Below are 246424 nucleotides of genomic sequence, written 5' to 3' on the forward strand. Positions count from 1 at the left end.
AGACTGCATCCCTTCAGAGGGAACAGGCAGAGAGAACTGTGGGGCACCCAGTGCTGCTCCCAAGGCCTGGATGGGGAGGGGAGGAGCAGAAAAGAATCCTTTTGGGGACAAATGGAACAACAAAACATAGGAAAAAATGAGGGGGGAAACCAACCAACCAACCAACCTCCTCGTGCCACTTTTTAAAGGAGAAAACGCAACCCCAGAGCTTCGTTCTGGCTGCACAACAGCAGCACGGCGCTGCAACCCCCAGCAAACCCCCCTCCCCGTCTCCTCCCCTAACCTGAACGCTGTGCTTACAGCTGGGCCGGCTCCTCGCACGATGCTCTCCTACAAACGCTCTTCAACTTCAGCCCAGCGAAACCCCGAGCGCCGGCATCTCCAGCTTGAGAGCATCCGTCCCTCGGCTGGGGGTCGGGGGGGGCTGCGAGAAAACAAGTAGGAATCCTTGGGCTTTAATCGCCCGCTTGCAGGAGGCGTGGGATGAACGGAACCGGAGCTCTCCCATCTGCTGCGGCCGTCGGGATCCTCCTCGGTGCCGCCGCCGGGGCTGTGCGTGCGGGTGTGTACAGGGCGGATTAACAGAGCCATGCTTTAAGCCTTTTATGGCTCCTAAAGCTCGCACAGGATGTTCTGTCACAGCGGCCCTCCCCTTCCACGGCTGCAAAAGGAAAAGCGATCGAGGAGGGAGAGATGGAGCGGGGATGGATGCTGAGCTGGGGACGGCTGATCTGTGGGCATCGATCAGCTCCGTGGGCAGAGAAAACGAGAAGGATGGAGGGGCAGCGGTGGGATGTAGGGTAGCAGTGGGATGTAGGGACTGCACTGGGATGTAGGGGCTGCACTGAGGTGTAGGGACAGCATTGGGATGTAGGGCAGCAGTGAGATGTGGGGCTGCAGTGGGATGTAGGGGCTGCAGTGGGATGTAGGGACTGCACTGGGATGTAGGGTAGCACTGGAATGTAGGGACAGCACCGGGATGTAGGGCAGCAGTGAGATGTAGGGCAGCACTGGAATGTAGGGCAGCAGTGAGATGTAGGGCAGCACTGGGATGTAGGGCTGCAGTGGGATGTAGGGGCAGCAATGAGATGTGGGGCAGCAGTGGGATGTAGGGGCTGCAGTGGGGTGTAGGGGCAGCAGTGGGGTGTAGGGGCAGCAGTGGGATGTAGGGGCTGCAGTGAGATGTGGGGCTGCAGTGGGATGTAGGGAACTTTGGGCCCCAAACTTCTCAGAGCCAACGTTCCCCATTCTGATGGTCCATGAAAGGCTTTTGCAGCCCTGATTTTCTTCTGTATTCTTCTCCAGAAGCTGATGCAGAATAATAACTCCGACTCCAGGAAAGAAAAACAAACAAACAAAACAAACCCCAAACCACAAAACAAAACATTTCTGAGCCAAATCAGCAGGAGAAAGATCCTTCCAATGTACGTCCCATCAATTTTGGACCCATGCCCTGTAGAGCTGGAAGAGCCTCAGCTCTCATCCTGGAGCAGCAGTGATCTGACATAGGGGGGTTTTACCATCCCTACAGGTGACCTCATGATGTTTGGAGCTCAGCTCTGCTTGGAAAACCCCCTAATTCTGACCCCAAGCTCAGCTGATGGCCATCCAGCCCAGGTTTGCCCCCACTGTTGTCTCATGCTGCTCCAGATAGGAAACTACATTAAAGCAGCTCCAGCTGTAAAACAAGAAAAATTAGGAAATCCACAAGAAGTTGACTCAAATGACTACATAAAAGCAAGCTCTCATCTCCTACCAGCTATTTTAATCTGCTGTTAGCTTTCCAGTGGGAGGATTCAATTTACATTTAAATAAAAATCTTAAGCACGGGGCCTATCTACCATTACAACATTCATTACAGAGGCATTTACCTCCCAAGAAATTTTAAGAGATCTCATGGAAGTGTGTTTTAATGAGTGAGGGAGGGGGACTATTAACAGCCTGCTATTATTGGCTGCTTGTATTTGTGGGCTGCTGTTGTCAGTCAGCAGCTTGCTTGCAGGTCAGCCCAGCAGCTGAGGGAAGGGTTGCAGTGAGTTTGCAGACTGCGAGCTCACAACCAGAGGGAAGCAACAGTGCAAAAAGAAATCTCACACCACCAGAATGCAGCTGCAGGAAACTCGTTTTCATGGGGAAGGAAAGGAGAGGCTGCAAGCTGATGGAAATGAATGGGATGGGCAAAGGGAAAAAGCATTGCTGCTGCTTTGGTTCAAAGCAAACTTGGAGTTTTTTGAGCCGTTCTCATGCAACCACCAGTGTTGGCACTGCTGCAGTTCTAAGCCAGGCTGCCCACTCAAGCCCTTATCAGCAGCTGTTGGGGTTTTCCCCCTCAATATCCTGCTCCTGCTCAATTCAGTTCATACAGGCATCTCCATAGAGAATGTCTTTATGCTGAACCCTGCCCAGGGAAGTGGGTAGGAACTCTATGATCCTTAAGGCCCCTCCCAACCAAAGCCATTTTGTGATTCTTGAGCCCTCTCCAAAGTTCTACAAAGGTCAAACGTTGGGGGTAACACAGAGCCCAAAGCTTTATGTCTGTTCCCATCCATGCTGGATGGGCACTGGTGTTATCTGGGGTGTGCAAATGGGCACATGAGTGCAACCCTCCATCCTGCCTCCAAGAGGAAGCCTTCCCATAAGGAAAAGGCATTTCCACGTGAATGGTGGGCTGGGGGATAAAGAGAGCCTTGGCTCAGGGCACCAGCACCAGTCCCACTTTGATGATGCCAATAACACCAACGCAAACATCCTTTCATCTTCGTGACACATCATCAAGCTGAAAACAAGGTGGATGCTTTCCCAGCGGGGACAACTGCACAGCTTTGTGTCCCTGTGGATGGCGATGGCCCAGGGAAACTCCAGAGTTGTGCTGCAAAAGGGGAGAGGTAACTTTTGCAACACGCTTGGGAAACGATAAAGGTGATGTCAGTGTTAAAGGAACAGCAGCAGTGCTGGGAACCTGGAGCAGCTCCTGCAAGCCAACAGCTGTTGCCATGGGAACGGCAGGAAGGCTGCTGGAATTCCTGTTGGTGACACAAATAAACCAAAACGTGATGTTTTACTTTAACCTTCATCTCTGGGTCGAGCCAGCTGCACCCAGTGAACGCTCCCAATGGGACCAGGCCATGCATGTATCTGAGTAAGTGGTGATGAATGTGAGGAGATGGAAGACAGGGAGAAAGCCAGAGAGCACTCCTACAAACCCAACCAATGAAGAAATCACAGCTGTGGGGATGAAGGCAATAAATCCATGCAATGGGAGCAGTGCTTGCCCACGCACACCTGGGTGTCAGCATCACCCTGGGGCTGTTGGACACTGCAGGGCTGGAGGCAGCAGTCAGTCTGCCCAGCGTTTCTTGCAGAGGTCTGGCATCCTGACAGTTCATTAACTAGTTAATTAATTAGCTCTCTCTCCCGCGGGGGCCTTGAGCTGGTCGCAGCACAGAGTCGCTGTAATGCAGGCAGACAGGAGCTGGGAGGTTCAGGATCTCTCCATCGCAACGCTTCACCCAAGGGGAGAAGTCCACCAGCTGCGTGTGCCCCTCTGACAAACACAAGGAGACACCATCTCAGAAACCAGGCACTCAGAACAGACAGCTGCTGCGAAAAGAGCCTGCAGTGAGGCTGGAGATCAGCTGCAGGGAGCAGGATGGGGAGGCAAAGCGATGCTTTTGCTGCATCCCTTCGCATTCAGAGCGTGCGTTGCAATGGGAGATCCCACCTGCTGGCCCCAGCAGCCCGATGTGGTGATGCAGAGGAGTTTCTGAAGGGGTTTTGTAGCCTATGGGCAGAGCCTGAGCAAACACAGGGACTTTGGACTGTGGGTTTTGTTCTCTAGGCTTCAAAGGAAGCAGGGGTTAATCATTGACAGAGCATTCAGCAGGGCTGCAAGGAGCAGGGCTGAAAGGGGCACAGGGGGAGAAAAGCATTGGGATCATTCTGATTTGGTTCAGCAGAAACACAACACGTTGGTAAATTAATTCCTACGGACAAAAGGGTTCATTTAGATTGTAGAGAACATTCCTCACCTCTGGGGGGGCTAAATGTGTTCAATGTAAAGTATTTGGTGCTTTAATAAGGTTTCATACTGTCAGAAACTCAGATGCTTTGGTTCAAAGGCTGCCACGTGGAAATACTTCCCCCAGAGCATCTCCTTCCTTCTGTTTTGCTGATCCCCTAAGCTAATTTTATAGGCAAACACATGAATCTCTTATCATTGTGCTTTCATTGTTCTCACTGTATCTGGAAGTTCTATTCCAGGTTCCACCACTCAATGCTTTCATGATGCTCAGTTTGTGTCCACCTGCAGCCATTCACACCCAACCCAGCAAGCACTTCTATGGCTGCCCCAGGTTCTCCAGCAGTGTTTGCACAGCCCAGCAAAGCCAGGAGGGATGGTGGTTGCATTCTGAGCTGCTCAGATAACCATGGCAGCAGAGCAAAGCCACCCCCAGGCAGAACAAGGCCAACAGTGAAGGAAGATCTTCTCACCTATCAGACCCCACCTCTCATCCTCTGCAGCTTCCACTCTTCCAGCCCAGCTCCTGCCCATCCTGGGGGTGTCTGCAAGAACACAGAGCTCTTCTATAGTAAACCTGATTACAATTGACCTCGGTGCTGCAGCACTTCAGCTGTTCCCCATTTAGCACCAATTCTGCTGTCATTCCTCTGCCCAAGCTGTTTCCTCCAGGCATGGATCCTTGCTGACAGCTCTCTGGAGGAGAAAGTTGCAGTGCATTAAGCCAGAGACGTGGAGGAGAGCTCGTGATGTGTCCCCAGGATGGGTCAGCAGCAGAGCTGGGGCAGTGGGGGGCCATGGGATGGGGCATCAGCAACCCCATAGGATTCACAGGGGAAAAAGCAGGCATTACAAGGCCTCAAACCCTACCAAATACATTAAAAAAAACACCTTATAGGGAAAAATTACTGTATTTAGAGGTGCCTAAAGCAAACCAGAACAATCACAAATAGTTCCAATGCAGTCCTCCCTCCACAGCTCCTTTAGGACACAGCATGCAAGAACAAAGAGGCACTGCAACCTTATTTCCTTACTTTGCACCTGATCCACTGCTGTTAGCCAAGAAAACAAGCTGAGTTATCACATTATAGCTACCCTCCAACCAGCTGAGATACCACAGGTGTGACAGATACCCCCAACCATCAGCTTCAGTGTCTGGCAACCCAGGAAACTGGGAGGTGGAATGGGGCACAGCTCACCACCTCTGCACCACTCCATGTTTGTGTTGGTGATCTGCTCAATGAAATGAACAAGCACAACACATGCCAGGCTCGCTCCCCAGGGAAGGAGGATGGGTTCCTACTCAGTTCTGGCAGGATCCCACGCTGCCTCACTCCTTTCCAGGGAGCTGGAGGAGACTTGGCACAAACAGAACTCCTCTGTGGGTGGAGGAAGCTCTGTCTCCCCCCAGTTTGAATTAAGGAATGCACTGTTAATTGAAATCCAACTCTAATGAGACTTGCAGCTGGGCACAGACCTCATTTCAGGACTGGCCACAGTATCAGGGCTGCTACCACTGCCCGAGGCTGTGGCTGTCACTTCCAACAAACCCAGCAAGCAACAGATTGAGAGGTTATTTTCCAAGCACAGCTTAAGCTGCAGCACCTCACGTGGCCAGGATCTTGCTCTAATTCTTCCTCTTACTGCACTTCATTATTTGTAAGAGAAGGAAGCAGGAACAACTGTATACCAAAGCAAAGACCCAATATAACAGCACTGGGCACTGTCACCATTCCCCCTTTTCAGTAACATTCCCAGACTTGAAGGGACAAAGCTATTTGCCCAGAGTGGTTAACCCCTTCCTTGAACCTTCATGGCTTGTATTCATGCCTGTCCTCCCAGCTTGGTGTTTCCCCAGCTGTAATACAACCAGAGCATAGAGAAGCTTTACCTTCTCAAAGACAACAGGCAACAGTAGGTGGGCAACCTCTTGAAGGCGCCTTTTGCCATCACCTCTGGTAGCTGGCCTTCTTTTAAGTGGTTTTAGTGGAGAGATGGTGGTGGTAGGTGCACTGGATGATCTTGGAGGTCTTTTCCAACCTTGGTGACCCCACCTAGAGCAGCCCAGTTAACACCAAGCCACACACAGCTCCCAGCTCCAAGCCAACCAGGCTTCAGAGGAGGAACAGCAGATAGGATCCACTGTGTGGAGCAGACACCAGGGACACACAAACCACTGACCTCTAATGCTTCTCCCAGCCCTTTAATTGACCACCAGACTCATTGCACATCGCAGGGAGGAAAAAAGAAGAAAGAAAATGCACTCTTCAGTTCTGCCCTCACTGCTGACATGGGTGCTGCTTCTCTTTCTCCCCAGGCTGAAGCTCAGAAGCAGATCGTTACCACCACAGCCAGAGAGAGGTGCATGAAGACCATGAATGCAACCAGGATGACGATCACCAGCACAACAACATCAGACAATTCACATTGCTCCATCACTTCCCGTGCTGCTTCTGCTCTGCTCTCCTTTCCCTGAGCTGCTGCTTCTGCAGCCTCTATTGGTAGCAATGGCTCCTCTTCCACCAGTCTCATTTTCTTCTGCGCCGGTGACAACTTGCTCTTTATCTTTGGCCTTTTCCTGCTGGTCCTGAAGGACAGACAGACAGACACAGGGTTTCAAGAACCTGAGCTCTCATCACTGACCCTACAGAACCAAGGTGTTACCTTTTGGATGCATCACAAAGGCTATAACAGAAACCATTAGGGGAGGAAAGGCACCTCCAGGCTGTTATTCTATGGGTAACCAGGAGTGAGCTTCTCCAAAAGGTAAAAACAAACCAAAGCAGAGGTTGGTTGACAGCAAGAGGAAAAGAGATTAAGTGCACTTTACCTGATTCCTTTGGGAGACATAGAAACAGCAAAGCACGTTTCATCCTGGTCATCTTCATCCTGTCCATCACTAGATGTTCCACTCGACTAATGGGAAAGAAAGAAGGTTACACTTAGAGATTTAGTGGACTCAGTGCACTGGGCTTTATTTCTAGCAAGCAAGGCCACCACACAAGCTGCAGATTGCCACAAAGGAAGCCACCTGAATTTCAAGGGTGAGAATGCTCCATCTTTTGAGGTCCTGGGGTTATCAGAACAACATTAACAAAGAAGTAACTGTGCTATTGATCACAGGAGTCTAACAGCAACAGTGCCCAGACCTAAGAAACACCATGGAACCTCCTGAAGAGTGAATGGAAGGACTTAAATCCACCAAAGAGATGAGGTTAAAAGCAATGCTGGTTGCCTGCAGTCTGACACAGAGCCTCTGGAATGTTAACTGGCATTCAGTAAGCTGCTGTACTCTTGTCCTGCTGCAAGAAGAAACACTGCTTGTATTGCACAAGGCAACGAGTAATGCACAAGAACAGTGCTTTGCCTCCAGACACAGCATCTAATCACAGCACTCAAACTCATCTGTAGGCAAGGAGAACAGTGCTGTAATCACCATTCCTGTGACACCAGTGTTCCAAGGCCTCTCTGTTGCTGCAATCCCCTCATCCTGGCTGCCAGCAAGACACAAACCCTATGCCACAGGCTGATGATGGCTAAATCTGTGCAGGATGAGGCCATTATCTTTCACATGATGCAACAGGGTCCATTTCCAGGGCTGAAGCCTAAACAGATACTGCTCCTCATCAATCACTTACATTTAACATTGCACATGCAAGCGCCCGTGCACAAAGATCTCCTCACTCAAGAGGATCCATGGCTCAATTCTACACAAAGAGCAATTTATTCTGCAAATACATCAGAAAGTTCTCCCAGAGGGTTTCTCTTCAAAGGGAGTGTCATCTTCTTTGAGATAGCATCTTCTGGGCTGCACACAATGCTGGGAAGGAAGCGAGATGCCTTGAGGGGAACGTCTGGTTCCCCTGCCAGCATTCCTGTGTGCGAGTTCAATGGCTCAGAGCTGACTCAAGGTCTTAACTCCGCACTGTGAACCTCACAGGAGATGAGCTCTGATAAGATGCAAGGCTTAGAGACCAAGGGAAGCACTTTTGGAATGCTGTAATAGTAAATGAAATGAGATCTGATGACTCAACGTCATTCGGATCAGCCTGAGGGTGGAAGCGTTTGGTGGCAGAGGGAACACAGCAAGCAGCTGCCGTAAGGTGACAGTGCCACAATGTCCCAGCACTGCCCTGGGACCACCATGGGGACTGCCACCAGCTGCCCTTGCACCAGCACACCAGCAGCTGGATGGATGAGATGATTTTGGAGCTCTTCTCCCACCTCAGGGGTTCTATGAACGCATCCTCCAGCAGTATTTGCTCCAGCTGTTAATATTTCAACACAGACTCATTAATGCAGGTGATAGGGCTGTAATTATGGTTTATCGTGGCGAGTTACCACAAAGTCCTGAGTGCCACACAACACAGCCCAAGCTCCTGTTAATCACACTGATTAAATGAGGAGCTTCTTACAGCTCTTCCACCTGCGAGAAGTCTATGCATACAGTCACAATGCAAAGTTGATTTACAGGTATGTAATTAAGAGTCTGAATTAATCTGCATTCCATAAGCGAGGAATAAAGCAATCACCAAAATCGCTTCTAGTTTATCACTAATTAGCTGTCTGATACATACTCTGTTCTTAACCCAATGAACTGAAGGCTCTGAGAGCATCCCAGCAGAGCACAAACCCAACTGAATGCTCTGCAGCCAGAAACAGACATGGCTCCCTTCAGTAATCACCACCAGGATGTCAGAATCAGAAGGCAGCAAATAGGTGAAAATCCAAGTTAAACTCCCTGCTACGATTTGGGGATGCGTGGAAGCAGAGAGACGTCATCACTTTCCTCTGCCATCATCTTAACAAGCCCACAACCCACCTCATGCACAGAAGCTCCACAGGGCTTTCAGCCATTCCCAGGTGTGAAGCATCAAGACAGACTGAGAACATGCCAATAACTGTCACCACAGTGTTACAGGTGGGGATATTTCCCAACAGCAGGGCCAGCCCTGAGCCAACCATTGCAGCCCAAAAGCCCCTCAGGCACCCAGAGCAGATCTCTATCCAGGACACATGGAGAGCAGCACATCCCTCTGTCACAGAGGGGTTCTGGACATCATGCACTAGACAGCCAAGTGTCCACTTGCTCTAAGATGCAAGCAGCAGCCACTAATTGGCACTGATTGCCATTACTGTGGAATCTCTTGTAAGAAAAATTATTTAACATAGAGAACGTAATGAATGCATCAGTGGCTGGTTCCAATTTTGAACACAGTGCTAAATCTAAGCGGTCAGTATTGCAGAAGAGAACTTGGCTTATTCTCATACCCAGGCTGGTGAGCAGACAGCACAAAACCAGGCTCAGGCTATAGAAGGATGCTATAATTAGCTGATTGGAGGTAATTGCTGCAGTTGTCATGAGCTAATACAATGAACATCAGTTGATATCAACTTGCAATTTCCTCCATTTAGCTGCACACACACACAAAACATTCATGTGTTGGGAGATTCCTTACCTCACTGCTGGCAGCAAGGCAGCCTGCTGTCACTTTGAAGTCCTTTGTTTCAAAGGTTACTTCAGTGTTTCTGTCTGAGTGAGGAGAAAGAAAGAAGGGCTTCAAATGCAAGCAAATGAGCCTGAACTATCTGTAGTAAGGTTGCATAACGCGATGCTTTTGATAGCCACAGCTCTGGGGAACTTTAGAAATGGCATTGTTTAATTATCCCTGCAATACTCTTTGATTGCAGGTGGGGTTTGCATGCACGTGCCACCAGAATTCAAGCAGGCACCCACCTAAAGCAGATCCAGAATCCACAAGTGGCTAAGAGCCATTCATCTGCTGGGGATCACCCAAGCAAAGCAGCAAACACCACTCAGCCCACCCTGAGCCCAGCACAGCACAACCAGAATGCAATCTTCCCCTTATTTTCAATGGCCATACAAAGAGGCTGTGTTTGAGGCTCTGCTTTTGTTATGACAGCTGCTGAGCCATCCGAGCAGCTCAGTGCACAGCTGTTGGATTCACGGTGGGTTGTTGGGTGGGTGTTTTTTGGGCAAAACATGTCTAAACCACTCAGGATTTGGGAACTTTTCTTTAAAGTGCAACAGAAATGGCCCCGCCACGCTAATTGCTCCAACAAAGCTGGATATTCATTCCAGTCTGCAGCATACATGGGAAGTTTGCTCTCGTCTTTGAAGAGAACTTCAAAGGGCCCTGCAATAAAGGAGAGGTGGGGACAGAGCGGGGTTTAATCCTAAGGAACTTCTAAAAAGGCTTTTAGAGATTAAAACACGGAATGTTCCACCTCAGTAAAGAGAAAACCGTCTTCTCAGGTTACCCCAAACACCTTCATTTTGGATAGGAGTTCCCAGGCAGGACAGAAATGCATGCATTCCAGCAGGCAGCCTGCTGGCCATCACCAGAACTGCTGGTAAGAACTATGCCCAGAGCACAGCTTGGTCTGAAGGAGACACAACAGAGCAGCGTGCAGATCTGTGACAGCATTGCAAAGAGAGGCTGCTCCCAGTGGGTTGTATCTCATGTAATGCACAGGGAGCTGCTTTGTCAGCCAGTACAGAGCAAATACAGGAGTGGAAAGACGCCTCTGTTCTCTTTGGGGTTTGAAAATCAGTGTGAATACCACTTCTGGTCCAATCAACCCTCTTCATAAGGCCGTGCTTTTGTTTTCACCCCCCCCTCACTGAAGCACACATCTTACTCTCCCCTTCCAAACTGGAAAATAAATTAATCCCAGCTGCTATTCCGTATCGTTGGACCCTCAGGAATATGTTGCAGTTGGTCCTTGGATGAGGATACATCCCTCAGAATGCAGTATGGTGCTGGAATTCTGCTGCCTTCCATTCCTGCCTGCCAGATAGAAGCAGCAGCACACCTCATTCCTCCCCACCCCGAGCTTATTGCCACCAAATGCCCCTGGGGAAGGCTCAGCCTCTCCCCTCTCACTCCAAACCATCACCCTTTAGGTCTCATTCCACGTGACCTCAACCGCAGTGCACGCAATGCACACACAGCACCGGCCCTGGTGTGGCTGCACATCACCACCACTCACTTTGCACATCGAGCTCCTCTGCGTCACGCTCAGCTTCAGTGCCCTTCTGTCGTCCTATCAGTGCATTGCATTTGGTCTTGGACATCTCTCCCATCTGCAGAGCTTTTGGGGAAAAGAAGCAGAGCACAGATGGTGGCCCCTGCTTGAAAGACATCTGCCAGCAGCTCCCCTCTCTCACATCACATCCAGTACTTAGGACAACTTTGGGATCACTGCCACTGCTGGGATGGTTTCTAACCATCAGATCCCACCCAAAGATTTCAACGCTTCCTTATATAACATCCTCATGAAGATTTAGTAGCACGTTATCAATTAAACAGGTTAAACTCATTACCTATGAGTAATTAGCAATAACAGATAAACTGAATAAAGCAACACACAGTTTTCCAGACCTTCATATTCCTGCCCCACCATTTTACCACTGGACCAGTGGCACAGCTCTCCCAGCCTCTTCCCCCACCCATGGAGGAGCACAGAGCATCCCTTCCAGCTCGGTTTGCTTGAAGACCTTGGGGATGGACTGTCCTCCCCCACCATTCCCATTATTCTACACCCATTTGCTCATTCCCAATACTCCTGCAGCAGGATTTCATTTGCTCTCCATACAGCTCCCTGTGGCAGCCCTCATTTAGTCGATGCCTTCAGTGCTGAGGCTGTTGCATTCAGATATGTCAGTCTAAAAGCAGCACATCGAGACAGATTAAATACAGCCAAGCAATTCTACCAGAACTAAGTCAGATGCCCCTGTTTATTTGACATAGCATAAAAGGAAAAGCACATACAATCCACAAACCAAAGATCAGCTTTGTTGGAGCTCTATGAATAAAATTGGATATTTCCAGCCATCCTCCTGCAGCACATTTCCATATATATTGCACAGAGTAAACGAATCACTTCTGGCACTGAAATATTGTGCATGAGTGCATGCAACAGCTGCTCCTTCGTGCATCGGTCGCCTGTGATCAGATTCTTATTACAAGATGCACCATCCCAACAGGGGTGGAAACAAACCCCAGCAAGCACAGACTGCTTGGCTTAAGGAGCAGGGATCTTGCCTGAAGACACACCTCATCTGTTTCCCCTTACGTGGCTCTGGATCTCCCTTTTATACCTTTCCAGTCTGAGCAATGCTCTCTGCTCACTGTACAGCAATCAGGACATGATAAATCACAACCACCTCGACAGCATTCACTATTTCCAGGTAGGCAGGCACCTATCCCAAAGGACCCAAAATCCCAGGCAGAGGCATCCACGACACCTCCAGCAAAAACACTGCGATGAAAGGGATGGGGAGGTCAGGAAGATGAGTTTCACCCAAATTGGGGTGGCAGCACTCCAGAGGACATCCCTTACCTGTTCACATGGCCAGCAGGAAGCTGTGCTGTTCATGGAGTCCACCCTTCCCCACTGTGACATCGCCGCTCCCCACGGCAACCAAAGAAAAGTGAATGGGAAATAAACCTTTCCAAGGGGAAATGCTTCAACAGAAGTTGAAACCATCCAAAGCATCGCAGGAGGTCAACGCTGAGAGGTTGCATCGGAGGAATGGTCTGAGTGAATGCACGGGGGGTGGAAAGCTCATGGAGAGGCATGAGCATCATGCAGTTCATGCTGTGACCCCTGGGCTGAAGGAAGAAGCCACAGCAGTGATGGATACTTGCTCACTTTAATGCATGGATTTGCAGAAAAGAGGGCATAGAAATACACCCTGAAGGGCAGATGTTCCCTCTGCTCAGTGCAGCCAGCTCACAGCAGGGCAAAGGAAGCAATGCAGCTCAATAGCAGTACTCTGTTTCTACAACAAACCAAAAACAACTGCATTGACTACGCATTAGCACACTAAGAAAAGCCTTTTGGTGGCACTTTTTGTGAACAGACACATTCCACTCTCATCCTAACCCCACAGCAGGATCCATGCTGCAGCCACCCCACAGAGTTCCAGGAAGCACATTGGCTGTGGATAACACTTCCAAAAAGCAATTGCTTTGCCTTAATTTGTCTGAATTAAAATCCCAACAGCAAACGGAAAACGAACCACTCCGAAGCTTTGCTCCTTCTCTCAGACCCGAGCAAAGAAAACACTCTTCTGGAGCGAAAAAAAAAAAAAAGTGAACCCGCCACGGGAACACGGTGACCCCGACGTGATTCGAACACGCAGCCTTCTGATCTGGAGTCAGACGCGCTACCGTTGCGCCACGAGGTCCCGGAAAGCCGACTCTCCGCCTGCCCCCAAGAGCCTACGCTCCACCCCGCGCATGCGCACAATCTTAAATTTTCAACCGCCCTTCCGTGGCTCTCCCGCTATCGGAAAGACCCCAAAGGGCTCCGTTGCCACCCCTCGGAAGCTCGGCGCCTCTCCTCCCAAACGCTGCCCCCAGCACCGCTAACACCCATCACCCCCCGAGCCACGCAAGGCCGCTGAACGCATTTCAAGCCGCCCGCCCGCCTGGCCACGCCCCCTCGGGCTGTACCACCGCCGGGGGAGGAGCCGCCCCGCACCACCGGGCAGAGCCCACGTGACCCCTCCCCTCCCCTGGACACCCCCCCGCCTTGGTCTGTCCCAACGCCGGCACCGCAGATTTAAAGGGGCCGCGCCCCGAAAAAGAGAGCCCCATTCTGAGCGCGAGGTTGCGTGCTCCTGCTTCACTGTCAACGAACCCGCTGCCCCTCAAACCTCCGGATCTGGGCCGCACGTGCACACCCGAAATGAAGCCCATTATTCAGAAGGGGATGATAAAACCACTTTATTGCAACAGTCGCCAAGGCTGCCTTTGGTTGTGCTCACGCAGCCGGGCTGGGAAAGTGCTGGCTTCAAGTGCAGGAATTGGGGTTGTACAAATGAGCATAAACACGTGCAGTTCCAGGAGCAAAACTCATCAGTGAAGGGATGGGATGGGGTGGTGGAGGGGGGGGAGGGGAGGGGAGGGGAGGGGGGGGAGGGGAGGGGAGGGGAGGGGGGGGGAGGGGAGGGGAGGGGAGGGCAGGGGAGAGCAGGGGAGGGGAGAGGAGGGGAAAGGAGGGGAGGGGGGAGAACAGAATAGAATAGAACAGAACAGAATAGATCTGATCAACAGACCAGTCCTTCAGTGCAAACCACAGTCATGATGTGCATCCAGAATTCACAGTACGCTGCTGTCAGTCAGAGCCATCAGAGCAGAAGCCATTGGGATGTGTGTTTTTCCATCTCCTGGTGTGCTCTGTGTGGGAACAGTCCCCATCTCTGCTTGGAGGGGCTTTGCCCATTGCATCCCATCGCTGCCAGGTGGTCGGATTCCAAAACTTTTTTCATTTGTATGAAGAAGGCTGAAAACCAACTCGGGGAAGGACAAGGTTTGTCGCATAGCAAAAACCCTGATCTCCAAAGGTCGATAAAATCCACACTCTAGAAATTTGCATAAATAATTTGTCCAGATAGGAAATATAATAAGTACAAACCTGCTCTGTGCGTTGATACGTGTTTGCAAATGCCACGTTTATCTTCTCAAAGGGATGCACAGCTTTGCATTTGCCATGCATGGGGCTGACCTGGTCTTCTGTCTCTCCAAAGTAGAGAAAAGTCATTTGCTGGCATCATGAAAACAGACTAAAAATAGCTGGTTTCTATGGCTACTGAGGCTGGGAGACTCCTGAGGAACAAGTCTGGGTAGGTCCCTTTCGTGATGAAATCCAGGCAGTGGGATAAAAGGGAAGGACAATAAAAAGAGGTTGAATGCTTTGATCCTCCATAGACACCGCAGAGCTCTCCATGTGAGTGCAGCAACTGCAGAGATCAGTGCAGGTTTATTAGGGGGGAATCAGGGAATTGTATAGGATCTGACAAAACACCTCACAGATGCACTCAGGAATGGGGTTTTCTCCCTTCTCTTCTCCCCCCCCCTTCACAAAAGCTGCACCAGGAGGTGCCATGTGGGCAGTGCTTGGGTTTGCTGGAAGGGGCTGAGCTATGGTCCATCCATCCCCAAAGTCTGAGTGCAATGGGGACCCTCCTTCTGCACCCACCCCCGCTTGGATGTTTTCCCTGGTGTAAATAGGATTAAAGGAGGATTATTGCTGGTGGGAAGAAATGCATTTTTCAGGAGTGCTGCGTTCCTCTTCTTAAGGAGCAACAGTAAAAAGAAAAGGAAAAAAAAAAAAACCCAAACCTGGAAAGCCACAGCATAGATGTCATGCAGTGCACACAGAGCGTGCAATGGAAAGCATGATTTGCATCTTGCACTTTGTACCCTTTGCACGACTGGGAGCTGCTCAGCACCCAGCAGCCAACTCATGGGTGGTTCAGCAGCCTCAGCTTCGGGCAACCTGAGGGTGGGAAAGTCTTGGAAAAGTGTTTGGGTATCATTGAGGGACAACAGGAGTGTGCACTGCCTGCAATGTGGGTAGGATATAGCTGCTGCAGTGCAGCCACTTCTGGAGGGGAGAAGCAAAAGCAGTGTGGATGAGCCAAAGGCGGTGTGTGTGTGTGTGTCTGTCGCTCGGGAGAGCAAGAGGAAATCCTGAACAAGAAGCAAAATCCCAGCTTATAAAAACGCCTGGGGTTTTTTGTGCAAATGTGGGGGAGAGAGAAAGAGAGGCAGGGAGAGCGTTTCTCTTCTGAAGAGAGCTGTCAGCTCCCAGCCCTCGCAGTCTCAGAAGCATCCCAGCCTTGTTAAAATGCTGCCAATGGAAAAAAATAAATAAAATAAAATAAAATAAAGGAGAAAAAAAAGCCTCACAACTTTACTTTGACTGCTGCAGGATCGTCAGGTGGCAGCAGGAAGAGTGCAGCATCCTGGCAGGTTGGCAACAGAAAGAGCCAGGCTGAGCCTGGTGGGAAACAATACGCAGCTGAAAGGACCTTCACCATAAATCTGGAGGTCAAGGCATGATGATGGGGGAATCAAAAAGCACCACGAGCCGTTTATGAGCACAATAGAGGTCAATCCAGGAGCAAACCATGTTGCTCGGAGCCACGGTGGAAAACATATTGTTGCTCCGAGAGCTCCATCCGTGCAGGGAGGTGGGAAGTTCACTGTAAAAATAACTGTAGCTCGGGCTCCTGAGCATTCAGGCTGCACCTGCTTGATTTATTGTGTTTTCACATGCACATGTAATGGGTGTAGGTGAGCATCTGCCTGTCTTGCTTTCAAATCCTACATTCATTCACTGGGGATGGGAGCACTAGAGACACAGGGGCAGCCCAAGCAGGCACAGAGCTGCCAGTGTGCAACCATGGTGTGCTCCTGAGCAAGCACAGAGCTGCTGCACACACCAGTGTGCAACGTGGTGGTGTGCACAATGCAGGTGTGCATGGCACGAGCAGTGTGTGCATAGTGTGTGCACAGAGCAGTGTGTGCTGGGCATGCACCATGTGCAGTGTGTGCTGCATGCATGTGCCATGGAGAGCATGCACAGTGAGTGCATAGCATGAGTGCAGAGCCTGCAGCAGAGTTCCCAGCTCATCTCTTAGCACCCAGGAGCCCTCAGAGCACTCCCTCCATGCACAGAATCCTTTGCAGGGATGCTCTCTGTGCATCCAGCTTGACACAGAGCCTCGGAGCATCTGTTAGCTGCACATCCTCTGCTGCCAAACTGTGATGGATCTGCAGTCTAAGAGGTTTAGCAGTGAGGGTTTTGAGGTCACGAACCTCTCCCGCAACCCACAGCTATATTTTAGCCTCTGTGAAACCCAACTGAGCAAAAGCTGCCCATCATCTCCCTGAATCTCACCCTGCTGCCAAAAGAGCCCTGAGAGGGGTCATCACCCCACATCTTCACTAGGGGGAACCAACTGTGTGCCCCCAGGAGTGGGGCACCAACAGCTGAACCCGAAGGTGGGTGCATCAGCATTAACCTTGGTGTCTTCAGCTTCCCTGGGAGCTTCTTGTGTGCACTGCAAAGTAAAAGGCTGCTGCAGCCTCAGAGCTCCCAGAGGACGCAATACAGCCTGCATTAACCACAGCATTTCTCACTGATCTGTGCTTGCCAGGCTGAAATCTGCTGAGCTCCACGGTGATGAAGGCAGGGACACCTGGCCAACACCCGGAGCCCAGCAGGGAATCACTCAGTTCACATCACCTGAGCTCAGAGAGGGGAGAAACAAACTGCCCTCTGAGTGCCCCCAACCCTGGGGTAGGTGCACAGGGACCAGGCATTGCTGCCATCCCACAGCCAGCATCCATCCACTGCTTCCCATCACAGCCCACAGGCACGCAGCAGCGGAGAGGATTTAGAGCTCCTCAGCTGCACCTTCTGTTCTTGGCACTTCTGGCTGCTTTTTGTCCTAAATCCTTCAGATGAGAAAATAAAATACTGGCCGTGTTGGTTCTGGGTGTTGGCTGAGCCAACAGATCTCCATAGGGCAGCTGTCACTGGTGGCTACGGCTCTGTTTGTCATGTGCAAATGTGCTCTGAGAGCCCTGGGAAAGTCGAGCTGCTTAACAAGGCGGGGGGGAATTGCTCTCTAAGTTTGCTCAGCCCCTTCTGTGGGAGCTCCCAGGGGGTGTCAGGCTGCTGCAGTCCATGCCCCCTGCTCCAGAGACGTGTTCCCCTACTATTTACCCTTCCCCACGAGCTGTCCCTCCTGCTTTTCTCAATTCTTGGCCATGGCAGCACTGAGGCTCCAGTGTCTGAAATGAGATCTTGAATTTTGGGTATAAATGGGGCCAAGGATGCAGGCTGGAGCCCAGCATCGTGACATTGAGACCTCAGCAATGTCCCCAGATCTGTGGGGACCCTCACCAGGGGTCGGCTGCTGGAGAACATCTGTAGGACAGTCCCTGAAAGGCACAGAATGTGGGGAGCTCCTGTATGGCTTTAACTGTAGGTAGGAAGGATGCACAGAGAGGGTGGAGGGGAAATGGGGATCCAGGGGGCCTCAGGAACAGCCACAGTGCCAGGCGAAGGCAGTGGGAGCAGGAGCAGCCCTAGGGGTGAGCATCTCCTGCCTGGTACCCGTGAGCATCGCTTTCATCCTCCTGTGATTGGGTTCTGCATATAGAGAAGGGAAACAGCAGGTGGAAGAACTTAAGGATTTCTGCTCTGGAGGACACGATTGTGCCAGAAATGTCCCTGCAGAGAGCCCCCAGTGACACCACCTGGAGGCTGTTGGCCTTTGTGCCAACCACGAACCGGCTCCTGTTGGACTGCGTTGCTCAGTGGCACAGGAATGAATGCCACCACCACTGTGTCCCCTGCACGAGCCTGGTGGTGTGCTTGCTGTCCCCAACAGGCTCTGCTGTGCTGCAGCTACAGAGCCAGGCATGGCTGAGAGGTGAAGATTGGCTTCTTGCAGTCCCAGACATTTGCTTGAGAAAAACTTAATAAATAATAATTAAATACATTAAAAATAGAGCTTGCTTGTACGTTCAGCCAATTCTGCAGCCGTGAGAGCACTTACCACCCTGAGGCAGCCCACCCCCCAGCACTATTAATCCATGCAGGACATGGGCTGGCTCCGGATTTCGGAAACCCTTTTAGGGTTTGTCTGCAGAGCAGTGCTGGGGTGAGGGCAGGGCGGTGGGGAATCCTCCTCTGACTGCAGCTGTTGGGGTGCAGAGGGCTCAGTGCATGTGGCAGGATGGCTGCAGCACCCCAATAATGTCTGCAATGCTGGCTGGTGCCTCCCAGTTTGAGCACTCCCATGTTTCAGCTCCCTCCTGGCCAGGCAAATGTCTGCAGAGAGAAAATGAGCAGAGCTGCAGGCTGAGTGCATTAGGGCAGATGGAGCTCTCAGCCCCATGCTGAGCCCCCCAACACTCTCTGCCCCACACACCTCTGCAGCACAGGGATCCCTATAGAGGCAACAGGAGAGGGGACAGCCAATGTCCCCCAGCAGCTCCGATGTCCCACTCCTGTCCCAGCTGCTCACACCGCCGTCTCCTGCTCTGCACTGGGTTCCTCCTTCTTCCTCTTCATCTTGCAGAAGCCATGCAGCCCGCAGAAGCAAGCGAAAGTGAACTGGGGCATCACCTGGAGCATCCAAGGGGACCTGGATGGGAACAGGGAGAAGGGAGAGAAATCAGGGCAGCTCCGACAGCACGAGCAGACAGGTCCCTAAAATCCTCAAAGTGGAAAACCTCCCACTGGCACATCTCTCTGCCAGTGAAAAATGATGGGATGAAAGCCAACCTCAGCCCCTATTATAGAACTGGGGGCAATCGGGACAGATGTGAGGACAGCTTGCAGTGCCTGGTGCTGGTTCGTAGCCCCCCGTGGACAAGGAGCCTGGGACCCCTCTGGTAGCACAGCACCACAGGCACAGCACGATGGGGCACAGCTGAGAGCGTTGCCCCCTCACTCAGTGTCCATTTGAAGCAGAGAAAATGATGCCCCAAAGCACAGCCCTAATGATGGGCCAACAGCTGCAAAACGCGGCGATGCAAACGCAAGGCTGCTTGGCTTAAGGAAAAATAAAACAGCACCAACTCCCAGAAATGCTATCTGCAGCAAAACCTTTCTCTTCTCCCTGCTTTCCTCTGCAGCACTTGCACAGCTCGCAGGTGATCAGCCCTACGCCTGCCCACCCCACATCACCTCCCAGCCCCACACAGACAAGGTAACACACAGAGCTTCAGTTTATCCCACCTGTGAAATGGGCACAAAGTTATCAAAGAACCACTCAGTGTCTGAAATACTTTTGCATCCAGACCCACAGCTCCAACAAGGAGCAAATTCTACTTCTTTCACTGCCCCCTCCCCAGCTGTTGCCAACCAGCTGGGTACCTGCCAAGCAGCCCCATGAAATACTGCTACCTCTGGAGCTCACAAGTACTGACAACAGGCTCTTCAATGAGTCTCTCTCTGGCTCTGAATGCCTCTCAGCATAGCGGTGGGTCCCTGCGCCTCTCTTTGTGCTGCTGCTTTTTGTTAGGAGCCCAAGAATGGGGATCTGGGAGGGAAGGGCTGGAGCTGAGGGCCGTGGGGATGGTGGAACCCCTGGGTTGGGGCACTCAGTCCTGATCCCTATGCACCATCAGATCCTTGCACGGCTCATGCCACACCATGACGATGCCATGTCCAACAGTCTGTTACTCATCAGGAGAATGGGGCTGTGCAGGATGTCCTGAGCACTGCTTGGTCCCCTCATGCCCACTCTCACTGCCCCATGTCACTGCATCCCAGTGCCACATCACAGTGCCACCCATATCCCTGTGCCACCCCTATTCCTGTGCCACCAATATCCCTGTGCCACCCATATCTCAGTGCCACTCACATCTCAGTGCCACCCCTATTCTTGTGCCACCCATGTCCCTGTGCCACCCATATCCCTGTGCCACCCACGTCCATGTGCCACCCACATCCCTGTGCCACCCCTATTCCTGTGCCACCCATGTCCATGTGCCTCCCATGTCCCTGTGCCACCCACATCCCAGTGCCACCCCTATTCTTGTGCCACCCATGTCTATGTGCCACCCATGTCCATGTGCCTCCCATGTCCCTGTGCCACCCACATCCCTGTGCCACCCCTATTCCTGTGCCACCCATGTCCATGTGCCTCCCATGTCCCTGTGCCACCCACATCCCAGTGCCACCCCTATTCTTGTGCCACCCATGTCTATGTGCCACCCCTATTCTTGTGCCACCCATGTCCCTCTGCCACCCACATCCCTGTGCCACCCCTATTCCTGTGCCACCCATGTCCCTCTGCCACCCACATCCCTGTGCCACCCACGTCCCCACACTGCAAACACAAAGCATCTGGGGGGTCGGGCTGCCAGGACCCCCACACCCAGAAGGGACCCATTGACAGATTCGGAGGAGTTTGTAACGCTGAGGCTTTTCAGGCTGACCCTCTGCCTCCCATTCAGGCAGCAGACAATGATGAATGAGCCCCAGAGAATAGAAGCAGCCCAGCTGAGGCTGGCGCTCCTGTTCTTCTTGAAAAGGTGGAAAAAGGATCCTGAAGGAGCAAGGAATAATTAAAAAAATAAATGAACCAGCTTGGGCAGCAATGACAGAAACCCTGCTTGATTTGCAAGGGCCGGGCATGCTTCACAGCCCCACGCTGCCCTTTCTATTCAAGGGAGAAGATCCTTTGGATAAAACTCCGCTGCAGCAGAGAAAATGCGAGGAGCATTAAAAATGTAAAGCTCGAGAATTCTCTTTAGTCAACTGCATAACCCCAGGCCGTGTTTGTCACTGTCACGGTGATGAATTGGGAGCTGTCTGGAATCAGCATGCTCACTTTAATAATGTCACTTTCCTCGAGCCCTAAAAAATGTCTTTGCGAAGCAGCTGGACAGAGCCTGTCCCTTAGCAATGCAATTACCAGCCTGGGCTTCGCTTTGCATCCATGCAATGCTCACAGTGCACCGAAATCTCTGCTCCTCATCCCCGTGCAGGGGGTTGTGATGAGGGTGCACAGCGTGCACAAAGGGAGGCAGAGGGGCGGCATCTCACCCCAACGCTGCTTTCCTACCCCACCCCGGCTTTGCTTTGCTTTGCTGCTTTTATTTTGGGGGGAGAAACGCCATCGAGTGAACATTGGGTTGGAAAGAAACCGGCGTTAAGTTTTGCATTTTAAACTCTGGGTTTCAAAAGCCGCCAGCGTGTCGGGGTTTTTTGTCTTGTTTTGTCTCTTTTTCCTGGGAAATGGGATCATTTGCAATGGAAATGGGTCTCTTTTATTTTATTTAGTTTTGGGGTTTTTTCTTTTCTCGTTTGTTGTTGTTGTTTCGGAGGAACCGAACGGAATCCAATCGTTTGTAATGAAAAGTAGAGAAGCTCCCAGCAATTTGATTCCGGTTTGCCTTTCACTGCACCTCTGCAGCTGGGAGAGCTGGGTGTAATGGATGCTATGGGGAACACAGGGACTTCGGAGGGCTTTGTGGGTCACAACCCCAGAGCTGCTCTGAGCATCGCAGCACCATACAGTGCCCCCTAAGCACGGCACCCCATGGTTCCCACGCAGCACCCATCACACAAAACCCTTCCCCCTCTCCTTGCAGCCACAGCATCCACCCAAATTGGTCCTTATTTCCAAGCCATCATTTCCTAGCATTGCTTTCACCCCCCCCTCCTTTTACAAAGCACGGGCATCACGCTGCTCACAGCCCAGCCTAAGACAAAGCCAACTTCAAAGCAGCCTCTCTAATGAGCCGGCAGCGCGTTGGAAACCCGAGACCAGGGGGACGAAACCGGCCAGAAAAGAAGCGCTGCCCCTTTAAGGAGAGATAATGAACGGCCAGGCTGTTGCTTGGCATGTTTGCAGAGAAGCGCTAATTAAAACATCGCTTCTGTAAAGTATGCTGATCCCATTGATTCTTCCCCCCACACAGTTAATTTGCTGCTAGGAAGGCAAAGTCGCAAGGGCCCTCATTATAAAAATTTCACTGGCTGCAGCTAATGGTTGTAATTAATAGGTGCAATAAATTCCAAATGGGCAGCCGGGGTGTTCATTAGCTGCGGGCTGACTCAGCACCGGTGGCCTCACAGTTACTAAATAATCCATTTCCAGCAGCCGGGAGGAGGAAGGCGCCCCATGGCACATCCAGAATCACACAGAATGGCCAGGGTTGGAAGGGACCTCGAGGATCACGAAGCTCCAACCCCCTGCCACCAGCAGGGCCACCAACCTCCACATTTCATAGCAGCCCAGGCTGCCCAGGGCCCCATCCAACCTGGCCTTGAACACCTGCAGGGATGGACGGGGCATCACAGCCTCTCTGGGCAGCTGTTCCAGCACCTCACCACTCTCACAGCACAGAGCTTCCCCCTGACATCCAACCTCAATCTCCCCTCCCTCAACTTCAAACCATTTCCCCTTATCCTGCAGTTATCAACCCTTTCAAAGAGTTGGAGCAGAGTTGGAGAAATAATTCCCAGCAAGGCGAGGATCCACTTCTTTTTGTCTCATTTGGGAAATGCCCATGAAACCCTCCTCCACCCCAGTGTCTCTACCAGCAAAGCAGGGCAGGGTTTCCCAAAAGGGCATCGATGCTACCTGCAGCCAGACACAGTGCAGCAACTCACAGAGCCATGCATGCCCATGCAAAAAGCAGCTCTCACTGATGTGCTGCAGCTCTGCTGCCAGAGCTGTGGGTTGTGGCATGCTCAGAGGTGTGCTGGCAGTGCACATCCAGGCTCCTCGGCCCCCTGCTCCATGCTGAGCATCATCCTCTATGGGACGTCCATGAGTTTGGATGCATCACAGCTCTGATTACAAAACAACGGCTTTGTGGTTCGTTATCATCTGGCTGTAATTAAAGCATTCATTGTTGGCACTCCTTCTTTTGGTTATCTCTCAGGATTGATATCCACGGGGCTGGGTAAGCCACTGAGAAACTGCTGCTGTTTGTGCTGCTCTCCCAGCACAGCGTTACACTGAGACCTGGGCACGAGCCGCCCCTGCCATGCGTGGAGCCAAACTTAGGGCTGGTGACACCAGGAGGGACAGCCAGGGCGACACTGCAGCTCCAGGCACAGCAGCACAGCACACAGCTGCAGTCGTTCCTCCCCGCAGGGCAGCACACAACAAGCCCCAGCCTTGCCCAGGGAGGACGGCGGATGCCTCACTCTAAGCAGTGGTTATTATCTGTAATTAGCAACGTGTCCTGCTCTGCACGCTCGCTCCTGGGAGCTCAGGAAGGCTCCAGCAGTTTTCTTTGCTGGTGAAAGAGAACAGCCCAGCAGCAGCCTGCAGCTGCTCCTCTTCTCTGGAGCATGGATGGAATTTTGCTCAGCACCTTTTGAAAAAGAGGTGCATACCCACATTGTCTGAGACGCTTTGAAAACGCCAACCTGGCCTCCTGTTTTATTTAACACCATGAATGTTTTATAAGCACAGCAGCAGAGGGGCTTTGCTTTGCTGCTCGGTGCTCTCTGGAGCCGATCTGCACAGCAAAGGGAGGCTCTGAGCTGAGACTGTTCACAGACCCAAATGGGAGAACTGAACTCCAAAATTTGGGTGAGCAATACCAGCAGTCCTGACCCTGTGGGACTGATGGGATGTGGCGCTCACTGGGGACACAGAGGCCACAGTGTGGTTGAGCTGAGAGCTCACCTGGTGCTGGCAGCATCTCCTCTGCACAATGGACCCCAGCCAGGGCTCCCTGCCAAGGCTTTTTGCACAGTGAAGTTTGCACAGAAACACTTGTCCTGAGCACATCCCCCTCCTCCCCCCCTCACCTCCTGCATGCCCCGCTCGGATGTCCCTCTGAGGATCAAACAGATGGAAAAGCAGAAGCCAAACCTTGCTGCTTAAGCCTTTGTGTGCTGGATCTGCACAAACAAGGGCAAGGAAGATGGAGATTTAGCATGCAGTCACCACAGCCCCGGCTGCTGAGCATCGGATGCCCTGAGAAGCACCGCTCCAACCCCCCCCCCATTGCTGCAGCCCCCCAGGACACTGCACTCCCTCTGTTTCTCCTCCCTGCTTGCCTTGCTACAAAACAATCAACAGCATAAAAGGGAGTGAGAGCAAGTCTCAGGGGCAGCATTGCACAGAGACGCTGCTGATAAACTCGCACTGAGCTGCTTTGCACAGCAGCAAACATCCATAGAGGCTGCTGCTGCTCCGGGGTGGGCACTCAGGTTCTCCTGTGCTTCTCAATGCTTGGGAGCGATTGAAGCTCAGAAATGGGTCTACACCCAACACCACATCCCCAGTGGTGGATTTGCAGGCTCTGTTTCCATGGAGCAAAACCCCCAACACGGGGCCAACAGCACCTGCAAAGGATGCATTGGATGGGGGGGACTTTCCTTGCTGCTTCCCAGCCCAACACATAGAGTTGCAATGAAGAGGATGTTCCCAAGCTGATGCTTCACTGCTCTTTGCTATTCCCTCTGCTGTGGCAGCAGCATCCCCAGCTCCCAGCCTGGGCACACACACCAAGGCTGTGCACATCCAACCCGGGGTGCAGCCCTCCTTGGTGTGAATGGCGGCCATTGTGACGGGTGAATTTTCTGAATGAGCAAATCCTCATTAAAAAGTAATTAAAACAGCCCGGCGAGGTTGGCTTAATTCCTTTCGTTTTGACTGATGGTGTTTGGTTTTGATGATTTATGTGGCACAGCCGTGCCAGCTCTCATGCTTCCATTGTCGGAGCTCATGGGATTTCATGATTCCCTTCCTTCCACACCTCCTTGAGTCATGGGATTACAGCAAATCTCAGCCTTCGTTTTTTTCAGTGACTATTATTTTTAAGGACGCATTCCAAGCTGGTGAACTCAACTTGAAAGCCTGACACCTAATGACTCAAAGCTCAGGAAGTGGAGGTGGGGAGGGGAGGGGGGGGAAGAGAACACAACCAAACAAAGAACTGAAAATCCCTCTCTTCCTGCACGGAGAGCTGGTGGTGACCCTCAGCTACGGCTTGGTGGCATCACCCTCCTCTCTCACACTCAGTGCTGCCCCATGCACCTGTGATGTGTGCAGATTGTAATTAAAAGTGCACATTTGCCAAGTTCTGCCTATCTCACATGTTTAGCTTGACGCCCTCAGGGCTGCAGGGCTGGGTGCAGCGTGGCACAACCCATTCAGCTCCAGGCTCCACAGCCTCCCCAGCGGGGTCCCGGTGCACCAGGCTGACGGGACGGAGGTGTCAGAGCTTTTCTCAGCCACCTGCGAACCCTATCAGACAATAGCAGAGAAAAGTCTGCTGCCTTCACCTGGCTGCCTTGCCCATCACCCCTTTGCAAATTCCCCCAGCTCTCCGCCAGCCACTTTTGTTCCACAGGGTCTGCAGGTGGGGATGCTTTGAACGGCGTGAGAAAAGCTCAGTGCAAAGAAAAGCTGCTCCCTCCGCCGTGCGCTGAATGGGGACGGAGGCGCCTGAAAGGCCGTGCCCCCCACCATCCCCATCCCCTTTGTCTGCCCCTCTGCTCGCCACCCCCTGCCCCATCCGTCTTGCTAAGGCCCCGCAAGGCTTCAATGCCCCCTTTCACTCGGTATTTGTTACCAAATAAATATGGGTGATTAAAAAGGGATCAGGAGTCCATGTGGTTTGCGGAGGTGCCTGGAAGGTGGAGTCCCTCCCCTGAGTAGCCCATGGCTTTTTGCCCTACATGAGTTAGGAAAAGCAATCACATAGGAATAAAAAGCCATAGACCACAGCAGAGGGCTTACCGAGGATAAGCCAGCAGTCTTTGGGGAAAGAAAAGGCAAAAGAGGGGTAAAAAGAAAAACAGCTAATAATTACGTAAGGCTCTAAGCTCTCATCTCCCCACAATCAGTTGGAACACAACCTGCTGCCCAAGTGCGGAGCTACACAAAGATGGGACCCCCCCCCCCCCAGCCAGCCCCTATGGCAGCTCTCAGCACTGCTGCAATGCTCTGCCCCATGGACTGAGGCAGGAGAGCCAACCCCATCCCCCAGCAGTGCCTTCTCTGCTCCTTACACAGCAATGAGCAGCGATTATGGAAACAGCCCCCTCTCACAGCAGAGGCGATGCTTAGAAAACAACGTGCCATAGCCTCAATCAAGGGCAACGAATCCAAGGAGCAGAAAACGAGAAGGTTTATTTTCACTTTGCCAGCTCTCCGGCCATAGCCCTACCTTATCTCCTTTGCTAAACACTGGGTGTTCCCCCTCACACCGTTCTGGGCTGCTCTTCAGATGCCAATACACCTTGCAAACCTCGGGGCACGCTGCATGGTTGGCGATGGAGCAGCGCAGCCGCACACCTGTGGGCCAGGTGCTCACTTGCAGAGAGGAGCAGCAGCCTGCAGACGCATCCCTTCTGCAGACAGGAGCTCGGGGTGCAGCTGCAACCTGTCCTGGGGCTGTTTGGGAAACCTGACCCCGAGGCCCTTGCAGCAGAATGGGGAACAGGAGCCGGCTCACCTGGCAGCACGGCGGGCGGATGCGTGGTGTGGAGGGAGCGAACAGAAGTGTCTTTGTCGGGGAGACAAAGGGCTACAGAGAGCCCTGGCTGCAGAGCCACCTCCTGCAGCGCCTTCCCCTGCTGCCTTCAGGAGCCTCATCCCTCCCTGCACGTACCCAGAGGCAGCTCAGGACAAGGTGCTGCAACAGGCAGCTTCTCCAAGACTCCATTCCTTCATTTGTTCTTTAGGGAAAGCCTCTGTGCTGCTCCACACCCAGGGGAGCTCCTCCATCATCACCTCCAACCTTCACAGATCGTACCTGCAGAATGCACAGGCTCTGCCTTTATTCTCTCCCCCAGCCCAAACTTGGGCTTGGTCATCATGACTGCTAATTGCCGAGGGCTGATAAGGTCAGCTCTGCTGTGGAACCCAGGAAATTCCCCTTCTTGTTGCTCTGCCAAAATCCTAGGGGAATTCAATGCTTCTAAAACAACGCAGCCAGCAGATTTGGAATTGGGAAGGGTTCTGCACCCAGACAGGTTCTGAACACTGCAGTTTGGATAGCAGTGACCTGCAAACCAAGCTTATGAAGCACAGTGGTAGCTCTCAAGCGGCGCTTCCCAAGACTTCACCTCCTTATACACTCCCATATACCACTACCAAGAAGGAAAGGCAGCTGCATGCAAACCTCACGACATGGCCACAATCAATTTGCAGCCCCTTGTCCCATGGGCAGAAGGGTCCTGAGCCCCACATGGTGCCCACGTGGGAAGCACCCATGGGTGCTGGGTGCCCTATACCCACCTCTGTTCCCTCACCCAGCACTGAGCTGCTCCCAGGCGTGCGCTGAGGATGCAGCCCACATTTCCCAGATCCTCATACATTGCAAGGTGGGGGGATGACTGTCAAGCCAGACTTAACATCTCTTTGAGGTACAGCCCTACGGCTCTGCTGTGGCACTCAGCTCCGGGTGTCTGCAGCTCCACCTTTCTCTCCCCACCACTGGAGCATTGAGAGCGCACGCCCCTATGAGCGCCACCAGCCCCACACAACCCCCACAGGACCCAGAGGAGCCAGGCAGCCCTCAGGATGACCCAGCACCTACCTGCCCACACCTCCCTGGGGCTGACCTCACCTTTGGCAGCGCAGCATCCTCTGCGAGGGAACACCACCACACCGACGGGGCACAGGGGATGGGGATGGCATCGCCTGCTTCCCCCTGCAGCACTCAGGCACCACAGGGACGCTCCATGGGGCAGGGAAGCATTCCCAGCTCTGAGCTCTGGTGCCTCACGCCTGTCCCCAGTGCCCTATCCCCACGTCCCCGCCGAGCCTTGCTGCACGGGTGCATACTTGGAATGGTTGTGCACCGAGGGGCCACGAGGGGGGGGAGGGGGGTGTGGGGGGTCAGGTATTTCTCCATCCCCAGCTCCACAGAGCCGGTAACAAAGGCGCTATTGAACGGCAGCCTCTCTGGTCTGTGAAGCAGAAACCTCTTGTATCTACTTCAGTGCCTTTGATCTAACTCCCCCAGTGGGATAGATATTACTCATGTCCTGCTGCTCGGGTACTGCTGCCAGAGCGGGATGGGGGGAACCTGTTTCCCCTTCTCCTCACCCTGGGGGCATCCCAGCTCTTTCTCTATAAACCCCCTCTGCCCCACAGGTTCCCCTTCCTGGCTGCGTGGGGCACAAGGCATGGCACAGAGGTGGTGGGAGTAGAGCTCTGCACCTCGCATTCCTCTCCTGTAATTAAAGCCGGTGAGCTGGGTGGAGGGGGGAATTTCCCAGAGGGTTTTACTGGCGTCTGGACAAGGGTCAGACAATGAGAACATTTGACAAGGTGCCCAAATCCGCTGTATCTTGGATACGCTCAAAGCCTCCCCTGTGTTGTTTGTCCCGGGCGCTGCAGGATGGAGGTGGGGCCCTCGGAGCAGGTTGGGGGGCTCTCAGCCTTCATCCCATCAGGGCTGCCCTAAAAACACCTGCAAAGCGCTGTGAGCATTGGATTGCACTGCATCTCCCCCCAGGGTCCCCCAGGAAACCCTCAGGAAGGCATCAAACACCTCAGATGCTCACCTTGTGGTGCTTTAAAAAACACTTTGCTGCTTTCAGCAAGAGACCTGCAAGCTCCCCATGGAGCTGGGGGCACTCTGGGCTTAGCCTGGTTCTGCTGGTCCTGGGAGACACAGGGATGCTGCAGCAAGCTGCCTGTGTATCATCCCAGAAGCACTGGAGTGCTTTTGGAAATCCTATTCCCAGCTGGTCTGCAGAAATCCTTGTGCCTGGCAGATCCCATCAGCACGCAAAGAGCTGCATGTGGGCATCACCTCCGGGGCTGTCAGTGCCCACATTGTAGTGACCAAAGGGAGGAACCCAAAATTCTAGCACAAGTTGCAGGGAGAGCTGAGATGGGCACAGAGCTGGGGCTGCCCCGTCCTGCTGCAGTAGCACACAGCAAGCAATGGAACAGTGGGATGGGTGGGTGGATGGATGGATAGATGGACAAATGGATGGATGGATGGATAGATGGATGGATAGATGGACAAATGGATGGATGGATGGATGGATGGATGGATGGATGGATGGATGGATGGATGGATGGATGGATGGATAGATGGATGGATGGATAGATGGATAGATGGACCAGTGCTCAAGAACACAGAGGGGCAAAGCCAAGTTCCCCTATAGGAGCCCACAGCATCCCAACAAGGAGCAATCAGCTTTTCTTTTGGAGATCACTTAAAGCCCCCAGCCCCCTCCCCAGGGATCACCTAAAGCCCCCAGCCCCACGCTGCCTGCAGGGTGTGTAGGACCAAACTCCTGCATCGCTTTTAAACTTTAAGTATTATAACTTGGGGAGCAGTTGAAGTCAGAGTTGGGCGGAGATCCATTTTCAAGCTGTCTTGACAACAGGCTCCAGCACAGCAAGATTAGATCTACTAATCACATTTATAAGGCGCCCAGGATCATGAATTGGGTATTTGGAGAATATCTGTCATTGTAACAATGTCATTTTCCAGCCTTCAGCCTGCACTGCTGTGTCCTCCAAGCCGTCACTATTGGACTTTTTGTTTTTGATAGAAACGTCTGCGTGGGGAAGAGGAGGCTCAAATGTATTCGTGGTATTGCTGCTGAGGTGCATGCTGTCTGCCACTCGTGATATTGGGGTGATATTGGGGTTATTTATGGATTTTTATCAGCTTTCTCATCGCCTGAGTTTACATGCATCCCTCAGCAAGCAGACACAGACCTGCTGCCCTCAAAAGCAGGCTGCTGTCTGCAGCAAAGGGAAACACCTGAGAGAGAGGTGCTCAACAAATCCATGCTTGCAGCAGCGGTGCAACAGTCACAGCATTGCATTCCGTGCACAGCAGCTGCTGTTCACCTGCAAGCACTGCAGCTCTGCGTTACTCCTTGCACTGAGTGCTCTGGCAGCCACAGAAAACCCAAATCCTCACCTTGCAGGTACACATGAGATCACACACTCCTCCCAAAACACACAAGGCAGCAGAAAACTATTCTGCTTTCTTTTAAGGAGAGGAGATCTCTTCATTTTCTAGCTACTTTTGCAACTCGCTCCATGCCTGCGGGTTGCTCTGCCTGCCTCTGCAACCTCTCCCATGGGGTGGGTTATCCTCTGCCAGTGGGTCCAGGCCCCCATATGCTCTTAACTCAGGGAATTTTGTAGCAAAATCTCCCATCAGCTCAGCCTGGCCAGCAGCAGGATCCCAGAGGACCGCCTGCTCCAGGGATGACTTTGGGGAGCAGCAATGTTTGCACAGAAACATTCAACTCTGAGCCAGGAGGAACAGTCTGCAAATCCAGACAGTTTGTACCAATGGGCTTCAGGTGCAAAACCAACTCTGAGAAGTTGCAAGCTTGCTCTCCTGCTTTTCCATTTGGAACAGAGAGTCACTTTCAGTTCTCCTTTGCTTTCAGCAAAAAACCCAACCAAAACAAAACAAAAAACCAACGCATTTCAGGTGATTGGAAGCACAACGAATGGGTGAAACAAAATGCTCATCAACCCCACAGGGTTTTGCTTCTCAAAATATCTGCGATTTAACTTGACCCCTCCGTGTCTCCATGCTCTGCAAACCCATCAGATGCATCTCAGAATGGGACCTGCCCTTGAATTGAAGCCCTTACAGCCCTGTGAGCCCAAAGCCACCACGCTGTGCCCTGGATCCCATTACAGACCCCGCTGTTCCCTCAGCCCCATGCATACAGTGTGGCTGTTTGCTCCAGCTTTATCTCCAAGTGGAGGGATGAGAAAGGCAGAGAGGGAAGGGACGAGAAAATGACCGAGATCTGCTCCTACAAACTGCCACAGAGCCCATTAGGAGAGGGCAAACACAGCTTGGGAATCCAGGTAAGTCACTCACTAACAAGATCCTCCCGGACCTTTTAGCACATTCCTGGTCACAGCCAGTTCAGTTCCCAGCTGTAATTAAGTCTGGGCTGTGAGGCAGGAGATGCTGCAGCCGAGGGGTGGGGGGGGGTCTGTCTGGTGTTGCAGGAGCACACAGGGCTGATGAGAAGTGTTCTTTCTCAGGCAGGGGATGAGAGCATACAGCACAGCTGATGATGCCCTGAGCTGTGAGTCAGCTCCTGGGCAGGACACAGCCAGCAGCACCCATCGGGGCTCTGCACTGCAGCCAGGCAACCCCAGCCCCTCTTTCTGGCACTGTGAGATTGCAGCGACACAAGTGAAAGAAACCAGAGCCTGCCCACAGAGTGCTGCTCCACCAGCTGCAGCTGGGAAGGTGATGGGCTGCCCATGCAGGGGCATGCGAGGTGGAAAGGTGACCTCATGCAGCCCTTTGCACCCTATTTCACCAATATCTGTGCCCAGTTTGGTGGCTGTGGTCTCACTCTGGGTCCTCAGAGTCCCCACTCAGGGGTGGCACTCAGGGAAGGCGCTCCCCTCGATGGATTCATCCCCACCTCGCTTCTCAGCCTTGATCATCTTCCCCCCACGTGAAAAAAGGAGCGGTGTCACCTCTGAGGTGATGCAGACAGGAGGTATTTGTGTTTCGTCTGCCGCCGTTTGCCGTTCCCAGCGATTTGTCACGCTCTGCTGACAACTCATTGGGGACCGGTGACACAGTGTGCCACCTATTAGCATGAGGACAAATCCTGACAGAGAAAGCATCCCTCCTCCTCCTCAGAGACCTTTCCTCTCTTGGTTGCCCTGCTGGACACAAGCTGCTCCTTCCTAGGTGACAAGGGACAGCCAAACCAAGGGGACACAAACCATACGTGCAGACCCAGAGCGTGATGTGGAAGTGCCCTGAGCCCATATCAAACATTTTCTCCCTGCCCAGAGCCACCCCAGTCCTGGTCCCACCCTGCCCAATGCCAGCATGTTGTCACCAGAAGGTGACACCTCCAGCCCTCCCCTCTCCTCACCATCGCCTGTGCTTCCAGCAGAGAAAAATGCTTATTCTCCTTAATGTGCTATTGCAGCCCAGACAGGCATTGCACACACACATGCACACACACACTGACACACTCACATGCACACAGTCTCTGTGCTACCCATACCAAACCCCTGCCCAAACCACGGGGGACCACTCTATTTCTCCACACCGTTTCGCCCCCAAGACTCCACCGCTCTCCCTTTGCTTTCAGCAGCCAAGCACGGATGAAATAACAGCAGGGATCAAACGACACCGAAATCAAGGCTATTCCTACCTGGCAGTCATTGATTTCCTTCCCCCTTTGCTGACATCACCGCTCCCTTCAGGTTAATACATGCACCACTTTCCTTATCTCTGCTCAGGATTACCTCATCGCAGCAAACCCAGCGCGCTCGCTCCTGCTCTGCCGAATGCCAGCACTGTGTCTGAACTGCAACTTCCCAACCAGAGGAAGGATTTCTCCAAACGCCGTTCCATCAGAGCCCTGATCTCTCCCTCATATGCTGACACACGGCTCTTTTTCTCTTACAAATCAGCTCTTTGCTCTCCAGTGCATGCTCCTGCTCCATGCAGACCGGATCGTTCCCTTTGCTTGCTTCTTGCACTTCAAACTGCAAAAGTGCTGTGTGCACACACACGAAAAACTTGGCGTGCGTGCACACCAACATGTGCAGGAGCACTCACACAACTGCACACCTCACTGCTGAAATACAACACTTGCAGGGCTCCTCAGCTCATTTAGCTGTATGCTAACGTGCTGCATGCAAACCGTGCCCATAGAAGCAAGGTGAACGCACACGGATGCACGTCGTCTTCACAGATACTCACATCCTAATGAATTTTGACCAGCAGCTGATCGTTCTGCCCTAAAACAAAGAGAACTGACATTCTTTTTCTTTTTTTTTTGGCTAAGCACACCTCGTCCCCAAGAACAGCACCCCTGCGAGCCGGTGCCGTCTATTGGCTACAGCGTAAATATTTACACCCCTCTGCACACACACAGACACACACACGGACACGTTCCCAACGCACAAGAAGCAGGAGGTGAAGAAGCTCTTTGCAGCGCTGCTGCGCGGCCGCAGGAGGCGGTGCAGGTAATGCACGCACTGCTGCATGCAGGTGCGGGTGCACCGGTGCACTTCTGCCTCTCACCCACACAACCCCACCACGCAACGCTCCGAACAAAGAGAGAAAGAGAAAAACGCTGCCTTACTTTCTTCCGCTTATTCTTTTTTGGAGTTTTTTTTTTGTGGGTTTTTTTTTTTCCTCTCTCTCTCTCTCTCTTCTCCTCTATTTCAGGACTTTCCGCTGGAGGTGATGACGGAGAGGAACTTAACGCGGTCGGGGCGGAGTGGGGGAAAGCGTTTCGTCGGCGGAGAGGAGATGGAACAAAAGCCACGGGAGCGGTGCTGAATAGGTGTCCTCCTAGTTGTCGGGAATCGTGTGGCTGTGTGTGGCGCGGGCGGGAGGGGCGGTGGGCAGCGGCCTCCCTCCCTCCCCCCCTTCCTGGGGACGGGGTGAGCTCAGAGCAGAGGGACCCTCCGCTACCCGCACCGCACCGGGCTGCGGAGCCGAGCGCACGGCCGCACCCCGCAGCAGCGTGTGGCCACCGCGGGGACAGCGGGGATGTAGAGATGGGGACAGAGGGGACACAGAGACGGGGACGGAGGGGATGCCGAGATGGGGACGGCAGGGGTAAAGTGATGGGGACAATGGGGGATCTGCAATGGGGACGGTGAGGATACAGGGATGGGGACGGTGGGGATGCAGTGGTGGGGACGGTGGGGATGCAGTGGTGGGGACAGTGGGGACACAGTGACGGGGACACAGTAATGGGAACAGCAGGGATATAGTGATGGGGACAGTGGGGACAGCAGGGACACAGCAATGGGGATGCAGTGGTGGGGACAGTGGGGATGCAGAGATAACGGCAGCAGGGATACGGTTGTGGGACAATGGGAATACTGTGATAGGAACAGCGGGGACACAGTGATGGGGACAGCAGGGATAAAGTGATGGGGACAATGGGGATACTGCAGTGGGGACTGTGGGGATACAGTGATGGGTACAGTAGGGATACAGAGGTAAGGACAGCAGGGGCGCAGCGATGTGGACGGTGAGGACACAGCGATGGAGAGAGTGAGGATACAAGGATGGGGACAGGGACACAGTGATGGGGACACAGTGACAGGGACAGCGGGGATATAGTGATGGGGACCACAGGAACACAGCAATAGGGGCAGCAGGGATACAGAGACAAGGACAGCAGGGGTACGGTTATGGGGACAACGGGGATGCTGTGATAAAGACAGCGGGGACACAGTGATGGAGACAGCGGGGATACAGTGATGAGGACTGTGGGAACACAGCGATGGGGACAGCAGGGACACAGCACTGGGGCCGCCCGGTGCCCTCTCCCCGTTCCTCCCCCTGCTTTGTCTCCATCCCAGTCTCCCAGCCAGGCAGACACAAAGAGCCTCTGACCTGGGAGGAGAAATACGCCTCGCCTCGTCGAGAAAATCCGCCCCAGCGCCCCGAGGTGAGCTTTTGGCAGCAGGGAATTAAAAATAGCTGCTGTGGCTCCAAGTCGGAGACAGCACTCCTTCTCTAATGAGTATAATTAGCACGGAGCGGATGGAAGCGCGGTTCCCCGGCTGCTCCCCGTGTTGCTCAGTGTCTCCGAGTGCCACTCACTGACATCTCCTCCATGCACGCTGGGGAAGTGGTGTTTTCCCACATCCAGGAGCTGTGCCTGGATCAGCTCCTTGGCTGCCCTGAGCTCTTCCTCTGTCCCCGTGACACAATGAAGGTGTTCCAATGGAACGAATCCCCAAAAGCACAACCTGAGGCTTCTGTGTTATGCGAGAGCAAAGAGAAGTCAGATCTGGGACCTTTTCTCCTGCTCACTTCTATCCGTTCCCTGAAGCACTCATGAATCCTGGTTGTACCAATGGGGGGCTCAGGAGGGGGGTCAGGCAGGCTGCAGGCTCACAGTGCCCCACAGATCCTCCTCCTACGTCTGTGTCCAAGCAGAGCATCGCCTCACCATCCCCTGCCATGGGGACAGGCATGGGGACAAGGCCACCTCTCCGCTTTCTGCCCCATTGGTGACCCCAGAGATCTCCATTCTGCTTAAGCACTGGTTTTGGCTGCAGGTGGGCACAGCACTGAGGACACAGCAGAGTCCACCCAGAGCATCCCTCCCTGAGCGTGGCGCAGACGAAACCCCTTTGAGAGCGATGCGTTGGGCAGCTCATTAGCTGATGGGGTTAATGAACTTCTCCATGGGTTCCCTGCAGCCAGGGCTGGGCATGGGGTGAGCTGTGGGTGCGTCAGGTCAGGAGCTGCTGCACCTCTCATGGCATCTGCTCAGCTCTGACACGGTGCTTACTTGGGCTTTTTTTTAATTGTCTTGATGTCCCTCATTTGCATAATCCCCACAATGCAGCGCAGCAGGACTTTTGCTCTGAGCTAATAAATAGATGACAAAAATAAATGTGTCATGTAAGATTTGCTTCCATTTCTTTCCCCCTTTGTGAGCAAGCTATCACCAAGAAATGATGCTGGCGGAGCTGATCTCCCAGGAGCTGTCAGGCTGGGCTGCCTTGAGCAGCAAAGCTTGGTTTTGCCCATGGAACACAACTTGGCCAGATGTTAGAGCGAGTTGTGCGAGCTGAGAGCAGCAGGAGGAGGAAACGTCTGCACTCCTCAGTCCCTCTGCATTGCTCCCTATAGAGATGATCCTGCAAAATCAGCCCCAGGGCTGCGGGCAAAGGGCGTTCAGAAATCCATTGCTGCGGCTGCAGTGTGTCCATGTCCAGGCAGCTGCTGGCAGTGCTCTATTTTCAGAGTGATTTTCTTCAAAATCACCATGCAGCTCTCAGTGCTTGCAGTGGAGACGGCACCATTTAGGAAATGAGTTCCCTGAGCCAAGAAAAAGAGTGATCGCCCAGCTGTGAGCATCCAAGGGGACTCCTGAGGCTGGAACAGCACCATGTGTTTCCTACAGGATGATTCCTCCTGCAAGACTGTATTTCTCACTTCGAGGAACTCGGCTGGATGGCACCCAGTGAACCAAAGGGAGCAAACTCAAAGTCCTAAAGGAGAGGCTGAAATCCCATCCCCAGGGCTCTGCATGGCTGCATGCCCTTGGGGCTGGGATGCATGGCAGCAATGTGGGGTCATGGATGAACTGCCTAACCCATCTCCTTGCAATGCAGGATGTGGATGTGAGAGCAGAGAGCAGCAGGACGCATTGGGTCCCACAAGGTTTAGGAGCTTTGCACCGGGTGCTGGCAGCTCTGCATCTCTTAGGCCATCTTTTCTCCTCCCCACAGCCCTGTGAGTCAGGAGGATTCTCAGCTCTCATATAAAAGCATTTCCAACTGTGTTGTTTGTGCTGGAAAACGTGAATCCTAATGGGTAGGAGCTAGAAGAGAAATAAAGACCTGATAATATATGAGCTTCCTTTTTTTTTTCTTTTCTTTTAGAGCCCTGGCCCGCTTTAAATCACTTTTATGGCCGTACACAACTGCCTTCTGGCACGCGGATGCTCAAGCCTGGTGTTGCTGAAAAGATGGATTCACAACTGCTGGTCAGTGGAGGAAAAAGCACTGCGTGTGCTTCCCAAAGCACCCAGTGAAAGAGCTTCAGCTGCATCCATTGGTATTTCACACGTCCTGGGATGGGGACCCCTAGCAGAGAGACTCCACATCGTGTTGGTGAGGTCTGCAGCCAGTGCCAGGTGGGTTGGTGGGCGCTGGGCAGCACAAGGCAGTGGCAGGAAGGTGTCAGGAGGAACAAAACGTGGAGAGAGGTGGAAATCAGATGAGTGATGGGTGCGAGGCGCAGAGGAGCGCAGAGCATCCCTCCAGGATGTGGTGGATAATTTCCCCCTTCCCCAAAGCACTGCGGTGAGGGGATGGGATCATCCATCTTCATTACATCCCCAGAAGAGAATCTGTCAGGTTGTGGTGTAAAGGCAATTGATAGCCCCAAGGGCTCACTGCATGCTGGGCTGTGCTGCACACGTGTGCTGCCCCTGCTCCCTGCTCTCCATGGCACGGGGGCACCAGGTACTGCCACACACTGCCTGCATCCACATGCTTTTTCAGCTCAGACCAACCACGTGTTTTCTTTTCCCCTTCTTGCCCCAGCCTGGCACCTTGCTGATTCTTTTCCATCAGCTCCCAGCAAAGCTCCTGCAAGAAAACCTCCCAGAAGAGCTTCTCTCCAGGGAGCAAAAACCCCCACTGAAACATCGACCTGCTCACATGCAATCACATGAGCCCACCTATACTGCACACCTAATTCACACCCAATGCCCACAGCACCTTCTGCAAAGATATCCAAGAGAAGCTCAGCACGGGACACACTCCTTGTCCCCTCTGCCTTCATGCAGAGGACAGGAAGGTAACCAATGGAAGAAATAAAGGGGAAGGTCCAAACAACAGGTGATGCTGAGCCCCAGCAGCACTTGGGCTTGCACCCATTTATCTCACTGAATGTCCACCCTTGGGACCGTTCCCTGGGCAGGTGCCTGCGAGCATCCTGCTTTGCAGCAGGGAGATTCACTGTTTGCAGCTTTCAAAGCCCCGTGCCCAAGCCCCTGCTGCAAAGCAGAAGTCTCACCCAAGATGAGCCCCATCCATCTTCCTCTCAGCTCGGCCGCACGGCTAAAAACAAGCCAATAAAGTAGCAATCACCTTGGAGCAGCAGCAGCTCTATTAAAGCACAGCGGGCTGCAGCACCTGCGCCCCAACTCCACAAACCAAAGCCACGAAGCCTCCTCCTGCTCACTGTGCCCCATGTCATGGTGTGAGGACCCAGCCCTGTGGCCCCAGGCTTGGCTGCACCCCACTCTGCTCCTCCACGGATGCTGCCTTTCCATGTATAGCACACAACCAGTTCCCAGCCTGCCAAAAGGGCAGTGCTCACCTTGCACCTCTGCTCTGTTCCAGCAGCTTTCAGGCCCCAGTTGGGACCCCCACCCACCAGCTGGGGCTGCTCCTGTGCCTCCTTGAAAAGCAGAAGGGGATCACAGGGATGCGATGTGCTGGATGTTTGCATCAGTTCCCATTGCAAACGCTCGTTTGTCATGTAGATCTCCTGGCATTTTTTTAAAGGGTAGATTAATTTAGGGGAGTTCTCAGATCCAATTTCCTCTGGCAATGGCTCTATTAGGCTGTGCACAGCAGAGATACAGGCTCCCGTCCTCCTGCTGCTACTGATGGAATTTGATTCCACGCTGCCAAATCTGCAGGGCTGCAAACACATTCTCACTCTTGATTAATGTGAGTAATTTCTGCTTGAAAGAAGGTTGAAATGAGCAGCCAAGGGGAAGCGAGCGGTGAGGGCTCCCCCCCACATCCCTCCTCCTCCCCCATCCCTCGCCGCTGTTTGCATTTTCCCAGCTCTGGCATAGAGCTGAGGGATAAACAAAAATGCTGGCCCCGTTTCAAGAGCAGCAGAAGGTGTGGGAGCAGGGGGCACCTCGCTGGGTACCAGGCTTTGCTGCGCTCCTGCAATGCAACGCGATGCAAGGCGAGAGGTTTGGGGCTGAGAGGAGGAGCAGCACGGGGTGGGCTGCACGTGGAGGTGCCTGCACAGCTCTCTAGATAGGAAGCTGCTGTATTACTGCATGCCAAGGTGGGCTGTGACCCTGCTCAGCACCCACAGCCCCACGTGGAGCTGCTGTGCCATAGTGGCAGCTGGATTGGGAGCTGCTCCCCAGCAACGTCCCGGCTCCTCCATCCCCTCCCTTGGGAGCGGCGGTGGCTGTGCATCTCCTTTTCCATTTATTTTCATAAGGAAGGAGGGAGAGAGAGAGAGAGACACATCCTAATCTGGCAAAATGTCAGCGAGTGATTCAGAGAAGAGGCGAGCAGCAGAGAGAGACGGCCCACACAGGAGAATTGTTTCTGATTTCCAAATGTCAGCATGTCCTTTAATTAAATGCTGATTAACAGGGGACGTGATCCCTTGTTGCTGGTTAACACCACTCTCCGCGGGGCTCCAGGGCGATGCCACAGGCTGTGTGCACCCATGGGATCAGCTGGGGAATGAGGCCTGGGGTTTGCACTGCTCCAGATGCGCTGAAAGGTGCTGGTTCTGCTGCTGTGCATCTCGGTGACACGGGGGGGGGGAACCCTGTTGTGCCCTGACCCCGTTGCCCCATCTGCCTTCTGAGCAGGGCTGTGATCACACTGGAGGTTTATTATCTCTGGATGAAAGTTGCATCAGATCTACCACAGTGAAACTGCATGCAGACCCCGATGTGAATGCTCTTACTGCTGTCAGAGCAGCTCTTTTCTTCCTCAGCTTCTCTCTGTTTTCTGTACACTTATGCAAAGCTGCAAAAATGCCATGGCATTTTGGATTGCCAGAAACACCGTTGTGCTTCAGATCCCCCAAAACACCACTGCATTTGGGATCCCCCAAAAACACCTTATGCGTCTAACAGCGTCCCAAAGCCCTGTCACCTTCAGTGCTGCTCTTTGTCCTCTGGCCTGGAAGTCAACAGAGGTTATCCCTGAAGTTAGGAGAGCTGTATCTGCCCTGGGTGATGGCAAACCCTCCCTGACCCTAAAAGTGGAGAGCAGATGTACAATCCTAACTGCATCTCCTCTCCCTGACCCCATTCCCTTGCACTGGGGTGGATTTTTCCCTGTGGGGCAGGGAGGTGGCACACAGGTGCAGCAGCTCTGTGGCATTTGGGATGGTTTGGGCTGATCAAGCTGTGGGTTCTGTGCTGGGTGCTGACTGAGGTTTGCAGGGCTGCTATAGTGCTGCAGGTTGCTGTAGGGCTGCTATAGGTTTATGGAGACCACAGAGGCACGCTCTGCTCTGCACCCCAAGCATCTGCTGATCACAAGTTGCACACTGAGGCTCTCAGCCTGCTCGCAGACATTCACCCTGCACAGCCCCACGTTACACCACGTGCACGGAGCACCTCATGCAAGCAAAGCCCACGAGGTGACGAGGCTGCAATCACATGCCAGACGGGTTTAAAGCTGAAGAAACAGCCTGTACTTAAAATCACACTTTCCAGTACAGCACAGGAAAAGCTTTCACGCTTATCTCCCCATCTCCAACCGCGCACGGCTCTGCGCGTTGCCCCCTCCTCTTCCCCCTCCCCATCACCTCGCAGAACAGCGCGGCCGATGCTTGGCTTTGCGTCCCGGTGCCCGCGCATCTCTCAGCAACAAGTTCGTCCCGCAGCTCTGCCGCCTATTCCCAAGCGCCACCTGACGGCACCGACCTCGCCACTGAGACATCAGACACGAACACAAAGCAGCCCCGCACCGGCACCGGGGCCGTGGGGATTGGAAACAGCAGCGGGGTTGAGCGCATCCTGCTTGCAGCGCCTTGCCCTGAGCTGGGGCAGAGCGCAGCTGTGATTGTGCTGAAAAATCGACAGCACCAAAGTTCCTCCAAGCTGCCCAGAAATCAGACAGGTGCTGCTTGGGGCACCACTATGGCTCTTCCTCTCTTTAATTCTGCTTGAGAAAGCAGCTCTGTGTGTCTAACTGGGGAGGCAATAAGCCCCACGCATTTCCAACCCAGCAGTGGGGAAGAAGTCACCACTTTCTTCCCCCCCCCCCCCCCCCCCCCCCCCCAGCAAAGGGTTTTGCCACTCTGGTGTCATCCCTGCTGCCCTCTGCAGAGATGCAGCCACACAGCGCTCAGGGGCCGTACAGTTGTCAAAACCCCCTCCATACCCAAATGGGAGGGCATCCCCCCCCAGCACAACCCGAGGTCAGCACGCAGTACAGCTCACTTAACCCACATGGGTGCAGTGGGGAGGGGAAAGCCAGTTCTCCCTTCCCACCCCCCAGCCTGGCACCCCGTTACAGGGTCAGATGAAGGCACCGCCAGATCAGGGTGTGCTGTGAGAGCAGAGGGGAATAGAACTCAGCCCTCGGAAATGGAATAGAACTCATCAGTAGGAGACAGAGAACAGAACTTCCCTTCCTGCCCATCCCTCCCTGCCCCCCTGGGAGCATTGGGGACCCCTCACTGCACCCCAAGCACGAAGCAGGGCAGCACCCGGTTCCCCGAGGACGGATCTTACCGGGGAGATCCCAGCTCAGCTCCTTGCAGCAGCCAATATTGCAATGCCCCACGAGTGCCACCGGGACACCGACACACAGACAGCGACACGACGGCACCCAGCGGGAGGGAGAGCGGCGGGGACTGTATGGGAGGGGTGGGAAGGGGATGAATCATTTCAGCCAGATTTCCATATTCCCCCTGCTGGAAAATTCAAGTCTGCTCCGAGTTTGAATCCCAAATGTGATTGCTTTCGGATCCCCGCCTCGGAAGGACGTACCTCTCAGCAGCCGGTCCTGCCGGGATCATCGCTGTCCGCTCTTTCCATGCCGTCCACCTGCCAGCAGGCGCTGCCTTCTGTTCCCGCTGAGCATCACATTTGCTTTGAACACGGAGATAGTTAAAAGCTGGAACTTAAGGACTCAATGCAGGGGGTGGGGGGGTTGCAGGGAGGTGGACAGACTCACTGAGCATGAGAAGCAGCCATTGGCTCTGCCTCCCCACTGCTCTGCCAGTGGGTTAGGCTGCACATGTGTCAGCCTTCCCCCTGCTTCCCCATCACCGTGCTTTGTGCCGGGCAGGCTGTGTTTCTTGGTGGGGTTGGAAGCCCCCAGCTTGCACCTGCCCCGTGCACTGGGGTGGATGCTGCCCCAAAGCCCCCCCTTGCTGTGCACCATATGGCACAAGGCATTTAATTTCCTTCGGGACTGCGATGCACGGAGCTGGCAGGTTTCTTCACGGGCCTTTGCTTAACCCCCTGTAGACCCATCCGTGCCAATTGCCTGCATGGGTGGAACAAAGCGCTTCCCGAATTCACCACTCCCTGCTTCCTTCCCCATTTGTGTGGAGCTCTTCCTTTGAGCTGCAGCCAGGGCAGCAGGATCAGGTCCTGCTTTCAACAAGCTCTGTATCCAGGCAGGTGAGATCTGTTCCGTGGAAGAGGAGCCCAGTTCCAGTCCTTCACACCCTGCCTGCCTGCTCGGTGTCAGCCCGTGCGAGATGGATCTTGCCCAGTGAAATAGCTGAGCCTTTAAGTCAGCAACACTGCAAGAGGCCAGCAGCTCCGCAGGGCTCTGCACGCACAGGTGGAGCTGCTGAGCTTCCACAGGTCCTCCTGGGATGGTTTTCTCTGCAACCCACTTTTCTTGCTACATGTGAGTCCCTTATTGACATGAGAGTCCCCCACTTGGACACATCCCTATGCAACAGCGTGGAGCTGTGGCACTGGCAGTAGAAGTAACAATCGCGTTGCGCTGTGCACATGAGGAGCATGGAGAATGGATTTGCAGCCTTCATGGACTTTGTGTCTTAACAAAAGCACAGAGAGCAAGAAATGTAATCACTTTACACTGCTGCTGTCACAAAATAAAGAGGGATCCTGCTCACCCCCAGCAAACACTGAATCATTCAGCTCTGTTTGCAGATCCCATTGGGGAAATCTGTTTCGTTGTTTGGTTCAGCCCAAGATTGCAAGAGCTGGGAACTGAGGTTTGCTGTGTGTTCAATGCATGGGATGGAGATGCTGGCAGCACTGCTGAACCCAGGGATATTGCTTCCCAGAGGCAAAGACTCAAAGCAAACTGAAGCTGCTGGCACAGAGACACATTGGACACTGCTGAGGAGGGGCAGAACGCATTATTGCAGCACTGGGATGAATAGCAAGGTGAATTCCTGCAAATTTGCAGTGAACTGCAACAAATGCAATGCTTGCACAACCTGTGATACGGTCGGACTGTTTGCAATGAGTCCCTGGCTACAGAAGTTTTACAGCCTTGCAAATTCCAGGAGCTGCTGCAGCTCGGATGCAGTGAATATTGAGAAAGCATCCCGCCGCTAGAGCGCATCGAGGCGGATTTCTGCAGCACTGAGCTCCGCAGAGGGGAGGGATGGGGATTCCCGTGGGGTATTTCAGCGCGGTGCAGCGCAGAGCTCTTCCAAAGCCACTGCTTGCTGGAGCCGCGAGTAGGCAGGGATGCTCCGACAGCTCGGAAGGTGTTTTTCCCAAATCCACCCGCTAGCGGGCAGTAGGAGCAGAGCTGGGGAGGGAGGTGACCCCCGGGAATTGCAAGGGAGGGGTCGTCTGACTTCAAGATATTGCAGGCGAGGTGTAACAGCTGCAGCCCAGAGCAAACCCGCGGATGTGTCACCCCCACCCCATGCAATAAGAACAGCCAAAACTGCGGGGCGGTGGTGGGAAATCCGAGCTGTGGGGGTTTCCTGGCGCAACGAAGCTCGGGTCGGGGACCGGGTGTCACAGCTCAGCTCGGGCGGGGCGGTGATGGACCGGCAATGGGGTGGCACAGAGCCGCCCTTGCCTGGCATTGGGCTGATGGGCGCAGCCTGGCACCTGACAGACGGTCATTTCTGCACAGGGCCACGAGGTGGAAGCATCTTCCAAAAACTGCGGTTCTTTGGGAGTGTGGGGAGCCGCCATGGAGCGGGGCTGCGGGACGTGCTGAGAAAGGATGAGCAGGGATACGGGACACAGGGATAAAAGCCCAGGGAAAGCCGCAGCCCGTGGTGTCAGCTGCTGCCGTCGCCAATCCGATGGGGTTACCTGGGGTGTCTGTTCCATCCCTGCAGCTCGGGGATCTTTCCACCTCAGAGGAAGGCAGTGTGCAGCTCCGGGCCGGGGATGCAGCAGCTCTGTTGCACAGGAACCATTTTTCCTCCTTCAAACAGAACTTGAATCTGCTGCAGCTCTGTGCAGCCCACCCCCTATCCCGTTTCACAGGGGGGCATTGCAGATAGCTGGACACCCCTCTACCCCTCCCTATCTCCTCATCCTCCATGTCCTGCTGCTCACATCCTCCTTGTTTCTCACCCAAGGTGGTGCAGCTGAAAGCAGGACTGCTTGGCATAGCACCGTGCTTTGCCCAACCCAACCTGCTGCATCATATCAATCAGCTGTGCCTTATCAGAATGGGGAGCAGGCAGCTGCTCCAGCCCCACAGGCCCTCCCAGCTGGGCAGGGATTGCTGGCACTTTGCAGTGCATGGCACATATCAGTGGTTCTGTCCCAGCCAGGGGAGCTCGGCTGCTGCCCAGGGTCTGGCACCAAGTGGGTTGCGCAGCTCCTGTTTGCATCCTTATGGTCATCAGCAGTCAGACCTCTCTCCTGCAAAACCTCAGTGCTGAGTGTGCTAAAATATCTCCCTGAAGCATTTTATGAGTCTGAGGATAAAGGATTTGGCAGCAAGGAAATGCTGCAAGATTGTCCTCATGGTTGAGGGCTCCTCCTGCTCAGTGCCCATCAGCCTTGGACGAGGCCCTGCACCTCTTCCCCACTGGAGATGGGCACCTTTATTAACTGTGGGGTGAAATATGGTAAAAACCCAATAGAGGATCACACACACATGGGTGTTGCACTGCTCTGACAGATGTGCTCAGCTCCCAGCTCTTTGGGGGGTTACAAGCAGCATCTGCTTCTGGGCAGACCCCAGGACCAGGGCACAGAAGTCATTTGCTCCAGCATCCCAATGTGTGACAGCATAAATGCAGAGAGTCCAGCTTGGTATGCAGAAATGCCTTGACATTTAGCCCTCCCTTATGCTTGTTTTATAAGTAAACAGCTAAAAATACGCTGGTTATACCCAAGGGGCTTTGGAGAAGCACTAAACCAAGAGGGGGAAGGCTGAGTGCTGGGTAGCAGAGCTGGTATTTTCTCTCACTCTCAGTTCTACATTGAAGTAGCTTTATGGACTTTCTTTATTCCTGGCTTGAAGCAGCATGAGCACAAGCAGAATCAGGCTCAGCATCTGCAAATACAGACCTCCTCTGTGGTGTGGATTGATGTAATCTGTGAGACAACAAGAGCAGAGGTGTATCCAGAGCTTTCTTGCCTAAAATATGTATTTTGCTTTTTTTCTGGTGGGGTCACCACACGTGACATCCCATCCACCACTGCCACTTTTCATTTGGAAATGCTCCTGGTCATTCAGGGCAGGATGCAATGGAGCAGCCTCATGCTTTGCCCACAAGCCAGAAATGACTGCAGTGAATGTCTGTCTGCCTGCAGCCTTGTGCAGGCTCAGAGCTCACCAAACCAAAGCAGCCAGGGGCAGGATCAGGTTGGGACCTGAGGAGAGCACTGTGCTGCAGCCCCATCCACGGAGCAGCCAGCTTGTGTCAGAACAGATCAAAGCTCCCCCAACCAGAAGGAATCAGAGGGAAAGTTTCTCTGCAGCCTGTCAGGGGAGATGATTTCAGGCTGTGTTTATAGCAGGTGTGCAGCATGTGAACAGGAGAGGAGCCTCAACATGCTGTTACAGCACTTACTGGCTGGGCAATTACAGCACTAATGAAATAATGGGTGCGTGCAGCCAGAAGGAGGTTGTGCTGTAGGTTCTCCCCGGAGGCTGCCTTGCAGAAGCTGCGTGCCAGCAGCCCATGAGGGTTCCTGCTGGGCAGATGCCCCAACTGCAGCTCTGGGGCTCAGGCTGTCCTGCAGGGCTTTGTCTCACCACCAGGAACATCTCTCTGCCTGTCATCACCTTTGCATGTGCACAAACATAGGATGCAGGTACAGTGAAAGGAGGGGGAAAATACTTGCCTACATTAACCAGTTTTGTTCTTATTAGCCAGCTATTTGATTTCATGAGGTGTTGTGGCTGCAGCCCCCTCTGCTATAGCAGCTGATACCTGCCCAGGAGGGAAGGACTTGCTCACAGCAATAGGCAGCTGTGTGTGATTTTCTTTCAGCTCCACTCTGCTGCCAGCTGCTCCAGTTCCCTAATTACAGCAGTGAGGTGGGGGCTGGCACGTGCACCACCATGGAAATGGGGCTGTGTGCCCACCCCACTCCATGATATCCAGCCACCTTTTCTGGGCATGCTCCCACCTCCATCCTGTTTTGCTCTGTGCTCACTGTGCCCATTCGCAGCCCTGCAGCCCAAACCCTCCCCTTGGCTCTGCTTTTTGGAGATGTACTGGCATTTATCATCCCTCGCATGCTGCTGAAGCTTCTGCCTGCATCAATGTTTTGGGAAGCCAAAACTGGGCTAGATTCCTCATTTGGGCTGAAAATAGCTAACAGACTGTGAGGCAAGCAGCAAACCCTGGCTGAGCTTCCTGAAGCTGTCACAGGCAACAGAGAGGGAGTCCCTTGCTGGTGACACCCAAGCTGTTCTCACTGCACAGTGCCAGCTTGCTGCCGGGGCTCCTCCCTTCCATCCATCCATCCATCCATCCATCCATCCATCCATCCATCCATCCATCCATCCATCCATCCTTATGGGGGGAAGGCTGGGGAGAGCCACTATTATTCTGCATCCAAATCTCCTGCACTGCCTAGGCCAGAAGTTTATGCTCTGCTGATGGGGGTCTTGTTGGATAGGGCTGGAATATTGGGCTTCTGATGCTCCATTCTTAATCACAGGATATTTCAGTCCAAGCAGGGACTTCCACTTAATGTCAGCAGGAGATGTGCCTTGCTGGTGTTTCTGTTGCCTGCTGGAGAAGAGAAGCATTTGGTGCATTGAATTTGCCCAGGGACACCCTTTGCAGCCCTGTGACCCCAGCTCCCAGGAGGAAGCAGAGATTGAAGGCACGTGCTGTGCTTACTCGTCTGCTCCTAGCAGTGAGGACAGAGCACCCACCCTATGGCTCACCCCATGAACTGACTGGAAAAGGGAAGCTTGTCAGTGAGTCAGTGGGACAGAGATGGATTGTTCCCTGAATAAATACCTTATCTTCTGCCTGCACTTTTTGGCACGCAGGGTCAGAGGGGACAAGGTCCACTTGCAGGGGCAAACTCCCCTGGGTTGCTTTGGAAGCAGAGCAGAGCACCCATTGCTGGCATGTGGGCTGCTCTGACCTCTGTGAAGCACCTGCAGAGCTCACAGCAAAGCTCAGTTCCCCCCGGGTCCCACAGCTTGGAGAAGAACCTCTGCAGAGCAGAAGGTTTGGTGCCTGGTGTGCATTTGTCTGGCTTTGCTGCAGGAGTTTTGCAGGGGAATGCATTTGCAGTAGGATCCTAGAGGAAACAGTGCACAATTTTTACTTTTTCCTACTTTGGCAGCTTCTGTTTGCTACGTGCATGGAGCTCTGGCTTGGATTGGTGGTTTTGTTGTTATGGTGATGCTCCACCAGCAAAATTCGGAGGACTTGCTGCTGGATTCCCCCACTTGGCCTGATAGCTGCTATGGTCAGCTGTGTTTGGGCCAACACACGTGGTGGATGGTGGCTGTACTGTGTGTGCAGCATGCAGCCCATCGACTTGTGCAGTGATGTGCACTGACCACAGCTGCAAAGCCATTGGTGTTTGCAGGGAGTCAGTTCATGGGTGGGACAGCAGCAGAATGCACTGCACTGGGGCTCAGCTTTGAATATAATCAGGTATTTACAGTGTGACCATGAGGAACTCTCTCAGCACTGGCAATGGGCTTCAGTCTGCATTAAAAAAGAATAGCCAAACTTGCATGGATTTCTCCTACTGCCTCCAAAATGGGAATGGTAACATCTGCTGTGCTTTGCCCATTTACACCCTCGGAGTCTTTGGATGCCCAGCAGAGATATGGCACGTCAGGGTGGGCAGTTGGGTGACCCACAGCCATCACAGCCCTTGATAACCCCAGGTGTGGTTACTGAGCCCTGTGGTGCCCCATGGTGAGTGCAGACCCATCCAAGCCATGCTGGGCACTCAGCATGGATCATTTCCCTGCTTCCCCTGACTGTGCAGCAGCTTTTAGACTAAAACACTCTGTCACTGAAGCACAAGCACTCATCTCTGGGCGATGATTTCCACATGCCTGCGTGTGCACAAGGGGGAACCATCCACGGGCAGGGGAGGCATTGAACACATTTTCTTTCCATGACTCGCTGCCTGCACTGCTATTGAATGTCAGGGAGAAGAGAACCGCTGCCCGGATGCAGTGACTGTGAAATATTCCCTGCAGATCTCCAGGCAGCCACTTGCCTTGGAGCAGCAGCACACATGCATGCCCATGTGAGCTTAGCAGTGGGGAAAACGTGTCTGCAAGCAGCTGGGGGTCACTGTGCAGGGGAAGAGGGCAGCAGGGGGAGACAGGTGAGATCCCCCTGGAGCTGACTGCGTTTCCTCTGTGAGTGCAGCAGCTGCCATTTCACCCAGGCTCCAGCCTAGGCTGTCACAAAGAATCCACTCCTGTATATACAAGGTTTGACAGGACTTGGCTGCGTGAGCGCTGGGCTGCAGCCTGGGGCTCCCAGTCTCTCCCGTGGAGGCAGTGATGCCCACTGGGCAGAGCACTTTTTGGTGGCCCATCTCTTCCTTAACTGGGTCTGGAGCTTTGTTGTTTCATCTGCAAGGGATGCTTCTGCTGCTCCTTTCCTCCTTGGTGCCCGTCAGCTCTCTCCCCCCTCTCTCCCACGGATGGATGCAATGTCCCCATCGGGGCCTCACAACCACGAGGGAGGATTTAATGATCTGGCTGGGAGCCACACAGGGAGCAGCTCCACGAGGCCAGCAATGCCCTGGCCCTCATGCTGTGCTACGCTCCTGTGCCCCATCCTCAGGCAGGTTTGAACCCTTGCATGGCTGGGATGCTCTCTCCCTGCTGTCCCTGGGCTGGCTGATATCATACAGTGACAGGGGAGGCTCTGAGAGGAGCAGCCCTGACAAAACCCTCGGGTCTGTGATTAAAATGCCAATCAGGATGCTGCAGTTTCCCTACTGCTCCTGGAAAACACCCTGCTTGCAGCCTGCAAACAGAGGGAGCATCCCTTCCAGCTGAGGAAAGGGGCTTAGAACACGGCTGGAGTGTTTCTGGGGGTGGACTGCAGGAGGGTGAGTGATCTTATAGGGCACAGCACTAATGGGATCACATCTACCTGGAGGGAGGATGCAGGATGCTGGGGAGAGGCTGTCTGTTGCATGTGGGCAGCTGGAGAAACACAGGTCTGGGACCTGTGAGGAACCTCAGGGCTGTGCCAGGAGCACACATAGAGCAGAGCCAGTGCTGCCCTGACTGCAGCAGATGAGAGGCAGGTTAGGAAATGCATCACTGAAGGAGGAGGAGAAGGATTGCCGAGCAAAATCTCCCCCAGTATGAACTGGGCTGGTCCCAGCCATGGATTTGCACAAGGTCTTGTAGTTTCCCTGCCAGGCTCTTTTTGTATAGAACACCCCTAATGGCGCTGAGCCCACTTCACCCCTGATTTTTGTTCTGCCGTTCCACAAGGATTTCACTACGGGATTTCACCACAACAAAACAACCTCAGAGCCCCGATGTGATTCCAAGGAGAAAGCTCCCCAGAAACAACCATGCACGCCTTTTGCTCAGCCATTAAGTTGGCTCGTTTGAAAACCGCCCTGCAGGCACTGCCTTGCAAATGCGCTGCAGAGGCACCCGCTGTGGGTGCCAAATTCTACAGCAGCAGCCTCGGTTTGCATTGCCCTCCACAGAGCACACGCTGAGGGACAACTTTGCTTTGGGCTACTATTGGTGGAATGGACTCAGCCCATCAGCAGGCATAAAGTCTCATATGGACCTTGTGACCCTGCTGCGCTCTTGGCCCAGGTAAAAACAAGCCCATCACACCCATGCAGCCTGTGGATACACAGCTCTGGGAATCCACCCCCCCCCTTTACTGCACATCTTCCTCCCCAAGCCAGCAGGCTCACAGCGAGCCCTTCCTCGGCACGGTGATTATTGTAATTTATGTTGATGAGGAACGTCATGCACCAATAAGCAGCTTGTGTGACACAGCCAGCGAGCTCGTGTCTCTGCTGCTAATTGCTTGTAACATTCCTGCCCTTCTCACATCGCCTTTTTCTCTGCCCCTTTTTTTGATGCGGGGGCTTCCTCTCCTTAATTAGCCATGGCTCGTGTTGGGGATCTCCTCTGCTTTCTGTTTTAGGATAGAATCCCAGTGCCAGGTGGTCTCAGCACTGCGGTACGCAGAGCACGGCAGCAGTTGTTCTGCTGGGAATGGCACAGAAGTGTTTGAGCCATCTCCCCCCTGGGCTGCCTGCTCTTTGCATAGAGGGGAAGGGTGAGGTGGCAGCTGGAGGCAAAGGGCTTCATGGCTGTGTCACCCTGAGCCCCACTGCCTCTGCAGCCACATGACCGGGTATTCATTGACCAGGGGTGAAGGGAGGGCAGGCTTCAAGCCTGCACGTTGCACCTCTGGCTTTGCATCCCCCCCAACTGCTCCCCCTCCATCCGAGGGGCAAAGGGTGCAAAGCCCCATGGTGAGGCTGGGCTTTGTCACCTCCTGCTGGGGCAGCGTGCCTCGAGCTTAGAGTCCATTTCTGGGGGCGATTTCCATGTCAAAGCCCGTTCGTTCAGCCCCGTGAGCTCACACAACCCCAAAATGAGCCGACTGCAGGGCTGGCGCTGAGTATTTTGCCCCACAAGAGCCTGCCCTAAAGCATTACTAAAGGCTGTGGGTCTTGGCTGGGTGTTGCTATGGGACAAGTTTAATACAAACAAAATGGGGTTTTAAGCAGCCTGGAAAGCTGCTCCTCCATTGGGGCTCGACTTTATGCTTCTTGCAGTGCCATCTGTGAACCACTTCCCCGTTCCTCCAAACGTCTCCCAGCAAAACTTGATGGTTCTAATATAAGAAACGAGAGTCAGCAAGTCTCCCAAGACTCCCACGTTCAAAAAGGAAAAGGGAAAAAGGAGCTCTGGCAGCAGCAGAACTAAAGAAGCCCATATCTCTTCTGGACAGTTTTCCTTGTGGGGTCTCAGAGCAGATCCCACGTGTTTCCCTGCAATAGGATTTCCCCACAAAGCGCCCCTCTCCCTGTTCTCTGTGCAGATGGATTTTGTCCCTTCCCCTCACAGGTGTCTTGTTGGCACCCCTATCCCTCCCCCAGCCACATTAATTCCCCTGCACACCCCTCAGGTTCATACACAAAACCCATTAATTACAAAACTCCGCTGACAGACAGCGCGCTCTGTGGAAGGAAGGCGAGGATGAATATAGCAGGGGATATAAGAAATTAATTAGTTTCAGACAGACGACGTTGGCACCTCCAGTCAGCCTGATTTATTTCCACGGCTGCACTATTTTTGGCAAACTGCGAATGTTTGCCTCAATCTAAAGCCATAAATAGCCGGGAATGGAAGGTGAGGCCGCCACTAAAAACATTGTCCCGCTGGAGTGACGGAGGCTGAAATTTCCGGGGCAGCCCGAAGAACGGAGGCGGCCCGGGTTGGAGGAAAAGCTGCGGTGCTCGGAGCTCCCTGCATCCCGGCACCGTTGGCTCCGGGCCGCTGCATCCCGGAGAGCTGCGGGGAGAGCGGGGCTGCCCGGCCCGGGGCTGCGGCGGGGAGGAGCCTGAGCGGAACGGAGCGGAACGGAACGGAGCGGGGCGAGCGGCCGGTACCGCACCGGGTAATGCGGGAGCAGCGCTCCGCTTCCAGCACCGGCACCGACAACGGCACCGCACCGGGTCCAGCAGAGGCAACGCTCCGCTTTTAGCTCCGGCATCGATACACCGTTCTGGTTCCGGCACTAGAACCGACGCCAAAACCGCTCCTGTTCCCGCAGCTCCGGCACCGCTTCGTTTTCAGCACCAGAACCGATACCGACACCGCACCGGCACCGCTTCCAACACCGCCGCCGGTACCGTTCCGCTTCCAGCACCTCCCCGCCCCGCACCCATTCCCGACCCCGGTTCGGCCCCGCAGCGCCGTCCCCGCCCGTCCCCGCACCCCAGCGAGGAAGGAGGAAGGAGGGGAGCAGCGCTGCGCCCGCGGTGCGGTGAGTGCGGGGCTGCGGCTGCGCTCGGGGGGATCTCAGCCCTTTTCGGTTTGGGGCACGAAGCGGTGAGGGAGGGGACGCGGTAAAAGTTGGAGGTGGGGGGAAGGGGGGGAACTCAGCTGCACGCCGAGTGCTGGAGGAATTTCTGGAAGGGATCCCTGCTCGTGTTTTGGTGCTACAGGGAGCCCGATTCAGCCTTTCCTTCGGTGGGGGTTGGGGCGGAGGGGGGGTGGGCACGCATCCATCCCTCCGGCCAAAAGTTCCCCCAGTGGGCTGAACCGATCGCTCCTTGAGCTGCATTTCTGGGGCTGTCAGAACGAGCCGTGCCTGTTGCTCGGATAAGTTCCTGGGTGTGCAACGCCATCTCCAGCACCACCCCCACCCCCCCCAGCCATAACCGCAGTCAATGTGTGTCTGTGCCGTGCCTGCCCTGTGCCAGTCCACCTTTAAACTGGCTCTTCTCTCTGCAAAAACAGATGCAATGAGTGTGCGAGGCTGCTGGGCACGGCTGTGGCATTAACTGCAAGCAGCAGTCAGGCCTGGGGCTGTCGTGGGGTTGTTTTCTTTTTGGGGGGGGGGGGGGGGGGGGTTTGCACTCTGCATTAGCTAAATGCACAGCACGAGGTGCATATGTGTGCATGCTGGGGGTTGAGAAGGTGCCCAAAGGGAAAGAGGTCTGAACAAGCAGAGGGCAGAGAGCTGTGCCTGTGGATGAAATGCAGAAAAGAAAATGCCTCTTCCAGGACCCTCTTCCTGCAAGGAAATAGGCTCCAATTACCTCCTGCTTGGTAAAGGGGCAGTGTGTAGAGCTTTGGTGTGTGCTGACACAGAGCTGGAATGGGGTAAGTGCACGTGGAGTTTTGCCTGTGGCCTCGCATGGTGGTGATGGGGCATCTGGGTCACCCCGTCAGCACCGGTTCCTGTGATCCTGAAAAGATTTCCTTGATGCAAACACCAAACCATGCATCCTTTCCTCCCAGGAGTAGAGACAGGCTTGTCAGTGGGATGTGATGTGCTCTTGGTGCAAGAAAAGGAGCAGAGGCAGGAACAGAAGTTGGGAACCTCTGAGTTCATCCTCTCTGAACTGCTTGAAAAAGAGAAGAAATGCTGTGGCTAAAGAGCAGCGCTCCAGCAGTCTGCCTCTGCCCTTGGACCCATCCCTGCATCCCCACGTCTGAGTTCACCATCTGTTAACACTTGACCTTGCTTTGTTCTCACAGCTTTGCTCCCCAAGCTGTGTAAAGCCCTGGGATGGTGGCAGAGACGGGCATGGAAGCAGGAAAACACTTGTTTCAGTGCTGGGAGGGCCCCTTGCACCAAACAAGCACTCTTTGTGGTCCCTTGAATGGACCCTTCAGACAGGCAGTGCTGAGCAGTGACAAAGAGCAAAGTGGTGGTGTCACATATTCATGCATTACAGGTGACTGAAATGCAGCAGGCGTGCCCTGCTGTTCTGAATCTGCAGCTCCTGCTTTTCATACACATTTATTGCCGTGGTTCTGCGTTGCTCATCACAGCTGGGCACAGGGATGGGTTCTGCCTTCTGGTGCTGCTGCTGTCACTGGACAAAATAGATGACAACAGCTTCGTTTTGCATCTGGGAGAAGTGGAGAGGCGAAATGATTTGCTCCAGGTGCTGCAGAATTTTGCTCTGAGTCCATGAGCATCCCTTCTTTGCTCCCCTGACTGAGGGAGGCAGAAACTTGTGTATTTGCCTCATGTATGCATTCAAACATCAATGCTGCAGTTTCCACTGAAATTATCCCTTAGGCCTGGGCTGCTGGAGAGAAATCACTGCCTAGCCATTCCTTGTAAACCCTGAGACATTCCTCTGGCTTCCTCACAGAGCTGAGGTTTGGGCCAGGAGCTCTGAGAACCTCCAGAAAACCTGGGACACGTGTTTGGAGTCGTGTCCAAATAACCAGAGGAGTTTCCAGGAGGGTTTATGCACTGCTAAGGCCTCCCACGCTCTCATTCCATGCTCAGGAGAGCTGAGGCGAAGCAGCATCTCCCTGGCATTGGCAGCAGGACAGGGGTCCCTGGGCCAGCTGCAGAGTTTGGAGTGAGTTTTGCTGTGGGTAATTGGTGCACTGCAACTCGGAGAGGTCAATCACCTCTGCCACTGCTGCACAGCACAGGCTCGGTTTACGTCCATACAGGCAGAAAAACAAAAGGTCTGTGCTTCCAGGGGCCCCTGCTTACAGCAGGCTCTGCCCATGCAGGGTTATGCAGGATTTGCTTTTCTCCCACTTAACTCACTTCTGTTTGTAGAGGGAAAACCGACAGCAGAGAGAGCGACCTGTTGATGAATGCAGCCCAGATTACAATCTGGCCAACAATTGACTTTGCAGAGTCGAACTGTAATCAGACGAAGCATCTTTTGCTCTCTGTCTAATCGAGGTTTCTTTTCAGGTAGCATTGTGCCTGCAGCCAGTGCTGCTCATCTGGTTGTTTGCTCAGCCTCTTGCAATCCTGTGCTGCTTTGTCTGGCCTGCGTGGCTCAGCCAGGAGCAGTGAAGGGCTGAAATTGTTTTCAAGCCACAGTGCAGAGCCTGCAGAGATGGCTGTGGGTTCGTCTGTGCAGCTGACGCGGCTTCAGCATCTCATCTCCCCTGTTCTTTCTCTGTCTCTCTCCTTTCTGAGGCTTAGCCATGCTTTATCTGCAGTCACAACCAGAGAGCTGTGTTCTCTTACCTTCTGGGTTTTCTCACTGTGTTAGGAATGAGCTCCACGCCACCACAGCTAAGAGCAGATCTTTGCAGGCAGCCCAAGTTCTCCCCATTCTTGCAGCAAAATGCCCACAGATCTCAGCCCCACTGATCCACCTGAGCAGCAGCTGGGCTCTTGTTAACATTCCCTCTTGTGCTGGATGTGTAATGACCCATGGTTTTAAGAGTGCAGGCTGTGATGTGGGAGGGAGCTCCAGGCTTTGGGGTTGGAGTTGTTGGAGTTGGCTGTGTTCCTGTGCCCCCATTTGACGCCAGGCTCTGCCCATGCCACGCTGGGAGGATAAATAGCTCAGAAGTGCTCCTGCTGTGGAACTGGGGGCTGTTTGACCTGCTGTTTTCCAAGATTAATGCTCATTGCTTTTTTTTGGGAACCAGATCCCCCAGGGCAGCTCAGGTGGAGGTGTTTCAGAGCATCTCTGGCTGCACACACTGCATTGAGCCCCATGCTGTTCTTCCCTTGTATCTCCCCGTGCAGACTGGAACCGAGGGCATTCTGAAGTAGAGGCTATTTCTCATTGCTGCCTTTTGCACCCTTGATCCTCAAGGCCAACGTAATGAAAATCATATATTATCCAAGGAGCAAATTGGTGAGGCAGTGCTGTTGGTGCCTGGTACTGTGGGAACGTGCAGGGCTTTGCTGCTTGTGGTGCAGAGAGGAGGAAGTAAACCAGGATGGAGAGGGGTGAGATTTGCTGCCCTGTCCTCAGTGCATGGGGAAGAGATGCTATCTTTGTTCGATCCATTGAATTATTTGATAAGTGCTAACCTTTGCTGGAACCACTCAGGGCTGTGATTTATGACCCCTATTGGGTGTAGCTGCAAACCCCCCGGTGTCTCCATCTCCCCCTCTTCTCCCCAGCACTGTCTGCACCTGAAGCCAACTGGTGCTGCTGAGCATCTCAGTCTCATACATGTGGTGTATGAATGGCAGCCTGAGCTCTGCACCTGTGAAAATATACATGCATAAAAATCCACCTGGGGGGTGTTTTTCCGGCATGGAGCATCACCTGGAGGTTGGATTTATGGCATGGCTTGAAATGTTTGGAGGAATGACTCACAGGCTGTCAGATCATGCAGTGCTGGAGCAAATGCCACCAATGTGCAGGTGCTGGAGGTGGAGATCCTGCTAGCAGTGGTGCTTTGGATCCTTTCAGTGTTGCAGGCTCTATAGCTGGTTTGAAGGGCGCTGCAGCAGCGGAGGTGACCTCTTTTCACCCAGGAAATGTCCTCCCGTTGCATCTGCCCCAGTCGGGAGGTTAAACTCCTCTCTGCCATGCTTCACCAAGCATTCAAGTGGTGCAAATCAGCACTGATTGCTGAAGTCAGCCCTCAGCAGCACAGTGCATGGCCCTTCTGTCATCGAGCATCACAAATCCCCTCACGTTTCATAGCAGGGTTGAACTCTTAGGTGAGTCCTGCCCCATCCCCATCCCTCTCATCCCCATCCATGGGGTAATGGCCAAATCCACGGCACAGCTGGTGGTGAAGTGCATGGCTGTCCTGCAGCAGGCAGCAGGCAGAGAGGTGAGAACTGCCCCTGTGTTACTGTGGGCTGAAAAACCTTTCTGGCATCCGTGCCTCAAATTGAAGCAATGATTAAAGCTGTAAGGAAATCTGCATTCAGCCTAAGGCACGTCGTGCTCCTTCTGCTACGGATGTTCCCAAGGGCTGGTCAGCTTGTAATTATTAACTAATTACTGCAGAATAATCACAGTGCCACAGCACGTAGGAGGTACAGGCGGTGTGGAACACGCTGTGTCTCACAAATCCCAGCCCTTTCTCATCTGTCCTTTGTATTTTGCCCATACCATGGGGTGGTATCTGATGGCAGCAGTGCAATGCAGCGAGGTGGCCTGTGGCTGCAGCTTGGTGGTGGCATTTGGGGGACTGAAGGGCAGTGTTCCCTCTGCAGGAGTGGAGGCCGTGGCCACGAGGAGGGCTTCCTTGGCAGGATCCTGCTTGGAGGTGACCGCATCCAAAGGCAGATCACAGGCTTGCCCCTACAGTGAGAGCACTGATGTTGTGTGTTGTGGCAGCAGCCACAGGAGGGAAATGAGCAGCCCTGGGGATGAAAGGTGCTGCTGTGCATCCCAGCAGCAGGTTGGGGGCAGGCTGTTGGTGGTGTCACACCGTGGGGACTGCCTATGGTGGCACATGTCCCGAGCAGAGCTGCACATCCTTTGGGGTCCCATCAGACCCAGGGGACCATGCAGAGCCCGTGGCATTCCTCCCTATTGATGGGGCCACAGGCCAGCACAGCACTGGTGCTTTCCCCTTTTTAGAAGAAGAGCAGAGTCTGGAATGCTGCTTATCACAAGGAAACCTCAGCAGAGCCACGCTGTGCTGCAGGCACTTCCATCCCAGGGTTGCTTCCAGCTGCTCTGCTCCAAAGAGCCACAAGGTTTGCTTTTCCACTTGTTTTATCACTGATTCGAGGCAGAAAACTTCTCTGTGTGGGTCTGAGTGCTTCTCAGCATCGAGAGCTGCTGCTGTGCCTATGGGGTCATGGGCATTTCCTGTGTGCAAGAAGTGCAGAGGTCCAATGGAGCCCCTTCAGTTCCATGAGAACACAGCACCGTAACTGCAGGAGAAAGCACGTTTTTATCAAGTACCATTAGCAGCATGTGTTCTATTTAAATCCTTAATCCCTTCCAATCCCTCCTTATTAACGATTAATTGTGCAACTAATCGCGCTATGATAGCAGGGTGCGGGCGCAGGTTGTTGTTGTGCACACTGCAATGTGAGGGAGGTAAGAATCCAGCCGTGCACTCAGCTTGGCTCATGTGCGGGCCAGACCTCCTTTCCTGTCCCTTCAGCTCTCAGAGTTATGATCCTTTCTTATCTCGAAGCTTATCAGCTCGTGGGGCAGGAGAGGAACAGAACCGAATGCAGCCAGTGAGCTTTGAACGCTTGCTGGGCTGCAGCCCTTCATCCCGCGGAGCTCGGAGTCCCCTTGGCTCAGTGCCTGAGCACCACGTGGATCTGTGGACGTGGTTTGACGGGGGGCTAAACCAGAATTGTTTCAGGATGTGCTCCCATGGCCCCCTCCCTGCACTCTGTGCTTGCAGCACCCATCTCTGCACAGCAGCATCCAAGCAATGGGTCTGGCTGTGTGTTTTCCTGCACGAGGTCCCTCCCTCCTTCGTTCCCTTGATCTCTGCAGGGCTCTGTTATCTCCCCCACATCCCAAGGCTGCTGCAGGAATGCTCAGAGCTCACAAGGACAGCGGTGAGTGTGTGGGAGAACAGCCGTGCTTTGGAAGTGGGGCAGGGAGTGAGGAGATGGATGGGAGTGAGAAGATGGGGCTGGAGAAAAGAGAACCGTTCAGGGTGTTGAAACCCACCGACTCCATTGCTCTGCCTGCCGTGCTCATGGTGACACTGTGACTTTCAGGGCGCCGTGCTGGGGCTTGGCTTGCCAAAGCAGACGTTATTTACAGTTTAACAAGGAACAAGGTTTATCTGAACAGCGTGTGCTCGCCGAGTTCCCAGATAGGCATGAAATGTTGCCCTCCATAGGGAAGTGAGCAGAAAGCTGCGGGCACCAGGGCGTGCTTAATCTATTTCTATCTATGCCTGGGATGCAGGCAGGTCCGGATTGGGTTTAATGGGATCGTGTCATGGTGGTGGGAAGGGTCCTCCAGGAGGTGCAGAAGGACAGTGGGTTCCTGCGGGGCAGCACTTGAGTGGAGCAGCAGCTCTGCACGCCTCGCCTTGGGATGCTCAGTGCTTCCGTGCTATTCCTGCCCTCTGCATGGCCTCAATGCTGGTTTTCATGCTGTTGCCCAACCCCGGGCTCTTTGCAAAGTGGAAATGCTTTGTGTGCAGAAATCTGGAGCTCTCGTATCAGCACAGAGATCTGAGAAGCAGAGGGGTGAAAGGGGCACTCGGCTCCCTCCAAGCAAAAGCTGAATGTTGAAACAGGGAGAGAGCATCGGGGTGAGAAATGCATGCACACGTGTGTGCAAAGCCCTCCGAGGTGCACAACAGGTTTAAGATTAAATAGCAGCTTAGTGCAGCCCTTGGCAGGAAGAGGACTTGCCGTGTTTGCTCACTACCTTGCTATCATGTGACCATCCCAGAGCTTTAAATAAAACAGATTTGCAAAGAGTTTTATGTGCCTAATGCTGAGCCGTGGCACTGCTGCTTCAGAGTGTGGTCCTGGGGGGGAACCCAGCTCAGAGCTGTGCTGGAGTGGGGAGAAATAGGTCAGGAGCTCCGTCTGCATGCACTTCTTTCTCTGTTGCTGCACAAAGATCTGTGTGAGTGCAGCGGGGAGCTGCTTCATTAGTGCCAAGGAGCTCCTGGGTCTGAGTTTGCCACGGTCGGAAGGAGCCTTAATCCCTCCGAAGCTGTTTGCAGTCCCTGCAGCTCCTCCTCCCATTGCTGGGGTGGGCAGAAAGTGCCTGACCGGATGCTGGAGGCATGCAGAGGGGTGCAGCTATCTGCAGCAGGTGAGGGCTGGGCTGTTTGGCAATGCAATGTGTTGGAGCAGAGCAGAGCTCCTGGAAGACGCGTGGCAAAGGGCTGAGCTGCACCGTTGCTTTGGGCGCTGGTGGTGCTTCTTAGAAACGCTGTGCTTCTGTTTGTGTTCAAGCCGTTTCTTTGGGAAGAGAGATCCTGCGACAGCATGGGCCCTTTGCATGGCTTTTCGCAGGGATCCGACCCTTCCTTCAGCCCTCCACCTATTTGTTGCTGCTCCTTTCTGTCCCACCCTCCCTCCCCGTTTCTCCTTGTGCCAGAGGTGGCCGCATTTCTCAAATTCCACGTGGTTATTGGGTGTGCAGGGTGTGTTTGCTGCTTCCCTAAATAACGCCTCTCAGAATGCTTGCAGCCATTCCCTGCACAGCTGCAGGGGCAGCAGCTCTGAGCCCCCTCCCCAGTGCCTTTGTCCGAGGTGGATGAGGCCGTGGGTCATGGGAAGGAAGCTGCAGTGTTCTCTGTTAGGCAGGGAAGGCTTCCCCTGCTCCCCCTGTGCTGCTTTCCAGGAGCTCTGGGAATTGTGTGTGGGCTGAGAAAGGAGGGAAAGCTCTAATTAAGGAAGAAGAGGGGGAAAAAAAAAGAAGAGAATAAGGAAATGGTAATTAAGAAGCCAGCAGACCCTGTGCACCCTTTGGGGAGGGAATGCAGGTGTGCAATGCAAGGGATCTTCTCCCATAGGGTTCCTCAGAAGCTTGGTGCTCCCAGAGCATCCTTCACCCCCAGGGTCTGTGCCCTTTTTCCATGTCCATGCTGTGCGTCCTGGTGCTCCTGAAGGGCTGAATGGAGAAAGAGAGTCACAGAAGATGGGGGAGGATAACTCAATACCCTGCAGCAGCGCTCGGTCTGTCGGAGCATGGGATGTGCTGATCTGTGGGGCAGGGGCAGTACCATAGGGCTGCTGGCACCTTCCAACACAGCGAGAGCATTGAGATGCTGCAGTGCACGCAGGCCACTGGCACTCTGTTGTGGTTGCAGCCCAATGCTGGACACTGCTCTCAGGTTTTGCTCCAGCAAGGAATAAACACGCAGTGTTTTGTGGCAGCTGGAATAATGTGGGTTGTTCTGGTGCCTTCCTGGGAGCTGCCCTGATCTCACCACAGGCCGGGCAGAGCTGAGAGCATCACGCAGGGCTGTGGTGTGGCAGGAGTGGAACAAACCCCTCTGTGTGCCCTCATTACTGGGCTCCTTGTTGGGATGGAGACAAATGGGAGCGGAGCTGCAAGCAGAGCAGCTTTGCATCCCACAAGAGTCCCATCGCCGAGGAGAAGGGAGGAAGGATGCATCACCATTATTTACACTGAGGGGAAAGCAATGCACGCTGTGAGCTGGATTGGAAGCCAGGCTTGTGCATTTGCTGCAGGATCATTTCTCCTCCCAAATCTCCTTTGAAAAGAGAGGACAGAAAACTCCTGGCTGCCGTCATCGCATTCCTGGTGCTCTGCATTTCTTGTATTGGCTTCTGTGATTACAGGAGAGGAAAAGATTGCAGCACAAGGGTGGATGGATGAACTCCCTGGGGACCCAAAGCTCCATTTCCAATTCTGTCCAGCACAGTCGCTGCTGTGGGATGATGGCTGTGCTGCTTGCTGCAGGGCTGCTGCAGGCTGCTAGGAACTGATTGTGCTTCCCTCCTGCAGGACCACCACCTCCTGGTGCAGGGCTTTGCTCCCTGCGTGGGGGAAGGGAAATGTTGGAGCTCCACATAACAGAGCTCAGCAGCAGGGAGGAGCTGGGAGCTCTGTGTGATGGGCAGGGACTGCTGCCTGTCCCAGGGTGCAGGGCTGTGCTGGCCCCTGGAGCAGTGAATGAAGGATTTGGGCTGTGCTCTGCTCTGCAGCATCTGCTGTAGGGTGGGAGCGGCCGGGAGAGGATTCCACGCCAACAGCTGAGCAATCCATTAGATGGTGGGGGGCTGCTTTCTTTCCCTGCCCCACTGGATTCCCAGCTGCTGCAAAGCATGCAGCATCACCTTTCTGCATGTCAGCACTGCACTGCATCAGTGCTGACTGTTGCCTTGCTATGTGAGGTAAGGAGGGCCACGTCCTCACCTGGCTCCTGCACATGCTGTCTGCTCAGCCCCATGGCCACGTGTGGCTCTGCATGATAGAGGTGTTTGCTGAGCAAACAGGGCTCTGCCAGCAGAAGTCACCATTTCCCCTAAGTTGTTTCCTTGTTTGTGGAAAGGAATGGTTACTTGCAAGCCCAGCAGTGTGCTGAAGGAGGAAGGAGAGAGCTTCATATTGAAGCTGTGCCCAAAATACGTGGCTCTGAAGTTGCACAGAGGAGAGCTGAAGAGCTTTGCTGTGCAAAGAGAAGCGATCCATGTGCACAGCCCCATCCCCAGTGCCTAGGGGAGCACTTTGCTGAACACATCACTGCAAGTGCAGCAAATACAGCTTTGAAAGCAGTGCTTAAAGAACTGTTCACACCCAGTCTCAGTGACGTGATTCGTTTTCCTGACGGGATGCAGCTTTGGGCCCTTTGAAGTGTTTTAGTTACTATCTGCCTGTGTTACAGCAAATGCAGATCATTCACGCTGCTGGCTTTCATCCTGGCTTTTCTTCCTGGCCAGCTTCCATCCGGGGTGATTTCATTTCTGCCTGTTAATGCCTGAATTCCTTCGTGCTGTTTCAGATCACTGCTCCCCTCCTCGCTCCATCCCAGGGATGGTTGCAGCTCAGGGCTGCCCCAATTCCCGGGTGATTTGAGGCTGTAAAACGAGGGATGTCATTGCTTTGCTTAGCGAGCATCGCCTTCTTGCAGGAAGTCACAAAGTGCCCACACTTCCTTTAGTGCCCTGCTGCTAAAATTGATGGGATGCAGGCAATGGCAACCCGTTCTTCCTTTGAAATCCATAGTGTGGGAAAGGGCCGGGCTGCTCCTGCAGCTGGGCTGCCCTTCTCCTAGGGGAAACACAGTCACAGGTTGTCCCCGGTGGGGGGACAAAGCCACCTCCCATCCCATATGGGGTCAGGGTGCCCTCCTGCCTGCAGGGCTGGGAGCAGGGATGTGGGATGCTGTGCGCTGGGGGGAGGCGCATCCCAACTTTGGGGCACCTCGTGGCCACCCAGGGCAGGGTGAGCTCGACCCCGCAGCCTCCATCTGTCAAAGCCTTTCCCATGAACCCCATCACCAGATGCCAAGTAGATCCAGGTGAAGCTGGAGAAAAAACAGTGCCAATTACGCAGAGCCATAAAGATAAGGAGCAGCCCTGCGCATAGCAGGAGACGCAGCCACTGCTATTTTTACCCCACCCTGCTTCCTCTCCGAGGAGGTTTATATTTAGCAGCTGCTGGCAGGGAGGGAAGGATTCAGGGTGATCTGGAGCATCAGTTCATTGCTCAGGTGTTTGTCTTCTAAAGCTTTGGTGCCGTTAGAGAAGGATGAGCAGAGAGGGGAGGAGATGGAAAAAGCCATTTCCCTCACCTGCTTCTTCCTCCACCTTCAGGTGGAATATCTGGGTTATTCCCTGTGTTTTCCCTGCTCCTGGGGCTGTGGGTTGTTGTGGTGCTCAGCACTTTCCCCATCCTCCAGGTCTTGCTGTGTGGTGTGTTGTCCTGGCTGTCCCCCTGCCAAGACTTTGTCCCAGTGCTGTGGGCTGATTGCTGTCAGTGGGCATGGAAGGCGTGGTGAAGTGATGGAGGGGCTGCAGCATCCCTCACTGAGGAGCAGGATCTGTTCTGCCTGGAGGAGATGAGGCTCAGGGGGATCTGGTTGATGCCTACAAGAATCTGAAGGGATGGTGTCAATAGGATGGGGTCAGACTCACCTGTTGGTGGGCTCCAATGAGAAATGGGCACAAACTGAAACATTGGAAATCCCATCTGAAGGTGAGGTGAATCTGGATCGGGCTGTCCAGAGGGGATGTGGAGTCTCTTTCCTTGGAGATACATCAAAACCGTCAGGATGTGACCCAGGATGATGTGCTGTGCTGAGCAGGGCTTGGGTGATGTGACCTCCATCGGCCCCTTCCAACTTCAGGCCGTGAGAAAAGCATCCTTTGTTAATGCAGCATTCATTAGTGTCAGCATCTTGGTCATCAAAGCACGTCCCTGCAGTGCTGAGAAAACATTTAAATGGCTGATGGATGTGCCTAGCATCCTCCTTGCTCACTTTGCAACTCCAAACAGCCTCACACCTCTCTTCCCACCCCCAGCCAAGCAGTGCATCCTGCCTTGATTCCGGGCACACTGATCCTTGGGCTGTAGGGTTTTGCATCCCTAAAGGTGTGTGAGGAGTGGGGTGGCTGAGTCTGAGTGGTCCAGGTGAATCCCAAGGATTTGGGGGAGGAGGCCGTGCCTCGAAGCACTGTTTGCATTGCTGATGGTAATCTTTTCAGCTTTGGGATGCCAGCATGTCAACCCAAGTGTTCCCGTTGCCCTGGTGACGCGATGCATCGGCTCTGCGATGCTGTGTCTGATCGCATCAGTCTGGAATGCAATCACCAGGGTTTGTGCTGACCAGCCTGGGGTGGAGGGGGGGGCTGGGGGCTGGCAATTGGGCCACCCAGGAGCAGGGGTGCCTGTTTGGTCCCAAGGGCTGAGTTCCTCCTTATTGCCCCCCCCCTCAGAGCCCAGCAGGCAGGTTAAGGTTAGGATCTGCAAGGAGGGACCTCCCTGTGCTGGGGAGACACTGATGTCTGCAGGTGCATTCTGTTTGCTGGGAGCAGGACTGTGTGTTTCCACCGTGCTACAAAATGCATGGGGGGAGAGCAAGGCTGGTGCTGCAGGGCTGTGTGCTCCCACTGTACGATTCCACCTGGTGCTGTGTGTGAGCCTGAAGCAGGCAAGCAAGGTGGGGGATGCCGAGAGCGAGCCACTCATGTGGCTGCTCAGTGAGCTGTGCCACGTGTCCCTTAAGGGTTTTCTTCATTTAAGGGTTTTATGGCTTTAATCAGATCTCTGGCTTAAGGAGATCCCAGTGCCTCACATCCCACATCCCAGGATGTGAGTCAGTGGGAGCATGCTGAGCTCGGAGCATCACCCTTTTTTGGGACCCCCCTGTTGGTCCAGCTCCCCCCAGCACTTTGGGAAGCTTTCTTTTCCCACCCTACAACCACTTCTTTCCCCTTCCCTGCAGGTCAGGAGGTAAAATGAACAAGATGAAAAACTTCAAGCGGAGGTTCTCACTCTCAGTCCCTCGGACGGAGACCATCGAGGAGTCGCTGACGGAGTTCACAGAGCAGTTCAACCAGCTCAACAACCAGAGGAATGAGGGTAAGGGGTTGGGAAAGCAGCCTGGAAAGCTGCTGCCCCACTGCCTGGGCTGCTTACCCCATGGAGGAGTTAAATCTGCTCTGAAGAGAGATTTATGCCCGCAGAAGGAAAGGAGGAGGGCAAGGTGTTTGAACAGGGGGATGACACATCTGTGGTCAAGGTGGGGAGTGTGAAAGTGGGGGATGCCCTCCCCCTGCTGGACCCACAGCCTTCTCCTGGTGCAGGATTCAAGGCGTCGGGTTCAGAGCAAGGCTGGGCAGGCAGAGAGCAGAGAGCTGCAGACAGCAAACCGGGCTGCATTCCCCCAGGGGGAGCAGAGTGCTGCGGGTTCAAGGCCAAAGTGCCTGCAGTATCACATCGTGTGCTTTGCCACCTCCTCCCAAAGCAGCCCTGACATGGGTTCATGTGTCAGTGCTCTGGGCTCTGCTCAGGACGTGCTGGTGCTGTTTTTTTTTCCCCTCATCCTGCAGCCACAATTGCTGCAAGCAGGGGCTGAGGCCGTGATGTAACTGCCTGGCACTTGTGCCTGCCCCAGCAGGGAGGGATGGGCTCTGCTTCAAAGTGGAGATGCAGAGGCTGATTTGAGCTGCCTTTCCTCTCTCCTGCAGCTCATGCCACTCCTCAGATCCCCGCAGACACCCCAGCTGCCCTCAGCAGCATCGCTTCACACCCCTCCCTTCACACCCCAGCAAACAGCTGGGGCTATAATTAGACTCGAGCCCTTAATTAGACGTGTAGAAGCCATGGGGATAACATGGTGCAAAGCTCATAAAGCCACGGGTGCTGACAGCTGCTGCTGCTGTTGCCCCCTGGGGCTGCTGGGTGCTGGGCTGGCTGAGCCTGGGCTCGTTACCTGTGCTGTGCCAGCTGAGCTGCTGGAGAGGCAATTTCCCTCTTCTTCTGCTTTAATGAGCCTTTGGTCACAGCACTTCCTTTGCAAACCATCACAGGCAGCAGCTGCCTGTCCTCTGCCTTTCGGTCTCTCTCCTGAAGGAGGCAGGGAAGAAACAGGGCAAAGCCAAAGTTGGCTGTGCTGGGGCTGAGAGCACTGGGCAGAGGCTGGGCCGGTGCTTGGCAGTGCTGTGCTGTGATCAGATTGCCCTGCATGGAGCTGGGGATGCAGCAGAGTATGGGAGCCCCCTGCCCACAGCCCCACGTTGGAGCTAAGCCCTCTGCCACAGCCGTGTGCAAACTGCTCCTCCCTCCTGGGTGATGTTCCTTGGGATGTAAACACCCCCAAAAGTCATCTCCATGTTGCCCCTAATCTCAGCCATACACCTGACCCATCTCCTGGCTTCTCCCTATGGCCAGGAATGCTTCACCCACAGATCAGCACCAGCATCAGTTTGGTTTTTCTTTCTTTTCTCACCTCACACAGCACTGTGGGAAGCTGTTTTCAGGTTCTGTTTTCCCTCCAGCATCAGAGCTCATAGGCTGTCAACACTGTTGGGTCACAGCAGCCTCTGCTTGGGTGTCTTCATGTGTCCCCAGGGATGCAGAGTCCAGGAGATGGGATGCTCCAACAGAGCATGCAGTGCCTCTGGCAATGGGAAAAGATGTGGACTTCCCATGGGTTGATACCTACCTCCTCCACTGGGGTGTGGAGGGGGATCCCCAGCCCTGTGTTCTCCATCCTCCCATTCTCAGGGTCCCACTGCCAGCCATGAGGGCTGGTAAAGGGAGGTTTGGGGAAGCAGAGCCAGCGAATGGAAAAGCAAACAGCTTCCTGGCGTGGGCACATCCTGACCCAGGCAGTGTCACCCTAATGAGTCCAACACAGCCACAGGGTGTCCAGCGTGCCCCCATGCTGCCACACATCTCCATTGCACCACAGCCTTTCCTTGGGTAGAAGAAGAATCCTGGGTTAAAGAGAGCTGTGGGCAGCATCTGATCCTTGACGAGGGCCTGCACCATTTCTGAGTCTTCAGAGGCCAAACAAGGGCTTGTGCAATGGTGTAAATCAGAGCTAAGCCTGGCCGTCAGAGCACAGGGATGTAAAGCAGCAATGCTGTGTGGGAGGAAGGAGGATGGATGACCCACGATCCGAGTGCTGCCCTGCCTTGAAACAGCTTTAGGAGGAGAGCTCATGCTTAGCAAAGTAATTAAAAGTTCTGAGCCGTGCAGGCAGCAAAGGGTTCTGGCCCTTTTTCCTTGGGAGATCAAAGCTTGTTTTGGCAGAGGCAGTGTTTAAATATATTTATATTAAAAAAAGAAAAAGAAAAAAAAAAAGAAGGCAGAAGCAGCTGCCGTGTCTGCGGTCTGCCTTTAATTTGCTTTGATATCCCATGCAGCCTCATTACTTGCAGGGTGTCAGAGCTCACAGTGATCCACACAAAATGCTGAGCAGAATGGAGCAGAGCCCTGCATTTGCACACCTGTGTGCTGCTGGTGGAGGTGGCACTGAGGGTGGGTGCAGACACTGCTCTTATTTGCTGCTCCTGGGGCCAGGCTGCATCCTTGCATGTTGGATCTGTGTGCTTAAGGCCCAGCACAAGTTCACCCAAACTGTCTCTTAAAGTGGATGAGTTGAACTACGATTGTTCTGATGCTGCTCTTTGGTTTTAGTTCAGATGATTTGCTTAGGACAGGAGCAAGGTGAAAAGGGTTGATCTAGCTTAAGTGATCTGTGCTACCTGTGCTTAGTGCAAGGCAGGGTTCTGAGCTGTGCCTGCACAGATGGCCAGAAAGGGACAGGGACCAGAGCCCTGCAGTGCTCCTGGGGGAAGGGGTGCTTTGTGCCTCCCTGCCCAACCCTCCAGAACCTCCTGGCACGATTTCAGCTGCTGTCAGCCCCATTGGCATGGGCTGTACCCCTGCTATGGGCATGGGCTGTCTGTAGAGGACACCCCATATCCCTTAGCTCACAGATCCCCTTGTATACAGTGACCGTGGCAGGAAACTGCATTTTTTCTCAGGTCACTTGCCTGTCACCTCTCATCCATCAGATGAGCGATGAGCAGCCAGATCCCAGCCCTCCTGCAAAAGCCAGCCATCCCCTTCCATCCTCAGCAATGAGATCATCTCTGGCTGCAGAGCATGCGGGGAATGGAAGCCCAAATCTGCATTAGACACAGAGAAGGATGGCCTTCATTCCAGCACTCCCAGTTAGCTCTGCCTCCTCTCAAACGGCCCCTTTGAAAGCAGCCCCTTGTGAATGGGGGAAATGCACTTCCAACCAACCAGCCATTAATTACCCAGTGGGAAGACGTGTGAGCCTCAAGCTGTAGACCAGGGGGAGCTCAGTGCCTCACTTTACTCTGTTTGGGTTTTTTTTTTTGCTCCTTTCTGGGTTCCTTGGGCTTGATGTGGCTTCACACGTGGAGTCCCATTAGAAGATTGACTTTCAGAAGTCCCTTTGGTTTTCAAGGGGGCTTCTGTGTTGCTGTGTGTGGCTGAGTGCAGCAGTGGAGCAAGGATGGGAAGGGACTTCCTCATGGCCCTGGAGCATCTCTGGACCTCCCTGCCCTTCTCTCTCCCTGTTCCCCAAAGCAAAACGTTCCGCACCCCTGCTGCCTCCCAGCAGCTCTCCCTTCTTTCTCTTTGTCCTCAGACCTGGCCCAAGGGCACTTGCAGCTGGGACACCTGGGCAGGGACATCGGAGCAGACCCCACGGCCATCTCCTCACCCGACACAGAGGGTCCATCCCCCATGGCCGTGCGTTACCGCAGCAGCACCCAGCGCCGCTTCTCCACAGAGGCAAGTGCTGGGGCGAAGGTCCCGCGAGCGTCACCCCAGTTGCTGCCCCATTGCCATCATCACCCCATTGCCATCATCACTCTTCCTTTCCCTGGGTGTTCTCCTCACCTTCCCCCTCTGCTCTCTCTGCAGGATGTCAGCAAACGCCTCTCCCTGCCCATGGACATCCGGCTGCCCCCCGAGTTCCTGCAGAAGCTGCAGATGGAGAGCCCGGAGTTCCCCAAGCCGCTCAGCAGGATGTCACGGCGGGCATCCCTTGTAAGTCACAGCACAGCATCTTGCTTTGTGCATACGAGATGCATGTGCTGATTGCCACCCAGCCACAGCGTCCCTCTGGAGCAAGCTCCCTTGCTCTGAGACACACACAGTGCAAATCCCTTTCTGCACGCTCATTCCCTGTGCATACACACACCTGTGCACGTGCACACAGGCACCTTTCCCCGTGCTACTCCTACATATGCAAATCCCCAGCCTGCACATTGCTCACCTTGCACACACCTGGCTTCTCTCCCAGCCCTTCACCTTCCAGGGAAGAGGAGGTGGGGAACCTCCCGCGGTGCCACAAGTGCTGGAGCCTCTGCTGATGGAAATGCAAATGTGGATAAATAATGAATTACCCCTTGCATTAATGCTGACGTTTCAGTTTCTTGACTGCAGAGCATCAGCATATGTAGGAGCAAAAACACAGTGCCCTGTTTGCAAATTGCAAAGGCACACATCCTGCTGCCTGGGAGTACATGGTTACGGTGGTGAGGTCTCAGCAGCACCTTCAGATGTGGCACTCCTGTTTGTGAGGAGGGAGGAGAGGAGAGAATGGCAGGAGCTGCAGTTTGCCTGCTGGCTTTGGGTCCTTCATTGCTGCTGCCATGGGATGTGAGTGACCCCAAGTGACCGAGGCAATGTCCCTGCAGAGCTGCAGTGTGAGGGATCTGCTAGGAGGGCCTTGCAGTTGTTGCCCATCACTGGGTACAGACAAGCAGGTCTCAGCAATACAGCAATGAGACCCAGTTCCAAACGGGGAAATGTCTCTTTTACACTTGACTGGAGGAGCACACAGAAGCAAAGGGAGTTGCAGCAAAGGGCAGCACGTAGGGAAGCACTCAAGAAAAGGGCAGGGCTTTGCCACAGGGTCCCATCATGCTGCTCTGACACAAAGGGCATCAGCTGCTGCAGTTGGCTGCGATGGTGTTCTGATGGGTGCACATAGGATCCATGCAGGACGTGATGGACTGTCCCCATAACAATCCCCTCCTGCTGTTCTCCATCCAGCCCAACACTGGTGAGATCCCTCCCAGTGATGTTGTCCTTTTTCTCTTGCAGTCGGATATCGGGTTTGGGAAGCTGGAGACCTATGTTAAGCTGGACAAACTGGGAGAGGTAAGGAGGTGCTGAGACCCCAGCGAGGATTCAAAGGAAGTTGGAAGGATTATGATAAATCACAGAATGGAAATCATGGGCTCTGGCCCTTTAGCTTCCAATGACCCTTCCTGCAGATGTTACAGAGCACATCCCTGTTGTGCCACCCTCCAAAATGGGGCAGCCACCCGCTCACCCCTCATGTCCTCTCTCTCCCTGCAGGGCACTTATGCCACTGTCTTCAAGGGACGCAGCAAGCTGACAGAAAACCTGGTGGCACTGAAGGAGATCCGCCTGGAGCACGAGGAAGGGGCTCCATGCACCGCTATCCGGGAAGGTGAGGCCTTGGGGATGGGGGAGAGGCTTTTCCTGCCCCCAGCCCTTGGGGATGTCCCACCTGGCACCCAGCTGTCCCAACCTGCTGCCTCCTGTCCCTGCAGTGTCACTGCTGAAGAACCTCAAGCACGCCAACATCGTGACCCTGCATGACATCATCCACACAGAGCGCTCCCTCACGCTGGTCTTCGAGTACCTGGTGCGTTGGAGAGATGCTGGGGTTCTGACTGGGGAGAGGGGAGGGAGGGAACTGGAGGCTGATGGATGCTCCTCATTGCAGGAAAACGACCTCAAGCAGTACCTGGATAACTGTGGGAACCTGATGAGCGTGCACAATGTGAAGGTGAGTCGGGCCTGGCCGTCCCTATGGGCGTCCCTGGCTTTGTGGGGTCTCCCCTGGCCCTGTGTTCTTAAGACAGCATCGTGGTGCCCACTGCCCACCCCCTGTGCCCCCCCCAGATCTTCATGTTCCAGCTGCTGCGTGGCCTGTCCTACTGTCACGGGAGGAAGATCCTACACCGAGACCTCAAACCTCAGAACCTGCTCATCAACGAGAGAGGGGAGCTTAAGCTGGCCGACTTTGGTACGTGGGGTGGGGAGGGCAGAGCACTCATGGTCCCATTGGGCAAACACAAGGGCTTCGCTGCCCTTGGAGCGGGGAGGGGGACCCCATAAGCAGCCTGGGACATAGTTCTCCAGCAGTGATTTTTAATGTGCTGGGGTTGCATGGCTGTTTTCTACCCGATTGAGAGCATCTCTGCACAGTGCTGTCCCATCCCTGAGCCTCTGCCCTGGGGAGGATGCAGCACTGCAGGAAGGTGCAGCTTCACATCCCTCCCTCCCTCCACCTCCAGGCCTCGCCAGAGCCAAGTCAGTGCCTACCAAAACGTATTCCAACGAGGTGGTCACTCTGTGGTACCGACCCCCCGACGTCCTGCTGGGATCCACCGAGTATTCCACCCCCATCGACATGTGGTGAGGCTGAGCGGGGCGGTGGGTTGGGTGTTCCCGTCCATCCCATAGGATGGCGCTGCTCACACCGTGGGCTCTGGGTTCTCCACGGCTTGTTCTCTGTGTCCTCTGCGGCTCCATCTCTTCAGAGCCGGGTGGACGGGCACAGATCCGCATCCTGGAGCCCATTTCCCCCTGCCCTGCCGCGGGGGGTGGTGCGTCCCCCGACTTTCCCCTCTCTCTGATGCCGCTTTTCCACCGCTGCCGTAGGGGCGTGGGATGCATCCACTACGAGATGGTCACCGGACGGCCCATGTTCCCCGGTTCTACGGTGAAGGAGGAGTTGCATCTCATCTTCCGGCTGTTGGGTGAGCGTGCTGCCGTGCCCCGAGCGCCCGCGGGAGGGCAGCGGTGACAAAGCAGAGCGCTGCGCTCCGGGACCGAGCGCTGAGCGCGGCGTTGCCGCGTGTGTCCCCAATAAGGAGCAGCGCTGGGATGGTGAAGCTGTTGTTCCCGCAGCCGGTGACCACGTTCTACTTTCCCCTTTCCTTCCCAGGAACGCCGACAGAAGATACCTGGCCGGGGATAACGTCCAACGAGGAGTTCAGGGCGTACAACTTCACGCAGTACCGAGCGCAGCCGTTAATCAATCACGCCCCGAGGTATCTTCCCTCCCCCCAGCACAGATCCGGGGGCATAGGGCAGCCTGGCACTGCTCCGAAATGGGAGCCGGGGGCACTGGGTTCATCTGCTGGATGTGATGCTGAGCGCAGCTGTGTGGGGGAGGTCCCAGTTCTCCGCACACCTTTGCCTTTTGTTGATGATTGCAACGGCCCCCAGGTGTCATAGTGCTCCAGTTTGTATTTCTTTCTTTTCTCAGGTTGGACTCGGATGGCATTGACTTGCTGATGAACCTCCTCCTGGTAAGCAACAGCGAGGTGCTGGTGGATGGCAGAGGGGTGCATTGCACTCACCCTGATTTTGGGGGCAGGGAGAGGGGCTGTGACTGCAGCATAAGCCTTATCCACACAGCTGCTGGCCCAAACCCACTGATGGGGTCCCAGCTGTGCACTTTGGTGTGAGCAGGCACTGCAGACTGCATAATTGCCTTTCTCTGGGCCTTTGTGCAGTATGAAGCCAAGAGCCGGATTTCAGCAGAGGTGGCCCTGCGGCATCCCTACTTCAAAAGCCTGGGGGAGCGGGTGCACCTCCTGCCTGACAGTAAGTGTGCATGGCCCCCTCACCTGGGGGCATGGAGCAGCACTGCAGTGCAGCCCGAGGGCACAGCCAGCTCTGTGGTTGCTGCTTGCCTTTGCTTGAGGGCTCCTGCAGCAGGGTGGGGGGGGAGAGCAAGGAAAAACTTGGGGCAGGCTGGTGTAGAGCAAGAGGAACGCGGTGCTGCGCTGCCATCCCTGCTGGCGGTGGCTCGGCCAACTGACCTCGCTCTCTGTCTGCTCTCCCAGATGTCTCCATCTTCTCTCTGAAGGAGATCCAACTTCAGAAGGACCCTGGCTACCGAGGCTCAGCGTTTCAGCAGTCAGGTAGGATGGGGGCAGCATGCTCTCTGTGTGGTGCCATGGATCCTGCTGGCACCTCTGGGTACCCACACAGGGAAAATCCAGACCTGCCCCGTGCTTCAGTCCCTGTCTCACCTATCTGACCCATCTCTCTCTCTCTCTTCCTCAGCCCGAGGGAAGAACAGGAGGCAGAGTATATTTTAAACCCGGACCTCATGTTCCCTTTGTCACCATGGAGATCAGTGCACTGAGAAAGGAGACGGCGGTGCGCTCCTACCCGCCGCACCGCGTCGCTCAGCCCAGCAGGACGGAGCTGATGGCTCTCCCCACGTCCCCCAGCAGCTGGTGGCAATGGACCTGTGGCCTTTTTCCCCTCTCGTTCTCATGTTGTTCCTATCAGCTGCCACCCCTTGTGCAGCTGCTGCACAACCCTCCTAGGAGCGGGGTCCTGCCCTGTGCTGGGGGAGCTGCTCGCTGCCTGTGGGGTTGAGCTGGGTGCAGGGAGGCTGTGAGAGCATGGGTTGGGGTCTGTGAAGCAGGAGCTGTGGCTGCATTGCATTCAGCCCAGGCAGGCAACATCCCACTGCTCAGACAACCTGCGTGCAGCCCCATCCCACTGAGAGCTGTGCATCCCCCAGCCTGGCACCAGAGGACTGCTGCTGGAGCATCAGCCCTGGGGCAGCCCTCCCTGCTGTGCCATTGCTTCTGCCTCTGTAACACCTTCATCTCTGCCCATTGTTGGTACCTGAATCCTGATGAGGGTGGAGCGACCTCACTCACCATCCCCTCTTCTTGCCACCGTTGCGTTCCCCAGTTCTGATGCCATCACAAGACGTGGGACGTGATTCCCAGAGTGATTCCTGGCTGTTCACAGGAGCCTACAGCTGAACAGAGCCCTGCAGCATCACTGCACCCCAATGCTTCGCACTCACCGCAGTGCATTCCCCACCTGGAGGACGGGGGAGAGGTGCCAAACCTCCCCAGCTCAGCTGCAGGGACCAGAAATAGAGCCACAGAACAGCAAACCAGCCCTCCCCACGTGTAGCCAACATCACACCAAGCAGCCCTGGCTCAGACCCATGCCACAGGACCGAGGGGCACACTGTGCTGCCAAGGGCTGCTCCTGAGGCATTTTAACTGGACCTTGCCAAAGCACTCGATGGAGGATGTGCCGATGTCCCAACCTGCCAGCATCCCAGGACAAGCAGTGCTCAGGGGACACTAACTGTGCCCACACCGCTGTTTCTCCGTGGAGAGGAATTGGAACTCTGTTTTTCCCCCTGCAAATGCAAAGCTGGAGGGGAAAGGATGAGAGCCCAGGGTTCTCCAGTGCTCAATGCACCGCACTCTGCGCTCCTCCTGTCAGCCCAAAGCTGTTAAGTTGGGTTTGTCCTAGACAAGCATCCAGACGTCTGCATTGTTTGAGGTTTGCCCATCCCTGCTCGGTTCCTTTCTCAGTATGTCCAGCATACAGCAGGCTGAATAGTTCATTAATTGTTTCCATTTGATAGGGAAGAGCATGAAGAGCCATCAGCCACCAGTGACGCGTTTTGCTCTGATGTAAGGGTTGGGCTGTGCCTGGTTCCCTGCACCCTGCTTGGGCTGCACAGGGCTTTTCAGCAGTGGGGTTTACAAAAGGAAGCGCTGAGCTCACGTTGTCACCTTTCCTTTCATTAAGGTGTTTACAATGGGATTTTTCTGGGCACGATAGGGATCTGTGGTGCTTCCCAAGGCACCAAGGGCACGGATCTGGGCAAGTCCTGCTCTTGAGAAGCCCTGACAGGATGTGCATGACCTGTTCTGGCTTTACCAGCCCTGTGCCCTGAGGCTGTCATGGGCACAAAGCGTGCCAGGGCACAGGAAGCCTTGCTGATCCTTCAATGGGAGGGCAAGGCAGGGCTGTGGGACACGGGGCTCTGCTCACTGCTGCTTGGCAGAACCCTTGGGAACCAATGTCCCCATTGGGAACCAGTGTCCCCATGGGGCAGACATCTCCAGGGTGCAGCAAGGTGACCCACGGAAGGTGAGCACGCAGACAGCTCTGCTTTATCTGCAATCAGATAAGGAAGACAAAGAGTCTGCTGGCTGCTGTTTGCTCTTTCACAGCCTTTGCCTTTCCTTCTCCAAGACAGGAGATCTTTGTGTGGAGGCACTATTATTTATTTGCCCCGTGCATGACCAGCAGGCTGCGTTTCAGATAACCCCTTTTGTTCTGCTGCTTTTCATGGGTATTGGATTCCTATTCAGGAAGGTGATAAAGTGCATAAATATTTGGTGCCCCGTTGAGCAAGCTGTGATGTATGCACTGCTGCTGTGTGTCCCAATGCCGAGAGAGGGAGGTCAGCAAAGTCCCCCCCCTGCACAGGGTCAGCATCCCATGAGGGTATGGGGTCTGTATGGGTTTAGGTCAGCATCCCACCACGTTGCAGGCTCCATATGGGTCCAGATCAGCATCCCACAAGAGTACGAGGTCCATATGGGTCCCTGAGGACTGCAACCCCCCAGTGCTGGGGATGGAGACACGCAGTGAGCTCCCAGCTCTGCCCAGTGCTGGAGCACCAGCTGCTCAAAGCAGCGCTGATGAAAACACTGCAAATGTCTGTGGCTTTCTGGAATTTATTTTCTTTTCCATTTTGTGGCACCCAGCGTGGCTTGGGAGATGTTGTTTTGTCTTCCAGGCATTATTTTCTTGCATTTTTTATTTTATTTTTTCCTACCAATTCTGCCTGCACACTGGGGAAAGGCTGCATTGCTTTGTGCACTCAGCAGCTCCGGTCTGCGCGCCGCTCCTGCTGTGGTTTTTTGTTTCCATCAGTCAGAATTGAGGGCAGCACCCCTCACTGCAGTACAGGTGGGATGCATCACAGGAACAGCTTCAGCCCCATGTCCTGCAGCAGGAAAACGTGTCCCAGACTGCTCAGGTTCCAACTGTGAGCATCCCCTGGCGTGCACCGTGTGCAGGATCCCGATGGCCGTTGGATGAATGGAAGATGTGTTTTAAAAGGAGTGTTTTTAAAAGGTTTATTCAAAAAAAAAGCAATTTGTTTGTTTGTTTTATATGTATATATAGAGAGAGAGAGGAAGAAGTTGGGTTTTTTTCTGGAATAAATGGAAAGGTGCAAAGCAAAAAGGAATAAAAGGCTGCGCCCATCGATCAACCACGTGTGTGTTTCATACAAAGACTTCAGTCGTTGCACATCAGCTGTGGCATGGGCCATCCTGAGGCTGTGCTTCTGTTACAGCCGTGCTGTGAGCGCTCCACAGCCAAAGCTGGGCAATGAGCTGTGTTGCCTGTAGGGTGTTTGGATGCGATGTGATTTTGCTCTCTTCTGTTTGGGAGGAGAAGGCTCTGTGTTGACCCAGAGTGAGTTTCCTTCCCTGTGACCTTTAAGAAGGCCAAAACCCAGCGCTGGAGGGGCTGGAGCACAATGGGAACGTGTTCCTGCAGTCCCTTACGTGGATCCTAAAGCCCTGAACAAATATTGCCATAAGTTAATCAGGCCGATAAAAGAGCTCAACTGTGCCCGGCCCAAGGCTGCAAAGTGACTCAAGGGCGATGCCAGGGCATGGATGAGGGAGTGCTGTTCCCCAGTGCTTTGGCACCTGAAAGTCCCTGGGATTGGGGCTATTCAGCGTGGCAATCCCCTGTAGGTATCACTGCTCTGTGGCCCTACAGCCACTGGGGAGATGTGGGAAGGGCCTGAAATGGGGGAACTTCGGGGCTGCGGTCCCTGGGCTGCCCCTACAGCAGCACCCATCTGCCTGAGTCACAGCGGGGCCGGGCAGCACAGGGTTTGCTCCTCCCTCATCCCATAGCACTGGGGAATGCAGCCAAGCAGCCTCAGCCACATCCTCCACCCATAGGCACACCACAGCCGGATGCACCCGGATGGCACCAGCTCATCCCATAGGGCATCCTCGTGCCCTGCAGCTGTGTGTGAGCCCTCTCCGGCTGCACCACGGCTCTTTTGGGGCTCTCAGCATTCCCAGGTGTGACCCAGAAGGGCTCTGTGCTGTGTTGGCACAGTGCAGGAGGAAGCCCTGTTGATCCCAGCCCGACTGGACTGGGTGTGTGGGGTGATTTCAGTTGGTAGGAAAACACGGAGCGCTTCCTCCTCCTTGACACGTGTCTGCACTGCACCAAGAGCTCTGCAGTGTGCCTGACCTCACAGCAGTGCCAGCTGCTCTGCCTTGCACTGTGCTGGCACTGCTGGCTGTGCTGTGCATGGGCTGAGCACCTCCTCTGGTCTGAGCACCTCCTCGCGTTGTCCCTGCAATGCTTCATCCCAGAGCATCCTAACAGAATCACAGAATGGGTTGGGAAGGGACCCAAGGATCATGAATCTCCAACCCTGCTGCCACAGGCAGGGCCATCAACCTCCACATTTAATACCAGGGCCCCGTCCAAGCTGGCCTTGAACACTTCCAGGGTGTAGAATAGAAGTAATACCAACACAACAGCTAACATGAGCAAAACCTTCCTTAGGGAGCAATCACACCAAAGCAGAACAGACCAAAGCAAAGAAGCAATTACTCCACTGGCCAAACAGAACCAGGTGATTTGATGGGAAAAATTGGGAAGAATGTGTGAGCAAAAAGCATTCCTCAAACCCTGCTCGCATCCCTTTGAGCAGCACCAGCTTGGAGACGCTGCTGCTCGGCGGTTCACTCATTCACTCTGCACTTTGCAGAGAGGAGGGTTTTTAATTCATTGCAAGCACAACATTGGCTTCAGTTTGGAAAACAGCCCAAAATGCCTCTTCACAAAGCTAATTCTGGTCGCACACACTCAGAGCCCCACAGCTTGCATTTTTATGAGCTCCCTCTGTGGATCTGTGGAAAGATCTGTGCGTTCTTGTGCTGACAAACCCACCCACGCTGCATTTTTTATTTGCAAGCAGATCTTGCATGGTTTGTGTTAGCCCTGATGGAATGGGTTGTTATTCCTGGAACCGGCCTGTATGGCATTGCTCTGCAAAGCAGGGCTGGGGGCTGCCATGGGGTTGTGCTGCCATGGGGTTGGGGTGCAATGGCTTTGCCCAGGTGTGGGAACTGCTGAGCTCTGTCACAACACAAAGCCCAAAGAGCCGATGCTGTTGGGTTACGGTGAGCCAGCAATGAAGGCAGGAGCAGACCATGGGTCTCCTGCCCATCTGGTACCCTGGAATCGATCTTTGCTGAAGATGCTGGGTCTGACCATCCATAACAGGATCACCTTCTTGCTTGCCACCTGGAAGCAAGAAAACAGAGCTCTCCATATCAGAGTGGTTGCTGCCAGCAGGAGGGATGTGGTCATTTCAGGTGCTGTAAAACCAGAATACTCCCAAGCCCTCCTACTGAACTTGAGGGGATACTTTAAATATCTTATTCCATACTGAGCAGTTCCACATAGACCCCTCCAGCCCCATGCCCAGTGAGCCTTCAGTTTTCCCACTGGTGAACCACTTAACAGCATTTCTCCACCTCTGGCAGCTGAGCTGCTCTGTGGCTGCTTGGTTGCTGCTGAGCACCCAGAGATGAAATCAGGGCTCCATCCCCCACCTGCTCTGTGGTGCTGCCCACGCTCAGTGGCTGCCCTCCTTACCCTGGGAGGTCACCTGCAGATGCCATGGAGGTGGCAGAACTGGGACTAGGATGCAATTTGGATTAGCTAAACATTAAGCTATGTCCAGGTGGAAATGAGCACCTGTGACCCAGAGCAACATTCCTGAAATGTGGGTCACAGGGTGGTAACAGCTGTGGGGTTCTGGCACTGGAGCAGCTCTACCCACAGCTCAGCTCCAGCGATTCTGCTTTGCCTGGAAAGAGCAATCTAAAAATTGCAGTCCTTCCCTAAAGTAGGTGAAATATTTATAATCTCAGCCTCTAGAGGAGACCTTTTGCGTAAGCATCAGCCGCTCCAGCTCCAAAATGCACACACTCCCACAGCCCATCTCACCCTTCTTATCCACAGGAGGGGCGCAGGCACCTTTAATTGCATTTGTCTGGAGCGGTTGTCTTTATTTACGGCGCTCAGGCAGCAGAGCGAGGGGTTCAGCTGCTGCTTCGCTGTTGTGTTGGATGCAGTCTGAGCAGTGAAGCTCGGAGCGAGCAGTGGGAGCTGCCCGCCCCTTTCTGGGTGAGATGCTGCTCCACCCCACCTCGAGGTGATGCTGGAGGTGGCGGTTCGGACGGTTCTTTCCCCCCCACGGGGATGCGCTGAAGTCTCGGGGGGCTCCGGGTGGGCTTCGTGGGTTCCGTACCGCACCGCCCGCCGGAGGAAGGCTCCGCCCGGCCCCGGGAGGCGGCGGCGGTCCCCGGTCCCGGAGGCGGAGTCAGCGGCCGGCGGGCTTCGGAGCCACAGCCCGGAGAGGAGGAGCGGGGAGCGGGGAGCGGGGCGGCGGCGGGGCCGGGCTGGGAGCGGGGCCGGGCGGTGCGGGAGCCGCATCTCCGCGGGCCGCCCCGCGCCGCCGCCCAGGATGTGGTGGGACGAGCGGGTATCGGCTCGGTTCCGGAGGAACCTGCAGCCCACCCTCACCTACTGGAGCGTCTTCTTTAGCTTCGGCCTCTGCATCGCCTTTCTGGGGCCCACGCTGCTGGACCTCCGTTGCCAGACGCAGAGCTCGCTCTCGCAGATCACCTGGGTGTTCTTCTCGCAGCAGTTCTGCCTCCTGCTCGGCAGCTGCCTCGGAGGGGTCTTCAAGAGGACGTAAGGGCCGCTCTGCTCTGGGGGGTGGAGGAACAGCGCTGCCCCTTCGGGTCCGTGGGGCTGAGATGGGCGCGGAGATGCGGGACGGAGGGATGGGGCTGCGGGGCGGCTCCGCTCCCACCCGCACGGAAAGACGCGAACCCCGCAGCTCGGGACGGGGACGGCGAAGTTGAAGTGAGAACTTCCTAGAGGATGTTTTCCAAATCGTGGATCGAGGGCGTTGCGTTGACCCGGTCTGAGAACCCCGGGCTCGGGAGGTGATACCCGGGAACCTGCAGGGGTCGCTGGGGCAGCCCACCCCGATCCCACCCTCCGAAGTGTCTTTAGAGCAAATAACGCCCAAGGCTCAGCCCTAAGGGTCGCCATCTGCGTTTGAGGTGTGATGGACAGCCGTGCTGTAGGGCAAATCAGCTGATTATTTACATTGTTGGTAATTGTTTGGGCAGTGGCGTAATGCACCTCCATGTGCATCTCCATACGTCACACATATATATTTAACAGGCACCTAAAGGAATCTTGCATAAGTGCTTCACTTCTGTAAGGCACCCGTTTGGAAACGCTTCAGTTAAACTCTTGTCTCATGAATTGAGAAGGGAACTGAGTGGGAAGTGTTGGTTGGTGAAGGTGGCACTGGGGCACCGACAGATGTTGTCCCACTTCGTGAGCTGTGCCAGCGCTCCTCACCCCCCGGAGAAGCTGCTGAACGTGGGGCTGAAGTCCTGGAGCACTGCGAGTTCAGAGCATAACGATGGCCCAAATCCCTCTGCAACTCAGTGTCCGTTTTGGTTGCCAGGATGAACTCTAAAATTCCTGCTAGCTTTCAAAGAAGAAATTTTCTCAGCAAAAAAAAAACACAGCTGGTGCTTGCAGTGCTCAGTGCCCAGCAGCTGCTTTGCTGGTGGGATGGCAGAGCAGCCCCCGCTGCTGCAGTGCTCACAACGTGCTCTGCTCTCTGCAAACTCGTGCTTGGGGTTTTGCTGAGCTGTAGTTGCAGCTCTGGCTCAGAATTCAACTTTTCATGTGGTGCTGTGAAATCATTCCCTTGCGTGAGTGGGGATGGGGTCTGGGGCTCAAAACGCCTCCTGGACTTGGGATTCGCAGTGGGAGCTGAGCCCTCAGGTGGCCCCATCCTGAAGCAGTGCAAAATCCAGGTGTGGGCTCCATGCACCTGCATCCCCTCTTGCATTCCTCACTTTTCCATTTGGCTGGATGTTGTGCTTGCCTTGTGAAGCTGTGCTCCCTCCTTGCTGCTGTGCCATGTGCACTTGTGACAGAAGCACCGCAGTGACACAAGCACCAAGTGCTTGTGCCCTGTTTGCTTTTTCCCCATCCCGAAGCTGCATCTTTGCGTCCTCCTGCATTTTTGATTTTGCTCTTGGTGTCAGAACAGCCTGAGCTCATCTATTGGCTTAATAGGAGAGCAGAGGGTTTGGGGGGTGGGGAGCTGCCCTGTGCTGGAGCCCTGCACAGGCTCTGCCCAAAGGCACAGCACAGCTGGAGCAGGAGAGGTGTGAGATGGCAGCCCCCCAGCCCTCCCCTCATCCTCTTAGGGCTCTGGGTTTTTAATTACTGCTTTTGCAGAGTGGGATTAACCTGATTGTCATTCGTCTTCTTGACTTGAGGGATGTAGAATATGCTTCCTGAGGTCTGGAAAACCATCCTTCATGTTGGAGGGTGCTACAGGAGCAATGAGCTGGGGGTTATGTTACTGTGCGTGGGGGGGAGAAGGTGAGTTTGCTGCCATTGACACAGCACAGCCCTGCGTCTTATGGAAGTCAGCCTGGACCTCTGGGTGTCAGATGTGGATTCCTTCTTGGGTTGTGATGGAGCCAGATGTGCCGAGTGCTCCAAAAAAAGCAGAAGGGATCATTTTCACGATTGGTGCTGAAAATCAAAGGAGCTTTTGTGATGCTACTGGGCTCCTTTCACACCTGAGTGCCTGGGACAGGAGGTGGCTGCAGGCAGGGAGCTCTGCTGGGGACACAGGGCTGGGGAGGTGGTGGGTGCTGCATCATGACGCTGCATCTGGGTGCCCTTCGGAGGGGCACATCAGTTTCACACCATCAGGATGTGGGGTTCAGAGCCACTCTGAAGTCCTGAGGTGTCTCCTTTCAGGATGCTTCCCAAGGGTTTGTCTCTGCAAACACCCCCAGCTGCTGTGAGGGGCTGAGCAGCACCCTCGAGAGCATCTGGGTGCTGTGCTGGAGGAAAGGATGACCCCTCAGTACCCCCAAAAGCTGAATGCCCCCAGGCTGTGTACCACTGTCTCAGGGTGTGAGTGTGTGATGAATGTCTTATGGCTGCAGGCAGTTTCTGCACTTTGGGAACATCAAAGCGAGCCATTCAGTGCTTCATAAGGACATCCCATTATTTGCAATTAATATTTAACTCCAGTAATGAGTGTGGCACCGGCAGTGCTGGGCCTGCAGGAGAGAAGAGGTGTCTCAGGGATGTCTCAGTGCATGTTGCTCCATCACTCCCAGCCTCCCTGCAGGCTCAAGGCTGCTTCCCTCCCATGTGCTCACTGCTTTCCCCACATGCACCTCACTCCCTCACTGCAAAACCACATCTGGGATCACTGGGTGCCATCAGAGGGAGGTCAGCATTTAGGGCTCTGCAAACCATGGGCTCCTGCAGGATGGAGGCTATGAGCACCTCTTGTCACTGCCTGATAAGGGGCAGCCGTCCTTGTGCTGTTCCTCCCCGTGCTGCTGGAGCACAGCTGAAGCCACAGGCAGGATGTGGGAGGTCACGTTGCTGTGGGTTTGGGATGAAGGAGGGCTGTGCAGAAGCACAGTGGTGTGCCTGGGGCTGGGCCGTCCTGCTGCCCATCACTTCTGCCTCTTTGGTTGTTCTGCTTGCTGGTCCTATACCCATGCGTTCCCCCAGCTGCTAATTACACCTCATTTCTCTGAGCTGTTGGTCATTGCCCCGGGATCCTCGCAGGCTGGGAGGTGCCTCTGCTATTTACTCACTGCTGTGACTCTGAAGTCCCATCTTTCTGCTGGCCTCAGTGATTCCAGCTCTCGGCTGTCTGCTCCCCGTTTCCTTCCTTCCTTCCTGCCTTCCCACTTGGCAGCTCAGGCGCTGTGCGGTGCCAACCTGGGCTCTGTTCTGCAGGATGCAGATGCTGCCCGTGCAGAGCACAGCGCAAGGGCATGGAGGGAGAATGCAGATCCGCGCAGGTAACAAAGGGAGGTCCTCCTCCCTCTTCTGCCCTGGAATGTGCAGAATGGGTTTCTAGAGAAGATTCCTCTTCTCCTCGAAAGCTGGCTGAAAGGAGACGCGTCTTTGAGGCAGGAGATGGCCGTGCTGTGGGGTGGTGGTGGCTGGATGAGGATGCACAGAAGGGAGCAAGTGGCTCAGCATCCCAATTGCAGCATCAGAAGAGCACGTGCTGGAGCAGAGATAGCACGAGACACAGCCCATGGACACATCCTGCTGATAGCTGTGCCACCAGCTGGCCTAGGGCTGAGAACACAATGTAGTGCTGTGGTGCAGATGTGGCTCTCACGGAGATAACTCTTTTTTCTTTCCCCTTCCTGCCCCAGGTTGGCTCAGTCGCTGTTAGCGCTCTTTGCCTCATCCCTGGCCATCTCCCTGGTCTTTGCCATCATCCCACTGTGCCACAATGTGGTGGTGCTGGCTGTGGTCATGGCTGTGGCAGGCCTGGCCATGGGCTGCATCGACACCATCTCCAACATGCAGCTGGTGAAGATCTACCAGAAGGACTCTGCCATCTTCCTGCAGGTGAGCACACAGCCCATGACCCCCCAGCTGCGCTTCCTCCTCTTCCTCCATCACCCCATCCCTGCCTCATCCCACAGGCTCTGCATTTCTTCGTGGGCTTCGGAGCCTTGCTGAGCCCCCTGATAGCCGACCCCTTCCTCTCTGACACCAACTGCATCCTGTCCAATGGCACGGCCAACGCTTCCACCAACTTGCCTCACATCCGCAAGTCCCTGGTGCCGCACCACCCGGGCAACCTGTCCCACTACGACCTGCCCATGAAGGGCATGGTGGTCACACGCGTCTCCTATGCCTTCTGGATCATGGCCCTCATCAATGTAAGTGGATGGGATCTGGGCGTTTGGGGCGTCATTGGCAGTGATAAAGGAGGTGTGAGGACAGATGAGAAGCCGAACCAAAGCGCCCAGCAGGGCTGTGTGCATGGCAGCTGCTGATGAGAGAGAAACAGACAGCAGAACTGCTGGGCAGTGACTCTGTGCAGTGCACGGAAGGATGCTCCCTGCCCAGCAGCAGTTTTAGTTACCTCTGACACTGTGCATGCCGTGGGAAATGTGCTTTTAATTACACCAGGGCATTGCCTACTTTGCCAGTATCTTCAGCAAGATAATTGAGTTTTTGAGCATTTAATATCTATTTTGAATGTGAGCGTGTGCAGCATGGAAAGGACACAGCATTCAGGGCTGACACCCCAGGGAAGTGGCTGGGATGAGCGAGCTGTAGGAATGGAAACCAGGACCAGCAACTGTGTTGTTATTATTTTTTAAATGGCCAAACCACAGCTCCACACCCGTTTTCACAGTGTTGTGTGTATCCTGATGGCTGCAATGATTCATTTCCATTCCTTGCTTTGTTTCAAGTCGAAATGTCTCAATTTGACTTTGGCATCGGTGCAGAGTGTGAAGCTGACTCCGTTGTGGTGCTATTGAAGCAAAATGTTTTTGCTGTAGTTATCAGATGAAGTGCTTGGACGGCTCTCGGAATGAAAAAAATTTGGCTGGGAGGAAAATTTGGGGCTTTTCATCCAGATTTGGAACAAAAACTACACTTTAAAATTCAGTTTCCCACAGAACGGAAATGTCCTCATCCAAAGGGGCTGGAAATTGGGGCAACGTTCCTCTGTAGGGCCGTGCTTGTCTGGATGGTTGTCTGTCCTGGGGGAGCGCTGTGCTGGGGTGGGTGCTGGGAGCATCACAGGGAGCGACGCTGGGATCTGCAATGAGAAACTGGGATGCTGGAGGTGCACCACACTGAGCTGCACAACGCAACAAATCATGGAGCTTCTGATGGTTAAGACCTGCAAGGGGTGGAGGCGATGTCCCCTTTGGCTCAGTGCATGGAGCTGGAGCACCTGCTGGCAGTGGAAGGGCTGGGATGGGGCAGCTGTGCCTGCAGTGTGGGCCGTCCCAGTGATGTGTGCCCAGGCAGCGTGTTGGCACTCAGCTCTGTTTGCTCTTCTCCACCTGCCCGTGTAATGAGCAAAGTGCTTCCCAGGACACCCTGTCCCTGTGCACAGCCTGGGTTTATGGTCAGGCTGTGCCACAGAGTCACAGCTTTTGGGAATCTCCTGCCAGAGAGAACCAGAGCTGAGAGCCATCGGTGACCAACCTACGTCGCGTAGGGTCTGGGCTCTTGTGCACTCGAGGCACCACCAGCTTTGAGATATCATCTGGATATAGGGAAAGGGAGCAGCTTGCTTTGCAGATGGGATGCGTGCACAGTTCCATTGGGAACTGAGGATCCCCTCCATGCAGGTGCTGAGTGCTCCTGAAGTGCCTGCAGCTGTTATCTCTATGGCCAGTCCCTCTGGTTCGTTTTTTGTTGTTGTTGTTGTGACGTTTCTTTATTTTGCAAAATTTGCAATTTAGAAGAATAAAATCTGGTCCTGACCTCCGGAAGGATTAGAACTATCAAGCAAATGCATTTTTCTTCCATGGGACCGAACTCACTGTTCCTATTCCCATTGTTCCCAGAACAATGAAGTCCTCATAAATGAAATTCAGGCAAGAGAGGCGGGTGTGGGGGGAATTCTCCATACATTTAAATAATGCCACAAGCCAACAAAAAGCAGGAAATTGGAGCCCGAGCTCACACTTGCTCACAGACATGGAGAAAACAAGAGCTGGGCGGCTGGAGAGTGAGCTGTCACTTAGGATTTCCTGGCTTTCTCCCCATTTGTTGCAGAGTAAACACCACTCAGTTGCAGGGAGGAGGAGGCTGCTCAGGGGCAGACCCAGCTTTTCATTTACTTCCCTCTATTTTCATTCCCCTAAAAAAGAGCAGTCCCTCTGGGTTTGCAGGCACCACCAAATCGGGGTGCATGCAGGGTGTCCTACAGGCAGGTCTGAGCTCACTGGCCCCATGTTTTGTCCCTACATGGGGACACTGAACGCTGGCACAGCCCATGCAGTGCTGACCATGGGGTGTGGATGTCACGCAGCTGTGGATTAGAGGGTGCTTGCGTCCCAGGTCCTGCAGCATAGGGGCTGTTTGCAGCTGTCTGGCTGCAGCCGTTGGCCTGGGAACCAGGAGCTCATCTCATGAGATGCTGAGCAACCCCTGCTAATGGCTGGAGATGGGCAAAGCAGGTCTTGGAACAGCTGGCTTGTTCCTCACAGTTCCAGCCAAAGGACTCTCATTCATGCCTTTCTGCTCTCCATGGGCAAAACCTGTTTTATTATTCCTTGGGTAGAGGCAGACGTGCATTGATGGAGTTGGATGGTGACTCCTGGAGGCGTCCAAGGAACGCAGAGATGTGGCACTGAGGGATGTGCTTAGCAGGGATGGGTTGGGCTTCCCGAAAGGCCCTTGTGAATGAGGAACTGCAGTTTGTGTGAGCTCTGCATTGCCCTTACCTGCCCCTCTCTGCTCCTCCTCAGCTGCCGGTGCCCATCGCCGTGTTCTTCCTGCTCTACAAGGAGCGCATGGTGCCGTGCTTCAGCAGCAGCAGCCACCCACTGCTGTCAGCAGATGAACTGGCAATGGAAGCACGTCCTGTGGAGAAGGATGACCAGTCTGCCTCTGTGCACAGAGCCCACGCTGCAGGAGGTGAGCTGCAGGCACCTCGCTTATGGTTCTGGGGAACAGGGGGTGAGCCGAGCGAGAAAGAGCCTTCTTTCTGAATGTCTCCATGGTGGTTAACAAGTGAGCTTAATTGCTATTGTCTAAGGAGAAAACTTTCCAAAACATAAACGTGAATGTAATCCAAAAGTGCCCGAATGATCCCATCAGTTTGGTGCCCAATTGCCCTCAGATCTGATGGGGCTGCAGGGATTCCAAGCTGCTCTCCTGTGAGCTGCCCTGAAATTAAACCCGCGCTACCAGGTCGTGTAGACACAAGTGAAAGTTCTGCCTCTCTATTTCCTTCTGGTTTTCAGTCAGGTTTAGAGCTGGCTCCTCTGTCTGCTCCATGTGAAAGCAATGATTGCTGCAGAATGCTGACTGGTATGAATCTGAGAGGTGTAAGGACAGTGCTCCTGTTTGGGACAAAGTTAAACACCAGCATTAGTTTGAACTGGTGACTACAGCCCGCTTGGTGGGCAACATCACATTATTCTCTACTGCCCAGGAGAAACGTTATCCAAGTGAATCCTCCAGCTGAACAGTGAATCTCTGAAGCAATCGCATCTTCAGTTGTGAGAGGAGCACTGTTGCAGGTGTGGCAGCTTCACCCCAACAATACAATTTTAGGGAATGCTGGAAGGAAGTGGAGGCAGCTGGAGTGCTGAGGTGCTGCAAGGAATGCACCTGAAGGTGTGGGTTCTCTGGTGTCTAATAAGGTTGTGTTCGTCTACCAGCACTCCCCTAAGCTGAGACATGGAGTGTTTCTTTCCTGAACCCAGCTGCCCCTTTTCATACAATCCACGTTCTTCTCATCTCCACCCTTTTCTTACACACATTTGAGAGCAATGCTTAGAGAAGCAGGACGGCTGCATGGCTGACTACTGCGATTTGTGACAGCCGTTTCTGTGCTGGCAAAATCCCTCATTTCCCTATAGAAGAGGTGAGAATTTCCTCGTTGGCAGTGCAGGAACAGCCACCAGCGTGGTGTGAGCCTGAGGATGGGACGGGTGGGCACACCAGGGTGCTGAGTCCCAGCTGCTTTGGACAGACTGGTGTTCTCAGTGGTTGTCAGAGGAGGTGACAGCAGCCTGTGTGTTTATCACCCTCTTTCCCAGAGTTGGCTTGTTTGGTTCAGCACCTTTTAGCTGAGAAATGTGAGCTGCCCTGGGCAGGACTCTGGTGTGCTTGTACCATGTGTGAGGAGCTCTGAGGATGAGTGCTGTGGCTGAATGGGTTTATTTCTTTTAAGAACGGGAGCAGCAATTGGAGCTCCTAAATGGGAATGGAAGCAAAAGCAGCTTTTGCGAGCTAAGGAGCAAATATCCTGGAGAGCTGGGATCCCAGTCTGCGGGCAGTCAGCCTATGAGCATAGCTGTATCCCTTGTGAAGGTTTAGGTAGGTTAAAGATAAAAAATAAAAGACATTGTGCTGGCAGAGGTTAGCAGCACTGCACGTTGCTCACAGTCCCTATGAATGTCTGTCCTGCAGCTGAGCACAAAACAAATCCCCAATGTGGGCTGGCAACTACCCAGCCCCAGGGGGACGTTCCAGCTAAGTTTGCTTTGCATTGTTTTTCACCAGGTCATGATGACTTATTTAGCTGCTGCCAAAGCAAAAACTTCAGAGGGGCTTCTTACACCTACTTCGCAGTCCACATCACTGGGGCTCTTGTTCTCTTCATGACTGATGGGATTGTGGTGAGTTCAGTCGATAGAAGGATCTTGTCTGAGCGAAGCTATATGGCTTTCTTCCTTCCCCATCACTTGCAACAGCCCATACCCAGAGACACCCACGTGTCCCCTGTGTGCAGTGGGCTGGACCTGACGGTCTGTGCAGCAGTGGGGTTCCCAAGGTAGCTCATTAAAAGCTGATGGCTCTGGCTGATGTGTTCCCTGCTTCTTGGGAGGGTTGTGTACCTTCTGCTAGGCGCTGTGTTGTTGCAGCTAGATGGTTACTGCTGCTCTCCTAGCCAGGGTAGAGCTGGAGTTGTGATGGTGTCCTTGCAGGCAGTGGAATTCTCTCCTCGCTTTAGCCAGGGTGTAAAAACAGCTTTATGTCATAAGAAACAGAAGTTCTTTGCTTGACGGGTCCACAGTATCCAAGAGGAAAGCATGCATGCAGTCTCTCTGTAGTGGTCTGACAGCACATCCCCCAGCAGGGCAGTCACAGGGGGCTCATAGTTCTCCTCCAGATGAGGAAGGCTCCTTTGGCTGCTGCTCCTTCAAGCAGGTTTGTCTCAGTCTACTCCTGGTAAAATACTGCTGAGTCTCACTAAGGCCTTAAACAGGATCCAGGAAGATGAGCGGGGTTACATTGAGCAGCTGTCAGAGACAGAACCTCTCCAGGGCTTCCATCTTCAAGGATGATTTACTCTGAGTTCTTACTGTGAGATGTGCTCAGAGTATGCAATTCCAAGACAGTCCTAGGGGAAGAGAGCATCTCTATGGGTAAGAGCTTAGCACGCATCCTACCTAGTGCAGCTGCTCAGCGGTGCCCTTTTAGGAGTGTCTCAGTCCTGTGTTCTACTTCTGCCTCCAGCTGCAAACTCTTGGGAATAAGGTTCACTGAGGACCAGTAGCAAATCCGTAGGCAGACTCTCCTGCTATGCTGTATTGTCAATATTGAAGGACAGGTTGAAGTTAACGTTGCAAAGGCCTGGAGATCATCGCATCACCGTGATGTGCTGCTCTGCCTTCCCCACAGGGAGAATACTCGGGCTTCATTTACAGCTACGCCGTGGAAGAGCCTCTCTCTGTAGTGCACAAGGTGGCTGGTTACCTGCCCAGCCTCTTCTGGGGATTCATCACACTGGGCAGGCTCATCTCCATCCCCGTGTCCTACCGAATGAAGCCAGCGACCATGGTCTTCATCAATGTGGTAAGGCTGTTCCTACCTTCCTCCTGCTTGCTGTCCTGTTCTGATGCCATACCTGGGGTAGCTTTGCAGCAGGCACTGTGACAAAGCACACCATTGGGGTGAGCTGCACCACCATCCCTATGTGATTGTGAGTGACATGCAGGAGGTAGCTAACACCTGCAGCGTGGTTGTACTGCTTTTCTGAGCTTGAGGTTTCTGAAAGCAGCTAGTAAACCATCTGCCAACTTCATTTATTTTCACATCATCTTCTCTGGCATCCACAGGGAAATCAATGTCTGTGTCAGCCGTGGGGAAAGGAAGGCAGCTAGCTTGAAAGTCCTCTGCTTAGACATTACTGGTTGTCAAATAAATCAGTGTTATATTTGCTTGCTTAAATTAATAAAATGTATTCACCTGAAGGAAGGAAATGGAAGCCTGAGAGGATATATGAGAGATGCACAGAAGGACATGACAGACAGCAGGGAGGGAACTGGTCCCACTTCCCCATCATGAAGAGATGGCAGTTAATCTACAATTTACTTAAACCAGAAGTTATTCTGATGGCAGGTTTTACTGTTAATAAACAAAACAGGGTGGTGACAGACCTTCTGATATTAGTCCTATGCTAATATCTGTTGCTGACAGATGAGGAAGCCTGCTTGGCACCTTATTGCTGGTCACCTCGTCAACTAAATCTATATACCAACAGCTACAGTGAAGTGCTTTGCCCTTATTTTTAAAATGAGTACAATAACCTCCTGTTTCAGAATGCAGTCACTAGTGTAGTGACATGGGAGCAGGGAAGGCTCAGCCCCATCAGCTCTAGATCAGGTATGTGGCATAAGCATCACCTCGACAGGCTTTATCCCTTTCTGAGCTGTTTGACTGCTCTCTAAAACCTGAGGATGAGACATTTTAGCAGCTGCTCATATTTGGAGAGAGAAGGGAGGAGCCTCCAACTCTTAACGGAAGCCTCCTCACTTCCTTTTAAAGGCAATAACATCACCCAAGGCCAAAAACACACATTTCATGCAGTGCTTGCTTGTTGGTACTGCTGCATGTAGTCAGACAGAGCAGCTCGTGGCAGTCATTCCATCATTACAGCAAATCCAAATTGCTCCTGTGTATATGCCAATGCCCATCACCAGGGCTTGAATATTTAAGATACCTTAAGTTGGTATAGAAGAGCTCCCTCTGCTGCCTCCCTGTGCCACGGTTACCAGCACAGCTGAGATGTTCTTGCTGTTATTGCATACTGCAGAACGACAGAAGTGAGGGCAGGTTTGGTTTAATGCCTTTGGCACTTTGGCTTTACTCTTCTTGTGAGAGGTGGGGTGTGAGAAGTTATGGAGCAACTGAACTCTTCAGCCTGTTGAGTAAGACTTGTTAACGACTGAGACTGCTGCCTCCATAATATTCACTTCATTTTAATTCATTTGCCCTCCTGCTGACTCTGTGCTTGTTGCTTACAGATTGGAGTCCTGATAACCTTCCTCCTGCTCCTGATCTTCTCCTCCAGCGTTGTCTTCTTGTTTGTGGGGACAGCATCTCTGGGTCTGTTTCTCAGCAGCACTTTCCCCAGCATGCTGGCTTACACTGAGGACATCCTGCAGTACAAAGGTGAGTGGGGATCTGGGCACACCTGGCACAATCTGAAAGCAGGCAGGTGTTCAAGCCTAGAGCTCAGGTACAATGACACCCAGCAGGTCCCCCCTCCTGCTTTAGGGATGCTTAGGAGGATTAGAAGAAAGGTCTGGTTTTGAATACCATCTTCATTTGAGCTTGTAGTTGGAAAAGCTGACTGCACAAATCCCAGATTTGCTGCACTAATAACTTCCACAGGCAGGGATCCAGACTGCTGCTTAGTTTCCTGCAGCTTCAGGGCTCTCAGACAAGAATGTCAGTGCTGAAAGCATCACCCAGGTTATCAGCGAACAGAAAATCCCTTGGCCAGCTCCTATAGGAGGTCACTGCCAACCTCAGTGATACAGAAGAATGAAAATCTTTTCAGCAAGAAGCAACAGCACTTCTGCTGATGGGGACAAGTGACAGAACAGATGTTTTTTGTATTCATGTTTTCATTCTCTTACTCCCACGAGTCAGTCTCACCGTTGGATGGAAACTTCCACTGAGCATTTCTCTGCAATTTAAAGTGGCTACAGGCTGGTCCTGCTGGCTGTCACTATCATCACTTGTGCTGTTTCTTTTCAGGCTGTGCCACAACTGTGTTAGTGACAGGAGCTGGAATTGGAGAGATGGTACTACAGCTGCTGGTGGGATCGGTAAGTGTGGGCAAAGGGAGAAGATGAGGAGTGCCAAAACCTGCCTGAACTTCACTAGAAATCTTAGTCCAGGTTTTGGACAGCTGCTCCAAGAGCTTGAGCTATCAAAAAGTGAAGCTCTCACCAAATGCCAATTAGGTATTGAAATGCTGTGATGACACCTCTGCTGCTTTTTCTCTTCTCTCCAATTGCAGATTATACACGATCAGGGCAGCTACAGTTTCCTCGTCTGCGGGATGATCTTTGGAGGCTTGGCCTTTACCTTCTATGCTTTCCTCTTGTTTTTCCACAGGATGTACCCCAAGCCCTCAACAGGTAAGAAAGCACCAGCACTCAGCCCTGCTTTATAATGAGAGGAAGAATGGCATTATGCATCAACGCATAACCAGGGTGCAGCACTTCAGCAAAATGAAAGGAAATGTTTACTTTACTGCTGCTTCCTGTCCCCTCTTCCTGCTCTGACTTGCCCACAAAGCCTTGGCAGCCACAGCTCAGGGTTTGCTTTCTTTGCTTTTGGAGGAGCAAGGAAAAAAAAGGAACAATCTGTGGATATCACAAACCAAATAGGATCTTAGCTGTGCTAGCACCACTGTGCTACTGCATAGCTAGCAGGAGCAAGCCTTGCTAGGACAGACTGCACACAGACAGTTGCTCCCTGGGTTTTAGCCAGGGAACAGCTGCCATCCAAAGGGAGATGTCCAGATTTCTCTTACCTGTTTATCACTCTACATGCACTGCATTCCTTCCTTAAGCACCTTTTACAAAAGGAGGGCTGCATGACAGGCAAATAACTTCCCCAGGCTACTGGAAATTGAGGCCTTTTTTCCACGATCAGCAAAGCAAAATAAGTGGGTTGGGATGGATGATAGAACTGGCAATTTCCTCATGTCCATTTTGCAGATATGGATGCTGCCTCACCTGACAAGCCAGCAGTAATGGATGACACCGGACAGTATCAGCGCTGAAGAAGTAGCCAAGCCCTGGAAAAGCAATAAAACAGCACACAATTAAGCAGTACTATTAAGGATGATTTTGCACTTAATGACTAAATCATACAAGTTTCCTACAATCAAAAGCACACTAGATTGGGTAAGTCAGAATCAAGAAAACAGCCTCGAACAACACAGCAAGCTCAGCACAAGTTGCCTGTGCCACAATGGACCAAAAAGACTGCAAACATCAGAATGACCCTACACCCAAAAGGCTATGAATAGGGCAGGGATGATGTTGAACAACCTGCAAATGAGCTTTCACACAAATCCAGAACGGAGGGTGGGAACAAAGAAGGTCTGTTCCAGATGTAGGACTTTGACCATCTCCTGGCTTAAGTCATTGAACTCGACAGGTTTTTCTTCTGGTCTGTAAAGAACAGGAAGCCTTAAAAACCTACAGCACAATACTGGCTTTTAATTCCTTCTTGGTGCAACACGGGAGTATATGCAATCACCAGGAATACTTCCAGAAAAAATTATGCCATTGGTAGAACCCACCAAGTGCACAGTGGTAGCAGGATCTATCTATATTTGCACAGTTGATTCTTGTATCATACACAGTACCAGACCCATTCACTAAGACAGTGTCTTATTCAGCATGCTGGGGCCTCTTGATTATTAAAATCCTTAGCTTTTTTGTTTGTTTGTTTGTTTTTTAACGAGTCAAGAATGAGTTGTGATGGTTTGTTTTGCTTTAAGTCGTTATTTTAGCTGCTACAGTTGCAGTGTTTTTTAGGGCAGTTTTATTTCTAGCTTCTAGTTGAAGCTTAAACAGAGATATTTGGGAGCCAGACTCCAGCTGCTTAATCTGTGCAATACTTACTATAAAAGGTGCCTTCTGTAAGGTACTCTTATACCCCCATGCATGGCCTATTACAAGCGATGAAGAAAGGACTGGCTTTAGGAGAATGTAAAGCTACATGCATCTGTTTCTTCAGTGAGTGATTGGACATGTACTTTTTGCTTTAACTGCTGTATGTGGATGTACATATGTACGTGTGTATATAAAGCTGTGTTTAATTAAAGGTGATTTATTGATTGCTAGATTCTCAGCTTGACTGGACTCGGATAACTGAAGCCCTCTGGGGCCAGGATAATCTGCTACCTCCAACAGTTCTGCTCTCACATTTAGACTGAATCTAACAGCTGTTAAACCTTCCTTAGAATTGCTGTTTTTGCAAGCAGCAGCTCTTACCTTCCATCACGACCTTCTGCAGAAAGCCTCTCTGAAGGGAAGTCTTGCTGACCTGCCTTTAACACACGGCTGTGCTTCAGGAGCCCTTCTCGTTGGCACCCAGAGCAGTAATTCTTCTCTAGAGCCACAGGATGTCACTGTTACTCTCCTCGACAGAGCTGGGATGAAAAATAAGGGGTGAACTACAAAACCCCGTGGTAGGAAAAAAAACCAAAACCCAAAAACCTGTCATTACTAAAGCTCCTCCCCCTATGAGAGCATTCTCTCCATTGCTGTAGAGGAAACGAGCATGGAACAATAAACTGAGCACATTCGTTTCGAAAGACATCGTACCAAGTGCTGGCAGCTAATTAACAAAAATAAGTACCTGAGTGTGGCTTTGCAGATGGGTGACACCTAGCTAACTGCTATTTTCAGAGCAGTGCTTTTGGTTAAGGCATGCTTTGCAACTCCAACTCCCACCTTGCCTTTATCACTGCATGAAGAAAGCAGCCACTCACCAAAAGATCTTCAGCAGGAGGTGCAGGTAGCTGAGCTGGCCCAAAGAGAGGCTGGCACTGCAAAGCTGCCACCAGCAGCCATTCAAGTGTGGGATCCTCTGCCTCTGTGAACAAGACAGGTTAGCTGAAGGTCTGATCAACTCATTAGCACAGTCATTAGCACGGAGCACGCTGCCCCACAGCTGTAACTTTCAGTTTCCTCCACTGAAAGAAAAAAACAAACAGCCAAAAGATCAGGAACTTTGTTAAAAATATTTATTTAAAAAAATACAATTGTTTTGCATGTCTGGTTGCACATAACTATTAACATATGATTGACTTGAATAATTTGCTACAATGCTTTTTTAAAGCCAGCTTGCATTATACAAAGCAAATCTCTCTGTCAGTTCTTACATAAAATAGTTTTCTTTAACTATTCCCACCCTATTTAAAAAAAAAAAAATTGCAATACATGGATTTTTTTTTATTATTTTTTTTTGCACAAAAATTGAAGCAATAGAAAAGTCACCTGATTCCTCAGGAAAGACCTTCATTATGTTTGAATAAAAACTGCCAATACGCCGCTCTGTAAAAGCAGCACGAGTCACTTTGAAGTCATTACAGTGCACTTCCTCCAAAACACGTTTTGCATCTCACAACTTCGCCCTCCGAACCGCAGCCAAACCTGAAATGTGTTCAAAGAACTGCATATGGACATGGATTAAGTTGACCAGACTTTGTGTTTTTTTCTCCCAACACGCTGAAGGTCTTCCTAATATGTTACCTTGGAAGGTTAAATAAAAGCAAATTTAGTAACACTGAACAATTACTGAAAACTTTGGCTATTTATGTACTTGCATTACATACCAGCATCTTATTTTTTAAACACAATGGCATTAAGATACTCTTAGTAGAAGGTATTATTTTTCTGAAGTAAGAAAGACTGAGAAGCTACTCTCTCCCAACTCTAACCAGAGCACCAAAGCAGTGCAAGGCCATTGCTGTCTCCAACCTGAATGAATCTCCAAGGAAGGAAGCACGCAGATGTTTGCTATGACATAACTTTGCCTCTTGGCTTGGCACTAGACACGTGTATCCAATGCAATTCTGTTCTGGAAAGAGTAACTGAAAACGTCATCTGCTGACTTCGTATCATTTGTACCACTGATGTTTCTTCTAAATCACAGGAAAACAAGAGAGGATCCACTTGCAGAGTGAGCTGATGTGGTTGTCTCCTCAATCTGCCCCAGGCAGAAGAGTCAGAGCTGCAGGAGTATGAAAAATACCGCAGACATCACTGTGCTGATCTGCACAGAGCCCAGGTTAACCTGAAGAAACCACTCGAGGAGCAGCACCAAAGGCAGCAGAAAAATCGCTTTCCAAAACAGATGTGCACTTGAAATAGAATCAGAACAACTGCCAACCAGCACCACTGCTGATCTGGTTGCTTAAAGTCTTTCCCGTTCAGCTGATGCTTTGCTCCCTGGCTCCAGCTGAGCCACAGGCAGAAAGCTGCAAGGAGCAGATCCTCAGCTGCTGCAACTCACAGCAGCTCTGCTGCAGCCAATGGACCTTTCCTGTGTTACAAGTGGCACACAAGAGCTGTCTGCCATCAGCATGCTCTGTGCTCTCAGCAGTCCCAAGCCAAAGCCCCATGCTGGTTACCTCCCCTGTTCAGCCTCAGATTGATTCCAGCTGTCCTCATATGCATGACAGGAGACAACCACTATCTTCACTATGCGTGTCACTTGAGCTTCCCTATTTGTTCCATCTCTATTATTAAGAATACACTTCTCAGCTATAAAAACAGAGGGGTTGGGGGAGATAAGCATTAAATGTGCTACTGTACTTATCACAAAACACTGTGACGTACATAAGGCCATCTGGTAACACTGCAACAGGATACAAACAAGATTTTCAAAGGGAGTTTTAGAATACATTTTTTGTCATTGGGTTTTGTTTTTTTTTTTTTCTTTTTTTCTTTTTTTGTTTTAAACTACAATGAATAATCTCAACCCTGTTCACGGAGAATTAACGTTAAAAACTAGTACATCATATATATAAAACTCTGTGCAACTGAACAACAGCAGAACAAAAAGTCAACACAATTCCCTAAAGCAGTTCCAAAGCCTGAAGAGTTAAGACATGCTAGCCAAAACAACCCACAGCACAGCTCGAGGAGCCCAGAGCACACCCAGGTATTGCACCCCGGCACACAGCACACACCAGGATCCATGCAGAGCCCATCTTCACCACCTTCCTTCCTGTGTTCCAGAAAATAAGGAAAAGAAAACAAAAAACAGCTTCCAGTTATTGGTATACAGCACTGCTGCACGTCCTGCTCGAGGACGTGGGCTCCAAGCAGTGCTTTGCAACCTCCCTGCACTGCTGACAGTCGGATCCGTGTCTCCATTACCCTCCCTGTTTTCCAAATGCTGACCATTGCACCTTCTGGCCTCAAGAGAAAAAGTTTTAGGAAGATGAAAAATAAAATAAAAATAAAAAAGCCTCAATTTTTGTTCCGCGCACATAAATCTGTTCAAAGATGCATTGAAGACACTTCTTTCCCCAGGAAGATGCGGCATACAACAACACATTGAAAAAGAACCTTTGGCAATCCTTAGCCCACACTGTGCTACAACCAATCTGAGTGTTTCCAAGAGGAAAAAAAGAAAAGCCCCCCCAGAAGCATCCACAGCACGTGCAAAACGTTTTAAAAGTGGCAACTGCATCGTGCAGTGTTTGCTCTGAGTGCACAAACCTGGAAGCTGCACTGCATCCTGAGCACACGTCCCCTGGCAGTGAATAGGTGTGCACACGTATGTTTGTATGCAGAGAGCTGTGTGGAAACAATGCAGAGAGGAAACAAGCTGTACAAGTTTGCTTTTTTAATTAGATGCCAGCGACGGCTCTGCAATTAAAGTCTTCTACAACATTCTTTGGAAGGGGAGGGGAAATGAAAATCAATTCTAATCAGCTCTCCTGTGTTTGGTAGAATAGTTTATATGAACCTGACGTCTTGCTGTCTGCAAAGGGAAATACATCAGCATGCACATCCAAGCAGAAGCATGGGGCCCTGCCCAGCTTTCTTATCCTGAAAGTCACTTTTTGGGGGGGAAAAGGAACAAACAAAACAAGGATGGTGACAGTCAGCAAAGCAGCATCCTCCAGAAAGACCCAACTTCCTGCACTGAACATCTTCTCCCTTATGTCTGTTTGTTCTTTGCACAAATCAAGAATAACACTCCTCAGTTCTAGACCTACCAGAGACCCAAAACCAACACTCTCCTCCTGCTTCAGGCAGCACCAGGACAGTCAGGGAATCTGAGCAGAAGGTCTGACAGCGATGCACAACACAGAAACAACGCAGCACTGCCATCAGTGCAGCTTTGCTGCCCTCAGATTGCATCCTTAGGACTAAAAGCCAGCCACAGAGAAAAGATTTACTTCTATTTTCAGGAATATTTCTCTGTTTGGAACCTGCTTGGTAAGGCTCCTGCAGAGTCCATAGGCTTTGCTCACTCCAAGTGGAACGCGGCGTCCGCAGATGTCAATCCAGGAAAAAGCCTTTGGCAGTAACAGCCCCAAAGAGCTGTGTAAAACAACTGTCACCACGTTTTATCTTTTAATCTTCATCTGACAGCCTCTGATTTCAGCAGATCAACTTTAGCACGGCACATATTCACTGCCATTCAATTTGATGGCAGTCGCCAAAGGCTCCACATTAAGCAGATTTGCTAACACTGTTCAGACTAAACAGCAGCCATTGTCAATTACTGCTTAATTAAACTCAAATCAAGCCACAAAAATTCTTGTTTAGACAAGATGTACCACCCCTCCTTACAGCACCCCAAATAGCTTTTTAAGGAACACGACTGCAATTTTAATGCATTTTCATCTGATTTTCATTGGATTTTCAATTGATCTGCTGAGCATAAATCCTGTGAGGCTCAGGCTGCCTGTCTGCAATAAGATGCTCCAAAACTGGTCAGACAAAATAAACCACCCACAGCCAGGACCAGAAGATCAATCTATTTCCTACACAGGTGAACTAAGGAACAAAACAGAACAACATTGTTACAGACACCCCAAACTCACACATTGAGTTTCAAAGCATCTGGCCATTCCGACAACGTCCCTTAACTACTGATGTAGTTTATTTCATAGCTGACAATACCAAGATAGCATCTTGATAACAACACTGAGATGTGTCTTGTAAACAAACACGTGTTCAAAATGGAAGAGGTTAAGTGGTAGAGTAAAATATGAGTAAATACAACAAAAAAAGCTATAAAACAGTAGCAAAAATTAACTAAAAAATACACTGATAAACCACGGGTGGCCAACAGACCGTCAGTTCTATGGGCTCCAAACCCAGCACAAGGAAAATGCTACAGAAGTGGAGCAGAACTCTGAACCCAATGCTTACCTTGGAGCTGCCTGGGGGGGCCAGGGCAGCTCTGCCACCCAGTCCCAAGCTGCTGAAATTCTTGCACCCAAGTTGAAGTCACAGGGGATGGGGGATCTGACATCATGCAGCGCTTTGTGGTGGAAGATATGCACAAAAACAGCCCTCATTTGTGGTTAAAATGAACACTATCAAAAACAAGAATCCATCTGCTGGATATCCAGGGCCTGAAAAAACTATGGGGAGAAACGTATCCCAAACTACTGACCAGCCAAAGCCTTTCCTGTGATAACACAGACTCCTTTCGAGCAAGGGTGCACAGACACTGAAGCCTTAGGACACACTGAGGGAACACAGTGAACTCCCAAATTTGAGGAGTTTCATCACTTCCTGACCTGCAGAATGCAATGTGCCAAAGGCACTGCGTGGGAACTACATCCAGCCAGCAATGCTGAGGACAGACTCCTGAAACAAGGCTCTGGGATTCCACTCTGTTAAGGAAGAAGCTTTCTTCCACCGCCCTCATCACCGCGATCGCGTTCTCTGAAAACAGGAAGGTGGAACAGGGAACGTTGTATAACTGCAGGGGATTATCTGCACAATTCTGCTTTCCATGGATTGTCTGCTTGCAGCTAGTGGCATCCTGATGGTTCAGGTTCTCAAAAAAGACAGACATAGCACAGACAGCAGCAGCAGCGCAAGCTTTGCAACTCTGCAGTGCTATTATACAGCAGCAGTGACATTTACAAGAGATTTCCAGAAGCAAGACAGATGTTCAGCTTCCATGCTCATCCAGTCTAATTCTACCACCACCTATGAATTAACCAATGCAAATACTATCAAAGCATTCAACAATACCACAGTTACTTCAGCAACATGAATTGCAATGTAACACAACGTCTCTGTAATGCTGCACTATTTTTTAAACCAACATGGTACTATACCCATATTACAAACTGCTAACGTGATAATTAAAGAAGAGCCTATACTAACCCCACCTTCCCCATACTAAAAACAAGTTGCAATGAGCTGCAAACTGCTCCTGAAGTGAGCCAGTAGAGCACCAGCAAGTCACATCACCAAGCTCCGAGGAATGTGATCCAAAAAAGCTGGCAGTTCTATGCTTATTAATAAACATCTGCTTAATGAGGCAGCATATATACAATATTAGGTATTATCTTAAGTGACCTGAAGTGGGGAAAACGTCAGCAAGCCTCTCTCCCCGTGCCCAGACTTACAGTTTGCTTTCCCAACTGCCTCCTGAGGTTACAAACCCCATACGGGACTCCTGTTTTCCAAGGCAGGTGCCTAAGCAAAAGCACTCATCCTCTCACATCACCTGTCAGGAATTTGGACACTACCAGGCTGAAATACAGAGAGGCTGCACTTTCATAGCAGCTTTCCCTAAAGAAGGTGTTCCTGAAGGTGAGCGTGCATCTCACAGCTATGGCAGTGCAATCTGCTGCAGCTACTTGGAGAACAGCATGAAACCAGGCCAAGCAAAAACTGACAAGCTCTATTAGTTAGCATTTGGTTCTCTTGCATATCTATGCTGAAAGTGATACAGTTCACAAAAAGAATTAAGTGCACGTGTGCACATACACAACTTCTAAACTAAAACTTGGCTTTTCTCCATAGGGGACAAGGAAAGGGAAGCAATTAAATTGCAAGTCTTTAGTGCTCATTAGTCATTTTTAAACTCTAATCCTAGTCTGCAATGTTGCTCTCAAATCCACACACACATTGGGCATAACATTGGCCAACCTAACACAGCCATTAAAAGTGCTGCTATTTATACATAGCTATATATATTTTCTAGAGCAAACTCATAAGCTATCATGCAAACCAGAAAATTCCACATGCCTGCTCTTAATTATGATCTGCAGGTTTCTCTCTGCATTTAAAAAAAAAAAAATAAAGTCAATATTGCACATTGTCATTTTAAGAGCCACTGGCACAGGAACTTTATCCTGTATCTGCTGATGTCTAAATGCAAAGCAGTATCACTCCTCCAATGAAACTCAACAGGAAGACAGTTCATTACACGAGCTCACTCCCTGCTACCAGCACCTGAAATAGGCACGCTCTTTTCTCCCACTTGGCAGAGGACTTTCTGGATGAACAATGCCCAAAAAGCAACTCCATTACCCCCACTCGTGTCGAGGGTGCTGCATCAGAAACATACAAAGTGGTTTATTCAATGCTAGAATATAGAGAGAACATCACTGCAGTAAGTTAAGTCCTGGGTATTGTCATATGTATGCTTTAAAGTGAATTCAGTCTGCAAAAGTGGCAAAAGGAAAACTGTGGCAAGCCTGAGCTCACCGTTTCTCCATCAAATGGGTGCGCTATGCAAGAAGCACACTGCCAGCTCCTCGTGCTGTTAAGGTACAGCCTTCCTCTGCTCATTAAACCTTCACAGCCAGCCACTGGGGACACCAAAGGAAGGAGACGGCCTCAATCTGTTTTCTAGAAGGTATTTTATCAAGATTATCTTATGTCACTCAGCTCACAACGTGAGTGGCAAACGGAAGTTGCTGCCTGACAGCAGATGCCCCAAAGCGGAAGGGCACAGACTGAGACCTCCCATCCGCGAGGGCAAATCCCTCTTCTTTCATTCCTCCATTCTCTCAAAAGGCCTCCTGAGGTTTAAAAATCTAATTAAAAAAATGTCATCAGTGTTTCAAATGGCTCTGGAAACTCGTCTTGTATTAATTCACACACACGTGGCCACCAAGGAAAGAAAAGCAAGTGCAAATTTACAGTGAGGCGGATACCCCTGGTACCTCTGTCAGCTAGCGGTACACATTAAGCCCAACTTTCTCAGGGTCTGAGTGCTTCCTCGAATAATAATACAAAAAAAGCCATAGATTTAAAGCCAAACTCGAGAAAAGAGCTGGGAAAAGCTTCTCCACTTCAAACTGTGGGATAAAAAACAACAGTAAAAACACTCAGACATCGGCGTTCTCACCCAATGCTTGGGGCTGAAAACGCAGCATCAGGCAGCAACCTCACAGATAAACCCTCAACACCTCACGTAAAATCCACCATTCTGCTCATCTTCCAGCAGTGAGATTACAGGTCTCCGGCACAAGAAATGTTTGGACTTCAGCATTCAAACTTTCTGACAACTGAAAAGAACCGATCCCACCATTTGTTTGTCTCCAGGCTTTGCCCCCTCGCTGAAGGAGGGCTCGGAAGCATCCAGGAGCCAAGCACAGCAAGGACGGGCTGCCTGCATGCAGTGTCATTGAGAAATTGTCCACATCTCAGAAACACAGCCATGGAGTATGCCTTGAAAATTGCTACCTGCAAAGAGACAAGATGTTTTTACAGCAGATAAGATGCGGGCTGTTTTGCTGCTGCAGAAGTTATCAGGCCCCAAGGCAAAGCTGAGTGCACGCACACACTCCTTTCCCAAGCATTTCCTGCAATGCCAGCTTCGATCGTGATTAAATTTCTTCTTGCCAAGCACAGGAAGCAGAAGAACAGAGGTTTTCCAAGAGTCACAGAGAAAAGACTTCTCTGATGCTATTGACTGCAAACAGTGCAGACTCAGTTACTGCAACACCAATTGAAACTCCCTTTAACCATAGTGAAGTCTTCCAACCAAGGAGGGAAGAGACCGGAGCTTCAGCTCCTATTAAGGCATTTGCATAAAACATTACCAATCTGGGTCTTCAAAAAACAGGAATTTTGCAAAAAAAGGCATTTTATCTGGGAATGGCAAAAATTATGACTGCTGATAATCTCTGTGGAATTATAAATCGCTCTTTTACAAAAATCGTGGTTAAATATAAGTGTCATCTCTTTTCCTTGCTTGCCAATATGTCCTTTCCCACCAGTTCGTGTGCTATGTCTTCTGCAGATCAGGGGAAAATGGGCCAGGGGTAGAGGGTCCATCCAGTCCAGACAGTGTGAATGGGCCGTGACTGTTCAGCACTGATGGAAACTAAGAGACAAAACAAAAGTGGTTGAGAAAGGGCATTTTAATTCAACGTTCCTCCCTAACTGTGCATAAAGAAGCTCCCCAGGAAACAAACAAACAAACAAAAAAACCTTTCAAAGAATCTTCCTGTCTTCCCCCCCGACTAATTACTTTTTAAATGCCACCACACCACAGATTGCACAACCCCAGCTATTACAGCCAGTGCTGCAGGAGGGACACAGACTGCAGCCTCTGCGCTGAGCGCTGCCTATGTCCTAAATTAGTCATATCACAAGAAAATGACTTTATACAGGTTGTTGGGAAACAAAGTCCTACGTTGTTCTTCAATCAATGATCAGCTGTTTGCAGAGAAAAGGGCACCAGGTACAAAAAGATCCCCTGAATGAAAGGAAACTTTTTAGTACTTCAAACTTGGAAAGACTGAGCAACCAAAGCATGACATATTTCATGACATATCATGAAATGCCTACTGCTTAACTGCCTCACCTTATTAAACAGCAAATATTACTGCCCAAACTTGCCATCAGATTCTTGGGCTAACAGATCCCTACAGGTCTTCTGAAGAAAGCACTGACAAGTATGGCTCAGAGATGGGCTGAACTTGCTGGAACTTACCTGAAAGAGAGTATTAGCACCTTGCAACCTTGCAGGACTGAGAGGAGCAACTGGGCTGAGGGTACTCCAGAAATGAATACTGGAGAGCAAGGGACTTGGGGTCAGCAAGATGGGAGTCTGCAAAACACACAAAGACAGTCAGTCGTGTGAAAGCTGCGCTTGGGAGTAATGCACTGCATATGTAAATCTGGCCACAGTCATCCAGCTCCTCCAGCTGCAGAGGGCTGGATCCCATTTTAGGAACTCCCATTCTCTCCTTCTGCCTCCTCCCACCTCCTCCTCTTCCCTTCAAACCCCACCACAGCAGCAGCAGCCATCAGTTTTCCCTCCCCTTTCTTAGCTCTCCTCCCTGCAGCTGCCAAATCCTGCTGTAACCTACAGCAAATTGCCTCCTCCTGCAATTCATATACAGCACCTGCAAGTGACTTTGGAGAAGTGAGCTTATGAACTTAAAATGAGCAGAGTGGGCACACACACATGGACTGAGTGACATGGGGGACGTAAGCTACAACAAAAGAAATGCACACCCAGCTTCTGAATGCTCTGGATGCTCCAGGTTTACAAGCCAAACACTTTGAAGGGTTCCAAAAGTGCAACTGCACACTGTTTTTCTCCTGTCTTCAGCCATTTCAATTTTCTATCAGCAGTTTCCCTGCAGTTTAACTCCAATTTATTACAGGAAGGAGATTAAATGTATACAGAACAATATAACAGCATAGTTGGATTCAGTTCTCTTCCAAATTTTCCATGAGGAACAAAAGCTTTCCTTTCCCACGCGCTGAGAACAACCAAATTCTGCAGCCATTGCCATCACATTAAATCACATTATTATGGTTTTAACGGCTACTAAATCAAGTGAAAGAACACTGCTGAACACACACCTGTTTAAAGGAATTTCAGAATCAACCTGAAGGATTTCAGAATGAGCCTGAAGTGCTTTGGAAATAATTCAGTGTCACTCTGGAACTCTTACAAAGGATCCTTACAGTGCTGGTTTGGTTCATCTGCCCTCCCTTACTGCCTCACAGTGTAACAGAACCACTACTGCCACTTTAAAAAAAAATAAAGGAGGTGGGAGAATTACCTGGGAGAAAAGTGCTGGAGTAAGAGAAGCCGTGGGGAGGGAAGGGCTCAGTATTCCCAATGGACTTGGATCGCTGCCTGTAATGACGAGAGTAGGAGCCAACTCCAGCCCTTTGGGTTTTTTAGATCTGGAGAGGTGATTGGCAAATTCCTTCTCCAGAACAGATGAATCCTGCTCTTTGGGCTCTGGGGATTGATGCTGAAGGCTCTGAGCCTGCTCCAGCTGCTGAGAAGCCACTGATTCTATGTCCGTGTCAATGTCCAGGTCAGGATTAGAACTCAGGGGCGGCGATGGGGGGGTGGAAGGAACTTGCAGAACGGGAGAAACCGAGGATACAGGTGGAGTTGGGGTAAAGCTGGTGGTCAAGTTTGGCAAAGGTGCTGGAGCTTCAGGGATAGTTAACTTGGGGAGAACGAGAGTCTCCAAGGTCTGCAGAGTTTCTTCTGATCCCATGGGAAGAGAGGATGCAGTTGAGGTGGCAGAAGCAGTGGATGTAGCAGAGACTGTTGAAGTGGTGGCGACCAGGGGGACGGACGAAGGCTTTTTGGAGGGCATGGTGACAAACTTGATGACAGACGGCGTTGGATCCTGAGCAGCTTTCTTCTCTGTCAGTTTCTCAGCCGGATTCTCAATCTTGATGGACCTGAAGAGTTTTACGTTGGAAGAGTTCAGGGAGTTCAGCGTAAAAGAGGAGTACAAGCCTGAGTGGATGTAGTCGTTGCGGCTGGAGGATTTGGCACACGACTGAGCCTTCTCCTTCCCACAGCTCTCCACGTCCTTTGGAGCACTGCTAACCTCTGCAAAGCTGCTCAGTTCAGGCTCTCCTTCCATCCGGCCCACGACAAGTGGATCCATTTTTAAGATCTCCGGATAAGAAACAAACTTGTACACAAACTTCTTACCGTTCACCTTTTTAATGATATTCTGTGGGTAAGAAGATAGGTATTGTCAGCCCTCCTTTAGATTCATTTTCCTGCTACAAACTCTGCCTAAAACAGACTGAGGAATTCAATGGTTTGTCATCTTTCAACAGAAATTCTTTTTTCTTTTGTTTTTAACACACTGCATTCTTGCAATTCAGTTTTCCTGCCAAAGTATCATTTCCAGAGCTCACAGACACACAGGTGAGGCTCAACCTGACCTCAATGCACCCACAGCAAACCCTAAGACAGCAGAGCAATTCTGTTTCAAATACTTAAGATGATCCACTAGGAAACAAAGACACCACCACTGAAGTTAAGGTCACTGCTCTGGGCACTGCAAGCATAATCTGAGAGGAGAACATACAAGATTAAAGCTTGCAAGGTTTGTAGAATTGATGCCTAATACATTAAACCAAACCACCCTTATTCTTAGTGAGATGCTAATAAAAGAAAGCAGCTGAACCGTTCAGCAGAACGTGGGCTTATCAGTTATCTTAACATCACAAACTCTGTCAAACTTGCTTAGCTCCTCACTGAAATGCCACACACAGTTTGGGCCACAGAGGATGCTGATTTACTGTACAGCTGTTATTAGTGAGACCTCACGGTGCAAAGCCAGATGAAGGAAATTGTGCTGCCCAGTCTTAAACTCCAAGCACTGCACCCCACAAACTGACAGCTACTTCAGAAACCTCTTTTTTTTATCTCATACACCCACATAACAACAGTTGTGGGATAAATGGCTTACTGGAAGGTTATTGAAATGAAGGCAGCAATCCCACACTGTGGTTCTGGTTCAGCTTTTTGACACCACTCGTGTTCTTATAAGTTCTTTGAAGAGACATCAGCTTCAGAAGAGAAGCACCTCACCCTGCTGGACTAAACTCAGCCTCCTCAGTAGAGGTGCATTTCTGAACACAAGAATGAAAACAAAGAACCTGTGAGCTACCATGCTGGAAATCCCTCTTTTGACAGCTCCTTCATAGAGATCATTACAGAACAGGTTTCAGTGGTTGGAAAGGAGAATATTACTCACAGAAGGATGATAGCAAAGGCATAAATTAAAGAGGAAAACAATCTTGCATAAAGCCATCCAGAAACTTAGAAAATAACCACTGGGGAGGAATCAGGCATGAGGATAAACAAGGGGAAAAAGAAAAACCTCTGAACTTGAGTCAGTGCACCTCACTGAACTCTTGGAGCCAGAAGTGACACCTCTCCCCTTGAACAGAATGGAAAAGGAAACAAAGCTCATTAGGCAGAAGCTGGTAAGATGGATAAGGATTTCAGGTGGATTTATGGACTCTGTTACCTTCACATAATAGTATCTGAGAGCACGGCTGAGTTTATCATAGTTCATGCTGGGTTTGTTCTTGCGGATTCCCCACAGTCTGGCCACCTCCTCTGCCTGCTGCAGTTTGAACTCCCCGTCATTGGAGGTCCAACAGATGATATTCTTGTTCTGAGGCTCTTTCAGGAGTTGGAGGAGGAACTGCCACAGGGTGATAGCACTGTCCATAGCAGTAAGCTGAAACGCAGAGACAAGGCAACAGATTAGGAACTGTGCATCTTCAGTGTCTCCCTAGAAGGAGGGTGAGGGCACAGAGATGTTATTTCCAAAGGCAGCAAGAGTAAAAAATTATTAGTCACCAGTCGTGAAAGATGTTCCCTGCAGAACAGGGAGGCTGAGAGCCAACTGCTATCGTCTCCTCCCACATGTCAGTCCTTTTCACATGGGTTATATTTAGCCTCATTTAACTAAATCAGGTCATTTTGGGTAAGTTGCAATGAGTCATTACCCAAAAAAAAAAAACCCAACAAAAAACCAACCCAAAAAGAAAACCACCCCAATTCTTAGTTGTTCCGCGTTCACCCATTCTGAGTTGTATTGAGGAACAGCTCAGGTGCACCCAGGTGAGATCAAACCTCCTCCTCCTTTCTCACCCACTCACTTGCAGCCTCCTCCTCCAGCTGCCTGAAGATGTCACTGTGAAGAACAACCCAACCTTCCTTCAGTTCACATTTCAAACGTCCCTCCCAACCAACCCCCAGCCTGCTCTCTCATCTTTCTTCTGCAATTTTCATCCCTTTCAAGCACCGACTTGGCTTTTCAAGTTTTCAAGGCTGAGGTCTTTTAGGACCAGTGTCACTGCAGCACAGTTCTGCACTGCAGGAAGGATGTAGAGTCAGGGATGTACAGTACAGGAGGGATGTACAGTCACCAGTACAGAGATGGAGGTCATTCCCTGACTACATCAGCCTGTATGAGGTGATGCTTGCACCAAAATTTAAGTGCAACACCAATAATCCTATAATTCCGATAAGGAATTAGAAACCAGGCTGTGAACTAAAACAGCTAGAATTATATTCACGCAGCATCCCATATGGATTCTCTTATCCCAGAACACGTGGCTTCTCTCCATACAGCTTCAACTTCTTCCAGTGTAACAACAACAAACAGGGCTGCTCTGCAATAAGAGCCTTCCCAAAGATCTACGCTGGATGCGCGCCCTGCTGCATTTCCCCCTGCCCCAACCCTCCATAAAGGCCAACCTAAATGGCACAGGGGCTCCTATTGGGGTGAATGCAGCTCTAGACACCAAGTGCTGTTGGCAGGAGGAGGCTCTGAAGGCTCACAGCCCCAGCAAGGACTCGTGTCCGTGTTGCTGAGGTCCACGCGCACGCAGGGCTAAGTTTGAGATCCAGGCAGGACTGCCAGTTTGTCCTCATTACCAAAGCCTTTATTCCAATCTCGTTACTGCCCAGCACTTAGCCAGCCCTAAATAAGGAAGAGAACAGTCTACATGTCAGAGCCTCAGAATCCAGTCAGCCCTGAAAAAGGATTACTGCTGACAGTTTACACAGGACCGTGCATTCCTATTTTAAATCAGGTGCCCCGGGGCAGGTATTCTTTTTGGGCAGAGCCCATTGCATTTAACCTATTTTCACAAATACCTGCCTGATGGCACACTGACACGATGTTACATTGATCAACTGGGTTAAATTGCTGCAATTACAGGCAACAATCTCAAAATGAAGGACACCCACACCACCCAGTTATGCTGGCCTAAGGTGCTTTCCTCGTTAATTACTGATGAGTACAGCTCTGCGCTTGCCCAAATTAATTGCTGAGCACTCTAAGAAGACATCAGCTGCTGAGCTGGTCCTGCAGCACGGAGCTGTGGGGCAGGGAATGGAGTTAAAGCCCTTCCAGCTCTCTGCTGTGCACTTTGCCAATGCCATTTCCTACCGAGCATCACCAGCACAGCCTCATTATCCTGTCAGGATGATGCACACGCACGGGGTGTTGTGTAGACATAAGGACTTGATTCTACCATTCTACAGAGCTGTCAATACCCGTGATAAGTGTTAGCAGAGAAAGAGCAGGAAAATGAAGTTGAGTGATTATTCCCACGCTACGTTCATCTGCAGCAGCTTCAAAGGCCCATAAGCAGCGCTGCACCAAACAGCGCCGAGTGATGCAACGGGAGGCAATCACACAGAAATTAGATTAGCAGGACAATATCAGGGAGGCAAAGGCTTTTTCTCCTCCTAAAAACCTGTGATGATTGCATCCCCGAATTGAAACGCCGTGTAATTTCAGTGCTGTGCTTTCCTTTAGCAAGAAGCACTTTGCTGTCATTATCGGAAAGCTCTCCAACCTTACTGCAGTCACATCATTGCCTGGCTTATGGCTGGAGCAGAGCTGAGATGCACACAGCCGACACGACTGTGCTCCCCTGGCACAAACAGCAGCACGGCCTGCATTGAACAGAAGGACAGACTTTGTTAAAAGCCACCTTCAGAGCAATGTGCCACGTTGTCCTGAGCAGCAGAACAGCAGGGCTCCTCGCTGGCACCACAATCTCTACACACAGCACAGCCTTATGGCTGAAGGAATCCTCCCCCCCCAGGGGCACAGCCATGACTACAGCAAACATCAGATGAATCCAGCTGCTACCAACACTCCTGGAGTCACAGGTTTCAGCACTCTGTGCCATTCCTTCCATCATTTCATCAAGGATGCAGCACGGCATGGTGCACGGACAGGTTGTGCTGCAGATGAACGCCCCTCTTCATTCATTATTTATTGCACACACCTACAGGAAACAACGGAGAGACACCTGAATGCATCCAGGAGCTTGTCCTGATTAGATAGAAAGGGAAATAATAACCCTGCAACCTGGCTAAAGCAGCGGTACAGGTGGGCAGGTACAACCTGTCCCTTCGGAGACCTGGAGCAACTTGGGAAGAGTAGCACATCTACAGGAGAACGTGGTGCTATGAACAAAGGCACATCTAATTTACCTTTATTAAACTTGCCTTGATAAGGAACGAGAACACAAAGAACTGCTGCTTCTCCAGGAAGAAGTGGGAGAAAGTAAAAGCAAACCAAAACATCACATGAGATGTACAACTAAAAGCAATGCAGCCGACCTGCCTGTGACTTCAGAAAACCCAAAGGATGCATTCAGCATCAATTCCTCCTTCTGCAGCTGGGGCAGGAGGATGGGAACCCAGCACCCCACTCTCACAATGCTGAGATGCTGCTCCTCTTATGGCTCCTATGGAACATCTCAACTTCTTCCAGATGCACGGCCCTGCCCGTGAAAGCCATCAGTTTGCAGCACAGCTCCCCGTCAGCAGAAAAGGCCTCCTTGTCTGATTGCTTTTCCTTCAAGATGATTGTGCTGATAATTACAAGCACGCCACTGAAAAACTGCCTTTCAGCTGAAGGTTATTTGCCTTGCAAGAGTCCACGGAGAAGGAAAAAGGTCTCGCATGAAAAGACAAAGAGGGAATTAGGCAGACAGGCAACAGCACTGTTTATGACAACAGCCTTCCCACTTCTGCACCATTTGAGTACGAGGAAAAAATAGTTGCTAGAGGCAGAGGGCAGTTATACTTTGTAATGAGTATGCTAAAATAGAGCACTATTATTGTCTTGAGATCTTCTCTGACGCCTACAGATGACCCTTGAAGTACACAGAGGAGCTGACAGCATTTGGCTGCACTTTTCTAAATAGGAGCGCTGCAAAGCGGAGCTTTCTCGTGTTGCTGCCGCTCTGTTTGAGGCCTTGACAAAGGTACAAAGCCTCACGTTTACATGAGAGCTGGGACACGAGATACGCATCTTTTCCAGCAACTTCTCATCCATCTATGTCACAATCCGTGTGATTGCAGAGCCTCGGGGCTCCGCATCGTTTGCGGCAGGCAGCGCGCGATTGCTGGGTGGCACGGCTTCGGAAGTGGCACAGGGCAATCTGTGCTGCGGCCACAGATTTACTCACTGTTGCAGAACAACCTTCAGCATTCAGCCCCGAGGGAGGCGGAACCCAGGGGAGCTCCAGCAAGGCAGGTCTGTATCCCACCCTCACCCCCCCCCCCCCCCCCCATCTTCGAGGTCTTCTGGCACATTTCCTGTGTTTGACTCAGCCCTGAGAACAGCTCGAGTAATCCTTCGCCTCGGCATGTTTCCTTATCAGCAGCTGCAGGCTGATGACTTCTGCAGATGGACTGATTACAGCAGTCAGGGCTGCAACCTCGTCAGAATCCCCCACACAGGCAACACACAGTGCAAAGGAGAGGGAGGAAGAAGGCTGTCCCGCATGGCAAGGACGAAGCCATCACCTGCAGGCACTCCATTGGCACCCACACGGCTGCCCAGACACAGTGGCACAGAAGCAGCATCTCCAAAGACCGGAGCACAGAGAAGCAGCAGAGCCGCCAGTTGACAATGCCACAAAAGATGCTGCTCAAAGATTGCCAGCAACAAAACCAGCGCTGTGTATTTGTGCACCGACCACAAGGCACAGACATCTGCCGGGAGGGAGCGAAACCACTCTGCACGTGCTCCTGTTCAAAAAATCATTCTAATTAAACAGCAGCTATAAGTCAGAGGTGGTTTTTGGGACCTCGTGCTAACACTGCAGTCAGACGTGCAGCAGGTGTGCAGACGAAGCCCTTGCGTCGTGACAGGAAGCTGCACTTGCTGCCTTGCTTTGCATGGGCACTCTGCACACAGACAGAAAGCTGAGCTGCCTGGGCTGCACTGTGCCATTCCCCAGTGTTTCTAATGGCTGAAGATGGCCACGGCGTGCAAACAGGAGGAATGTGCAGACAATAAACCTCCCCCCCGCCACGCCACAGTTGTGAAACACTCCTGCACAGACACGGCCTTTGATGGCTGTTCCAGGAAAACAAACAAACAAATAAAGAAGCAACACGGAGCACTGAGATTAAAGGAGATCTCTGGAGGTCACAGGCCCAGACAGGGTTAACCTCAAGGTAAGATCAGGCAGTTGGGTGTCTGCAGCCAAAACAACAAGTAAATAGCCACTCTATTCCCCCTACTCCTTTTATTGTAGTAAAAGGACAAGAGCTGCAACATCACTGATGAAATACCTAATTAAGCAGTCATCAACACACAATCAAGCAACAGTTTCATTAGCGCAGCACTTGAAATACCCCATTACCAACAAATCTTTCAGGAAACACTTGCAAGCCCCTGGGAAAGTGATTCACCTCAACTCTTACCTTCAGCACTTTATCAATTTCGATTTATTTTAGTGCATACAAAACCAAAAGTCAGCTTCCCTCCCCCCAAGGGGGGGCTGGCAACAGCATCCATCCCTCACCAGAAACACTGTAAGGCCTCCTTAACTCCTTCTGTCGCTGTCTTGGTAGCTTCATTCCCAAAGCCAAAAGCCCAAAGTTGCCGCATGTAAGGAATTCACCTAAACCTGCAGCTTGCCAAATCGGTGCCTCCATCACTAAGTACATAGAAACTCCTTCCAAGGAGCATTCAGACCACAAAAAGCAGGTTAGAATAAGAAAGAACAGTGAGAAAACAACTCCAGGCTCCAACAGGTTGCAGCCCTCCCTCAGCCCTGGCAGGAAAAAGCAGCACAGCTCTCAGGGCAGGAAGCAGTGGGAAGGAAGCACCAGAGGATGTCCTCTCGATAAGCACTGCTCCTCAGCTTCCCTCACCTCATCCCTCTCCAAGTCCAGCAGTCCTATTTACTTAAACCAAATGCTGCGCTCCATTTTGCACTCTTGGCTCAAAAACTGAGCCGTGAGTTTATAAGAAACCAAGGCGTCAGAAAACATTTTGAGCTTTGGGAGCTGCTTGTTTCATCGCTGTTTTGTTTCATCATTTTACCTCCTGTCTGAAAAAAAAAAATGAGACCTTCCTACCCCCCAAGTGAGCATTTTCTGGTCTCCACCTCTCAGCTGCGTGCTCAGGACAAATAGAATGGCAAACTTAAACCAACGCAGAGCCTGTGATTGGTTTCTATCACTGACGTGACTGTTTCTGAGTAAGCCACAGAAACACGTATTTCAACGAAAATGCCTCTTTAAGTAGATTACACGCTTGCTTCCTCCTTATTTGCCACCACAACGGGCTGAAGGGAATGTTTACCAACAGCAGATGACACTGGCTTCGATAGCACCGCACAACAGCATCCCTGCTGGGCAGGCCTGCGCATCACTGAGCCCCGAACAACAGGTCCCATGCATTCTGCTGACCCTAACCTTATTAGCGACAGGAAGCCTCATTTAAGATGGAAAAGGTTTCCTTTCATAATGTTTATAATACACTCAGCCCGGTTGCTATGACGATGGAACAACTCCTCTCTCCAAACAGGCTCTGGGACCCTAAAAATAAACAGGCGGGCCGAAATCACGACGGCGCAGTTTGTAGGGAGGGCTGTGCTGGTGCAGGCAGATTAAGGGGGGGGGAAGAAAGCAACGCTAATGACCAAACTCTGCACCCAAAGCGTGCAGTTCTACGGTTCTCTCTGCGGCTGCTTCAAAAACAAAGCAGCCGAGCTGAGCTGATGCTGCGTGGCCCCCAGTGCGATGGGGCAGGCTGTAGAACGGAGCGGGTTGGAGGAAGCCTTGGCCGTGCAAAGGAGGTGAGCGTTGTGTAATGGGTGCGTAAAGCCGGACGGGTGTAAAGAGGCGTGCAAATAACACGAGCAACAGCGGATTTGCATACTTTCTCCACGGATTCACCCATTGATGTGGGCAGCATCCGCCCATCTGGCGAGGAGAGGAGAGGAAAAAAGGCTGAGGGAAACCGTGGAGGAGTTGGGAGGGGAAAAAAAAAAAAGAAAAAATATATAAGATAAAATATAAAAACCCGAACGCAGAGCGTCGGATGGAACTGCAGCCTCCTCTCAACTCACAGCACCGCAAACGTCGGAATCCCCAACAGCACAACGGTACGGCGGGTCCGCGATTCCCAGAGCCGCGTTCAAAGCGGGTCGGACAGAAAAGGGACAGAAAACGGACCCAAACACCCCCTCCCCCCACCCCGCACCGCCGCTTTCCCTTCCCGACTTCCTGACCCCCCCCCCCTCCCCAGCCAGCTGCCCCCCCAGCACCGCTCCCCTCCCCCCCCCCGGTCCCCCCGCCGCCCCCCAGCGCTCACCGAGGAGGAGCCCCGCCGATCCCCGGACGTCGCGGTCCCGTCGCGGCGGGCAGGTGCTGGGAGCGGCCCCCCCGCCGCCCTTCATGGCCGGGAGCCCCCTCGGCGGGCCGGGTGCCGGACCCCCATCCCCGAGAGGGAGGAGCCGGGCGAGCAGCGAAGGACAGCGGTGCGGTAGAACGGGAGGAGGCGGCGGGGAGCGGCGGCGCGTTACATGGCGGGACGCGAAGCGCCAACCTCAACGCCGCGGAGCCACCGCGGCCGCCGTACGCCACACTTCCGCCCACGGCTCCGCTGAGGGACGCGGAGGGTCCGAAGGCGGCGACCAATCCCCGCGCAGAGCGGGGGCGACGCTGACCAATAGGGGAGGGGGGAACCGCCCACCCGCCGCAATGCCCCATGGGAAGTGTAGTCCGCGCCGCCCCGCGCTCGCAGCCATGTGCCCGCAAGCCGGTTCCAACGCTGCCGCTTCTCGCTGGGTTGAGCCCCGCTGCTCACGGGAGAGAGAAGGGACCCGGTCACGGCCGGGGCGGGATGCCCGAGCTGCTCAAGCGGAAGGTAAACGTGGAAATAAGTTTAAAACAAAGAAATCGCTGTGACACCGTCGGTTCTCCTGGCAGAGATGTGGCAGAGGGGAGATGGAGGCACTCCTAAACCAGAAAGGCTGAAGGTGTACCCGAAAATGAAGAAGGTTGGGAGAAAAAAACAAAACTTTTCCAAGGGGTTGCGGAGCAGGAAGAGCAGGGACACAGCTCACCTCTACCAAGAGAGGTCCAGCAGGGCAGCCCAATGCCATCAGCTCTTCCAGTGCTGGTAGTGATGATGAGGAGAGCTGCCTGTGATGCACAACCCACACAACAACAGTTCTGCCCGAGCTCAGGCACAGCATGAGGCCGCTTCGAACCATCAGGGTTGGAAATGGTTGTTTATGGCCAACCCTAGGAGCACAGAGGAGAGGCATTCACTGTGCCAGCAGAAGGGGTGGACCCTGGGTCTCCTAACTAATCCCCTCTGATTTCATTTAGGGCTGGTAACAAATAGGGAAGTATGTCTACTTGGAAATCATCTCCTTTTGGAGTTTCTGGTGAGCCCTGATCTTTGGAAAGCTAAGCTATTCCTTATTACTGCACTGTGACCACTGCCTTTCTTGTTAAGATTAAAGGCAACTATCCTCACAGAGACAATAAAAAAGAAGGGGACAGACTCTTTAGCAGAATCTGTTCTGATAAGGCAAAGAGAAATGATTTCAAACTAAAGGGAGGGACAGTTAAATAGGATGTGAGAGAAAAGCTTTTTTTCTAATAAGTGTAGTGAAGCACTGGAACAGGTTGCACAGATTGGCGGTGGATATTGAGCCTCTGGAGATGTTCAAGATCAGGCTGGATGGGCTCTGAGCAACCTGACCTAGCTGTTGATGTCCCTGTTCATTACAGGAAAGTTAATTCAAAGGTCCTTTCCAACTCAAATGATACTACTCTGATTCTACAATGAAAAGACCACTGAGATCATCTGCTCTGCTTGGGAAAGCCCGCCTGGATCACTCCCTGCAGACATCTTCTATTCCCACACCTTTCCCGTGGTTCTCATTCCAGTAGCAAAAGCACAACCCTACAAGCACTCCTAAGGCTGAGCAGAAGTGATGGGGGATCACAGAGAGCAGACAGCACACACACAGCAGGAGCCTTAATCACACTGAAGCTCATTAAAGCAGCCCATGCACACGCACTCCAGTCCCCAGGAAACTGCCCACTGTGGTCAGCTGCTGCTTGTTGCCTTGGCCTGCAGCAGCACACAGATGAGTGGTGATTGCCCTGAGTTAAGCCCTAAGAAAGCACACTGTGGACCAGTTGGAGAGCGGAGATTTCCCTGTTGGATTTGGCATTGGGAGCAGCAGTGAAATGCCACAAAGGCAGAGCTCTCCCCAACGCACACACAGCCTCAAGATTCCCACCCACTGGCAGAGGAAAACAAAAAACTAAGCTGCACTCCACTGTCAAACACCACGCATGCCAAAACACGCAACCCTCCGCTTTCCAGATACGTGCCAGCAAGAGGTGAGATGTGTTTGTACAAAGTCCTCCGTGCACATTTCACCTAATTGCCTTCTCACAAACCTGACTGCTGCTCATTTTTTGTTTGGGATGTGCCATCACCCCAAACACACAAGAAGGCGTAGCTGAGATCCCAGCTAAGCCCAAGCACCTCCAGCTGCAACCAGTGCTGTTGCTCTGAAGGCAAGTTCTGTGTTGTTACAACCCATCTCCTTCAGCTGGGCCCACTCAAATGAAGTGAAAGGACCAAGGTGGGGAACGACGTTTTATTTCACAATCCCTGTAATAGCATTTACTGCTCAAGGTACAGGAGATGGAAAGGGAGGCGAAAGCCAGGAATATAATGAAGCTCAGGGAATCCTGGCATCACAGAACCTGAGGTGTCACTCAAGGTGTCATCTGACCACAGCTTATGGGGATGAAGCACAGGGTCCTTCTGCAAAGCATGGGAAGAAGGGAAGCTTTTAAACCAAGCTGCTGACCATTATCTATTTACTGACATATGTACACTACTCCATCTGACAGGGAGTGTGAAAAAGAGTGGGCAGGGAGGGGAAGCACTGCATCCCCTGCACTACAGGTGACTCAAACACAACTAATGCTCCACAAGTGATGTGCTAACAAACCTTGGGCTCCCTTGGGCTCCATGCTGACTGCTTGCTCTGTTTGGAGCTTGGGCTCCTTCAGCCACCACGAGCCAGAGAAGCAAAGAAAGAGGAAAATAAAGACAAGTCCTGAGCTCTCTCAGACTCTTCCTGTAGGGTCACAGATGGGAGGTTTGCCAACATCTGCTCATGTGTACCTCAAACAGAGCTCAATCCGTTTGTTTGGGGAAGGAGGAGCACCCGGGTTCACACATGTTGCTCAGAGCTCCTGGATCCGGCTGCTTTCTGCCCCAACCCCTTCCACTTACCATCAGCATAATATCTGCCCCCAAACATACGTGCTCTGATAGGAAACCATGTGTGAGCTGCACCCCAGAAGGCACTGCAGGCTCTCCCAGCACACAAAACCCTCCTGCACTGTGCCCTGCCATCTACGTGGCCTCAGCTGCAGCTCAGTGCCTGTGACAGCTTCACTGAGAAACAGCCCCAAAGGGTCTTTCCTAGAGAGGGAGAATAAATTTCCTGCTTTGTGCAACTCTCATTTTGCTCTGCTTCCCCTGCCGTGGGTTTGCAAGCGAACGTGGGTTTGTTCCCATCTTAGACAACATCACAAGGGGGAAAATATGTAGGACAAAGGGATGGGATGAAATAGCGCAGGCAAGCAGGCAGGTCTTAGAAAAAGCTCATACGTAAAGATGCTTTAAAAAGAAGCACTCAAGCAACAGTGTTTTAAAGGGGAAGAGACAGCAAAAAGAGAAGTCAGAGAGGGGCTGCTGGTGAAGGTCGGTTGTGTTGGGGTACAGATGTTCAGATGTCATAGAATCATTAAGGCTGGAAAAGACCACCAAGTCCAACCATCAACCCCTCCCCACTGTGCCCACCATTTTATCTGAATTGTTGCCAAGCTGGAGGCAAGGACAAAGCTGGGAAGTGAAATGTAGCTGTTGGCTGTAGGAAAACACCAGGGAGCCCAAGAGGAGAAGCGCAGAGATTGCAAAATCACCTGAAAAAGAGAAATCTCACTGCATGGCTCTGACTTTGCACCACGTGTGGTTGGTTGAGATGGTGCTGGGAGCAGAGCTCCCCTATAAGAAGCTATAGGCTGCCATAGGAGCTGCAGGGCCACCATGAGGACCCCCATCAGTCCCCTCTTGTCCAGCCCAAACAATCCCACGGACCTCACACCTCCTGCCTGGACTCAGTGGGGACACACACAACGAAAGCTCATCATGCAACCATGGGAACAGCAGGTCTGGATGTTGCTGCCCACCTCATTGAGATGTGCCAGCTTGTTGGAGAGGCCTTGATGGTGCTGGTCATCAACCTGATGGGTTTATAGCAGAAATCTGCCCTCACCAGGCACCCAACACACAGCAGAGCTCCCTTTTTCAGCCCTTTGCACAGCATCATCCTCCACGTCCCTCCTGCACGCCCTGGGACAGCCGTGCTGCCGTGGGCTGCAGCGTGGGGCCGGCGCTGCCTGCTGCTATATCCAGAGTAAATTCATCCCTGTATCCAGGCGGACAGATTTAGAAACGTCGCCTGAATTTCTCTTTGTGCTCTTCCCACATCCTGCCCTGCTACAACTCCTGCCTGCTTGCATTTAATTTCCTAAAGAGCAGCGCTTAGCAACCCGACAGCCTTCTCACTGCAAGCGGATCCTCCCATCTCCTCCCATCACCAGCACGGCAGACATGCAGCCCAGCTCAGCACAGAGCTGGGCTATGACCCAGCAGCCCCAGTGACACAGGTATGAGATGCTTCTCAGCACCTCCAGCATAGTTTTATCTGTGGGAAGGCAGAAGGGTCCCCTCTTCCTCGTTCCTCCCATTGCCACAGCTCTCATCTGCACTTTCACAAAGCGTTTCTGCTGCACAGTAATATCCTCACTGGAGCAAAGGATGGGTAATTACAGAGCCTTCAGTAAACCTTCTAAGCCAGTCATCCCAAGTCCCCAGAGGGAAGCAGGTGAGACTATAACACACATTGCTCAAGAGATATGCATCTGGAGTATTTTATTTTATAAAAATCTCTCCCCTCCCTTTGCGGTCTGCTTAAAAGAGATGGCAAAACAAACCAGGTGAGCAGCAAGCCAGCACCGCCAGCACTCCCAGCCCCGTCTTCCATGGCAGATCCACCCCGTGCGTCTGCTCAGCAAATAGCTGCTGCAGGAGGGAGAAGTGCCTGGCACAAAGGCAGAGGCACGGCTCTTCTTGCTCCGGTTTGGAAAAGCGCCTTTCCCAGTTGCCTTCGGCTGCAAACAGAGGGAGGCAGGATGGGGCAGGTCCAAAACGAACAGGGAGTGTGCTGGGAGAGTCTGGATGAGGGAGAGGAGCAAAGAAGGGCAGATGAAAGCACGAGACGGGCATGAGTCACGTTGGCATGCAGCCCCTGGAGAAAGCCCTCAAGGAAAGGGCATTTAGTGAATTCCTGGTCAGGTAAAAATCCACCAACACAAAAGGCAACCAAAAATAGGCCCTTGCATACCTGCCTGCCCTGGCTGGTCATTCAGAGCTCAGTGTTACGATCGCTCAGGAGGTGTTTCTTGGGCACGGGGCGGCAGCAGGAGCGTTCAGTGCCACCTGTGTGCCCCATAGGGGAGAGCTGTGGCTGAGGTCACGGGTGCTACAAGCTCCCACGGAAAGAAACCCCGCTGCAGGCAGCAGCTTTCTGCTCAGACTTATCCACACCTAGCCAAGGACGGAGGAGTTTCAGCCAGCGTCCAGAATCCAGCCCTCCCAGACCTTTGGGGAAGGCTTGGCTCCGAAGTTAAGCAGCTCCAGTGCTTTCTGTTGTAACCCCTGCTCAAGTGCCTGGGGACCTGGAAAGCAATGCAGGTGTTCTCCTACAAAAACATGCAGCAGCTCCTAAAAAACAGAGCAACTTGCTGGAAGCCAAAGCAGAGTTCCATTAGCTGTGGCTTGCACACAGGAAAAGACTCAGGGGAAGCAGACCCTTCTTTTTGATGCCTGTAGCCCCAAACATCCTAGGTGAGGAATAAGTCAAGGAGTTTAGGCTCAGCTTTAGGTGGGGGAACAGGGTTTGGCCCATTTCCCCATCCTTCTTCTGGGTTCATCCCAACTCTCCTCACCAAAGCAGCAGCTCGACACAAGGACACAAAATCCTGCCCTGGAAGCACAATGGAATAATGGCACAAACACCGAGTCGCAAAGAGCCTGCAGGCATCAAACATCAGCCTGAGACACGCAGGCAAAGCCACGTAGGAGGGACACAGCGCCTCGCTGGAACTCCTGACGTTCATTCCTTGTTTGTATAAGCACCTAATTCCCTCCCAGATGTTTGCAAAAGCTTGGCAAGCTGGCACGGGTAGCAAAGAGTTGGCCTTTAATTAACCAGAAGTTAAATACAAAGAGGACGTCAGCAAGCTGCAAGTCGCAGCGCTCCCCCCAGCCAATGCATGCAGCTCTCCCGCATCCACGCACGTCGGTGTCTCTGCACACAGATGCTCCTTCAGCACGTGAAAAAAGGGCTTTGCTGCTGGTGCTGCTGCTTACATCCCTCCCGATCCCTTCCTGCCTCTGCTGACACCACGCACGTCCCTGCTCGCACCGCAGCAACGTCACCCTGCCCAAGGACTCCAATAGATTTCCGCCACGTGGATTTCAAAGCAACAAACCCTGAACTCAACCCGTCCTTGAGGAAAGCTCCAACACGCATCGTTTGCTACGACAAAATCATTTCTCCTCTTCGGCACTCCTTTCGTTGCCACCAGGACTGCTCCTCGCCGGGTCAGCCCTACATCCTGCTGCTGCTTGTTTGGCCCCTGTGGATCCTCACGTGCTTGGCCAGGTGGTCACTGCGGGCAAAACGCTTCTGGCAGGCGGCGCATTGGTACGGTTTGACACCGGAGTGAGAGCGCTTGTGTCGGGAGAGCTCGTCTGAGCGGGAGAACCTGCGGGAGAAGGGCAGCGTGGAGGGCGCAGCCGCTGTGCCAGGCAGTGCACAACAGCCCAGGATCCTCCTGGAGGGAGCAGAAAGGAAGAAACCTCTCCAAGGAGTGGTTGAGAGATAGGAAAGAGAGGAGTGCAGCCACTGAGATCTTGCTTTCTGTTGGTTCACCTGCTTCCTTCCTCTGTTTTGACGCTCGTGGGAAGGAGAGCTGGTGGCCCCAAGGACAGATGCTGAGAGAACTGCTCTTTGGGGCATCAGCTCAGGCTGGCAGGGATGTGAGGACAGAGTTCAGAGTGGCAAGGAGTTCCCATTGCTTCACACGTCTAGCCAAAAAAGGCACTGCTGTTGAGAGAAGCGGCTGTTTTTCCTAAGCACGCATTCTCCTTGCAAACATCTCCTTGTTTCTCAGAATGGCAGCGAGTTTTCAGTGTCAGGGCTGGGAGAGAGGAGCAGCCTGCAAGCTGGCTTAGCACAGAACACAGAGGAGGAGCAGCAAATGCAGCCAGCCCGCAGCAGAGGAGCAGAGGTTTCCATGCCGATGTGAATTAACTGAGGATGCAGCAGCGAGGACTGCAGCAATACCTAGTGCTCACACTGCTTTTGGCTGTGTGATATCCACACCTGGTGCAGATCAGCTGCAGCACCTGGAAAATCCCTTTAACCACATGCACATCCCTGCTCAATTCTCCTGCGCCCTTCTGCTTGGCACAGAGCTCCAGCAGGGAGCAAGGAGGTGATGCTCAGCCCTTCTAAAGTGCCACCTCGATGAGGCTGGGAGTTGGTGGGACTGCAGCATGCTTTGCATGTCCGAGTGCCAGGGGAATGCTGGACAGGAGGACTGGGCAGGATTTACTCCTGTTCTGCCTCTACGGAGCCAACACAGATGGCAGGAGTATTAGGATAGAAGGGTTTTTCCATCTGGCTGAAACGTGCCCACGCAAAGAAGCACAAAGCGAGGAGCTTCAGATGTAACCCCAGACTCCCAGCAATAGGATTTCACGCTCACACCTGGTACAGCAAACATTACGTTTGCCCTTCAAAAAGCTCTGTGAGGATTAAATGCACCCCAAGGACGTCCTCAGCTCATCCACACAACTACTTCTTTTCCAGCTCCATTGCAAAAAGTGAGTTCCAAAGTCTCAGCTCCTCCTGAGACAGCAGCCATCCTCCACTGTGCAGGGAATCAAGGCAGTGAAGTGGTGCCAAGGCGTTGCACAAGAAACCAAGGAAGCTCAGTGCTGCCAGCACCAGTTTTCCTTGTGATATCCTGCTGAGGAGAAGCACTATGCAAGACCTGAGGACTGTTAACCCTCCTTGCCAAAGGCTGTGCTGAGCATCCTGCCCCTCAGGACAGGCATGTGGTACCAGGAAGAGAGCACAGCAGCAGGAAGCAATCAGAGAAGGGCAGGGTGGTTTATTTAGGGAACGGAGATGAAAGAAAGCAATGCTGTGCACAGAGCAAACAGGAGAATATGCACAAAGGAGCCATGCTGCAGGCCCAGAAGGGGGGACACAGGCAGGCAGGGTGGGCACACAGCGAGAGAAAGCAAGAAATGGCTGAACCAACATGGGAAGGAAGCAGCAGCTCCTGTTTTCTGGGAGAAGAATTCATTGGAAGAGCCATTTTTGTAGCCCAGCTGCACAAACTACATTGCCAAAGAGCGACTCAGAACACTTTTTATTTCCCTCTGGGCCTCCTTAAGGGTCTCACCTGCTTTTCCCCCCCCCCCATCCACAGCTCCCACTTACCGCCAGCTGCAGTCGGGCCAGGCACAGCTGTAGGGTTTCTCCCCGGTGTGCCGGCGGATGTGGGCCTTCAGGTGGGAGCTTTTGGTGTACACCTTGCTGCAGCCCAGCTGTGGGCACTTGTGGACACGTGTGGGGGCTTTTGGACACGCAGGGGCTGCTTCCTGATCCTGCACACCCCCCAGCATCCTCTCTCCCATTGGGTTGGGCAGCGGGGCGATCCTGATGTACTTTTGGTCCATGAGGGTCACGGGAGGCTGGAGCTGAGGAAGGAGGGACAGGTTTTGTCCCTGTAAGCTGATGACCACTTGGGTCACTCTGACAGCAGGCTGTGCCGGCAGGCTGCTGTTATCAAGCTGGAAAGGCTGGATATGGAGGACAACAGGAACGTCTCCATCAGCCGCTGCCTGGTTGCTCCCATCTGCTGTCCCTCCAGGCTGGGAACCATCTGAGCCATCTGCTTGAAGTGAACGTCCCTCAGAGCCACCCGAACCGGTCTCAGATTCAACCTTCCCTCCAGCCACGTGCTGCTCGCTCTCTCCATCCTTCAGGAACTCAGCTTTCTCCCTCAGGAACTCCTCGATCTCCTCCAAGGTGGGGATGAAGTCCTGAGGAAGGCGGCAGCAGAAGTCGGGCAGCTGGAGGTGCCCCTCGCAGGCAGTGAGGGGGGGCTTCTCCTCCTCCCCATCAGCCTCTGGTAGGGGGAGTGGGTCGCCTTCATGGCAGCCAGTGCTGCCCTCCAGGAGGTGGTCAGGGCCTTCCTTGGCGCCGTGCCTTGGCAGGAGGGATGGCGGCATGCTGTGCTGCTGGGACAAAGAACCTGAAGGGGTCGGCAGCTCCTGGCTGCTCACACAGAGCACCGGCCGGCCCACATCCCCCACCTGCACCGAGCTCCTGCTGGGCTGGATCAGGAGCCTCTGCACCACCTCGGCTGGGGAAATCTTTGCTCATCTGCAAGGGAACACCACCAAGGTTATTTCCAATGGGAAACAGGCAAGAAAACTCCAGGCTTTGAGTGTAACAGACCGAAAGAAAACAGCAAAAGCAGTCAGTGGTCTTTGTTTGATAATAAAGATGCTGCGGCTCAAAAAACACACGCCAACACTCTTCCTATGGAGGCTGCTAAGGGCTCGATCCCTCCCAGAACCAAACTTCTCTGGGATGTTTATTAAGGCAAAACTACACAGTGAAACTCTTCCACCTGCACCAGAGGGCAGGAATGTGCTGCTGGATGGCAAAGGCCGACGTGTGGCTCACAAATGGGTGTTAGTGGAGATCCAGAGGAAGGTTTTGGCTTCTCCAAACATTGGCACAACGACAACCTAACACAGACGTATCACAACCAGGTTCAAACTAACTGGTTTGGGAACCATTAATAACCGTGGGAGCTGCCAGGGAACACATGGGCACCGCTGTGCTGCACCGTGTGGTGCCTGGAGGGGCACTGAGCACATCCAGCAGGTCAGCCTGCACTGTGGCACTCCTTCAGAAAGCAGTGCAGACAGACACAGCCCACCTGGGGTCAGCTCAGGGGCCCCTGAGGGCACACAGCTCAAAGCAGATGGGAATCATCACAGTACTGAGACACCCAGTGAGGCACGGCCCCGCCTGCCTGCTTGTCTTGGACTTTTAATAAGGAAAGTGAGTTTTCAAGAGAAAGAAAACCGATGCCAAAGTCACCTAGGAGTGTTTTCCAGAGTAAACAAGTCCATGAGATTTCTGCAGAGCTGCAAACCAGTTGAGCCAGTCCTCCTTATCAGTGCTTCCTCAGGGTCCTGCGAGCTGGGAGAGGAAATTTCTGAGAAGCAGCCTGGATGTAACAGAAAGGCTCTTCCCTGAAGAAGAAATAATCCCCACCTAAGCTCCCCGTTTGCCCAGAGTTGCACTGCGTCGCTTGGGGCTGCACACAGCCGTCCCCAGCACAGCTCTGTGCCAACAGGTTGTGAGGAGCAGAGCCAGCTGTGCTCCCATGCGAGGTGAGGACGGGGCTTGGACGAAGCTCAGCCTGCAGGCTGCGTGTTTTCATCACAACACAAATCCGTGCTCTGAATCATCACCTGAAAGGCAGCACCAAATCGCACCCTGCCTCTGTTGCAGCGTTCTGATCCTCTGATCTCTGCTTTCTGACCCTCTCATCAGCTCCGTCTGCATGCTTCAGAGGCTCTCAAGAGCCTTCCCCCTCTGGCTACCAAACACTGCTGTTTTCCAACCTGATTTTCCACCTTGCAGAGCAGCTCAGGAAGTCTTCATCCTTTCAGAATGCCCCCAAGGATAACTGAATTACACCATGAACTCCGCAGCTCTGAAGGTTTATTTAGTATATATCCCACAAATCCAAAGCCAACAGTTCTGTTGAGTGAGCAACACAAACAAAAGCACAACCAGAGGGCAGGAAGGTCTGGGGCTCAGCAGACCTGGGCAGGTTTCCTGCAGCCTCGTGCAGCTCCAGCAGAGCTCTGATGCCCTCTAAGAGCAGCAATAGCAATGCCCGACCTCTCAGAGGGCAACTAATGGGGAGCTCCACTAATGGACATCGGGGATGTGTTACAGATAGCAGTGACTTATCAACCTGCAGAAATGCACATCCACCATTCTGTCACCCCAGATGAAGCACTGCAGTGACACCGAGGCCCCACTTTGGCCTTCAAGCCAACGTGCTGCACAAGGTCAGCGCTGCTGCCGAGCTTCACCTTGCATTTCCACCCCTGTAGCTGCTCAGATTCCCAGGAGCGCTCAATCACTGCCTGAACTCCGCAGACGTGCAGCTCTCATACAGAGGGAAAATCACGGGCCAAAGTCAGTGTGAGCGGCGCTGAATGACCACCCCAACTCCGCAGCTCCACAACCCCGACTTACCCCGGGGCGCAGCCTGCCCTCCCAGAGCCCTCGGGACAAAACGCGCTCAAAGGCTCTTTATAGCGGTGCCACGTGGAGCAGATCCCGTCGAAATAAAAGGATGCCCCCCACGCTCCGACCCAGCCAAGGACACGCGGGTGTTTGCAGCCCGAACCGGACCCGGCGCATCGGGAACGGCCGGACCCCCCCCCCCGCCCCCCCCCTTCCTGCCCCATTCACCCCCCGGCAGCCCCTCATCCTCACCTGTTGGGCTCCGCGCTGCCACCGCGGTCCCATCGCCCAGGGGCGGCTCCGCGCCCGCTCCGCCCCGCGGGGGTTCGGCTCCGGGGGGCGGCTCCGCGTCGCTGCGCCACTGCGGCCGATCCCGCAGGAGATGCCCCCGGCTCTGTTATCTTATCTTTTCCTTTTTCAGCGTTTCAGAGAAAGAAAAGGACGAGGGAAAAGTAGCCGTGCCCTAGCAGGTAGCTGCAGTCTGCACCGGAGTAACAGAACCGAGAGCGTGAGGTCCCCGCGTGGAGGCAAACGCACTGAGCAGGGAATCGCGTTTTCCTCTGCTGTCTCCAAGCACTCATACGGTTTGATGGTGACAGAGGTTTGGGGTCAACTGTTTTCAAGCAGGTGAACAGTTCTGAGGCTGGAAGCGCCCTTGTAGGAAATGAGGTTTTTCTTGTCGCTGTTTGCACGGCAGAGACCGGAGGACACTCATCTGCCAGAGAGCACCGTAAAGCCAAGGAAATGAATGTACATTCCTCTGCTTTGTTAGAGAGCAATTTGAGGCTGAACAAAAGCTCTCCCAAGTCTGTGCAGGACAAAAAACAAACCAACCAACCACAAGCAAACAAAAACTCCTAAACCAAAAACTGAAGGCGTGTGGTTGCTCGGACAGGGCAGCTCATCGCTGTCTGTGGGAGAACACCCTCGGGTGCCACTTGCTTAAATACAAACCTGAGACACGGGGTAAGAGCTGATATTACCGCAGTTCCTTGCAGGAATTGGGGGAAATCTCAGCTGTTTAACGATGTTTAACTGCTGTTTAACGCAGCCGGTCGACGACGGCCGGAACGCGGCGCCGCGCTCTGTGCGCGCGGAGCGGCAGCGCTGCGGAGCCGCCGCGGTGATGGCGCCCCCTTGCGGCGCACGGCAGTAACGCACAACGTCCGTCCGTCCGTCCAACACCTTTAATTTCCTCCTTTACATAATAAAATTATAACAGCCTTCTTCTCGCATCGTATACAAAATATTTACTCTACTGAATAAATAAAACATTCGCGTCTCGCAGACAGTATGTGATCTCGAAAGGAAAAAACAGCATCAAACGCTCTTCCCTCGCCCGGAGAATCCACAGCAATCATCTCCTGTTAGAAAATACTTTCTCCCTTTTCCCCTCCACATCCCAAAATCACCACCTTGCAACAGGAAAGGAGAGGCACAGTGTGGCTCACCCAAGCAGAAGTGCGCCTACAGAAACAGAAGGGCTCCCAGCAACAGCCTCTGAGAAGCCTGCACCCATATCTATAAATTGTACACCATGATCAAGTCCTAAGGAGAATTCTGTGCTCACACTGGTTAGATCAGTAACAGTGTGCAAGGGGTGTGCTTTTGTTCACCAGAACATACCTGTGTCCCCTGCTGGGCTGTGTGGGATGCAGACACAGGGAGCTGGTCCTAGCAGCACACTGCTTACCCAGACAGGACAATCTTATGAAGAGAGCAGTTTCTCAGTACGTATCCTGGAAAATGCCTCTCCTTTAAGCCTCAGTGACATCCTGACCTAGGAAAAAAGGCTTTTGGTAATGATCCAGGACCAGGCTGCACACTGTGGTTTTCTACAGCGCTCTCTTGCAGACAGCCCCCATCTGTCTGGGTTTGGGCTCCCGCAGGGGACAGGGTTTGCAAAGAGCAACGGGCTTTGGCAAGAGCTCCTCCCTGCACCCATCTGCCCACTGTGTTGGGAGCTGGCAGAGGGCCCAGCAGATTTCTCCTGTGTAATAGGAGGGCAAGGAGGAAAGGAGCAATTACAGGATCCGCAGGGTTTCACTCCAGCTGAGGAAATGGAAAGAAGGGGGGAGAGGGAGCTGAGAAATCAGAGAGCCTCTTGGTAGATATAACCAGGAGCTCTTCTCACACTTGCTGAGCTGACTGGAACAAGAGCAGCACAGCCAGGATGTGAATGGATGGTGAGACGGGACCACATCTCTGCAGAGAAGGAGTTGTGTCACCAAGCATCTCCCAGGTCAGGCCAAGGTGAGACACCAGGCACTGACCTGGAATGAAGCAGCAAGAGCAGCTAGCCACAGCCACGGGATCAATGGTCTTTTCAGAACATAAATGAAGGAAATGCAAGCACCTCCCTGGATGTGTAAGATCAGAGTTGCCACCAAGACCTGGGCACCAAAGCCTTAACACAAGGCAGATGTGGATGGGTGATCAGAGGGCTTGAGTGGAGGGCAGAGGGCAGAGCGGAGGCCCCAACCAGCATGGACTGACCTCAGGCCCTCCAGCTCAGCATGCAGCACCCAATGTCACCACAAGCCACTCCTGGTACATCACTACTCCAAAGCCACCTCTGTGGATGGGGGAATCGGGCAGATTTCAGCCCTCCGCTCTCGAGGGACAGCTATGAAGTTAAGGATGAAGAACTGCACCACGTTTGGCTCTGACACTGCAAACCAAAAGATGTTCAGAGCAAAGGCTGCCAACCCCCTGAGCCCACTGCTCTCTCAAGCATCACTTGGATGTTCTTAACGAAGCTCTCAAGGCCCTCATCATCCCACCTGCACACCTGGGGCTGTTGTGGAAGCACTCTTCAGGCACTTCAACAAATGGCAAAGCGTTCCAGCAACTCATGCAGGGACCTCTTTGAAAAGGTTACTGATCCCTGCGAGCATTCAAGAAGTGCTGCACCTTTGGTAGCGACCTTCTGCCTGCAGGATTTCCCCCTGAAGTCTGGGGTGGACGGAGACCAGGGCTGGAAGCACACACACAAAACCGCTTCCGTCAGTGCTTACGCAGCTGCCAAATCCATTCCCAAAACAGCTGCATTTCAGCACACGGGGCTTCGTGTGGGAAAGGGAAGCTGGTAGGCATATAATTTGAGGAGAAATAAAACAAAAAGTCACCCCTTACGGGAAAGATGCGTTTAAAGCAGTGAGGAGAAGCCCTCTTAGGACCCGCCTGCAAACAGCAGGGCAGCAATCTCACTTCCATGCCAAGTAATATTCTGCCACCACCTTGCAAAAATAGCAACATTTTGCCCTTCAGCAGTGCCTCACCAGCACATCTCACTGCCCACACACCTCCACTGAAAACTGGTCACAAACACTTTGTTTGCAGCTGAAACTGAGGGCTGCTGAGTCCCAGCCCCCAGCCCTGCCTCCAGATGCCTCACTCTGGGCATTGCCTGCACCATTGCCTGCACCATTTCAGAACCTATGTGCTAACTGCAAGCTGGGATCTCAGCTCCTGCTCAGCACAGGGGTGATCTCTGAGTGGCAGAGCATTGGTGCAGCTGGTGCACTTGTCTCAGGCCAGCAGGAGGTGACTCACATCTGAGGGCTGAGCAACCCAGCAGCACTGGTCCCAGTGTTATGGGATCGAGAGGCACTTGGAGCAGATTAGAATTTGATGAGGTGTGTTTGTCCCCAGATCGCCTTCATGGAGATCTCTGCCTGTTCTCCTCCCTCACTGCAGGATTGAACCCTCGTGATGCTGCAGCATCATTCAGGGGTCGGGTTTGGGGGTGCAGATCAGTCTGGATGTGGTAGGAGGCGCTGGGAGAGAGCAGGCAGCTGTTCTGGGCACTGAGAGAGAGGTCAGTTATCCAGCTAAAGGAAAGCTAAAAAGAATCATTCTTAAAAAAAGAAATAAAAATGTTAAGCAGTCCTTTCCATCTGATGCAATTTGGTGCCTAGGTAAAAGATAAGTCATCTTTTGGAATCGGTCCTAAGGAAACGTTCCCTGTTATTCCAGAACATGCCATAGTGACTTTTCTCCTGGGTGGTTTCTCCCTGTCAGAACAGACACGCATCCCTCCTGCTCCACAGCCAAACCTGAGCTCCCCTCCTTCTTCCCAGGTGAATCTCCTCTCAGTGTCCTCTTTGAGGAAGCGTTACTCAATAAGTTGAGTACAGCTGCAGCAAGTGGGGGCAGAGGATACATCCATCACTGGAAGGCAGGAGAGCCAGTGGCTCTTCCCCCCTCCCCACACCCATTACTAAAGGAAAAGCCCGATTCCTTCCTCCCCCCAGTGCAATCCCTTTGGTGTTGGCTGTGCACTGCTTACTTTTGAGAAAGGCACTGTGTGGAAAGCACTGATGGCCCAAAGCACGATGCCCCCAGTGCCTCCTATTTACACCTGAGATTATCCCTGCCGCCCCTCTGCCATCCCCAGCCCCAGAGCAGCACTGGGGCTCCCAGCAGCAGCACGGGGACAGCACAAACAACATGGAGCATCCCACAAGCAGCCATGGGGATGTGCACACCCCTCATCTGGGCACCCACGTGCTGCCCCCGGTGCATTCACCATCACACTGAATACTTGGCCATGTCACTCTTATCAAAGACAACTTTGGTTGCAAAGTAAATGGCCACGAGGCCAAAGCTGGCAGCTGACACCATGTAGGCAGTCACCGACTGCGTAAACTGGACGATGGACCCCATGAAGAGAGAGGGGACAACCTGAGAGAGGAGGAAAGCACTGTCCAAAATGGCCAGGTCCAAACAGATCCCTCGGCCTGGAGGAACCGAATCCGGCTCGCCCACCATCATCATCAGTGAGACATCACAGGAGGAGCTGCCACACAGGGCAGAGCTGGCAGCTGGGGGAGAGGAGGAAGAGGAGGATGAGGAGTAGAGGCCCCCGGAGTGTCCGTTCTGGTAAGGCAGCTTTTGGCTGGAGAGGTGGCCTTTGGGGAAGGATGATTTCTTGTCCGATCGAGCTGCGTCTCTCTCCTCTTTGCTCTTGTATTTATGCAAAAACACCTGGTGGAAAGAAGGAGGGCACGTGAGGAATGAGGAGGAAGGGTGGAGGCCATCGAGCGAGGTGGGGGGTCGGGGTGGGGGGCTTAGCGTGTGTGAGGGAGTGAAACCACCCTGTGCTGGGAGTGCTGGGTGTGCTGCTGCAGGTGGGAGAGCCTGGTCCACGTGAGATGGCCTCCAGGAGCCAGCATGGCTCTTCCCAGCTGGCACGGGGCTCAAAGCAGCCCTGACTCACAGGGAAAGCAGCCAAGAGGTGCCTGTGCTGCGTTGAAGCAGAGCACTGCAGCCCAATGCCAGCCCTGTGCTTGGGGATGTGATGTTTCTGAGTCCTGGGCTGTCACCTACCTGCTGGGGAGGTGACAACCTGAGGTTGAGGTGCTCTGCTGGGATAGGAGCAAAGGGGCAGAGTTTGCATTGGGAGCATCACAGAGCCAGCCATCTCCCCCCCAGCACAAGGACAAGCCTTTATAAGCAGGCTGACTCCTTAACAACTGGGATACAAGGGACAACATCAGTGAGGGCACAATGCTGGGGGCTCAGCTCTGCACAGAGCTCGAGTGAGATGCTCTGCCCACTCAGGCTGTGCGAGTGGGGGAAGAAAAGCCTTTTCCTTCTCACCTTCTTGTGCCTCACTGCACCCAGGCTGTGTGACCTCTGGGGCATGGCTCACTGCAGCCATGTGAGTGCTACTCACAGAGTGTTTGGATCAAAAAGCTCTCCGTGTGAACAGCAATAAATAACATGCAGTCGGGTGCAAAAACGTTGCAGAGCCCTGTAATAGAACCCCAGGGTATTTGCAATTATGCACAACCACTGGCCTGTATAGGGTAGAGCAGATAAGGAAGGACGCATTCAACCGGTGTCCGCATGATGAAACAGAGCAAACAAAGAAACTGAAAAGGAAAAAACAGAGCTTGTTTGTGAGCAGAGAACGCTGTGTCCAGCTCCAGGGCTCAGAGGGACTTGCTGAACGACCCTGCCTTGTGCAGGAGGGACAGGGACACAGGCTGCCAGCTTCCCCAGCCCCATTGCAGCCACCCCAGAGCTTTCAGCAGCACTGGAATCCCCCCAGCTGCACCCAGCCCTGCCCCAGTGTGTGTCAGCACCAGGCCATGGCTGCACTTCTGCAAGGCAAACAGTTTCAGGTCCCATCAGAGATGAGAAACCAGACGGGAATTTCACAGAGCAGGAATCAGCTTCCAAAGGTTTTCCTTGCAACAGCCAGGCTTTGCTCAGCTGCTCACTGCACCCTTCAGCCCCTCGAGTCTGGGCTCAGAAGCACAAACCCAGGCTGTCACATATCTCACATGGAGCACAAAAGTCTGCCCACGTGGCTCCTGCTACCACCAGGAAGGGCACTGTGTGATCCAAACTTGGATGTGCCCCACATTTCCAGCCTTTTGCATTGATCCTCCCAGAATCCTAGAATCCAGGTTAGGACTTCAGATGCTCACAGGAGTGAGCATGGTGAGGATATATGCTCTCAGATCAGCCCATGTAATACAGCACACAACCCAGGGGCTGCTGCCACCATCAGCAGCTTCGTCTCCCTCTACATTTGATGGCAAGGGGTGGCAACAAGGAACCTCTCCCCAAGCCCATGTGTGAACATTCACCACGCCACTCACCGTGCCCTCGGGTGCTGTTAGAACATGTGGGTCTTTTCCACCCATTCCAGACAAGGTTTAGTGGCTATGCAAAGATGGGAGGGCATGAAGCAGAACGGAGTGACTTACAGAGCCTGCACACAGCAGGGAGCTCCAGCCAAGGTGGGCTGGCAGCTGTCACCACAATCCTGCACGGGATGGGAGTCACAGCTGCTCTGGATGCCCCTCTGCTGATTCAGTTTGGGAGCAGTTCAAATAAATGAAAGGTGAAAAAGAAAGAGAGGGAAGAAAGGAAGCAGGGAAGAGGGAAGGCAAGCAAACATGATGATGGATTTCAATAGTCAGAGGAAAAAAAGTGATGAAGGTGGAGAACATCCTGCATTGGGATGCCTACTGTGGGTCTCCCTGCAGCCTGCTGGAGCTGGAGGAAGAAGGAGAAGCCTTCAAGCTAAGACAACAGAAAGACCAAACCCAGCTGTGCCCCATCTCATTGTACTTGGAGCTTTTGCCCAACAAGCAGTTGGATGAGTGGCCTTTGCACTCACAGCCTGTGGGGTTTGGTTCTGCCACGTCCGTAAGAGATCCCAGCCAAGCACTCCTTTATCTCCCTGTTTGGACACAGTGCCTGCTGCAAATCGGGACAGGTTGGTCAGAAGCATTTGTTCAATGTGAACATCTGGATGCCTGCAGTGAGAACTTCTCCTTATTTCACCATGGGGATGAAAGGGCTGCTCTCAAGCCACAAATTAACTGTGCGTTTGCAGCACAAGAGAAACTCCTATTAATCCTGTGCACAACTCAGGAACCTCCTAAGACTTTCCCACAAGGATATCATCTATGGGATGGCATTACTAGCTTTGGTGCTGGTGTGAGAGGGGTTTCAATGTCTGTACTTCTTGGAGCCAGAGGGATAGGAAGAATCATAGTTTACGTTTCACTGATCTTCATTATATGGACAAAAATTGTAAACGGGGCCTCGGGTCAACAATTCTGAGAGCACAGAGGGATGCTGGACGCCACTTTTCATTCGCTTCTCTCTCCCATCCTACTCCCACCCCAATTCTTCACACTTCCTAATGCTAGTTGTGAGCAGGCAGTGCTCAGGGCAGGAGATGCTGAGCTCTCTTCTCTCCTAAATGTCATGGGAATCTTCAGAGAGGACACAGCCTGGGGATAAGAGGTGAAGGAAGAGAACCTTTGTGTGCTCCCACTGCACACCCAAGCTGTGCTGGCAGCTCCAGAGCAGATCCCTACCTGTTTCTCATGATGGTACAGCGATGCCAGCGTGTACGGCAGGATCTGGAGTGCAGAGAAGGTGAAGCCCGTCAGAGCAGCAGAGATGGTGACAACAGTGACACTGTGGGAAAGGCACATGACAAAGGCAGCAGCAGGGAAGAACACCACGCTGGCCAGGTACACAGCTCGTGTCCCAAACTGCTTCACCATCCGATCCATGATTGTCGAAAAGAAAATGGAGGTGACGCATTGCAAAAAGAGTCCCAAACTTCCCATCCGGACACCTGCAGGGAAACAGAGGGTCAGACACTGCTACAATGGCCCACAATGGGCCTCAGGCAGCTGAGCACCTTCCAGCCTCAATCTGCCCCTGCGGGGTCTGACAGCGTTGCTCCTGGACTCCTCGGCCTGACTGCAGGGGCGATGGGAGGTGGGAATCCTAATGGCGTTCTTCTGTAAAGTTCTTGTTCTCACCTTATTCTAGGCCAAGATCTGTCACCTGCCCATAAACCAGGATCTGTTATCTGATGCCTAAAGCAGCAACGGAACAAAAGGAGCAAGAAATTGTGCTTCAGCCAAGGGAAAGCATACAACAAGCACGGAGCAACTGCCGTATCCGGTAGCAATCCGGACCTCACCCTCTGCAAAGATCTATCAGATTTCAGGGAATTAAAACCATTAACTCTTTGAAGCGAGGATCATTACTCAACACGTGTTTCTGTGACTGCTAGCACAATGCAGCCCTGACCTGCAGGAAGCTTTACAGTGCAAGTGTTAAATAATAATTAAGCTCCTTCTATGTTAAACAGACACTTGGCACAAAGAGGCAGTGTATTGCAGAGGCAGTGAGTGGAAAACCTGGAGGGCAAGGTACACAGCTGGGGAAGGAGGGCCAGGGAAGTGCCTCCAGGAATAATAGATTTAGATCTGTGGGGGGAAAGAAGGGCTGAATGGTGGAGTCAAGGCTCTGGGGCAACTAAACAGAGGACAGCAGGCAACAACAGCCAGTCCCAGGCTGGGGCAGCACTGCCAGCTCTACTCCTGTGCTCAAAGAACAGATGTGCTTCCCTATTTGATCCACTGTGGGTCGTGGCAAAATGCTTTCTCCTGACCCAGCTGCAGCAAATGTAGTTTAACTGTGTTTTTGCATCACTGGCAGAGCTGAACCCATTCCCAGCTCCCTCTAAAGACTCCTGTAGCCTCAGAAAAGAAAACGAACAACCCAGTTTATTTCTTACCTTCATCATAACGGCGTCTGGCATCTGTGCCTGGCTTGGCTCTGGGGACACCATGGTACAGCCCTTCCCCAACAAAGTCCGTGTAGAACAGCATGAAAGTCATGAGTGCCATCCAGCTGCAGAGCTCAGCCACAAACAGGCGCCGGATGACCTTGGGGATGCGGCAGTAGAGGCTGTGAAGCCGTGGCACCAACGTGCAGAGGTTTCTCAGGGCCTGCATCATGTGCCTGGCCTGCAGGAGGCTCATGGAGAGCTGGCAAGAGCAGCAGGCAGAGGGCGAGGGCTTAGGGAGAGCATCCTTCAGTGCTGGGCCATCCAGAGCATCTGCTTGAGCGGCTGCTTCTTCGGTCACGAAGAGCGTGGCCAGCACACAGCCAAGGAAAATGACAGCGAGGAGGCTGAAGAGGCACGTCTCCTGTCCTCCCAGGTACGGGGCCAGAAAGCTGGCCCCCCAGTCAATGGCTGGAAGCAGGTAGCCAATGCAGCCCCCGAGGCTGATCATGAAGGCGTACATGGAGAAGGCCTGGCGGCAGTTATCTGGCTCCTGGAAGAGGTCTGAGAGCAGTGCCTCCAGAGGGGTGAAGCAGACCTGACCGCAGAAATCCAGCAGCCCAATGCCCAGGATGAGGAAGGCGATCTCCAGAGGGCGAGGATTGAGGGCAAACAGGCTGGCCAGGGTGCTGGAGTGAGGGATGATGAAGAGGCTCAGCAGGACTCCCAGGCACAGCACCCAGATGAACGGCCGCCTTCGGCCATAGCTGCTGTGCCAGTGGTCGCTGGCGGATCCAATCAGTGGGACAAAAACCAGGCCAAGGACAGGTCCTATCCCTGGAGCAGAGAAAGAAGTGGCGTTAGGGGACAGATCTGGACGGGACGTACATCTGTGTGCACGGTAACAAAAGCCTGGGGCATTTCTGGAACTCAGTGGGCTTCAGTGGGTCACAGCCTCCTCCTCAAACACGAGGCTGCCCCAGTATCACAGCAGTCCTGCAAACAGCCCCCCCAAACACACGCACACACACACACACACACACACACACACTTGCATGCCCTCATCCACCCCCCAAAGGAGAAACAAACCCCACATGGATAAAGGAGAAACTGCCTACCCAACACCATGGTCATGAACTTCTCTTCCACGCCCACTTCCAGGAGCAATGGAGGCACGTAGGTGATGCCAGCAGCCAGGCAAACCTCCAGCCCGAACGTCAGAGAGTTGAGCAGCAGGAGCTGAGCCCTGCGGTTGTGCAGGAGCACATTGAGAGCCATGCTGTCCCTCACTGCCCGTGGGCTGCAGCACTGCAGCACAACCCGCGGTGTCCCACAGGCAAAGCCTGCAGTTTCTTTTCCCTGTCTGCTGGACAGATGCTGCCTCCCATTTTTAGCATCGGTGAACGAAGCGTCTTTTCCTCCTGCTGAGAGATGTGGTCCCAGTAATGTCAAGTGTGGGCAGGCAGGGATCCGCTCTGTGCTCACCCTTCTGCTCACATTATGTGCTCTAAATAAAAAAAAGGAGAGCTCGTTAGACAAGCAGGGGAAAGGGCTCAGACCTGGTGCTGCATGGACACATCAGAGCTGAAGGAGGCAGCCCTGACCCAAGGGCCCCTGGGAGAGCTGTGGGCTTCTGCGACTCGTGCTGGGCTGCTCTCCAAGGGCTCACGGCAGGTGAGATGGGCACCTGTCAGAAATGGTTTGGGAAAATCCAATCCTGCCTTCGGGCTACAAGAGGTTTAACGACCCCTCGGTGTCCCGCTCAGCCTCATCTTGCAATGGAACAGAGCCACAAAGGGCAGATCCTCCTAAAGGACGTAGCGTCCCTTTTCCCAGTGAAATCAATTAGGAGCCCCTGTCTGAGGACAGAGCGTCCCCAGGGACACTCTGGAGACCTGAACCATCGCTTAATGATAGGGACACCTCCTACCCAGCTCCTGGGGAAGCACTCACCCAAATCCTGCTGCCAGCCCCCAGCACGGGGCGCAGGGAACAGATGGTGCCTCCGTGGAGTTTCACAAACAAACCTGACCCACTTTATCCCTAACAGTGAGCGGCAATTACCTTCCTCATTAGTCTGAGTCATTTATTTGCCCTGTAACACGCACCCTCTTCCCAGCTTTCTTCCGAGAGGAGAGGCCACCAGATCTGGAAGGGGTCTGAGCAAATAAGGGAAGGCAGCAGGTGCTGCTTAGAAGTTTGTAAGGAGCGTGCCACCGTGCCAGCTATAAGCAAAGCAACAGCACAAGGCTTCCAGCATCCAGCCCCCTCCACCAAACTGTTCTGCTAAAAGCAACTCGGGAAGATGTTCTGTGGTTATGCTGAGAAAGGCAGAGGGTTTATTTAGCAGTGGGGCGACGTTCAGCTCCTGCACAGATGTTGCTTCGGGAGTAAAACAAACTGCTGCCTCGTTCTCAGGGATTGATCCATTCTAACCTCATTCCCTGAATAGCCTGCCAGGGGGTTTCTCTGCACGGACACAGCAGGTCTTGTTGTCCTGATCATGGATATCACCGGGGCATTCAGGAGGAGCACTTCATCTCCACCTGCCCCATCCCTGGGTGCAGGGAAGCAGTGGCTGTGTACAGCACTCTCTTAATAGCACAGGGTGAGTCCAGCAGGAGGAACAAGGTGAAAATCCAGTTTCACAGTCCTGTCCCCCAATAAATTCTTTGTTTCAGCTGGAGGAAAAGCCATCTCCTCCTACAGGGAACACTTCCAGGCCAACACAAGTTCCTGTCCCCAGCTCTGAGGGATGGACACGGCTGGGCAGTGCTGGAGGAGCAGCAGTGAGGTTTTACAAAGACAGAAGCATCGCTCACTGCTGCAGGGAAGGGGCGCAGCTCCCCAGCTGAGGAGCTGTCAGGCTGCCAATTACACACAATAAGCACTGATTATTTTCCTACCAGAATCCCTCACCTTCCTTCTCCGCGCTCCCTCAGACCTTGACTGTCACAAAGGAGATATCCTTCTTCTAACAACTGGGAACATTTAAATGGCTCGATCAAGGTCAAACAGTGAGCTGACAGCAGAGGAGGGGGAGAGCAGCAGCTCATCTTTTAGTCTCTGCACATCACTTCAAAGGAACTCAGAAGCCCCAGCTATGCTCAGAGCCACTCGGTCTGCAAGGAAGCGACTGGGGGCAGCAACCACCTTTCTCAGTTGTGGGCCAGACACAGGATGTCAGCCTTGCTCCTTGGTGATGGGTACACAGCTGGCTGACAGCCTCAGGATAGGAAGTTAAGCTGCAGCCCTCCGGCTCCAGCAGAGGAAAAAAGCAGCTCTCAAAGCAAAGCCCACGGATCCTCCACCACTCTGAGCTGCATCTGGATGGGTGATGCTGCATTACCGGCTGCTGAAATCCCACTGCTGTAGCCTGGGGGTGTGGAGAGCTTATGGAGGGAAACCCACCTTGAATAGAAAGTAAATGATGCCTCACACACACGTATGCACAAGGAAATAAAATCTTCTGCTCTTTATCCTAGTGATATTGCTAGCACTGATTAACCAGCTGGCACTGGGGAGGAAGAGGGAAGCTGTACCTCTCCCCGACTGCTTGAGAACTTCGGCTTAAGGGAGAGAGGCTGAATTTCTCGCCAGTAAAAAAGAAGAGACCCATCTCTTCCCCTCTCCACACCCTCAAAGGACTTCAATGAGGAAACAGATCTCATTGTACCCAGTGGTGATTCCCATGGGCAGCCAGAGATCAGAACTTAGCAGCAGCAACCAAGTCACAGACAACAGATGATCATGCACCTCCTGCTCTTTAAGCTGCATTCTGTCCCAGCGTTTGTTCACTACCTCTTTATTTTGCCCACAGAGGGGCTGAGTTGGAAGGAATTGCCAGCACAGATTCCAAAAGCCTGTTGGTCTGGCAAGATGGGGCAGAGAGGTGGAAAAGGGAAAAGTGGCAGGCTTGCAAGAGCCAGTACTCACCTCCTCCATGCTGAGCAGGACAGCAGATCCCTGCAGCACTCCCCTGAGCCAAGCCTGGGTACACAGCATTCAGGCAAAGCTATTTAAGTGGTGTGCAGGCAAGCAGAGGTGGAACCAAGCAGCAGGTACACACGAGGGTTTGGTTTCAGGGCCCTCCCTGCCTGCTGATAACAGCACGTGGTGTGTTATTAGCAGCACGGCCACACCTGAGCTGGGCCCCTTGTGGATGGTGCTGAGCAAACACAGGCTGCCAGCAGCAGCCTCACAGAGCCCCTGTCCCAAACCAGCTCAGAAGGAAATGCCCAGACACTGGCTCACAGCTGAACCTTGCCCAAAGCCCTGCCTTGGTGCCAGTGTTTGTCACCTCTGATCTGCTGGTGCTTTGCAAACGGCTCCTCTGCAGTGCAGGTGACAGGGCAGGGATGTGCAAATGGGGCTGCTGTCACCCAGCTGAAGGACCACGCTGCTCCTCCCTGCTGAAGGGCCCAGCACTGAAACAGGGCATTATTATTTTATTACAAGACGATGAGATGTTGCCTTCAGCTCTGCAGGTGACACCTGGCTCTGAGCAACAGGCCCTGCAGAAGACCTGACACCTCAGTTAAAATGCTAACCTCTTCCAGAGCCATTTGTCTGGCAGACTCTGCTGGAGGACTGCTTGGAGCTGCTGCTCTGACCCTTCATCTCAATGCAGGGGAGAGATCTGTGGCTCAGCAGCATTCATTCATTCCTCACACCCAAGTCGGCAGAACACTGCTCCTCCGATGCAGTGGGACCTGATGCACCTCGTGCTGAAGAGCCCTCCATCATCAGCTGGGGTGGCTGGCCAGAAAGCTGCAGGACAGAAAGCACTTTTTGCCCTCTGGCCTCAGTTTCCCCAAGCTGCTACAACACAGACAATGTTTGGACACAATGCCAAGCGCCTTGACAAGGGTAACAGCCACCCCCCACTCTCTGCCTAAGATTTCCTGCACACAGAAGCAGAAGGAGCCACATGTGGGACTTTCTCCCAGCTTTTACTGAGTTGTGGTGCCTTGGGGACATCACCTGCTGTGAGCACTAAGGCTTTTCCTCTGCTCCTGCAGGAGAAACGCAGCACCTTTTCACACCGCCTTTCTGTTTTAGTTTTAAGCTTGCAAACCAAACTTTTCCTTTCCTTCCTCTACAGAGAAACAGCAGATCAACACCCGGAGGCTTTCAGCTGGCACCAGGAGGAGGGCGGTCCTGGAGCAGCTCCTACCACCCACCCCACCTCAGCCTGCCCAGCACCCAGAGCCAGGACATGAAGGGCTGCACCCCTGGTGCCTCCTGCACCCACTCCCCTCCCTGAAAGCACCCAGGAGGAAGGCAGGCTGGGCTGCCTGCATCCCACTCACCTGGCAGCACCAGGGGTGAAGCCAAGAAAACCAGCTTCAGGGTGTCCATTTCTTCCCAGGTGTTGGGCTGGCACATGGGATGCGTGCCATTGCCATGGCCTGAGGGCAGTGCCCACTACAGAAAAGCTCTGACACACATTCTGCCCATCTCAAAGCATTGCAGGTACAGCATGGCCATGCAGGGGGAAGCCCAATGTGAACCCCAGAAATGTGCCAGTAGGTGCACAGGCACACGGAAACACTGAATGCACTGCTGATATCACACACAGGGACTCATTCACAGAGCAGTACAGCACGTAGAAAGTTAACCTCCCACTTCCTTTCTCAGGGCAGAGGCTCCGGGTCACAGCTTTTGCTTTCAGATGGCACAAACCTCACAGCACCCGGAGAAATATATTAAAAGTAGAGTTTGGGTGCAGTTGTGTGGCTGAGAAAAACTCATGGGCTCCTCAGGAGGATCCACATCTTACTTCTCCTTAATCTTCCCAGTCACTGCAGGCACAGAAGAGCTGAGATCTCCCTGCACGCAGCTGCAACCTCCCTGATTTATGGCTGCCATGCACCTAGCCCTGGTTAACAAACAGCTGCAGCAACCGTCAGACCACAGAAGATGAGATTCTCCTGTTGTTTGCAACCTGCCAGGGCTCTGTAATAAGCCGAGCTCTTTCGTATGCAGGAAATAATTACCCCACATAATTGCCAAGGCTGGAGGCAGGCAGTGCTGCTGCAGGTGGCGCAGCCCCACACCTTGCCTCCCCTCCGTGCCACAGATTGGATGCAGAAACGCATTCCCCACGAGCAGCAGAGAGAGAGGGGAGGGCGAAGGGTATTGTCAGCCCTTGGGTTTCCATTCACACCCTCAACGTTACATTTCCAACCTTCCAAGGGGCTCTTTATGAACGTTATTAATTCCCCGCTCCCTGGAAGCCCTTTGGAAGAAAAGGGTGGGAGCGAGCACAAGAGCGAGCGCTTAGGGAAGGGCTGTTCATACAGTGCCAGATCCTTTCACAGCTATCAGTGTCCATTCACCGCAGCTGAATGTGAAATACACCATGGAGAATAGCTCTGGCAGCCTCGCGCGGGATGAAATGGAAAACTCACCTGACCTCTCCTGACCCTCTCCCCTCACCCCCCTCCTTTCAAATCTCCTTGACCCCATTCACAGCGTGGGGAGAGGGGAGTGGTCATTAATGGGAGAATCGTGATGTATTTAGGCTCTGTGAATTAACTCTGCGTTTCCTTTGAGCTCAGGGCTCCATTATATGGGCAGCTCGGCTTAGGGAAGGAGCAGCAGCGGGTGGAAATCCCCTTAGACCAGAACAAGACCCGAGTGCCACTGCCTGTTTGAAATCCCCTCCCTTACCCCACAGCACCCAGCAGCTCAGATGCTGGGAGATATGAATCCAGGATAAGCACTGGGTGCTACAGATGCCTTGGGGGATGCCCAGAGCGGCTCCAATGCCTTCCATGTTTGTTCATAATGAGGCATTGCAACTTGTTGAGATTGAGAGCTGTGCTTTGGTGCTGTGTGGAATCACCTCCCTGCAGCACCCACCCATTCGGTTTCGCTGCTCTCAGAGCTACCAAAAGGGCACAGCTCCACTCATGCTTGGCATTTCCTCAAAGGACAGACGGATCCCTGCCCAATGCATGCTTGCACACATTTTCAGGGGGCTGTGGGCCACCAAACCACACCGTGCCACCTTATCCATGGCTGCTGGAGCTCACTAGGATGGGGTTCGGGATGCAGCTTCCAGCCCTGCCACCTCAAAGCTGTTGTGATCCATCCATGGCCACCTGGGAGCAGGGGGAGGAGGCAGGTGAGTGCTGAGCACCTTCCTTGCTTTGCAGCAGAAAGGATGTGAGGAGCAGGTCAAGATCTGTCCTCCTTCTGATCAACTGGACAAAGCGAAGGCACTGGGGCAGGCTAAGAGCAGCAAACAAAGGTCTCTATGAGATGGAGGAGAGGGTCAGAATGTGTTTTTAAGAATGCACATAAGGAGAGGATGCTTTCCTGTCCTGGTTAGCTGCACTGCTCACATAGAGAGGAGACTTTCCAGAAGCAGGGAGAGCTCTGCCCTGCCTGCCCAGCGCTCCACACTTCTTCATCTGCACCAACAGAGCTGCCACTGCAGAGCATCACTCCTCATCACCACTCATCCTGAGCTGAAACCAGCTCTGCATGGAGCACCCCCAGACCCCTAGACGTGGCTTGGGGCTCTACATCAGAGCTGCAGCTTTCTTTTGCTATGGCACAGCCCGAGCTCTTGCTTTCACTCACAAGAGAAGCCAATGTTCTGGGGGTGGGAGGGGGAAACAAGATGATGCAGTTCCGCTTTCTGCTCGAGTTCATTTCTGCTGTTTAAAGTACTGCACCCATCACTTGCTCTGACTCAGCCTTTCCTCCACCCCCTCCCTCTTTTTTTTTTTTTTAATTATAATTATTTTTAGCAAGAGAATAAAAACCTAAATCAAACTGGAGAGGAGGGAAATAAATGAGAAAAGCCCCCTGCAGGTGCCCCCCTTCTCAGCAGTGCTGTAATGGGCCCAGATTATATCCAGCACCTCATGAGCAGCGTCTGTATTTATCTGTCAGTGTGCAGAGCCCACCCTGCTGAGTCCTTTTCTCTGGGGGTTCTCACTCTATGCCCATCCAGCAGGCCCACAAAGGGGATTATGGAGAGCTCCCCCCCTCCAGTCCTGCAGGGTAATCCATCAAATTATCCCTTGCAGGCGTTGCTGTCCTCTTCAGAAAGGGGGGGAAAAATAAGAAAAAAAAAATAAGAAAGTGCTCCCAAGGCTTTTAAAGGCACTGAAATTACACTTGAGCCTGAAACGCTCCACCCAGCTGCCACAGCCCTCTGCACAATGTTGTGAAGGGAACACCGGGCAGCGAGGAACAGGAGAGGGACTCTGTGGATGAGGGCCAGTGCCCTACAGGAGCTCAGCCCCATAGAACCAATGCAGTGTGCACCCCACTGCTGCATGCTGGGAAGAGATGGGAGGTGGTGGCCGTGCCCAGGGCAGCCCCAGCCCTCTTCTGAGATGAGACCCCGACCCCAATGTCAATCCATGCAATCCCACAGAGCCCTGCAGAGCACTGATGCACGCAATGGGCTTTTCCAGGTGCCCCCCACAGGCAGTGCAAAGCCAAAGGAAGACCACGCTCACCAAAACTCTTCAATATTGAATCCACTTTTCCCTCCACTACAGGTATCTAAAATGATGGTGTGGGCTTTTCGGATCACCTCTGGCATCCTGCACGAGCATGAAGTGCAAGCTCAGCTCTGGAGGATGACTTTCAGCACATGTAGAAAACACACGGCTGTCCCAGCGCAGCTCACGACACACAACTGCTGAGCTTCAATCACTGGTGCTGACTAGAAGAAAAAAAGATTCCCCACCTGTTACAGAGAAGAGAGGGCAGAAACCCCAGCTGCTTCACACGGTGTCTGCTTTGCCACGGCTGCTTGCAGGGCTGAGAAAACGGGAAGTGAAATTGGAACTCGTGGTTTCCACGCAAAGCACAAATTGCTGCGTAACGGCACGCCTGAGTCCCTGCTGCCCCTCCTGCCTCCAGCACAGCTCTGGGACTTCCAGCCCATCAGGAGGCTTCTCCATTTCTGGCTTTACTTGGAAACTTGTGACGGTCACAGGGACAGCACTGATGTCCCAGGTCTGTGTATGGGGAAGAGAGGAGAGCAGCCGGCCCCAGCAGCACGGCGCTGCAACCAGCACGGACCTCTGCAGCCCCTTTTGCTTCAAGTTTTGGGAGCGTGACCTCACGCTCTTCCTCAAAGGCCAGACTTTTGAGTCCTAGACACACACAGAACGAATGGGCTCTTTTGTAATCACATGCTAGTTAGTCCATTTTTTCATGGTAATTTTCTGGTCTGCAATTCCAGTTATTTGTGTCCCCGTCGCAGAAGCTGGATGCTAACATATCGCTCAGGAGCCCTTTGACCCCCGCTGGCAGGTTGGTGGGTTTCTCCCTCTCTGTTTTCTGTCTCTAAAAATGAGGTCACGGCTTTGAACGAGACAAAGAGCCTTTGCAGTGTGAGGAACAGCCCCAGGACAGCTGTGAGTGCAGAGCCCCGTCCATCACATCGGTCCCTGAGCACGTGAGAGGCAAACGAGCTGCTGCAATGCTACAGGAGCAGCAGCATTTCCATGCATCCAGGGTAGCAGAGCTCTGCATGGGCTCTGTCAGCAGCCAAGAGGTCGTTCCTCATTACAACAGACCAGTCATGAGGTTTGGGTCTGAAAATGAGAGATTCTATGATTTCACTTCTGCCCGAAACCGTCTAGATAACAACAAAGATAAGAAGCAGTCAGATGGTATTTTTTAAAGCAGAGAAGCTTCACTGAGAGATTGTTAGAGGGAACTTCAGGAGTCTTGTGCTTTCCTCATTCTCATGATCAGTTTCGTGTATCAAGGACTCCACACATGCAAGGATTCCGTGCCGTGCCATAGCCATCCATGCAGAACTCACAGCACCACCAGCCTGCTGTAGGGAACCTGCTTTGGCAGGGGGGTTGGACTCGATGATCTCTGGAGGTCCCTTCCAACCCCTACAATTCTGTGATTCTGTGATCTATCAGGAAGGGGAGGTTTTTCCTTCTGAGAAGACAAGGCTCAAAGCTGCAATTCCTATAGGCAGCAAATGGAGCAAAGCATTGTGCTCCCCTCACCTCTCCTCACAGCCAGGCTTCCAGGTACCAGCGAGGAGTTCAGGTCCAAATCTTCCTGAGTTTTGCAGAACATCTGTTGCTTAGATTCGTGCCTTGGTGTGGAGTGCATCCACCAGGGAGGACGGGCAGGAGGCGATCTGAGCTCCAAAGTTACTCAGCACTTGCTGAAAAGGTTTGCTGTAGCAGCAGAGGCTAAGTGGGAGATTGTGCACTGCAGACTCTCCAAGCAGAGGTGGGATCATTCTCTCCACATTGCCTACGTTTACTGGAGTAAAGTTCAGCGAGCCACAGATGAAGCAGAAGGACCTCTGCTATCCCTGCAGGGTGCTCCAGGCAACTCATGTGGGGCCACACGGTGCTGCCATGCCCAGCAAGAGCCAGGACACAGGGGTTATCACCAGCACCGACCCTGGCTGTTCTGGCTCCACACCAGCATGTGCTAACTAGTCCCAGTGGCACTGTCCTGCTAACGGAGGGGATTGCCAGCATTCCCTGCTCTTGCCCCAAAGGCTCATTTGTGGCTATCGGTGTTGGACACAGACAGTGATGAATGGAAGTATCTGGGGGGGGGGAAGAAGGGACAGCACAAACATAGACTGTGTTCACAGAAATCAAAGATGAAAGAGGCCCTGTTGAATCATTCACTGCTGCAGGGCTGCTCCCAAACAACACATTCTCCAGCAGTTTGTCCAGTGGATGGATGGATCTCAAGCACTGAGGTTGCAAGAATAATACCTGTAGGCTGAGGGACTTCACAGCTGGAAGCACCCTTCCCACTTGCCCTCCCTCTAGTTGCCCTCACGCCCTTCTCTTCACCTGCATGGTCTGACCCCCCTCCAGACCACACTTTGCCACTCTCCCAAACCTGGTTTTAGTCAGTCCTCAGGAAAAGCCACCCTTCCCAACCCAATAATTGCTGCTCCGGCCTTGGCTGCAGCACAGCAGCCTTTTGTTCCAGCACAGCTCCAGCTGCTCCCAGCGCCGTGCACACAGCAGCTGTTTGTCACAGCACACCTCTTGGATCCAGCAGCACCCACACAAAGCCCCCTCCTGTCACCACACATCGGTACCTGGTACGCACGGAAATGGAAAGCTGCTGTCCTCTCATTGCTTCTTTGTGCTCCATCTCTTTGTATTTACGAGCTGCCTCCAGCCCAGACCTACAAGGGCGCTCTCTCTGCAAGTGGAACAATCCTTTATTCTGTTTGCACAGCTCCAAGCAAAGCAGGAACATCCTGCAGAGAGCAGCACAAGCAACAAGCGCTGCAGAGCGAGGACATCCAGCAGCAGCACGTTGGCCCAGATGCTGTGGATCACTGAGCCACGTTGGGTGCTCTCTCTCCAAGCAGAGGATCAGAGCAGCTCCAGACAGAGCACTGCTCTGCAGCCAGCGTGAATTCAACAGCAGGCAACTCTTGGTGTCCTTGGAGAGGACAGGGCGGGCACACCTACATCCACTGAGCAGGGAGCCACTTGTCTGCTTTTTTCCTATAAATAAAATGCAGGTAGTTGGGAGGAGATGGCAGAAGAGCAGCGGGTGTGAGGTCTGAGCACTGGGAGGTCAGATCCCAGCAGGATCTCTGCTAACACTGGGTAATGAAAGAGCAATTTCGGAGTTTTATTGCACGCCCCATCTCAGCAAAAGTCGTAACCCGTAAATCCAAAGCAGGATCCGGATGCTCTCCTCAACTGTGCACAAATTGGCTCCAGCCTGCTCTGCAAGAACATTAACGTCATTTGAGTGCCGACATCTCGCACGGATTTGAGTCACTGCACTCATTATATTTGCATTTTTCCTTAAGTCTTAAATCCTAGAGACAAACAGCCACAGAGAACTTCAGCTCCCAGCAGAGCACAGGGAGAGCCAGCTCGCTCCCTGCATGGAAGAGAAGGACCTCAGACCTCACAGGCCGTTCTCATGTGCTTCTCCAGCAAGGCTTCCCTCCAATGTAAGATGGAACAGGCCCTGGAGGCAGCCTGGCAGCAGCTCCTGTCGGTGTGCAGGCAGCAATTGGAGAGTGAGAATTCATGAGGTCTGCTCCTCCTCTCGTGCAGGATAGCAAAATTAAACTCATAGTTTTGGGCTGCAAGAGGAACTGCCATGCTAGGGTATGAAAACAAGGAGGGAACAAATCTGAGGACCTCCAAGGAACAGCATGTGTAAAATCATAATAAAATGGGTGCTTTGTATATCCATGTCTTCAGAACAAGCAGCTCAATGGCTTTGTTGGTACATCAGCAACTTTCTGCAGCTCTATAACACAAAACTGGATTCAGAGATTCTTAAAGCAGTGATAAATAACAGCAGCACAAGAAATAGACCCCACCTGGGTGCTCCTGAATGGCATCCTACCTACTTTAAACCAGTCTAGAGCCATAGAAACAACACATAAAGAGTGGCACAGATTAGCAGCATCGTGTATAAAGCCTACAGGGCATCCAGATCTGTTTCCATTTCCTTTCATACAGTTCTTGGAAGCAACCTGCAAACCCTCAGTGGACCCAACACAAACAGCTCCGGGTTCAGGTGCTCAGAGTGAGGCAGGGACATCACGGAGCAGCTGCCACCTCCCCAAAGCATTCATAGAAACAAATTCAGGGAGACCCACACATCTAAGAGCCACCCCTGCCCTGCTGCTTTGCTGTTCCATAGTTGTGATGCTTTTAGAACCAGCTTCTTTGGTACACATGCTGGCAAAGCTCCTACCAGTGGCTTCTCTACAGGGTTGGGCTGCTTGGGTTTTTATTACTTTTAAACTTGATTATTTATTTCAGAGAGAGCTGTGAGCACACCGCAGGAATACATGTGGCCACAGAGTGCCCCTGGGGGAAGCTTAGCAGGAGGTGTGCCACACGCACACCCATCTCTCCTAGGGACTCTGGCAATGAGCAAGCAAACCAAAAGGTTTCACTTTCCAACTCAGCCACCAGCCTGGAGATTCTGGCTTCTCACACAGCATTTCTCACTGCTGGCAACAATAGGCTACGAGCTTCCAAAAGAGATGCTGTCTGGAATACGCTCAGCACCTGCTGTCTCTCTGCTGTATAACAGTGATGATAAGCTCAGAGAGCAGCCCGTGGGATTTATATGCTTTATATGCAGGTACCTCCAGGCTGCTGCAACGCACAGCCACGAGGTTTGAGCTCAGTGCTGCTCAACCAGAAGCTCTTCCAGAAGAGGAGAAGACCCCACACCAGCCGTGTACACAGTGAGCTGCAAGACAACAAACCCACCAGCAAACAGCACAGGGAGAAACTCCCCACAAGGTGAAGCTTCTCCCTAAATCCTAAGATTGGCTTCTGCCCCAAAATACAGGGATTTATATCCCTTGCAAAGCCCTCATTTAATTTCCTATTAATTCTAGAGATCCTTGCTATCCATATCAAGTTTCTAATCCTTTTTTTCCCCCCCAAATCCCATAAGCTGAGCCCTCTTGGCTCTCACAGCATCGTGCAGGAATAACTTTCAGAGCTGAAGGCTCTGCAGGGATTGCTGCTCTCAGCTCTGTGCTGCTCCCACTGAAGGCCAACACTGTGAGCTGTGGGTCGGGCAGGTCCAGCTCACCAAAAAATGAGAAGCAAATTGCAGGCAGGGTGAATAACAGGGATGGTTTAAAGGCTGGTACACGTTTTTCAGGAGCGCCCGCATGATTCCGGTGCCCAAATCATTTGGGTGCTTTTGAAGTTCTTACTCATGTTCTATTTCTATAAATCCCTGGTTATTCTCACGTTACACACACACACAGAGACGCTTCTCTCCTGAGCCTGTATGGAGGACTGAACCAGCCACACACCCGGATCTGCTCCAAGCCGGGTTGCTTTCTCTGTGCTGTCCACAGAGGGGTCCGAACGAGGACCAGGAAAATCGTTGCTGAGATGTTCTCCCCTCCAAATTCAGTCTTGTTACTTTAAATGCAAGCACGAAAGCACCTTGCCGAGCCTGCCTGCCACCGCAGTGAAAGCTCTACCCGATCCCAGTGCTCTTCTCCTCCTCCTAAAGCCGTCACTCACGGGACCACCGATAAGAGCCACAAACAACGGACGCAAACATCTGCACCATCAAAGCTCGCAGCCGTGCCCAAGGTGGGAACTCTGCACAGCAGTCGACTGTGACACACTGACACAAAACCCAACGCAGCCCCGTGTGCTCCCCCCGTACCCGAGAAGGGTTCAACGCAGCGCAAAACCACGCAGAGCCCCCCGTGAGCTGCAATGAACGCCTCCTCCTGCCACGTGCTGGCTTCCTTCGGTTTAAACATCCACTGACCTGCGCTCATAGGTGCTCACAGGTCCCCGCGGCTTCTTAGGGGGTTCGGGAGGCGCACGCTCAGCTCTCGCTCCCCAAACCTTCCGCTCGGTTGTCCTTAAGCCGAACTCGGTCACAGCAGCCGCCTCTGCAACAACGAGAAGCGTGGGAAGCGCTCCGGCCGCGGCTCCGCGAGCTGAGAGGTGCCGCCCCGCAGCCGCTCTCCCTCCGGTTCCGCACACGTCGGATTTTTGGGTTTGGCTTTCCCACAGCGATAGGCTCGAGGGGAGAATCGGCAGAGGAGAACTCCATTCGGCTATGAGCAAGCCGCAAACGCTGCCCCGAGCCCTGCGAGTCGCCCCCGGCCGGAGCATCCCCATCCCCATCCCCATCCCCATCCCCATCCCCATCCCCATCCCCATCCCCATCCCCATCCCCATCCCCATCCCCATCCCCATCCCCATCCCCATCCCCATCCCCGCTCCTACCTCAGCCCGCTCCCGGTGCAGCCCCAGCGCCTCCGCCGCCGTTTAAATGTGCAGGTGGGGGCGGGAGCGTGCGCTGCTACGGGCGGAGCGGGGCCGTTGGGGGGGGGGGGGGGGTCGGTCTGTCTCTGTCTGTCTGTCGTCTGCCCCTCTCCCTCCCGGTCCCGGCACCCTCGGGTCAACGAGCAGCCGAGATTTTAAGAGCCTTCCCTTCCCTTCCCCTCTCCACCCTCTTCTTTTTTTTTATTCCTCCTTTTTCTTTCCTCCTTTCTGCTGAGGAATTAGCAGCAGCCTGAATCGTTTCTCGTTTTGTTTGGTTTTCCTAATCTATTCATTACTTGTAATTGCTCGGATTGTATGCAAATGAATTCCATGCTATGGGAAGCTTGTGACCTGGCCCCTGGACATTATTCATGGTACATGACTGCTTCCAATCACACGGCATGTGTGCGAGAGTGGGGGGAAGACAGACAGACAGACTGACCATGGACCCACACGCTGTCTGGCCCTCTCTGAGTAATGTCTAATTGCTCTCACAACAGCCAAACAGAAATGGGAGCCGAGGAGAAACGAACACCGACCCACACGATGAGCACAGCAGCCACCCTCAAACATCTGCAGCAACGCAGGGACAGGGGAGAGGAAAAACAAGAGCACGGCTGACAAAAGCAGCTGTTCTTCGGTCCGTGCTCACAAAGGGGAGGGTGAGCACTTCGGCCCATGGCTCATCAAAAGGCTGTTGTCAATTTGTACTATTTAATAGCAGGCCGTGTGTTTTGCAATGCTTTGGCCAAGCTGCAGAAGCGTTACGGAGACGGAGTTATTTTTAATCTTCGCAGGGTCCCTCCTTTGGGCAACTCTGTACCTCTCAAGGTCAGAAATCCCATTTCCCCGTCACATTTCAGCTTGGGTCAGCAGGATGGCCTTGTTTTCACCCAGCAGCTGTTCCCTCCCTGCTTGCTGAAAGGACTCACCCGTCGTGGAAAAAGCAGAGAGGCACCTGCACGTGTTGTCACTTGAACCGATGAGGACTCGCTCACAGCACACAAGGAGAAATGACACCCCTGTTTCCTGCAATAAGTTTTTCGGCGCTTTTAGATGCAGCCAGAAACTCACTGGAAGGAAAATAACAGAAAGCCCTGAAGAGCTAGCTATGACTTCAGCTGGTAAAGTGCCAGAGCGCGCATTTGGGTGGGGAGAGCTGCCCCTGCTCACAGGCAATTCAATATCTAGGAGCACTGCTCTTTTTATGCTCTTCCTTTGCAGCAGAGCACGCGGCTCTCACCCAGAGGATTCCTGAGCACAGGGCTGGGGCTCAGTGCTGCAAGGCTCTGCTCACACCAGCAGCACAAAGTGGGGTTTCTTATTCCCCTCTGCCAGCTCTGCCTCCAGTATGGGACCCCGGCACAAGCAGAAACACCTGCAGGTTGGGATGGCAGGTGCTGCTGCTAAGGGGAGGCTCTGCTCCTCCCATGGGTTGTCACAGACTCTCATTTCCTTTAATAAAGCGGCACCAACGTTCACATGCTGACACACAAGTCAGTCAGGTAGCAGCACAGCAGTGGCAGCACCCACACAGCTGTGAGCACAGAGTGGGCTCCAATGTTCCCAGCAGAGCAGAGGAGGCTGCCAGGGCAGCACTGTGCCTGCGATGCATCTCCTGCTCACACACCTATGGGATGCCCCAACTGCCAAAACAGTGATGCTTGCCTACAGGGCCTTCTTCATAAACACCACTCAAGGGAAAGAATGCCCATGGCACTATGCTGAGTTCCCACTCCTCCCTGCTTGGGTCCTTCTTCCTTTTACTATAGCTTTACAGACACAATCCCAGCTCCCAGCAGAACAGAGTGAGGCATGAGAAGACTGGACACTTCCTATGTGCTCCTAAATGCATCCAGCAGGTAACCAGAGGGTTCTGAAACATCAGGCCTGAGCACAGCAGTAAGAGCTTAGCACCATTCGTGCTGCTTGTTGCAGCAGATCCAGTCCTGAGCTTGTAACTGGACCTGATCGCATTGCTGAAGCAGAGCAAGGAGGTTCAGAACAATGCAGGATGGAGCCATCATGGGAATCTGCAAATCAGATTAATTTATCAAAAGAGGGAAATCAACAGCATCAACTCACATCTCAGCTGCTCACGCCTGATTAGATGGCAGCGCAGATTTGCCCCAGCCTTATCTAATGCGTCCAGCCCAGCAGAGCTCAGTTTGTGGTATCTGCTACAACCTGACAAGGATTAGACACCACCACATGCGGCACAGAACACAAGTAGCTGGTGAGCAGGAGAGGGCCCCAGCTTTACTGCTGTGCTGTGACAGCTCAGGCCATTTGGCTGCAGGTCTCTTCCTCAGACCTTCACCCTGCTGCACAGAGGGATTCCATGGATGCTCTGCATTACCCTGGAAGCCACAACAGCCCCGGGTTGGCCAAAGGTAGCCTTAAACCCATCTCGTGTTTAATTACTGGGCTTGAATGCTGACTCACAACGCAAACCTTTCGCTCTCCGTAAGCCAAGAAAACAAACCCATCCCCAGCACCCCACCCAGGGAGGTTAGCAGTGACTATTTACAGAGCACTCCGATGCTACGGTGGAGAAATATTACAGAAATGCTAACAAGTAACATACTTTGGAGGTGCTCAATGCTGTGCCTTGAGCACAAAGCTGGGAATTCACTGCGTGCTCCAGGCAGAGAGATTTCCTGATGAGCTGATGGTCCCGGAGCTCTTGTGCCAGTCAGGAGCGATGCTGCCAGAAAATGGACTTTGTATAATTGTGCCTAATGTACCTTTAAGGAGAGAAAGCTGCTAGAACAAACAAAAGCAGCGCCCGGCCGTGCAGGCTGTTTATACTTGGGGTAGCCAGAGCACAAGGCTGCACTTTAGGGCTTATCTTCTCTCTCTTTCTAAACAGGAAACGCACTTTTGTTCTGAGCATTCTGGGAGAAGCCACTGGGGGAGAACCTTCAGAGCACAGGGTGTCAAAAAATGAGTGCTTCAATTCCCAGCCGAGGCCCAACGGGAGAGCACTGCAACCAGCAGGGATGCTGCTCCTAACCACTGCAGGGACATCCACAGTGAGCAGCCAGTAAGGCCAGCTGCAGGTCAGGCAAGTCTTTAATTGCTATTCCTTAATTAAGATTCTCGAGACTTAAATAATCTCATGCTTTTGGTGCTTAAGGTGTTTGGTTGGTTTTTTTTTTGCAGACACTGCAAAGTTAAACAAATTTGGTTAGAAAACAACTCTTTGGTGCAGAGAAGGAGTCACTGGTACCCCTTGCTGGATTCCAAGGCCTTTGCAGCCAAGCCAAGACTCTGTCCCTTGTCAAAATCCTTACTGATACTACAACTGCTCCCATTTGCCACTCAGCATCAGTGTTACAGTTCCTGCAGGCGACGCAGAAAGAAAGCTGTCTGTGAAACTGTACTTACACGAGTGTTGCTAAACTGGGTTTGAAATGCAGGCATATCTGCTGTATTTACAGAGCATAGGACAAACATTTTAGCGTTCCCCCTGCTGTTCCCTGGGCTGCATTCTTAACCTCTGCCTCCTCCAGCCAAGCTCCTCCGCCGTACGCAGCATCACGCGCTCAGTTGCCTTTGCTGATTTTCAGGATGGAGCTGCCGTGTGGAGCTGCCTGCCCTCCACCAGGCAAGCTGTGGTTGCCCCTTTCCCTGCCAGGAGGGCACTGGCATGGAGGCACATCCTTGCTACAGGGAGGAACAGCCAGCCACAACAGCAGCACGAATCCAAACCACCTCACAAAGGGGAAGCTGAGCATCACCTCACTGTACAGCCTATAGGACATCACAGACACCGCACAGCACGTTGCTGCCCCTTCTCCTCCACCACTCCTCACCCTACAAATGAGGCAGGGAAGAATATCCCAGCCAGGGTCTTCAGCCAGGTTAGGAAGCATGCCTCTGAGATAGCTCAAGTTCTCCTCACTAGATTATTCAAGCAGCTTCCCACATCCTGCCCACTTTCTTCCCACGTTTAACCGAAGGGGGTATATTTTATTTTGCTGCAGCCTGGTCACATCCCCACAGGGAAAAGCAGTGGCTTCTGGTGTCAGTTTACAATTTTCAGCTCCCAGAATAAGATTTTAGGGTCTTCCTCACGGGTTAGCCTAACTCGATTCAAATCTTGTTAGAGAAAGAGGATTTAGCTCCTTCCCACCCTGCGTATTTGGTACCTGAAACTTAAAACTGCCCTCTCTGCCTCGTCCCGCTCCGTTCTGCTAAGCTAGAGACAAAGGAAAGGATTTATTTCTGTTTCGGGTGCCAAGGAAACTGTCAGCTCCCATTCAGCCTCGGCCATTCCCCGCACCACGCTTGCTCAGCCACTTGCAAATGATGCACCCCATGAGCCATCCATTCGATTTCCCAGGACAGCTTCAGCCACCAGCTCTGCTGGGGACTGCATGGCAGCGGGCAGGGAGCAGTGGGATGGGGCCCTGGGCTGAGGACCTCAGCTGAGCAGTGCTTACCAATAAAAGTCCCCCTCGAAACAGGGCAACAAGATGGAAAAAACATGTTCTTGGCTGTCAGTTCCAGCTGGGGGCCACTTTATTAATGAAATGCCACTCGTTTGCAAGTGGAAATGTAAAGTTCCAGTTCCCTGAAAAAAAAATCAGGACTCCAACACTGAGAATTCCTTCCTCCAGCTGACAGCAGGAGATCCCAGCAATCACAGCCATGCTTACCGAGGAGCATTTGCAGCTAAGATTAAAACTTTCATTTTCTTGGCTGTTTTATGACACAATTAATGGACGGATTTTTTTGCTTCAGGTAAACAACATGCACCCTGTTTATAGGACACAGCACAAATATTTCCCAGCGTGTTTACTCCCAGATACTCGTGCTGTATGGACAGGAAGCGACTGCAGAAGAAAGCCAGCCCAGCTCTGCTCCTTCCCAAAGCGCTGCCAGAAGGTAAGAGCAGCTTTGCTGGATGCAGAATTCTGCCATAGAGGACCTGAGATATCAGAGATGGAGAACACTGCCACACACTCATCTGCAGAGATGCAGAAAGCAACGCCATAGGATCGATTCCATTTCATTCAATTAAAAAAAAAAAGGGATCATTAAAAGAATAAGATTTTTCTGTTCAAATCTCAAAATGATAGAGCAGGGTGAAGATGATTTATTTACAGTCAATCCAGCTTTGTGGGCTTTCACTCGTCTTGCTCCTTTCTCCCTTTACGTGCTCTAACAACCAATTTTCTCTCACGTTTCTCTATGAAGAGCTGAGTGCTGTCCCCAGCATTATGAGCCAGCAAGGTGTTCCAGCACCAAGATAGCAGCTCTTTCGCTGCTGCTGTGATATTGACGTGACAAACTTCAGCCCTAGGGATGACCAACGTGAACGTTAAGAATTGTTCTGGGATGAAACCTGGGAGATATTACTGCCCATTCCCTCCCAGCCCAGGAGACTTAGCGAGGGGTCCCTGGAATCCAACAAATGGCTCGTTTAACAAAGGAAGAATGGAAGCACTGCCTGAGGTCAAGACACAAGCACCACTGGAGACCCACCCCAGCAGTGTCCTAGACAGAACCCCCCCTTTTTCCATATGGTAGAGTGAGCGCTCAAATTTGATGTAACGAGAACTGTCAGAATGGGATCAGCTACAGAGAATGATCAGTTACCTCCCTTAATTCCCTCTAAGGAGCACAGAACCCTTTCTCCTGGCGTGGAGTCACCTTTGAGTAGGGCAGCTTTTTACTTTGCTGAAACCTAAAAGTCAGAGCTGGAAAAGATCAGACAGCTTTGCCATCAAAATTAACACAGGGCTGCCTGCCAGAATACCTCTTGCACCGCAGGGCAGCTCAGCAGCCTCTAGCTGGTTGGCCACAGCCACTTCTCAGAATGAAGGAATGTCCTGAAACACTCCAGCCACCTACAGAGACTCAGGGCTACCAAAAGCACAGTGCTGCAGTGCTCACATCAGAAGTTTGCTCTCCAGTTAGACGGAGATCACCACCAATTCGTTTCCACTGGGTTTATTTTTTCCATGTCAAGGTCAATTGCAGATATGTTCCAATGAGGAATGTGCTGTAAGCAGCAGCTAACTGAGTCAAAGTTTGTTATCAGGGCTTACCACAGGAGGACAAAGCTTTCTCTAAACTTCTAATCCTCTTATCGCCGTGCAAGCACAGCCCCCTAGTGCAGACACAGCTCTGGCATGGTGTTTCCTACTCCCTCCTTGCTCTGGGTCCAGGTTATGCCAAAGAAAAGCCTGGAGACAAAAAATAAGAGCTTTCTGAAATGTTGCAAAGTGAGGAGAAGGATTTTTGTTGCCTTTGTTTTCTTTGCTTCTTGTTGTTAAGATGCTGTTATGTCAACAGCTGATCTGCCAAGGCTGCCAGACTGGGTTTATGTCTAAAGCTTTGTTATTTGTTTTGGTGTCAGCTATGCCTTCAAGCATCCACAGACTTTGATTTTCTTAAATAATTATTATTTTTAATTTTAATGATACCGTGTTCTACCATCAGATCAGAGAGCGAGTCTCTTCCTCGTCAGGTTTGCACTAAACTGACTGAACACGCAGAAGAGATTATAGTTGAAAGAATCTTACTTGAAAAGACCTGTTTGAAAAGAGAAAGAGATAACAGTCAGTAATTTTGCATGAGAGAAACCTTCCTGCGCCCATGTTTGACAGAACCAAAGTAGTTTCACTGTCCTGAGAGACCTTTGAAGTATACAGGTTTTTCTTATGAAGAAAGGTCACGGAGGAGCCAGCAGATTACTGCAGAGAAAACGAAAGAACAGTCATGTGGGTGCAGTTTCCAAAGGAGGCGACTCTGAAAGATCCACAGCCTGAGCTCAGCTCTACAATCAGACGACTTGAGGAGGATGGCAGAGAAAGGGTTTCAGAGAGAAGAGCAAGTGGCACTGGGAGCATTTAACTCAGCAAGCTGCAGAGAGCTCCAGCATCGAGCTTCTGTGATGGGACTGCAGAGAGCCCAAGGAGCCAGACTCCCCATGGGCCCATGGCAGTTCCACCAGGCATCCTTAAGGAGCAGTGCTGTGATAATGCAAGCTCTCACACCCTCATGCACTAACTTGAATCACTATCTGGAAGTACATGTAAAGTAAAACAGACTAAGGTGATTTATATCTTCCCACATGGCTCTTTCATGAGCTGAACCATTTCACCGCGTAGCAGCTTGACGGATGCCGTTAACTATACACTAAAAACTTTGCATTGGAAAAATTACCTTTTCATCAGGTGGCACACACTTTATTTTCTAACACAAACCAGCTATGGTTTGTTCCAGCATGGAACAGCAATGAAAGAGATGCAATGGTGAACAGAGGAACAATAGAATAAAGAGCACCACTTTGGGGCATCTGCCTATGGGTTCAGCTAAGGTTAAACCTATGGAATCAATGCTAAGAGGGAGGGAGCTTCCATTGGGCAGGGCTTTTCCCCTTCCTAAACTGTCTTTGGGTGCCCTTGACAGAGCCTCTGAAAGAGCCTGGCCTCTCTTACAGGAGATGCAGTCTGTCCTCACCAACGCTCAGTGCATCCATTCAGCAAAGACCTGGCAAAGACCAAACTGAGGCATATTTCTGGAAAGAAAGAAAGAAAGAAACCAAAATCCAACAAGCTCTCTTAGATTGGAGACAGTCTAATGACTTCTAGCACTGAATAATAGCCCTCTTCTTCAAAGTGCTCTATTCATGTTAATATTCATGTTTGAATCTAATGACCTTGGGAAAATAACGTGTAATAAGTCACAGAAAGATTAAAAAAATATATGCAATTTGGTCTTCTACACTCAAAAGCCACTGGTGCTGTGGGGAGACAGAGATGCAAGAGCCAGAATGAGGGCTTGCACCCAAGATGCTTTGTCTCTCCTTTTGGTACCCATGCTCAAGAAATGGCCAACATGAGAAAGGAGTTTAAAAGCCATTAAGTGATATCACACATTTAAGGGTGCAAAACCAGTTTAGTTGGATGTGAATGAGAGTGAAAGAACCCAAACCATCTCTGAAGGCAAGGCCTGGTTCGAATGAATTCAAATGCACCATCACAATCAGCAGCATGGTGTGAGTGCTAGGGAGAAAAGTGATGGTTCAGTGTAATAAACAGGAGCGTGCTCCAACTATTCCTTCCCTTCATTCATTTCTCAGGAAGTAAAAACTGCATGTTTTAGAAGTGACAGCGATATCCTCCTCACAAAACATTCAGCAGAAAAGCTGGGGAAAACATCAGCGCTGATGTCATCTCGAGAAAAAAACGGACTGAAGTTCTCAGCCATAAAACATTCCAATTTATCAGACATGTTTGAAAGGGAAAATGTTTGTAATGAACAAAGCTAACAGACACCGCTGTTAAGGAAAGCCACTAATTGATGATGCTGAACAAAAGCTCCTAACAAGGCCAACTGCTTAGTTAGAAATGCTTAGGGAAAAAAGATAGCGCGACTACAGGAAATTTATTGCTGCTGGAACTGTTATCTTATCTACTTAAAACACAAATGTTATTTAACCTGAAAGAAAAGAGATTATTCAAATAAAATACCAGCCCTTCCTTAAGCTACCGCGTTTGCAAGCAAAGCCTTGAATATAAAACAGATCATCATTCTGAAGGGTAAATTAAATACAAGGGGTAAATTAAATACGAGGGGAGAGAATGAGAAATTCACCTTTGGCTTTGTGCAAGATTATTTCCATTGGCTGCCTATCTAAAAAGCAGGCAGCCAGGAGACCAAACTGCAACCACACATTAAGGCCAAGGGGTGGTTTGACCTGGAGACTTTAATTTGGTACTTACTTAAATGAAGAGAAGCCCTCGTGGGTCTCTGTCACAATGGGAGAGTACACTGTGCTGCCTGCCCGCAGCTGGGTAACAGTGCTTGAACTTGACCTGTATCTATGGAAAGAGTTAACCCAAAACACACAAAAACCATTTCCTGGTCTACATAAAACTCTGAGGCTGGAGATGTGTGTTAGCCCAGGATGTGGTTATTACTGAGCTAACAAGCCACACTTCCAGATCAAACTCAAGTCTAACGTATCACACGTCGCAGGCGTTTGTGCTTTTCAATCAATGCATCACAAACACAGCAGGCTGCCTCACCAGAGCTCCACGTTATTCTCACCCTGCAGCCCCAGGGCCTTTGCTGCACAAATAACCTCAGCTCCTGTGGGGCAGCTATCTTCTTATACTTCGTTTGCCATGCTGCATGGGGGCACAGCCCCCAAACACCGGTGCAAGAATGAGGAATGATTCTTTTTGTGGCTTGCTGTATTAAAACCATACCTAAAATGTGTTCCTTAACGTACAGGAATCTTTCCATCTCCACTGTTCTTCCAGGTTTCTTCTGATGCACAGGATTAATAAGAACAAAAATGGCAGCTCTTCACATCAACTTGATCTCATTTATGCACTTTCAGGGCCACCTATGGGGCCAAAATATGCTGGAGAGCAGAATAAATATCTTGAACTCCACCTTTTGACTTTATGTCCATCCTAAAGAAACACAAACAGTATAATTCCTAAGGCAAAACTCTCAGATTAAGACTTCACAGCTACTATTCTTTGCCAAGGGAATCTTATCCCCCCGGTTGGCCATGCTTGCTGCAGTTACAAAACCCTACATGCCTACATCTCAGTTGCACATCCTTTAAAAGTGACAAATAAGCATTTGGTTCCGTATTAATTCCCTGTAAATACCACTTCAGAGCCAATGGGGACTTTTAACTTGTGCTGGCTGAGCAGTCAGTAAATATACCAGGTTCAAAAGATCAATACTGAGGAACAAAGGGGCTTAAGCTCCTAATCGTACACACAAAGACCAGGGGCAGTGGGGAAGAGCAGCTCTTTAAGGAGAGCTCACAGCCCCTGGTGTTGCATCATTTCACACTAAGCAGTTATTTCTGGGGCAAAGCAGGTGCCACACCTCTTAATTCCATCACTGCTAATTAATCAGAAGCTGAAGCAGTGCAGTAGTACCTGGAGGTAATGCTATATCTGCTCCAGATAAAAACATCCGTGACACAAATGCAGTGTACAACTGCAGATACCACAGCAGTGAGGTTAAGTGCCCAGTATGTTTAAAAAGAAAAGGGAGGAACGCCATGAGCTGCATTATTACAACACTCCATTGATACAGAATCTCATTTTATCACACTATGGAGGAAAATAACCAGGTCAGGTACAAAAACAGAGACTGCAGCCAAGCACCAGCTTATATCTGGCAGTAAGATTGCAAGAGTTGAGCAACAGAGAGGGTAGCTCACAAAGTTTCCCTAACAACCTCTGAAAACAAACACAGTAAGCATCGTTTGCTGCAGCTGATGGAAGCAGCAAACTGCTCCCCTGTGCAATTGCATCCCTCACCAAATGGATGAGCCACCACAGCACCCTTTATGGCTGAGCGTGCTGCTGAATTGAGTACATACAAGATGCACTGACATTACACGTGCTGTAAGATCACAAGCTTACGTGTTCTGCCATAACACACCCTTAGAAAAACTGGGTCCCTTATGACGAAGCTGCTTCTGGGATCCTAAAAGGAATTAGGAATGCTTTACAAGTTTATACTGATGAACTGTAACTTCAGTTTTTAAGATACACAAGCAAAATGCAGACAGAATAGCAAGACGTAGAACTTTTGACGGCAAGGCACTGTTAGCTGACACTTAGCTCTGCTTATAACAAATGCCAAAGCGCCTTCCATCTCATCCTGGACGGAGGAGGAAGAGAAGCACGCTCAAAGCATCCTCGGGTGCACTGCAGAGGTCCATGCACGCCCTCTGCTGCTGGCCTGAGCTCCCAGTGACAGAGCAGGAGAGCGAAGGGAGCTGATCCACCCCCAGGGACCACCAAGAATTTAGAAGTGCTTTTAAACCCGCTGCTAATTAAAAGGAAAGTTGCGCTGGAATTTAGACAAGGATCTGCTATCAGCCATCTTTTGCAAGGATAACCCAGGTGCACGTGATGATGCACTGAGCATGCAATCTGCACCGTGGGTCAATTTATCTGCACGTGAACTGACAGCCCTCTATCGAACTAAGCCAAGTGTGCATCCAGGATGAATGCAGCTGCCATCTGACACCCCCAGATAATGAACTGACTGTGTATTTACTCTCACTGCTGGGACGCACGTGGCAAAATAGAAAGGCTATTAATCGCTAAGGGAAAGCTTGTAGAAGCAAGGATGACAAATAAAGGGCTTTGTCTCCTTGTAATTGGGCTTCACTGGGTTTTGAACTTGACGGCCTCCATTTTCTTTGCTGCCAAGATGACTTAATTCCTTACATCTTCTCAACTTATAGGTAGTAACAGGGAAGGATACTTGCCAAACTGTTCTGGCCAAAACCTGACTCAGCCTCCTCAGAGAGAAGCACGGGGTCTGCAAAGGAACAAATCCCAAAACAATCTGTGAGACATCAGGAAAGAGGAACACACATCTCACTGGCATTGACAGAGCAGAAAGCAACCGCAGAACAGCGAGACCCTTGGATACAGAAAAATTACACAAGTCGTGTTTATGGGTTATAAAAGCCCTTTTATAAAGCCATTTTTAAACAAAACCAAAAAGTTTACAAAAGAAAATAAAAGATACAGAAGAATGAGTTGCTTAATATATTCCAAAAAGGAGAAAAAATAAAAGAGGGGACACAATTCCAACATGCTGAACAATAAAGGGTTCTTTTTCCTCGTGGTTTTTTTTTTAATACAAAATACAAGCGAAGGATACACATTTAAAACAGAGCTCAGGAGCAGGTATGCAGTCCTGGGAACCCTTCAATAAAAGCAAAGCAGGGTTTTGTTACTTTTTTAACTTTTCTTTCTTTGCAGGTACATACAGAGACTGGAATATGTCAAATTAAGTAGCACGAAAGACCATCACACAATTCTACCAATGAATGTCGCACCTATAAATTCACGAACATGGTCAACAGTCATGTTCACTTCAAACCCCTTTTAAAAAAAAAAAAGAAAAAAAAGAAAAAAAAGTGTTGTTTTTATTTTAAATAAAGCATTAATGTTACATTCAAACAGAACTCCTAGTACCATGCTGTAGAGCTCAGTATTGTCAAGGTATTGCAAAAGTTGCCAACCCTATCGGGCCCAGCGATGGGAGCCACGTCTGCGCACACCCCAACCGTGGGGCAGCTGCCCCTTTTTTCTGGCCACTCTTGACATTAAAAAAAAATATATATATATATTAAAAGGGATAAAGGAGGGTTAACTGCAAAGAGCCTGATTCTTAGAAAAGCTCAACATGGGACTGCAAATACTCGGAACAAGTATTTGTTGCATACCATACAACGATGCTTCGCTGAAAGCCAAAGGCCCAAGGCCCTACCTGGAGTCTCTTCCTTCTCTACCTTCAGAGCCATTATTCAGGGTTTGCTGTGACATGATGTTCATGGTTAAACAAAAGGAGAAAGTCACGTAGCTCTTATTTACAAGTGTTTTGTGTGTTTTTTTTTTGTTAACAATTGCTTCTGCAGGAAAAAAAAACAAAAAAAAAGAAGGTAAAACTCACAAATCTTCAGAACACAAAGGGAAGAAAAGATGTCAGACGCTCCCATGCGCGCACTCACACTCGCGCACTCACACACCAAATACTTCAGGGGCTTTTACACACATTATTCTGGCTTCAGTTGATTGAGTATTTCTCCATCCCACCCGCTACCCCTCCCAAAATATATATATAAAAAACCCTTGCCCCAATATACAAAGCATATGCACAACAGTGTTTTGCAGTCACACTGAGCATGCTCAGACCGATGGACCCATTCGACTCACTGCAGCTGGAGGGGGCAGGCAGTTGTTTCCCATAGTGGTTGATGCAGAGTCAGCACGTAAGTGAGAACTTGACTTAGAAACGTTTTTGTTTTGTTTTTCATACAAAGAGTTCAATGAAAAGACATTCAGATGCCAGTCTGCCACTGGCATGGGAAGTCTAAGATGAGGATATGCTCAATCTGGGGACTCCAAAGGACACTGCCACCTTTCGGAGCTCTCCTATTCCTCAGCATTTTGAACACAACAGCTTCGTCGCCCAGTTCCACGCACATCATTTGTATTTAAACCTCCCCAAACTATAGGAAAATAGTCAAAGCTCAGGGAAAATTCTCTATTTGATCATATACATATAGAATATAGAATTTCCACATATAGATGGGACCCCACCCACCCCCCAAACTTAACGCATCCTATATGCCAGCAACCATCTTGTGACAGTGTCCCTTTACACAGCTATCTGCTTGCATTTTTCATATCCTGCCTCCCCCAACAGATGAATTTCCACTTCTCAAATACTTAAACTCATGGATCAGTTTGTGGTTTTCAAGAACCATGTGTTCAACAATATGATCTGTTATAAAAATAAACACTTCACAAACAAATTACATAAAGCAAAGCACCAGTTTCTACAGCTCAAAAGCTTCCAGCATGTTACAGTTTACTTCCCTCCCTCCTTAACCTGGGTGCCTCAGTGTCTGTTGTACCTTTGTGACCATCAACAGCGGAGGGGGAAAAAAAAAGAACAAAAAAAAAAGAAAAAGAAAAAGAAATTCAAGTGCATTTTCTGCCGCTGCCCTGGTAGTTCATCACCTGCAGATGCAGCTGTGTGGTGGCACAGGAGCTGAGCACGTTCAGAGCCATTAGTGGCTTTCAGGTAAGGTGTGCTCTGCTTTTCCCTCCCCATGCACTCCTTTGCTTTGCTGAAGTTAACACAACAGAACTACAAGTTTCTTGGCTGCCATATTTCTAAGTGCTCTCACCCACAAGCCATTCTGAAACTCATCTAACTTGACACGTTTGGTGCTCTCTTGCTGATCAAATACAAACTGGAACAAGTAATCTTTAGGATGAAATTCCAACCGCAATTGCAAATCTTTACTGATCAAGCCTGGTGGCCAGTTAAAGACAGCATTCTTTGCATACAAATGTAAAACAGAATGTACAGAGGGATGCAGAATAGAATTTATAACAAACCTTTAAGTGTGAGACCAGGGCAGGGCACCAGATTGACTGAACTTTGGAATAAACCTGTTTACCTCTCTGCAAACGCTCCACAACTACAGCTGTTTAACAGAAGACAATCTTTTCAAAGCTTTCTTCTGTGAATGAAGCTTTCTGCTCCTTGGAGGACTATTCATGGCTCTAGAAAGGCTTTTTTTTTTAACAGCTTTTCCTTCCAGAATGCTTAAAATACAAATTAATTTAGAAGGTCGTTTTAAAACTTAACTCTGCTGCAATTGAAATGCGCGTCCTAGAAAGAAAAGTTATGTATTAACCTTCACCATTTTCTTCAATCTGTAAAAATGTAAACTGTGGTATTTCTAACAGGTGACCAAGAGACCATTGGGGCGTAGTGTCTGCACAAACCAGCACGACAGTAAGGCTAGAGGAAACGTTACAAAATCCCAGTAGTAGCACAGGATTTACATAGTGTTTGGGTTGTGACACAAACTCAAAGATAGCATCATGCAGCCTGTGACAGCCATGAGAGATGAGTATACGAGAAAACAGAACAGTTTTACAAGAGAAAGGGCCAAAATCACCAGGCATAAAATAATCTGCAGTCCAAAACCTGAACTGAAAACAACGGAAATGCATCTTTCACTTAACTTAACCGTGTTAGCAATACTAAAAAAGAACAACACAAATATTTATCTTAAGTGGAACTTACAAAATACACTCTTAAGAAATCAATCTGGTCTAGCAGGTAAAGAAATAGCTGTGTGATTAGATCAACTAGAGGGACTCTACATTTATGTGATCCTTGTATGCTTTAATACCAAAAAATAAATCAAGACCCTAAAGAGATTAGAATTACTTGAAACACAGTCTTGACTGAAGGGGGAAAAACTACGTGGGCCAGACAGTAAGGAAAGTATACAATACCCCCAAAATATCAGTCCAAGCATTATCTGAAGTTTGGCCGTTTATTTTCCTGTGTTACCCAAGAAATGCTGAGCTAGGAGGGCAGGGGATGCAAGAGGCTCTGCCCTCCCAGAAGATGGGAAAAGTTGGTGAGGAAAGGGGAGCACGTTCACTTCTTTTCAAAGACTGATACTTGACTCCAGCCTTAAGCTGTTCTGCAAAACTAAACCAGGTAAAAAAAAAAAGATTTACAATGGAAACACTGATCATCTTTATTGTAACGGCAACAGTAGTTTCATTATAGTAAAGAACGTTAGAGAACTTCAAATTTTAAGCCAAGGTAAAGTAATTTACCAGCCTCAATAAAACCCATGGCTGTGAATCACACAAGACAAGCACTTGGCCGTTAAATTAATGTTCCATTCTGTGGTTTAGGCTCCACACTGGGCTCAGAATCTTCGGGCTCCCTCTGCCATTCAGCCAAGTGTCCTTCCTGGTCATATTAGTGTATCGCATCTAAAAGCTCTCTGAAGTCCAAACAGGATTAAAAATCTGGTAGCACGTGCACCAGAAATCCAACTAGTTAGCTGCCTTATGTTACCTTCAAGAGGCTGGTTACAAAATATGTACTTCAGTGACAAAAAAAGAAGGAGATGCAAAGCTTGTCAGCTGTAAGGTAACTGTGAGCAACGTACAAAAGCACAAAGGGTCTAAGGAAAAAAAGAAAGAAAAAGGCAGATCCAGTTTTTAATATTTCCACCAACAAACATGGCAGCAATCTCTGCATCAGGGTTTGAAAACCAAGGCTTGTGTACTTCAATTAAGTTTAAAAAAAAAAAAAAAGGATATGGCTGCTTTGATAAAAACACATTAAAATGCCACTACACACACCTCAAGTATCTCCTTTAGAGGGACATCCTGCTTTTGTTATAGAACCATAGCCCTGCTACACTGCTTTCAAGCTTCATTCCCTCTCAGCTTCATCCTTTAACACTGTTCCCTACTCCAGGCTTCCTAGGCTTAGGGAACAGAATGATGACCAACAGAGGCAGACATGTCAGCATGGGAGCAGAGCGAATAAATCCTCCCATGCTGCAGTAGGGAGGATGAAGAAATGGAAGTGGTACTGGGGTGATGTTCACTATTGATGGAAGTCTGCTGTCCAACACTGTAGCTGGAGAGGCTTAGACATGATTACACAGCCTTCTGAGGACAGATGGAGGGAGAGAAGAGAAGCACTTAAGCGTGACTCATGGGATCCGAGACTGACCAGAGCATTACAGGAATCCTTTGCTTCACATTTATAAAAGGACATCCCTCACCCCAAAAGATACACACACAAAAAAAATCTACTTCTAGAATGTCCACCATTTTTTTTTTCCCTTGGAACTTTAAAGAAAGTTTCCACAACGTCAACTGGAAAGCAGAGCTTTAGAACTTTCCAAATTTCTCTTCCCTATTCTGCCCATCTATAGCCGACCTTGGAAGAAGTCAAACAGAATTAGTGGATGTGAGCAGCTTCTAGGTTGTGTGTCTGAAATAGCATAGAATGAACCGAGATCTGCCTAAGCAGAAGAGTATTCTATCCAGGAAAGATGAAAGATCTTGCATCCTAACTGGAGGATGTTTCCAGATAAAAGACAGTGGACCCCCTATCAGTCTCTTGATTGCTTTCCATTAAAAAGTTGCATGAATCCAAGAAACACAGGCTTCCTCCCCATGTTTCCTCTTCTGCAGTTTATACATATATTTTTCTTTTTCTGAGAGAAGGAACTTCTATTGAGAAAAGTCTATTAAAGCATGGTTGGTTTGTTGGTTTGTTTTTTTAACCACGTATTCTAATACAGAATTATAGTTTTGAACAACTCTTACCAGCACTGGGAAATCTATTCTACTCAGTGATTTGTAAGTGTGGTTTCCATGTATCAGTCCCAAACCTTATTGCTTCACAACTGCAGTATCCCTTGGAAAAAAATATATATATTCAAATGGTCTGTTAATTTGTCTCAAATGGCTTTTGGATTTGGAGGGGGAGGGAGAACGGAATGGCCAACACAGAACAGTGACTTCAAAATATTACTGTATGAGGGTTTCCTCTTATTAAAAAAAGGATACACTGTATTAAACAGCTGAAAGTAAAGACAGCATTCAAAGCCCATGAGTCAAGCCACAGCCAAAACCGTGTTCTACCCCTAAGTATGTTTTCTTTTTCCTTTTTTCTCTCTCTCTCTTTTTTTTTTTTTCTTTTTTTTTTCTTTTTTTTTTTTTAAACAAAGATATCCTCAACTGCCATTTAATCTTCACCAGAGGGTGCTTCCTCTTCAGATCCCTCATCCCCTGACTTCTCTGGCGGAGGGCTGGCTGATTTTTTCTTTTCTGGAGGACTTTCAGGCTCTTCATCCTCTTCTTTGGGGGATGGGGTCTTTTCTTTCGTTGTCTTGGAAGCTGTGGGGCGGCCTGCCTTCCCTTTGCCTTTCACTGGACTGGGAGTCACTGGAAAAAGAAAAAGCTTACACAAGTTATTATCTGCCACCAAAACAAGAAAGTGACAAGCCTTTGTACAAACAGGATTTAAAGACACTGCAGTAGCAGGTCTCATTTTGCTCTGACCATGGCGTTACATTCATTCCACAGTACTGAAGTTGAACTGAATGAGGACTGTCAGCTCCTCCACCCTTAATGACCAAGAATCCCAAACAAAGCCACAAATTACATTAATTGGTCATGAGATGCAGAATGTCAGACTGCAACATACCAGCAGATGTTCACAATCAACACAGGTTTTGTCAGCCATACATAAACACTAATTCAGTCTCTTTATTAAGTAAGAATTCAAGACATCATCATTTCACTGTGTTACTTTAAATCATGGTAAGTGACTGCTTACAAGAAACAGCCCTTCAACATAATAAAGTAATGCCTACTGGCCCCAAAACTTCTGTTCAGTCTTCAATAAATAAGTACTAAAAAACTAAGTACTGGTCTCTAAATTAAATTGCACAGTTCTGCACAGACTCACCTGTAGCCTTTAGCCTGGGCTTTGGCATCTTCTTTTCTTTCCTCTCTGGCTTGGACTTCTTGGAGGCCTTTTTATTTTTCTTTTTTGAACTGCCATAGTCACTATCATCATCATCTTCCATGAGAAAATCCTCATCGCTTCCTGAATCTTTTGAAACAACAACAAAATTAAATTCTTGAAGACAAGGAGAAGAAGCAAAAAAACAAAAACACCCAACAAGTTAAACAGAGAAGTCAGAAAACTAAAGATGCTGTGACCTTATGAGCTTCCAGCTGCCTGCTGTCCCAGGGAAACGTGGCAGAAGATTTCACAGTAGTAGGGATAGAATATGACAGAACAGGGGGCCTTTTTCAGAACCTTGAAATATGATCCATCCTAAGGAATCCATTAAGAAATGCATCTGTGATGATAACCTTACTCCCTTCTGAAATCACATCTGCATCCACTATTTCAAAAAACTTACTGTGGTTCATCACTGGTTGAATTCATCTCCCCTTGTGAAACTAACTGTCTTAACTTTGATCAATCAAGGGTAAAGTATTTTTCCCATCAGCTGAAAAGCAGCAGCAATGCCTCAAAACTGATGGAGGTAACAAGCAGCAGCAAGAAACATTAAGAAAATTTCAGTGCTCCTCAAGTGCTGCTTATAAAGAATTCCTTAGAATTCCTGCAAACTTAGAACAAAATTTTTAAATGTCAAAAATTGACAGTCTGACAGACAGGTACTCATTAATGAGTAAGCACCAAAAAGAATAACTTACATCTTTATTGTCAAGTCAAAAAGGAAACTGCTCCTTCTTCTATTCAGCCAGACCCATCAGCCTACCTCTGGTACTGCTGCCCATATGACCAGGGCTTAAACTTTTTATGACTGTCAGTACAATCCCATCTACTCACTCTCTTGGAACTGTGCCTCATCGTCCTCTTGTTCTTCCTCCTCACTACCCACATCATCCATAAGCATCTCTCGTTGTTTGGAAGCTGCTTTGGATGCTGCCTGTCTCTGCTGACGCACGTTTTTGTGGTCTTCTTTCTCATCCTCACTGTCCTCTGCAGCACAAAGTCATCGTGTTATAATGAAGACAGAAAATACTGGCCAGCACATCTTCATCAGCCAGTGAGTGGACAGACAAAAGTCCACTTTATAGAACAGTGTAAGGAGTAAATGCATACACAGCACAGAACTACTGCAATGCAATAGGAACAAATATATCAATATTCATACTTGCTGAACAAGAAAATTAGAATTATGATTGCAATTGTTTCTTTACCTGCAGGCCTTTTCCTGGATTTAGAGGCTCTCTTATTCTTATCCGGTTTGGCCTTCTTTCCTTTTTTGCTTTTTTGAGAGCTCTCATAGTCACTGTCAGCTTTGCCATCATCTGCTCCTAAGTCATCATCTTCACTGCCAAAATCTTCATCTGGAAGGAAAAAGTGAGAATATTAAGCTTCCTCTGTGATCGTGGAACAGAGGAGAATCCGAGGGAGGAGACGAGCATCCACCTCTCTACCTGTGAGGACAATCTACAGCAGCATCACATTACACAAAATCTGCTGCCCCCAACCAGGGCTGGAAGTAACAAGCAGCAGAGGCAGCATCCAGCTTAAGATAAACGTGTCAGGAAAGTGCATGCTTCTCTAAACAGAAGAACTTCTCCTGTGTGACAGATCTCACTCCTGGAACATTCTTACAGATTGGCCTTTATTTGGAAGGTAATTATCAGTGCAGCATGGTTAGTTACCTGCTGAGTGCGAATCATCTTTCTTAGTCTTCACATCTTTTTCCTCTGAATCCTCACTGAAAAGGAGGGAAAGATTGCTTAACTCCTATTTCACTCATTTGCTATATGGAAAATAACAATTTTCAGAGAGCAGATTGATTTCTAGGCCAAGAATACCCACTTTTCCTGAACATTACATTATACTTTAGCATTACTCAGTAGCACATGTAGTTATGGTTGGAAAGAAAGTTCAAGCTCTGTACCACGTAGTGCCAAGGAAACCAACCAGGAAATAAGGGTAAGGTAACCATGCATTTTTCTCCAGAGACTACTAATAATCCAGATGTCTTCCATCTTACAGTTAGGATTTTGAAGTTATATGTGCTAATACAAGGTCAAATCTATTAAAAGGAATATAGTTTTATCCTGACTATATGTATAATGAAGTCCCTTCTCTTTTTCTCATTGTTTTCTTTGGAAACCTTCACTCTGTCTCACCAGTTTACTACAACACATTTGGTCTGCAGGCTCCCAGTCTGATCTCTGACAGACTTTCACCTCCCCTTACAGTGGTTTCAGTCCTCATTAGAGCCTGTCCCATCAAGTAGGTACTACTGCTTCTGCACCCAAATCCCTACCACTTGTCACCTTGACTGTCCTGGTTTGGCAGTAGGAGCTAACACAGCATTGCTCAAGAACTTCCACAGTTCAGATAACATGTCACCCTGCCGTCCCTCAGGCCCATTTGATTTCAGCCTGATGGACAACTGTGGATTTGAAAGCAATATGTGCATTTGTTTCACATCCAGACTCTGTGCAATGCTTGTAACACAAACAGAAGTGTTCTTACATACTTAAATATCACTTTAGTTAATAGGACACTGTGGTCAACACTATTTAGTTGCTCTGGGAGCTCCCTAGCCCAGTTTCTTTATATAACATCTTATCTACCTCAAATCTTTATTTCAGGTGTTATCTAGAAGTTTGACCTCGAGAATTTCTTTAAGCATTGCACGAGCAGAACAAACACACTGGCCTAAGCAAACTGCAGCAACCTGCCAAGCAACAGATGAACTACACTGGGCCACAATTAATGTAGTTAGATACCTGAAGTATTTGAATAACATCACTTCTGCATTAAATGTTTACCCATCGTTCGTGTCAAAACAGTGCAACACAAGTCAAGAGCGACAGCAGGAAATGATTGCTTGGCTTTTCTTTCCTGAAACCATTTCAAGACGTGAAAACATGAAGTTCACATCTTTGGGAAAATTAAAAGCCATGGTCAAAATGGCCTTGCCCTCTCAGTTTATAACAGTAAGTAAAAATGTTCCCTCATGCCTACATTCAGCTTCCACCTTATAGCACAGGAACATGAAGGGAGAGAGAGATGGAGAGAAACATCTGAAGCATACCTTGTGGTAAGTTAGCTATATTCCACCAAACAATGCAAGACAGTTAAGAGATAACCAGCTGGCAGAATCTCCGTCCCTGAAAGCAGTCAATTCATTTAATAGGTCTCTTTTCATCACGTTTCTTACAGCAACCATTTGCTGATCACAGCTATTGTCAATGCAAGATACCCTCACTCTACAGGAAGGACTTCCACTGTTAGCAGGGAATCATTCAGAATGCAGACATTTCACATCGCCACAGCAATTCAGTTACCAGAACAAGTTACTCAGTTTCTGAATTAGACAAAATAAGAAGTGAAAAAAACAAAGAGCTGCAAAACTGACCAGTGGCCCCTACCACTGCAGTCACTGTACCTGCCCTATTTAATCTTCAACCACATAAATGCTCTGAGCACACCAAAAAAACACAGAGAACCAAAGGCACCCAGCCACCAACTTACCTGGAGATAATTGCACCAGCTGCCAATCTTTGTAACTCGTATCAAGTTCCTTGCCATTCCAACTGGATAGCTCTGGAAGGCTATTTTAATGCCAAAGTGCTAGTGACAAGTACTTTACACATGATTTCCCTGCCAACTTCAATAAAAAAGAATCACCTCAATGTCCAAGCTGGTTAGGAAAGCTTTGTGATTGAGAGCTCTGTGTCCTACACTGCACGTTTTGGTTTCCACTTACAATCATTGCTCTCAGAAGATACAGCTCCCCACACACAGGACAAGGTTTGGAGACACGTTCTTAACAGATGAAGAGCTTCTTTTACCTGTCTTCCTGAGAATTCTTCCCGGATCTCCTCTTATTTTTAGCCTCGCGGGGAGATGAGCGGATTTTCTTGGATGGGGGACCTGAATCTCTCCCATAATCTTCATCTAGATGGGACAAAATGGTTTTGAATCAAACTCCTCCTTCCCAGCAAAACGACCTCCTCAGCCAGCTGAAACTGACCATTTCAAGCACATAAAAAGTAGCTCTTAAAGATAAAACCCCAAAGTTACAAAGAAAGCTTTACAGAAGTGAAGTCCTGCCTTCAGCTGCTGATTTACCTTTTCTTCTGCCAACAGCACCATAACAGCACTGCACACAACCAAATCTGAAACAGAAGTGTTGGGAAACACACAAAATGCTTCAGAAGAAAAAGGGGCATCTTAACTTCACAGCTCATTAGGAACACAAACCATCATGGAATCCTATTAGAGGTTAACATCCATTCATATATTTGTATGCTTTTAACAGCAACTTTATTTACTGCCCTATGATGGAAACAGGGCATTACACAATACCTTATACAATACAGCAGGGCATATTTGTTTCCAATAATTATCAGTGTAACCACCCTTAGGAAACAGTAGCAGTGCATCTATTTTCTAAGAACACAAAACATATTCCATATGGCAGCCAGAAATATTTCATCAATTCTGACAGAATATGCTAAGATTCTTTATTATCATTTTTTTTTTAGGTGCAATTCACAACTATGCCCAACATGATGGGATTAACTGAAGCCCACTAAAATAAATTGAAAACACATTTAACTATAGGAAAAAAAAAAAGCAGCACCAGGGTTGTTGGTTTTTTTTTGCCACAGAACATAACAGAGCAGGGAAGATGGTTGCTGCCAACAGCCTGAAGGCACTACAACAATACAAGCGTTAAATAACAAGATTTCTATCACCATTGTTTGTTTAATACAAAACATATGAGAACCATTATATTTTCAAATGCTCATTAACAGTTCAGAGGCTGTAGAGTAGAAACTCCCCAGAATTTAGGTTAAAGATGTGACTGGAAGCAACGTAATTAATATGCAAAGCCTTAAATGAACCCCTGTAGCCCAAGGATATGATGTTGTTAAGAACAAAGTCATTTACCAGCATCATCTGATTCCTGAAACTGGGAGTAATCGACCACCTTCCTGTTCCTGTTAGAAAGGAGGGGGGGGAAAAATAAGTAAGTCAGCAGTTCAGCAATCTGAGAGACACAAAAGCTTTAAGTGACAAGAAAGTGCCACGCTCTTATTCCCAGCACAGGGTTTGTAGACCAACAAACATCCCAAGAGGTCCTGCACAAATAAGCCACCTAGGGCTTGGTGGTCCCAGCAGAAAACATGACATGTCTGAGCAATTTCCTAAGGCTGAATTCTAGCCTCAGAATTCCAAGGTGCTTCTTGATAAGCTGCGCTCCCTGACGGCTCATGGCTGCTGTGACAAGAAGCCACCAAACGCCGTGTGCTGCAGCTCTTTCATTAGTCAATCTACACACATCATTACAGCCACAGTTGTAAAAGCACCGTTTAAAGGCAGAGTCCACATCCAAAGATGAAAGATGCATTTGAAGAACGCATCGATCTGAGGTTTCTTAAGGCAGAGCTCCCACTAACTCTGCTTCAAAGCTGTGATGTTTCGGATTCTGGATTAAGAACAAAAAAACAAATGCAAGTAAAGGAATGCTGACAACTTATTAAGTAGTTGTTGGATATCAGAAGTGCATTATAGCAAGGGAGCCTTGCTGAAATAAACCAAAGTGTTCAACAGGTGCCAGTGCACAGGTGAGGCAGCATTAAACACCATTTGTAACACAACACTGCACACAAAGCCTCCCTGCTTTTTATTCCAGTGCTACAGTTGTGGGTTTTCTGCAGTCAATGAAATCTGAGCAAAGTTACTGGAATGCTTTTCAGAATGACTTGAAAAGGAAAGGGTTTATGCCTCCTTGTCACATGGAAAGTGAACTAAAAAAAAGATAACTTAATTATTTGCATGTTTTACTCTTGAAGAAAAATCTTAACATTATACTTCTCGAAATGGTTTAAACCATTCATTTCTGTCAATTAACTCTCACAATTGATTAAATAATGCTTTGGGGAAAGCACACTAAAATCTTCTCAAAGCTCCTAATAGCACAAATTACCTGTTTCCGAGCTGCTCTTTTTCAGATTCCAGCTCCTCACAGCTCAATATAACCACGCTTGCTCTCATACCTTCTCCTTGAGCTGCTCCTGCTCCCACGTGTTCTCTAACACCTGCAGCTCACTGCTGCCTTTTGGCTGCCCTGTCAATCAGTTACTCTGATGCTCTAATTAATATGTATGACAGCCCTAACAACGGTTAAAGCTGTTCCCAAACGGAACATTAGCAAAGGCCCTGCATGCATTTTACCCCACCTGCATTTCTGAGCAGCACCTGAGCACGGACCAATTCCATCCTTACTTCATCAGCACCTTCCCTGCTCTCTCACCAGCTGCGAGTCGTGCAGCACTGAGTGTCCTTAACACAGCAACCATAACAGCCCAGGACAGACAGAACTGGGCAACTGCAGAAGCAGAGGCCACCAATGCCTCCATCACAGACCTGAGGACCCTCCAGCATATGAAGCACCTGCCTTCACCCTGCCCTTCTGAGCTGCAAGGACTGCTGGATTTCACGTTCACGTCCCAGAACTGAACTGCATTTTGGTCAGTGTCACACATGGTTGATAAAACTGCCCCCCTGAACATCCCAAGAGCCAGCACTGCGTTCTGGTTGTCAATCTGACACCCATTCTAAGCATTCCTCCTGTCCAAGTACCTCTATTTGTGACCTACAGCAGAGCAGCAGCCTTCCAACAGAGGAAGCAGCATAATTACTTTATTTCAAGCCTACACAAAGCCTCTTAAAGCTCCAACAACAATAAAAACCAAACCAACACAGCCAACAAAAGAAAGCAAGACTAGTCATCAGATTTCTACAGGTTGAATCCCATCCAAGCTTCGGGGTAAACGTGAGTACAAAGCACAACTGCAATGCCTGCAGAGCACAGCCAGCCCTAACAGCACCATGCCCACTCAGGAATACTATACCAGCAAGGTCTGCACCACACAACTCAACCTCCTGGTCCAAGAGGAGGTCAGATCATAGGATCACAGAATGGCCTTGCTTGAAAAGGACCACAGCGTTCATCTCGTCCTCATGGAGACTCCTGCCCACGCGTGGGAAGCCAAGTTTATTCCGGTAAGCATGTGAAGAGTGATGAAGTTGCCAAGTGAGCTGTTTGATTTGCTTTAAGTTTGAGGTATTATGCTTTTCTCAATAAGCATAAACAGGGAAAAGGAGGTAGTGCTGCTGGATATTCAGCTCTAGCAGCTTTGTAATACAGGGGCTTCAAACATCACTTAACTAACAAGCGAGATGGAAATTGCAATCGTGCCACCTTGCAGTGAGTTGGTCACACACAGCTCACCTTGCTTAGTTCAGTTCAGGCCCACACTGAATCACATCTTTAATAGAAAACAACAACAAGCAAAAGGATGTAAATGGTCAGTGTCCTTTCTCTACATACTGCACAGGACGTGTTTTTAGTCAGAAAGTACATTCTGCTAATTTCTCATTACCTGCCCTGCAGGACTAGGGATATTTGGAATCATTAAAGAATCACTATGGCAGAAGCAAACAAGAACAAAACAGCATCTGTACTGATATTGCCTGAACTTGAAAGATGACCCAGCAGAACCAAAAGAAGCTCACGAGCAGAAACAAAACCAACTGCTCTCCCATTTGCCATTCTTCTCACTCCACACTCATCACTCACCTCCCATTTATCCTCATATTTTTCTTCAGAACCACCAGCAGTAACTGCATGTTTGCAAAGACTGCATCTTCCACTGCACTGATGTGATAAAGTCAGGGAACTTCATTGGAGATCAGATCCAGGGAAAGCAAACAACCCAAACCCACCAAATTGCAAGCAAGCATACAAAAAATACACTGTTAGACTGAGCATAAAAAGACAGACCAAAAGACATCTGGGACAGATGTTGTTCAATCTGCTTTAAAACAGACCATGAAATTGTAAGATAACTTCTTTGCTCTTACAGCTTAATATTAAAGTGTACATATGAGAGCGAGCTGGGGGAGGAAAGGCACAGAGAAAGCCCTGAGAGCTGAAGTTTCTCGTGGCAGCTGTCAGTTCTGCATTTCTGGAATGAAGATCAACCCAGAAGCACAATGGCACATGGCATTAAAAGCTCTCCAGTGATTTCATAAGAACTCAGAACTGCACAGCAGAGTTCTGACAACTCGTACTTGAAGCGTATCAGAATCCAGTTCCAACATGATGGAAAACAACATCAGTATTTAAAAGGCTCACTGAACACCCACACGACTGAACACAGGCTGTGTAACAGCATCGCATCTCCAGCTAACGCTGCCCTCCAACAGCAGCACTCTGAAGTTGCCTTGTCAGCACACAAAATAATGAGGAGTCAAAATACTTCTGGTCCTCTAAGGAGATGTTTAAATCCTTCCGTATTTCCACAGGCACTACAGATAAAGTCCAAGATTAAAAAGATACATACATTGCCACTGGAAAGCACAGCTAAGAGTCTTTAGAAAGAAGACTCATAGCTGCCTCATCTTGCAAGGAAGAGGAACGTTTAGGTCAAGCAATTATCAGCAGAAATAACAGCCTACTTTCTTATACAACTTGAGAAGTAAAATGAATAAGAGGTGAAGCGGTTGCTGATGGCTTTGTTTTAAATTATGGCATGGAATTAAATAAACTTCCAACAAAGCTTCTGTGAAGAGGCACAAACTGCCTTCACCCCCATGCCTGGCACACACAGGGTCAGTTTCAACTGCAGGTTCTCATTCCAGTGGGCAGAGCTGCCCTGCTTGGATGGCAACGTGTCAGCAGTAAATACTGTCCCCAGCAGCACCACTTCTGTGCCTTCTTACAGAGACACGAGAGATGGGTAGGAAATATTCTTAGGGGCACAGCTGTACTGAGGCAAGGCTCACTGACCAGAGGGTCCCAATTAAAGGGGTCATTATTTGGGTCTGGGCTTGATGCAACTCCAAACATCAGGAAGACTGGGCACAGCTGATGGCATCTGCAGGATTTTTAGGGATACACAACCTGAAACCCAACAAAACAATGAAATAGTTGATGAGGCAGCAGTTTTATCAGCCTTGTGCCCACCCTCCTTTTGATATAAATGAGAAGATGCTATAATGCAATATAGAAACATTCTAAAAGCAAACAAAAAAACACAAGATAGCAGAAGCCTGTTCTGCAACAAACACTGCAGAGTAAAAATCAAGTTATCAGGAATGCTACCTTGCTTCTTGTTTCTCACCACACCGCAAGTCTTTAGAGCAACTGACTTGTCTTTCTACCTATCCAGAAACTATCTTGCTCATCTCTGGACACTGCCACACAGATTACTCAAAGTAATTGCCACTGCCCAAGGCATTTTCTGCTCCCCCATGCAAGTTATCCAGAATCCCTTCCACTTCACACTGTTCAGGTGCAATGCTAGCAACAAGACAACTGATATCTAATAAATGCTTTTTTTTTTTCTTTCTGCAACACTGTTGCCAACACAGGACTGGAAGTTGCTAATGAAGAAGAGCTAAGAATGCAAAGCCATAAAGCCTTGAGACACCGACAGAGATCTATTTGTAACTGCCTTGAATCTCCAAGCAAATCAACCAACCACGCTGGGATTTCAGTGCTTGCCCACACCTTTCCATCTTGCAATGCCTGCAGGAATGAAGCAGCAGCAAGTGAAAGTGACCACTGTGCAGCAGAACGTGGGAGCTGATGCAGGATTTCATTAATTAGCCACGTGAGGGAAAGGTTCACTAATTGTAGCTTCCTTTACTTTTCACTGTTTGCCACCTTCTAACAATAGTGCAGATACCATCATCAGCCACCCGGGAGTCGTCTAATTGCACAGAAAGGATTTGGCTCTGAATTAACAAGCATGAAACCTGTAAACACGTGGGCTTTATTACTACTTAACAACTACAAGGAACTGAATTCAACAACCAGACTCAGTTTCAAGGCAGCCTTCTACTGACAAGCAGAAACTGGGGATATCTGCTGGGTCTTACAAAGTTCACTGTTTGAGGTATGTATACATTCCATAGAAAACCAGCAAACATAACCAGTGAATTAAAAAACATCACTACATCCGATTCTGATGAGGAACTTCTCACCAGAATTCCACATCACCAACAATTAGGATTTGAAGCTATGGTGAGAGTTCTCCACCTACTCCCAAGCACAGCAATGCAACAGACCGGCCAAGTTCAGCCCTGAGAGAGCTACAAACACAGCTGGGCAGCAGCTTGCTACACCCCGTGCTGGCACGTGCCAAAGGGTGCTGAGCTACTAACAGCATGCTGGACTTTGGCACTGAGCTCTGCTGCACAGCAGTGCCTGTCAACTGCAAGACAGGTCAAGTCTTTTGCAACACTGCATGATTTTATGGATTTTGGTTTGTTTGTTTTTTTGTTCTGGTTTATGAAAGGTTTCTTACAAAGGTTCCAGATACCAGAAGCCTTGAGAACTGAGTTGTTAAAGACACGCTTTCCTAAGCTGCAGCAAAACTCCAGTGCTGGCAAGTAAATCAGCAGCAGAACACACACAGAGCAGCACAGTCACATCAGCACTATTCCAGGACACAAACGCTGCCAGTCAACATCAGACAACGAGTCCATTTACCCCAACAGCCTGTCTCACAAAAAGCCAGAAGCTGATGGAGCAGAGCAAGGTGTTCACTCTGCTCACCACCTCTCAAACCTGAGGCCATTCCTGAGCTCTGCTCCCCTTCCTTTTGCAGGCAGACAAACCAACCAGCTGTGACAACAACTGTTCCATGGATCAGTGTGACAAACATCCTGATTTCATGCTGTATTCCCACTCTTTTTTTGTAAACTTTAACATGTTAGGGACATGAAATAGAAAAGGTAACACCTATAAGTTTGCATGTATAGTTTATGGCCTGGATTTACAAAACCATTGAATGGTTTGGTTGGAAGGGACCTTTAAGGTGATCCAGCTCCAGCCCCCCATACAAAATAAATCTTAGAACTGCCATAAATCACATCTTGATTATTCCAAAACAAAATACAGTTGGACTTGATCATCTTAGAGGTGCTTTCCAGCCTATGAGGTTATCCCATGTCACAGAATCATAGAATTACAAAGTTGGAAAGGATCTACAAGATCATCAAGCCCAACTGTCCTCCCATTACCCTTAATATCCTAGATCAGGCTCATAGAATCACAGAATGGCCATGGTTGGAAGGGACCTCAAGGATCACGAAGCTCCAACCCCCTGCTGCATGCAGGGCCACCCACCTCCACATTTCATAGCAGCCCAGGCTGCCCAGGGCCCCATCCAACCTGGCCTTGAACACCTCCAGGGATGGATGGGGGCATCCACAGCCTTTCTGGGCAGCTGTTCCAGCACCTCACCACTCCCACAGTAAAGAACTTCCCCCTGACATTCAACCTCAATCTTCCCTCACGAGCTAAAAAGTTTAAGTAATAACTGCCTTGCAACCTTGAGAAAAACGAACAGAACATGCAAACAACACACGAAGAAACACCTCACCAACAACGACGATTTCAACCACGACAGAAAAACACGGCCAGCAACCTCCTCACCTTCCTAAACCCCACACAATCCTCATCTACCGGCAGCACATCCGAACGGCCCGACCCGAGCAGCGCGGGTCGGGCGGGGCTCTGAGAGCGCGGCTCCCGCGGGGGCGGCTCCATACGGCTCCGTACGGCTCCGCCCCCCCCAACAACGCGCGGTTCTGCTCCGCTCCCCCGCACGGCCCCCCCCAACCCCCCAGCCCCACACTGCGCTCCGCCGTGCGGAAATGGCGCCGCGCTCCGCAGCACCACGCGGGTCCGTGCCTGAGGCGCTGCGCTCAGCTCCAGGCAGCGAACGGCGTTCCCTTCTTCTCCCCCCAACCTCCACACGCAGAGCGAGGCCTACACAACCCCTGTGTGTAATTACATTTCTGTACGCGATTTTACACCGTAAAGGACGGGTTACACCAACCAGCGGCCCACGCTGCAACCCGTCCGGCCTCCCCGCCCCCTCCGCCTCTCGCACAGCTCACAGCCCGGCCTCCCCGCCCCGCCTGCCCGCCTCAGGCCCGGCCCCGCGCTCAGGGCCTACACCGACGGCCTACACACGGCTCCGGGCCTTGAGGAAAGGCGGGAACGCGGCCTCGGCGCCCTCAAGGACTCACCTGACAGGCCTGGACATTTTCCCCGGCGCTTCGGGCCCGGCCCGTTGGAAGCCTCCCGTAGCCGAGGGGGAGGGAAAGGAAAAAAAAATAAACCCCGCAACGGTCGCTCGGTGCCGCCCGTCCCCTCCCCGCAGCGCTGGGCCCGGAGCCTACAGGCCGACGCCTCTCCGCCCAGCTCAGCCCCCTCAGGGCCGCAGCCTCCGGCCCGCGCCCGCCCGCGGGAGGCTCCGCGCTTCCTGTGTGTGGGCCCGGTGGCGCCGCTCCGCCGATCCCCCCCGCAAAATGGTCGCGTTCGCACCACTGAGAGGATGCGAGCGGGGGGCGGTGCAGCCTAGCTCGCTGGTACCACCTCCCGCCTGGCTCATTGGTTGTGGGAGGAGGCCGGCCGCCACTCATTGGTCAGTTCGAACCATCACGGCGGGAAGGCCCCGCCCACTCTCCCCGCGGGGAAGGGGGGTGAGGACGCCCCGCATGCTCAAGCTGCTCTGAGTCACAGAGCGGGTTGAAGCGCTGCTGGCAGATTCGCCGCCAGCTCCGCCGCTCCGGGTGCCGCTGCCCCGTGCCGCGCCGCCCACTTATCCTCACGCCTCCGCTTCAGATACCGAGCCCGAATTTTCTCCGGGGCGCAAACGGCTGTAGGGCCGGCGGGGCTCGATCGGCAGATTCGCCGCGCGGGGCCCGGCGTGCCGTTGAAGAAAAAAGGCGGGGAAGCGCCGCGCCGCCCCGCAGCGGCAACCAGAGCCCCGCAGCGCCGCCCCCGCACGGCCGGGCCTGCGCGGCTCCTCTCGCACTGAGGCCCCGCTACTCAGGAGAGCTCGTCCGCACCGCCCGGCTCTGCAGCTTAAGGCCGCGCGGTTAGAGCAGGGAGCGGCCTTTGTCATGTAAGTGTGCCCGCGGGCCGGGCCTCCCGCCGAGGGCTTTACCGAGAGGGAGCCGCAAACGCAGCCCTGCGGGGCTTCGTGGTTAGAAAAGGAGCTGCTTTTCGTTTGTGGAGAAATGAAACCTAACCCACAAAAGACTGGTGGGGTTGGAAGGGAGGTGTTCGAGGTCCTCACGTCCAAGCCCTGCTAACGTGGCAGCTCTTGGGGCAGCTGTAGGCTGTATCACAGAATGGCCAGGGTTGGAAGGGACCTCAAGGATCACGAAGCTCCAACCCCCTGCTGCATGCAGGGCCACCCACCTCCACATTTCATAGCAGCCCAGGCTGCCCAGGGCCCCATCCAACCTGACCTTGAACACCTGCAGGGATGGATGGGGCATCCACAGCCTCTCTGGGCAGCTGTTCCAGCACCTCACCATTCTCACAGCACAGAACTTCCCCCCTGACATCCAACCTCAATCTTCCCTCCCTCAACTTCAAACCATTTCCCCTTGTCCTGCTGTTATCTCCCCTTTCCAAGAGTTGATTCCCCTCCTGTTTGTAGGCTCCCTTTAGGTACCGAAGGCTGCAATGAGGTCACCCCGCAGCCTTCTTTTCTCCAGGCTGAACAAGCCCAGCTCCCTCAGCCTGTTCCCATAGGGGAGGTGCTGCAGCCCCCTGATCATCTCTGTGGCTCCTCTGGACCCTCTCCAACAGCTCCCTGTCTTTCTTGTACTGGAGGCTCCAGACCTTGGACACAGCACTGCAGGTGGGGCCTCACAAGAACAGAGTAGAGAGGGACAATGACCTCCCTGTCCCTGCTGGCCACCCCTCTTCAGATGGAAAAGTACCCCTGTACGCTGCAGGGACTCATTCCTTAGTGCCATTAAAAAACATTTTTGTGAGATTTGAGATTGTTTGAGAAGACAACATGATCTGCTCAGCTCTCACCTAATGGCAGGAGTCATTGGGATCATTAATTCCTTGCCTGAGCCTCATTTGCCCCCTTTGCAATCATTCCTGATCAGTTCAGATGTGCCCCTTCCTTCCTGCAAGTCAATACTCATGAAAATCAAGCTGATCAGGAAAAGAAAGGGGCATTCAGAGCCAGCCTCCAACTGCACTGTGTGAGCTAATGAGCCATAAGGAGCAAGGCCTATTAACAAACAGCCACATCAAGGAATTCTTTTCTTTCTCCTCTTAGCTGGATATATTGGATTAAAAGCCACTATGACTGCCTCACAGATGCAAAAGTTTTGCGTGCTGATGTCCCACTTGTAGGTCAATAACACAACAATAATGAAGACAGCAAGATTTTCCAGTGAAAAGGATCTAATCTGTTTTGTTGGCAACACAGGGCAGTCCACACTGGATGCTTTATAACACCTCCTGTTCTTGGCAGCAATATTGTTTCTGTTTTGATCTCATGAAGCCATTTCTTAGGGCTCTTGAGACAGGAAAACAACTACTACACAAGCAGTGTCAAACTCCTTTATTTCAGACCTTTGCTATGCTGCATTCAGTTACGGATTGACAGGGAGAAAAACCTCCCAGCAGTTTCTTCTGTTTGTATAAACATGATAATACTGCAGTGTTACAGTAAGGAGAGCCCTGTCTCTCAAATACTTGTGCATAACTGCAAGCTGTTTAAAAAAAACAAAAAAACTCAATTTTGACCTCATTATTTCTGATTTCAGCATAAATTTCTATGTGGATCCACAGATTGCTGTCATTTGAGACCCATGACCACAAATTTAAAGAGTTAAGCAATGAGAAGCACGTGGAATGGAGTGAAATAGGTATGGTTTGCCCAGAATCGCACAGAGTACAATGTCAAAGCATTGCAGAAAGGAGAAACCAAAGGTCATTTTCAAAACAAATGGAACAGGAGTCATGTATAATCTTCCTTTGGCTTTTCCTTGTTTCTGAGAAGCACTTAAGGAAAACTCAGAGGTCTGGATATTAAAGAGACACTGGTATGTATCCAGCCAATGTACAGAAGACATGAGATGCTTTCCTGCAGGATGCATGGCATGCTGGCAGGAAAACCATGGCTGTGCAGTTCCTGCTCAGTTCCAAGCTTTTGTGGCTGCAGCAGTTGGTCCTGAGCAGAGATTTCCACTGTGAGCCTCAGCCCCTTCACCTGTATGGGCAGCTCGAACTCGTGGCCTTTGCTCAAGTACAGCACACACAGCAATCAGTGAACAACACATGGCTTCATGACAGACCCTTTTAAAAATCAGACCCTTTTCCCCATATTTCTAAAAACATTTATAGGATTTTTTATTCTTTTCCCGACAGGTTAGGAAGTGAAACACAACAAGACAGTTCAATTTTGCTCCTAACCACTTCTACACACTTCATGTGTTTCTCCAGTTAATCCAATGGCACAGAGAAAGGAATATTTAAGTGCTTATAAGGCTGAATTTGGCAATACTTGCACAGCAGAATCTTACCCCAGATGTCTGGGACACAACATTAGGCGTAGATTTTCATAGCCCTTACTCACAGCTCATCTTTCTCAAGCTCAGACAACAAAAACTCAGCTTTTCTGTTGGTGCTTAGTGAAGGCAATCAGTTCCTATTCTTGCTCTGCAGCCACAGGCAGTGGATGCTCTTAAGGGAAAGTTCTTCTGTCTTAATCTTTTGGCACACTGGGAGATGTAAACTATTGGAGAAGAGAAAACATTACTGAAGAGCACTTCTTTAAATCCTAACCTGAGCACAGGCAGGACGATTCTGTGGCACGGCACGCTGATGAGAAGTGCCCACAGTGCTGCATGACTGCAGCCTTGCAGACTGGCCTTCCTTTGGACCCCTGCAAGATAACTCTGATGTGCTCTTACAGCTTGTTGTTGGCAAGAGCCATTCACAGCTCCGCATAACTGGGGGCTGCACGAGGAAAAGCAGGCACAAAAAAGCAAGTGGGGAGCAGCTCTCTTCATTTCATTTGCCCTGCAAAGTCTTTTCCTTTGCTTGTCCTTTGGAGCACTAAACCAGCAGTGGGCTTCCAGCACCCTGCCTGCCACCAAAGTCACTGCACGTAACGGTGCGAAGGCGATTCACCAGCAATTGCAAAGCTTTGTGAGATGGGAGGACACAGGGTGGGCTGAAAGTGAAAAGAACCGTTGTTCTGTCACACAGAGGAGTTTACAACCCATTCCTCATTCAGCTCCCAATGTCCTAATAAAGCAGCAGCAGAAGAGAACACGTAGGATTGTGCTAGACAGGGTAGGAGCCAAGGAACAGAAGGCAACTGGGCAATGCTTGACAACGCTGTGGTCTGTGCTTTTCAGCTCCACAGTCAGCACACACGTGATTTAGGGCTGTGCTGCATCTCAAATCCACACCTTAGGGACGCTGGATGACAATGCTGAGATGCCTTGGTCTCCAGTGCAGTTCCAGAGCACAGAATGGTGGGTTTGCTGTAATCCCACCTCAGGAACACACAGGAGCAGAGAGAACAATTCAACTTCGTGTGCATCAAACGAAGGTCACTGCAGCACTCCGGAATGGTGCCTCTGTGGATCGGGTTCAGGTTGTGGGGAATAAAAGGTGCAACAGCATTAAAAATACACGTTCCACGTCCTTCACCCTGTGTGACACAGGCTGTCCTACAGGAGAAGATGAAGAAAAGTGCTCAATGTTTTAAAAGATCAATCTCAGCCTTGGGCACAGACTGCACCGTGCTGCCACTGCTGCTGTGCTGGAAGAAAGCAAGCTCCTTTTCTCCCTCCTTTCCATTCCTCCCTCCAAGCCATTGCAGCAATGCTTAGTGAGGATGAATGTATGTAGAGAGAGGACAGTTCACTATCTTTGAAAACAAACAAACAAACAAAAGGGGTAGAGAACAGAAGCAGGTGGTGCAGTCAGTGCATCAGCAGCACGCCCAGCCTGGCGGGGACGTCTCTTTGATATTAATATAATCCCCCTTCCAGGAAGCAGCAGAACTTCCATCACCCGTGGATGAGGACATCATCTTCTCAATCAGGACTCTGGAAGACAAACAGGTGTAAAATTGTTTGGGTTTTTTTTTGCTTCAACAAGCAGCATTGGGCCACAGGGAAGAACAAAACAAAACAATGAAAAACCAAAGCAACAAATCCTGGTTGCATAAAACCCCAGAGCTTTAAGAGAGGATCAGCTTCTTGGGTACAAGCTGCTCGACTGAGGGCAGCAGAACTTCTGACCCCTCAGAATTCAGTTTCCTTTCAGGAGATTCACTTGCATGTTATTGCTGCTATCTGTTACCCACTGACAGCATCTCCCCTTACAGCCAGTGCTGTCTGAAGGAGGGAATTAACTCCTGCAGCTGCCCCAGTCGCTGTTCCTACCTCATAGACTCGTTAATGTTCTTGTTGTCCTTGACGGACGTTTCCACCCAACCAGAAAAGCCATTTTCTTTGCTGAAACGATCCACCTCTTCTCTTGTCACTGCCCACGGGGAAAGGTCACACTGTAAAACAGGAGTCAGCCAGGTGAGGCTCAGCCTTTCCATCCCCAGGCTGGGAGGGGAACTTCCCCTCTTGCCTGCTCAGTGGTGGGCAGTGGCAGAAGGGCTCAGCCCTTCACATCTCCGCCATCCCAACCTGACACACAGTTCTCAGCAAGGTTCTTAGCAGGATGTTGCAAGCAGCAATACGTTTATCTCATCTGAGATCCTGACACACCTCGGTTGAGCACTCATGGAATGGAGGTTCCTCCAGAAAGCACCGTCACTCATCCCCAACCCACCAGCAGCAGGATAGCATGAGTGGCACAGCACTGCTGGGAAACCCACACTGCTGGCACTGGGGGGAGTGGGAGCACCTGTGCAAGGAGAGCCCTGTTAGTGTGAGCACAGCACCCACAGGCACACAGCTGCTGTCAGGGAAAGCGTTGTTTGTGAAGAAGCCGAGAAGAAAAGCTGCTCTTTCGTGTTTTTGATTCAGCTTCAACTTCAGGCTCTCTCAAACCAGGCAAGCTGAACCTGGAAATGACTGCTGAGCTGATGTTAGCACATGAAGAGCATAAAGGCACTTTGTAAGTGAAAAGAAAATGAATCATTAAATGACAGCAACCAGTGGGCACAGTGCAACCTGATGCTGCATCCAGAGGAAAAGCAGACATCCATCCCTCCAGAGCTTGTTTGTCACACACCAACCCTGCTGTGGAGCAACCAGCTCACGGAAGAGCCAGAGGAAAGCTTTGAACACAGGGGTGCAGAACTGCAAAAGGAACTGCATCCTAGGAGCAAGCAGTTGCTAACATCTCCTTGGGGCTGCCTGTGTGTTAAGTCCTACTGTATCCTTGTTAACACAAAAGCCTTGCTAGAGACAGACAAACCAAGAAGAATTCAGGAATGCATCAGGAAAGATTTTGGAACAGCTGCCCAGAGAGGCTGTGATGCCCCGTCCATCCCTGGAGGTGTTCAAGGCCAGGTTGGATGGGGCCCTGGGCAGCCTGGGCTGCTGTGAAATGTGGAGGTTGGTGGCCCTGCATGCAGCAGGGGGTTGGAGCTTCATGATCCTTGAGGTCCCTTCTAACCCTGGCCATTCTGTGATTCTTTGAAGACCACAAGCTGTCCTACAACCTACTGGAGAATCATCCCTTGCGTTCTGCTCTCCCTCTGCCGTTGTGGAGGTGCAGGCACACACACACACACACACACACACACAGCCTGCTCTGTGCTGCTCACCTTGTTGGCCAGCAGCAGGCACGGCACTGGGCTCCCATCAGGCAGCGTCAGCTTGCTGTCCAAGTCCTGCTTCCACTTCTGGCTGTTGCTGAAGGTGCTGACGTTGGTGACATCAAACATGATGATGCAGGCTGACGCCTCCCTGTAGTACAGCCGGGTCATGGACGTGAAGCGTTCCTGCCCTTCAGGATCAATAGAAAAGCAAAAAATCCCCCCAGAAGTTACCATTTTTAAGACTTAACCAAATAAGTGCCTACAGCAGCACTTCATTTCTTCAGCTCTAAACTCCACTTAGGAAACAGATCACCATCATGTGAGCTGAGAAAGCAGCGATGTGGGACCACCTGCACTCATCCCCTCCTGCTCAGCCCCCACTGAGTGCTGCATGGGATGAGGGACTTTGCTTTCCCTTCCCAAATATCTTTTTGGGACTTTTTCTTAATCCTCTTTTCAGGACCGAAACTGAAATCCGTTTCTTTGCTGCAATCCCCTCGTTGCAAACTTCTCCTTCCTGTTTTCTTTATGAAGATTCCAGACTCTCACACCCAATATGGTGAAAACAGGGGGGAACCCACAACCCTGCATCCCGATCTGCCCTGCATCCCAAATGCCCTCCCTTCCCAGCACAGGGAGCTCAGAACCGTCCCCTGGAGGAGCCTCATCCCAACCTGGGTGCAGTTTTGAGCTCTGTCTGAACATACCTGCAATATCCCAGAGCTGAAGCCTCACCGTCTCCGACTCCGACCACTGGACGACCTTCAGGGCAAAGTCCACTGTGAATCCCCAAAAGAAAGGAAACGTTGTTAGGGACATTTTGCACGGAGCAGGAGGGGCTGTGAGCGCTGTGCCCTCTCCTCTGTCATAGAAAGCTGCAAAATCGGCCTTAAATCCACACAGCCCCCCATGCTGCCCACCTCGCAGCCAATGCCCGCAGCTCAGCCGTAACAAACTTGGCAGGGAGCAGAAAGGCACAGCCATTATCTCGGGTTGGGCTGCTTTATTTTTTAACTGCCGGAGGAAAACCGGCCCCCAGTGCTGCCAACCCTGCAGGCCTGGAGCTTTTTGAAGCTGGGAACTCGTCGTAAAAAGGATCGTGGAGCTCACGGTGCTGCAGCTTCCCTGGGACGTGGCCCTGCAGAGCGTTCAGCATCGGGCTGAGGAATCCCCGTCCGGGTTCACGACAGCCCCTGCGTCCCCAGCAAAGCCTCACAACCCCCCACTCTTTGCAGCTTCGTTCACATCCACGTTACACAAAGATCTCACCCCAAAACTCGTTCCGAAGCAGTCGCAGTTTGTCCCGTTCCGCCCCCCCCCCGCCCACCCAACCTCCCCATACTCCGAGCATTGACCTCACACACAACAAACACCGGACGGAGCCGGGACCCCTCCGAACCCACAAAGCATTGAGAAAAACCCCGCTCAGCACCTCGGATCTCCGCTATGGCACGGATGGGGATTCAATCCCAACCCCCCCCCCCCCAGTAATTCGGACCCCCCCGAGCCGCTCTCACCCCCCACTGTGGATTTGTAGTGCCGGTTGAAGCTGTCGTTGGCGTAGCGTTGCACCAGCGATGTTTTCCCCCACCGTGGCATCTCCCACCACCAGCACTTTGAACATTCGGTCCCGATGCCCCATCGCTTCCCCCCCCCCTTCCCCAACTTCGCCCCCCGCCCCCCCCCCTCCCCCCGGTGCTGAGGTCACGTGACGGTCAGGCGGAATCGCGCAGTTCCGGAACGCTTCGGGGCGGGGGAAGATCGGAATAGAAGGGAGAGAATGGAACGGAGGTGAACGGGATGGAATAGAACCGAATAAAAGGGAACGAAACAGGATGGAAGAGAGCGAAACGGAACGGGAATTGAATAGCACGGAATGGAACAGAACGGAGCGGAATGGAAGAACGCGGAAGGGAACGGCACGGAGCAGGAGAGCTGTGGGAGGCACCAGAGATCACAGAGCCCCGATCCCTGAGCGCTGTGGGCTGGCCAGAAGTCACAGCACATCACTGGGAGCCGTCACCGACCTGTGCAGGGCATCGCACAGCTCTGCTGTCTGACCCCCTCCCCATAGGAAAGCCTTTTCCTTACTTCTTCCTGACCCCCCCCCCCCCCCATGCACAGCTCGGTTCTGTTCCCCTGCGTTCTGCCATCAGTTCCCAGGAGCACAAACCCACACCTCCTTCCTTCCTTCCTCCCTCCATCCCCCCAAAGCCGAACACAGAGCATCACTGCTGCAAAACAGGAGCAGCTTTGAGCCACACATGGAGACCGATGAAAGAACAGCACCGAAGTCCACACAAATAAATGTCATCTTTATTTAACGAAATATAATTTATCAGCAGTTGACATCCGTCAATCCAGTTACAGTAACTATAAATAATTAAGACAGTCCTTTTGTTGTTTTTCCTTTAATAAAAAGAAGTAAACGGGTGTTTCTCATTTGCAGTCAGCTGTAGGTTGGGCCATGCAACCGAGTGCAAGTGGTGGGAAAAGCTTTTGGCTGTGAATGTGCTGAAATGCTAAATAAGATTCTGCACCACTCCATTCACCCCGCAGCACCTCTGCGCCCATGGGAGACCACAAGCACAGCTCTGGCACCACTTCTTTCCTGGGGAACCAAAAGCTGATATCACAGCACGGAGCAGCGATGGCACGGCCACACACAGACGTGTGTTAGCAGAAGGAAAGCTCACATCCAGCCCTCGGCATCAGGCATGGATAGGAGGTGACAGCAGAGGATGCTGTAGGAGTCCCCAGGCTCAGACTGCTGGCTTTGGGCTGTGAGTTTGGTTGGTTTGTTTTGGTTTTCCTTTGGGTGTTTTTGAATAGAGCTGCGGCTGAATCAGACCTGCGAGCAGCCAGAGTCACTGCAGGGAACAGGAGGAGGGTCAGAGCTACTGCAGCTAAGGACAGCACAGAGATGGGGAGGGGGAAGGCGAGCTTCACATCAGCAAGGTAAGGAAGGGAGCACTGCCTGTTTGTGCAAGAAACACTAAGGACAACCTAAGGGAGGAACTGAAGCCAATCCAGACAAAACAAGAAACGCAGCAGCCTGTAGGCAACCCCAAATCCTGCAGCTCTCCAGTGATGCTCTGGATCTGCAGGCAAACAGGCCAGGCAGCAGCACAGCTCTGTGAGAGCTCAGGTGTTATTTCAGAGCCAGGGCACCATGCTGGGCACTGAGGGCGTCTCCCTGTGCTTTGGGCACTGCGGCACCAAAACTGGGTGCCATAGGATGCTATGATCCCCATCCCTACCAACATTAGAAGCTCTCTCCCATGCACACGTGCATTCAGTTTACATCTGAGCCTGTTTAACAGTGCTGTCTGCTTGAGTGCATCACTTAAACTCGATGCAGCTGAGTGAAGCTTCCAAGTCAATAAGACCTGCTTAAATAAACTGTGCTCAGCTCACTGAATCAATTTCCAAATGGGAAAAGTACAAAGTGCTGAGTGCTGACAGCACTCTGGAAGATGATTTACAAACGCCTCAGTCACACAGCCAGAACTGCATGCTGCAGACTGCATGAGAATCCTCCCAGCCTGCAAAGGCAGAGGAAAGGAAAGCTTCCTGGCCACCTCCCAGCTGGGCAGCACAAAAAGCAGGAGGGAAATAAGGCTCACAGTTGCTCAGGCTCTGCTGGGCTGTCACCAACCCCAGGCTCCACGTGCAGCTCAAGGCAAGCAGGGCGCTCTGCTGAGAGCCACACAGCGCTGCACCAACGATGCACAGCTGCACAACTCAGGCTGTGCTGCTGACCTGTTTTCCTGCTTTCTCCTACGCATACAGGGAAAGCCAACGGCTGAACACAGATGGCATCTTCTAAGAGACAGCAGTAGCATAAGGCTCCCGAGTTTGAAATGCTTCAGGCTCAGCAAAAGAAGGTACTGAGCAGCTCCTGCCCAGCTGCAGCAGGCCCAGCAGCAGCACACACACAGCAGCTAAAAGCAAGCCTAAATGCACAAAACTGGATCATCTGCGGACCAGAGAGCTGCATGCTTTGGGTGCGAGGCACAGGGGAGGGATTTGGGGAGAAAACATGAGGAAGAAAGGTCACAGGACAGAAAATGGGAGATCCCCGTGTCCTCACCCACAAGGCTGCACTTTGCTAGAAGTTGCCCTCTCAGCAACACACATCTGAACCTTATCTTCAGTATTTAAAACGCTTATGAAGCGAACAAAGCAGCCCTTCACCTCCAGTGGCTGGGACAGGCGGGCCTCCTGTGTGCTCCATCAACTGATGGGCAGCTCCCCTGGAACACTGGTCAGACAACTGCTAGGAAATTGCACTTGGTGATTGTCTCATTACACTTTCGCGTCCTTCTTAAAACTAGATTTATTTTTCTGTACAAACTTGGCTTGAAATATAAACCACATAAAATTCCCATTGAAAATAATGAGAATCTTGTATCAAAGATGAAGTCTCGTGAGAGACAGGGTTGGGGGGGGGGGGAAGGAGGAGAGCAAGGGTGGAAGAAAAACAACCATGACAAAAATGAATGGAGGAGAACTGAGAGGAGGGGAGGAGCAGCAGGGAGAGCTAATCCCCCACATCAGAATCCCGGTCACCAATAAGCCAGAGGACATGAAAGCTGAGAGCAAGGAGCCCCGTTCCGATCAGGTCACCCAGCGCTGTCAAGTAGGGGATGGAGAAGTTGTCAGGATCGAGGTCCCTGCCCCACATCCAGTGCACCATCCAGTCAGCAATGTAGAGCAGAATGAGAACCTGGGAGGGAGGCAGAAAAGAGCCACGTCAGCCCCAACCTCTGCAACCCCCGTCCTCATGGAGCAGCACTGCAGCCCCTCACCCCTCCTTCCCTTCGTGTGCCCCCGTCACGTTGAAGCATAAAGGCTCAGTGCACTGATACCCAAACACCAGCAACTCTACATTTTGCATCTCCACCTTCAGATCTAACCAGAACAAGCTCAGAGTAACACACGCAGAGCTCCAAAAGAGAGGACTGGGAAGCACACAGGACTCTTAGCAACATCTGGATCCCAGGGATAAAGAGCAGCTTCCCAGCAGCTGAAGCTACCAGGGTGCGACATTCTCCCCACCTCCTTCACATCAGTGATTAAAGACAGCACAAATCCACACTGGATCCTCTGAAGCCTCAGGTATGGGACAAGGTCTGGAAGAGGCTGCATACCTCTGACCACCACCTCTGGTTGCTCAGGGCTGGGAAGGCCTCAGCACCACAGAACCACACAGCCCAGTGCCTCCAGCCTGCATGCTGCTCATGTTGGGGCTTCACAGAGCAGCTGTGAGCAGCAGCCCCCTCCTCATGCCCAGGCACCCAGCAGGAGCTCATAACTTAAATTTAGCCTCTCGGATGACAGCTCCCTGCCCTCATCTCTGATGGAAGCTCCGACTCATTTTCTCAAGCCAGCTTCAGTTGTTGATTTTAGGGGACACCAAAACCAAGGGGCGAACAGAGGGAGCTTGGCCAGGCTTTGTACAAAACTCCCCAAGCAGAGCAGCTCTCCCCTCCCTGCTATACAGACAACTGCTCGTGCAAACAGCTGCTGCATTTCTGCAGCAGGAGCAGCTGGGTCTGTGCACATCCCTCACACCAACCGCTGCCTGTGGGCTCACAGAGCTGCTGTGAGAGGAACAGGAGTGCCAGGCCCCTTCCCCATGTGGGCAGGAAGAGCCACGAGCACGGGGGTCCTGCAAACTGCACAGCCTGCTTTCTTTTCAGATGACTAAAGAATAGATTAACACAGAAGAAGGAAACAGCAGAGACCTCTTGGGGGTTGCATACATCCCTCAGCAATGCATCTACAACAGCTGGCAGAGCAGCTCCCTGCTGCAGGTGACACAGCAGTGCTCCTTACTGCAGCCTGAGCAGTTGCAGCCCCCTGGAGGGGCTTCAGCTCACCTGGAGAAGTGCAGCTGTCATGTAGAAAACAATGAAAATAGGGGTGAGTGTAGTGTGTCCACCTTGCATGGAGCTGATGGTGTAAAGGAAAACCAGGTGTCCAGGCACGACCAGAAGGAAGAGCACACGGGCAGAGCGGGAATTCACATCTGTTGGGAAACAAAACTGGAGTTCAGGCTTCAGTGGGATGGGAACACAGCAGCTCTGCAGCCCACCTACAGCTGGGGCTAAGCAGAAGCAGACACCAGAGCACTGGACTCTCATCTCTGCAGTCCAGTTTTAGGCTGGAAAACAGCACCCTGATGCTGACTTAAATGTCAGGATGAACAAAGACTCCAACAAACTTGGTAGGAGAGCTCAACTCTGCCCCCAGAGCAAAAGCTGTTCTCAAAGCCCAGCTGCCAAAAGGACTCGTCCCACCTCTGACAGCATTAAGTTCCAAGCTGCCAGGAGTCCACCATCAAGACTGAATTTCCTTGGAGCTCTGCTGGCACCTTGTCTGGAGATCAGTTTTCTGACAGGTGATCATCGCACTGGAGACCTCTGCCCCTTTCTGCTTCCAAACCCTGCAGATTACAGCTGGTACACACGAACAGAGCACCTCAGATCTCCCTTTCCAGGTGGCAGCCTCTCTATCAGAAGGCCAGAACCCAGGCTATGGAGTGTCAAACCTCCCCCAGACAGTTTGGAGCATAACCACCTCTCCCCACACTACCCAGGAATGCAGGTTTGGCCGCTCTCTGCTCCACAACTGCTACAAATAGCAGGGCTAAGAAGCATCTGCAAGCTAGTTTTCTGTAACAGTGGCTCTGCAGGCCCAGCAGACCTGTAACACTCAAGCAGCCCTCAAGGCAGGTTTAGGTATCCTGAACAGCTGGAAAAGATTCACTGGGTGTAGGAGTACCAGCATTACACAGGCAGGGCATGAGACTTTGGCAACGTGTGTTCCTAATCCAGCAGGGATACGGCCTCTTGCATTGCAGCTTTGCTAAAGGTCCACCCGTCTCTAGAGGGCAGGGCAGGCCAGAAGAGCAGACAGCCACGAGCTGACAGCTGCCTCTGAGCCTCAGCCACCATTTCCTGTGACAGCACTGCAGTGACGGCCGCAGCCAAGCTCAGCCAGCCATTTGCAGCAACTGCTGCTGGCAGAACTCAACACATCTCAAGCCACAACTCGAGTACCTGAGCTGAAGAAAGTGCTGCAAGGGCTGGGGCATCTGCGAGGGGCTGCTTCAGGGCTCTCTCCAGGCATCCCACTCATGTGCAGGTAAGTGGAGATGCGACTCGCCTGCACTGCCACCAGGTTGCCACCCACACCTGCAGGTAAGGAGAACAAAATAAGGCAACATTTCAATCCCATCTGAAAGCCATTTTCAGCAGCCAGCACAACCAGGTGCTGGGACAGTGCATGACAGTCTATTCCTGACACAAACATACAATTCTATCATGGCAGCTTTGATTGAAAGGAATATATGAAACAAACATGACGAGTTGGTCACCAAAACAGACACGGGAAGCTTAAAGCTGCTGCTTTTTGCATGAAGCACAATGAAACTCTGGAACTCACCAACCCAAAGATGCGCTGCTGCAGAATTAATTTATTGCAAGGCTAAGAACTAGTGCACAACAGAGTTCCCTTGGTTCATTAGGCAGAAAGGAGGTCAAAGCTTCGTTCCAGAACAAACTAAGTTTCCTGACTCAAGTTGCAAACCCAAATCTTTATGTTATTGAGTGCTGCAGGGCTTGTATCTTGGATCAGGTGTCTTCCACCAGCCAGAAGTGGAAAACAAACACAGCTCTTGTTGTGGCTCAGACTTGGAAAGCTTCTCTCAGGCAACAGCCTCCCCTAGACCTGTTACCCTCTGCTGAAGGAGAAGCCACGCTGCTGTAAAGGCTGGGTCTAACCTCATCTCACTGGTGATCTAGCAGAATTAGCCTCCTTAATCTGCCTGCACTGAGGCAGAGGCCAATTTCAGCGTCTGCCAAGAACCATCAGAGCTGCAATATCAGCATGGAAAGGAGCTTACCATTAATAACTGGTGTGAAGACAGCCATCCCAGCAAAGTTTGGATCTGAGACTGTTCTGTCCAGAATTAAACCCCCAACACTGCAGAGGGAAGAACAAAGAGGTCAGTGCTGAAGGCTCATCAGGCAGCACACAAAGCACTGCAGGTCCCCTCTGCTGCAGTGTGTGCACTGGGTGATGCATCCACCCACTGACCTGTGCAACCTCCCCAGGTGTAGGTGCGTGGTTTAAGGCCTTGATATTTGGTAATAAAGGAAAGTTTCAGCACAGTCTTTATCCCCCAGCATACAGCTTACTGCAACACAGTAATCAACAGCAACCCTGCCCTTCAGAGGGCAAAGAAGGCTCCTGTGAGGACTGCTGGTCAGGATTTGCAGCCGTGCCAGCTGTGCAGCACTCAGCACAATGCTGAGGCCTTGGATTCCAGCAGTCAGGTGCTCAATATCCCTGGGCCTCAATCCCAATGGAAAACACAACCTGACCTCTGCTTCCTGGCAGAGGCCACTGTGAAAGGAGAAGTTTGGTTCTCCATCTTCTTTTGGAATCTGTCACGAATGGGTTGGAAGGGCTGGGGGAAAAAAGGGGTGTTTTCTGTTTGTGTTTCAGGGAGCAGAACTCTTGCACACCTTCCTACCTGCTAATTGCCATTGCAATGATGACTGGCTCCCAGCCAGAGTACAGCACCTCCCGAGTCGCTGCATTCTTCTTGGCAATGATGATCCAGATGGGCAGCAGAGCTATGAAGAAGGCACACACCAAAGGATTCACGTATGCTTTGCTCTCTGAGGGGGAAATAAGCAAAGGCAACAGATCAAGGACACATCCTCAGCAGTGAGCACATACTTCAGCTGAGCTCATCAGCCCTGCCAGCAGAGAGCTGCCATCCCCACAGTCAGAACCATACAAACAAGAGCCAGCTTTTCCTCCTCATGCACCTGCTGAGTGCATCTTCAGTTTCCCAACTGCTCCTTCCTACTCCCCAGTCCTGGGTGAGACCTCCCAGCAATGCTTCACCTTTGACTGAATCTGGCTGAGTCACATCCTCTGCAACCCAGCCACCAGAGAAGGAGAATGGAGGAGAGGGAGGAGGAAATGTACAGCACACAGCTGTAGCTCTGCACTGAGGAGCCCCCAGCTGGTGCTGACAGCACACAAGATTAAAACCAAAGCTGCCTTCCCCCACTGTTTTAGCCCTACCAAGCTCCTGGCACTCAGAAGCCCCAGAAGGATTAAGGATAAAGGACAGGGTGAAACTCAAGGGAGACATTGCAGCAGAGGCAAGGACAAGGGAGAGACAAAAGCCTTTTGTTGCTCCTCACCCAGCTCTTTGTACAAGCCCCAGCTGATTCCTGAAAGCAGAGCCAGGGTGATGAGATCCCCCAGGCTGGCAGCAATCGGTGTGGCCACGTTATCAGGATTGATTCCCATCTTCCTGGATCCAATGATGACTCCAATCATGATCATGCCTACAGCAAAAAAAGAGGAAGAAAATAGGATGAAGGCAAGGAGAGCCCAGCATGTTAGCAAGAGGTGCATGGAGAACGTACATGATGCATCTCCTACCCAGAACAAGGGAAGCAATGAAAGCAGTAGCCACGCTGCTGGCACAGAGCAGGACAGCGTGGTCAAGGCTGAAGTGCCCATCTGGAATCCATCCAAATATCACTGCTGCAATCGAGGCCAGGAAGCCAACCACGGTAGCCTGAACCTGAAAAGAAAAGCAAAATAATCATCAAGAAGACTGAGGCAAAATGGTACTGGGGTAAAATATTTCATTTACTTGGGTTAGCATTCAGCAAGGAAACACCAAGTTCAACCTTCAGGGCAAAGTGACCAAGGGATAATAAGGTGCCATTTGTCCCCTGCCAGACGTGCAATACTGAATACCCAAGTCAATACCCAAGAAAAGACATTTAAGCCTTCTGACACCTCTTCAAGCTGGATTTCAACAGCTACCAACTTCCCATGTTTTCTTCCTCATTTTCTTACCTGTATCAGAGCCATGTTCCCTGTTATCATCTTCCAGAGCTCTTTGGGTGTATCCATTTGGCCAATATTAGCCTGCAAGAAGACATCATGGCATCATCAGACCATTAAAAGACGGATGGCATTTCACACTTGCTAACAGTCAGATTCCTGCCTTCCAGCCACGCAGGTTTGTGCCAGGAGCAGGAGAGAATAATGACTGCAAATCCTCACCTCTCATAGCAGAGCAATTTAGCAGCAAAGGCACGTGTGTCCATGTGCACACAGATGCACAGCCAGGGTACATCTCTGTAGTGACAGCCAAGTTTGGGGCACACAGTTCTGTATACAGAGGCTACAAAGCCCAAGCAACAACCTGTAGCTCTTCCAACAGTTAACCTGGCTTTGTAGCCCAGCACACCAAAGCTGTTCCCAGTTTCAGCTTTGACACCTCTCTCCATCAACAGGAACGGGCTGACACACCCCTATGCAGCAAGAGCAGAGCGCTACAGAAGGAATTTTGGAGGCAGCATAAGGCAGAACCAACAGCAATAGAAATTCTGATGAGAATCCTGCCAAAGCAACAAGATACACTTTGCCCTCACGCAGAGCCACGCGCTGCTGCTTGAATTTACTTCAGTGGTGATGAAGCCAAGCCTGGCCCAGGCCCAGTCGGGTCACACTACCCCTCGATTTGGCCAGCCAGGAAGGAAGCAGGGGTTGCACAGATCCCAGGTCAGCTGAGTGCCCCCAGCTCTGACACGGGACAAGGCCAGAGCAGCACCACGTGGGCACAAGGAGCTGGCAGCAAGAACCGCTGGTGGGGATAAAAGTTGAGTAAACAAGGCTAATGCCACGTGGAGACCTAGTGAGAAGCAGGAAGCAGCCATGGCACACGGGTCAGCTGGCATCACTACGGGAGATGCTAATCAGAATAACCAGAAGGAAAGCTGCTTTAATTTCTTGGCATACAAGCCAAACAAAACCCCTGCAGGTCGCAGCTTACACAGGAGTTCTGCTCTCCCCAGCACCTTCTGGTCCTCACAGTAAGTTGGAAAGGACAGGCAGAGAGATTGCACCTGCATACAGCCTTGTAGTATTCAAAGCTGATGAACATGAGGGAGAAACAAGTTTGTCACTATGAAATCACAAGGGAGAGGCTCAAGAAACGTGAAGTAGTTGCACGATGGAGTCACTGGCTGAAAGTGTCAGACTCGTGACAAACAATAGAGCAGTGATTCCTGCCCCTCAGGTTTCTTTCCTGGTCTACACAAAGGAAGAAATCTATGATCAGCCAACCCTCCTTACTGCATACACACTGCAGAGAGCTGCCAGGCCACGTCCACCATCACTCAGATATGCCCATCTCCAGGGTGAATTCTTCTGCTTGGTTCAGGTGAAGGGAAGAAAGACTGGGGAAGAACAAAACCCTGACCATCAAGCTGCACTGAGCACATCCAGCACAGGAATCTGAGCTCCATACGAAGCCTGACCTTAACATTCCTGCCACATGGCAATTAGGTTGGGATTAACATAACCTAGCTGTAGTCACTGGCAACAGGATTTTAATCCTTTAACTTAATGGGAGAGTTTTGCTTCTTAATTGCGAAAGGAGCTTCTGAGGTGACTTAATGCAGCACTAATTAGAAACCCACAATCTCAGAAATCCTTCCAAGTCTGCTTTCCTGCGGAGCGAGCAAGAGAACTGCATGGTGAAGCACTGCCCAGAGGAGAGCCCACTCCCCATGGGAAAAAAGGGAACACTAAAGAGGCTGTCAAAGCCCATCATGCATCAATACGAGGGAGTGGTGTGCAAGGCTGGGAGATTCACACAGGAGCAGCACAGCCTTCATGGGAGGAAGGAAAGCAGGGGAAAAAGGCAGGACAGGCGTGTGAACTGGAGGGATGCTCTCTGTGCCAGTTTCCTGGTGACTCTGCTGCAGCCACCAGAGCAGATGGGAGAAAGTTCTGCATTCCTGTGACTTCCCAGGCTGCCAGGACAGCCTCATTTCCCCACCAAGCTGCTCTGGGCCAACCCCATCAGGGATGGGGATGGAGAAAACCAAGGCTGCAGAAAAACTTTGCTATCTATCTTGGTCCTAGCAGAGCTAAGCGCTCACCCTGATCAGTCCAGGCTTAAAGTGTGCTCTGAAAGCTGGCCAAGCCAAGGCCAAGAGGGAAAATGGCCTGTGTTCGGGTCAGTGAGGATTCTGACATGATCTGAACAATAGGGAATGAATAAAACAAAGGGATTTGTTTCTGAGAATGAAGGAGCAAACAAAGCTCAGCCGGCCACAAGCTGCAGCGCTCAGCCTGACCCTGGGAGTGCAGGAGCACAGCAGCTTTGTTCTCTCCAGCAGCACCTGGAGGGAGGAGATCAGCACCAAGAGAAGCTGTTTCCAGGTGGAGGTGGTTCCCAGCAGAGCTGGGGCCAAGCCAAGGGCAAGTGAAGCCCACGTGCCTCTGGTTCAGTGAGTTAGAAGGCACTGAGGAGCAAAGAGTCTCAGCATGGATCTCCCCACTGCTTAAGATGGAAGAAAGAGAAGCCAGAGCAGCAAATACACCGAGCTCTTCTATGCTTCTCTATGCTTTCTCCTGCAGCAACCAGAAAGAGAGCACGATAAGCAGCAGTGCCATGCTTGCTGCTGCCACCCAGACAGACAATTCTTCATCTGCAGTGCCAAGGCTGAGCTCAGGCTCTGGCTGCAAGGGCTCTCTTCCAGCACTACCCAGCACAGAAACAGTAGAGGTAAACACAGCAGGTAGCTAACACCCTGCAGATGTAAGGTTCAAAGCTACACGCTCACCATGGGACCCACAGAAACACCAGGCTGTCACTTGCTGTCACATCCAAGTAGATGCTTTGCAGATGGAGTATTACTGTCCCCGTTAAAAGAAGATGCCTCTCTCCAGTTCTGCTCAGCTACAGAGAGACTGCTGTGTTACAGAAACGTTTAAACACAAAGCAATTCATTTACAGCTGGACTAAGACACTATTCTGAGGAGCCAACAGAGCCTGTCTCCACTTCTCATAGGGAGCTCACTGTTATGTGAGAATCAGACTGAATTCTAGCAAGAGAAACGCCCTGCCATTCCTCTCCATCATTTTGAAGAGGCTGTCAATCCACCTGACAGCTCTCTCTGCAAGCTCTCCTCCATCTCAGCCTTTTCTGTACAACTCTCTGCAGGCTCTCACCTCCCAGCCCTGCTGAACCTGGCTTGTTTTGGCCTGCTCCATGTGCTCTGGTTGCATGCCTGCACCCAGCTTCCTTGCAAATGAAACCAGATCCAAACACTCCAGGTATTAAACTGCCAAAGCCTTTTTGTGCACCATACCTCCAGGCTCACGAGCAGTCCTGACAAGGAAGTGAACTGTCAGCAAAGCTTAAGGACTTCTGAGCCTTGAAATCTGATCAGTCAAACGGGATGGAAACACCTGGCTAGACAGTTCAGCTCCAACCTCTGCTTAGGGTGGTCACTGCATTCACATGCACGTGCAAATCCCTTCCTGCCTCCCCAAAAACAGCCATCCTGCTCCTCAGCACCCCCTGGATACTCACAGCTGTTGACAGGCGAGATGCCAGCGTCATCTCCAGGTTCCCCTTCAGACCCAGCAGTGCTGGCACCAAGATGAAAACCTCGGTCACGTATTTGAAGACATCCCAGTGCTGCAAGATCAAAACAAGAAAAGACCAAATAAGAATAATAATAATAAATCACAGCTGTTAGAAACCTTGGCTTTGGATTGAGAACCTCCTCCACTGCCTTTGCACTCTGGCACTGCCTGCGTGCAGCCCTGAGTAATGACTCAGTTTCACTTCCAGTCCTGGTGCCACGCTCTCCAGCAGTGTTACTGCTCTGACATTTACACAGCAGTGACCGCACGGTTCCTGCCGAGCTCACAAACAGCATCTCAGCCTGCAACTTTCAGTTCAAAATCCCCCAAAGCTCAACTGCTGACAAAACACTTACGCACGTAGAGGCCAAGAACAGGGAGAGAGGAAGAAGCTCTGCCCAACACACGCCGGTTTTGGCAGAACCCAGCACTGAAGTTTGCCCACAGGCATTCCCCACACAGCTTCTTCCAAACACCTCGCAGAGCTGCAGCTCCTGGTGCTGCCAGCCCCAAGCAGTGGCTCACTGCTGTCTCTGCTCCCATTTCCACTGCAGAGGGGTTGGAAACACATGGTTATTAAGATCCCTTCCAACCTAAGGTGCTGTATGACCCTAAGATGCTCGCCCAGAGGTGTGTGCCCTCGCTCTACCTGGCACATACAGCACACCTGCAGGTATTTGCCACCCTCACTGGCTCTAAAGCAGAGCCAGTTTCTCTGGACAAGAGACAGAACAGGCAAAAAAAAGAGTAACTGTTGGGTAATGCAATCTCATAGGAGAGCAGCTGGCTTCCCAGAAAACATGAAACCATCCCCAAAAACACACAACTACGTTAAAAAAAATATTAATGCAGGCTGTGCAAACCTCTCTGCCTGATTCCCTGTTCTCATGAGCGTTTTGAAGGATGACTGTGTCCAAAATAACCCCTGCTTCCCACACTGCTTAACTGGCATCCTCCTCAGAGGAAGCTGCTGGAATGGTGCGTTCAGAAGCTGCCTCCTGTGCTGAGCACGTTGGCAGCTGCAGTTTCCTTCCTGCTGTTACCTGCACTGGGCCCTGTGTCCTCAGCTCCCCCCTTGGCAGTGCTGCTCAGGCTGAGCACCCAGAAGGATGTGGAATTCCTTCTAGGACAAGGAACACTACAGCCAACACCTTACAGCGAATGAAGCTCACTACCTGCACGATCAACACCTTCCTGTTGGGAAAGACTTCAGTTATTTTTGTTTATTTTTCCATCCTTTGTGATGCTTGCCTCCGGCTCTGGGACACTAAAAGCCAACGAGCTCCAGCTTCCTGCCAGGCCTTTTCCAGTACCCTGCTCAAACTGCAAGCACTGGAAGCACAGTCTGAGAGAGAAGTGTGATCACAGGAGGCTGCTGAGCACTTGAGAAGGATGAACTGGGACCATTTCTCAGCCACTCAAAAAGCACTCCCCTTTTTAGCACATCTGACAGTGCTGTGAGAACAGCCAATAACGTTCCCACCCCTGGGTGCAGGGATGGAAGCTGCTCTGCTGTTCCAGGCACTCCTCAGAGCCCCCCACTGCCCGAGGACAGCAGGTTCCACACACTCACCTCCTCCTGAAGCAAATTCTCTCCCAGCTGCTGCCATGGGCAGTGCCCAAGGAAACCCTGCAGCCTCTGAACTGCTTGCACACAGTGAGCCTGAGCCCCGGAGACTTCCTGCCCACAGCCAGAAGTGCCTTAAAAGCTACATCTCTGCACAGCCATCCCAGCCAGCAGTGCAGAGGGATGCTTCCTTGCAGCACCCACCACCGAGCAGACAGAGGAGGGAGAATCAGTCTGAAAGATTTCCTTTGGCACAGCAGCACACCAGGCTGTGCTTCCTTTAAGGTCACACCTAGGAACAGCGAACCCTGCTCTCCTCAGCCTATTTTTAGGCAGGCATGGCAGTCATTACAATGATTTTGCTGCTTGCTGTAACTGGCAAATCCTTTACTACGACTTCCCTGTGCAGTACCTGGAATTCAATCAGTGTGCTGCACACTCCCACTCTGCAGCAGGACGAGCTGGGTGTCAGAATCACTTCATGAAAGGAACGCCATCGTTGGTCTGACCACAGGCTGGAAGTGCTGTGCAACACCTGCCTGGCTCCTCCTTCCTCCAGGCAGACCACAGGGGCACGAAAGGGTCAGGCAATAGCCAGCATAGGGCTGCAGCCCTCTGCACCTCATCCCAGTGCCAGCCGTGCAGGTTAACCTTTACTGGAGGCTGTGCTGCAAACCAGTGCCAGGAGCTGCTGTAACTGAGTAAGACAGAGGTGTTGCTGGGGAAAGGAAAAAAAGCCATCTTTGGGGACAGAAAACAAGATTTCTGCAGACATCAGCAGCTCGTTTTACTGCAAAGAGCAGGACCTGTGGGCTCCTGCCAACGTGCTTAATATAAGATGTTACACAACACTGGTCTACGGGCACTTTGTACGACTCCAAGGCCTCCTGGCTCCTGCAGAGCACAGCCTTACAGGAGAGCCTCTTCACTCGCCCCATAAGGGAGCAGACAGCACAGCTCACACAGGCTGCCTTACTTCACCCACATCTGCCCAGCAGAGGCACTGGGTTCCAGCATCAAGCCCAGGTGGTGTTTTGCTGTTCTTCCAGGCTTGCTGCGTTTCAGAGGCTTTGCACCTGCAGGCATCAGATACTTCCAGGACAACAGCTGCTTTTTTGGCCTCTGCTGCGTTCAGTTGCTGTGTGTGGGGTTAAGGCATGCAGCAGCATCTTGGGTCAGAGCAGGATGGTGACTCAGGACAGCTCAGAGGGAAGGAAGTGCTGTGAAGCAGCAGGTCAGAGCAATCGCTGCCTCTCCCAATGCCCCAAAGAGACAAGCAGCCTTGCCAGGAGAGCTGCAGCCCCGAGGAGGAAAGCACCAGGCACAGCAGATGTGTGAGGAGTCATGTAAGATTCTTCCAGGATCACCCCCACAGCCACAGCACTCAGTGGGGTGAGTCTGAAATTCGGGACAACAGCACAGCAATGAGAAGTGGGTCAGAGCTGGATGAAGAAGCAAGGCTCAGCATTCCCCACTGCTCCCGACGGGGATGCTAACACCAGAGGTGGCCAAATGGGGAATGAGCAGATGCCCTCCTCCATATTCAACCCCATCTAAAGCCTCTCCAGGGAGCAGGCAAGTCTGGAAAACAACAATCAAAGCTCTGCAGGGAGAGGGGACAGTGCCAACAGTGCCCTGCTGTATACAGAGAAGCAGGTGGCACACGTGTAGGTCTCCAAATCCAAAGGGAGCAGAAACAAATTAATAGGGACACATTAATGGGACAACGTGGCCAGAGGCCAGGGCTGCTTGTTTTCACACTGGGGAGACCAATTACAGCTGGTTGATTATTCTATTTGTCTCAAGTGGAGCAAATTGAGTGCATGGAGCCTTCTATCCATCACAAACCACGGCGACATCCAAAGCAATGGGACTCCTGCCTGCCCCCAGCAGCTCGCTGCCTCCTTCCCCAAGGCTCTGAGCCTCTGGGAAGCCAGTTCTTAAGATCAGCTCCTCAGACTCCACAGGCAGACAAGCTGAGACCACACGTTTCCCTCCCACATTTCCACCCTATGGCATTTAGATGCCTCATTTAATCCCAAGGCTAAAGGGAGTTAAAGGAGTTGGCAGAACACGCTGCGTAGCTCCACGCTGAGCTGCTGTGGAACAGAGGAATTATGAAGCTTTACTTCTAATGGCCATAAATAAAAGGCAGGAGGGCACAGCAGCGTGCCACAGTATCCCATCCAGACCCTCCCCTCCCCAGGCAGGAGGGCTGTTCCTCCTCCAGGAAGGACCTGGGGCTGTGTTCAAAGCCCTGGTCCAGGAAATTGCCAGAAGAGCCAAACATGAGCTTACAAGGATTTTGCAAACGACAACATGCTTGAAATTTCTCTCTTCTCAAGGAATCTATTCTAGTAAATCTCTTCTGGCTTAATTTAGCACAGCCAGCCCTTCCTGTTCCGAGGCACAACTCATGCTTCACAACTCTCCCAGCAGGTTGCATCAGGAGAAGCTGTAAAGATGACCAGTGTGCTAAGGCATGCAGGAAGCAGCCAGTGGGGCAAAACAGCAAAAGAAGTGCCTGCCTGCCAACCTGCACACATGGGAAAGAGCCGGCCTCACACAGGACTGCTGGCATGCAGCTCAGGTGCAGAATCACTGCCATCAATACACACACAAGTGGCTGACATAAGTCTCTTTATGTCAGCATCACAAGGGCTTGTTTACACTATTTGAGTCAATGAGAGAGCATCAAAGAGAAATTTCGGTTGACTGCAGTTCCAACGTGGCACCACCTGCCTGCTGCTGCTGATCAAACCTTGTGCCTCACTCACTGCTCTGTGCTGGGCATCAGGACCAGGAACTCTGCACAGGAGGAGGGGGTGAGCAGCTGATCAGCTGCCAGAGGCACCTGCTTGGATTTCCATGCTTGAAAGGCACGGCCTGGTAAGTCAGCACATTGCCCACGTAAAGCTGAAGTGAGCTGTGTGCTTCCCACAGTGCCACCCACCTCGAAACACCTAAGGAGACGTCTGGTAACGCAGCAGTTTGCAGCTGGAGGTATCAGCCAGCTCTCTGGCTGGTCTTTCCTAAGAATCAGCTCCACACAGCTCTTGGAAGGAATCCTGTTAGCCCAATTGCTCTCAGGTTGCTTTGAGCACATGAGAAGCCAGAGCAGGGCCACTCAGCCTGAGCAACACACCAGCAAGTGTCCTGCACTCACTGCAGCACGGGGATCATTAACCCAGCTGGCACCAGCCCAGCGTGCTGAAACAGTACAGCAAACACCACAGGCACTAACAGGAAACGGGACCCAGGGAACTGTGGAGCAGGGCTGGGATGATGGTCATCATCAGGGGATGATTACCACATTATTCCCAGCAGGAACGTGCATCAGTTCCCAGATAGGTCCTTTGGCTGCACGTTTGATAGCCATGACCTTGTCCTAAGAGCTGGAGCAGGGCTGCAGTGTGTAAGGGTGACCAAAGGGCTCCTTCCCTTGCTCCAGGCACCACTGAGGTCTGCCTCAATCCCAACTGCCATTCAAGGGAACACAAGTCTTCCCTTTGTATTTGCTATTTGCCAACTAGTCTTGCAATTCAAATACCCCCTAGCTTAGGATCAAGCCTACAAAGATGGGGTTCAGAGCCCAGCACCACACCTGAGAGATTAGTCTTACCTGCACAATGTCCAGCACCATTCCAGCAGCAACTGTCCCAAAGCCTGCCAGGAGGAAGGGGAAGAGTACTTGCAGCCCGATGGAAAAGGAGGTCTCCTTGAGTGGAGAGGCTGGCTCAGGGCCTCTGTCTGTGCTGGTGTCATCACTTTCGTTGCTCTGGCTGCCATTTTCCAGCAGGGCATCCTCTTCTCGCACACCTTTAGCGTTGGCACGGGACTCCAGCACCACCACTTCCACCCCGACACCATCAGGTCCCAGGAAATTGGAGGGCTCCACCAGCTGCCCCCGGTCCGGACTGACAAGGCAGTCCATGGGCACAGCAGGCAGCACGGCCCCATTGGCCTGGTGGGTCTCCTTCTGCTCTGGCTTGGAAGACATGCTGCACAGAGGCTATCCTGAACCTCAGCTCGGTGGGCCTACAGCCAGCAGCTGTTCCAGAAGAGACCTTCTGCCAGGAGCTTACACAAATGGCCTTTCCAGCATCTAGAGGCCACCTCTCCTACCCCTGCTCTCCTGCCTTTGAGTGCAGAGACTGCTCCCGCAGCAGAGATCCCCATCAAGCAAAGTCCAGGAATGGGGGACACCAACAGCTGAGCCAGCAGAGAACACAGCGGGACCTGGGAGCTACAGCAAGTTCTTCCTTGTCCTCCTTTCTTCCAGCACTGGGAGCTACACAGCCACCAAGGCAGGATCCAAGCTTCTCCTCTTTGACGTGTGAGGCTTTAGCACATCTTTCTCCAGGTTTTCTTCCAGCAGCACAGCTGTTGTGATGGAACACGTGAGGCAGAGAGAAAAACAGATGCAGTAAAGATCACTGAATAAAACAGAAGCTTAAAGGAAGCAGAGGAGAGCTGTAAGACGGGTTGGCTTTCAGGGTGATACAATCCAGCTCTTCTTACTCTCAGGGCTTTGTTACTTTCTCCAGTGGCACTTTTCCTCTGCAGAACTCGAGCCTGACAGCTCCTGCAGGCGTTTGCTTCGATCCAGCCTGCTTTCTGCTCTCTGCCAAGCTGCCAGCACCACCAGCGAGTTCCAAGTGTCACCGCCGTCCTCTTCCAAAAGAAATTTCTCACCTTACAGCACGAGGCACGGAGAGTTCTTATTTAAAGTAACAGCAGCTCCCAGTTAAGGTTACTTACTGAGGCGAGCAGGCTGCAGGGAAGGAGCTGGCATTTAGACTCTCCTTTCCGAAAACCCGGCTTTCACCTGAAACACACCGAAGGGAAAAAAACAAAACAAAAGGGGATTCTTTGGCTCTCGCAGCACAACGCCTCATTCATCCCGCAGCATCCTCCTTCGCAGCTCGACACGTCGACAGCCGCCGCGCCGCTCCGGTCGCTCCTCCCAGCCGCGGTGCGGTGCCGGATGGCCGCGGACGCTCACGCGGAGCCCCCAGCCGGGATGCCGCAATCCCGCAGCGCTCGCAGCCGTTTTTCCCCCACGCCGCGGGAAGCACGCGGCTCCCACCACCCGCAGCGACCTCGGCCGACCCCCCGCCCTCCAGCACGGGATCCCCGCGGGGCCGAGCGGCTCTCGCCCCTCCGCCCGCCGTCTCGCCTCACCGCTCCGCTCCGCCGTCCGTAGCCGTGCCCATGCGCGGCGGGGAGGGGCGCGCTGCCCACGCACCGAGCAGAAGCCCCGCCCCCCACCCGGAAAAGGGGGCGTGGCCTAGGTCACGTGACGCCGAGCCCACCTGGAGCCCGCCGCGCTGCCGAGCGCGAGCCAAAAGGAGCTTGGTAATTAGAGCTCACGTCAATTAAGCGAGGCACCGCGATTAGAGAGCTCGTTTGGGACGCAGGCCCAAAAGCACCGACGCGGCCCGAACGCCCCTTTGCTTCTCAGAGCTCTGCCAGCCCGAAGGCTTCAGCACAGACAGCCTGCAACATCACCGCGTGCACCAAACCCACCGTAAAAACCTCCAGCTGCTCCTCCCCGCTCAGAGCACAACTCTGCCTTCCTGACCGAACCGAGCTCTGATTCCTGTTTCCCTTTTATTTCCTTTTTTTTTTTTCCCCCTCCCCTTGCACAAATGAAACTTGTGACCAGCGGCTGTTTTTCCTTCCTGCCTTCCCTTCCCTTTCCTTTCCTCCCAGGAAGCAGCCAACCACGAGTTGCTGCCCGGAGGTGACGCCATGCCCAACTCCGTGCCCTGGGGATGCTCAGGAGCACCACCGGCATTGAGACGTGCATGGGAGAGGAAGCACAGCTCAGACCTGTGCCCTGCGGCTGCGGTGACTTCATTCCTTACAGCAAGGAGGCAGCTCCTTGAAGGCAGGAGGACACACATCGAGGCTGACGACTCTAAAGATGCTTGCTGTGCTGCTTAACTCCTTTCTGCTCACATCAATGGTTGAGTATTGGGAGTTTGCTGAAACGTTTTGTACTTTGGAAGCAAAGGCGCAGCAGAATGCATCCAGCTATACATACAGAATATGTCTATGATCCATCTATCAAGCAGTATGAAGATAGCTCAAATAAAACTACCGTGGTTTTCCAACTCCCCCTGGCACCAAAACCCTTTGCAGATGTCTAAGAAAGCTGAACTGCTGCAGCAGATCATCAGCACGCTGCTTTCAGTGCCTTAACAGCACCCAAGTGCACTCCATTTTGTTCCTATCTGCTGCTGCTCTGTCTACTTGAACCCACTGTTCCAAAGGCTAACGAGCATTAGTGATATATTTGTGCTAATTTAATTCTCACAACCTGTGATGTGATGCTGGCAAAGAAACATAGAAAATCTGAGGCATACAAAGTGATATCTAAACTGAAGCACTGGTCTAGCATTAAATGTGGAGGTTGGTGGCCCTACCTGTGGCAGGTGGGTTGGAGATTCATAATCCTTGAAGCTCCTTCCAACCCGGGCCATTCTGTATTTATGTGAATCAGCAGCAGTTCCACAGTGCAGCTGGGATGGCAGCCTCAAATCCTGCCCCCAGCCTTCATCTTCCTTTGTCCAAACAAACCTGGTCTGCAAGGCTGTGCCTTCATCTTTCCTTCCTGACCTGGAAAATTCATCTCTCCCCCAGAATAACCACTCTTCCCCCACCCCCATAAAGACAACGTGCACCAAAATGTGACCTTGTTGATCAGCAGCCCGGCCAGCTGCACGCTCAGGAAGTGGAAGCATGAAGACAAAAAGCTACATGAGACAAGGGAACAGAAATAGATGAAATCCTCAGCAGCTACGCTGACGCGCAGAGATCAGAAAGGCAGAGGATGAAAGGGCAGGAAATGGCTTTCCAATTACAGGGGAGCAGGTACCAAAGGCAACAAACGTTTGGAAAGGAAAGGATTTACCACTGAGCTACACTGGATCATGGAACTTGGTGGCCATGTGTTTCACAGCACTCACGTGAGTTCAGTACTGCCACGCTAACACAGCACTGTCCTGCTCTGGACGTGAACAAGAAGATCCAGCAAAAGAAAGTAATTTGGTCAAAGCTGGTCAAAACTAAAAGCTGTCATATCATGTGAGAGTGTTCTGGGAGGTCTGGACCCTTTGCTCCCTGTTCTAGCTTTGCTGCAGTCCGTCCCAGATCCAAACTCAGACTAATGAGGATATGGGTAATGACTTATTTACCCCTGCAGACGTCAGTCCTGAGCACACAGTTCACCATAGCAGGCAACACTGGAAGCTGACCCCAATCTGGCCCTGATCTGGAAGAAGAAACGCAGCTCATGGAATTTTGTTTTCTAGCCTGGAAACAAACAAAACCAGCACCATCCTTTTTCTCAAGGATTAAACCATGTCTCTCAACTGCACTCAGGTGTCACCCACGTGCTGTGTCTGCTGCAACAAACACAGGCTGCCCTCAGCCAGGAACATCCTGAGGGCTTTCAGCCATGGGAGAGCACCTGGCACAGGGGAGCTGGAAGGTTTTGGCTTCCCATGCTCCAGGGCAAAGATTCCTGTGTCACAGCTGCTGATCCAGTGACAGCACAGACATCTGCCACGTGGGGACTGGGGACATGCCTCTCATTGCTGCTCTGCTCCGGATATAAGCTGCAAATTCATTTATATGCTGAAATTAAGGCGAAAAAAGGACTAACAGCACAAGGCTGCTGGGATGGAGAAGTGAGAATCACCTCAACTCTCCACTATCCCCCACTCCATAATGGTCCCTTCACTTCCCAACAGCCCAAAGGGGACACTGGATTAATTCTGGTGTCTAAGTAAAACTACACAGCACTGCAGTAACAAGATTTAAGTATCCAAGTGGACTTGGAAGGATAAAAGCACTGCAGGGCACATTACTCTTCTTAAGTACTTACACAGCTTGCCAGGTAGGCTGAAATCAGCCCTGTACCAAAGTTAGAGCACGGTCAGTAGGGAAGCTACAAAGTTTAAATGTGGTTTGGATACGTACATAACAGATGTAGTGGCTGTAGTACAGCCAGAAAAAGAAAAACAACCAACCTTTCAGGTTTCCTCTTGTAAGCTTTCTGGAGGAGCTCAACTCCCTTGCTGCGGCTTTGGATCAGTCTGTGACAGTAACCTGCTGCTGCCTCTCTCTAATCACCTTTATCAAACAGAAAACACAAAAATCAGCTGGCAGAGCTGTGCTAGCCAGACAGAAAGCATGCAGAGAACCTCAGCATTGCCACGCAGTGAGCACAGCCCTGAGCAGAGGATTATTGCCACGAGCTAGAAGGAGCTTTCTGATTACTTAGAGAAGTAACTGAAGCGCAGCCAGGCTCCTCCATGTGGCTGTCCCAGAAGTGCACTATTGGGCACAGTGCTCAACGATCCAAGTGCTCACAGGGCTACAGTAAACCACATAATGATGCTGGATTAAAGTTATAAAACAAAAGATACGCCAAAAAGCTTGCTGGGATATGCTTTGTGACTTTGCACATTGCCCCTCACACCCCACTGCCCAGGCACAGGCCGACACAGAAGTGCATTCACTCTTTGTCTCCCACCCGTTGCACTAACCACCCTTCCATGCAGTCATTTTCCTTCCTGCTGAGAACTGAGTGCAGCTTCCTTTGGGGCCCCCCATCCCAGCTCTGAAATCAGTCAGCAAGATCTCTGCAGTGCAGGGCAGTGCAGGGCAGGGCAGGGCACTCCCTTCCCCCCCATGCTGAGCTCTTGATCACAGCCTCCCTGGCAGCTGTGGAAGTGGAGCTGAGCCCCCTGCACGGCAGTGCTGACCACACGCTGCCTGCCTCGTCTGTGTTGTTTGGTTAAAGCCAATAAATCCCAGGGCAGCACTGCTGAACACCTCTAGGCTTTGCTGTGAGCACTGGGAGATGGTGGCACGCGACTGGTAGGGCTGTAAAAGAGACCTCAGAGGTGAAGGCAGTGTCATTGCTTTAAGAGCTGGATCTAGGGACTAAAATGACAACCCATGGCTGTAAGTGTTTCTGAGTGCCAGCAAGCAACTCTGCCACTGCTGAGGACTGCATGCAGTGCAAAGGCCAATGCTGGATTGGCCAATTCCCCACCGTGGGCTGGCTGCCACCACAGCTCAGGCTGCCCAGGGCTCATCCAGGCAGCACCTCCAGGGATGGGGCACCAACATTTCTCCATGGCCTCACTGCCCTCTGAGTGAAGAATCTGCCCCTCACATCTACCTTAAATGCCTTGCTCTGTGGCACTGACAAGAGCAGGGCTCAGTGATGGACACAGCCTGCACTGTGTTCTCATAGCACTTGCTTGAGCAAATAGATTCACCACTGAAACAGCAATCAAAATGGCAAAGAGGAGCCAAGAGCATGGACCAAATGTAAGGCTGGAGGGAAACAACTCTGTAAACACCTTGTTCCTGCATTCTTCTTCAGCCCTGTGCCTGAACTCTGCGTGGTCACTCAGGTCTCAAAATAAACCACGTTGTTTTAAATAGATGCTAGCAACAGAGTTTGCTTTACACAGTGCAGGTGTGGAGTATGACCTTCTCACCATCCTACTGCAGGCACATACGGCCCTCCATCAGCTGGGGTGCCAGCAAGCAGGCTGCTACTTCTGAACAACAGACCTGCTGCTCTGAGAAACCACTGTCAGAAGAATGGCAGCTTTGTAAACTTGCCTATAAAGAAGGAAGTTACCATGGCTTTAACACAGGAACCTGTTAATGTACTGGAATCTGACTAATGCAAACAGCATTCACAACCCTGGTAGATACAACGCCAAGTTACGTGTCTTCAGAATAGAAAATCAGGCTTTTAATTCTCTGATGAATCAGAGGTAATTGGCCTGAATGACCACAGCACTGTGACTCATGACAAAAAAAAAGAGCCAGAGCTATCAATCTGTATTTGTGACGGTGTACTTGATATCCCCAAGCAATTCCTTATGCTGCACAAAGTATGGGATCTCAGCAGAAAAGGCTGCAGCATCATCCTTACGTTTTTATTTACATGGTGACACTAAGATTTCAAACACCACACAGGATGAGAGACGTTTCTGGAGAGCACATCATATGAACAGAAAGAGGAGCAGGGAAGAAGAACTGCTCTGTAAGAGGTGTGCAGATACCAAACGCTGAGCAACCCTTCAGAATTGGGCCAGATGAGGTGGCACGGCTGCTCATCAGCTGGGAATACGAAAGCAAAGCTGCTGCATAGAAAAAAAACAAAGCAGAAATGAACTGGAAAGAAATGGGGAAAGGTGGAAAACGTGCTTTCCACCACTGCGTCCTGATGGATGAGGCCTTCAGTTGAGTGCCTTCAGGTTGCATGAAAGCTCTGCTGAATATCTGCACGTTGCAGAGGCACCGCATGATGAGCAGTAATTAATGAGGTTCTGCAATGAAATGCAATAGCAAAACCTCATGGCACACATTTGCACGTTACCTGCCAAAAACAACCATGCCTTCCCAGAACTGCTTTGCTCTTCACTTTTCCTTCAGCAGCAAAATGAATCTTCAAATGAATTGCTTTTAAAGAAACAGCCCTCACCAAAGCACAGCTGATGAGCGATTGTTGTTTGGGGACAGGAAATCACAGAAGAATGAAGGATGCTTTATGTCTTTAGGGCTCATTTGCTATTAGAACAGGCAACAAATCCCTCCTAAACACCACAACAGCATCTCCACTGCACAACAGTGTGGCCTAAGACAGGATTTTTGCAACATGATCCCTACAACAGAATCAGAACAGTTAAGACTGGAAGGGACCACGAGACACCATCCAAGCCTTCACTTTACTACCCAGTAACACATCAACAGAGTTAGCTAATTTTTGCATCAAAAGAACACCAAGGAGGGTACAAAGACTACAGCAGGCTGGAAAATATGTGGACTTGTTTTGATGGAAACTTTGTGACTCGCTCTGCTGTAGAATCAGGTGTGGAAATGATTTCACTGCAATTATAGAGGTACATCATAAAACTAAATAATAACCATGAAAATAATCTGCACTCATTGCTTTATTAGATAAAAGCGCTGATTTGGTTTCAGTTATTTAATAGCTTGAGACAGTTCAGCCCATTGGCAATACTGATAAGATCAGTCTGCAAATCAATAGAAAATGCTGAATGGGTGTCAGGAATCACAGTGCCACTGTTTTTCAGGATACATTCCTGGGTATTTCCTGCACATCCCAGCACATTTTACACTATGAATTAAGAGCAGAACAACCACTCAATTCCAGGGTATCACTCACACTCAGAGACACACATCTCTGCAACAGTGCAACAGGAGAAGGTTCTAGAGCAGACTCTGCATGTCAGTGCAAGAAAACAGCCTCCACACAGTCTTTTCTTTGGCTAATGGTCAGTTCTGAATTCTTTAACAAATAACAGTAATTCCAACTGAACAGACTGTTGAGGCCAAGAGAATGCTTAACCCTTTAGTGTCAGCAAAGACAGGTGTGCTAGTGCAAGAAGGAATAAAAACACAGGCATTATCAATGGCCTGTGCACATTAGACTTCCCAGAGAGCTGAGTCAGTAGAAGCAGCAGGTAAAGCGAGGAGTGGAAGAGCAGGCCATGAAGGTGGAGAGAAAGCTCTGCTCCCTCTGAGCTGGAGGAAATGGGAGAGCTTCACCATCTTTCACAAAGTTCTCTGGGGAAGAAAAGAGGAATGCTATAGGAACAGATTCAGTGAAAAAAGGAACGGGATCATCAGACAGTTCTGTTTAGTTTACCTGTTCAAAGCCACGTTTCCTTACTCAGACACTCAGCATCACAACATGTCCTGGGCCTTACTAAAGAGACAGTCACAGAAAAGAGAGGAAAAACGTTTCTAGCACCACATAGATCAGAGCAACTCATGTCAAAGCAACACTGCTAAACCCCTCAAAGCTCAGCATTTTAAGCTACAGAGATCAGGCAGAAAACAGCAGCATCAAATTCACCCTGGCATCACCTGAGAGCACCACTGATGCTGGTTAAAAGATCAGCTGGGAAAGGAGCCCATCCCACCAGCAGTGCAACAGCCTCTTAGTGCAGCTGTTTCCAATGACATCCCACCTCCACCCCATCATGTTCTCCTCACTTGAGCTTCTCACAGGCACATTTGTTTCATTGGTGAAAACTAATGAACTGTAAAAGACAACTTTGAGGTTGGCAGATCAGCCTCTTTTAACGATGTGTGAATGACTACAAATTGCAGCTTTGATTTTTAAGCGACTTCCAATTTCAGAGGCTTAAAGACTGGAAAAAAAAAAAAAAGAGGCTGAAAAAATTAATAATATCAGATTAATGGCTGCATGTAAGGCCAGGAATGCACAGAAATCTGGGTGGTTGTGTTTTGTCCCTATTCTTATCACTGAACAGCAAACTGTATGTTTGCCTGGAGCTGCAAACCAGCAGTGTATGTAAACCACAGTATGTACAACCAAACTCCAGACATCACTCAACGTGCAACACACAACTGCTGCTTATGGCCCAGAGCTCTGCCATCCCAAAGTCCACCTCAGCAGCTGCTCCTCTTGGGTTTTTGTCTCACAGCTCATGAGAGTTTGCGTGAGGCTCCGGAAGCTCGTCAACATCACAGTTCTTAATGAGCTGAAAGAGAAACTCGACCTGTTTCTCATAACTCTCAACTGAGATTCTCTCATTCAACCCATGGATCCTGGTAGAAAGAGAAGAATGTTTTTCACTCCAACATGCATTTGTGACCCACCTGCACATACCCAGCACCTACTTGCCACCTCATTAAGCAACGCTCAGCACAAAAATACAGCAACAGATGCCAAAAATACTGCAGTGTCAGTTGCTCAATCTAACTGAAATAATTTACTGATCCTAAGGCTCACAGCACAACTAAACTCACGGTGTACATGGAAAAGAAAACTTATCCCACCTCCTGACCATTCATATCCCTGTTCCACGCAGCTATCAAAGCATTACAGCACTCCTGTGACACCTGCACCTCAGCAAGATGATAAATGGACACAAAAAAACAATCCTTTGCATGTTGGAGTTCTTGGTTATTGCTTTAGCCCAGAAAATCTAACTTTAAGGTGCAAACAAATTCAGTGTCCAAACACTTAAGGCCAAGCACCAGAACGATGCCTTTCACACTGCAGCACAATCTAGAGGAGCCAGTCAGCCTCACTGTATTGCCAACACCTGAACGAGGTCTTGCTCACATTTAGAGTAAAGAAGAGTAAGGGCTAACACTCTCTCAGTGTAATTACCACCCCCTATTTGTGCAGCACCCAAATATGCAGGAAATGGGTGGCCTTCCAGAACGTGCAGCGACACCAGCACCACGCCAAGGTACACAAGGCTGGGTTTCCTTCAGCCTAACGCCTATCAATTCTCTCTTTCTCTACTCCCCACCCCCAACAGCTGCCCACATGCAGACAGAACACGGTACCTGGGAAGATCATCTGACTTCAAGAGCACCGGGTTGAATCGATAAATGGCACCTGTGACGTTAGTGAAATGCCTGCTGTCTGTGTTTCCAATACACGTGCCTGGAAAACAAACCTCAGGTTTACTGTGCAGGGCAGCAGCAATTTAATGACTCACGCTTTTTCCCCCAGGAGAAAGGAAAGGCGTCTGATTACAGTTCTGTGTGACACTGAACTACATCAAAAATCACTGAGAACAGTTTGTTGGAACGTCCTGGAAGAACAGCATTCTCTCCTTTATGGAGAAGAGGAAGCGAACATATGATTCTGTCATTCTAAGAACAGCTGTGATACCAAACCTGCAAAGTTCAAGCTTCAAACTGCAGTCCAACAAATAGTACAGAAATAGAAAGGAGCTGCAAGCAAGGGAAGGGGCTGGGATCATAAGGAACAATACAGAAAAGTAGGAATGGCTTTGCCAGCTCTGGGAACAATAAAAGAAGAGCTAAAGAAAGAAGACCTCCTACTTTCCCCTCACAATTCCTTTCTTCCCTGAAGAGATTCCTTTGTATGTGCAGAGAGTCAAATTCAAGGCTCATTGTTCCTGCCGGTTTCCTGTTTGCTTTTTTACTTCCAGCACTAAAAACTAACATAAAACTTGAAAACATAAAGAGGGAACTGAGTAAAAGAGGAAAAAACAGCTGTTTCCAGTAGTTAACAGCTGGGGTGGAGAAACAGAAAATGGAAACAAGGCAATACTGGGAGGTGGGGGAGAGAAAAGCAGGGAGGAAGCTGAAGAGGAAATAACTGTCATGTGCTTGTTGTTACCTGGGACTACACTGTCAACATTTGGGAAAGTATCCAGAATGGTTCTTTGAAAAACATGGACTCCAAAGGTCTGGTCATCCCACGGGCTGATGGGAAGGGGGTCAAAGGCCTCTACAACATCAATCTTCACTCTGTCATCAGCAACCGTGTTTCTAACTGTCTCTAGCACCTATGGGTAAATCACAGAGATTAATAATATCAATAAAGCGAAGAAAGAAGTGAGAGCATCTCTTCTAGACGTCAATATACTACTTTGCAGAAGATGTTTCCCTATGCACTGCTAACTTTTGCTCCAAACACAGATGCAGAATTAGGAAATGGTGTGGCAGCCTCTCTTCCTTTACTGGGCAGATGGCTGACATTTAAGCAAACATTTTTGTCTCAGTGCAATCAGATGCACATCACTGCCTCGAGGTGTTCCTCAACTACTTCAGCTCTGACAGCTTGTTGCCCCTCTCCTTACTACTTCAATCCAGAACAAGCTTCCAGAAAATACAAACTTCCAGAGGTTTTGGAAGGGAAGACATTACTTTTTGATAATTTATCACAGCTGTCATTGGCTGAGCAGGAATGTCCAGCCTGGAGCATGCAAGACTCATGCATTCTCACAAGTCACAAGTCCTAAGCTTTATTCCATTCCACCATCACATATAATGCACATATGCTCTTTGGCACAACCTTTTGAAATCTGCTCAGTGTAATTGCAAGACACGATTCCAAGCTCAGTCTGCCTCTTGATCTGTTCCACATTCAGAAAACACTTGGAATCTGTACAGCATTTCTGAGAAGGTTGTTCTGAATAAACTCTATTCTGCTCATAAGCAAATCGATTTTGCTGACTTGCACTGCACTCCTAGAAACAATACCCAGAACAGAGCCTGACTGAAGCAAACATAGCCAAATGTAGTGCAGTGCTGAGGCTAAGTGAGGAACAGGCAATAGAAAACAATGCACTTTGCACTCCATCTCAGAGGAGAAAGGACAGGAGGTCAGCTGCACTTCTGGCAGCCTCCATTAAGGAGCAGCCCCCAAACCTTCCCATGAAGAGAGATGAAAAGAGTGTTCTGACATCTACTGCCACAAGGGCTAAGTTAATTTCAGATGGCAGAGCTTCACTTTGCTGTGGAGGGATGGAGAGGAATGGGGAGGACACTCACGTGCCTGTATACCAAGGCACTGCATTCCCACATCCCATGTCTGAGCTGTGTTATGTGTGGTTCTCAAGTAGAATACACTCAAAAGCTTGGGAGGCAGAATGCAAGACAGCATGGAGAAGCATTAAAACAAAAGGAAGCTTCCAGTCAGCAGAGCAGCCATTAGTTATCTGTTTCAAAGGTAGAAAAAAGGAAATTATTTGAGATGAGAGCAAAAAAGAATGAATAACTGTGCAGGCAGGAATACCTCCATGGCCTTCTCTGCAGAGTGGATCCGGAAGTTCACAGTTGCTCTTGCAGATGATGGGATGACATTGAGCTAAAAGAAAAAATAAATGTATCAGAACATAAAAGGAAGGTTAGAAACAGATTAGGAAGGCAGCTGCAAACTCAGAAACTGCTCAGTGATGCTGGGCCTCTCAGGTGGATGCGCCACTCCATTTCCACTGGTATCAATACGAGATCTGTTTTGTACCCAGCATTCAAATGCTGCATCTCAGTTACAGTGCAGATGACTACAAAAATAAACAGCCATTGGGTCAGTGAAAAAATGAAGCTAGCTGCTACACAAAAGCTTTCCTCCTATGATGAGACACTTGCCTTCAGAAACTCTGCATTGAGAAATTTTCAGGCAGCTTTTTTTCAGTATTTTTCCTTTTATGGCCACATTATTTCTTTTCAGTTATGGGCCATGCTGTGTCTTCACTAAAAAAAGTAACTTCCTCCACAGAATATTTGAATTTTGTTGAAAACAACAGAAGAAATCAGAGTGTTACTTCTCTTGTGGCCGCTCAGTGTCACTGTTCAGCCACTGTATCACTCCTGCATCAGGGACACACCAAAGGCCCTGTTTATTTTCCAGGGCTGTAATATTTTTAGGTAGCTACACCTCTTTATCAGGGCAAAATCTGCCTCTGTCAGCCAGAACTTGTTTTCTCTCAGTCCAAGGTGCATGCTAACCCTCCTCAAATGATGGTAAGGGCCTGACCTGTGCTCACAAAAGCAAGTTCCCATCTAGGCCAGGGAAGCAGCTGTTTCTGTTCATGTCCACAATACTTTGTGTGGTTTCTTATCTATCCTAAAATGTAAACAATTGTAATGTTGGCTTACAAATGTCTCTTTGTGACAGATTTCAGATACTTCAGACAGGAAATAAGTTGCAACTGCAGCTTAATTCAAGTCATGCCCGAAGTGAGAACCAGACTGGTTGTGACAGCACACAGGGTGTGAGATTAGGGCTGTACTGATCTTACAATTAGATGTATGCAGACAGAAACTGAAAGTCCCAACTGCCCCATTATACTAAGCAAATAATAATAATAATGATAAACATTATCAAGATGAAGCTACCTTGATTCCTGCGTTAAACATTGTGACTGCTGTAGTAGTTCGAATCAAGGCATTAGTGGAAGGTTTCCAGGCAAGAACTCTTACAAAAAGAAAAGAGTCATTTTTCAAAGACATTTCCTTAACAGAAGCACCACATTTACATAGGGAACAAGCTGAACTGAGGCTTATTTAATTAACAAATTGTTTATTATCTGTTAAGCACTGACTTTAAATGGTGTAACTGATTTCCTGGGATGACCAGAAATCAGTTTCTGACAAGCTTTCATTTCTTACAAGTGAGACTGATAGTGTTCAGCAAGGATATGAATTCTTACCTGCTGACAATAGGTGAAAACAGCCAGAGATTGCTCATGATGAGATTGAGAGGAAAACTGAACTAAGTGGAGGAAACAGAACCAGACATTAGTAAGTTTCTAGCTGTCAAGATGACACGTTCATGCATGTGAAACAAGGCCAACAGGACAAACTCACAGCGTGGGATAAATGCCAGCTTCAGTCTTCTTTCCAAGAATTACATAACTGTGCTCCAAGCTCATATGCTGAGTTACTCTTCACTTAGCAATATGAAAAACTGGGAATTAAATGATGGCTCTTTCCTCACCTCTGATGCAAGGTGCTCCATAGTCAGGAGTTCCGGACCATGGCCAAACAGATTGCGCATGGGATTCTGCTCCAGTCTAAGGCAAAGCAAATCAACATTGGCAATTAAAACAGTCTTTGGCTGTTACTGCTTCAGAAGGCTGATGGGGATTTGGTTTCTAAAACCTATCTACGTATTGGAGATGTAACCATACTTTCATCTGTGAACTGCACATTTCTGACCATTCCAGCCACATGCAAAAATTTCCTTTCTATACCAACTGAAGAAATGTAGAGGCCTGACTCTTATGAAGAACACATGAGAATCTATTTAGAAGTGACACCACAGATGAGGTTTATCTGCAATATGTACCTACCAGTCAGTGTGCTACCCACAGAGATACGTAATGAGAAGATTTACTCAGCTTCAGGATAAAACATTCTAACACTACATCATGTTGATTGGTTTGGACAATTACCAGCTACACACTACACACTCCAGACATTTGGCTATTGTCCCTTTGCTGGGCATTGCGTTTCTGCCCTTCAAAGTGAGCTTCCAACTCCAGCTTCAAATCTGTGAGGGGAATTTGCTAAATACTCTGAAAGCAAATATTACAAAAGCAAGTCAAATATCAATGCCTGGGGAACCTGTCTTTGATGTCAGACAACAGGGGAGCTCTCACCTGGACATTGCTGTTGCAAGAATGCCAATACTTGTCTCTTTTGGAGGGAAGGATGAATGCCCTGGCTCTTTTTCCACGGTGAAGTTCAGTGTTATTGAACCTTTTTCTGTGACAGCAATTCTGGCCAAATACAAATAAATGATTGATGCAACTCCAAACACACATGCACAGAGCACAGGTAGAAGAAACTAGCCTGTATAGTTCTAGCATTACACGAAACACTATAGAAGCAGCAATAACAAATTCTCAGCAATCTTTAAACATTTGGAGGTCTGATATCTTGGCTTCTCCTCCTGTGAACAGACTCTACAGCATAATTAACACTCCTGCATCAGATAAGCAGAACATTCTGCTTTTGTCAGCACAGCTGCGATGGACAGCAAGCAAACCAAAGGCCCTTTGCTCTCTGTCATTTCAGCAATGCCAACACTGCCTCATGCCTTGAAAACATTTTGGTGACATTAGCAAAGTCATTTCTAACACATAATTAATGGAAATGAATCATTTTCATCACAATGATTCTTTTTCTCTTTTACTTACAGAGCTATTGGCTTCTTCACGCCCGCAATGATGCCGTCCAGGATAGCGCTTCCCTCATCCAGCAAGAAGGAGAGTTTCACTCCTCTGGATTCCAGCAGAGCTGCCATCTTCACTGCTCCCTTCCGACCAAACACCTGTGAAAAACCAGTCAGGAAATGGCAAAGTTTAGCCACATCACAGGGAAGAATGCTGGAAAGCATCTTAATGTTCATCACCTGCAACAACCAAGCCAATCTTTGGCCAGCTTGCCATGCCTTATTACACTCCCAAGTTCTTCCACGTCTGCAATCAGAAAAGAACTTGAAACAACACTCTGCTGCCTTCTTTTCTCATTGCTCATTACACCAAATCCCATCAACGTCACTTAAAGCCAAACAATCAATATGTAACTATGAGCACGAGCCTGACAGTATCTACACACACAACAAAGAACAGGAAGGATTTTCTAGGTGAACAAGGTTTAAAGAAATAAGACTTGCTATGTACATGCCAAACAAGTAGTCATCTAGCCAAAATGAAAGAAAATACCTCTTCATCATGGCCAATGCCAACATAGAAAGACCTGCGGGGTCTGTAATTTCTTCTCAGTAAGAATTCTAGAGCTTGCAGAATGCCCTGCAGAAAAGAAACACGTAAACCCACCTCAGAATATTTTACTACTTTATGGTGTTAGTGGGAGAATAAGTGCAAAAGATTGTAATGTAACAGAAAGGAAGCACGATGTGTTCTCAGCCTGTAAGGAGACTTTCTCCTGCTCAAAACGGAGTATTTACTTCTTCAGCTCCTGCTGATGACATTCATATTCTCAAGTAATGCCTCAGGCTTGGTGTAATACAGCATCAGTCTATGCACACACACTACAGCGCAGGCTTGTTCTTCCAACTGATGAAGTCAGGGACAAAGTGCATAGAAAGCACAATGCTTTTCATCATCCAAGGACTCCACTGCTCCTTTAAATCGTCCATCCTTTACACAGCCTGGCTCTGGCTTGAGCTACCAATCCCATTTATGTTAAGGAGCAACATGTTTCATTCAAAAAGTACTAAGGCAGAAACAGAAGAATGAGAAATTTACTCCAAAATGAAATGAAATCTACCCTTTGCCCCTTTGCCATATTTTTCCATTTCCCTTGTCTTTTAAACTACAGTTTTCTGTTAGTTTGTCATTTTTAGCAGAAATTTACATCACCTCAACCTCACAAGCAACCACCTCATCTTTCCCACCACAACCACTGATTTTTATTGTCCATTTGTGGGATCACCTGTGCAGTTCACAGTAGGAGGGAGTGTCAGAACAAAATCACTCAACCAAACACATCTGCATCTGTAAATACGTTTTTCTACATCTTGAAAGAGACCTCATTGTTTCCTTCAGTAATAGAAGACCACCTCGCTTCATCTCTAGGAAAAGCTGGGGAGAAACTGCAGGGCTCAGGAATTTTCTTAGGAAAGAAGGGCAAAAGAGATAACGTGGTCAATCTCAAGAGAGCACATTCCTTCAATTTGCCTTTTCCTCTCTCTGAAATATTACCAAGAAGACGTACAATGGCAGAGTTTTTGTTGTCCAGAGTTCCTCGTCCATAGATGAAACCTTCATGCTCTGCAGCTGAGAAGGGAGGGAAATCCCAGCCCTCAGGGGGAGCAGGCACAACATCCATGTGCGCGAGCAGCATGTAGGGCATCAATTCAGAGTCAGAACCCTGAACTGTGAAGAGGTGGCTGTACTCCCCAACGATTTCATGTTGAATGAACTTGGAGGAAAACACAGCTGGGAAGACTGTTTGGAAGAACAGATAAATAAAAACACAAGAAGAAGAAAAATCAGTGCTAATTTCCAATTGTATCACTGTACAGCCCACAGAGCAGTCAGATGTTTTCGATGGGCTCAACAAACTTGCTCCAGGAAGCAGATGTGCAGCTTCACTCTCACACTCCCACCAACCCATTTGGGCTCCTATTTGGGATTTTTTTAAGGAAAAACAGGAACTGTCATCCATCAGTGCTGCAGCTGTTTTACAGCAATGATGGAGCTGCCAGTTAGGCTGAAACAGTACCTTATTTTTTTACTTTTTTTTATGGCAAAGTCACTTAGCCATCTATGAAACACTAAAAAAGGGCATCCGAACTTTTTATTTGCTAGCTTTGGCTGTTGGTGTATCCTTGATAGAATCATAGGATGGCCTGGCTTGAAAAGGACCACAATGCTCATCCAGTTCCAACCCCCTGCTATATGCAGGGTCACCAGCCACCAGACCAGGCTGCCCAGAGCCACATCCAGCCTGCATGTACTACTCCACTGTACAGCAAAAAGGAACAGCAGGGATGACTAAAGATGAAAGCTTAATACCTTTCTGAATGTAATCCCCAAATTCTGCCATGGCGGTTGCATTTAAGTCCTCCGGAGACACGGAAACAGTCGGGATTTTAACAGCACCTATGGTCAAACAAAACAGAGATCAACTGACGTTGAAATCAGACCGGCACTTCAAAAGGCAAAGCAATATTTACATTCCTTGGCATTTTTGAGGCTTTACAGATTGTTTCACAGCTCAGGGAAGGGTGACCTCAATGGGAAGGACAGGCGCCCTTCAGCTCAGCTGTGTCTGCTGCATTTCCCTTCTGTTTCAGACTTCTTTTTTTTCCCCAAAAAACCGGAACATATTTTGTTTTATTCAGCCCGATGGCTGTCATTAGGGATGGCACTTCTACTAAGGAAACCGACTCCTTGCCCACACAGCTTTCTGGCAGATAGTTGGGCATTCACGTTTCCAACGGCAATGCAATCAACCCACAAAGCCTCATCGCCAAACAATGCTTTCCTTGCTCAATCTCAGCCCTTCGCCTCACACACAACAGACCCTCCAACACCGAACCCTGCTGGGCAGCCCGGGGCTCTCGAAACGCCCCTCACCTCGCAGCGTTTCCTTCATTTCCAACCTCTCTCCGATACTGAAAGCGGCCGTTCCCCCGCGCCGTACCCACAGCCGCGGGATGGCCGGGGATCGCAGCGCGTAGGTACGGATCAGCACCACTGCCGTCAGCGCCAGTAGCGCCGCGCAAAGCCCCGCAGCCGCCGCGCACAGCGCCGCCCGCCACCGCCCGGAGCCACCCGCCATGACCGGCGGACTTCGACCGCCGCCGCCTCCCGCTCTCGCTAGGAGGGTGACGGACGTGGCCACGGACCAATCGCCGCGCGGCTGCTCGAGGAGTTGACCAATGAGAGTCGCGGTCCCGCCCTCTGCGTGAGGTGTCTTGGGAGTTGTAGTTGAGCGCTGTTGGTGTGGAGTGCAGTGCTTTCCTCCTGTGTGCGTATGCGCGCTCGGTGAAAATTGAGCTTTTTATCCAGCAGTGAGCTGAGCCACGGGGCTGCTGGCAATGTGACAGAGTGATGTGGTGAGAAACGGGTGTCTCTGTGAGGGAGTAAGCCGCGCTTACTTACAAGGAGATGGCTGGCAGCAGCAGGCCTCATCCTGAGGGGATTCCGACCTTCAGGAGGTTCAGAGCTCAGGAGGTTCAGCCTCTCAGCTTCCAGCAGCTCCACAACCCGCCCCAGCCACATCTTGACTCCCACAATGTTTTTTCCTTCCATGTCTGTCTCCCGATGTTCCCCCTCACTCTTCCCAGCATTACAAACACACGCCTCCAGTCTGGTTTCACCGTGGAGCACGATGGAAAACGTGTTCCTTCTTTACAGCAGTGTTGTGCTGAAGGGTTGCATCATTTTATCCCGTGGCATCAATGTTTGTGAGGTGCGTTTAGCTGGGAGCTGCCAGAAAGCCTCAAAGCAGCAGCAGAAGCGAGTGATTGTTCAGACATTCTTTATTATAAAAAAGAAAAAAAAAAAAAAAAAGAAAAAAGAACAAAACCGATATTAAATTAAATAAATTACAAACATTCTGAGCTGGTTATACATCATGAGTTTGTCGGGGGAGGCTTCAGAGCTGTTACACACCGTCAGCAATAAAAGGACACTGAAATTTAAGATTTTCTACCCCAGTATTAATTGGAGTTTCCCTCACTCTCCTGTCCAGGACATGAAAATGAAGACATTGTTGAGCTTCCAGTGGTTCTATCCATCCATGTTGTCACCAGAAGTGACCTGTGGCTACCAAAAGGAGGAATCATTTCTCCTGGGCTATCATCACTGTGTGCCAGTGCTGCTATTGCAAGGAGCCTCCCTTGAAATCCCATCTGTTATGCTGTAGGAACTTCAAGAAACAAAATCTATTCTTCATGCACAGCCTGTTGCTCTGAGGTTTCCTAGGGTGTGAGGTCTGGCAGATCCTGAGGAATCAGTCTCCTCCAACTAAACATGATTGAGGAACTGGAAACTGCAATTTTCCTTGTTTGAAGCAAAGCGACCTCAGAGGTACAGAAACATTGATTGCTTACTGTAGAATTGCTTCGTGTTCCATTGCACCAATTTCTTTTCTTTTTTTTTTTCTTTCAAATAAGTGAATGAAAGGAACTCTCAAACAGTAGCAAAACAGCATGAGTAATCACCCTCAAAGATAAGATAATTTAGCTCTTGTTTTCAGCTTGTACAACAAAACACAGTTCTGGAAAAGGCACTGCTGTCTCTTATCAAAATAAGTAATGACTATTAGGAGGTGGTTTGTCTCTTTTGGGAAACTGACTTTCTTTGGTGTTATTACTCTCCTGCACCACATAATCCGAAACTGAGGTAGAGAAATGGTGGCTTAGTGAATGAGGTGTTACATAAAGCCAAAGTGGCAGGTCGTGCTGTGATTACCTGTAATGGTTGTCTAGCTATGATGGTTCATGAAGCTCTATTTTCCTTAAAAATGGGACATTGGGAGCAATAGGGAAGCTCTGCTTTGTCTGCCCAGAAAGCCTTCCAGCAATGTGTGAATGAAACTCAATATGTACCTTGAAACAGTGTGCTAAAGCTTGTTTATCTTTTTAAAGTCGTGGAGCAATACAATCAAAATAAGCTTTAAAAATATAATTTGCTTGGATTATTAAGGCTTTTTTTTTTTTTTTTTTTTTTCTTTTTTTGCATTCATGGAAATACAGCAGACTGTTCAGTTTTGCTTGTTCACTCTTATCTTTATCCCAGTGCTGGAAATACTTTGTAGGAGGATTTGAAAATCAAACAGAAAAAGCTGCATTCATTGCAACTGAAGACATACTAAATTTTCTATGGCCTTACTTCCATCAAAGCCATATTTGAGGTTGAAACTCACTGAAGAAGGGTCCCTTTAACTCTTGGCTTCTGCTTAGGTTTTTTCAGGCTTTAGATTGTTATCTTGTCATTTCTGTCACAATATCAGCACTGGGTAAGAAGGGAAGATGTCAGAAAGGGAAATTAAAATAGCACTTGTTATAAGCATCACTCAAATATAAAAGAATGCCAGATTTCTAGAAATGATTAAGATCTCGTCTGTCTGTCTCTGGGTTAGAGCGTCAGGCTTGTTTGCCTGAGAGGTAGATGGTCCTGGTATTATCAATCTGAGATGAACTGTAATGAAAATCATCAAATATGCAGTAGAGAATTGTTACAGAAATATCACATATAAAAAAGAGCGTTCCCTTGCTGCCTGAGTGACCATGAGAGCTTGTCATTGGAAGCCCTCCATAGCGCAGCTGGTACCAGTTGCAGATACAAAATGGGCTGAAGTTTTCATCTTGCTGCCCTGGATCCAGGACTTTACAAGAAGGAGGTTCCTCGCTGTCCCTGCATTTGCTTTTTGTGGTCAAAATGACTTGGGGAAAAAAATATATAGAGATATATATGTATCTCCACAAAGCACTAATCCATGTACCACGTATCATTTAGGTACTGCAGTCAAGATGGAAAGGGAGGCAGAACACCCTTGGAATTAATGGTTTCACGACATGCACAGTCTAAAAACCTTCTCTGCAGCTCTGTTCAGACAGAAGGAAGATGCCTAAAAATATCAGGAGGGATTTTAACTGGAGCCTGGGTCTTCTGAACGCATACTGACTTACTGGGCAGGCAGACCAGCATGCACACGCAGCACACCGTAACAAGGAATTCATACTCCCCATTACAAGCTAGCCCTATTAATAAGTCAAAATATAATCTGGAAAATAGCCCACCTGAGATACTGCACCAGGGTGTGAGAAACACAGCACTGACTGGAGGCTGTGGTTTCTGGGTCACACAGAGAGCAGTGCAGGGGCATGGAGAAATGTGGGGGAACACAAAGGTTGGCACCTGCAGTGCAGGCACCCCGACAGTCAGTGCACGTTTTGAAACAGCATTACCTTACAGGCTGCACCTTGCAAAAGCTGCTTTTGCTCATGATTCAAAGCCGTGAGAGGCTCGCAATATTTGCTTAATTTCATTTCATCGGGAAAAGAAGGAGGAAGGAAAAGAAAGAAGGGGGTTTCCCAAACTGTGTAATGCCTCCGTGGGCAGAAGATTGTGACTGTGTGAGACAAAGGCAAGCACGTGGCAAGACCAACTGATTGTCCCATGCGCTGAGGCACCTGCCATCAGGTGAGCTTGCTTCTCTTCTGTGATTAATGGGATGGCATTTCCTGAGTTCCTGCTCCGTGGTGTTCTGTTGTCTGCTCCAGAGGCCATTTCTCTGAGCACCAGAAGCAGAGCGGGAGAAGAAATTTACCAGTTCAAGAGGCGTGATGACCTCTTGCTTTGCAAACACTTTGTATTCCTGGGTAGGAGTGCAGCTCTTCGTGATGGGATGGGAGAGAGGAGGCTGTCCAGGAGGGTTTATCAGCACGAGGCTCACAGCGCTGTCTGTGTCTCTGAATGGAACATGCTTCCAAACATCTCCTAGAAGGCACACAAGGCGTGCTGGGTTAGGGCTGGTGCCGTGGCAGAGCACAAACCCAGCAAGCGGTTCAATCGAACACAGAAACATCAGCTGAAGCCCCAGCCCTTCCCTGGCCTCCTTCTTATAGTGTGGGGTCAGCATCAGGCAGTGCCTCCTCCTCTACCTGATTCAAGGTAGAATGTCCCACCTGGTGTCCCTCCTGCCCACAGGCACTAGAACTAACCTCCTCCAGGTTTGTGAACTCCGAGCTGCTTTCATCCACGGACTCATCGTAGATGGAGAGCTCTGTCTGATTCGGCCTCTGGGAAGGAAAGAATCAAATTCATGAATTAACAGAGTTCAGGGACAAACACAGTGAAAGAAATGAGTAGCCCATGCATGCCCAAGGGGAAATGCCCAAGCAGAAAGGGCACAGGTGGAATCTTGTTGCAGCTGTTTATCGTCGCTGACTGAGCTAGCACTTACACATCATGCAGAGATAAGGCATACGTAAACTTACTCTTATGAGATAACTGAGTAAAACTGCGCTGGTTCTAGCTCTGGTTATTATGCAATCAACCAGTGTATGTTTGGGGAAATAACCTATCTGACCCTCTGTTGTCAGCATGTGCCATATTCCTGCTTTGACCTTTTCTCTTCCTACCAAGGGAAGCATTCATGGATGTTCAAGGGCAGGTGCATTTGCTTTGCTTCCTTTTGCTGTGGCCATATTCTGCCCTTGAGTGCAGTTGCATGCTCCAGCCAATGCCAAACAGAGAGCACAGACCTGGCACTGCTCTATTGGCCTCTACCAGCTGGGACAACATTCATCTCCCAGCTTGGGCCTTGCAGAAAACGTTTACACTTCTGACTTCCCATTTAATGCAATTCAATCAGCAGGTGTTTGGCTCCTACATGAAAATTCAGATAGGAAATAGTTTGTTGGATTTAGACCTTTACCACTTAAGATAAACAAGAACGTTTACCATGTGCATTAGTGAGATTTTGTTCTTCCTTTGTGCTGGCACAGTGTATGGACTTAACAGTACAGTACTGTGAGGTGGAGAAAAGCAAATGGGGAGCAAATGTACCTCTTCTAAGGTGGGTGGGTGGACGACTTCTTTGATATCTGCCAGTGCGAACAAAACAGCATCATGGATGGTCAGGAAGATGTGTTTTCTGTCCAGGCCTCCTTCTTCAAAAACCCCACCTGTGCTGATGTCGTTGTACACCTGGGCTGGGGAAAAGAAAGGTGAACCAGGGTGAGAGCAAAGAAGGAAGCCTTCAAAAGCAACATGGCTGATGGCGGCTCTCTGAGGAAGGGCAAGCCCAGAATGCACAGTTTGCTGAATTATTCTATTGCCAGTCTATTTTTCTATATGCTAAATGCAGAGATTTTCCAATAATACAACTTCCCAAACAAAAGAACCTATTATGCAGACAGAGAACAGTGTTTCTCCTTTGTTTCTTCTGTTCTTTCATCTGTTCTACTCTTTCATCTGTTCTGAGTTGGTCCTACGAAGAGATGACAGCTAGCAAAGTTTGCATGAAGAAAATAAAATCCCAAAATGGAGGAAATGCACATGGAAATGTGCTCTTCATGGATTCTTACCATGCACGTTTGCCAAGAACACTTTAATGCCAATCTTCTGATAGCTGGAACACAGCTAGAAGGGATGAGAGGGCAGAGAAAGGATTAATAACACTGCTGCTCTGGCTTTGTGTTTATACATTAAGTCTTTTATCCAAGGCTTTACACGTGTCCTGGGAATGCTGAAGGAGAAACTCACACAAACCTCCGATTGAGGAGGGTAAACATCTTTATCTAAACTGCACAAGGGAGTGGAAGGTACTTGGGTGGTAAGGAGCCTGACTGTAGCAGAGGACTCACCTTGCCCAGTGCTTTTGTGCCCATGAGGTCAACAAAGCACACCCCGCTCATGTCCAGGATGATGGTGTGGAAGCTGACATAGGGCGGTGCCGTGGCCATGGGGTCAACATCTGCAGCTGACATTTCCCTGAAGGTGCTTCCTTGCAGAGTGGTGGTGCTGCCCAGCTCGCTGGAGGTGTGTACCTGCCTGGTGCCGTTGGCAGGAGGGTAGAACGTGATGTAAGAGATGCTGGCGCCGTTAGCAGTCGTCTGGTTGTTGTTGGTGTCTGTTGGAGAGGTGCTTTCAAAGTCTTTCTGGAGCTCTTGCATGGATAAGGTCTGTGGGAAAGCAGAGGTAAGCAGTCAGGCAGGACCGCTGGCTTTGTGAGCCAAGAAACGCTTTCTTTTATGCACTGAAATAGTGCAGGATCTTCTCAGACACTGAGAGAGGATGGCTGGAAACATGCTTCCCAAGGGAAGGGTTTGAGCTGAAATGCTGACATAGGTCCATCCTTAGGGCAATTCCACATTCTAGCGAAGGAAACTTTCCTGCTGTCATTCCAAACTTGCTACCTCTACATTTTTCCTGCTCCCAGCCATTTCCAGTTGTCCTGCATGTAAACGTTTGACTGCTGGGCGAAATGGAACCGTGGGTGGGAAGGGAAAGAGTGCAGGTGGTGGTAAATGTGACTGGGAAGACCGTGCAGAAAATCATACATTGAGAGGAGCTCTCTGATGGAGATCTGGGGAGCTTTGTTCAGCAACACAAGCACCCAAAATGAGTTACCTTGTTCTGCCTCAGTAAGAATTTTGGTGGCTTTGTTGATGGTTGTGCTGTCCCCTTCTCCTGCCATTTCACGTATTTCTTCCTGGCCAAGTACACTTTCCCAGGATCCACTCCAGTCTGTAGAAAAGAGAGTTTCTCTGAAAAAGCCTCTTCAGCCCCAGAGTCAGGGATCCCCCCGAGATTTCCTGGCCTGTGGCATGCAGCACAAGAGGACAGCAGCTGCTGTGCACAGGAGGTGACAGTGGTGGCAACCAGACAGCACCATGTCCTGCAGCACAGGCACGTGCATGGAGAGACACGTGCAGCAGGGTGACTGCTTTGGCAGAGCCTGGAGGAGGAGACTTGCCAAGATGCAAATATAACCTCTAAAGTGAGATCTAAAAACAGATCAGAGAGAAAAGGGCAGAAGAGTATGTCTCTTGATCTACAAGAGCATGATGATCCTGGGATTAATTATCTCTGCCTGGCAAGACAGGAGAGAGCAAGGGCTATTTGGATTGGCCGCCAGCAGGAATTTCTCAGGGCATTGCTCACCTTGGCTATAATCTTCTCACGGAATATCTCTGAGTTGGCAAAATACAGTGGCGAGCAGTAGGTCACAATTTTAATGCCGTTGAGTTCGTGTACCTGCAAGAGAGAGGAGAGCTCAAACCAGATGTGGTGGGGCTGCGTGGGGTGCAGAGTGGTCGGGGCTTTGGGCAGTGGTTAATTGGGAAAGCCAAGGTGAAGGGCAGCCCTGAAACAAACAGCAAACAATTTCACTGGGAGAGAAACCTGGGTTTGGGCCTCCTGGTCACATTGGGTACCAAAGGCAAAGAGCAGCTTCCTTTTAACTCCTGCTTACCTTGTTGTAGGCTTTGGGGTTCTTGTAGATGTCTGTGGATGTTACTTGGCCGAGTGCAGAACCGTTCCGGCTGGGAGAAAAATCCAACCAGAGTTAGAGAAGATCTTACAGAAGAAGAAGAAAGAAGAGAAGAAGGAAACTGCTTCTCTTTGTACCCATCACCAGGATTTGAAGTATCGCTTTAGGAAAACGCTCAGATTTCAGCCCTGCAGAGCCTGTTTGGATGCTGGCAGAACACAGCCAACCCACGGGACTGCCTTGCTCACCAGGGAAAGACCCAGCACAAGGCTGCAGAGCAGCCAGGCAGCGCTTCAGCTGGATCCCATGCTTGGCTGCAAGCCTGCTCCTGGCAGGGCTCCCCACCCCGGGGGCCAACTGGCTTTACCTGAGCTCCCAGTCTGGGAGGTGTTAATGAAGGGCTTTGTGGATTAAAAATAGCGCTTCTCTACGCATACATGGGGCTCTTTCTATGAGCAGCACTGGTGGGAACTATGCAGGTAGCTTTTCTGGCTGAGGTAAATAGCTTCTGACATCCTCCTGCCTTGGGATGTGCACATCGCTAACCGTGCACAGGAGTGGGAATGCAGGCAGTAAATTAGCGCCTGCCATTCCTGTTTGCGCATTCCAGGCGCTGAGGAGGACACCTGCACTCCCCCAGGCTCAGACTGCACGTTCCTTCGAAACGCAGGCCAGAGGTTGCTTATGAAAATAACCTACTGCTTATTATTCTGCAGCTGGGAGATGTTTCCCTTCCCTTTAGGTTTTTGGAGCTACGGTGGTACTTACAACTGGGTATGGAAAACCACAACCAGCACGGAAAATCCCACACCCACCGCGACTCCGTAGGGCAGGCTCAGGAAGAAGGCAGCCAGGAAGCTCACCAGCCAGACCAGCTGCAGAAAGAGAAGGGCAAGGCATGGTTCTTCTGCTGTGCCCTGGGCTGGAGCACAGCGAGGGATGGAAAATGGCTCGTGCTGATATTCGGGACCCAAAGAATGGCACAGCTGAGGATCAAAAGAATGCTGCAGCTATTCTAATTACACTGCTTAGTGCATGTTTTCGTGTGAAGCGTCGCTGCTGGGAAGCTAGCCAGAAGCCCCAGCTTTTCAGCTGTAAAGCAACCAGTGTAATTCTTCATAGCTGCATGACCCCCCGTCACTCATTCAGCTCAAAAAGTCTCAAGAAAAGGCTCCTGCAGATCAGACCATCTGCTGCTCAGCAGCACTCCCACCCCCAGGAAAGCTCCTGCTGTCATTCAGAGCGTATGGAAGGAATGAGCATCAATCTGCAAACTGCCTGAGAGCCTGCTGTAAATGACCTGAGCACATAGCAGATCTGATGACAAAGTGTGACAGGGCATAGCAAAACCTGCTCCACCTCTCAGCTCAGAGTCCTGTCATCTGTCATTTTTATATATTAGCACGTGAGCATCTCCATCCACATGAAATTGGTCCTCTATAAACGTGCCTTGTGAGAATTGTTATCAGGGGATTATAAGCTGATCCTCAAGACTATGAAGAGCTAACTTTGATCTTGGTCAAATCAGGGTAATTTTGATAATTTCAGCATCTCAATATCAGATTAAGAACGATGCCTTTACATGTGAATCCTCTCCATCTGGACTGGATACAGGAGCATGCCTTTGGAGCAATCTGTGTGATTAGCACCAAAACACGACCAGACCTGAGGTAATGGACACCAATGGGCTGACAACACCCAGAAGTGATATTCCCCAGTTTGGGACAGGAAGGGCATTGAATCTAGTTCAAGTTCCAGGGAGATTAAGGTCAGTGGAGCGCAGCTCACCCCAATGGCATTTGCTTTGTCCTCACTCTCTTTGCACTGAAGGCAGCTTGTGCCAGCTGGGAGCTCTGTGCTGGACAGTGGGCCTGTGCCTTCACCAACATCACAGAGCTCAGCTGGGACTGCTCACCCATCTCTGTTTGAACAGAGCGTTTTGGGAAAGCTGTTGATGGCTCAGGTCAGCCCCTTTGGACTCGCGATGGCTGCGATAAGGCAGCGCGCCGGGTCCTGACAGGATATTGGCTCGGTGTCCGCACACACCACTCAGCCCCGGGAGCCCTGTTCAAACACTGTCTTTTTTATGTCAGACATTTCCAAATTCCGTTCTCACTCCCCCTCTCGCCACCCCCTTGGGTTTATACATCAACCAGTGCCTGGAGTCCTTATCGCTGCGAAGGGCTCTCCTCACCCTGGAGGGCTATTGTGTGAGTTTTTAAGTCATGACTCCTAGATATTGAGCAGGGCCGGTTTGGCTAGTTCTGGGCAAACAGGCTCCTGCTGATGATTGGCATTTAAACAGAGCAGGTAATAGTTCAGCCTCCATGACATGTGGCCAGGCCATGGCTACAGACCATCAGAAGTGGATGGAGCACGGCAGTGGAGCAAAACCCATTTTCCCCAGAAGGGATCTGGGGTCCCCCCACCCATCCCCAGGCACTCACGCAGTCCAGCTTGCTCTTCTTCCACAGGTAGAAGGGATCAGCCAGCTGCTTGAGGGAGTTCTTCAGGTTGACAGCGATGAGGGCTCCCAGGACAGACTATGGAGGGGAGGGCATGGTGTCACCCTGTGCGTGGTGCTGAGCGTGTGCCACATTTCACAGCAGATGCTTTCCCAGCCCACCAGCACAGTGGAGACAATGAAGATCACAAAGATCATCTTTGCAGCATGATGGTTTAAAAGATCATTGTTTCCTACAGACAGGACCCCAGCCCATAACAAATCATGCTGTGCAATGGTTTGCATCAAGCAAGGCTTGATGAGTTCTCTGAAGCAAGGCTGAGCATCTCCAGCATGGAGAGGTTGAGATGCTGCTGCTGCACTTTTTGCACATTTGTTCACCTTACCTTTGGAAGAGGTTCAAGATAAATTCCTAGAGAAAGCATGGTCACCATAACCACCAATGCCACAAAGAAACTTGCCACCTGCAGAAAGGAGAAAAACCATTTCATTAAACATCAGAGTCTTTCTGAACCCCTTCCTGGTCCTTGCTTTCCAGCTGCTTCAGCCAACACTGGAGCTGGACACTCCAGGGCTGTGTGAGCAGCCATTGCCTCTGAGAAGCAGGCTAGAATCTCCCAGTTCTCACAGCCCAAAACTTCTCTCATGTGGGAGCTCTGCTCTGCTCAGTCTGAGCAGCCAGAGTGGGAGCACACATTGACAGCCCTATATCTGAGACGGGTCCAATGAACCGTGCAGGGAAAAATGGGGCTGGGGGAGTATATTTTGTATTTAACAGCAATGTGAAACACTCCTACATGGAGCTTTTTCAGGCCTGCAGTGATGTCACGCTGGCAGCATGCACCTCTGCAGGGATTTGAATGGAAGATATGGGAGTACTAACTTGTGATTTGCCTCCTGCCCCGTCCACAGCCAGAGTGACTGAGAGAGCGCAGCAGATGACGTGGATTTTGAAGAAGGATCCAAAGAAGTTACTGCAGCCCAGGGCCAGCATTTCCTGTGGAGAAGGAGGAACACAGTCATCTCAGTGAGCAGCTCCAGTCCTGCCCTGTAGAGGTGTTTGAGAAGAGAAATACAGCCCCCAGCTCCTATTCTCTACAGTGTATCCCAGAGCTTTTCCTTCCCAGAAGAGCTGAGGTGGGTTCCAGCCACTATGGCAGGGCAGCCTGGAAGCATCATGCCATACAAACATGTTGTCAGTTGTTGACACACTAAGGGCAGGGCTTCATGTGGTATGCATGGCTCTTACTGAAAGCTACCACTGGTGCCAGTGATGACAGGAGAGGATTATTTAATGTCCTGCCTCTCACAGTATCTAGGTGACACACCAGGAACCCAGGCCCTCGTCTGCTCTATAAGCAACACATGTGCTTCACTGTGCTTCAACCTGCAAAAATGCCATCTGGGCCAGAACCTGGGGCTGAAGTCTCAGCTCTGGAGGGAAAGCAAAGCAGCGAGCTGAAGCTAAGTCTTTTCCTCCCTTTGACAGTGCCTCTCCCACCTGTAGGAAATGGATCTGCCATGTCCTTTCAGCCTCTGCCTGGCAGGCTGCCACGTGCGTGGGAGAAGCACGTACATTTTGAGCAGCCACGTGCATTTGCAAGCTTCCCATTCATGCAGCAAGGTCTTCCTTTCACGCCTGAGAGCCAGGGGAACATTCCTGCATCTCTCCAGAGCAAGCTTTACCTGGTTGGGGTCCACATCATAGCCATGCTTGGCTGCCAGCGTCCTCCCCATGGCCAGGTTGATCACGTAGCTCACGATGGCGAGTGAGAAGGCTGTGCCAATCATGTCCTTCCACTTGCTCACCAGGGGCAGGGTGGGCTCTGGGAACCTGCATTCAGAACAGAGGAAAGAGGTGGTTGGGATGCTGGCATTGGAGGCAGGGATGTGTTTTTAGGAATGGTGTCTAAGCTGTGGACAGGGTTAGGGGATGGTAGCATGGTGGAACAGGGCACAGCAAATCTGCCTGGCAGTTCTGAAAGGGGATTGTTGTAGAGCAGAGGAGGGTTTTCCAGGATGCAGAATAAGGAGGAGGAGGGGAAATTATTTGGATGGTGAGTCAGACATGCACACATGCTTACCCCATGCTGATCTTCCCAACCACTGGCATATTGTACTTTTCAGGCATCTTAAAGCTGCCAGAGATTGCAGTTGCAACTATTACCTGCCAATGCAGAGAGTAAAAGAGCAGTAAGTAGAAAGAACGTGAGCTCTCTCAGAAGCATTAAGTGGTGTTCCTGGGGCTGATGGTAGAAAATTAACTCCAAATTCAGACAGGAACACGAGAGAACATCCCATGCAGGAACTTTGTTTCTCATGTTTGGCATTACCAGGATGCAGCTGCAGCCCAAGAGGGATGGGCTGTGTTTCAAGGGTATCCTCCATGAGGATGGCCCAATTTCAGACCCCAGAGTACTGCACTGAGCATGGACGTGCTGTACTCCTCCAAAGTCCCCTTCAGAGCAGAACTGGGCATCCCAGGGCTGAGATGGGACAGAAGGTCTGTCTCCTGGAGGTCTGAGGGACAGCTCATGTGTCACTTACGATGATGATCTCCATGGGAATGGGCATCCGGATCTTTTTCATGTACTTCAGGTTGAGTTCCTTGACAACAATCAGAAGCACAGCACTGATCAAGGCATAGACCAGGGAGGCCACGTTGGTTTTGGGCAGACCTTTGCAAATATCAATGAATGTCTAAAGGGGAGAAAAGAGGAGGAGGTGTCATGGGACACCAGGCCCAATGGACAGCACAGTGGACAGTACTCATTACAGTAATCACCTGCAAACACCCTGAGAGGTGATGGGGCAGCAGTGCAGGTGTGCAGCCAGCTGCTTTCCCCCTCCCTCCAGCCTCTCCCCTTCTCCCAGTCCCAGTTTCCCCAGCACAGTAACAACGGTGCCTGCAGTGTGGTGGGGAGGAGGTACAGGGAAGGACCCTGTCCAAGCACCCACTTACATAGACGATAGCTAAGGGCCCGGTGTAAGACGGGACTGTCAAGCCGAAGACGTACTTGAGCACGGAGATGAGGATCTGCAGCCCTGCTGCTGTCATGAAACCCCTGATGAAAGACTCTGACAGGTAGATAGCAACAAAGCCAAACTGCACGAATCCCAGGCACAGCTAGGGTAGGACAGACAAGGTGTTATTAGAAACGGGCCAGGCCCAGTAGAGCCACTTCCAGCATCTGTTCCCAGCCCTTGCCTCTGCTCCAGGGATGATAAATCCCTGGGGGTCAGCTTTGGATGGGGCACACAGCAGAGGCAGTGAAGAGTCCTTACTTGTATGATGGCAGTCAGGCAGGCTAGCGTGGCAGAGATCTCCAGTCTGGCTGCTTCCATGGCTGTGGTATTCACGCTGGTCTCATTAGTAGTGTGATTGAAGTACTGGAAGTCAGACTCTGGAGCCAGCTCATGGCAGACGTTGCCAACAATAATGCTGATGACTGCAAAAGTACCTTTGGCACAACACAGTGATGTCAGTAGTTTGTTCTGGAGAGTGTCCTGCCCTGGAAAGCACTCGGACAGGTTAGGCTGTCCTGAACGAGTCACTCAGCCCATCAAGGGATCATGGACACCGTAAGCCAAGCCTGCCCAAACATTGCTGCTCCAAGACACACCAAGTATTCCCATTCAGTTGGTGCTTAGCTGCCCTGTGCAGAGAACTGCTCTGCAGACTCACCTGGGACCATCTGGTGGATACCGCCAAGGAAGAGGTATGTTATCAAAGGGAAGAAGGAGGAGTAGAGCCCATTGACAGGAGGCAGGTTGGCCAGCAGTGCAAAAGCCATCCCTGGGGAACACAAGAGGAAGGTGCAGGTCAGCGTGGTCCGAGCAGCCCCTGCTCTGCTCGTGCTCTATTCCTGGTCCTGAGGATGCTGACAGCCCCAGCACTATGTGGCCATAGTGGGTGATCTGGAAGGGGAAGGGTTCCACAGGAACATACAGGGACAACCAAATGGGAGGGAGAGCTTGGGTTTGCATGTGCCAGCAGTAACGTAGGTAACCGCCACAGACTGCGCATCCTCTGTGCTATCCCCTCTCAGTGATAGGGAAAGCTGTTGCTTCTCACCTTGTGGCACTTGGATTGTCCCCGCACTGACCCCACCGAGAACATCAGGCAAAATGTACTCCTTGATTTTATACTTGGGAAGCCAAACAAGTATTGGGAACAGGCTGAAGAGAATGAGCTTGAATCTGGAAGCTGAACATCTGGAGGAGACAAAATATGCAAAGAAGTAAAGAAGAAAGGAAGTAATCAGGGACACGAGCAAGGAAGGAAACCAGGAAACAAGGAAGGACCTTCTGAGCAATGCCTCAGCCTTTCCCCGATACCAAATCCTATGCCCAGTGTTTTGGGCACAGCCCTTCCATGCAAGTGCAAGGCTCTTGCTGTTAACAGCTGGCTGTGCCAGGGAGGATTACTGTGGGAAATCCTGGGAAGTCCCCAGTGCTTCACAGCTCTGAAGGGTTTGGCTGCCCAATATCTCGAGTCTTTATTTCTAGCACAAACGGTGTGACACAGCTCAGAGATTGACGGGGCAGTTGTGCAGAGGCAAAGATGAGCTTCTGCAGGTGTTTGGTCAAAAAACCCAAATTATGTCAGAAAGAACACTGTTTCTGAGTGCTGACACATGCAGCTTCTCACACCTCTGCCTGCCAGCATGTGTGCTCTCCTTCCCTGTACCACTGCCTTCACTCTTTCAGGGAGCAGAGTGAGATTTCCAGGACAGCACAGAATCTCAAGGTTGGAAATGACCTGCAAGATCATCTAGTTCAACCACCCTCCCATTCCTATTAGTACCACAAGCACAAGCAATCAGCAGGATTATTCAACTTTCTTTAATGGAAGCCAGTACAGGAACTGACAGAAGGAAATCCCAGCTGGAAAGCTTAAATAGTCTACTTGCTCATACCTGTATCGCCATTTATGCTTTTTTTGTTATTAGTAAAATTTGGAAAACAGCAACCCAAATCCCAAAAGCAATTGGTGCAAACTGTTCTGCTTCTGTGCCTTACAGTGTAACAGCAGTGAGGCAGTGAGAACAGCGTCCTGTTCCCCTTGCTTCTGCACCACGCGTGCTTATCCCATGCTTTTCATCCATCAAAGACCTCGGAGGTTTCCCAGGATTAAAACGTGAACTATGTCCCCAGGTCCAAATAATGACCCAATTCCAGACCAGCTCTGCTGTAGTTTTGCCCCGGGAGTAGAGATAGGATTCTGTGTTACCTGAAAAGGTTTTTCAACTTTTCCCCGACGGGATAACTTCTGCTTTTCTTCTCAAACTCTTCATCAAAGAGGCTGACCGAGTACGCAGGGCGTTCGATGACATAGCGGGGTCTGGCGTGGCTCATCTCTGGATCATTTAAAGGTTTCCCAGAAAAAAAGAACAAGCAAAACCAAGAATGTGACTGGAGTTGTCCCCACCTGCAGTATAACAGACCGGACACCTCCAGCGTCTGGGAGCCCTCCCAGAACATCTCCACCCTAAATAGTTTCCCTATGCGCAGAGGCAGGCTCTGGGAGTGGCTTCTCCAGCACTGGGGACTGCTGCTCCCCATGAGCCTTCCCCAGCTAATTTGAGGTGATGCTAACGAGTGATGCTGTGTGAAGGGGACAGAATCCATCCTGGGTTGTCTGCCAGACGGGCGCAAGTGTTAGTCTCAGTTCTGCCCTTTTTGCCTTAGGCAGGTCATTTGAGCCATCTCGTGCCTCAGTTTCCCCACCTGCCATCAGGGTTGGCACAGCTGCACCTCATGCAGCAGCTCCGACACAGCAGACACCGGTGCTGTGATGAAATGTTGTTTCCATCCAAGGTGTCCCTGTTTCGCTGCCCACTGCACTCAATCACATTCAACAGCCTTCCTTCGTCCCCGTTGCTTTGAGAGGCTGTGAGCTTGTCCTGGATCTATTCTACGAAGCGATGCACGGAAAGATAACTGTTGCTAATTTGTTTCAGTGATGATGATACCGAAGCATCCTGATGGACTAGTCCTGAGCAGTATCTGGGTCTTACCAAAGAGGCTGATGAACTTCAGAAAGCCCTCATTTTACCATGACTGGGAAGAGGGGAGAAACATTACAAGTTGGGAAGTCTGAGGGTGGAGAGAGGAAGTGGTCAGGCATGGACTGGGGTATTGGTAATGATGTGTGGCACAGCAGTGATGTAAGTGGGTCATTGCCCAACACAGGAGCAAAAGAGGGGGTGGAAGAAGCAGGTGATTCAGGCAGGAGTGTGGATCAAGAAACAACATCCAGGTTGCCAAGGCTGCGTGGAGCGATCCGAATCCTCCCCCCTCCCCTCTTTCCTCACTGCTCTCAGGTAACACTGAAGTCAGCACACATCCAGGATGAGCCAACGTTCCTGTGTAGGAGCAACGCTGCCAGCGCCGTGCAGATCCCTCCCTGGGCTGGAGGGCGTGAGCAGCACAGAGCAGGAAGGAACATGTGATGCAGGCAGCTGAAACTTTGGGGGAATTTAGGTCAGCAGAATCATAATGCTAAGGGGTTAAGAGGGGGAGGTCATCAACCCCACTGCTGTCTTAGGAATCACAGTGGCACCGAGGGCACCTTGCTGTAAACCAGCACCAGCAGTGCTGTGCTTGGGAATCTGCGCTCTGCTCCACATTGCCATGGCTCGTGGGACCCCCAGGAGCCCCCATCCTGGATGGCTCTGAGGTCCTGGCGAGGTCCCTACAGCACGCCCTCAGAGCCCGTCCTCCTGCATCCACAGGCACTGCAGCCACTGCCCTCTGCAGGCACACATCCACTGCCAGCTCTGCATCCCTTCCTACCAGGGATGCCCTTCCCAGAGAGACTGATTTCTGCCTTCTGGAGGACTGGTGCAGGCTGAGAACAAGCAGTGTTCAAGGCTCTTCTCCAGTCCCCACAGCAAAAACCCCTCTGCTCTTCTCATGTCGAGCTGCAGAAGTCCTGTCCCAGCTTCACAGCCTTACTCCAGGTCCCAGCCCTACTCCTCTGCTCTAAATTTCCTATTCTCCCTCATAAATATTTTCTACCCCAAGTCCAAACCATGCAACAAGCTTCTAAGGGTGGCAAACCCATCAGTTTTGGTCTCCCAGCTTTATTTCTCGGCTCCATCACTGCCCAGCAGCCTGCCTGCCATCAGACAGCCTGAATCAGCCGATTATACCACAGCTCTTTAATGAATTTCTCCTGCTGAGCAAATGTGCTGGCAATCAGGAATAATAATAAACAAGGCAAGAACAGAGGGGAAAATATCCCCATGATTAAATTCCATCTTAAACAAACAAGCTGATGATGTCAGCGTCTCGGACAGAGTCAAGTTCTTGTCAAGTTCTTGACTTGGCTTATCACTGGCCTTGCCCTAGATCAAACAGCAGGTTAAACCTTTGAGATTTTGGAATTAAAGAGAACCAGCCGTGTGATTGCGCCCTGAACAAAGGCAGAACCAGCTGTCCTGGTGCTTATGGGTAAGACCACAGGGACAGCAAAGCAATGCAACGCACGTGGGAAGGAAAGCAGAGCAGCAGCATGTTGTTGCCTCAAAGGCAACAGAGCTCTGGTCCAATATGGGCATGGAAATAAAGGATGGGGCTGGGGAAGAGCTCCAAGAGCAAAGCTCCTACAGCTCAGTGCCCAGTGCAAGCTGAGGCTTCAGGAAATCCATTTCTCTGTGTGCTGGCTGGAGTGAGTGATGCTGAGAAATGTGACATTGGCCCCATGGATGAGCCCACTGAGCCTGGCATCTTGGAGAGCTCGGGAAGCACTGGGGACGTAGCTGTGATGTGATACCTTATGCAAGCAACAGGTGAAGGCAGGACCACGTCACTCCGAGACTGGGATGTGGGTGATGGGTGTTGTGCCAGGTCACAGCTGAGTCCCACCAGGACACACCTGGCTGCTCCCTGCCCTGCTGATCTCAAACCACCTTGTATTTGCCAAGCACAGACTTTTCCTCCCAGCGTTCATCTCACAAATGCACTTTCTGGGCTCTTATCTCCTGTCCCCGTGCTGGTGATAGCTTTGTTTGGGAAAAGTCACATTGAGGTTTCTGGTGAGTGTTGATAGGACCCATTGGCGTAACGCTGCTTTCCTGTACTGGCACAGCCCAGCAATGGGACTCCAGTCCAGTCAGTGGGAATCAGAATTTGGTGAGAGAGAGAACAATGTGATCTGGAGCCATGCACTGTAAGGGTCCAAACTCATTCTAAACGGGAGTGTGGCATTCAAGGAATGCCCATCTATAATTTAGAGAGAAAAAAATCGGTGCTCTGGAAATACTGTTTCCTCCTTTTTCTACCCCCCTTTCCATCCCCCTTCTCCTTGCACAAGCATGTGCACACACAGATCTTCTGCTGACTGTTAGTGGAGGTCAGAGGTCTGGCCCCTTCCAAATCCTGGCTGGATCTTTGTTAGAAACATCTCTCTCCCAGCTGCATTGCCCAAGAACGGGCTGTAAAAAGCTGCTCTCCCCTACCCCAGGAAGAAGGCTCTGGCCACAGACAGCAAGCACAGGTGCAAGGGTTTGGTTGCGACACCAGGACAAGGTCTTGACTCCAGCTGCTCTGAACCACTGCTTCCAGCTCCCACACAGCTCTGCAGGTGCCATGGGAGCCCTGGGGCAATGCAGCAAAAGGGCTCACATCTCTGAGGGACATGTGGGGAAGCTGTCACCTCTCCCCTGAAACCCTTGGATGCTCGCTTGCTGAGATGGGGCATGGGAAAGGACAGGGTAGTTGTGGTGCTGGATGCTGAAGTGCTGGGTGCTGCAGTGCTGGAGGCTGTGGTGTTGGATGCTGCCATGCTGGATGCTCCCCGAGGCCGAGCTCTGCCTCAGCCTCACACCACACACCTGCACCTATCTCACACCTTCTCCCTTTCACATCTCCAATGTCCAGCTGGGCTTGCCAAGCACGCTGGCAGGAAGAAGAGAAGGAGGTGGAGGTTTCTGGCGTCAGTCAGCTCAGATATTTCAGAAGGATTTGATATAATTCTCCCCACTATCAACACCAGTCAGCCCTGCAGGTCCACTCCCATGTCCGTCACATTCTCCAGCCTCCTGGTATCAAGTCTGGCTGATGGCCTTCACCAGCAGCTCGTCACCAGGGCAGTGCCTTCAGTGGGGCTGTTTGGCTGGGCGCACCTTTTTGCAGTTAAATTCCCTTTGACCCAACTTGCCTTTAGCTTTGTGTTGCCCTAGGGCTTATCTGTAGGAAAAAAGCACCTTGAAGAATTGAGGTCAGATCTATAGCCTTACGTTTTTGGCATAAATATATTGGTAATAAATGCCTTTCCTAATAGTGCAGATAACTTGGGGAAGGGGAGGAGGCAGAAGTTGGGAACCAGTGACTGCATTGCTAGGGCTAAGCTGCCAGCTTGCACTGAATGTGGGTTTGTAATTTTCTACTAATTTCCCCCCTTTGGAAACAAAAGAGGCTGATGCCAGGAGAGTATGTAGTTCAGTGATGAAAAATGTCCTACCCCAAAGTTGGCTTTAGCCTTGGAAAAGGCAGAATGACAGTCTACAAAGTTCAGCAAAGACTTAGCTGCTTCAATCCATTCTCTTTTCAGAGTTCAGGTTCCTTCATGATGGCCAGTGCAATAAATGCTGGGGAGACAAGAGGAGGAGAGAGGCACGAGCTGGTCCTGTCTGACTGCTGGAGCCAGGATGGATCTGCTGATGGCCTCAGCTCCATCATCCCTCTGAGCAGCCATCCTGTGCTCACACTCCTTCACTTTCACCACAGAGCAGCAGCCAGGCGTGGAACAAATACTTTCTTTCCATTTAGATTAAACATTTGGGGTGTTTGGTGGGTGATTTCCATCAGGCAGATGGCTCTCCTCTTGTTTGGAGTGACCCAACCCAGTGCAGGCAGCAGTGCTGCGCTCTGCTCCCGTGCAGCACTCTGGAAATAGCCCTGGGCCGCTGCCAATGTTTGATGTACCACTTCACATGAGTTTCTAACCAAACTAGCTCTGCGCTTGGTAACCAGAATAATAAGATCTGCAGACATCTGCCAGCTACGGAAGGTGAAGCCAAAGTGTTTGGCTCAAAGGGAGCTTAAAGTAAAGCGCTGGTATTCGGCAGCCTGACTCCTGCTCCTTTTAATGTCACTGTTAATGCAGCAAATGCTGTGGGCACAGGGATCTGCTCTGTGTTGGCAGCAGGTTAAACAAGCCCAGATTTGGCCAGCTCTTTCCATGATGTGTTTGATCAGCCCGCACGCTCTCAGCTCCTGCCCTGCCCTCCGTGGCTCCTGCAGTTGCACCCAGTGCCGTGCCCAGGGGGCTGTGCTGTGCAGGTGGAGCCCATCCCAGCCGGGAGAGCCACAGCAGCAAAGAGATTTGGAGCTAAGAAAAGGCACAGTGTGATGGCTCTGAGGGCCCAGAGCATCTATTGCCTGCAGCCCCAGCTCACTGCCTGCAACCACTCTGCCTCGCCCTGCAGCAGGGACTCCTTCTGTCCTTCCTCTGATAGGAGACAAGAAAGGGAGCCAGGATGGAGACTGACTTTTAGGATGTATCACCAGCTGGAGCTCCATGAGAGTGCTCCAGAGCTGCCAGTTGCCCTGCTCTGAGCTGGTGGCAGTGCCTGGAGGTGTCACCTTGCTGCTGGCAGTGCTGGTTGCCAGCTCCTTGGCAGGCAGAATGCAGTGTCTGACCTTAATGGCATTTGCTTCTGTTCCTAGGAAGCAGTGTGCCCTTCCTCCCTATCCCTTGGCTGCTCCCCCTGAATACAGAACCCTTGGGATGGGGAGGAGGAAAGGTTTGAAAGTGAAATTAGAAGCAGAAGTGAAGGCTTGGCCTCCCTCATGAGTCTCTGCATGCCTCCGACACAGACCTCGCCCTCCGCCTTTGAAGAGCAGGTGGGCAACACAAATCCCAAAGGAATTAAAAAGTCTGCAGGCTGCAGCATTCTTGCACTGAGCCGGGTGCCTGCTGAGAGCTCCACAACACAAACAGCCACGGGTCAGCCGGTCCATCCTCCCCCAGAGGTAGAGGGTGGGAGAGCATTTCTTTGCTGGAAAGCTCTGCTCTGGGGCAGGTGTCACTTCAAAGGAGGGAAGGACAGGTCCCAGATGAAGCTTGCAAGTAAGGCATGGATATATTTTATTGGGGCAGAGAAGAAAGCGTCTTGCCTTCGTGAACATCAGCATACAGCAAAGGGAGGAATTCTTCTCTAGTCTGTATTTGAGGGATCCTGCCCAAAATGCACTGTCACACCCCATGCAATGGCATCAGGAGGAGATGCAGCCCCTGCAGCCGAGCTCAGCCTGCCAGCACTCCTCATCCCCAACTCCAACAGTTCCTCCTATTCTGCCTGTGTGTGCCCACAGCCCTGCAGTCGTGCACCTGCTGTCCCAGGCAGCAAAGACCCCTCACTCACGCTGGATTCCTATGCACAGCGAATGCTCCTCTCTCATTGCATAGATTTTGCATAGATCTGCACATACCTTCTTGCTATGCCTGCACGTGCAAAGTCTAATCTGTGCTGTCACATCCTCGGGGCAGGGACCAGTTACAGATCCCATGCACAGGACGTTCTGCTAATAAGGATCACAGAACTGAGGGTCTCTCATCAGTACTTCTGCTCCTATACCAGGGAAATCCCCCCATGGATCTCAGCAGGAGGCAGCCAAGATAAAAGGATAAGATGGTAAAATTTATACCAGCAATGCCTAATTCAGGTATTTGCCTCTTTCAGCCTCTCCTCATAAATCAAGCTCCCGGATTGCAAGTGTTGCTAATTCGCCAGTAAATCTGCTGCCACGAATCCCCTTTGCAAAAAGAGGGAGACAAAAAAGAAAAAAAAAAAGAAGAAGAAAAAAAAAAAAGGACCAGTTCTCCAAATACTGAAACTCACACCCAGTGGCCGTGCAACCAGAGGGCAAATCCCCCACGCCCACCCAGACAAAGAGCGGATTGTTGGTGCTGGGTTACCTGCGCCTCGCCGGGCGAAGGGAGGGCCGGTCCTGCGCGGAGCCGCGGAGGTGGCACGGAGAGCGACGGAGCGGAGCTGCCGAGAGCCGTGCACAGCTCTGAGCTCAAATAAGCCCTTGAGTCATTTATAAATCACCTCAGTCAAGGGGACCGAGGGCTGTGCTCGGCGCCTGATTGGCTTCTCCGAGGTAATTGCAAGCAAGTACACCCAGGCTGAGCCTAGGAGATAGCTGGGGAGATAAGGAGAGATCTGAAGAGGGACAAGGGGTTTTTTTGGATGTCCTCCCTCACCCCACCCCTTCCCGCTCGGTTCTGGGCTGTTTGATCCCCTGTGCAGGTCCTGGTGCTCTGGGCTCCCCGTGACAATAGCCCATATTCAGCGGACCCCTCCCTCGCCCCGACCGCACGCGGTGAGCAGAGGATGCTTTGTTGGCCCGGGGCGCTGGGCAGCGTCTCCTGGCTTTTGTGCTCCAAAAAGGACAATGGGGTGCATTGTGCCAGGGCCTGGACCCCGGGCTTTGAAGGTGGGATTGGCAGGGGAGAGCAGCTTCTATCTCATTTCCAGGTTCAAAGAGATGAGAGGAGCGGAATCGGATGGGAAGTGATGGGTGAGGGCAAAGGGCTCATCCTCAGCACTGCATGGAGCCACGCGGTCCTCTCTGTTGTAGGGATGTGGCAGTGATGAGATGGACAGCCCCCGTAGAACTGACACAGCCATGGCAGAGCTCCGAGTGTGGGTGGAACTCATCTCTGTGCTCCTGCTGTCGCCCAGATGTGAACCATCTGCAGGGAAAGCGCCGCTGCCTGCATGGCTCCAACTTGAGCCTGAAATGCAGGTGGGAAACCTGCAGGGAAAAGGGAAAGGGGGGGATGCAGGCAGTGGGATGGCAGGAAGGATGAGGGCCATCAGTGCAGAGAGCTGTGGTAGATGCACACCTTGGCCATCAGTGTTCACTGTCACAAAACCTCGTCGTATGGGAACCAATAGCCATGCCAGCAGCACGCCAAAGCAACACCCTGCAGCGGGGTGCTGCCACAGGGGGCTGATTCATTGCCCTCTTACAGACAGAGGTAATAATTGCCAAGCACTTGTCCTGTAAATATCATTAATAACTCCTATCAACTGCTTTTTAAAAGGGCAGCCTGATAGGCAAGGAGCCCTTTGAAACGGAACTGCGTGACATGGCAAGAACACAGCCAGGCCACCCCTGTGCCCGATGGTCTCTGGTGCTGTGTGAGCCCAGGGCACGGCCCCAGGGTCCAGGGGGTCCTGCAGGTGTGATGCATGCAGGGAGAGGAAGCAGAATCCGTGCTGCCGTGCTGGAGTTGTGTGCTGGCCGTGCTGAAGGGGATGCTATTGCTGTCATAAGGTGGGAACTTTTCCTGGCAGGTGTCTGAAAGGTGCATTTTTTTTCCTCATCTTAAATCAACATCCCGGTGTGGGGCTGGAGATGTGACTGAGGGACACGGGGGTAAATGGCTTCAATGAGACCTGTACCCGAGCATGGGATAGGACCCAAAGCCCTGAGTTCATTCATCCCCTCTGATCACAGCTGCTTGTCTTTGGGAAGAGGCAGCTCCATGCAGAGAACATCCAGCCACCCCCGTGTCCAGAGCAATGCAGCTCCCCTTGGCTGGAGCCACTCCAAAGTCCTGCTGGGTGTGATTAGGGCGAGATCAGCCCCGTGCAGCCACTGATGGTCCTTTGACATTTCTTGCAATGGGAGTGCACTCCTGGGCAAATTCCAGTCTCAATGACTATTAATACAAGTCCAATTCTGCCCCTTTCTGCTGCAGCCCAGCTTTCCTTATGGGATATGGTCCTAACAGCCCAGCCAGGGTCGCTATGGGATGTGGGTGAGTATTTGGGAGCAGCAGGGCTGCCCCAAAGCAGAAGGGTGCTGAGGGGTGTGAAGGCACCTCAGGGTCTTCTCTGAACCCAGCACAGAGTGCTGAGTGCATGATCTACTGAGCTGCTTATCTTTGGGTCTGATAACAGCATTCCGAACAGTGCGACATGTGGATTTATTTGCAGATGATTAATATTAGCAGATACATTGCACTTATTGAGGGTAATAATTCAGCAGTAATTTACTGCTGGGAATGATGGGAAAGCTTCCTCAAGGCCCTGGGTCACAGAGGGGAGGTGGTGCAGCCCCCGGGAGGGAGGGGTTTGGTTTGTGGGTGCTGCTGCTGCTGGGAGCTGAGCAGAACTCCCATCCCATCCCATCCCATCCCATCCCATCCCATCCCATCCCATCCCATCCCATCCCATCCCATCCCATCCCATCCCATCCCATCCCATCCCATCCCATCCCATCCCATCTCCATCCCATCCCATCCCATCCCATCCCATCCCATCCCATCCCATCCCATCCCCATCCATTCCCATCCCATCCCATCCCATCCCATCCCATCCCATCCCATCCCATCCCATCCCATCCCATCCCATCCCATCTCTCTCTTCATTCCATCCCTTTTTCCATTCCACCCTCTGACCTTGGAGCCATCTCCATGTGATGGAGATGTGGGGCTCACCTGAAAGGCAGCTGCCAGCTGCCATGGGGACCAACAGCTTTATCTGGGCAGGATCGAGGAACACCACATCCTGGAGGGAGATGGTGGCATTATTTACAGCACTGAGCTAAAGAAGGGAACGCAGTGTGGAGCTCAGCACCACGTAGGACATTCTGTGATGTGAACGTAGAGCTGCAGAGAGCTTTCTGGATGTCTCCTGCATTCCGTGTGCTCGTGGCCTTCCTCAGCCCCAAAGGCAAGGAAGGGTGGGGAGCAATGAGACCATGGCCCCTGCGTGCCTATAGCCTTGTGATATATGGTGTTGGTTGACCTTTTTATGGGAAACCCATGGGCCAGGAGAGCAAGGAGGGCATGGTGTGATCTGAATAAGTGCATTTCCAAATAGGAGGCTTGCAGCAAAGTTTTCCCCATCCTGAGGGGCAGAGCCTCAGTCCCATAGAGGACACAGATGGGGCCGGAGGCAGCGCCCTGCTAACTGCCCGTCCTGCTCTGCCTCGGGTGACCTTGAGCACGGGCTGTTATCTTATTTGTGAAATAGGCACAAGATAGCTGCCTCCTCTAAGGGAATGCAACGTGTGAGCATCAGCAGAAGCGCCGGGAGCGGGGAGCAGCCCCAACCCACACCTTGCTCTGAAAATGCCTTGCATTGCGGGGCTGGGGGGGAGCGGGGGCTCAGGTGCAGCAGGGCCGTGGGTGCTGGTGCTGAGGAATTTGGGCTCGGGGCTGGCTGTAGGCTCTGCCTCCCATTGCTGAGCCCTATCCCCCCCCGAGGCTCTCTTCCCACTCTTTGAATTAGCAGAGCCATCAGTTGTGAGGCTCTTTGGATTCCAAGAAAGGGAGGTTTTTCAATTTGTAAAATTCCCCCCCTAAACAAGTGTGGGGAGGAGGGGGCAGCCCTGCGGTGTGCAGCTTCTCCCTCCATCCTCTGACAGTGTGGTGTGAGGTGGTGCAAAGCTTTGGGACACTGCTGAGATGGGGAGGATGGAGGGGGGGCTGCTTATGGGGCTTGGGGGCTGCACCTGAAGAACGATCACGATTCCAGGAGGGCAGGAGCCATCACTGCTGGTGCACTGCTGCTGTTGGGTTGCATGGCCTTGGGCAACTCATTAAGGCCAAAATGCTCCAACTGAAGTGATGGGAGATAAGCGGTGAAATAAAATGCCTCTTTGTTAAGGGTTCTGAGGTC

The 246424-nt window shown here is 51.1% G+C and overlaps 13 protein-coding genes, 1 long non-coding RNA gene and 1 other non-coding gene across 45 annotated transcripts in view; 3 read left to right on the top strand and 12 right to left on the bottom strand.

The window, feature by feature from the left end:
* KLHDC8A (kelch domain containing 8A) overlaps window positions 1-602 on the bottom strand; it is an 11294-nt gene extending 10692 nt beyond the window's left edge. For 4 of the 12 annotated variants that reach the window (XM_048926210.1, XM_048926206.1, XM_048926204.1 and 1 more), the window contains exon 1: window positions 284-602. The gene's annotated coding sequence lies outside the window, so the exon portion shown is untranslated. The other 8 variants (XM_048926211.1, XM_048926208.1, XM_048926209.1 and 5 more) reach the window with 3 other exon arrangements.
* A 5603-nt stretch (window positions 603-6205) lies between these two features.
* Window positions 6206-13445, bottom strand: LOC125684130 (uncharacterized). 3 transcript variants are annotated; one of them, XM_048925985.1, is made up of 6 exons: window positions 13147-13445; window positions 12386-12827; window positions 11033-11134; window positions 9478-9551; window positions 6849-6934; window positions 6206-6605 (listed from the first exon to the last, which is right to left on the bottom strand). In XM_048925985.1, exons 3-6 carry the CDS (start codon window positions 11124-11126, stop codon window positions 6344-6346), a joined length of 516 nt encoding a protein of 171 aa, XP_048781942.1. In that variant the 5' UTR covers window positions 11127-11134; window positions 12386-12827; window positions 13147-13445; the 3' UTR covers window positions 6206-6343. The 3 variants fall into 3 exon arrangements, with proteins under 3 accessions (XP_048781942.1, XP_048781941.1, XP_048781940.1); XM_048925984.1 differs by having other exon boundaries at window positions 13068-13445; XM_048925983.1 differs by lacking the exons at window positions 12386-12827; window positions 13147-13445 and having other exon boundaries at window positions 11033-12374.
* On the bottom strand, window positions 13164-13235 carry TRNAW-CCA (transfer RNA tryptophan (anticodon CCA)). Its single transcript has one exon. It is a non-coding gene; the product is annotated as a tRNA-Trp (tRNA).
* A 559-nt stretch (window positions 13446-14004) lies between the features above and the next one.
* Window positions 14005-44096, bottom strand: BLACAT1 (BLACAT1 overlapping LEMD1 locus). 5 transcript variants are annotated; one of them, XM_048926179.1, is made up of 4 exons: window positions 41718-44096; window positions 41531-41632; window positions 18783-18998; window positions 14005-18682 (listed from the first exon to the last, which is right to left on the bottom strand). In XM_048926179.1, the coding sequence occupies exons 1-3, from the start codon at window positions 41780-41782 to the stop codon at window positions 18875-18877; spliced, it is 291 nt and encodes a 96-aa protein (XP_048782136.1). In that variant the 5' UTR covers window positions 41783-44096; the 3' UTR covers window positions 14005-18682; window positions 18783-18874. The 5 variants fall into 5 exon arrangements, with proteins under 5 accessions (XP_048782136.1, XP_048782137.1, XP_048782141.1 ...); XM_048926180.1 differs by lacking the exons at window positions 41531-41632; window positions 41718-44096 and adding an exon at window positions 41273-41520; XM_048926184.1 differs by lacking the exons at window positions 41531-41632; window positions 41718-44096 and adding an exon at window positions 33413-33458.
* A 6983-nt stretch (window positions 44097-51079) lies between these two features.
* On the top strand, window positions 51080-75383 carry CDK18 (cyclin dependent kinase 18). 4 transcript variants are annotated; one of them, XM_048926013.1, is made up of 16 exons: window positions 51080-51942; window positions 64233-64369; window positions 67920-68065; window positions 68198-68323; window positions 69386-69442; window positions 69644-69758; window positions 69862-69956; window positions 70038-70100; window positions 70217-70340; window positions 70612-70732; window positions 70979-71076; window positions 71265-71370; window positions 71589-71631; window positions 71839-71929; window positions 72172-72249; window positions 72395-75383. In XM_048926013.1, the coding sequence occupies exons 2-16, from the start codon at window positions 64246-64248 to the stop codon at window positions 72427-72429; spliced, it is 1422 nt and encodes a 473-aa protein (XP_048781970.1). In that variant the 5' UTR covers window positions 51080-51942; window positions 64233-64245; the 3' UTR covers window positions 72430-75383. The 4 variants fall into 4 exon arrangements, with proteins under 4 accessions (XP_048781970.1, XP_048781968.1, XP_048781971.1 ...); XM_048926011.1 differs by lacking the exon at window positions 51080-51942 and adding an exon at window positions 52590-52784; XM_048926014.1 differs by lacking the exon at window positions 51080-51942 and adding an exon at window positions 56431-57900.
* Window positions 75384-78357: 2974 nt separating this feature from the next.
* Window positions 78358-91831, top strand: MFSD4A (major facilitator superfamily domain containing 4A). The gene is made up of 10 exons (XM_048925827.1): window positions 78358-78913; window positions 82465-82663; window positions 82741-82980; window positions 85540-85708; window positions 87305-87420; window positions 88427-88600; window positions 90052-90199; window positions 90791-90861; window positions 91056-91176; window positions 91762-91831. Exons 1-10 carry the CDS (start codon window positions 78375-78377, stop codon window positions 91824-91826), a joined length of 1842 nt encoding a protein of 613 aa, XP_048781784.1. The 5' UTR covers window positions 78358-78374; the 3' UTR covers window positions 91827-91831.
* A 3645-nt stretch (window positions 91832-95476) lies between these two features.
* On the bottom strand, window positions 95477-113228 carry ELK4 (ETS transcription factor ELK4). The gene is made up of 5 exons (XM_048925828.1): window positions 112944-113228; window positions 105819-106034; window positions 103584-104507; window positions 102500-102616; window positions 95477-101887 (listed from the first exon to the last, which is right to left on the bottom strand). The coding sequence occupies exons 2-5, from the start codon at window positions 106023-106025 to the stop codon at window positions 101789-101791; spliced, it is 1347 nt and encodes a 448-aa protein (XP_048781785.1). The 5' UTR covers window positions 106026-106034; window positions 112944-113228; the 3' UTR covers window positions 95477-101788.
* Window positions 113229-117606: 4378 nt separating this feature from the next.
* LOC125683989 (Krueppel-like factor 15) lies at window positions 117607-124286 on the bottom strand. The gene is made up of 2 exons (XM_048925566.1): window positions 121258-124286; window positions 117607-119509 (listed from the first exon to the last, which is right to left on the bottom strand). Exons 1-2 carry the CDS (start codon window positions 122049-122051, stop codon window positions 119353-119355), a joined length of 951 nt encoding a protein of 316 aa, XP_048781523.1. The 5' UTR covers window positions 122052-124286; the 3' UTR covers window positions 117607-119352.
* A 987-nt stretch (window positions 124287-125273) lies between these two features.
* SLC45A3 (solute carrier family 45 member 3) lies at window positions 125274-160200 on the bottom strand. Of its 2 annotated transcripts, XM_048925564.1 has the most exons (7): window positions 157167-160200; window positions 148869-149009; window positions 147431-147557; window positions 134278-134666; window positions 133169-133996; window positions 131949-132214; window positions 125274-129090 (listed from the first exon to the last, which is right to left on the bottom strand). In XM_048925564.1, exons 1-7 carry the CDS (start codon window positions 157201-157203, stop codon window positions 128635-128637), a joined length of 2244 nt encoding a protein of 747 aa, XP_048781521.1. In that variant the 5' UTR covers window positions 157204-160200; the 3' UTR covers window positions 125274-128634. The 2 variants fall into 2 exon arrangements, with proteins under 2 accessions (XP_048781521.1, XP_048781522.1); XM_048925565.1 differs by lacking the exons at window positions 147431-147557; window positions 148869-149009; window positions 157167-160200 and adding an exon at window positions 141876-142059.
* Window positions 148962-160352, top strand: LOC125683991 (uncharacterized). Its single transcript, XR_007373192.1, has 2 exons — window positions 148962-150998; window positions 152686-160352. It is a non-coding gene; the product is annotated as an uncharacterized LOC125683991 (long non-coding RNA).
* On the bottom strand, window positions 160331-178265 carry NUCKS1 (nuclear casein kinase and cyclin dependent kinase substrate 1). 3 transcript variants are annotated; one of them, XM_048925569.1, is made up of 8 exons: window positions 177934-178265; window positions 170773-170822; window positions 169668-169773; window positions 167514-167569; window positions 167043-167192; window positions 166669-166821; window positions 165772-165918; window positions 160331-165245 (listed from the first exon to the last, which is right to left on the bottom strand). In XM_048925569.1, exons 1-8 carry the CDS (start codon window positions 177948-177950, stop codon window positions 165046-165048), a joined length of 879 nt encoding a protein of 292 aa, XP_048781526.1. In that variant the 5' UTR covers window positions 177951-178265; the 3' UTR covers window positions 160331-165045. The 3 variants fall into 3 exon arrangements, with proteins under 3 accessions (XP_048781526.1, XP_048781525.1, XP_048781524.1); XM_048925568.1 differs by lacking the exon at window positions 177934-178265 and adding an exon at window positions 177335-177468; XM_048925567.1 differs by lacking the exon at window positions 177934-178265 and adding an exon at window positions 171812-177311.
* A 2004-nt stretch (window positions 178266-180269) lies between these two features.
* On the bottom strand, window positions 180270-186105 carry RAB29 (RAB29, member RAS oncogene family). Its single transcript, XM_048926131.1, is given in 6 exon segments — window positions 180270-182787; window positions 183127-183248; window positions 184470-184651; window positions 185171-185242; window positions 185981-186050; window positions 186052-186105. Coding segments are annotated over 6 exon segments (618 nt in total). The 3' UTR covers window positions 180270-182669.
* Window positions 186106-186757: 652 nt separating this feature from the next.
* On the bottom strand, window positions 186758-210385 carry SLC41A1 (solute carrier family 41 member 1). Of its 3 annotated transcripts, XM_048926121.1 has the most exons (12): window positions 204707-204814; window positions 204284-204350; window positions 203145-204196; window positions 197900-198007; window positions 194364-194435; window positions 193938-194082; window positions 193694-193840; window positions 193009-193156; window positions 192376-192455; window positions 191531-191665; window positions 190349-190497; window positions 186758-189192 (listed from the first exon to the last, which is right to left on the bottom strand). In XM_048926121.1, exons 3-12 carry the CDS (start codon window positions 203520-203522, stop codon window positions 189007-189009), a joined length of 1548 nt encoding a protein of 515 aa, XP_048782078.1. In that variant the 5' UTR covers window positions 203523-204196; window positions 204284-204350; window positions 204707-204814; the 3' UTR covers window positions 186758-189006. The 3 variants fall into 3 exon arrangements, with proteins under 3 accessions (XP_048782078.1, XP_048782076.1, XP_048782077.1); XM_048926119.1 differs by lacking the exon at window positions 204707-204814 and adding an exon at window positions 207562-210385 and having other exon boundaries at window positions 203145-204350; XM_048926120.1 differs by lacking the exon at window positions 204707-204814 and adding an exon at window positions 205052-205374 and having other exon boundaries at window positions 203145-204350.
* Window positions 210386-210495: 110 nt separating this feature from the next.
* On the bottom strand, window positions 210496-221166 carry PM20D1 (peptidase M20 domain containing 1). 6 transcript variants are annotated; one of them, XR_007373233.1, is made up of 15 exons: window positions 220936-221166; window positions 220372-220458; window positions 219569-219801; window positions 218554-218640; window positions 218026-218159; window positions 217486-217605; window positions 216822-216897; window positions 216535-216596; window positions 216221-216299; window positions 215118-215189; window positions 213717-213885; window positions 212912-213011; window positions 212002-212161; window positions 211233-211292; window positions 210496-211150 (listed from the first exon to the last, which is right to left on the bottom strand). XR_007373233.1 is itself a non-coding variant. In XM_048926117.1 (14 exons), the coding sequence occupies exons 1-13, from the start codon at window positions 221138-221140 to the stop codon at window positions 211271-211273; spliced, it is 1446 nt and encodes a 481-aa protein (XP_048782074.1). In that variant the 5' UTR covers window positions 221141-221166; the 3' UTR covers window positions 210496-211150; window positions 211233-211270. The 6 variants fall into 6 exon arrangements, 4 of the variants coding, with proteins under 4 accessions (XP_048782074.1, XP_048782072.1, XP_048782073.1 ...); XR_007373232.1 differs by having other exon boundaries at window positions 211233-212161; XM_048926117.1 differs by lacking the exon at window positions 212002-212161.
* Window positions 221167-223080: 1914 nt separating this feature from the next.
* Window positions 223081-236129, bottom strand: SLC26A9 (solute carrier family 26 member 9). The gene is made up of 20 exons (XM_048926104.1): window positions 236005-236129; window positions 234847-234986; window positions 234457-234567; window positions 234057-234232; window positions 233734-233898; window positions 233319-233471; window positions 232856-232938; window positions 232458-232605; window positions 231655-231768; window positions 231158-231235; window positions 230755-230850; window positions 229076-229182; window positions 228290-228359; window positions 227980-228072; window positions 227446-227562; window positions 226680-226997; window positions 226401-226455; window positions 225880-226025; window positions 225033-225110; window positions 223081-224808 (listed from the first exon to the last, which is right to left on the bottom strand). The coding sequence occupies exons 1-20, from the start codon at window positions 236127-236129 to the stop codon at window positions 224761-224763; spliced, it is 2421 nt and encodes an 806-aa protein (XP_048782061.1). The 3' UTR covers window positions 223081-224760.
* Between the last annotated feature and the right edge of the window lie 10295 nt (window positions 236130-246424).

Source organism: Lagopus muta, chromosome 24 (genome assembly GCF_023343835.1).
Source record: "Lagopus muta isolate bLagMut1 chromosome 24, bLagMut1 primary, whole genome shotgun sequence".
Taxonomy (NCBI): domain Eukaryota; kingdom Metazoa; phylum Chordata; class Aves; order Galliformes; family Phasianidae; genus Lagopus; species Lagopus muta.

Bases quoted from the DNA above. Each gene is read 5' to 3' on its own strand.
- LOC125684130 (XM_048925983.1), bottom strand. From the start codon at position 11,273: ATGGTTAGAAACCATCCCAGCAGTGGCAGTGATCCCAAAGTTGTCCTA. The intron at 9,552-11,032 runs GTGAGTGGTGGT...CTCCTCACTCAG, and splicing joins AGAGGAGCTCGATGTGCAAA to ACAGAAACACTGAAGTAACC. The intron at 6,935-9,477 runs GTAAGGAATCTC...CTTTCCCATTAG, and splicing joins GCCTTGCTGCCAGCAGTGAG to TCGAGTGGAACATCTAGTGA.
- BLACAT1 (XM_048926179.1), bottom strand. From the start codon at position 41,782: ATGTGCAGCCTAACCCACTGGCAGAGCAGTGGGGAGGCAGAGCCAATG. The intron at 41,633-41,717 runs GTGAGTCTGTCC...CCGTGTTCAAAG, and splicing joins ATGGCTGCTTCTCATGCTCA to CAAATGTGATGCTCAGCGGG. The intron at 18,999-41,530 runs GTACGTCCTTCC...GTTCCCATCCAG, and splicing joins GCAGGACCGGCTGCTGAGAG to GTCCCCTTGGATGCTCCAGG.
- CDK18 (XM_048926010.1), top strand. From the start codon at position 59,097: ATGCAGAGGGGTGCAGCTATCTGCAGCAG. The intron at 64,370-67,919 runs GTAAGGGGTTGG...CTTTGTCCTCAG, and splicing joins CAACAACCAGAGGAATGAGG to ACCTGGCCCAAGGGCACTTG. The intron at 68,324-69,385 runs GTAAGTCACAGC...TTTCTCTTGCAG, and splicing joins TGTCACGGCGGGCATCCCTT to TCGGATATCGGGTTTGGGAA.
- MFSD4A (XM_048925827.1), top strand. From the start codon at position 78,375: ATGCTGGAGGTGGCGGTTCGGACGGTTCTTTCCCCCCCACGGGGATGC. The intron at 82,664-82,740 runs GTGAGCACACAG...CTCATCCCACAG, and splicing joins ACTCTGCCATCTTCCTGCAG to GCTCTGCATTTCTTCGTGGG. The intron at 82,981-85,539 runs GTAAGTGGATGG...GCTCCTCCTCAG, and splicing joins GGATCATGGCCCTCATCAAT to CTGCCGGTGCCCATCGCCGT.
- ELK4 (XM_048925828.1), bottom strand. From the start codon at position 106,025: ATGGACAGTGCTATCACCCTGTGGCAGTTCCTCCTCCAACTCCTGAAA. The intron at 104,508-105,818 runs GTAACAGAGTCC...TCTTACCCACAG, and splicing joins TCAGATACTATTATGTGAAG to AATATCATTAAAAAGGTGAA. The intron at 101,888-102,499 runs GTAAGTTCCAGC...TTTGTCTCTTAG, and splicing joins GTGCTAATACTCTCTTTCAG to TTTCCATCAGTGCTGAACAG.
- LOC125683989 (XM_048925566.1), bottom strand. From the start codon at position 122,051: ATGCCGCCATCCCTCCTGCCAAGGCACGGCGCCAAGGAAGGCCCTGAC. The intron at 119,510-121,257 runs GTAAGTGGGAGC...CTTCTCCCGCAG, and splicing joins TGGCCCGACTGCAGCTGGCG to GTTCTCCCGCTCAGACGAGC.
- SLC45A3 (XM_048925564.1), bottom strand. From the start codon at position 157,203: ATGGAAAGATTCCTGTACGTTAAGGAACACATTTTAG. The intron at 132,215-133,168 runs GTAAGAAATAAA...GTTTCCCTGCAG, and splicing joins CAGACGCCGTTATGATGAAG to GTGTCCGGATGGGAAGTTTG. The intron at 129,091-131,948 runs GTAGGGATCTGC...TCTTTCCACCAG, and splicing joins TGTACCATCATGAGAAACAG to GTGTTTTTGCATAAATACAA.
- NUCKS1 (XM_048925567.1), bottom strand. From the start codon at position 171,879: ATGAGAGCAAGCGTGGTTATATTGAGCTGTGAGGAGCTGGAATCTGAA. The intron at 170,823-171,811 runs GTAATTTGTGCT...CCTTTCTAACAG, and splicing joins AAAGAGCAGCTCGGAAACAG to GAACAGGAAGGTGGTCGATT. The intron at 167,193-167,513 runs GTAACTAACCAT...TTTTCCTTCCAG, and splicing joins AGATGATTCGCACTCAGCAG to ATGAAGATTTTGGCAGTGAA.
- SLC41A1 (XM_048926119.1), bottom strand. From the start codon at position 203,522: ATGTCTTCCAAGCCAGAGCAGAAGGAGACCCACCAGGCCAATGGGGCC. The intron at 193,157-193,693 runs GTGAGGAGCAAC...TTTCCCCCTCAG, and splicing joins GGGCTTGTACAAAGAGCTGG to AGAGCAAAGCATACGTGAAT. The intron at 189,193-190,348 runs GTGAGCTGAAGC...CCTCCCTCCCAG, and splicing joins TGACAGCTGCACTTCTCCAG to GTTCTCATTCTGCTCTACAT.
- PM20D1 (XM_048926115.1), bottom strand. From the start codon at position 221,140: ATGGCGGGTGGCTCCGGGCGGTGGCGGGCGGCGCTGTGCGCGGCGGCT. The intron at 220,459-220,935 runs GTGAGGGGCGTT...GTTTGACCATAG, and splicing joins AATGAAGGAAACGCTGCGAG to GTGCTGTTAAAATCCCGACT. The intron at 216,597-216,821 runs GTGAGGAAAGAG...TCCTCCACTTAG, and splicing joins TGGAGCACCTTGCATCAGAG to TTCAGTTTTCCTCTCAATCT.
- SLC26A9 (XM_048926104.1), bottom strand. From the start codon at position 236,129: ATGAGCCACGCCAGACCCCGCTATGTCATCGAACGCCCTGCGTACTCG. The intron at 232,939-233,318 runs GTAAGTGACACA...CTGCATTGGCAG, and splicing joins TTCCCATGGAGATCATCATC to GTAATAGTTGCAACTGCAAT. The intron at 230,851-231,157 runs GTAAGGTGAACA...TCCCCTCCATAG, and splicing joins ATCTTGAACCTCTTCCAAAG to TCTGTCCTGGGAGCCCTCAT.